A 286,071-nucleotide genomic window follows, 5' to 3' on the forward strand; every position below is an offset into this window, starting at 1 on the left:
CCATTTACTCCCCCCTCCCATAGAAATCATGAACTGAACCTTCTTCACTGGTGTAAGCAAGCCCCAGGCAAAAGCAAAGCTGTGTCCCCCTCTCCCCTCCCCTTCCTACAGCTGTTCCACACTTCTAGCAGGTGGGACCTGAGAGGAGATGGGATGGAGGGAGGTCTCAGATTTGGGCCTCCACAGAGAGACCTAATCCAGGATCAGACCCAGAGAGGAGAGAAGACATCTAACTCATTTATTGATGTCCCTGAACATGCACTCCATCCCAGAAGAGGCCATGGGGGAAACTGAGGCAGCAGGGGATGGGGAGAGAGAAGGTTACTCTGCTCATTCCAGAGGGAAAATTGACAGTGAAAAAGTCATCAGCTCTTGGCTCTTACTCAGGAATGGAACTTGGACACACACTCCTGGGATAGTAAATTTATCCAGATGAATAAATTGATCATTGATTAATTGATTAAAAAGGAAGGGAAAAAATACTTTCCCCAATTCAAGTCAATTCAGTTCAATAAACATTAAGTATATTAGGTACAAGGTTTAAGTGGGCCATTTGTGAGTTGGTAATGGATAGAAAGTTAGCTTCCAAGCCAAGAAGATTTACTTCTGTTACATACTAAGCCACTCTCTAAGACTATAAGTTGCCAAGAAAATAAAATGAGCATTTTATGCAAAGTAGAGCAAAAAGAGTATTATTACATGGCACAGCAAATCTTTATTACAGAGTTTGCATTTTTAAGCATAAAACTTCAGCATGTAACTTTCGAAGCTTTCCTGCTTGCTTGTTTCCTTTTGACCTGTCTCTTGTTTTCATCTGTATATTTGGAGGGGGGGGGGCTGTTAATGCTTCAAAAACTATCTTTCTCCTTTTTTTTTTTTTGATAACCCATTCTTAACTCCTATTGAAAAAAAGGAAAAAAAGAAAAGAGAAACACTTGTAACAAATATTCATTTAAGCAAAACAAATCCCCAAATCTGCCATGTTCAAAAATGTCTGTTTCATTCTGCATGTTGAGTCCATCCCCTCTGTCTGGAGGTAATTAAGGATCCTTCATTACTGGTCCTCCTGGTGGCTCATTTCCCTGATCAGAGCTTTTCAGTCTTTCAGAATTGTTTGCCTTTACCATGTTGTTATCTTAGAAACTGTCTCCTAGTTCTGCTTACTTCACTCTGCACCAGCTCATCTAAGTGTTCCAAAGTTTCCTGGAAACCATCTTTTTCATGATTTCTTACCACCCAGTAATTTGTTCCACCACACACCAATTGGCTTTTCTCTAACAATAATTTTTCTCTACCAAAAAGATCTGCTGAGAATATATTTGTACTTATGAGTCCCTTTCTTCTTTTCAGGAAGAAGGAAGCTTCTCATTCTACAGATGAGGAAACTGAGGATATGTGCTTTAGATCACATAGTTTTACAATCCTAGAGGCAAGATTCACACCCACCTCCACTTACTACAAAACCAAAGCTCTTTCTGCCTTATTCTTGCCTCCCCAGAGAGTACATTTCCAGAGGTTTCTTCTGGAGGATAAATATAATAAATTAATTCACACTAAGATTCAATATGCATTCCATTCTTTAGATGTATCTGTCTTCCCATGGGAGACCTTCAGCAAAAAGACCATGTCTAAACCAAAATAATGCTGCCCTGTTGGCAGAATAATTATAGGCATCAAAGGGAATGCTGTAATAGGAGATGGATGCCCCCCAAAACCAGTCACATCATAACTGTCTAGATGACCACCTACTCTATCTTTCATCAGTTCAACTGTATTCTCTTCCTCTGAGCCAGCAGAAAAATTGCTTTCCCCAGGCCCCAGGCTGAGTGCTGAGTCATGTTTGCAAAGGCTGCTGAGAGCTGTCAGTGAAAGGAGGTTAGAGAAAAGGAAGGAAGGTCAGATTTTCCAAACTAAAGCAGTAAAACCAAAAAGATCAGGACTTGATTCGATCCTGTCTCAATTAGGATGGTGCTATCAGAACTATTGAAGCCAATAAAATGTTAAGGCTTTCAAGAGCAGAGTTCAAAGTCAGCTTTGAGGACCCGCTAATGCCTTTAATGACTCTTGAAGCATCCACTGAAGAAGAAATAATAATAACTAATATTTATATAGCACCTATTATGTACCAGGTACTGTGCTAAGATTTGTAATTATTATCTTACTTGATCCTCACAACAATCCTGGAGGGTGTGGATTGTTATTATCTCCATTTTACATATGAAGGAATTGAGGCAAACAGGTTTAATGACCTGCCTCGAGGTCACACAGTATTTTGAACTAGAATCGATCTGATTCCAGAGACAGAGCACTGTCTCTGGAAACAAGTTATTGATGCTTTGTTTTAATGCAGTCTTTTTAAGTTTTTTCTTTTCTTTTTTTTTCTTTAAAAATAACTCTCTTGGAAAGGGAAGAGGAACTGGAATAGGGGTCAATCTAGAGAATGTAAACACAAAAGGTATCAATATGGCCTATTTAAAAAGAAAAAATAATTTACAGACAAATAGGTATGCACAGTGGTGATGATGAATAGTGCTCACTGGGCTAGGAGGAAAGAAGGCCTCTGTTGGAAGCTTGATTCAACTCTTGTGAGACCAGGGGATATTACTACCTGGGATCATAGATTGGGATCTGAGAGGGATCTTGGAGGTATTCTACTCCAACTCCCCTGTTTTATTGAGGAGAAAACTGAGGCCCAGAACTCAAGAGTAAACAGCAAGAATAAATGATAAAACTAGGGACTCTACTTCAGGTTCTATGATTTTTCTTTTGAAAATGCTAGTTTCAGGTTCTATAAAATAAGGGAATAAAAGGTAATTTCAGGTAATCTCTAAGATCTCCTTCATCAAATCCTGTGGTTTTAATGTTATTGTTTGGGGATGGAGGGTAGAAAATAACTGGGATTTCAGTGATATAGGGACCCCCTTCTACCAATATCAAGAGATCCTTATTTACAAAGGCTTTGTGCCTCTCACAGGAGCCTCAAGATCTTTTCTTCCCCAAGGAAGTAGTCCAAATAAGTTTATCCCCATTTTACAGACGAGGAAACTGAAGATCAGTTTACATGCCTTAGCCAAGGTCTCATGGTTGGTAAATGATACAGCAGACTGAAATCTTGAGTCTCCTGACTCTTAGCCCATTACTCTGTCAGTGATACCCCTGTCTCCCCAAAAGTTTATAATGTTTTATTTGGGGGGGGGAAATGAGGCAAATGGGGACAAATGGGGAAAATTTGGCCAGGGTCACATAGCTAGTAAGTATTAAGTATCTGAGACCAGCTTTGAATTCAGGTGTCTCCTGACTTCAGGGCTGGTGCTCTATTCACTGTACCTTCTAGGCCCTAAGTTTATAACTTTAGAAGATCTACAGGTTCCTCAAATATAAAATGAAGGTGAATTTTATAATCTGTCTGGGATCTTGTGAAAGTCCTTTGCAGAGTATGAAATTATACATATAAAGTACAATAGAAGCTGAGTTAGGTTAAAAGGATTATCCTTGCAGAAATCAGAATTTAGGATCAGAAGGCTCTGAGACCACTTAGTCCACATTGAGCCTCACCTAGAATATCCTTCATAACATACACGACAAGTGATTGTCCAGACTTCCAATGAAGACTTGCAGTAAAGCAAAGCCTGCTAGAAAGACCCATTCCACTTTGGGAAGGCTCCTGCCATTCAGAAGCTTCTCCTTCCCTCACACCTAAGTCTGCCACTTTGTGATGTCCATTCAGTGATCCTAGTTTGACCTTTTGGAACCAAGCAGAACATACAATTCTTTCATATCCACATCTTTCACATCCAACTCTTCCAATATGTGAAGACAGCTCTCATATGCTCCACGAGGCTCTATCCAGGCTATCCATCCCTAGTTCCTTCAGCTGATCCTCCCATGGTATGAGCTCAAGGTCCTCCTCAACTCCAGTAACTATCTTCAAATTAGAGGCTATAGATTTAGTTGGAAAGGACTTCAGAGGCTTCCAGTCCAACCTCCTCATTATACATGAGGATGACAAACAGAACCTTGACCTTTAATGACTTATGCAGTCTTATAGCCTTCAGTAAATATCACAGGCAGCATCTGAACCCAGATCTAGTGACTCCAAATCCAACATTCTTTGTACTAGGGCACGCTTCCTTCCTCTCCCTGATTTCCAGTTTATCAACATCCTTCCTGAAACGTGGCACAAAAAAGTGAAGATAATATACAAAGTGTGTTCTGACCAGAGAAGATCCCAGTGGGACAGGTTCAAGGTCATAGATTTAATACTGGAAAGAAACTTGGAAGTCATCTCGTTCCTTCTGGAGACCATGCAATGCCTTTTTTTAAGATTTAATTTTATTATTTTCAATGAACAAGCATTTGTTTTCTTCTCCTCTTCCCCATTGAAAAAAGGAAAAAAACCAAAATCTTGTGACAAAAATGCATAGTCAAGCAAAACATATTCCTGTATCAGGCCATTGTCCAAAAAAAAGCAGCTCATTATGCCTTTCTTAAGGCAACTTAAGATTGAATCCTTTTTGCCTTCCATAATGACTGATATTGGTCTTGCAGTTCACTCAAAACTCCAGCCCGCATATCTTTTACATACTGCTCTCTAACTACCCTTTCTCCATCATTACCACCAGAAAGCAGGTCTGAGAGAAGTGAAGTTACTCAATTCTATACTCCCCGGGGATTATGACACCATTCCCCTATGTCTCCCAGCCTCCCCAATTTGAATATAAGTTCCCTGTGGGCAGAGATGCTCTTGATTCTGGATCTGTATTCCCAAAATTTAACACCGTGTTTGGCATATAGTAAGAATTTAATCAATAGTTTTCATTCATTATTCACTTAGTACACAGTACCTGGCATATAATAGGTACCTGATAAATGCCTGGTGACATTATTACTTATAAAGTTGGTTTTTTTGAACCTAAATATAATTAGTCCTATTCAGTTTCATTTTATTTGTTCTAATTTATAGAGATCATTTTAGATCCTGATTCTGTCACTCAAAATATTATATATTATTTTGGAAAAATCTTGGAAGCAAGCTGCCAGTCTGTCACTATCTACCAATTTGGAAAGAATACCATTTATGCCTTCATCCAAAACATAGAGAGATAAGCTATCCAACAGAACATAGCCAAGCAGAGATACCTCAGTCGTTCCAAGAGCCCTCTCCTTCCAAAGTGATATCAAACTATCAATGACTCTTGAGATCTAGACATGAAAGAAAGAAATTATGTTCTTAGTATTCATTCAACCTCTTGTTGGGGAGGTTTTCTGTGTGTGTGTGTGTATGTGTGTGTGTGTATACATACACAATATGTATATTGTTTATACAAATACAATATATAGTGTTTATATATATACAATGTGTATATATATAGTATACAATGTATACAAACAATGTATATATACTATGTGTATGTTATATATAATATATAAGTGATGTCTAAAATTCCTTCCCATAGATAATGTTTCACATAATTACACATGTATAACTTGTATCTTGTTGTTATACATGTGTAATTATGTGTATCTTGTTGGGATCTTGAATAGTAAGAAGGGAAAGAAGAAAGGGAGAAAAAGTTTGAATTCAAAATCTTATTTAAAATGAATGTTGAAAATTGTCTTTACATGTAATTGTAAAAAAGAAAATACTATTTATATTTTTAAAAATTCCTTCTTGCGCTATAATCCTCTGACCTTCCTCTCTAAGACCATTTTCTTGTATAAAATGGGGATGTTGGCCTAGACTATGGATACATTTATCGTTTATTTATTAATTTTATTTATTTAGCATGTTATAAACATCTTAATAATGTTTATTATATTTACTATGCTATATTATAACTTTCTATTGATAGCTCACCCCCTACTGCTCTGCAAACCTCATCCTTCTATTGTAGGTATGTAGAGGGAAAGAGTCCAGGGTTTGGAGGCAAAGGGCTTTGCTACAATCCTGACCCCCATCATCCTGGACAGTTGCTCTCAGTTTCTCTGTTCAGCTCCAGATCTACAATTCCATGATCTCTACAGACCCAGATTGCTTCTGATCTGAACTTTGTATCTCACTGGCTTCTCACAATGGTCAGGACACAGTCAGAAATTATTGCATGTCTCTACAGCCTTTTTCCAGGCCTAAGATTCTGTGATATCTACTAGACAAAAGGAGGGTTTCTGGCTACTGATCAGATTTGTTTTACAATGTGCATCTTATAACATGTGGCCTTCTCATCCTTAGTAAGCTCCTCCTTTGCAATGGGGCAGACGTTGACAGAAGTGGCGTGCCAGCTCAGGCGTGGGGCAAGGGGCAGTAACCCAGTAAATTTCTTGGCTCCATCCATTCTGCAGTCTGCAGGGAGGAAGCCAGTCATCACTTAGAAAGAACCATTGCTACATGCCTTTCAGAGGGAGGGTGACTGCCATTTAAAAATCGGACCATGGGGACTCCAGAGACTTGAGCCTATGTTGCAAATAGCCATGTGATAGCAATACAGATTTTGCAATAGATCAAGTCCTTGACATCTCAAATTATTATTGATGTGTGGTTGTTCCACTATATGGCCCCATGTTGTTGCCTCTACTAGGCTAACATAGATTAGTAGGTCTTTTCCTTTGTGATTTTTATTTCTGCTCACAGAGACATATGTTGACATGTTCCTTTTCTTTGTCTTCCTCCTCCCTATAAGTGGGTGAACTTGGTCCTTGAGAACAAGTAATGAGACTTCCCTCCTTTTTCTCAACAGAAAGGTGGGGCACCGTAGGGATAGAGCATGTGGTCATAGCATCTGGTTATTTTTAATTGTTTTTCTTTACTACAAGGGGAGTGAGATGCTATAGCTGGAAGTTATTGTACTATAAAAACAATAAACATCAACTAAACTTACTACAAAAGGAAGGGAAAAAAAAGCAAATGGCTGTCACATCCAGGACACTGAATATAGATTGATGAGATAAATTACCATCTTCCAAATGGTCTGTGTTCATTATTTCCATAAGAATAACAACTATAACAATTTGCTTTTACACAACACCTTTTAAAGACAACAATTTAAAAAGGTTAAAAACAATAAAACAATAAAAAAAAATGGGTTAAAAAGGTTAACACTCCCCCTCCCCCAGAGGAACATTAGGCAGGTATTTTCACAGAGAAGGAAACTGAGGCTTGAAGAAGTTAATGAGGCTTGCTTACCATCATCCAGCTACTGAGCATGAGAGCTATAGCTTTAATATAGGTTAATACCAGTTCTATTCCTTTTTCTACTCCCTAGCTTTTTTCAAAATATATGTATTAGAATGGTATGTCTTTATGCAGAAGAAACAAAAATATGTATTTTTGATGAAAAATTATATTTTGAAGGACTATAAACAGACAGTAATAGGGGAAGGTGGTTTTTTTGGCATACTATTTGGGCATATTTGGGGTTTTTTTTATGAAGGAAGCTTAGATTCATCTTGTGTTCATGTCTGATGTGAGGATAGAAATCTGAGTTTGGCCCCCATGGATATAGGATTGTATATTGTTAATTATTCTGGATGGTTTGGAGCTCTCAGTGAACTTTCCCAACTGTAATGGATCAGGCTGATGAAATAACAGCCAGAACTAGGACCACCACCCTTAACCAAACAGATACATCACCACCATAAATTTGGACTGATATATAACTGACAAGACACATCCTCTTTTATTCAAACAGTGGTCCTTTGCCTCCATAAGATGACTTTTCCAAAACCTCCTACTGTCTAACTCCAAGATTCAACTTACTTCTTACTTTCAACAAATCCCCAAAGAGCTGAACTCTGATTTCCACCTAATAAGCTCATACAGCCATAGGGTTTTGTAATCCTTCTTGGATCTATAGCAAGAACTGAACAAATTTGGGACTCTTGAACCTATTCCTGATATTTAGACACCATAAGATCAGACTAGGAGTAAGCTGATGATCCCAACTCTTTCCTTTCACTTCTCCTGATATTTTTAATGTAGATACCAAAAGGACTGGCTGTTAATTTCCCGTGTGTTTTATTCAACAGTTTGGTGATTCAGTAGATACAGAACAGGCCTTGGAGTCAGAAATATCTACATCCAAATCTGGTCTCAGACACCTACCAACTGTAAACTTAAGCCCTATTTGTCTCAGTTCTTCATGTGCAAAGTGGGATAAACAAAAGTACTCCAGCGTCTTTGCCACGAAAATCCCATGGACAAAGTTCACCAATAACAACCATTAATATGTTTTATTCACCAAATCCACAACCCCCAATCGTTCAAAGTAAGGAAAGATAAAGTGACGTACCCAAGATTATTCAGTGAGTCAACTGTGCAGCTAGCACCATGACTCCCAGGTCTATACGCTTTCCATCATACCATGGAATAGTAGGAATCATGCCAGGTTTGAAATCAGAGACCCCGAGGTCATTTATTAGCTGGACAACCCCAAATAATTCAGCCTCCCTTAACCTTGGCGTCCTCATGTGTAAAACCAGTGACACAGCAGGCTACCTAGCTCAGAGATAAGAAGTAAGGCTACAGGAGTTATTTATCATACCATGAAACAGGGCCCCCCACCCCACTGAGTATCACTGAGATCTGTCTGCTGTGGGTGGTTTATGTGCTAAGAAATGTAGACCTGGAGTCTGCTGCACATTTGGAAATGCTAAAACACAGAAGGATGGAACAGCACCAGTCACTTTCCTAATAATGAATCCAAAATTGCTTGGGCAATTCCCAGCAGATTGCCACCAAATAGGATAAGACTTTATTTTATGATGCCCTGGAGTCCAGAAAATACCATGGAATGAGGCTTTGCACCATGGTCTTAGAAAGCTGGTGTTTGTGAAAATGGTCCCATTGGGAGACTTAACTACATTCGGTTAATTCATTTATGGCATCTAGAAGCTTCTGTGAAGTTACTGTTGCTTGAGGAGATCTTGAGATCTGAAGGTCTATTTGCTAAAGCAAAGTGTGGTATAGTGGGAAGAACACAACTCAAAAGCCACCTCTAGAGCCTACCTGTGTGATCTTGGGCTGTCCCTTAATATCTCTGAGTTTCAGGTTCTTCCACTGAGACAAAAGATAGTTGGCAGGCCAGAGAACCTATAAACTACTTTCCTGACTTGAATCTATTCTTCTAGAGCTTCACTGAGCTTCATAATGCTAGCCTATCCAAGCTGATGGCCAATTATCCAGCTTTCTGGTACAGGAAGAGACCTGGATTAAGACAGGACACTTAGATATGTATCCCAGTACAGCCACCAATGCTAGGTAAGTGATCTCACATCTCAGAGCCTCAATTTACCCATTTATCAAGTGGAAATAATAACTATTCCTTATAGAGGGAAGAAGGCAAGATTTGGAATCAGAGGAACAGTGCTCTAATCCTAGCTTTGAGATTTCTCTCTTGCCTTTCTGCAATTTTATTTTCCTTTACATAAGATTTGGGTTGGGCTGGGTCTGAGGTCCCTCCCAGCTCTAAAACTATGATGACAGAATCATAGCAACAGAGATGTTATGAGGGCCAGTCGACAAGATGTGTGTGACCGTATTTGAAAATTGTGAGCCGATAGCTCACATTCCTACATTTCATCAAGCCTTGAAAAATATTTTCCATAGATCATCTCTCTGAATACTTGCCAGTTACAACTTATGCTGTCAGAACATAACTCTGAGTTAGGTTCTACTGGTCTATTGTCATCCCCATTTTATAGACAAAGAAACAAACTCAGAAAGGTGAAATATCTGCCTGTAGTCACAAAGCTGGTAAACATTAAGGATGAACTCTGACCCCAGGACTTGCAGACTCCAGGTCCAGTATTTCAGACACTGTGGCAAACAATCTTCATAATAATGGAACCAAAATGCTGAGGATGCAAAGAAAAAGACAAAAATAAATTGATTCCTGCCTTCAAGGAGTTTAGATTCAACTTGGAACCAATAAAGCAATTAATATATCTAAAAGCAAATACAAAATAAATACAAAGTGATTTGGAGTTTGGGGAAAATACTGGAAGTTGGGGAATCTATAGAATACTGGCAAAAACTTTATGGAAAAGGTAGAATTTAAACTTAGCTTTGAAGAAAATTAGAGATTTACTAGAGAAAAAATGGTGAGGATAGAATCTCTGTCCCTGTAGGAGTTTCCAGCATCCTTGAAGAGGCAAGAGCTCACAGAGATGGAAAGGAGGGACTGGTATCTGCTCAACTGATGAAATCTCCCAAGTGGAAGAAGTTAGGAAGCTTGCTTCTAGAAAAATATGGCAACAGGTAATATCCAAAAGGCACTAGCAAGCCAGACTCAGTTGTCTTGTTTGGGATTTTTTTTCTGGACTTTCTGGCATTGGAGCAGAATGAGATGCCAAGGACTTTTAGGTCTGGGAGAGATCTCAGGCCCTCTCTCATCTGGAACCAACATGAAGCCAGAAACTCATGATCTTGCTGGGGTTTCTGTCTCTGTTGTGCCCAATCTTTCCTGTTTCAAATTGAAGATGGAAAATGGCTATGAGGCTATGATCTTGGGAACTTTGGGAGGATAGGAAAAAGACATCAGGTAGAGAGCTCTTGCCAGGTTTTGCAGGCAAGCAGTTCAGCATCTAGGTCCAAGGAGGGGCACAACTTGCAGACAGCTGAGAGAGAAACAAACCAACATCCATGCTGCATTTGAATGTGAACTTGTGGGAACAATATTATATAGAACCAATATCATATGGGAAATATGTTAAGTTTGACCCCATTCTCCCCAGAGAAGAGATGGTATGGGTAGAATGTGTCTCCAGTGTACTTGGGGTGTGTGTGTATGAAATGTTCATCCATTTGTTCTTGCTATATCTTCAAAGAAATATCCACTTGTTAAAATGAATTGATTTTAATTAATTAAGTAGAACTGAGGCTTTGATTACTGGCACAGTAGGAGAAGTGTTATAGATACTCAGAAGAGCAAGAAATGAATTTTGTGGAAAAGATCACGCAGATTGGGGAAGTTTATGAGAGAATGAGGAATAATCTCATTTTAAAAAATCTCTCTGCAAGGCAACTGATTTTATATATATTTTTGAGATAATTGGGGAAAGTGACTTGTCCAGGGTCACCCAACTGAGGCAGGATTTGAACTTAGGTCCTGCTGAATTCAGGGTTGGTGCTCTATCCACTACACCATCTAGCTTCTCCTGAAGCAACAGATTTTAAATAATAACAATCTCTAAGAATAAGGACCATTAAGTTATCTTATCCAGTACCATATAATCCATTGGGCATTTATTGAATAAACATCCATTTTCAGTATTGTATAATTTAAAGAACATTGGATTTGGAATTAATGAGTTCAAACTCATGTTTGTTATTTAATACCTGTGTGGTTTACTAAATTTGGACTTCAGTTGCCTTGGATCCAGAGGATTTCAGGGTTGGAGGGAAGCTTAGAAGCCATCCAGCCCAAACCACACCTGACTAAGGATCTCTTCTACCTTTTTTTTATCAAAGCTTTTTATTTTCAAAACACATGTATGGATAATTTTTCAACACTGACCCCTGCAAAACCTTGTGTTCCAAATTTTCCTCCTCCCCCATTCCCTCTTCTAGATGGCAAGTAGTCCAATATATGTTAAACATGTGCAATTCTTCTATATATATTTCTGCAATTATCGTGCTGCATAAGAAAAATCCTCTTCTACCTTTTATACAAATGGTCCCTGTTTAAAAATTTCCCATGAAAGGAAAGTCACAACCTCCCATGCCCTGGACTCCAAGCTTTCCCCCAACTGTTTTTACTTCTGTCCACTTCTGTCCGGCAGTCCCTCTTCCAAAGAACAGCCTTTCAAATACCTGAAAATGGTCTTCACATATCTGCTCTGGGGAAAACATCCCTACCTCCTTCTGCTTATTCTCATCCACAGGCATCTGGTTTAAACAGTAAGTTAGAGTACTAGACTTAGCCTCTGGATGAGCTGAGTTCAAATTCTACCCCAGACTCTTAAATCACTTAACCTTTCTCAGTCTGGTTTTCCCATCTATAAATTAGGGATAATAACAATCCTTACTTCCCAGAGTTCTGGTAAGAAAAACTATCTGTGTAAGGTTTGTAAAATTTTAAAGGATTATGTAAATGGCAGCTATTATTATTATCATTAAGCATCATCTCAAGACCTTTTACCATTCTAGTCTACTTTGGTTGAACTAGGTCTTTAAATGTTTGATCTTATAATTATATATTAAACAACACCTGATATTTCATCAATTAGAACTGTAGAAGTTCTAGAAACTGTTAAGTTATTTAACTTAACAGCCTACCCCCTACCCCTTCATTTTACACAGAAGGGCATTTAAGCTCAGAAAAGACAAATGACTTGTCCAAAGTCACTCAGTCAGTGGCAGTGAGGACTAGAACTCACATCTCTTGAGATCTTTCCACCCTTCTCATAAAGACTATAAAGTTCCTTATTTCCCTAACCTGACTAGACCAAGTTTCGCCTTCATCTTAGCCATCCAGAGATGGACATTCCTACAGGCAAAGTCATTCGAGGGACTGAGTGTCATTGTCCAAGGTGGAGATAAGCCTCAGAAGGAGAAGGTAGGGCAAACCCAGAAATACCCAAGAATCGAGCTCTGTCTCAGACATGGGACGAGGCCCCATGCTTGTGACTCTCCTTCACAGAGTAAATGGTAAGAAACAGGGGGAGTAGCTCTCCCTGGAAACTCCTCACTGGTACCTTTTTTGGGGGTGGGCATGTAAACAAGGCCACAGCAAACTTTCTGCCGATTAGAAGTACGTGCTTGGACACACAGCAACCACAAAGAAGCCTGGGAATAAAACTCTCACAGGAAACATTATCATATTGACTCATGGCAGACCCATCCATAAAACAAACTTTGAAATGGCAAGAAATACCTGGGGCAGGGCCCTGGGAGCGAGAAGTCTCAATCACCCACTATATACTACCCCTAGTGATATCAATCAGGGCTCATTCCCCATAACCCTCAAGCTACAAGGAAGTGTATGAACACGGGAAGGGAGGCTGGTGCAGAGGCTAATTTTCCTTTAGCTATTCCTACACTTGCAAAGTCAAGTGAATTATTTGTGGGGGGGGGGTTGAGGGGGGAGGTGGAATAATGGAACTCTAAAGTTTTTTTACAAAAAGTAACAAGTAGACTGCAAAAGTTTATTGAAGCAATAAAGATTTAAAAATTTTTCCCTTTATCACTAAAGAAAACACTATCTGTGGAGAATTATTTGTTCAACAAATAATAATAGCTAAGAATAGCACCTAATATGTGTCAAATAACTATATTAAGCACTTTGCAAACTTCATCTGATCCTTATAATAATCCAGGAAAACAATTTTCTGATTCCAGGCTCTATCCACTGCACCATCTAGCTGATCCCACAATCCAGTGAGGTAGGTGTTATTATTATTCTAGGAAGTATAGCTCAAGGAAAATTAGATAGATAGATAGATAGATAGATGGATAGATAGATGGACGGACAGGTAGATAGGTAGGTAGATCGATGGAGGGATAGATGATATATTATATATAGTAAGGCACAAATGGACAAATAAATACAAACAAGATACAGTATTTATTAATTGATGCTGGAATTCTGGAAATACAAATAAAAGCAAAAAGTTCCAGTTCCCGCCTTCATGAAGCTTACATTCTAATGGAAAAAGATAATACATGAAAGGAAGGTGTAAGATGGTGAGAGGAGACAGTACAAGGGAGAGTCAGGAGCAGAGTTAGGATAGAAGTAAGGATGGATGACTTGGGTTCTTTCTGAAATAGTGTGCTGGGGAATGATATCAAAGGAGGGGCTACAGGGGCAGAAGCATCTTCTAAGTGAGAAGGCTTTCAGTGTGGAAGTCAAGGAAACAAGAGAGACTCTCTTTGGTGTCATGAGGGAGTAGGTGCAACTTTCACCTTAGATCCTTAATAGTTGTGTGACATAAGACAAATCACTTGACTTCTTTGTGCCCAACTGTAAACTGGGGGTTTGGATTTAATAATCCTAATGTCCTATAATCTCATGATCATCTGAACAAGCCTATGGGGAGACAGGGAGGAAAAACTTTAACAAATCAGTCATAGGAGGCAGGAGAAAAAAAGACCCCAAACCCATTTCAGCACAAGACCTTATGAACTTGTGGATTTTTCTTATCACTGAAACAGGCAGCACCTGGGTTCTAGGTCCATCTCAGTTTGTGACCTTCGCCTCTCTAACTCCCATTTTCTTCCAACAGACAAAAATATCATAACACATTATAAACAGAAAATTGCACAAGAGAAGTGGGATAAAGGATTTCTGGAGAAAGAAATAGAACCAAAAAAAAGTTGGGCTAGCTGTGCGTCAAGAGAAAGATAATAAACGGATGATCTGGGTTATATTGGTCACCAAGTAAGTTCAAGAGACCTTGAAGACCACTGGGCTTAGAGTTGGATTTAGAGTTGTAATGGTATTTGGAACTCATACAGACTAAGCCCCTTTCTTCACAGATAAGAAGACCTAGAGAAGTGAAATAATTTGTCCAACATCACTGAGTTGTTAGATAACAGAACTAAGATTTGGATCTTGGTCCTCTGATTCTAAATACTGTTTCTAACACTGTTATATAGGATTTTTCTGGGATGTGGATAAGAGGAATGTGAGAGCATGGGATGGGTTGCAATCTGTATTATTGGAGAGAGTACCTGCATGGAGGAAATCCCAGATCCACGTAAGTATGAAGGAGAGGACAAGACTTGGGGTGACGATTGGGTTTAGAGGTAGTGTTTGAATTAGTTAAATTAGGTTTAGGATTAGGGTTAGAGTTAGTGTTAAGATGAGATGATAAATTATGATTAGGGCTAGAGTTGGAGTTAGAGCTAGGGTTAGGATTAGATCTTCTAATGTCATTTTGAGTATCCATTGAGGATTAGAGTTAGGGTTAGGGTTAGGTAAATTAGGCTTGGGGCCAGAGTTAGAATTTGGATTAGAGTTAGGTTTCTCAATGTCATTGTGAGGATCCATTGAGAGTCAGTCAGGGGTAGGAGTGGGGGTAGGGGAGTAGGGTTAAGTAAATTAGTCTTAGGGCTAGAGTTAGGGATAGACTTTGGGTTAGGGTTAATTCCCTAATGTCATTGTGAGGGTTCACTTGGAGACTATGAGGGGTGGGAGTAAGTAAATCAGGTTTAGGGCCAGAGTTAGGGTTAGAGTTAGAGTTTGGGTGAGGGTTAAGTAAATTAGGCTTAGGGCCAGAATTAGGGTTAAGGTTAAAGTTACAGTTTGGGTTAGGGTTAAAGTTAGGCTTAGGGCCAGAGTTAGGGTTAGGGTTAGAGTTAAGCCTCCCAATGTCATTATGGAGATTCACTGGAAGATTGTGTGAGGAGCTGTTTTGCCCCTACTAAATGAATACATTGATACCCCTATTACTTCTGCGTAAGGAAGAGCAGTGATCATGTGGCTATTTGAGCAGAATGAAATGAAATCTATCTCTGTTAAGAGAGTTCATGGGCTATGGGCCATGTTGTAATATTATTGTCTGAGTAGCTGATATTTCTCCATACTAGAGACAGAGCTTTTCCATTGCAGTGAGCTCCTTTTGTCCCAGGGTCTGGCCCCAAGAGGAGAGAAATGTTTATGTTTTTCACTGGTAAGTACGTGAACAAACGTCTGGTTGCCAGGGCGGGTTCAGACATGGGCACAGAAACCCTTTTACTTTGCGTCTCTTTTGGATTCCATGTTTGCTCAGGATTGCCATCCCCCTTTTCAAGAAATGACTGAATCCACATTTCTACATTGACCAAATGTCCATGGCATGCACTTAGTCAATCATAAATATAGCCCTAACTTTGCCCTTCTGGTTTCAGTCTATAGGCCTAATGCAGAAATCCTTCCCTAATAGAATGAAAAGGGAACTTAATTGGAGTCAAAGACCTGCTTTAAAACTTGCTACCTCAGAAACTTTCGAGAAGTCACTTCCTCTCTTTTGACCCTTATTTTCCTACTCTTTAAAATGGACATGACAATATTTTACTAACTATTCTCACAGAATCATGTAACCATAGATTTAGGGCTGGTTGAGGGGTGTCAAATTCAAGTAGAAACTAAATCACAAATAAAGGATGCATATTGACTTAGAAGAATACACGAACATTTTCTATGTTCTGTTGTATTTCTACTTATTGCATTAAATATTCTCCAATTACATTTTAATCTTGTTTAGGTGAACCAGGAAGTGTTGTCAGTTCCAGTGGAGCCCAGTTTGATACCTCTGATCTAGCTCATTCCTCCTCATTTTAAGCATGAGAAAAGTGAAATTCAGAGCAGTTGAAGTTAAATAATTTGTATATGGTTACATGGGTAGTAAGTTGCAGAACAAGTATTTGAACCCAGGTTATTGTTGTTCATTTATGTCTGATCCTTCGTGATCCCATATGGGGCAACTAGAGTGGTTTGTCTCTTCTAGCTCTTTTTGCAGATGAAGAAACTGAGGCAAACAGTGTTAAATCAGGATCACACAACTAGTAAGTGTTTGAGGCCAGATTTGAAATCACAAAGATGAGCCTCTCCACAAGTAGTATTATATCCACCTAGCCAGCCCAGTCATGAATGCAGATCATCTGACTTTAAATCTATGATTCTTTCCACCATCCAGAGCTGCTGCCTTTCAGGGTTCCTTGGAAGAAAGTGCTTTGTGTACCTTTAATCATGAGGGAAAAGTGAGCTGTGTCAGACTCGGCTTGAGGGAGAAAGCTGACTCAATTCTGAGTATAGCATTTGCAAATGGAAACTTGATGTAATCAGTGACTTTGTGGCTATGAAACCACAAAAGCTTGGGGTCCAGTGGCTAGTGTACAAGACCCACAATTAGGAGAACTGGATTTGAATCCTGCCTCAGTTTCCTAACTGTGTGACTTTGGTCTGCTCGCTTAACCCTATGAGCTATATACAATAAGGATGAAAATGTATATATAGCCAGTCCTGCACAGTTGTCAGGAAGGAGGAAAACATTGTAACAGTAGGAGCTGTTATTCTATCATTCTTCACGCCTGGGATGCGCTCCCTCCTTCCTCATCTCAGCCTCTTAAGAGTCCTGGCTTCTTTCCAGGCATAGGGCAGGTGCCAGCTCTTACACAAGAGCCCTTTGGAATGCTCCAGCAGGTAGTGCCCTCCTTCTGAAATTTAGTCTATATACCTGTGTATATGCATTATATTCATTGATCATGCATGTTGTATCTCCCTGGTAGAATATAAGCTCATTGAGGTTGCCTTTCTGTGTGTAGCACCTAGCACAGTTCTTTGCATACAGTAGGCACTTAATAAATGTTTGATGAATTCTTTTTTAATAAAATTCACAACAGTATCTAAATATAAATGACTATGCTTTGGTTGTGCTGCTACTGACCCCATCTCCCACTCCCAAAGTGGGGGGGGGGGAGAAAGAAAGAAAAGAGGAAAGGAAAAAAGCATTCCAGACTTTTCATTGTCTGAGCCCATCCCACCTATCCAACTCTGCCTCCCATTACTCCCTGGCAGGAATCCTCTACTAGTGGTCCAACTTTTACCAATAGCAACCTTTCCCTCTATGGACCTCAGTTCCATCCTCTGTCAAAATGAAGAGCTTCGTTAAAGTGATTTCCAAGTGTCAATCTAGTCTATTGCATTGGGCTGTTCTGCCAGCATCCCTTCACACTCTCCAACCACCTTATTCTTTTTCCTTTGGAACCCTCAATTTTCAAAGTCATCCTTAGTACTTCTTTCCCCACCACCAGGGCACATGGCCATCTAGTAGGTGCTCAATACATAGAATCATAAAGTGTAATTAGAAGGGCCCTCCCATCCTATCCAACTTCTTCATTTTAGAGATTTACAGACTGAGGCAGGGAAATGAGCTGCCCAAGATAATACAGCCATCATGTTGATACACTACTTCACTGAAGTGTTTTATACAAAGCTATTTTTCCCCCTCAGAACTCTGGCCTCTAAGCTGAGTTGCTCACTACCCTCAGAGGGAGGCCTGTGACTCTCCCAGACCTCTGAAGGGGCTCAGGCTTTGTCCCAGCCTCCTTCAAAAGGGACCGCCTTCACCTTTCAGCTTCAGTAACTTGTTTTTCCCACAGAGAAAATAGAAATGGGCCTGGAATGGCATATACTGATGTTTACTGATGCATATCCCATATATAAAAGTTTTAATGTGTAACTGTTTAATTCCTTTCAGTGAGATATCTTCTAGGTGATAGAGATATTTTGTAAATAATATACTTATTTAGTGTTTGAGTCAAATCAGAGCATGAAAAAAACCAAACCACGTGGTGGGGGGGAATTATTTGGGCAGTATAGTAAATAAGGTTACGTTAACTAGAGACAAATGGCATTTTCAGATTTATGGGAGGCCACATAGCCTAGCCAGGTAGTCTTTTTTTTTTTTTTTTTTTTTTTTATTTAATAGCCTTTTATTTACAGGATATATACATAGGTAACTTTACAGCATTAACAATTGCCAAACCTCTTGTTCCAATTTTTCACCTCTTACCCCCCCACCCCCTCCCCTAAATGTCAGGATGACCAGTAGATGTTAAAATATTAAAATATAACTTAGATACACAATAAGTATACATGACCAAAACATTATTTTGCTGTACAAAAAGAATCAGACTCTGAATTATTGTACAATTAGCTTGTGAAGGAAATCAAAAATGCAGGTGTGCATAACTATAGGGATTGGGAATTCAATGTAATGGTTTTTAGTCATCTCCCAGAGTTCTTTTTCTGGGTATAGCTAGTTCAGTTCATTACTGCTCCATTAGAAATGATTTGGTTGATCTCGTTGCTGAGGATGGCCTGATCCATCAGAACTGGTCATCATCTAGTATTGTTGTAGAGGTATATAATGATCTCCTGGTCCTGCTCATTTCACTCAGCATCAGTTCGTGTAAGTCTCTGCAGGCCTTTCTGAAATCATCCTGTTGGTCATTTCTTACAGAACAGTAATATTCCATAATTTTCATATACCACAATTTATTCAGCCATTCTCCAACTGATGGACATCCATTCAGTTTCCAGTTTCTAGCCACTACAAAAAGGGCTGCCACAAACATTCGTGCACATACAGGTCCCTTTCCCTTCTTTATAATCTCTTTGGGATATAATCCCAGTAGTAACACTGCTGGATCAAAGGGTATGCACAGTTTGATAACTTTTTGAGCATAGATCCAAACTACTCTCCAAAATGGTTGGATTCGTTCACAACTCCACCAACAATGAATCAATGTCCCAGTTTTCCCACATCCCCTCCAACAATCATCATTATTTTTTCCTGTCATCTTAGCCAATCTGACAGGTGTGTAGTGGTATCTTAGAGTTGTCTTAATTTGCATTTCTCTGATTAATAATGACTTGGAGCATCTTTTCATATGACTAGAAATAGTTTCAATTTCTTCATCTGAGAATTGTCTGTTCATATCCTTTGACCATTTTTCAATTGGAGAATGGCTTGATTTTTTATAAATTAGAGTTAATTCTCTATATATTTTGGAAATGACTAGCCAGGTAGTCTTGACAAAGACTTAAGAAATCTGAATCACCATAAGTAAAGAAGGCTAAATAGAGGGAAATAAAATTTTTACAGGTGGGATTCAAAGACGTATATATTTATTATGACTACAAAAGGACCTTTCAATTCCAAAATTTAAAAAAAAACAAAGATTTTTTTCCTGACCCTTCCCCATTTTTCTTCTCTCCCCCACCTCACCATCAAAATCTGTCTTTTCCCTTCTCATTCCAACTTCCCAATTTTCATCCCTGTAAACTGAAATCGGTAAAAAGCAATTGGGGAAAAAAGACAAAATGATTTTTAGATAGACCACATTAGTTTCAGGGTGTCTTCCAACACTGAATCCACATGTGTCAAAATGTTCCTCTCTTGGAGCAAAAAGAACTGGAAACAAAGAGGATGCCTACAATTTGGGGAAGAGCCAAACAAATGGTGGTATAAGGAATCATAGAGCACAGAAATGAGATATAAAGTTAGAAGAACCTTCAAGCCATTCCTTCCAAACGCCTCACTTTGATGAGGCCCCAGGAGGGAACTTAAGAGACTTGCCTTAGATTACAAGTCACAAGCATCCATAGTGTGACTTGAACTTAGAATCTCTGATTACAAGGCAAGTGTTTTTTCCATTCAACAGTGATATGATTTTCACATGAAAGTCATGGATATTTGAAAGCCATAAGGAAGGGAAAAATGAATTCAGAGAAACTAGAATCAAAAAACAATATACACAAAGTCTTCTATTATATAAATAAGGGCAATACCAAAAGACAGTCAACTAGACTTAATTTAAATGATTGGTCTTGGTGTCAGAGAACCAATGATGAAACACATTTGAGACTTGAATGTAGAAAGATATTCGTGCTATTATATATGGCCTGTGTCAGTTGGCTTTTTCCTTTGTTCCAGCTATATATGCTAGAGGAGGTAGAGGAAGGAGTGTTAGGAATACCAGTGGTAACAACTAAGGGCAAATAATTGTTTAAAAGTTTTTTTTAAAAAATTAAATGGAATCAATGAAAAAAATAAAAATTTGCATTAGGAAGGAAGCTAGCTGCCAGAGCCTGAAGGAAGATAAGTAGAGGGTTAAGTCTTTTCTCTGGGGGGAGGGGGGGGGATTTGCTTCTTTCCAAACAATCTCTTATTCAATCTGCTCTTAAAATCTGACCTGGCTAAAAACTTAGAGAGTTGGAAGAGGGGGTAGAAAGGAGCCACTGACTTTAAAGACTTTACATTATTTCAGTTATTTGCTGAAAAAGGCAAACAAGCCTCAGATGCCAATGCACCAAGGAGCTGTCTGATTACTACATTTTTGACATTTTTCTGCTAAAGAGAGACAGCATGATGTTGGGGAAAGGGCACTGGAGGAGGCTGCAACCTCACAGCAGGGACTGTGTCCAACACGTTTTTGTATGTCCTCATGGTGCCTAGAATATAGTCAATCTTATATAGTCAATATAGTCAACAACCTTTGAATGGAAGGATAGATGGATAGACGAATTTATAGGTTTAGCTACTGACTATAATATATTTTAAATATTTCTTAATGCACTATATAGCATTGTAATTTTAAAATTATTATTAAGAAATATATTTCTATATTTTATTTATATAAAATTTTATTTAATAACTCCAAAAGATGTATTTTTCAAGTCCTTCAATTGGTTATCACTATAATATAAATATATTATCAATATCATAATATATAGATATATAATTCTATATTATATATAACTCTGTCATTTTATATTGTACAGATGATATAGCAGAAATAACCCTACACTGTAATCTCAACTATGCCAATTACTTGCTCTATGACATTGGACCTCAGTTTCCTCCTCAATAAAATGAAAAGATTAGACCAAATGATCTCTAAGATCACTTCCAGATATGACTCTACCATTTCAATGAAACTTAAGAAGGGAAAACTGAAAATAGAGAAGGAAAAATTAATGAATGGGAAAAGGGAAAAAAGAGAGCAAAAGGATTAAGTTCCCATCTATATCCTAGCCCTAGCTGGCTCCCCTTCTGTTCTGCTTTCCCTGGGGCACTAGAGAATTTATCTCAAGCATCCAGATTTGTACTGCTGGGTCCAAACATGGAAAATAGTCCACAATCACCCAATTTTATTCCATCCAGATCCATAGATCCATTGCTAATCTCTCACCAACACTACAGGTCCACATCTTTGGCTATTGTTTGGACATCTTCACTGGGATGCACCCTTCACATCTCAAGCTCATCATACCCGAAACAGAGTTCATCTTCTCCCCTAAACTGGCATCTCATAACTTCGTATCACCCTCTTCCCAAATAAACCCAACTGGAAAGTTGGGTATCATCTTCAACTTCTCCCATAACCCCTTCTTCAATTAGCCACCAGGTCTTGTTGACTTCAGCTGCTGGTAAAATACTAGGTCCTATTATTAGAGTTGGTTGGTAAACATATTGCAAAGGAAGCAGCAATAATGCAAAGCCAGGATAACTTCATTGAGAACTGGTCATGCTAGAATGACTTTATTTCCTTTTTTGGCAGGGTTACTAAACTGGTAGATCAAGGAAATCATACATAGTTCACCTAGATTTTAGCAATACATTTGATAAAGTCTCTCAGGCAATGAGAGAGAGAGAGAGAGAGAGAGAGAGAGAGAGAGAGAGAGAGAGAGAGAGAAAGAAAAAGAAAGAGAGAAAGATTTGAACTAGACATGGGTATAGTGAGGTGGATTCAGAATTAACTGAGTGATCCAAAGTGTTCAAAGTCAATCAATGGTTCTATGTCAACGTGGAAGAAAGTTTACAGTGTACAGATCTGTACAGATCTTTGTTTGGCTCTTTATTTTTTAACATCACCATCAATGAAGATGCTTAAATGGGAATAAATTACATTTAGGCTCAAAAAATTTGACTTCACGAGTACAAAATGGTCCTGGGCATAGCTAGAAAGCAGTATTATCTCAGAAAGGACCTGAGATCAGCTGAAGACTCAGTAGAAGTCAAAAGTGTGTTGGGTAGCTGAGAAAGTTAATGCAATCAGGTTGCAATGAGAGTGTCACAGAATAAAGAAGCATGGATCTTCAGATCAGTGAGATCTGAAGTCTCACTATATTCTGCCCTCGTCAGAGCACATGTGAAGTATTAGTAGGATCAGTTCTGGGCATTTTATTTGTGGAAGTAAGTTGATAAATTTGAGAGGATCCAGAAGGATAAAGGAAAATGAATTAATACCATTTGAAATGGATATATGATCCACAAAGTCAGGTAGGTGGCTCAGTGGATAGAGTATAAGGTGTAGAAGAACCATCTTCCTAAGTTCAAACTCAGCCTTACTAGCTGTGTGACCCTGGCCAAGGCACTTGACCCTATTTGCCTCAGTTTCCCCATCTGTAAAATGTAAAATGACCTAGGGAAGGAAATGGCAAGCCACTCAAGTATCTCTGCCAAGAAAACCCCAATGTGGGGTCATGAAGAATTTGCCACAACTGATTTTTTTTTAAAAACCACTTGATTTACAAGAAGAGGAAACTTAGAGATATTGGGGGACGGGGAGGGAAGACTGCCATATCCATCTTCAAGTATGTAAATGTGGAAGGGGAATTAAGCTTGTTTTTCATGACCACAGAAGTCAGAACCAGGAGTGATGGACAGATTAAAAGAAGCAAATGTAAGCTTCATACAAGACCTCCCAAAAGCCTTACTGCAGTTTTAAGTTTTAAGCACAGATTTAGAGCTAGTATTCATGTAATAGCCTTAAAGTGAAGTAAATTTTCGGAGGCCTTGTATAAAAAAGAACCTCCCAGCAATTCAATACATTCAGAAGTTAGATGAGATGCCTAAAGAAGTAGTAAGTTCCCTCCTCAGTTAAAGTCTAAAAGCAAAGTTTGTCTCTCTTGCTCAGGGGATAGGTTTTTCAGATACATTCAGACTAAATGGATTCTGAGGTCTGTTTCCTCTCCACTTCTGGGATTCTACAATTATCTCCAATTGTCTCCATTCTCCCCTTATACTGACATCCACCTAGTTTAAGTACTCACCTCTCTCAGCCAAACTATTCTATTAGCCTCCTTCTAGTCCCTTCTCTTCTCAGTCTACCCAAATGATCTGGTGAAGTCCCAGTTCTGACCATTTTATTCCCTTTCTTGATACCGTGTAAGTGAGCTACTGAAGGCTCAGCCACAGTATGTGTAAAGGCTTTTCCAAGATGGCTTCTGCCAATCTTTGTCTTCCATCAGATTCCACCCATTCTTCAATCCAGCCAACTGGATGATCTCCAGGTGTCTGCTCAGCTGTTCCACATTCACATGCCTGGAATGCACTCTCTTCTTCCTTCCTCTCAGAATCTTCCCCTTCTTTCAAGGCTTCAAGGTTCAGGTGCCATCTCCTGTTGGAAGCCTTCCTTCATCTCCCCAATTAACTCCTCAAATAACTTATTTTCTAGATCTATACTGTATCCTCCAACAGAACAATAGCTCCTCCAGATTAAGGATTGTCTTGATTTGGCCTTTATTTTTTCCATTTCCTGATCCTGTGCTTTGCATATAATAGGTATACAATTAAATGAATTTAATTAAATTAAACATTTATAGATTCATAAAATGTTAGAGTTCAGAGATCATTTAGTTTAATCCTCTTTTAAAAAAAATAGTCTTAAAGTTACATTATGTAATAGAAGTAGCCCTATAAAGTAATATTATCTGAAGGTATTTTAACAGCATCTTTAATAATAACTAGCATCTATAAAATGCTTTGAGCTCTTTATAAACATTATCTCATTATATATGTTATATGTATACAATATATATATTGATTTTACTATTAAAGTTATAAAATTAGATTATATTAAATAATTCTTGAAATGTAATAGAGAAATAGATTACTGTCTCCATTATATGTTATGTAATATACATTCCCTATGATGGAGTTTGCAGATTTTTTTCTCCAATCCTTTATTAAGTAGCTATTGTCTGATGAGTACTATGCTAGGTACTGATGGTTTTTGCCTTGAAGCAGCTCAAAACCTAATTGGAAGAAAAGACAGAGATAAATTAGCACTTTGGGCAGCCCCCTCTAACATACTGGCTCCAAGAGAAGCTAGTTTCTGCAATCACCCTGTGTATTAAGTATTACAGGTACACTACACACCTCTCAGATTGGCTAAGATGACAGAAAAAGATAATGACGAATGTTGGATAGGGGATGTGGGAAAACTGGGGCATTGATACATTGTTGGTGGAGTTGTGAACTGATCTGACCATTCTGGAGAGCAATTTAGAACTATGCCCCAAAAGTTATCAAACTATACATACCCTTTGATCCAGCAGTGTTACTATTGGGTCTGTATCCCAAAGAGGAGGAACTTAGTTCATAGAGATAAGATGGCTTATTCACAGTCAAAGAAATGTCAAAAAGGTGATGAACTTCGGATATAAATTGAAACATATTTAAAATTTTTTTATTATAGCTTTTTATTTACAAAACATATGGGTAATTTTTCAACATTGACACTTGCAAAACCTTCTGTTCCAAATTTTCCCCTCCTTCCTCCACTCCCTGCTCTAGATAGCAGGTATTTCAACACATGTTAAAATAGATGTTAAATCCAATATATGTATACATATCTATACAGTTATCTTGCTGCATAAGAAAAATCAGATCTAGAAAGAAAAAAAACCTGAGAAGGAAAACAAAAATGCAGCAAACAATAACAAAAAGAGGGTAAATGCTATGTTGTGATCCATATTCAGTTTCCACAGTCCTCTCCCTGGGTGTATGTAGATGGCTTTCTTCATTGCTGAACAATTGGAACTGCTCTGAATCAATTTATTATTGAAGAGAGGCCACATCTATCAGAACTGATTATCACATAATCTTGTAGTTGTGTACAATGATCTCCTGGTCCCGCTCATTTCACTCAGCATCAGTTCGTGTAAGTCTCTTCAGGCCTTTCTGAAATCCTCCTGCTGGTCATTTCTTACAGAACAATAATATTCCATAACATTCATATACCTTGTTCAGTCATTCTCCAATTGATGGGCATCCACTCAGTTTCCAGTTTCTGGCCACTACAAAGAGGGCTGCCACAAACATTTTGGCACATACAGGTTCCTTTCCCTTCTTTAAAATCTCTTTGGGGTATAAGCCCAGTAGAAACACTGCTGGATCAAAGGGTGTGCACAGTATGATAACTTTTTGAGTATAGTTCCAAATTGCTCTCCAGAATGTTTGGATTCGTTCACAATTCTACCAACAATGTATCAGTGTCCCAGTTTTCCCACATCCCCTCCAACATTCATCATTATCTTTTCCTGTCATCTTAGCCAATCTGTGAGGTATATAGTGGTATCTCAGAGTTGTCTTAATTTGCATTTCTCTGATTAATAGTGATTTGGAAAACCTTTTCATAGAAACATTTTCAGAGATGGTCAGTGTTTTGCTAGATTGTATATTTTTATGAGTTTTGTTTTCCTTTTTCTTTTTTCAATGGAGGGAAGGAGTGAAAACACATTTTTTCTTACTTGAAAAAAAATTAAATTAAAAAGGTAATAATAAGCATCCTAGTCAAGATTCAAGGAGAACTCTGTTCATATTCTCCTAAGCCTCCAAGATGGAGCAGTAGATAAGAGTACCAATCAAGAAGGCAAGAAAAATTTTTCTGAGTTCAAATTTGGCCTCAGATACCTACTGGCTATGTGATACTAGGCAAGTCACTTCATCCTGTTTGCCTCAGTTTCCTCATCTGTAAAATGAGCTGGAAAAAGAAAGGGCAAAACATGTTAGCATCTTTCCAAGAAAACTCCAAATGAGGTCACCAAAAACTGAACAGCAGAAGGAGGCATCACCAGTATAAATTCTGCAGAATCAAGAAAAATAAAAACAAGCGGGGAAGGTCATTAGTTTGGCAGTTAGAAGATGGTAGGCGACCCCAAAAGAACAGTTGCAGGAAAGTAATAGGAATCCAAGTAAACCAGGAAGGGGCTGAGGAGAGATTGAGTGCAGGTTTAAAAAAGTAGCCAGTCAGCCCTTTTTGCAGTGGCAAGAAATTGGAACCTGAGTGGATGCCCATCAGTTAGAGAATGGCTGAATAAATTATGGTATATGAATACCATGGAATATTATTGTTCTATAAGAAATGACCAACAGGATAATTTCAGAAAGGCCTGGAGAGACTTACATGAACTGATACTGAGTGAAATGAGCAGGACCAGGAAACCATTATATATGGTAACAATAAGATTATACGATGATCAACAATGAAATGATTGAGGCTAGTTCCAATGATCTTGTGATGGGCAGAACCATCTGCATTCAGAGAGAGAACTGTGGGAACTGAGTATAGATCACAACATAGAGTTTTCAATCTTTTTGTTATTGTTTGCTTACATTGTTTTCTTACTTATTTTCTTTCCTTTTTGATCTGATTTTTCTTGTGCAGCAAGATAATTGTATTAATTATGCGTACATATATTGGATTTAACATATATTTTAACATGTGTAAGATATATGGGATTACTTGCCATCTAGGGGAGTGGTATGGGGAAGGAGGGGAAATTTGGAACACAAGGTTTTGCAAAGGTCAATGTTGAAAAATTATCTATGCATATGTTTTGAAAATAAAAGGCTTTAATTTAAAAAAAGAAGGGGAAAAAAAGTAGCCAGAGACAAGAAGAAACCCTATGGTGAGTAAGAATTTGCAGTTTGAAAATGGCAGAAGATCTGTCCTAAGGAATTTCACAATAATAGCTAGTGGAACCTGCAAGTAGTAGTCCATGGGGTCAAATTTAGGGATGGGAAAAGCAAAGTCAGAATGGAGAAGATGGACTAGAACAATAGAGATATATGAGAGACTAGGGTCATGTTAGATTGTGTGTGAGAGTGAGCAGAAGAGATGGAAGTAGTTCTGAAGTATGACAGTGAAACAACACCCAGAGATGTCTAAGGAATGAGTGTGTCATTGAGAAAGCCCAAGAAGTGACCTGGAAGTCAATAACTAACAACCCATTTCAGGAGAGAGCAATGGCAGCTAGAGTTCTGGACCAGAAGTCAAGAAAACCTGAGTTCCAAATCTGCCTCAGAAACCTGCTGTGTGCCTCTAGATCAAGGTAATTGCACCTCCCCAAGGCTCAATTTCCTCATCTATAAAGTGGGCATAGTAATAGCCCTACCTCCCTTGTTTCAAGGATAAGATGAGATTTGCCAAGTGTTTTGCAAACCTAACTACTATTAGATTCTATACATTTTTTTAAAAGACATGAAGGGATAAAAATTATTTTAAGTGACAACAGGAACTGAGGACAGAACAGAATCCTGGCTCTGAATCAGGGAAGATGAGGGACAAAAAGATAGTCACTGGAGAGGATGACTAGGAATGCCCTTCCTCAGAGCAAAACCTGAGGAGATGAAAGGATGCTCCAGTGCTGATGCACTCTGTTGTACATCCAGAAAGACTCAGAAAATGTCTTGGTGAACTGATTGTGATCACTACCTTCCATTGTGATTAAGGCACTTAAAATGAACTGCCAAATATCACAGCCTTTCCTATCTCAGCCAGGCCAAAATCACCTGTAGACACTCATGGTCCCAGTCTCACTTCTGATCAATATGATATTTCATTTCAGTTCAATTTAATTCAATTCAATACACATTTATTAAGCATCTACTATGCACCAGGAACTGTGCTAAATACTGGGGATACAAAAAGGCAAATTACAGTCCCTGCCTTCAAAGAGATTGTAAGTTTACAATCTAGTAAGGGATATGGGACATGCAAACAAATACACAACAAAACAAGTTTCGTAGACATTAGCTAGGATAATATAGACAGGATATTTGGTAATTTGACCTGCTCTGCTTCTGAACTAGGCCACTTGGTTTTACTCCTTTACTCCCAGGTGTTCACCATATGGGTGCCAGGCTCATTGCAGATGTCCATTTGGTTTTAGTCCTGTTGCAGCTCAAAACACCAAAGTTCAAGTGATATACTTCAGCCTCCCCAGAGGTAGAAATTACAACCTGGTCCCTTTGGACCTGTCCAATCTTGCACTTTCTTCTCCTTCATGCACTCAATAATCCAGCCACATGGGTCTGCTTTCTGTCCTTCACACAACACTTCTCCTGATTCCATGCCTTTGTACTAACTATCCACCATACTTGGAAAGGTCTCCCTGCTCATCTCCACGTCTTAGCTTTCTTGGCTTCCTTTAAGATTCAGCTTAAATCTCGCCTTCTGCTGGAGCTCTTTCCTAGTCCCTGTTTCCTGGAAACAGAAATCTTTTCCCTCTGAATACTTATTTCTATGTTGTTTCTCTTGTTGGAAAAATCCTGGAAGCCAGAACTATGCATTGCCCTTCTGTGTATTGCCAGTGATCAATACATACTATGTCTAATGTGTAGTAAGTACTTAATAAATGTTTGCTAAGTGACTGACTGACTTTTGTTCTTGTTCAATCATGTGCAACTCTTTGTGATCCTAGTTGGGATTTTCTTAGCAAAAGAAACTGGAATGGTTTTCTATTTCTTCTCTAACTCATTTCACAGATAAGGAAACTAAGTGACTTTCCCAGGATCACACAGCTAGTAAATGTTTGAGGTTGGTTTTGAACTCAGGTTTTCCTGGCTCTAGGCCTGGTGCTCTATCCAATGAACCATTCAGTGACTGAATTTAAATAGCCCTTTCAAAGCATTTTACATTCAATCTCTATAAGGTACCAGAATGTTAGGTTAGTACTTCTTAATAACCCCCAGTGCAGAAGACCAACCAGGACCCATTGGTAACACAAGGCCTTTACCAAGGGGCAGTACGTGGGTCCCACTAGAAGAGTCCAGAGCGCAAGACTATTTGCAGGTATGCTAAGGTGAGAAGCCAACTGAATGTAGTAGAAATGACGCTGAACATGTTTTTGTTATAGCAAAGAACTGGAAATCAAGTGAATCCCCATCACTAGGTAGATGGTAAAATAAATTACAATGCATAAACAAAAAAGATTACGATAATCCTATTGTTATTTAGTTGTGTACTACTCCTCATGACCTCATAGACCAAAATACAACAGTAGTGTCCATGGGATTTTCTTGCCAAAGACACTGAAGTAATTTGCTCTTTCCTTCTCTACTGAATTAAGGGGTTAAGTGACTTGTCCAGGATTACACAGTCAGTAAGTGTTTGACTTCACAATTGAACTCAGGTCCTCCTGATTCTAGGCTCAGTATTCTAACGAGCCATCTAGCTCCCTTATTATATTATAAAAAGCAAAATACATGAAGAATTCAGAAAAACTTGGGGGAAATGTGTATGAGCTGATAAATATGGAGTGAAGTAAGTCAATCCAGGAGAACAGTTTACACAATGAGCACTTGAATGTAAAGGAAAACCATCTAAAGGAAAACTCACATCAATGCAATGACCAGATTGGTCAGAGGACAGATGGTGAAACCTGCCTCTCGCCTCTTGGCAGGATGCAGGAGGACTCTAGGTGAGGAATGATTTAATGTTGTCAGATTTGGCCAAGTGTTGGTTTGTTTTATTTAACCATGGTCCTTTGTTATAAGGGAAGATTTTATAGAACAGAGAAGGGGGAGAAGGTGCTATTGATATGTGACAGCAATATAAATACAAAAGCATCAATAAAACATTTACTTATTTTTAAAAGAAAGAACACTAAACCAGGAGTCAGAAGAGGTAAATTCTAATCTTGGACCTACCGCTTACTAAACATGATTTGAGATACATCACTCTTCTGTAAAATTGGGATAAAAATTTCTACTTTGGCATTCAAAAAGGTTTGAAAGACACAGTTCTAGGTAATTTAATCATTTTATTAATGAGGCCAGAATGTTTATTAATAAAAAGATGGTCATTTGATCACTTATCTTCAACCAAACTCCTTTGTGGTGGTGAGCTCATAGTTTCTATGTCTTTGGGAAAGAAGGTATTCCTGAGAGTGGCAGTCAACTCTGACTCCAGTATTAGTCTTTGTTCTACTCTAGTTATCCTTGCACATGTGGTGTAAACAAAAGTCACTCTGCATGATAATGTCTCAAAAATTGTGATTCCCAAACCAGTGGTTTTAATTGGTAAATAGCCTCTGTGCTAATTATATTGTGCACACTTATTACTTGTAAAAAAATTAATGAGACAAAGAATATTATACATGAAAGGCTGGGCTATATTACAATGAAGGGCTTGGGGTATGTGACTTGGATCACCCAAATCTTGGTTAAAGAGACATCAATGTCCTTATCATCTGTTTGACAAAAGGAAGAATCCACATTTTCCCAAACTTGTCTGAGCAAACATAATGAAATGGAATGCATCTACTACTCTAAACTTTCTTTTACTTTTTTTTTCTTTTACTATCTTTAATTAGATCTTAGACATTCTGACTGGGTAAATCTTTTAAAAATATCTCCCATACTGGTTTATTTCTGGATGAGGAACGTAGAAAAGGAGGGGAAACTTGGTCCTGATACAATAATTAGTAATTAAAAACGAAAAAAATAATTTTTTACACTGTATTTCCTCAATGGTGGAAAGAAGTCCATCATAATAAAAGAACAAATTGAATTAAAAATCAAACTTAAAGCTTCCATGCTGCTAATAAAATGAATGGCAGAACTTACAAGAAGGGTGATAATTTCAACTCTAGCTTCTCGATAAAACTGGAGAATGGTAAGCTTGTAAAACAGTCATAATTGTTAACCCAAATGCTTCACAGTGATATATTATTAAATAATCATGCACTTTCCCAGTATCCTCTCTGATGCAAGATTGACCCTGTCTTTTTTTTTTGACAGAAAAAAAATCACACTTTAATACAAAAGATCAAAACACTAATGACCCCTCCAAGGAGAGGCCAGTTTAGATACCCAATATACAGCTTTCACAGCTTCATACAAAGTAATCCATAAACATTCACATCCTGATAATTTCTTTAATTATAAAGGTAGTCATTTTAGGTACATATGCAACAGTAGCCAGGGGTTAAGCACAAAAGAATAAAAGTAGGATGGTGTCTTGCTTGACAGCTGACCATGTAGCTGAATTCCAGAAAGATGAGGAAATAATCATAATCCATTCCATAAAAATCACTAACATCTAAGTAGCACTTTTAAGTTTATAGAGCATATTGCACACATAATCTCATTTGATCCTTACAACAAACCAATGAGGTTTTATTTATTATTTACATTTACTTTATAATAATTAAATATTTTATTTGTAGGAAACTGATGGTTCAGAGAGATGATGCATTTAATACATTTTTGTTTCTTTTCATTCTTTTTTCTTTCCAAAGTAATAAAAAAAAATGAACAGATGAGATTGCTGTGTCCTTGCCAATGACTTGTGGAATACGAGAAGTGCCATTGGATGGAGAAGAGCAAATATTGTTCTGATTGTCCTATGTAGAGTCACACAACCCGGACAGAGATTCTCATCCTAGTTCTGTGAGTAATAATGATAATAATCATAATAATAACAATAGCTGGCATTTTAGCAATAATAGTAGCATTTGCTATTTGACTTATTGTATAACATTGAATGTTTAGTAGAGGTAACATGGTATGATTAAAAAAGTACTAGATTGGGAGGAAGAAGAGAAAGAAGCATTTATTAAGCACCTACTATGTACCAGGCACTGTGCTAAGTATTTTACAAATAATTATCTTATGTGAACCTTACAACAATCTTGGGAGGAAAGTACTACTATTCTCTTCATAACTAAAGAAACTGAGGCAAACCAAGGTGAAGTGACTTATCTAGGTTTCATATCTAGTAAGTATCTAAGGCTGATTTTGAATTCAAGTCCAACTCTCTATCCATAGCCCACCCAGTTGGTGGAGAAGAAGAAGGAGAAGAAAGAGGAAGAAAAGAAGGAGAAGAAGAAGGAGGAAAAAGAAGAGGAGGGGAGAAAAAGGAAAAGAGGAGGAAGAAGAGAAGGAGGAGGAGAAGAAGAACAAGAAAAGAAGAGAAGAAGAAGAAAAAGAAAAAAGAAGAAGAAAAGAAGGAGAAGATGAAGAAGGAGAAGAAGATGAAGAAGAAAAAGAAGTAGTAGTAGTAGTAGTAGCAGCAGCAGCAGCAGCAGCAGCAGTAGTAGTAGTAGTAGTATTGGGACAGGTAGGGGACACAGACCCAGGTCCTAGAGCACTGGTCCTAGAGTCAGGAGGACCTGAGTTTAAATCTGGCCTCAGACACTTACCAGTTGTAAGCCTAGGTAAGCCACATTATTTCTGTCTGCTTTAGTGTCCTCTTCTCTGAAGTGGAGATGATAACAGAATCTACTTCCCAAGATTGTTGTGAGGTTCAAAGGAGATAGTGCATGTAAATTTTAGCAGTGTTTGGCACATAGTAGGTGCTTAATAAAATGGTAGCTATCATCATCATAATAAATACTTATTTGATGATAGAAGCCATAGCAGCTTGGTTCTCCCTTTGCTTCTGAAAGATCTTTGGATAGAAGACAAATGACCCATGGGAGCCAAACCTTGAAATCACTAAAGAGCACCATGCTCCCCATGAGAAGTTCAAATCATCAGGCTCAGCTGGACCAGACTCTAAGGTCAAAGCATAGTGCCTGGCACATGCGCACATTTAATAAATCCTCATTCGCTCCTTCCTTCCTTTCCTCCTTCCTTCCAAGGACTGCTGAGTCACTGTTAGTGATCTTGTAAAGTGACAGACAGAAGGAGCAATGGATGGGAGAAGAGCGAATATTGCCCAAATTTTCATAAAAATAAGAAGATGGTGGAGCTCCTAACTATGGGCCAGTGAATTGACTTCCTGGTAAAATTCTAGATTGTATTAGGTAACATGTTCTTTATCCTTGGTTACATGGCATGTGAAAATCCCAAAAAGAAGGAAGCAGTCCCAAGGAGCCACAAGGAGTTCACCCAGAACAACTTTCTTCAGCTAAACTCAGCTGAGTTACTAGACTGGTAGAACACTATAGAGAACACTATAGATTTCAGAGAAGCAGCTGAGAAGTCTCTCATGGCATTCCTATGGAAAAGATGAAGAAATTTAGGTTGGCCAATAGTAGAATTAAGTGGATTCAAAACTCGTTGAAAAGTTAGTTGGTCATTGTCCTTCATTCTTGAAGAGGACCAAAATGACATCACGACATTGGAGGCAAGTTCAGACTAAGATGAGCTCAGAAGGCTCAGCTCATCGAAAGAACAGTCATTAAAAACTTAATGTCAATGTGGAAGGAAGTCTCCCATGGAGTGCCCCAGAGATCTTGTCTCTGTCTCTGTGCTGTTTAATGTTGCTATCAGTTATATGGATTTACATGTTCCTTATATTCCCAGATGCTGCAAAGCTAGGAGGGACAGCTAATATACTATAATATATTGCAAGGATCCAAAGATCTGGATAGGCTAAGTGGATGAAATATTGGGTGGAATCTAATACAGCTAGGTCCTGATAAGTGTGAATAATAAATTGCCTGATGTGGTCACCTGTTTTAGAAATCACACTTTATGAAGTTATAATAATGTGAAATATGGTAGGTAATTAGTTCCAGTCTAATGAAAATGTGCAGTGCAAGTTTGAATCATGTGGCCACTTCAGGGGATTCCATTATTCACACTCATCAGGAGCCAGCTATGCTAGAAATGGGCTCCTAGAAAAACAAAATCAATTTTAAAAATTATTTCTTCTTGTCTTTTACATCAAAGTCACTTGCTATTAATTGACTCTTTGCTCCAACCTCACCCCCAACAAATTAACCTTCCCTTGTAACAAAGAAAAGAAGTTAAGCAAAATACAAAGAGCAAAGTAACTTCATCTGAGAGCATTGAACACGCTTTGCTTACATTGTCTCCTATTTCTCTACCGAATCCATGGATAAAATGAATCTTAGTAATCAGAAATGTAAAGACTGACACTTTGATTCAAAAATTCAATTTCACAAATGTAAGATAAGTGAGGCACAGCTAAATAGCAGTCCATCTGAATAATAATAGTAATAATGATGATGAAAATAGCTAACATTTTAAAGTATTTACTATGTGCCAGGCACTGTGCTAAGTGCTTTACAATGATTAACTCATTTCATCCACACAACCCTGGGAAATAGTTATTATTATCTCCATTTTAGAGACATGGAAACTGAGAAAGACAGGGATTACATCACGGGTGCAGGGTTACTCAGCTAGAAAGTGTCTGAGGCCAGATTAGAACTGGCTTCCTGACTCTAGATGACTTACACTTGTGTCAATTTTAATGGTCTAATGCTCAAATCTGAGCATTAAAGTCAATGTGATCTTTGATTATATTAAGAAGTATCGTGTTCAACACTAAGGAGGTAACTGTCCCATTATGGTCTTTCCTGGTCAGAACACATCAAGAGCATTGTGTTCCTCTCAAGGTACCACATTCAGGGAAGGATACTCATAACCTGAAGAGCACCCAGAAAAGGACTACCAAGACATTGAAGGGCTCTGGGATTATATTGCACGAGTATGGATTGAATGAATCGAGAATGCTTAGCTCAGAGAAGACTAAGAAAGGACATGACCACTGTTGCAAAGTATTTGAAGGGAGCTCAGGTGGAAGAGGCAATAAAGTGGTCTTTCCCCAGAATGCAAAAGTAGGAGCTGTCCTTGGAAATTGTAGAAAAGCAGGATTAGAATTAGCATCAAGAAACACTGGTTAGAGCTGTCCAAAAGTGGAATGGGCTGCTCAGGGAAAGAGCAAGTTCCTCTCAACAGAAATTTTCAAGCAAAGGTTGGCTGGTCATTTGTGGTGTACATCAAATAGGAAATTCTTTTCCAGGTGTGGGCTGAGAAATTCAGCAGTTTCTCAAGTCCCTTTCCAATGCAAACACTCCAAGGTCCTCTGAAACTCCATCCAAGCTATACAATGGACTAGTTACAACACTAGTTACAATGATGCTAAGGATATGTCCTAGGAGCTTTAGCAAAGCTGGAGAAGGGAGGCACGGAGGCAGAGTAGATGGGGTTGTTTGCCTTCCCCCACTTGGAAAGACTCTCCAAATAAACACTCTGTTTCCTACATTACTACAGGCTGTGGAATGCAGATCCTTTTTTTTTTTTTTTAACCCTCCTCTTTTTTTTTTTGCTGATTAAGTTCCCCAAAACCCCCTTAAGAATTTTAATAAGAAATGTAAAAATCAACAAAAGGCAAGCAAACCTTTTCCTGTTATTAAATAAACGGAAAGTAAATATTGCAAATTGGACACATTTCACAAGAGGATGTTTAGTTTGGGCAAAAGAGAGAGAGAGAAGAAAAGGCAATGCTCATTCTGGCAGCAGATACATTTCTTGGCTGAATTTTGGTTTCTAATTTGATGACTGGGGCATTATTCTTGGTTTGCCTGGAATTTGGGCCTTTTGACACTGAGGTACATAATCTCAGATAGGCAGGAAACACAGATTTGGGGCCAGCCGTGGCTCCTTTCCCCTCTGCTCCACAGCCTCATGTGGACCTGGGTACATCCTGGTCTGCACCTGGTTTTCTCCAATCAACAGCCTCGCACATCTCAGGTAGCAGAATCTAGACTTAGATTTGGAAAGACCTTCCAGGTCATCTAGGTCAATCCCCTCATTTTCCAAAAGAAGAAGATCAGGACCAAATAACCTAAATGTTTGCAAGAGGTAAGCACAGAATTCAGAGATTCAAAGGCAATTCCTGAAACTCTAAAGCTAGCACACTTATGGCTCTGCCATATTATCATTTTCAGTCATGCTTAACTTTTCATGACTCCATTTAGAGTTTTTCTGGCAAAGAAACTGGAGTTGTTTACCATTTCCTTTTCTGGCTCCAGCTCATTTTACAGATGAGAAAACTGAGGCAAACAAGGGTCATACACCTAGTACATATCTGAAACCAGATTTGGACTCAGGAAAAGTATTCCTTACTCCAGGACCAAAACTCTAACCACTGCACCACCTAATTGTCCAAATTTTTAACTTGGAGACATTTTATTGCCTCTCAGATTAATGTAATAATAGCTCAGTTGAATTGATCAATCAAAATGTCAACTAGTTTTGAAAAAGTCTTTAATCAATTTGAGAAGGAATAAAGTGCTTTGATAATGTTATTAATAGAGATGGCCCCATACCATAGATAGTTTGAACATACAGTTCCAAGGATTTTGTGATGATGAGAGTCATCTATACCCAGAGAAAGGACTGTGGGAAGTGAGTGTGGATTACAACATGGCATTTTCACTTCTTTTGTTGTTGTTTGCTTCCATTGTTTTCTTTCTCATTTTTTTTTCTGTTTGATCTGATTCTTCTTGTTCAGCAAGATAATTGTATAACTACGTATGCCTATATTGGATTTACATATATTTTTACCATGTTTAACATATATTGGATTACTTGCTATCTAGGAGAGGGGGTAGGGGAAAGGAGGAAATTGGAACACAAGGTTTTGCAAGAGTCAATGGTGAAAAATGATCCTTGCATATGTTTTAAAAATAAAAAGCTTCAATTTAAAAAATTAAAGTAGAGGGAAAAAATTAGTTTGCATGGCTGAAAGAATCAGATATGCTTTTGGGCCTATGGACAAAATAGCAAGACAGTTTGGAAGCAGGTATTCCAGAAGAAGAAGAACTCCCAACTGTGTAAGCTTGAATGATCCATCAGAGCTTTCAGAAATTCTACTGGTAATAAAAATTGGTAGCAAAGTCCTCTGGAACCAACAGCACTGACCAATGAGGTGTAGTGGCCAAGGGCTGAGAAAGTGTCTACAGATGGATAAGAAAGAACAGTCATCCTAATATGGCAGCAGTCTGAGGAATCACAACCCCTCATGATGGAAAGAAATGCCAGCTATGGGCCAAGCTTAATAAAAAGCTCCACCTATGGGACCTCATGAGGGCTCTGCCAAAGGGGAACAGAACTTGTAGTAACCGAGATCTGCAAGGCACCTTTGCTACCTGTGTTCTTGAGTCACATGCCTCACCATCATTTTATTTAAGTTGGATCACATTCTTCCCAGGATCTTTGTATGGGAACGATCACTGTGCACTCCTGGTTTGGGAGGAATGCTTTCATAACCATTGTTCTTGCTATTCCTTCTCAATAAATGCCCTTTTGTAAAAACTAAGTCAGGATGATAATCAGTGGAAAGTTCAACAAGGGTAATCATGAGAAACAATATTAGAAATCCAGGCCTAAGAATTATTGCTGGGAACATTGAGGGAAGTGGCCGACTGTACAATTTGTGGACTCTTTCTGTGAGCAGAAGTGCCCAAATTGGGGAATGGCCCCACAGGGGGTATGGCACATGCAATTAATTGTTTCTGCTGAACTTGATCATGAAGAGTACAGGTCACCACCAGATGTTTCGTTTTATTAAACTTCCCAAGGGTCAGATGGAATTACACTGAAGGTCAAGTCTAGTCCAAGATCCACAGGATGCCTCCCTGTGCTGCAATCAGTCCAGATAAAGTTAGCAAACCAAGAACTCCATCTTCAATCTGCCAGGATACATATGTTCTGTGGGTCCTGCCATGCTTGTAAGAATAATTTAAGGAAAACCAAGGCTGACAAGCTGAAATGCATACTAGCTTAGAAAGAATCTGAAGACAGGATTATTTGAGAAAAGCAACATGAGTTAATGGATAGAATACCAGACTTGCAGTTGGGAGATAGGGATTTTAATCAGACATTTGCTAAGTGGGTGCTATGTACAGGTCACTTAATTAGAACCTGTTTCCTATATCATAAAATAGGTAAAGTCATATATTACCTACCCAGGGGTTGTAGTGATGAAACAGAAAACATTGACAATTGCAAAATATAAAGCAATTTTCAAATGTAAGTCAATAAAAGACAACCAGCAAAGCTATTTCCTAAGATTTCCTAAGATTCCTAAGCTCCAGTTCTGAAGCTATGACAAAAGAGCTAAGGCCATGGTCCAAATGAACTAGACAAGCACCCGGGCCATTTCCCCTCTCCTTGCCTCTGCCCTATTATACTCTTTATTTCTTCTTCAGGAGAAAAGAAAAGGAATCCCAACCTCCTTTTATAGATATAGCTGAAATGCCACTTATAAGGTGAAGCCTTGGTTATCTGGGCTTTTCCCAGAAATTGCCTATATTTTCTTTGCATATATGTTGAATTTACATGTTTGTGTATAGACATACCTAATTTCATTGCATTTCACTTTATTATGCTTTGCAGATACTGCATTTTTTTATGATGAGCAAGTCTATTTGTGCCATTTTCCCAGTAGCATATACTCACATCATGTCTCTGTATCACATTTGGGTAATTCTTGCAATATTTCAAATTTTTTCATTATTATTATATCTGTTATGGTGATCTATGTTAAATGATCTTTGATGTCACTATTGTAATTATTTTGGGGTACCATGAATCACATTCATATAAGGTGGCAAATGTAATCAATAAATGTTGGATGTGTTCTGACTGCTCCCTTAAAGTGCCATTGCCCATCTCTTGAGCTTCCCTATTTCCTGTAATTAGGCCAATTAATAATCCTAGAATGGCTTCTAAATGTTCAAGTGAAAAGAGTCAATGGATAGCCCAAACTTCATTGTTGTTTTATTTTGAGAAATTGCCACAAGCTACGCCATCTTCAGCAACCACCACCCTGATCACTCAGCAGCATCAACATCAGGGCAAGACCTGCTACCAATAAGATTACAACTTTCTACATTGCAAAAATAAAGTAAATAAAGCAAACAAGTAATATCTCTGGTCTGCCTATGTATGTTTTTTTTTCCTCTTCATTAGAATTTAAACTCTTTGAGAATTCAGACTGTTTGACTTTAGTGGGGATGGGGAGGAAAAGGGAAAGGATTCTTGGTATATCCAGTACTAAACTCAGTGCTTTGCACTTAGTAGGTATTAAATATATGCTGGCTCAATTGAACTGAATTATTCAACCACCACTGGCTGGTTGTGCCCCCAGGCCCTTTCAGGAAGGGGTTATCTCTTAGAACCACCTGGACAAATAGTTCCCCCACCCAAAGGAAGCCATTCCTTGTTCCCACGGGAGCCCTCCAGCCTGCTCCTCTGGTCACTCATCTCCTTCACGCTCACTCATTAAGATGTTTATCCAAATCTTGAGTTCCATCCTCTGGAGGTATTGTTAATCTCAGGGTGGCAAGTCCCTGAAACTGCTGCTAGAGAGACGCCTTTGAAAAATTTAGTTATATCTAGTTCAATTTCATTTATTTCAGGTGAATTCAATTTAATCCTATTCAACTACCTTATCTGTATGAAGTAAAGGTCTTGATCTAGAAACCAGACCATCGGAGTTCTAATCTTAGGTGTCTCATTTTCTAGCTATGTTATCCTAGGCAAGTTGCTTCTTAGAATCATCACATTGGAAGTGACATCAGAGGATGCACCTACACAATCACTCCTTCCACAATAAACTTGAAGTGTGACCATGTGGTATCTGCTTCAAGATTTCAAAGATGGCAGAGTCCATGACCTCCCTCAGCAGCCCATCCTACTTCAAAAGAACTGACCATTTGGAAAATTTTCCTGGCATTTTCCTTACAATTTCTACACATTATTCCCAATTCCTCCTTCATGTTTCCAAGAAGATCAACTATCTTCTCTCTTCTGTAAGATGTAACCGTCTGTAACCTTCAAACACTTCATTGTTATCAGATATCTAAGGCTAGAATGGATTTCTAAGGGTAAAATTTCCATTACGGCCTTGTCCAAAAAGGTACATCTCCATTGGTCCTCTGGAATGAAGGTTGGTCACTTCTTTGATGACTTCTTGAGTCCTTTCAAATTGTTTGTCTCTACAATGTTTGTTTTTATTGTATTAATTGTTCTTCTTGCCCTGCTCACCTCATTCTGCTTCTGGCTATTCAAGTTTTCCCAGGTTTCTCTGAAGCCATCTCTTTCATCATTTCTTATGGCGCAATAATGCTCCATTACATTCATATAATAATACCATAATTTGTTCAACCATTCTCCAAGTGATGGACACTCAGATTGCTATTTTTAGACAAGTTGCTATCTGCAATGCCTGTAGCTCATTTTGTACTTGCAAAGTTGGTTTTTTTGAACCCAAGTGTAAGACATATACGTTCCTATTATGTTAAGGACCATGCCTAAGTGAAGGGCCAGGTCAATTCTCCGAGAGCCTCCACAACTGTGAATCATAACACTTGAAGGAATTGCAAAGCAGCCTTCACAGATGTTCCTTGTGGATTGGGAATTAAATAAATTGGAGGGAAGAAGAGAGAGGTCAGGGAATAGCAACTGTCTCTCAGTCTCCTTGTATCATCATCATCCTCTCACATGAAGAAATCCATTCTACGGGTCTGAGTTAGACCTCCAGCAGCCCTGGCAGGTGGCTCGCATGTCATAACACTATTAAATTCCATCCTTTTCAACTCAGCAGGGTTCTGTCTAGCCTATCAAGATCTGCATCCCTCAGGGCCAGTCTGGTGTTTTTTTGGGTTTTTTTTGTTTTTGTTTTTGTTTTTTTATCATTTAAGGGTGAAGAGAAGAATCTCATCTAAATTTTTCAATAACCTTTCCCACCTTCCTCTCATCCCACAAGGATACTGGAAACTAGCTTTAAATACTGGTTCTAAGAATTGAAACTTTGTCTATACACACATGTATATATCTGAGGGAGATAGGACAAGTTCCCAAACCAACTGATTTCCCTCTAGCCTTCCAGGCCAATTTATGAAATCACAAAAATGGGCTGGTAACAAATAAGGTATTAAGTTTTTTTTTTTAAGTGCAAAGATTCAAATAGGGATTGTTTCATTCATTATTTTTGTATCCCCAGTATCTAGCATGGTGCCTAGAATATAATGAATATTTTGGATTGAGTGACTAAGTACATCTAATTTTAAAGCTTTCCTTTATAGTGTATGGAAAACTTTCCCTAAAGGAATCAGAAGGGCCATATCTCCTTAACCCTTTAAAAAACAAGTCTGTCGATATGGGATTGCAGATGAGAATGTTGTAAGCAGGGAGCAGCTTTGTGTTCTATATTCCCCTACCAGATGGTAGAGGAAATAAGGGGTATTTTCTCTCCTCTCCATGCCACCTGGATGGCAGCAGAACCACTGGAGGAAATACCATATGAAGCAGGGAACAGATCCTTATTAAGGGTTTAATAAGTAAGGGTTAAGAGAGTAGATTCAAGTTTGACTTCTGGCAGTAGAAAAGAGAGTGAATGGATTCAAGAGAATCCGACAGTCAAGAGATGAACTTTACAGAGAAGCCATCTGAAAGCCCAGCTGAGCAAGACACCAGAGAGAGATGTTGCATCTGTGGTGAAAGAGCATGAATTTACCACAAAAGCACAAGTGGCATTGGGTCCCACAGGAGCAGAGACCAGCATTGTCATGGCCACATGGGATCTCTACATAAGTCCTCATTCCTCCTATCCTCCAAACATGTATCTCCTCTCTTCATGGCCACTGTGTGTTTGTGAGAGATTGTGTCCCACACACATATTGAGATGAGGGGTCTACTGGGACTACTGCTCTTACTCTCTACCATCATAGTAAATGTTTGAGATTATTTTCAAATTCTTCCAATTGTGGGTTAGCTGCTACTGGCAACTCTGACCTTCTCTATTCCTTTCACCACCCTCTCAACTCAAGCCACTGCTCTAGTCTCTGGCCTTCTCTCCCACAAGACTTTGTTTCTTTCTTTTTGACTTACTGCCCTTGTGGGCTGCTGCTGTCTTTGAGGGGAGCCCTTCCTCAACACCTGATTAATATTTTTCTCCTTAATAACATCTTTTGTTACCTTCTAGGGCAAATCTTGCATAGTTATTTTATATAACTATTTTAATAAATATTTATAAATTTTACGTAGCTATTCTCTGAAGGCCCTGTGAATATTAGGTCAATAGATCTCTATCAAGATAAATCTCTAGATCCCTTACAATTTATATAGACTACTTGTATATTCATTGAAACATAGGATGTCAAAGCTTGAAGAGACCCTATCTTTACTCATCATTTTCCTCCTTTGGGTACAATAAGCAGTGCTGAACTTGGAGTTAAGAAGATCTGAGTTCAAATCCAACCTCAAATACTTAGTAATTGTTTAATTCTGGGCAAGTCATTTAAACTTTCCATGCCTTGGTTTCCTCATTTTTAAAATCTGTATAAATCATACCATCTTAAGAAGACCTTTCTTCTCTTTTATTGGTCTAATCCACTCTAGTATTTCCTTCTCTGAGATCCTTAAGTACTTATTATTCTATGTACAGGTCATAGATTCCAGCCCCAGTCAATAACCTTAAGGAAAATAATGACTATAGGACCTGGGGGTACTTCACAATTCACAGGATGAGTCTCCCTGAGAAGGCTACCTCAAATTCAAGGGTATTTTGTGGATCTGCAATTCACCAAAAGTATAGCTCAGAAGCCCCCACTAATGTATTTACCTTTGAGAGTCAGCCAAAGGTCACAATTAATTTAAAGCAAAGGCATTTTGTGAAATGCCATAGTAAGAAAAAAATAACAAAACACTCCCCCCATAAATCCGGGAAGCCTAACCACAAATATACAGGGTTTATCAGTGGGAAAAGCGCACACATGCAGGCCACATAAGTGGAGAGGCACATAGGTAGAGAAAACGGGGTAAATGGACAATGTTACTACACGTGTAAGGAACACATATGAGAAGGATGTATATGTAGATGGGAAGCTCATGATTTTAATGGACCACTAATGTCTTCTGTGACAGATATCACACACTGCTCCTACAGGGCCTGCATCCAGATGGTCTTCACTAGATAGATAGTCTCTGCTTGGAGCTGTTCATGGGATACTATTGAATTTGTATTCTCTTTGCCAAATACATGCTAGTTTCTTTATCTATAAAACAGAGATAATAATAACACTTATTTCATAAGGTTGTTGTGAAGATCAAATAAAACAACAAATATAAAGTCCTTTGGAAACCTTAAAGCTTTATATAAATGCTAATTTATTAAGACATGATGCTATAGTGTATGAGGTTATTGAATCTATCTAAATTTTCCATTTCTGTTCTCAATCGAATCCTTAGCTTAGTGCTGTTTCTTTCTCATACTAAGAATGGGCACTGCAATGTTCTTTGGATCAACATCAGAGAGATTAGAAACAAATAAAATATTTTGAAGACTACTTTTATGATCATAAGAGCCTGAATTAGGGTGGCCAATGTGTAAAAGAAAGGCATATTTTTTGAAAGAAGTGAACATGATTTGGTAACTAATTGTATATAAAAGATTACAAAGAGGAAAAAGTCAAAAATTCCCAAAAGTCAAACTTGGTGACTAGGATATAATTAGGTGTAATCAACAGAAATAAGAAAGTTGGGGGGGATAGGAATGTTTGCAAGGAAAGATGTGTTTATTTTAGACTTTGGACATGCTGAATTTTAGATGCCAATGGGACATCTTTGGTGGAAATATCCAGCAGGCAGTTTGTATTGTGGAAATGGAACTCAGGAGGGAGACCAGGGCTCTGGTGATATTTATTCATTTAAGAGATATCAGTATACAAATGAAAACTGAAACTGTGGATTTGGATAAGATCATTAAAAGATAAAGCAAAGAGAGAAGAGGCAGGATTTCTGGCCTTTTTCTTCTTCCATGGACCAAGCCAGCTGGTGGAAATCAGACTGAGAACATGGAAGGCCTTTGAAATTTACTGAAACATTGACATCTACTGGCAGTAATAAGTCACTGAAAATTTCAGGGTGACTGGCCCCAAAAGGCAATTGTGTGAGTCTTTAGCTCAAGCCGCCTTGAACAGTGGCTCCTCAATGTCTGCAGGATAAAGTCCAACTTCTCAATGTACCATTCAGCCCCTTCCACAATCAGGCCCCACCCGACTTATCTGACTTTATCTCCTCCTACTATTCCCCCATGGGTTCCAGCTGGGCTGTCTCCATATTACATGCATGCTCCTTACTGTCTCAGAGCTTTTGCTTACTGAGGTTCATCCCCCAGACCTCCCCACCAGTCCAAGTCCTCCCACCTTCTGACCTGTCAAAGGGAATGGGAAGTGGGTTAAAAACCCCTAGAGACTAAACAAATGAATGAAAAAGAATTTGTGAAGAGCTCCTTATGATCTGAGCACTAAGATTAAAAAAAAAAAAAAAAAGTCCCTGATTTCTAAAAATTTGCCCTCAAGTTAGGGGAAACAACACATTTTTAAAAAAAGATCAGATGGAAAATCCCAGAAGGGTCATGTGTGAAGGAATAGTTCTAGGAAAACCCCCAAGATCCTTGAGTCATGTAAGTGGGTAAGCAGATATGAGGTACAGGATGACAGGGTTAGAGGTAAGGCCCAGTGGTCTTCCATCTTCTCCAAAAGAAGAGTTGTTGATGCTTATCTCATCCAAGCTCTAAGGCAAATGAGAAATGCAAGGGAAGAGGATGCTTCATGGTAGCAATTCTTTCTGCCATCCAGGCATCTAGGATAGAATATGAAATGGCCTGAGGTTAAGAAATGGCAGAGGGAGGAAGGCAAGGGAAAATCACAAATCTTAAACAACTGAGTAATATATCTAAGGCATTGGGCACTCAAAGACAAAAACTAGACAATCCCTGTTCTTTTTGCATTCTGCAGGAGTAGAGGAATAAGTAGATAGGAGTAGGCATGAGATCTAAACAAAATTCTCAGCTAAGAAGATCAGGTTAGGAGATTCAGTGGACAGAGCTTTGGGTCTGGAGTCAGGAAGAGGAGTCTCCCTGGGTTCAAACACAGCCTCAGATACTTCTTAGCTGTAGGACTCTGGGCTAGTCACTTCACCCTGTTTGCCTCAGTTTTCTGATCTGTCAAATGAGCTGGTGAAGGAAATGGCAGACCACTTTAGTATCTTTACTAAGAAAACCCTAAATGGGATCACAAAGAGTCAGACCTGACTGAACAACAAGAAAATCAGAAAAGGCTTCAAAAAAAGTGACAGCCAATCTGGGCTCGAAGCAAGAAAAAGATCTGGGGAGGCTATAAGAAAGGAATCCATTCTAGCTGTAAAGAACTCTGGCTATGGTGAATGAGAATACCGTCTCCTCATAAGGGATTTTGGCTTTGGACCCAAGCAGAATGAGTTCATGACTTGCTTGAGTATGCTTCCCCTACCCCAAAGCCCAAGTAAAAATCACTTAAAGACTAGGTTTGGCTCATGTCTAAGTCTCACCAAAAGAGATATTCTAAAAAAGACATTCAATGTACAAAATAAATTAGATGCAGGGCAGCTATTTATTTGTTCTACTACGAAAGAAAGGCTTAAAACACAAAAGATTCCTAAGCATATCTTGACAAACACTTAAAACATGAAAAGGTGTTCTATAATTTTATAACTCTAAAAACATTCTTCTAAAAAGGAATATTTTAAAGACTAATACATGAAACACTGTTAGACTTCTGAACAGCCTTTCCCTTCACTATGTATACTGTCTAAGCAACTCTCTTCAAGTTCATATATTCTGCCAAAGCAAGGCACAGTTTGGTCCACCTTCCTAGCAATGATTCTCTTCTGAGAAGTTGTTTTGTTTTGTTTTGTTCTGTTCTGTTTTGTTTTTTAGAGATCGTCTCCTATTGGGCAACTGACATCCAGACCCAGAACTCCAAAACTCTCAAACTCTAGAGATACCAAGCAATGCTGGAGACATCCATCTTGGAATTGCTAGTCAATAGTTATATGGACTCGAGGGGAAAAGTACAAAATAGAGAAAACAGTTACTGCCCCAGATTCACCTAGAGGAATATGGGCCAGTCATATGGGGAATAAGCCCACTGCCATTTTTAGGGGAAGAGGAAGGAAAAGAGAGGAGGAATAAATTTTTGTTTCCTTCTGGGGAAATCCAGGGAGAGCTACTGGAGCTCTAAGCCAGATGTTCTGAAAAGAGTTGGAGAAATTGTCCTTCCCTTCCAAGTCCCCTGAATGGAAAGCTCTTCAGCTAAATGACCAATCCTCTCAGACATAATCTCCTATCATGGTGAAGGATGAACGTGGATACTAACTACGAGTTGGGTCCTACTCTAATGAACATGGAAGCTCTGACCTTTTACATTTCTTATCTGGGCTGATTTGTGCTTCCTTGAGAAATCTGGATCCCCTGGAATCTATTCAAGGATTCCTTGAGGATCTGTGGACATAAGGTTAAGAATCTTTGCAAGATGGTAGGGTCACCCAAACAGTCACAGCTAGACTAATAAGAACTCATCCACTCCTTAAGAACTATAGAATCATTGGTATTTTCCCCAGAATTTCTTTCCACTAGGGTGAAACATAACCATCAGGTTAAATATGGGACTCCCCAATGATTGATCCTTCCTATGGAATAGGATTATGTTGCCTTCTAGCAGCACCATCTGGTGGTTAAACAATCAGAATTTGTTTACATAGAACAGACATTTGTTGTACACTGAATTTTCAAAAAATAGCAAACTAGGAGAAGATTGCTGGTATAAAAGTAGGAAGGCTTTGATTGGGAGAGCCTGGGAAAAAACACATTTTGTGTTTACATTAATTTTTTAGTTGTGGCTGTATTTCAAATATTCCTGGTAAAAGTTAGTATCTTTAAAAAAAAAAAAAAGTTGGATTTATAGTTTAAATACTTTTTTGTAGGAGCAAAGAACACTTCCTGCAGGAACTAGAGAACAATGTTTCCCTTCCTCTTATCCAAATACACACACACACAAACACACACACATACAAATTGCTTATGTTACAAACAGACAATACTGACCATCTGTATTCAGACATTCATATGTGTTTGTTGGTTTGGGACTTTTCTAGTTCCTTCTTTTAATTTCTCTGCTGATCCATATCATGGATGTGAGACTATCTAATGTATGAAGCACTGAAACGTATCCAATATGGCTCTGAGGAGCAGCCAGGTGACAGAGAATAGAGTGCTGGGCTTGGAATCAAGAAAACTCATCTTTCAAAGTTCAGATCTGGCCTCTGTGTAACCCTGGACTTAATTGGACTAGCCTCAGCTTCCTCATCTGTAAAAATGAGCTAGACAAGGAAATGGCAAACCTCTCCAGTATCTTTGCCAAGAAAACCCTGAATGGAGTCACAAAGAGTTGGACACAACTAAAAACAACTGGACAACCTAGTTCTGAGTTTTCAATGCAAGAGGTAGGTTGAAACTTCTACAAGGGGACAAAAATGGGTGCTAACTATCAGGTGTCCTTAAAATAATACTTAAATTTTATATTCCAGAACCCCACCCTGAGCAAGTCATTTAACCCCATTTGCCTCAGTTCTTTCTGTAAAATGAACTAGAGAAGGAAATAGCAAACCTCTCCAGTATCATTGCCAAGAAAATCCCAAATGGAGTACAGAAAATCAGACATAATATATATACATATACAGACACATATATGGATGCTTATGCAGATATATACATATATGCATATTGAGGATATACAGATATATGAAACTTTATTTTTAGTTAAGATGTATAGTTTTCTTTTGAAAGGATAAGTCAAGGATTGATTGTTAAATTTTTAGTGTGAGCATTTGCACTTTGGATATTAGTAAACACTACAAATTAGGGCTTGATTTGCTATTCTGTTGGTTGCCTAGATTTAAGCATAGAGAAAATGCTAATAAGGCAAAATGAACTTAAAAATGTTTCATAAGAACTTTTCCCCTCTAAAGAGCTAGTTGTAAAACATTTACCAACACATTCTTGGTCAAAATCATTTCTCTTCTCAAACCCTAGCAAGAAAAAATACTAAAACCTCCTGCTTTTTTTGGTTTGTCTTGTTAAAGAGATCTTCCTTTGCTTTTAGATAAACCAGTCTCAATTCAAAGCACAAGGAAAGCAGACTGATGAATCCTTTTACTTAGAGACATGGTTTACTAAAAGTTACTATTAAAAGTGGATAGATTCCCTGCTAAATGTTGCACCAATGAATTTTAACAGACCCTTTTGTGTGTATACACTTTTTGTATGTCAGGTTTTTATGCCCTATTACATCATCTGTTTTTGTGTAGGTGACATGTGCTGCTGGGAAAAAGGTATATTTCTACCACGTGTCCTCAAGATAATACTTAGATGACCCTAAACACTTAGTAGTTCTGTGGCCCTGAGCAAGTCACCTAACCCCATTTGCCTCAGGTTTTTCTGTAAAATGAACTGGAGAAGGAAATGGCAAACCTCTCCAGTATCATTGCCAAAAAAATCCCAAATGGAATACAGAGAATCGGATATAACTGAACCTTATTATTATTATTCCCACTGCACCATGAATATGTGTACACATCCTTAGAGAGAGACTAAAATGACTTGTCCTTAGTCATATGGTATCACAGGCAGGATTTGAATTCAAGTTTCCTGACTACAGACCCAGAGCTTTGCTCACCATATCACACTCCCTCCCAAACTCCAATTAGATAATTTTGGTTCCAAATCCCATCTCCTCTCCTACCACTCAATTTCCCATTAAGATGTTTACTTCTGGGGCAGCTAGATGGCTCAGTGGATAGAGCATCAGCCCTGGCTTCAGGAGGACCTGAGTTCAAATATGACCTCAGATACTTTGACACTCACTTACTAGCTCTGTGAGCCTGGGCAAGTCACTTAACCCCAATTGCCTCAGCAAAAAAAAAAAAAAAAAAAAAAAAAAAAAAAAAAAAAAAAAAAAAAAAAAAAGATGTTTACTTTCCTTGAAGTCCTTTGGTACTTATAATTAGCATGGCACAGCTAAGTAGTTTGAAAAACATTTAACAAATTACCTACTATGTATTAAACACAAAGGTAAAAAGTACAAAAAATCTGCTTTCAGAGAATTTACAGTCTAATGGGGGCACATATATATATAAAACACTGATGTGGAGGAAAATGTAATAAATTGATAAAGGGAGGTTCAAAGAAGGTACTATAGCAATGGTTTTCAAACTTTTGTTCTCACTATCTTTATACTACTTAAAAAATATTGAGGATCTGTCTGAAGAATTTTTGTTTATGTGGGTTATGCTGATAGATATTTACCATATTAGACAAAAAACTAATTTGAATTTGCAGACCTTCTGAAAGTGTTTCAGAGACCACCAGAGAATCTCTGGACTTGACTTTGAGAACCACTGTTATAGCATGTGATGAATAGTATGGGCCAGCTGCCACAGAAGCAACAACAATCTATAATCTGGCTCATTTTCCTACTTTCTGCAATTTTTAAAAAGTCAAGTTGTCAAGCACTATATAATTATAATGATCATGCTTGACCGTGAAGAAGAGATATGAGAGTGAACTTCTGTTCATTCTTTGCAGAAGTAGGCTACTAAGGGTATGGAATAAAATATGAAATCAGGCTTGATTAATGTAAGTTTTGCTGAACTTTTCCCCTCTCTTTCTTTTTTACTGTTTATTACAAGGTATGACTGAGAGAAAATCATAAGCTGGCAAATTAAGATATATTTAAAATTAATAAAACTTAGGTAAGCAAAAAAGGAAGGAAGGAAAGGAGAGAAGGAAAGAAAGGAAGGAGAGAGATACAAAGAGAAACCAAGAAAAGAAAGGAAAGAAAAAAAGACAAAGAAAAGAGAGACAGAGGGAAATAAAGGAAAATGAGAGAGAGAAAAGGAAGGAAGGAAGGAAGGAAGGAAGGAAGGAAGGAAGGAAGGAAGGAAGGAAGGAAGGAAGGAAGGAAGGAAGGAAGGAAGGAAGGAAGGAAGGAAGGAAGAAAGAAAAGAAGAAAGGAAGGAAGGAAGAAAAGAAGGAAGGAAGGAAGGAAGGAAGAAGGAAGGAAGGAAGGAAGGAAGGAAGGAAGGAAGGAAGGAAGGAAGGAAGGAAGGGAGGGAGGGAGGGAGGGAGGGAGGGAGGGAGGGAGGAAGAAGAAAGGAAGAGGGAGAAAAAAAATGAAGCTGTCAATTACTCAAGAAGTGTACCATATAATTCAGACACCAGGTGGTGCTATCCTCCGGCTACTAGCCAACAGCAGCTTCAAAAAATATTCAAGTCAAAAATAGCAATCACTCCCAAGAGAAGGATGCTCATGAGAGGGCAACGTCCTCCTCCCTGCTCCTCTGCCTCACAACCTCAGAGCCACCAGATTTATCACTAGGGATAAGGAAGATAGCCCCGCCTCCCGTTTGCCAAGGTTTGCCAATTCCACTTTTGCACCCTCTCTCCAACATCCTTCTCCATCCTTCTCCTGACATTTTACTTCTGGTGCAACCCGTCCACTTTACACCTGGACTACTGCAATGGCTGCTTGGTGAGTCTACCTGCCTCAACCCAGAGCATCCTCCGATCAGCCAATAAAGTGATTTCCCTAAGCATAGATCTGACTGTCAGTCCCCTAATCGGTGAGTTTTGCTGACTTACTCCAGGATCGAATACCGAACGCGCTGTTTGGCATCCAGAGCCCCTCCTACCTTCCATTACTGCCCAGCTCGGGATCACGGACCCGGCGACAACGGCGTCCTTGCTGTTCCAGGGACAGGACTCTCTTTGCTGGCAGGCGTTTTCTCTGGCTGCCCCCAGGGTAGGGGCGCTCACCATCTTCGTCCGTCTACAGACCTTCCTTTCTTCAGGTTCCCAGCCTCTGCCTCTCTCTTTCCCAACCCTGCCTGGTTCTGAAGCATTTCCCTCTGCCCTCCTGTGCGTCCTGCCTTGTTTGCACATCCTCGGGGGCTTCCCCCCCGTTAAGCTCCTGGAGCACGGGGATTGTATTTTGCCTTTTGTGCCGCACTTAGTAATTGTTTATCGATTGGCTGACTAGCTAAAGCCATAGCTGGAAGGGCTTTGGGAACAGGACAGGAACTAGGAGTAGCGGCCTCAACGAGAAGTGACGCCCCCTGACCCAACCCCCTTCCTGGGGTAGGAGGTCCCAGGTGTGGTTTTAGGACACGTTCAGTGGACGCATCGGGGCCGCTAACTTTGTTGCTTCTATAAGAATATTATTTATCCTGCAGGATGATGTCAGTCTCGGGAGGGAAAGAGCTCTTGGGGAGATGATGAAAGAATAAAACATCAGTATCAACATCAAAAACCTTTTTCTATAAAGAAAAATGGACAAGGCGTCCCAGCTCCTCGCGAGCCCGTTCTGCTGCCACACCTACGTCTGGCCCCTGGGAGATGCTCCTGCACGGGGGAGGACTGACGGGAGCGATGGGCGGGGCTTAGGATGAAACACTACGCGTGCGTAGCCAAGGCTTCGGAGGCTCGGCTGAGGCCGCTTTAGTGTCGCAAACGTCAGGAGCGGTCACGTGAGCTCTCGCTGGCCCCGCGCCTACGCAGGACGACGGGACGCGCTTGACGGCTGCTGCTGTCTCCTGTTGCCGTGGTGACGCGGGAGTGCTTGACGGTCTTTGGGTAAGGAGGCTACGGGGAGGGTTCCGATGCCCCGTGGGGTGGTTAGGGAGCGGTCGGAGCCTCCGGGAGAAGTCCCGGCGGGCTTGGAGGCGTCGCCGGGACCGGGAAATTCTGCCCGATCCAATCGGGCCCCGGAAGCGGGGAGGATAATGGCGCGCAGGCGGGCAGAGCGCTTTGTGTCCCATGCCCCGTGGTCCTCCCGTCGCGCTGCGAGGGAGCGACGCCGTAATAAATACCCTTAGTATCTATAAATGAGGGCTTATCGTCGGGGCCCGGCAGTCCTCCCGGCCCTCCCCTCCAGGCGCTTCCTTTTCCCGGAGCGAGGTGCGGGCCGGAAGCAGGCTGCGGGCCCTTGGGAAGCGCCTACTGGGCGCCAGGAAGGCCCAAACGGCCGCTGTCATCGTCACCGTCGGGTAGACTCGGGACCGGCGCCGCGGGAAAGGCTTCTTGGGCCCGCCTCCGTTCGGTGCATAAGGGGGGTTGCTGCCGCCTGGTCCCGCAGGGGCACAAAACGCTGCTTCCTGCTCTGGCCGCCCCGCTCTCTCTGGCTCGGGGCATTTTTCCCTCCCTCTTGGGTCGGCTGAAGTCCGAGGGAGCCTCCCCGTCAGGCGTCCCCCCCTAATTACTTACTGTGGTGGCCCTCCTCACACAGTAGCCCTCAGGGCAGGCGCTGCCTTTTGCCATTTTCCCCGCAGCCCCAGCATTTAACCCAGCGCAGGTTTGGAGCCGAACCTTAGTCTGTGGTTGTTGATTGAAAGATGGAGACGGGGGAGAGATCCCGAGGTTCCCACCTGGAACCTTGCAGGCCGGGCTCCGAGGTGAGATCTGAACCCGGATCTTGCCAGTACCGAGCAGACTACTCTGCTGTCATCCTATCTGATAAGGAGACTCCGAGCTGGGCCTGGAAGGAGAAAGGGGGCTTCAAGTCCCGGCCTGGGAGGGTCAGAGAAAGAAAAGGGCAAAGAGAGGCGGGGAGAGAAGAGCCCAGCCTGGCTGGAATTAGGAAAAAGAGAGACGGAAGAGGCACCTCATGCCAAGGCCGCAAACCATCGAGAATCACCTCATCACACTGATGCTCAGAAAGCTTCAGAGGCTCCCTATTGCCTTATTGGGCATTAAAATCCTCCACAACATGGCCTTCGAATCTGTTCAGGCGGGTGTTGCTCCCTCTCGGGGGCTTTGCCCCTAGTCACCCTGCCCTGAGTACCTTTCCCCTGACATTCTGCCCTGTCTCCCAGCCTTACCCCATCTCTACATCTCTCCCTCATCTCCAATTAAGTGTAGCTATGGGACTGGTCCCAGGCTGCCCTGCTTGTTTAGCATTTCCCACCTTCTTGTAGCCCCCCCAGAGGTGCTCCCTAATGGAAGCACGGCTCCTCTTGTGCCCCCAGCCGGGGAGGCTGCCTTAAGTTCTCAACTGCTCTGGGAATCCCCCATTAGAAAAGCCTACCCTGGCCTGTCAGCCATTGCAACTCACATCCAGTTGTCTCCACCCTTACCTGCCCAACTCTTGGTATCAGAAAAGTTCATCTAGCAGCAAGGAAAATCACATTTTGCTGCTCTGAGTCTTAGCTTCTTCTGTAACATGTCACTTTTAGGGCCCTTACATTATGTGCTACCCCTGTGGTTTTGTACTTCACTATTACACTGGTCAAAGTGTCATTCATCTTACCAGGGCAAATCGGCTTCTACTCTGCAAAGCAGAGCTGCCAAGGGTGCTGAGAATTTGAGTATCTGGCCCAGTTCATAATCAGAGTCAATGCTTAAATTTATGTCTTCTTTACTCTGTGATTCTCTGTCTCATATGCCAAGTTGCCTCTCAGCATCCTCCTAAAGCAGAATAATAACTCACATCGACATTGTGTTCCACAAACATATAGTGAAGAAGCATGGATATGAGGGGGAAGTTGAAAAGTTGGTACAGCAGCAGACACTTTGTCTTTTTTCTCTTGGCAAGTACATAATAGGCCCCTACTTTATGCAGAAATTTGTGCTAGGCATTGGGAGAATCACAAGAATGAATTATCTCAAGTTGCTACTCCATGTAGCTTACTGTGAAAAAATAGTAATAGCTAATATTTGTATTTTCAAACTTCACAAGAACCCTGTGATATAAGTGCTAAAAGCTCAGTACAAGTGCATTTTATAAATGAAGCCCGAGGTCAGAAAGATTAGGTAATTTCCCTGTAGTCACACAGCTACTGACTGACTGAGGTGAGATTTGGAATTGGCCTGGCCTCCACTTCCAATCTTTCATTACTATACATCTCTTTAAGCATAAGGCATGTACACACATGTATCTAATACGTCTTAGAATGTCTCTTAAGTGCATGAGGAGGATACAAAATACTCAGGGATTATTTGAGGAATACTTTACTTCCAGTTAAAAAGATTAGGAAAAGCTTCCTGGAGGAGAAAGTATTTGAACTAAGTCTTATAGAATGGGTATGCTAATTGAACTTGGGCCCTCCAGATATGGAAAATGTTTAGCATAAAAATACAATAAAACATAGATGTTAATTTGCAGGTTTTTTTTAGTCAATATGGGAAGTCATGAGGACTGCTTCTATTTGACTTTGAATATCTGGTGTAAATGAACTTATAGCTTAGAAGTAGTGTGATTTTAGTGTTGGATAAGATTGAAAGTATCATGATAGACTTCAGGGTTTTTACAAAGATGAAACAACCCATTTATCTGTGAGCCTTAAAGCTGGATACAAAATAATATTGTTGCTCCATTAGCTCCACCTGAGCCACACTAAGATGCTTTAAATCAAGCAATAGATAATTTGAGTCATTAATTTAACAGCTTTGAATGGTCCTTCAGTGAAGTAGAAAGGATACTAGCAGCTCAGGAAGCCTGTGGGGTAAGGTCTTTTTGCCTTCCATCCATCCCTCCAGTATTGAAAGTTCAATACTTAAATATTACTATAGGAAATGACTAGAATACAAAAGTAAAAAAAAAAAAAAAAAAAAAAACCTGTTCACACTTTCTCAAAGAGCTGTTCCTTCTTCCCCAACAAGTATTCAAAAATTCAGTAGTCACCATTTTTTTTCAGTTTCTAAGCTAAAAATAGTAGAATTTGGTTTGCTACTCTGAAAGCTGGAATCAGATTCTGAACAAAGATGTTTTGGACAAGGGATAAAGAGACAAAAGATAAAATTATATAAAATTGTTGAAGTTTTGAACAAAACCAATGTGGTTGTTATGGGAGAAATATCTCCTCTCTGAGTTCATGTGGTGGGTAGCTGCTGATACACACATACACACACACACACACACACACACACACACCCCACAATGAAGAAATTATGAGCTAGTAGATGGTTCAGCTAGTAGAGTACAGATCTGGACTCAAGAAGACTGATCTTCCATAATCCTATTTGCCTCATTTTCCCTTTTTGTCAAATGAATTAGAGAAGAAAATGGCAAACCACTCAGTATCTTTGTGAAGAAAATCTTAATAGGGGTACAATGACTCAGACACAGGATTCTGACAAAGCTGCTTATCAGGAAAAATTACATCAAGGTGACAGAAATATGCATATTGCAATATTATACGTTCCTCTTAGGCCATAAAGATTATAGAGAAGACAGATTCATAATTACATATTAGCTTTAGTGTTATAAAAGAACAATTTAGTTATAATTTCATATATCCTGTAAAGAAAGAAACTTTGTCAAACCATAGGTAAACCAGATAAGGTTACAGATTAAACTACTTTTGGAGTTCACAATTAAACTGATTAAGCAGTAGAATTTACATCTTGCCTTGGAGTCAGGACCAGTTGAGATTTGTCTTGTGTCTTCTTATCTAAGGAATTCTTAAGTACATTTTCATATCCTGTGGGAAAAGTTTTCACTTTTTGAGATCAATATTAACCAAAATATACATAATAGGAATCAATTTTTCAATTCCCTAAATGGTTAAAATTAGGAAGGAAACAGTTAACTTAGGGGAGAAGGGAAACTTTGTAATAAGTTTCTCTGATAAAAAGGTTCCACTATCCAAGATAGAAACAAACTGATTGAAATATATACAGATGAAACATTCCCTCAATAGCAAATGGTCAGAGGATCTGAATTGGTAGTTGTCACAAAAATAAAGCTATTAACAGCCATGTGAAAAATATTCCTGATCACTAAAATTGGAAGAAATTCAAACTGAAACACTGTGTTCCATCTCATACCCACCAGATTTTCAAAGACCTAATGAAACATGTTATTCTCCTCCTGGCAAAGATATCACAAAATCAGGAGGCATGTTGAAACTTTTTTTTTTTTTTTAACCAGGATGGTATGAGAATTTGTTATTCTTCAAAGCCTGTATTTCTTTCATAGCCTACCACAAGATTCATATATTTCATGATGTAAATCTTCCAACTCTAGCTTCAGCTCATAATAAAACAACATGTAGGAGAAAAGTCATCATAGGGGACTTGGAAGTCAGAGAATGAATTTGAGTCAGATCTCATTTGTCATCTGTGTGTCTATGGGTGGGCAGATCATTTAAAATCTGTTAGCCTCAATTTCCTAATCAGTAAAAAGAGAGATAGCTATACTACCCACTTCAGAGGGCTGTTGTTGAGGTACTGCATTCATGTGAGTTATTTTTATATTTTCTCTCCAGGTTTCAATACTTATCCATACCATAAATACATTTCTGCAGGATAAAAGGTAACGAAAATAGGGATGACAAAATTATCTGAGTGCCATCATTGTGTTCAGTACATTATTAGATCATTCCAACACTTTGTGCACTAATGCTGATCAGTAAATAACATCTATTGTCTGTTCTTTGCTTTTAGTTCTCCAAAAGTTAAAGAGCCTTAGAAGATGGCAGAAGCAGTCTTCCATGCCCCCAAAAGGAAAAGAAGAGTTTATGAGAGTTATGAATCACCATTTCCCATCCCTTTCTGTCAGGAGGTTACACTTCAAAAAGATTTCAAAATATACCGTGCTGAAATTATCAACAATAATGTAATTGTAAGGAATGCAGAGGCTATTAAACAGTTATATGGTAAGGTAAGTGTTAAATGTTTTCGTTTCTTTAAAGTGTATATTATAATCTAGGTATATGGTAGCAATAACCAATTTGGAGATCTATTTTGTAAAGACTTAAAGTGGTACTTGGTAGGGAATTCTTGCTTTAGGAAGCATATATTATTATTTTTGGATGTTTTCTCAGTAGTGGTGATGGCCCCATCATATATGATCAGTCTCTTCTTCTTCCATTGTGACCGTGAGTGACCCATCATCTACCTGTCTTTAGAAAGAAATGATGTGGTTATGTAAAATTAAGCTTTTATCAGAAAAGCTTGACTAGTCTGTATGGAAACTGAAACTGATCTTGTTCTCATTAATACTCTGCTAATCAGTTATATTCTAAGGAACACTCTTTCCTTACTCATGAGAAATAAATAACCATAATGATACTAGTAGATGTTTATCTCCTTTGAAACCTTACTATTATAGCCTTTAATCAAAGCAGTAGCCTATCATTCCAAAGTTTAGACTTAAATTTTCACATGTATGTGTTTTTACCCAAGTAGTGACTTATCATTTATGTGGTTTGATAGAAATTCAAAACATACCTAAGCTATGTGGTCTTTTGAAATAAGAAAGGGTCAGTATATAAACAGAGTTGGCAGCCTATTTCCAAGATATGTAAGATTACAGAATGCTTATAACTGTACAAATGTTCCCTGCTTTTAAATAAAGTATGTTCTTGTAGCTCATACAAAACGGATTGCCTAATGGTAAAATCCTGATTGTTCATTTGTTGTTGCCTGTGTTTATTTGGATTTCAGCAGAACTGTTGAAAAAATGGGTACATATAGTATGTAGTGAAGTATTAAGAAATGTTAAATGACTAAAGCAGAAGTAAGAAACTATGTTGTGAAAGTTTGTTTGTCATTTGTCCTATTTTGACTAAATAATAGATCATTAGTTATGATTAATATTTATTTTCCTGAAAGGGTTATTTTGGAAAAGGCATTCTATCAAGAAGTCGACCAGACTTTACTGTTTCAGATCCTGCACTGGTTGCCAAATGGAAAGGTAAGTTGGGTTCTTTTGACTTCTTTACTTATAGACATGTAAATAAGATGTTAAAGTTTTATTAGCGAGAGAAGGTTGACTGTAGGACAGTTTTGCTGGAGAAAGTAGGTACTTGTAGTCACAGGACTATGTCCTTTTTATTGTAATTATCAAAAATATTCTTTACAATTTTAATCATAGTGCATGTGCACATAATTGGCATAAATAAATAGGTAATTAAGTATCTGCTTGTGATGCTTTTAAAATGAGTTAGATAATGTCCTTATTGTCCCTTCTTGCAGTAATTTCTACATAAGACAAAGATATATAAGGAAAGATAAGAAACAGAAATTCATTAAAAACAAGCATTTATATTATATGTTTTTGTTTACTCTCTGATTTCCTTTTCCTTTAAAATACAAAATAGATAGACATAGAGTAATTATTAACTGTATGCCAGGCACTGTGCTAAGTTTCGGGGATATAGATAGAAACAAACAAGATAGTCCTTACCTTCAAGAAGGTTACATTCTAAGAGGGTGGAAGACAACTCCTAAAAAGACCTAGAGGAAAGGAAAACAAAGGGGACTCTCAAGGACCATGGTAAGGAGATGGGCAGGAAGTGGTTTGGAGGCAAGATGGAGGCCTTGGCATGATGAGGCAAAGACTTCCCCATCAGTGCAGGTGGACTCAAGATAGGTAGTCCCAAGGTTCTGATAGAGTGGAAGTGACTATCTGGAAAGTGATGTAGAAGCCAATATAGACTGTCTGTTTCATAGAAGAAAGTGCATGGGAATACCTTTGAAAAACTAAAGATTATATTGTGGTGAACTTCACAATAATTGTAAATACTTCTCTGACCTATGGAGTACCCGCATTTTTAAACTTTGGGAAAATTACATTAGAATCAATTTATGCCAAGAAAGAAAAAATTAAGGTTGTTGTGTGAGCTAATGAACAACATTAAATATTTTCATGGTAAACGACAGATGTTCTGGCTTCCTATTGCAACAAAGTTGTGGCAGTGAAGGTGATATTCCTCATTTGGATGATGAATCTTTGAGCTAGAAGGGACCTTAAAGATCTTCTAGTCCAAGGGCCAGCAAACCACAGGCCACAGCCTGTTTTTGTGTGGCATGTGAGCCAAGGAGGATTTTTACATTTTTAAATAAAATTTTATGTTTAAAATGTAACAACTTTTCATTGTTCTAAGGTCGTATAAGCACAAGTGGTGGGCCATTTGACCTTGCCGCCTGATCTGTTCCAAGCCCTTATTCTGCTAGTGGGAAAATGGAACTGAGAGAAGTTAAATATCATACCCACTAAGTGCCTTACCCAAGGTCACACAGTTGGCTGGTGAGAAACCTGGGAAGATTACTTAGATCTCTGGGCTCCCAGGCCTTCACTCTTTCTTATTGCATATCAGATTACTTTCTAGTGCTTTAATGTATATAAATATTATGAATTGAAATAAGATGGTATTAATGTTGATAAGTCATGATATAGGGAAAAAAAAACACATTGAATTAGAAATCAGGAGACAGAGAAAGAGCGATAGGATTTCGAACTAAAAGAGGCCTTCAGCATGTCTAGTTCAACCTCAGTTAAAGATGAAAAGACTGAGGCCTACAGAGGTTAAATGGTCTGCTCAAGGGAAAAAGTGTTGACTAGGACTGAGATCTGGGCCTAGATCTTCTGACTTTAAATTCAGGTCTCTTGTCCCTCTGGATTCAAGCACAGGCTCAGCCAATTACAAAACCTTCAGCAGGTCACTTAGCTTCCTGTAATTCCTTTTAATTCAGCTGACATTGTGGTAATTGTAAGCAGAAATAGGAGGAAATCTAAAGTGACAAAGTACCATGACCTCAAATGGCTGCCCTCATGGAACTTACTACATTGGAAGCAATGATATAGATAAGTATAATTTAAAACATTAGAAAAGGTTATTAGAAAAGTAGAAAATAAAATGTTGAAGTCTTTTGGGAGGAAAGATGGGTAAGAATCCAAGAGAAGCAGCTGGGAACGGGAAAACATTCATCACTCTAAAAGGGAAGGGAATTCACCAAAATGTACTTCATGTATATTTCAGGTTGTATGATCTGTCAAATAGAAGCTCAAAATCTATGAAGCTTATTTTTCTTATCCTTTTTAGATTATATGTTTTAATATTTAAAAATTACACATAATTATTAACTTACTATGTTATTACAGATGCTAAGCTGGGCATGCCTATACTTACATCAAAGAGGTAAGTCAGTGTTTAAATGGTTTAAATGTGGTTTTAGCTGATTTTTAAAATTTAAATAGAAAGGACAGTAGCAGCAGATATGTTCTTGAAAAAATGTGTCTGAATTGAAATTATTTGATTTAAGTCAGTTCAAATACCTGGCACTGTGTAGAATAACTTTGTGGTAAATCCTTTAATAAAGCATGAATTCTCTCTTAACCTGGACTAGAATTCAGAAGCGGCAGTGTGGGTTAGAGGGGAAAGATGATTGAATTTAGAGTCAGGAGACCTGGATTCCGATTTCAGTCCTCCTGAATATGTTAAGTAGTTTGAGCAAACTACTTAACCTTTTAAGCCTCAGTCTCTTCATCTGTAAACTGAGATTGAACTAGATAGTCTGAAGGCCTCTTTTAGCTCTAAATCTGATTACTGTTTTGTAAGTTCTAGAAATTTGAGCCCACCAAACTGGCAAACCTTCCTTTTTAGTCAAAAATAGTCTTACCTTGTTTTTTTCCCTCTGTCATTTCTAAAGTAGGAGGTTACAAGTAGATTCCCTGCTCCTCATCATCATGGTATATGATTGTGATGGAGTACTACTGTACTATAAGAAATAGCACAGAATAAGCAAGATAATTGTAGAAAAACCTGAAAAGACTTACATAAATAGACTTACATAAAATACAAAGTGTGAAATAAGCAGAACTAGGAGGATATTTTACACAGAAACAGCAAAATTGTACAATGATCAAGTATGAATGTTTTGGCAGTTGTCAGCAGTGTAATGATCCAAACTGAAGGACTCATGGTGAAAATGCTGTCTACTTCCAGAGAAAGAACTGATAGAATCTGAATGCAGATCAAAGCATCCCTTGTTTTAGCTTCTTTTCTTTTTCTTTTTTTTGGGGGGTGAGGAGTTGAGGGAGACAAAGGGCTGTGTTTTCTTTCATAACATCCTCTCAATGAGGGGAGAGAGAAAAAAGGGTAGAAAAGAATCTGGAATTTGGAATTTTTAAAAGTGAAAGTGAATGTTAAAAACATTTTTGTGCCTGTAATTGGGAGAGGTAATTAAAAAAATAGAAGGTAACATAGCTACTTAAGAAGAGATCAAGACAGACTCAGTCTATCAGACATCACCTCCAGGAGTCCAACTTTATTTTAGTCAGTTTGTTCTCATGGAAACCGGGTTTGTAGCCTGGCTCCACTTTTTCATTGTGACTTCAACTCATCATTTAGTTTCTCTGAACCTGAAGGGATGGGATGAAACAATCTTTAAGTTAAATCTTGCCATAGTGTATGTTGTTAGTGGTTGTAAATAACAACACTAATAATAACAAGTGTTATAAAATAACACTTTAGTCCAGGAAGTTCTCTGATCTTATTACTTTGAGTGTGTCTTCCAGGGTATAAATTACAGTTGATCCGTACCAACTCATCCTATTCATCATATCAACTATCCTATTCATCTCTTGTTCATGTGCTTCTATAAATCTTCCATAGAAGTAAACCCAGAGATCTGGGCATTTCCCTCCAAATATTTCTCTGAGAATTAAGTAAATATCAGCGAGGCACAAAGAGTAGCTGTCCAGTACTGCTTGCTCTCACTACATGAATGGAGTGATATCTTTTAGTGTGCCTGTTTTCAACATCTTCAACTAATGTCAGTTTCTTTTGCCAATCTGGTGGCTAAGACATCACTTGGAGTTTTTTTAATTTACTTTTCTCTGTGATTTGGAGGATTTTTTTCATATGATTCTTGATAGCATATTTTTTCCTTTGAGAACTTATAGTATCTTTTACACAGTTTCTGTATGATCTATGTCAGGGGTTTTCAAACTACGGCCCGTGAGCCAGCTAGGACAGCAGAGGACGATTATCCCCCTCACCCAGGGCTATGAAGTTTCTTTATTTAAAGGCCCACAAAACAAAGTTTTTTTTTTTACTATAGTCTGGTCCTCCAACAGTCTGAGGGACAGTGAACTGGCCCCCTATTTAAAAATTTGAGGACCCATGACTATGTAGTGTGCTATATAGTCTATTTATGCCTTCCATCTACTTCATTGCCTTTGAAGGAATCTGCATTGTTGATTCTTTGCAAATGGTGGTCTTTCATATTTTACAATCATATAATATTATTGAAACAACATTGATGTTAAGGAGAGATGGCGAGTAGGAATTGTTTTAGGAAGATTCTTGATATCATCTAAAGCCCTTTACAGTCCAGCCCTTTGTCTTTCTCCTATTCAATTCTGGGGTTAGTTCTTATGAATTCAATATCCAACAGTTCAGAGATTTTAAGTCATACTTTAATTTTTATGTTATAATTTAGCAACTTCTCCTAAAAAGCAGAATCTCATTTTTTAAAAACAGTATGCAGTTTACAAATTACTTTTAACAACCACCATCATTTAATTGTAAAATTTTTTTTTGGAAAAACAGTTTTTTGAACTTATGACAAGTGAGAAGGCATAATACTAAATCATGAGAAATGGTGGCAATAGTTTTATTTGTTCAAAATTAAAATTTTTTAGTGTCGTATTAATGGCATTTCCATTATATAGGTACCAGCGTGGTATAACATGGGCTGCAAGTCTCATGCAAAGACAGGGGCAGGAAGAAAGTTCAGTACATAAAATTCTTGAGGACTATACAAAACCACTTGAATTTCCTTTTCTGAAAAGAAATAAGGAAGATCAACAAAATAATGAACTTAACCCTAACTTGGATTCAGAAATTGAAAATATAGAACATAAAGCAAAACTTTTAGTCACAAATGGAGATTTTGTCAAACCAGATATAGAAGATGAGAACAAAAGCTCAAGCTCTGAGAGCATGGACTTAAAGGAATGTTCTGTACGTGATCCATTAGATAAACATGACTCTGATGAACAAAAGGCAAGGGATGGTGATGCTTTTGGACAGACACACTATCTCACACATGGAGATTTTGTCACGCTTGACTGTCAACCTGAAGATCATGTTCAACAGAAGCATCTTATGTTTGACACAGATGAAGAATGTGATGATCATGAGTATGTGCTTGTTCAAGAAACAACAAATTGTTTAGATAATGAGGAGGAAACAGCAGATGAGAAAGTAAGAATGAGGGGGGAAAAGGTCTTTTCTTTGAATTTTTCTTTTGCAAGTTTAATTTTTAAACCAATTTAAAATTTATTTGTACCAGTGATAAGAGGTGTGGGATAGTTTGCTGGAAGCATAGGCCTGGTAACAAAAAGCAGTATCTCCCTTTTATAGTGGAGAACTCCCATTGACAGAGCACTTCATACTCTGTGTCCTACAGTGGTGCACATATTCTTATTCCAGTTTTACAAGTGAAGCTCGGAGAACAGACTTTGAGAGCAGGGGCTTTTGTTCTGTGACTCTGTGAGCCTTCTTTACCTCTCTGGCCCCAATGTCTTCCCTTATCTGTAAAACAAGAGGGTTGGATTAAGTGACCTCCACAATCCATCCCTGCTCTAAATCTGCGATTCCAAGGAGTTAGCTCAATACCCCAGACTTAGTCATTGTTAAAGGAAGGACTCCTACTTAGAGCTCCTGATATCAGTCTTTCTGCCATATTGTTCTTCCTTGCTATTTCAGTGAAAAAATCTAGATGACATATGTCATGTGGTTACAGACTAGGAGATGTGATGTAACATAATACCAGAAACACCAGCATTGGTGACCTTCAGAATTACAGTATAAACAATATAAAATAAATAAAATATTAGATATTTACGTTTGTTATTTTCACAACTGGATTTTTAAAGTTCATTTATAAGTTAATAGCATAACAACACTGAAAGCTTAAGAGAAAAATAGTGAACTGAAACTATTTAGTCCCTCTTATGTGATATTGATAATGTGTTTAAACTTAATCAGTATATGATTTATTTCATTAACTTCAGGTGGTCAAAAGAGAAAAGCTAGTGTGCAGAAGAAATCCATATAGGATCTTTGAATACTTACAACTCAGCCTAGAAGAGGTATTTTTTTTTATTACAAAAAGTATTTTTACTATTCTCTTGGGCCTGGATGTAATGCTATTTTCAGAATTCATACTGTCGAACCTTCTTATGCTTTGGCCACCTCACAACAATGTTTCATCATTTCCTACCTGACTGTACTAAGTTCTTCTTTGATTTCTCCTCCGTGCCCTTACTTTGGGCACTGTCCTTTCACCTACCCTCCCACCCAAACTTTTTAAAGTTTTTTGGACTATCTCTTTTTAAAAATTTGTATCCTAAATAATTAACACAGGGCCAGGTACACAAGAGGCACTTAAATGTTTATTGACTGTTAATTCAATGTTCTTGTTTAGTTTGTATAACAATTTCATTCTAAGAAGTAAATTGTAAATTGTTTTTTCTGTAAACTACATATTTTCCAATAACCAGTTTTCTCACCATCTTGTGATCAAGCATGTACCCATTGTCACCCCAGTGTCTTTGCTTATGTTGAACATATATAAACTTTTCTCTTGTGTCCCACCTTCTCTGCCAATCCACATCTCATCCATTCTTCATGATCCAGTCTCAGCCTTTCTCAGATATTCTAGCCCAGATGATAATTCTTCTAATAGCAATGCTCTAATACCTAGTATTTCATAACCATTTTTAGTACCTATTTTATAGTGGATTCTTTATGTGTGCATTTTATATATTTATTATTATTAATCTATACATATAATAGCTTTACTCCCTATGTATTCCTTGAATACAAAGAGCAAATCTTATACTTATCTCCCATAGCTGGACTCATAATTAGCATTCAGTAAATGCTCATCATATTAATTTTCAGTAATGGTCTTTCCATAGAGGAAAGAAATTGTAACCCTAAACAAATCCCAATTCTAGACTTTCCTGATGCCAGCAAGGAAACTTGGTATTAGAATTGGGAGGTACCTTAGAGATCATCCAGTAAACCCTTCATTTTTCCCAAGAAGCCTAAGGGACTAAGAGTTCCTATAGGAATTAAGTTCTGTTGTTGTAGCTCTTCAGTCACTTAAGTTGTGTCCAACTCTTTGTGACTCCATTAGGGTTTTTCTGGCAGAGATACTGGAGGGGATTGGCATTTCCTTCTCCCACTCATTTTACACATAAGGAAACTGAGGCAAACAGGATGAAGTGACTTGCCCAGGGTCACTGGTAAGTGTCTGAGGCTGGATTTTAATTCAGATCTTCATGACTCCTGGGCCAACACTTTCTCTACTGTGCCAGCTAGCTATTGACTTATTTAACTAAAATCACATAGATCTGAAAATACAGCTTAGCTTTTCTGAACCAGTTCTTCCTCCTATCAGTAGTTCTGATTTCATTGACAGTAGTAATCTGAGAATAGGTGATGATATTTCTGCTTGATGGCAAAAAATGTTCATATTTCACTTGAGCTGTGATACATGTGAGCATCACTAGCTGCTGCTTTTGTTTCAATAAGCACTTGAAATGAAGAAAGCTACTATTTTTGCCTGTTATTCAAATAGAAGACAGTAGCAGCTAGAGAATTAAGTTGGCCCACATTTTTGAAAAGAGTATATCCTTTGACAGTATTCCACTAGTGTTAGTCTTATAAGAGTATGTACTAAATCCTTATCTGAACTCTAACTTTTTATTTTGTTTTGGCAAATTTCTACTCCATTAATTACTCCATTAATTCTACTCCATTAATTACAATTATAATAATTGTATAGCTTAGAGTTTCCCAGAATATCATTTGTAAATCTTGGGAATAATTGTGGCCAGCTATATAAGCTATCCCTGGCTAGCTATAATGGTTTACCTGTAATTATTTGAGGATTATATACTGATATGGCTCCAAAAGCTACTTGAAATGGGAGCAGGAAGAAACTTGATGTTTTATGATCCATGGAAGCTTCACAAGGATGAAGTGAAGCCCAGATTGTAATTTTCTTAGGAGCCAGTGTGGCTGTGTCATTCCAAACCAGCTTCTGAAGAATAAGCCACTAATCTATGTATTTAAAGAGTATATTTTGCTCTGGGTTTGATTTTTGCTGAATAATATTTAATTATTTTCAAGAGAGGCCTATTTTAAGCTAAAAAATTGAATTTTATTTGAAGAAAAATCTCAGAACAATGAAATAAGTGTTACTTTAACTATCACTTCAGTCATTGTAGAATTCTATCTAATCACCCTAGTATCTTAATAATATCCTAGTGCTTCCCTTATTTCCACTGTCTTAGTAAAGTCCCTCAGTATCTCTCATGTAAACTCTAATAATAGTTTTTTGGGGAGCTCCCAACTTGTAGTCTCCTCCCATTCTAATCCATTCAGCTGCGAAAAGAATCTTCCTAAGGGTAATAGGAACAACATTTATCTTATATAAAATGGAATTTTTCCCTTTAAGTAAGCAACAAAGTCATTCTCAGAATTCTGCTGATCCAGCTGACTAGTGGTATAAAAAGTTCTTCCTTTTGGGAATTGGTGCTTCTGAAGCCTGAAGGAATTCCTGCTTCCCAGAACAGTCTTTTTGATCCAGCATTATTGTCCTTATGAATGAGGAGGTGAAAGGGAGTAGCTTCTATTTTTAGTAGTGATACCCTTTTTTAGACTTCAGGAACATATAATAGATTACTGCCAACCACACTTAGGATTATCTGGATCTTCTCTGTCCAGGAAATTCCCCCAAACTTAAATGGTCTGAAGTCTTTTGGGGTTTAATATCTCACTCCTTGGTAAATGGCCACTATGGCCCATTCAGCAATGCATTATCACTCTAGTGGTGGACATAATGTCCTAAGGAAGCCTCGTTGAGTCAAGTTTTAGTTCATCAATTGTGACAACATGGAGGATTTAAATTGCCTTGAAGAAAGATGATGATGAAGACTTGAATTAAGGTGGCAGTTAAACAAGAGAAAAGAAGGGATCCAGATCTAGAGGTGCTAACTTAGAATAGAAACAGCAAGATCTGGCAGATGACTGATGATTGGATGGATATGGGGATGTGAGTAATACAGTCTAATGTCAAGCTTATAAGTATAGACGATTGGAAGGATAGTAGTGCCTTCCACAAGTGGGAAAGTTTGAATATGGACATCAGATCTGGCAATAGTTTCTATGCATTTATAAAGTTTTTCACCACCGGGAGTCATGAATGCTACTTTATAATTATACTGTATAGCATAAAAATGTGGGCACGTATTCAGTAATCACTGAGGATGAACAGGCTTATTTGCTATTTGAAATAAGACAATGTCTGAAGAACTCAAGTGAAAGTAGTGCTGGTCCATTGCTGAACAAAGATTAGACGTTACTCATGCTTTACATACTGCTGTCTTCTCCAACAATACCATAATAAACTTGATTGAACTCATAAGCCCAATAATCAAGGCTTAAGAAAAGTGACTTGAATATTCTAGAAAAAAAATTTCTTCCTCTGTTATCTTTCTTGGACAATCTTTATAGCTTTCTTTATATTTAACATGAAAAAAGTGTTTATATTTGCTGATTTGTAACATGAGAGAGTAAAAAAATCTTGTATACATTTTGCTACAGAGAGTTTAGTTATCTACAATTAATTTATCTTCCATAAATTTCTCTTTGTGCTTTGATTTTTTAAAAGAAAATTTCTGATGGAAAAAATATAAAATCATACAAATGTTTTATAGTCAGACTCTTACTCATATAATTTAGAATTATTAAAAATTCTTGGAAATTATTGACATTTTAATTTATAAATATACAGCAGTTTTGAAGGTGATTTGGGGCTTTATATTGTATTTTGACTCTAAGGGGAAAAAGAACCTATAAAATAATTCATTTCCATGAATTTAATGTTATATTTTAATCAGTATCTTTTATCTTCTGTGTTTTTAGGCATTTTTCTTGGTCTATGCTTTGGGGTGCTTAAATGTTTACTATGAGGAGGTAAGGTGTTTTTTGTAGTCAACATTACATTTAACCATTTTCATAATAATAAAAGCAAGTATACTGCTGATATTCTTTTTGAATTTATACAACCGTTTGTTTGATTTACACTCAACAGACTTGGGTGTTCCCTCTCCAGGGAGTTGTGGTCTACTAACCCAACTTTAACGTCAGAAGCTAATTTCAGACCCTTCCTCATTCCCAAGAATAAAAGAACTGCTTTTTACCTGGCAGTCTTGAGGATGGCCTCAGAACAGGGGGTTTAAACTTTTTCAGAAAGAAAAGTAATCAAGATGGAAGTAACTGTTCTGTTCTGTGTTTCTAAATATTTTTATATTATGAATCTTTTTAAAAAACAAAATAGTAGTATGTGAATCTATTATTGTACCTTCCAATCAATTCATACTTCACTAGTGTTAGAGTTAAGATTTAAATCATAAACTAAATGAACCCCAAAGTAGATTTAGATATTACAAATTTATCCTGAGTGCTATGACTGGTTGATTCTGTGAAAATATTGCATTAAATAGAAGGGAAGTATTTAGTCTTGTTGAAACAACATCCTAATTGTAACAACATTTCAGTAAATTTTCATGATGTTTCAGTTGGGATTTATTATGACAGTTTTGTAAATTGTCAATACTATTATGCTTGAATATTTCAATTTAATAAACATTTATTAAGCACTTACTATGTGTCAGGTACTATATATTTCTATTTGTTTTGCTGAGGCAAAGTTTCTCTTTGGGAGTAAAACTACCTACCAAATATACATATTTTGTAGCTGTATTGAACCAGAAGTATATAAGACATTGTACATTATAGGTTCTTACTAAAGTTTTGAATGAATAAGTCGCTACAAAACTGAAAGTGAAGTAATATAGCATTCTGGTGATTCTGTTTGGTGATCCTAGTTTTAACTATACATATATTTTATAAGTTAGCATTTTGAAATTCTGAACCTTTTTTTAAAACCATGGCATTTCTATAAACAGTAATTAGTAGCATGGTATAGACCACTGTAAGAATATTGTATTGTTAGCATAATGGGGAAATTATAGTAATACTCTTTCTTATAACCTTAGGAGCCTTTAACAATATTGAAACTATGGGACGCTTTTCATCTAGTTCAGCCCACATTCAGAACAACATATATGGCATATCACTACTTCCGAAGTAAGGGCTGGGTGCCCAAAGTGGGACTCAAGTATGGAACAGATTTCTGTAAGTACCTTTGGGTTGGCTTTTATAAGAAAGTACTTCTTACCAAATAATGTTACCATCAAATATTAAACCAAAGGAGGCTAGGGACTTTGCTTACCTGTGATCTGTAAACATAAATACCCTTTCCTCATTTCCCTGCATTGGTTAAGATAAAGATGGTACTCTCTGGATTCGCCTGAATATGAGATGGAGAGAATGAAAGACCCATAGGGATAAAAGAAGCAGTAGGGCAAAGAGTTCAGGACTTGTGGTTCAGAGATCTGTGTTGGAGACCCAGTGCTTTGTCTTAGAGCAAGTCATTTTAAGCTCTCTAAGACTTAGTTTCTACTTTTGTAAAATGAGTATGATAATTATTTTACTGCCAATCATACAGAATTATTGTGTGAAAAGTTCTCCAGAAACCTTAAATCATGATATATGTCCTCCTTTTCTGTGCCGTATCTGCTCTTGTATAAATCTCTTAACCAGTCTGTGCCTATAAGGTGATGAAATCAAAGATGTGGAGCTAGAAGAGATTTTAAAGACCATATAGTCCATCCTTCAGAAAACTAGGGCCCAAACAGATGATGACTTGCCCATGGTCACCTGAGTAAAGTAGCAGAGGTAGGATTCAAACCTAGGTTCTCTAACATCAGATCCAGCAGTCTCTCTTTCCACTGACTAAATGCTTTTCAAATGAGATTCTGTTTCTTAAAATCCTGAAATTTAGGAGTCTTTGATAAGTCATTGAAACTCTTTATGTCTTAATTTTTTTTCTGACAAATGGAGATAATAATGCCTGACAACTCACAGAGTTATTTGTGCAGGTCAGATAGCTAATGAATGTGAAAATGTTTCAAACATTACATAAATGTAAGGCATTAAAGTTTTTTGAGAATTTTCCAAACTCTATCATGTGGTTCTGCTATATGTTAAAGATTAAAAAATTCTTGATTCTATCCATTGAAATAGTGAAATGCTCCTAATTTTGAAATGATTGTTTCATGAGCTTATTCTTCTTGTTTCCTTGCTTGGATTTAGAATTATTCACCTTATCTGGGACTGCCTTTGGTTTTCACCACATGATTAATCATATTGAGCTTGAGATTTGTTTATCAGCTTTCCAAATAATTATGTCGGTTGTAAGCTGCCTAACTTTAAATAGTTGATGTACATGTGTCATTGGCTTTCACTGGATTATTGGCCATTCTCCTGTATTAGTAAACTTCTCTGTGCTATACTTTAATGTCTTAGTCTTTTCTCATTCTCTAGTATTATCATTGAACTGGTAAAATTTAAAAGGGATCATTCAAGCTAACAAAAAGAAAGATAAGGCATCAGGAGTTTGCAAATGTTGAGATGTGATATCCAGCCTCTTTATGGATTATATTAGGCTAAAGGAATATGTGGGAAATCTAATTTAGGAAGCACATTTTTACTATGTATTGCATATGAAATAACACAGATGATCTTTTCTCTATGGTTCTCCTAATGGCTTTAGTTCAGAAGGGACTTTTTAGTTAGCCTTTTCAAATGCCTTTTAACTGTTTTCCTGAAGATAAATGTTGTCAAGCTTCTAGATAAGGTCAAATCAACAATATTTCAGTGCTTGTGAGCTATTACTCTTTTTGTTAAAGTAATTAGCAATAAATACATACAGCTCTAGTTGGCTCATCTTCTTAATTAGCCAAATAAACAGGCAATCCTACAGAATTGGTTCTCCTTGTCCTTCCAGGTTGTGTTCCATTGATCCATTTCTTAATATGAGCTAACTGGTGTGCCATGAACTTGTCTGGTACTAACAAGTTATGATGATAGATATTTATAACTTATTATAAATAAGTTATATTTATTTATATAACCACCTTTTCTGCATTGAAATTTGGTTAGCAAGATTTACTCAAAGAAAACTTTTATGTAGCATATCTTCAGTTAACAAGAACACTGTATTCCCAGCTATATTATCATATAACATAGTTGTATTAGATATAGTGACCAATTATTTACTTTGAGTTTATTTCCCAGTATAGTCAGTTCTTTGTTATTTGCAATAAGTGGTTTAATTTGTATCCTTAACTGCATTTTGTTGAATAGTTAGAAGAAATCAGTTAGGAAATCAGTTCATAGAAATCACTGGAAGAATAGAACCAGGTTGGCAGATTAGAGACAGCAGTCCAGCTGAACTCTCACAACATTCCAATAATGCTAGATCATATTTTGGAAAGCATAGCTAGCAAAAGGTCAGGGTGAGGTATTTTTCTAGCCTAAGGAAACTTAGAAGTTTGAAAGGAGAAGTCTGACATTGGGATGAATATTCACATATGGAGGTAGTGGCAGCAACAGCAACAGCAGCCTAAGGAACTCTCAGCCCAGAGACCAAAATGGGGTTGGACAAATGGTTGGGAAGGGAATCCAGGAGACTCTTTGCTGGCGCTGGGTACAGATTTCACTGATTGGTAAGTCTACAATTTATTGCAGTTCAGGGTTGCAGTTCCAAGGTCAAGAGGATTGGTAATATCTGTAGCTCAGGGAAGAGGAAGGGTGGTAAAGCACCTTCCTGAGTAAACACCAGAGTGTAGAACAGAAGAGCTGTGGCCACATCTCTCCCCTAATTATATAACTAACTTTGGAAGCACCAAAAACTTGCAGACCCTCAGAGCTGGCATTGAATACAGCAGCATGAAAAAGTCTGGAATAGTGCTCCCAATAAGCAGAGTCCAACTTTAACAAAGTCAGGAAATGGGCTGAGAAAATGAACAAACAACAAAAAATTTGACCAGAAAAATTACTCTGGTGGCTGGAAAGACCAAGACAAACTCAGAAGACAACAATAATGTGAAAATAGCTAAAGTAAAATTTCAAGGATTATAATTAGTATTTCCCTGTAGTCCAATTAGTATTTAGACACAAGCTCAACAAGAATTCTTGAAAAAGAAGAGAAAGGTAAGAGTGGTATAGGAAAAAAGGAAAAAGAAATGAGTGATAAAAAAAATTTTGAAAAGAGAATTAATAGCTTAGCTTTAAAAAAAAAAAGGCACCAAAAATAATGAAGAACATAAACCTTAAAAAACACAATTGATCTAATGGTGTAAAAGAGGCACAAAAATTCACTGAAGAAAATGTTTTTTTCTTTAATATTAGAATTTATTGCTTTAAATATTAGAATTCAGCAAGTAGAAGCTAATGATTCCAGGAGACATCAAGAAACAAAGTAATGCTTTTTTTTTTTTTCCCTCATTTTTTTTTTTAATTTTTGATTTGACTTTTCTTGTGCAGCATGATAAACGTGAAAATATGTATAGAAGAATTGCACATGTTTAACATATATTGGATTACTTGTCTAGGGGAAGGAGGTGGGAGAAAGGAAGGGAGAAAAACTGGGATACAAGGTTTTGTAAGGGTGAATTTTGAAGGCTATGTTTACATATATTTTGAAAATGAAAAGGTATTATTTTTTAAAAAACCTTTTAAAGAAACAAAGCCAAATCAAACATGGAAAAATAAAAGAAAATGTAAAATATCTCATCAGAAAAACAACTGACCTAATTTACAAATTCTTGGACTACCTGAAAGCTACAATCAAAAAAAGAACCTAGACTTCATCTTTCAAAAAATTATCAAGAAAAACTGCCCCATATATGAATATTATGGAATATTATTGTTCTGTAAGAAATGACCAACAGGATGATTTCAGAAAGGCCTGGAGAGACTTACACGAACTGATGCTGAGTGAAATGAGCAGGACCAGGAGATCATTATATACTTCAACAACAATACTATATGATGACCAGTTCTGATGGACCTGGCCATCCTCAGCAATGAGATCAACCAAATCATTTCCAATGGAGCAGTAATGAACTGAACCAGCTACGCCCAGAGAAAGAACTCTGGGTGATGACTAAAAACCATTACATTGAATTCCTAATCCCTATATTTTTGCCCACCTGCATTTTTTTATTTCCTTCACAAGCTAATTGTACAATATTTCAGAGTCTGATTCTTTTTGTACAGCAAAATAACAGTTTGGTCATGTATACTTATTGTGTATCTAATTTATATTTTAATATATTTAACATCTACTGGTCATCCTGCCATCTGGGGAAGGGGGTAGGGGGTAAGAGGTGAAAAATTGGAACAAGAGGTTTGGCAATTGTTAATGCTGTAAAGTTACTCATACATATAACCTGTAAATAAAAGGCTATTAAATAAAAAAATAAAATTAAAAAAAAAGAAAGAAAAACTGCCCCAGATCTGAGATGTAAATGATAAAATAGAAATTAGAAGAAGCCACCAATCACTTCCTAAAAGAGATCCCAATATGTAAAGTCCTCAGAATATTGTAACCAAATTTTGAAGCTTCCAGATCAAAGAGAAAAGATTATAAGCAACCATAAATAAATAATTCCTATATTGTGGAAACACAGTCAGGATCACACAAGATTTAGGGACTTCCGGGTTAAAAGATCCAGAAGGCTTGGAATATGATATTCCAGAAACCAAAGGAATTAGTATTATAATGAAGAATCACTTATCCAGTGAAATTGAATACAATCCTCTTGGAGAGGGAGAGGGGGATGGATATTTAATGAAATAGAGGACTTTCAAGCATTCCTGATAAAAAGACCAGAACTGAACAAAAAATTTGACATCCATACAGAATTTAGAAAAACATAAAATAGGTGAACATGAAAAAGTAATTATATGGGGGCAGCTAGGTGGTGTAATGGATAGAGTACCAGCCTTAAAGTCTGGAGGACCTAGGTTCAAATCTGACATCTGATTACTTAACACTTCCTAGCTGTGTGACCCTGGGCTAGTCACTTAACCCCAATTGCCTGAGGGGAAAAAAGTACTTAAATGCTAATTAAGAGGTGATGGGAAACAAGAGGGGAATGTTCTTTCAAGAAAAAGCAATTAGATGGGATTCAATAGTTAAACTTTATATATATATATATATATATATACTCCTAAGAACTTTTAGCTTAACATAGAAAACAAGACATGGGTGTTAGTTGATTATGTTGAAATGGTCTCACAAAAAAATGAAGAAATGAGAAAGAGGGATGCACTGAGACTAAGGGGAAGAGAAAGGCAGAATAAAATTTTTCTCATACAAAAGAGATGTGTAAAAAATGTTTTTACATAGAGTTAAAATACAGGGCCGGAGTAGAATCTGCTTCAGGTGTAGCAGAAGTAAAAAAGACAAGAGCAGCAATCATGATCTCAGACAAAGCAAATGCAAAAATAGATCTAATTAAAAGAGATAATCACATCTCAAAAACACAATTGGCAGCTATAGGATAAAGGAAAATTTGGATTTAAAGACTGGAAGATCAGATTTCAAATCTTACCTCAGACCCTTAGTAGATGTGTGACTTGGGAGAAATCATATAAACTTTTGCAGCCTTAGTTTTCTCCCCTATAAAATGGGTAAATAATAGTACTAACCTCTTGGGATTATTGTAAAGATCAAATGGAATAATATATGTAAAGTACTTTGCAAACTTTAAAGCACTATTTTATTTTAAAATGTCTACAATGGCACTAGTAATAATGGTGAGGAAAATATGGCAAGCATGACAATGACATGCTTGACAACTTTGGTTTGCACTGGAAATATGTATATGAAGTAATGTTAAATGAAAATATGGAACGTTCAAATTACAGCGTAAAAATATATGTCCCCATTCAACAGATATTTGAGTGCTTTCTACTCCGTGTAAGAAAATAACAGCAAAAAAAACCCAGAAAACTATTTGAATAATAGAAATAGTAAACATTTTATGTGCATGGGTTGTTTTTTGTTTTTTTTTATGTTGATTTTTGATACTTTAAGGCTCTTTCATTTGTATGCGTATGTATACTTTCCTGATTTCTCTTGCTCTTTCTCAGCTGTCACCTCTATATCAGGTTGAGTCATTGGAGTAGTGCCTAAATAGAACTTTGACATGTGTTTGTGTGTGTGTGTGTGTGTGTGTAAGTAATAATCTTTTGGTTAACCTATTTAATGTATAATATACATATTTTATATATATATATATATATATATATAATACAATATATAATAGTAATTTTAGATTTGCAGAGGGAGAGTTAGACCCTTTGATTTTATTAGTATAGGAAATGCAGCGTATGGAAACTGCCTCCTCTGATACAATTTGACAACTGTTCTGTATAGTATAATATTCAGTGACTTGCTACTGTGTGTCAGAGGGAGGAGTTGGACCTGAACCTCCTTCTGTATAAGGCCTGCATTCCAGCCAGTGCCTACATAGTCATCAACAAAGGTAATAATCCCTAGTAAATATTGGAGTTGATCCTTGAATTTATAGAAAGAGGAAAAGAAAAAAAGATATCTGGCTTTATATTTGAAAGCAGTCTATAATCCTGAAAAATTAGATCACCATAATAACATGTTTATAGTAAAATGTTTTCTTTTTCTTTTTCTTTTTATAGTACTCTACCGAAAAGGCCCACCTTTTTACCATGCAAGGTTTGGAATTCAGTTTTTAAAAATCTTCATTTTGGGATTACATGACAAGGAAACTGTCAATATTAAATTTTGTCAGAGAACTTCTACTTTGTCAATTGATGTTTGTCTTTTTTGATTTAACTGGTACAGATACTAAATGATTTCACCTTGTTCCAGTTATTCCTTTGGTATTAAAATTCATGTATTAGACTTGAACATTAATTTATATATTGGACAAGAGAGGAGGTAGGTTAGGTTAATGATTTACTTAGCAATTATCTATTTTAATGTTGTCCAGTACCATTTTCCAAATAATTAAATGAAATCACATCCTCTTTTTTTATGTAGGAAAAAAAATACTATTAGTTTCTTATAGGAGAGTAAATGTTAAATTCATTATGAAAGATTATCATTCAAAATTGATAAAGGATGATGTTTTCACTGACAATTTTAACATATTTGGGGGCTAAATGATATAAATTTTATTTTACTTATCAGGCAAACCAACACTGTTTTTAGCAATCATATTTCATTCTTTTTATTTGGAAATGTAATTTCCTTGAGAAAAAGAATCCTTTTGTGTTTTCCAGTTATTCTGTCATTATTGAGTTGGTTAATGATAGTTTCGAAGGATCACTTCGGAGACCTTTCAGCTGGAAGTCATTGGCCGGGTTAAACAGAATTACAGCTAATGTCTCCAAGGTAAAGAAATGTTAATGATATCATTTGTGTCTGATTTAAATGTGGGCTCTTGTCTGAAGAAGTATTAATGTTTTTTAACTGAAGATAACTTTACCATGTCCTGCCATTTTGATTTTTAAAGGAATTTGCATCTTTAATAAACTCCTTCCTCAGGAGTGCCTTTTGGAAGGTTAATTTTGCAGAGTGCTATCAAAGACATTACCTAAGTCCTGATGACATTGTTTCTTTCGTCAAAAATAAGCTGAGATTCCTTGATTGAATATATAAGTGTTCTAAACATATTCATGATTGAAGTAATGAAGTTCAGGTCCCTATTCTAGGAATGGGAGATACTTCCTTAGAAATCCACAGTATAAGGTCCACTGTGGATATAAGTGAGAAGCTGGAACATGTTTCTGACATGATATTGTACCTGTTTTGTGGCAAGCAGGGTTTCACAGAAAAAGCAACTGCCTTGGTGGACATCCAGAAAAAGCTAGAAGAACCCTTATAAGCATAAGCAAGCTAAAATTTCTACAGGACCTTTGTCTGTAAGAATGCATGAGGGTGCAAACTATACCAAGGGAGGAGAGCCTTGAAGGGAAAAAGCATATGAGGGACCCTTCTGAGGCAAAGCCACAGAAGGCAGAACAAGGCAGATTTTCCCTTAGGTCACACCGAAGGCTGCTTTAAGTCTTCTCTCATATTTGTGAGTTAGTTTTTTTTTAATGCATTTAATTTTTTTTATTATAGATTTTTATATGTAAAACATATGCATGGGTAATTTTTCAACATTGACCCTTGCAAAACCTTCTGTTCCAACTTTTTCCCTCCTTCCCCCGACCCCCTCCCTTAGATGGCAGGCAGTCCCATACATGTTAAATGTTAAAGTATATGTTGAATACAATATATGTATACATATTTATACAGTTATCTTGTTGCACAAGAAAGATTATAATCCATTTAATTTTAATATTTTTCCCTGTTATATCATCTTATTTTATTCAGCCCATCATCATTTTAGCCTTTTTGGATCTGAATTCTTATCCAGTTAATTACCTATATATGTGTTGTGTTATTTGCAGATTTACCTTCTCTGCCTTCATCCAAGGCATTGATAAAGATGTCAGATTACACAGGGCCAAAAACAGGTTTTTTGAGGTGCCACAAGAACCTTTCTGAAAATTGAACTTGAGCCATTCAAGATTACTATGTGAGATCAACCTGGCATTGAGTTAGTGAATTCCCTGTTTATATATTTCACTGTTTTGGGGTAGCTCTTTTCTTCTTCATGAAAACTATTTCTTTTCAAGTTTTCAGAATTTTACAATTTTGAATTGACATTGATTTATTTTTTTCAAACTATCTGAAAGATGTTGAATAATTGGAAAAGTCACAGGCAGTGGTATCAAAAGCACTTAAGAGAATATCAGTAACTAAGTAAGGGTTACTTAATGCAGCCATTTCAGCGTAATGCAGCTGAATCAGACTCATTTCCATTGGGTTCAAAGACTTTTAAATGAGGAATGTTTGATCAGCTTTTGTCACCTATTTCATTTATTTGTTGGCAAAGATTCCTCCAAAAAATGGTTATGTAGTAAATTAGAATTCAAGATAGAGATAAGAAAAAACTACATGCATGAAACTTATATATGCAAACAAAAATTTTAAAGGTTATTCCTTATAGCCAGTTGGAGACAGGAAGGATGCTATAATTTCAAATGTTCTTCTAGATTGGGGTAAAAGAGAGGGGGAGTAACACATACCCAAATGGTAACCACCCATATCTTCTGTATCTTAACGATATTCTTGTTTTTTAAATGAGCTGAAAAAGATGGTCTGATTGATGGGGAAGCAAAGTAATATATCTTTACCTCCATTTCCAGACCATGCTTTGGGGTTTTTGAGCATTGTAATTGATTGAAAAGAATGAAAAACATAGGATTGGAATGCCTCTTTCCCCAGACTATTTGAGGCAAAAATGTAAATATACAGATAATTTGTGTGGTTATGCATATACCTAGGGAATTCTGCCTATCAGTGCCATAAAAAAATTGACCTTGAACTGTTTTCTCAACTGAAAGATCATAGTCTTTTTAATGGAGATTTTTTACAATTTTTCAATCAGTGAACAGTCAGCAAGTGTTTGTGATTGGCTTTTTATGTCCTAGTCATGTTAAGCACTGCAAGTGCAAAGACAAAAGTAGAAAAAGTCCATGATTTTAAGAACCTTAAATTCAAACTGAAGAGATAACTTGTATTTAGGAATACCTCGAATAAGAAGAGTAAAGGGAGGATCCAAGAAAGGTCATGTAGAATGTGGTGCTTTGAGATGAATTATGAAGAAATCTAGTAATCACAAAATGGGAGGGAGAGCACAGGAGACATGCATAGAGACAGGAATGTATTTCTCGGGAGCAGTAAGGGGATTCCTATAAATAACCATAAAATTCACAGAAGGGAAGTAACTTGTGAGGAGACCAAAGAAATAGGAAGGGATCAGGTGGTAAAGAATTTTAAATACCTAACAAGAGCAGTTAGTGTTTGATCCTAGAGGTAGAAATGAATCATTAAAATTTATTAAATGGGGTGGAGGGTGGTGATATAATAATGATTTGAGTGAGAAAAGATTTGAGACAGGAAGCTCAAACAGGAGGTAAGAAGTACTGAGGATCTGAACTATGGAGAAGACTTGACTGGAGAAGAGGTGGGGACATATTCTATAATAATAGGGAGTTCAGAAGGAAAGTAGATTTGAGGGGAAAGATAATGAGTTCTTTTGTGAGCATATTAAATTTGAGATGCCCATGGGATATCTATGTCCAATAAGCAGTTAGTGATATGGGACTAGAGCTCAAGAGAGACACTGGGCCTCAATCTGCATAAGATAATAATTAAACCCATGAGATTATGAGGTGAAAGAAAAGAGGACCCAGGACTGAAACTTTTCACATTCTACATAGGAATACTTAATCAAATTTTCTAGGGAGTAAAAATAATTTCCAGTGAATAAGGATCCTAAATTGGAGGGGGTGAAAGGCCTCAACTCTTAATACAGCAAGGTATATTATAAAATGTATATGTATATTTTTACATCATGTAGCAATATAAATTAATTTACATTGTTGAGAGGAAAGATAGCTCTTAATGGTTACAAAACTTCTGAGAAACATTTAACAAGCATTAGAAACAAACATCATCTCATAAGTATCATAAAAAGGATCATAGCAACCACAAACCAAACACTAAAAATTATAGTATTTGTAGCTGAACATGCCCTACCACAGAAACAAACATACTTCTGTTTTCTTTTTTAAAAAATCTTTTAACATAAGCTATAAGTGTATCAAAAGTGTCCTTGATAAAAATCTGAAAAATAAAGAGGCATACCACAATATTCACACTAATAACTGAAATGAAAAGAAAGTAGTATCCCATTAATTGTTTATTGCTTTGTAAGAAAAAAAAAACCCACCTTATTTGAACAAAGTATACATTCTTTAAAAGGATACAACTTTCTCCTAATTCCTGTGTATATTAAGATCGTGTGAGATTCCTAGATAGATTTAATAATAGAGGACTTTGTTAGGTGACACATACATTACCAGAATCAAACTAAGAATAAAACCGACAGACATAATCATACAAGTGCCATTTTATCATGGTCATGGAAGAATTCCCCATGTAGAATCTTAAACAGAAGAAGAATTCTCTGTTGGTAGTGAAATTCTTCATATGCTTGTATTTTTGGATGGCATTTTGCTGCTTGATCAATGCTCCAGCTTTCTACAGGGCCATCTGAAATTCACAACCAATCAAAAAGAGACAACAATCAATATAGGAAAAGCCAAATGGATAAAGAATATCTATTTTCTGGACTAAGATATAAAGTTGAATGGGTTACCCATTTGGCCAGTCCATATCTACAAAAATCAGACAATGACAGACAAAACATATGGACAGCAAGCTGGGTACAGAATTGAAAGAAAAAAAAGTGAATTTTTAACACTTCCAAGCTCTTCAATGAAACAAAAATCTACCTTGTCAATAGTATTTTTTCAGGCTTGTTTTGTCACTGCAAATTGTAGAACATCACAGACTCTGAAGAATCAAAGCTGTGGGTGACCCAAAAGAAAGGAGTATACAGTGAATATAAATATTACTAATGTTGACTCTCATGCAAAAAATTTATCAAGGAAATGTTAAAAATTGAGGCAGAGCATTCCCATAGTAAGAGTAAGAGGTAACATTGATAAACTATCATTAGAATGCTGAAAATATAGAAAGGCTTCTAATGCAAGTATGCTTTTTTTTTTTTTTATATTGGGCCCTTTTGACAGCATATGGACTTCTCAGAATAATGTTTTTAAATTAATTAAATACATGAGACAGCTAAATGATGCAGTGAATAGAGCACCAGTCCTGAAATTAAAAGGACTTGAGTTTAGATCCGGCCTCAGACACTTAATATTTCCTCATCATGTAGCCTGGCTAAGTCATTTAATCCCAGTCACCTCACCAAAAAAAAAAAAAAAGTTTAAATAAACAACATTACAAAAGAAACCCAATTATTGAAATTCAGTTAAAAATAGTTTAAAAACAAGTGTACTGTAATGATTCAGGTGGATCTTTTATGAAGAATTTCTGAGCAAAAAAGATCCAGTAAACATACTCTTTGGTTCATTAATATCACTACTAGGCAAAAACTTCCTAAAAGATAAAAGGAAAAGGACTCATCTGTACAAAAATATTTGTAGTAGCTTTTTTCATAGAGAACTGGATATAGAATAGACTGCCTAGTAGTTGGGGAGTGACTGAACAAATTATGTCTTACGAATGATGAAAGGGACACTTTCAGAGAAACCTGGGAAAAAGAATTGATAGAGTGAAGTGAACCAGAACAATTTATAAAATACCAGCAACACTAAAAAGAAAAGAATTTTGAAAAACTAAGAATGCTTATCGCTGCAATGACCACTGGAAATGAAACATCCCAGCAAAGGAGTAAAGGAGGCAAGGGACAGACTGAGACACGGTCAGTGTCTGAATGTCTTTTGCTTAACTCTTATTTAATTCAGAGATGGCGACAAGGGAAGGGAAGAAAGGAATTGAAATGTCCAGAAAAGGGAACAGAAGAGAACAGACAAACAGGACTGCTTTGGAACTAACATATACAGCCCTCTTTTTCTGTTTTTTATGTATGGAAATGCTCATGTTTGTCAAAAACATAACAAAAGTCTCGAGAGAATTTGTGAATGGACTAACATTGAACAGGATATTTTTAAACAGTGTGGATAGGATGGTGATCTATAGAAATGGAGACGGTGCTCATCTCAGTGAGGTCTTGGATCTGTTGAAATATGCTTGACTTGATACAGGGAAATCATTGCAGTTAGTCTAGTTATTTCCTCTTTTTGTTTTTTTGGATTATTTTATTTATTTTTTTTTTAGAATTTGAATCACAATTTTGCTATTTTAAATTATCAAGGATATTTATAGTTGTTACATCTTTGATTTTGTGACAGGCTCCTTGAGTCATAGGTATAGTTTATTTGATGTCTGGGTCTTGGCTAGGAACAAATTCCCCCAATTTAACATTGTTCCTATGATTCATTGTAGGGTGTTCTCTTTTGTGAAAACTAGGTCTATAAACATATTCTGGTGAAAAGGAGAAACTTCCTTTGTATTTGTATTTGTAATAGAGTCATCTAAGTTTGTAATAACTTGAATTCTTTTTAAGTTGTGCAGTTTGTTTTATTTTCAACAGGAGCTTATGTTGTGCTATTTGATTAGACCCTCTAATATGACTGACAAGGAAATGGAATCACCAGAATGTTTAAAAAGAATTAAAGTTCAGGTGAGTTGATTGAGATTCAATTAATCACCTAAAAGGTTCTGTTTGTTGTAGGAAATTAGCTGTGGCATCTGTTGTAAAGCAGAAAGAGAAAACCTTCCCTTTCTTGTACCTTTAATGTCTCTTCAGGGATTTTTCCCTTCTATATTCAAACTTATATGGATCTTCCTCACCTTAAAAATCCTTTCCATAGCCACTTTCAGTTCTTTCTGTTTATCTTCTGTTCATTTCTTTTGCCAGACTCACTGAACAGTTACTGTCAAGATTTCTCTATTGTATTTTTCAACATTAACAACTTTGTCTCCCAACTATACCTCTCCTTCTCCTGAAGCTGCTCTTTTGAAGGTTGCCATTAACAAACTGCTTGTCTTAAGCCCTCATTTTTTATTTTTTGCTTTATATTTGCCACTGTCAAATCATTCTTTCTTGAAATTAATTTTCTTTGAATTCTTTGATATTGCATTATTCTGCTGCATTTGTTTTTTTCTTCTCTCACTTTTTCGGGGTCCATTTCTCTGTATAGAATGACTTCCAACTTTTTTATGTACTATCCTTGAACTATCTTCTGATTATTTCACATCTATTCCTTTTTTTCCCCCTCCCTATTGGTATTGTAAACTAACTAAAGATAAAGTAGTATCTTTTTCTTTATTGAACAAGTGGCATGGCAACTAATGAAACTCCTGCAAAGTTCTCTGCCTTATTATATTAACTAATACTCCCACAGTTCAGCTCTGCTATTTGAAAAGTCTGTTTTTCATAATGTTTCTCTTTTTATACACACCCACTATTATTTCTGCTCAAAAGGATTGAGGACTGGCTTTCATACCACTGGTACACTTTCTGAAAAGGTGGAGCTCCACAGATTAGGGCTAAATTAGCAATAGGTTTACTACAATGAATGCTTTTTGCACTGCAGAATTTTATTTTTAACTGAATTTCTGTTTTGTTACATCTTCATATTCAAGGAGCATAAATATAAACAAATGAAAGCATTATTTCTTTCAAACTTAAGTTGCAGTTCATGATATTTCCTAACCTTGTAAAGGCATTGTTTTAAAACACCAGGTTGTTTGAAAGTATTAAGTAGTTTCATTTTAATGAAAGTAAAATTAAAGAACAAGCAAAATATTTGTAGGCTTGTTGTTTTGCTTTGCCATGATTTTTCCCCTCTGATGAAGTTGGGGTTAAGTGACTTGGCCAGGGTCACACAGCTAGGAAATGTTACGTGTCTGAGGTCAGATTTGAACTCGGGTCTTCCTGATTTCAGGGCTAGTGCTCTAGTCACTGCACCACTTAGCTGCCCTGCCATGATTATTTTTTGCTGGGGAAAGCAGAGGGTTAATAATTAACCAATTTCCAGTCAGCTCTGATTACCTTTTGGATATGCCACAGTCATCTCAAACTCAACATATCCAAAACTAAACTCATCTTTATACACTAACTCACCTGCCTTCTAAAGTTCCCTAATTTTAACGGCATCACTATCTTTCCAACTTCCAGGACTGGTAACATCCATGTTATCCTTGATTCCTCACCCTCCCTTGCTCCACATATCTAATCATTTGCAGAATCTTTTTTTTTTTTTTTTTAATTATAGTAACTTTTTATTGACAGAATCTATGCCAGGGGAATTTTTTTACAACATTATCTCTTGCACTCACTCACTCCTGTTCCGATTTTTCCCTCCCACCCTCCACCCCCCCTCCCCTAGATGGCAAGCAGTCCTATATATGTTGAATATGTCCTAGTATATCCTAGATACAATGTATGTGTGCAGATCCAAACAGTTTTCTTGTTGCACAGGGAGAATTGGATTCAGAAGGTAGAAATAATCATTTGCAGAATCTTGACAATTCTACCTACTTCTGGAATTCCACCCCTGCTCTATTCTCACATAGCCCCCCACCCTGTAATTCTGGCTCTCATCCCTTTTGCTTCGACTGTTGTGATAGTCTCTTTGTTTTTCTTCCTAATTATCTCTCCTATCTATCCTGATTATCTTCTCCAATTCATTGGCCATATAGCTGCCAAAGTGATTTTCTGCATGACAGATTTGACTGTGTCACTTCTGACTCTAAATTGGAATGGTTTCTTTTGATTCCAAGAAAAACTCTGAAGATCTCTATTTAATTTTGAAAGGCCCTCACAGACTGGCCCCATCCTCCCTTTTCAGCATTGCTGGTGATCATTCCCCTGTCTGCTCTTAGCAGCCCGGCCAAATTGGCCTTGCTCTTCCTCATCCATACTGCCCATTTCCTCTCTGATGCTCCCCTTGCTCTTTCCTGTGTCCTGGGAGCACTGTCATCTCCCAAGACATCTTAGGATCCTCCAAAACTATGCATAAGTAGCACTTTCAACATCTCTGCTTTTCATGATTCCCCAGCTGCCAGCATTCTCTTCCCTAAAAATGTGCCTCGTGTATGTATTTATATTTTACACATGCTTATAAATGATAAGTTGCCTTTCCCGGTAGAATGTAAACTTTAGAAAAGGGACTGTTTCATTTTGTCTTTGTATTCCTAACACAGTGCAGATGCTTAGTAAGTGCTTGTCAATTGATTTATGGCAAGTTTGGTTTGTTTTTATTTCAGGAAGTAATCCTGAGTCGTTGGGTTTCTTCCCGTGAGCGAAGTGACCAAGATGAAATTTAACACACAAGCCAAAAATCCAAGTTCTTAATTCACAGTTATTTACTGAACAGCGATTATGTGCCCAGATTGGGCAAGGTAAAAATGTCATGATCATTAATTAAAAAGTAAAAGTGCCTGCTCTTTTCTTTGTAATATTCCCACAACTATAGAAGCCATGTTTACATCTTAGGGGGCAGCTGGATGGGGTAGTGGAGAAAGCACCGGCCCTGGAGTCAGCAGGAACCTAGTTCAGATTCAGCCTCAATCACCTAAGACTTTCTAGCTGTGTGACCCTGGCCAAGTCACTTAACCCCAGTGGCCTGGCCAAAACAAAAACCACACCAGCTTTAGATGGCATAGATAGGTTTTGGTTCTTATCTCTACACTAATTTGCTCAGACTATGGCCAAGGATTTTCCTCTCTTGGAGACCTCCTTGATCACATAGGAAATTCTTCATCCCTGGAAAATTCTGTACTTCTCTGATCTTACTTGGAGCCACAGAATGTCCCACCTCAACCATGGAAATGTTCTAGTGTGGATCTCTCATTTTACAGATGAGAAAACTGAGGCCCAGTTAAGTGAAATTATCTCCAGGGTCACAGAGCAAATGAGTGGCAAAAGTGAGATGAGAATCCAGATATCTTGGTATTCCTTTTTTCTCCACACTGCAAAAAAGGCATGGGATTATGGGAATTGTGTAACACTAGCATCATATTTTGTTTTGGAGAACATGAAGCAACCATTTTACTTTTCACTAATCTTATGATTAAACAGCCCAGGGAACACTAGTCGATGATGAAGCTTTCTTCGCAGCACCAACTAGCAGCTCTTCAATAACTTAATGGAGTAACGAGAGGATTAGGGACCAGGGTCACACACCCCATGGGTATCAGGCAGAATTTGAAGTCAGGTCTCTCGGATTTCAAAGCAAACTTCCTCAATAAATGGGGAAAAAAATTTTTACATCCAACATTTCTGAGAAAGGCCTCAATTCTAAAATATGTCAAGAATTCGCTCAAATTTGTAAGAATTCAAGTCATTCTCCAATTGATAAATGGTCAAAAAATATGAACACACAATTTTCAGATGAAGAAATTAAAACAATTTTTAGTCAATGAAAAATGTTCTCATCACTATTAGAGAAATGCAAATTAGGACAATTCTGAGGCACTACTACACAGATTGGCTAAGATGGCAGGAAAAGGTAATGATGAATTTTGGAAGGGATGTGGGAAAACTGGGACACTAATACATTCTTGGTGGAGTTGTGAATACATCCAGTCATTCTGGAGAACAATTTGGAACTGTGCCCAAAGGGCTATCAAAATGTACACCCTTTGATCCAGCCGTGTTACTACTGGGCTTATATCCCAAAGAGATTTTAAAGAAGGGAAAGGGACCTGTATGTGCACGAATGTTTGTGGCAGCCCTCTTTGTAGTGGCCAGAAACTGGAAACTGAGTGGATGCTCATCAATTGGAGAATGGCTGAATAAATTGTGGAATATGAATGTTATGAAATATTATAAAACAATATGGTGCATGGCAACAGCAACATTATATGACAATCAATTCTTGTAGACATGACTTTTCAACAATGAAATGATTCAGACCAGTTCCATTGGATTTGTGATACAGCCATCTACACCCAGAAAGAAGACTGTGGGGACTGAATGGATCACAACAGTATTTTCACTCTTTTTGTTTTTCTTGCATTTTGTTTTCTTATTTTTTTCTTTTTAATCTGATTTTTCTTGTGGAAACATGCATAAAAGAATTGTACATGTTTAATATATTGGATTACTTGCTTTCCAGGGGAACAGGTGGGGGGAAGGGAAAAAATTTGGAATACAAAGTTTTGCAAGGGTAAATGTTGAAAATTATTTATGCATATGTTTTGAAAATAAAAAACTTTAATAACAACAAAACAACAATTAAAAAAAAAAAACTTAGCAATCTTTCTGTCCTCTTTGCTAAGCTGGCCCTCAAAAAAAAAAAGTTGTCTTATGAAAGGGCCTTCTTCATCCTGTGTCCCTCTAGGAACAGGTGTTTCAGGTATTACTTGTTGAGAGAGGAACTGAAAACTCATCTGGGGTAAATGATTAACCAGACCTCACACAGCTTATTACCCCACATTCCACCTCCAAGTCCACTTCCCTGTGCTTTAAACATGCTACCCCACCAGAGGAGTCAAGCATTACAAGATACTCTCAAATATTGATTTAATTAAGTTAGTTTCTACAAAGCTCACATCTAAAGGATTATCATAACAAAATATTTCAACAAGAGAATGAAAATGCTGAAGAACAAGTTAACAATCTTTCTTTCTCAGCCAGAAAAGTCAGCAAAACACTCTCAAAGTCTTCCTTGATGTCTGTGAGAACAAACATTTCTGAAAAAGTTGCAGCAAAATAAAATAACTGCCTAAGGAATTTAAATTTAAAAGGAATTAAAAAAAAAATTTAATAGCTTTTTATTTTCAAAATGCAAAGATAGTTTTCAACATTCTCACTTGCAAAACCTTGTGTTTCAAATATTTTCTCCCTCCCCTAAACAGCAAGTAATCAACAACAGCTAATGAAGTGCTTATTCTGAAACTTATTGCATGTGTGACACAAGCAGTTTCTTTAAAAGTATAAGAAAAAGTTGCCCTTGTCAGATAATGATCCATCCAAGTTGCTTAGAGTTTGTAGGTGACTTAGGCAACACTCAGGCTTATCCCTGAACATTCATTGTCTCAAATGCTCAAAACCATAAAAATTCTAGTTAATATTATCATGTTGGAGACTGGGTCTCCCTATCTTGTCCAGACTGGAACATGCAGCAGCCACTCATCAAACTGATCCCACTACTGAGCTGTTCTGACCCAGAGCAACTCGCTACTCCTCAGGCCCAGAGGGCTCACTGTAGTAGTACTTATGGATTAAACTTAGTACAAGCACCTAAATGATATTTATTTAGCCCATGGAAGCTCAGAAATTCTAAGCTCTGGGGATCCGCCAGCTTCCCCAGAAACAGTCTTCTACCACCATGACCAATTATCATCATTATTATAGTCATTAGATTGTATAGCATTGTGTTGTGTTCCATTTATATTACTGAGGTAAATGGATTTTTATCCCAGGCTATCCTGGGAACCTCAGCATCATATTTCTGTGGGAAAGATGTAAGTTCCAAACAGCATGTTGATAAAACCAGTTCATGACTGGGGATCATTATTTTCCCAAAGAATTTATATACTGTGTGTGTGCGTTTAAATATGTATTATATGTAAAAACTAATTAAAAACCTGTTTATCATTGGGGATCACCTATATTTTCAAGGAATTTATATACAGTACATATATTTAAATATAATATATATAAACTGTAACAAAATTTGTTCGTGCCTAGTTACTTTGTGAAATAGTAGGAAAGTTGGGTAGAAGACACACGTTTTGTGGAGAACATAGTGAGTTTAGTGTAGGACATGTTGAGATAAAAGTACCAGAAGGACATCCAAATGAAGATGCTAAGACCATTAGAGATTTAGGAGAGGAACTCTAGGGGAGATTAGAGCTGGCTAGACCTTAGATTCAGCAGAAATCTGAATAAAGATAATGGAAAAAAAGCACTTGAATGTCATTGGAGGAATGAAGGAAATTAAGTAGACTAACAATCCTGGTGAGGACTTAGGGATGAGGGTATGAAAAAGTATTTGTGAGTTTATGCACTGAAACTAACTTAAATGTTAATAATTATCATATAAATTATTATAGTGCTGTTATATTGGTTAGAAATTTTTTTAAGGGTTGTAAAGTATAGGAGAAAAAAAAGTTATGGTGATCCTTGAGAGAATAATTTTAGTAGAGAGAAGCAGACATAAGTCAAATTATAAGGAATTGAATGGATATGAGGAAATGAAAGCCTACTCTTTAGCAATTTATCATTGAAAGAGGGAGGCTGTGAATAAGATAATAGGTTAAATAGATGGAAGTGTCAGGATGTTTGGTTTGCCTCATTGGTTCCTATCATGAAATGGCACCTCCTAAGGGGGTTGTGAAGATAAAATATCTGTAATGTTCTTAAAGAATTGTATAAATGCTAGTTATTATTGTTATTATTAATTTATTAATACAAATGGTGGAAGAGATGCCCAGAAATTCACAGAAGTTAAAAATATCCAAGAAAGGAGCATGTGATGGACTCATGTCAAAATGTACAAATTACAGGTAATAAGGATGCAAAAAGATATATTTGGCCTCATAAGGCATCAGTGAGGTCCCAAGGAATAACACTCCTAACTGGAATATCACTAAAAGAGTATACCTTCTTAAAAAGGAACAGTAATAATAGCATTTTAAGATCTATGTAACTTATATGAAGAATACAAAAACATGAGGAAGTGGGGGGGGGGGGAGCACCTGGGCAATGTAAATGTAGAGCTGAAAAGAGGCTAATCCAAAGCTTCATTCTGCAGCCAGGGAAGAGCGTGGGTTGACTTACCCAAGCCACAAAAGAACAAAGCTAGATTGTGAACCCAGGTACGCTGACTCCCAATGCAGTGTTCCCTCCTCCTGCACCGAGGGAAACAAATACAGATAGCATGTTCTCACTGAATAATACAACAGACTTCATGAACAGGAAAAGGAAATCGAAGTTCCAGAAATAGATGAGAAGCCTAGCTGGAGGCACGGTATTGTTCCAGTGAAAGACGGTTACCCATGACACCTGCTGAATCTCTGCCAAAATCAGAGGAGAGTCATTTATTGGCTTGTCTCAGTAATGATTTCCTTCCTTCAGAAACAAGGGAAACTGCTATTCTGGACCTGGTTTTTACCCCAAAGAGGAACTAATGCTGAAGTAGAAATGATAGGAATGTTTGAGGGAGAAATCTCGGATATCTTGTAATTAAGAGGAAAGGTGGGCAGTCTAACACAAGCTTTAGATTTTAAGAGAAAAAATTTCAAATGGTTCAGAAAAAGGATTGTTTACAATTCTACAAAAGTCAGCACAGAAGAAATAGGAAGTTCTCAAGAATAAAGTTCTAGAGATATAAAAACATTTCTGATGAGAAGGGGGAAAGGGAATTGCATGATAAGCCTCAAATAGAAGCACAGAGAACTCACAAACTCAGCGTTAAGTGACTTGATCAAGGTTAAATGTTTGACGTCACATTTGAACTTGGGTTCTCCTGACTTTGGGGCCGGTACTCTATCCACTATGCCATCTAGCTGCCCCTTGCTTTGATTTTCTAAAAAGTACTCCTAGTAAATGGAAGCAAGGGCAGGGAATAAGATCAGTATGTTAGGGAAGACACAGGCCTATAAAAGTATCATCAGCACAGCTAAAGTTCAGAATGAACTAAAGGAAATGTGAGGATGACAAAAGGAGATACCGTGCTGTATCCAGGGCAGAGGAGGATTTTAAAAGGAAAAGGATGGAGTGATGACCAAGCTACAGAATCTAACTACAGAATCTAATAAGTCAAAACCCAAGATTGGAAAGTTTTTTTTTTCTTTTATTCACCTTATTCGTATGAATAAAGTGAAGTCACCACACCTACCTGCTGCATCATATCCCAGAGTACTGAATTAATGGTTGCAATTGTGGAGCCCTTCAGTGATCTTTGACAGTTGAAGCATAAGAAAGGATTATCACAGCTCTAGAGAAAGCTAAATGCTCTAATGTTCAAAACTGGGTGGGTGGAGGCAGAGGAGAAAGGAAAATCTATAAACTGGCAGTCCAATGAGTTTGAGGTCATTTCTATCCTAATTGTATAAAGGATTTTTGGTTTTTTATGATGGTTTTTAATGGATTGTTATATTGATAACTTTTGGTTTTATATCACCTAGATTTCCTCCTCTCAAAGAGAACTATCCCTTATGACATTTTTTTAAAAGAAAAAATGAAAAACTCAGCAAAATATCAATAGAACAAAAAACAACCTGATAATTATAGGCATTGATCCATACCCATGGATAGTTCTCCTTCTCTCTCTGTTCCAAACAGTAGGTAGTTTCTTGTCGGATCTCTTCTTCAGGGCCAGGATTTTTCTTTGCAGGTTTACAACATTCTTTGTATGAGTGTAGTGATTATTGTTTATGTTGTTTTCTTGACTCTGCTGCTCATGTCACTTTATATCTGTATAAGTGTTTCTATGCCTCTAAATCCATATATTCATCATTCCTAACAACACATTCAATTTGTTCAACTATTTCCCCAATCAGTAGACACTATTTTTTCCAGTTCTTTGCTACCACTAAATAAATGCTATCATAAATATTTTGGTGTCTATGGAGGCCTTTTTGTCAATGACTTCCTTGGGGACATATTCCTAGCAGCAGAATCTCTTACTAAAAACATCAATAGCAAAGAAACATAACAGAATAAATCAAGTCAAGTAGCAATTGTTAGAGTAGGAATAAAGTCTGTGCCTGTGGTTTCATTAACATAGAGAATTCTCAAATGCCAGGCTACCAGGGCAGGTTGGCATCTTCTCTGAAGTCTTAGAAACACTCCAACAGCACTAATAGGATAAGTGATTCATTCAGGATCACAAGTCACTATGTATCATAGGCAGGACTTTGTCCCTTTTATTCCTAATGCAAGTTCTCTAGTCCCCAAACGTTTTCAAAAGAAAATAAAATTGAATAAGCCTAGGTGTAATTGAATCAAAAAAGCAAATAGTGGCGATATGACACATTTGAAAGAAAAAAAATACATTAGGTATTAGGTAAAAGAAAAAAAAAATTAGTGAAAGTGGAATCCCTGAAGATAAGTGGGAAAGGGAAGGAGGTATCTAAATAACATTTAAGGACAATAATTAGAAAAAAACTTGGGCAACACTACATGTAAAGCCAAAGTAGAGGACCCTGACAAAAACCAATCTTTATATATGATTCTCTTAACACGTACTGTACATAAGCTACAGAAATAAACAAGGAAATAGTCCTCCAAATGTTAAGAAAACATACATATAAAAATCACATTTAGAGTGACAGAAAAGTCAAAAGACAAAAATATACAGCATGGAAATGTGGAAACAGCAATGGCTATGAAGTCAAAGAGATCACATTCCAGCTCTGCTATTTTACTATTGTTAGGACCCTAAGGAAATCACTTAAACTCATTGTATGAAGGTATGGGACTGAGTGGCCATGAAAATTACTTCTAAAGTCAAAATCTATGGACCTAATATCCTATTTTTAAATAACAATAAATTCTCAAAATTGCATACATTGTAAACATAACTATTTCAAAGACAAATTTTAAAAATCGCAAGCATTTTTCAAAATGTTGGTGGATACAAATCTTTGATTTTCTATTTTAGTATCAGCTATTTTTAGTTCTACCATTGCCTTCAAATATAATGTAAATGAGGTAATTGGAAAAACTGGATCGCTGTTAGCAGTGTTAACATGTTAAGTTTTCTTCCTTTGCAGTTGAATTTGGTAATTGGAAATGGCTATTTGGTACCAAATCTGATGAGAGTTGAATGACCATAGAGGATAATCTGATTCTGAGTTTAAAAATGTGCCACAAAAGTAATGACTCGTGATGGCTCTAAAATCAGTTCCCAAAGAATTCTCTCCATGTTTTGGAGAAAATAATGATAACTTTGATAACAATAATTAACTAGGGCAGCTATGAAGGGTGTGCACAGTGGACAGAGTGCAACTCCTGGAGTCAAGAGGCCCTGAGTCCAAATTCAGCCTTTGATATTTACTAGCTGTGTGACTGTGGGCAAGTCACTAAACCCTGTTTACTTATCTGTAAAATGAGCCGGAGAAATGTTATGGGCCAGAACTTGAAACAAGGTGCTAAGTCAGTGGAATTGATAGAGACAATAGTTATCTAATTTAGCATGGTTCAGTATGATTGATTTAATCCTACAAGGAGATGTACAAGGAGATCCTACAAAGGCCAGAACTTGAAACAAGATACTAAGTGGAATTGAAGAGACAATGATTAAATCTAGTTTAGTATTGATTTAATCCTACAACAAATAATGGTTTCCTAGTGATGCAATGATTGGTGTGTACTCACTGTGGAGCATATAAGAAGCTCTCGGGGGCCAGAAGGACAAGCGCACTAGAAGCTCTCGGAGGCCGAGACAGATTCATTCCATCTTCCACCTTTGTGCTGGCTGGAGGCTGAAGCACAAACCTTTGGATTCAGAGAGATTCGGAGGGAGCCAGAGGCAGAAGCTGGTAGAGGCAAAGGACTAGTGGCAAGAGCTCTCGGAACCAAGGAGAGATAGGCCTCTAAGAAAGCTAACCGGGCCCAAGGAAGGAGACAAGACTTTGAAGGAGACAATAAAGGATCTGGACTTTATAACTCCTGGCTGTATATGGGGGGGATTACTGAACTGAAAGGAAGGCTGCCCTCAGAAGCCCCGCCAAGAAACCTGCTTCCAGAGAAGATTACATTTTAAAGAGAATATTACAGAGAAAGAAATGGCAAACTGATCTAGAATCTCTGCCACAAAACCCCAAATGGGGTCACAAAGAGTTATGTCGACTGAACAACAAATAACTAAAATAAGGGGATTTTTTCCTGTGGTAATTACTTTGAAAGTACTAACACTTTTTGGATAGATAATAAAACATAGGTGGGTTTTGTTTTTGTTTTTTTTTGCTTGCTGAGGAAATTGGGGTTAAGTGACTTACCCAGGGTCACACTGCTAAGAAGTGTTAAGTGTCTGAGGCCAGATTTGAACTCAGGTTCTCCTGACTTCAGGGCTAGTGCTCTATCCACTGCACCACCCAGCTGCCCCTTCTTAATTACTTTCACAAATCATTTATCCTGGGCTACATGAACTGAAAAATGCTGCTATCTGGGGACATTTTTATTAACCACAGTGCATGTACTTCAATGCTGGCTAGACGGTAATAAAATTTGTGATGTCACTGATCCTTTCCATCTTGTACCTGTGTTCCTGTAAATGTCCCATGGGGGCTCCAGCCAACACAAATTTCTTTTAGATCTCAATATTACATAGACACCACTATTACATATGGGTTATCCATTATGCCTTCCTCTTGCTCCGTGAGCAGCCCTATTCCTTTCCCAGATAAACATCCCTGATAATCTTTTATGCCATTTCATGTGAGCAATGTGATGCTGGTAATAAGTTGTAGCTTACTTATGCTTATGATGTGTCTTTCCCTTTGGTTGACCCATGATTCTGATTCCTTAGAGATTGAGGTATGATATTGCCAGTATAAAAAATCTCACTCTTGAAATGTACCTTTCTCATGACAGAATGGTATAGATAGACACTATGGGAAAAGAATGCTAAATACACTTGCAGATATAATTATTATTGCCTTTGCTCAACTTTTTGTTAAAAGATTCAGAATCAAATGATCTCAAAAGAGAAGCCACCCCCATCTACCCACTTGTGAAGGTGGGAAGTGCACAGGTGTTACACATTGCAGCTTTTTGGGGACTTTTTCAATTCATCAATCAGTTATGCTTTCTCTAAAAAAAAATACTTAGTCATATGAGGTGGTGCTCTGGAAATGGATGGAGAAGGAATACGTGGGAAACTATAGTAATGTCACGGAGAAGGAATACACAGGATACTATAGTAATATAAGAAACAAAAAATAAAACCTATTTTTCAAAAAAGTAAGGTTCTGTGTTTATGGGGGTGCAATATAATCAGGAATGATTGTAAAATAAATATAAGCATCATCAATACAATTCAAAATAAAGATTAAACTCTATAACCTCACAATGGCAGGGAAGTTATTCTACGTTGAGCTCCCCTACTCACCAAGGGAAACTATAACTGGGTTCCTTACCATCCTCCAGGTACTTGGATGTCTCCAAAGCAGCTCCCTCCAGCTGCTTTCCTCCCCACAGAACACCTGACACGCCAGAAGTTGTCAAGCACAGAAAGCGTTTATTAAGCACTCTATATTTTCTTTAATGGCATCACCACTTCTAGCAGGTTCATTCCTTCTTATATACCATCTCGTTACATCATTTCATACCCAGCTTTCTTTGTCTTTACCCCTTCACGGTACAGGCTAAATAACAAAATCATGAATCTTGGGGTAAACAACCTTTCACTACTGCCTTCCTGTTTTCCTCCTCTGCACATCTTGTTCCCGTTATTTCCTGCTATACAGCTCCTTTTGCCATGTATACCTAAAATCATCTAACAATTCTAGATTCTTGAATAGACCAAAGAAACAAGGTTTCTGGGAGGTTATTATGCAGAAAAGATTTCAAGTATGGTATTCGTGATGGATTGTGTCTGAAGACTAGAGCAACTGATTAGGAGAAGGTCCATTATCAGGAGGCTGGCCACCAGCTGGTGAATTCTTCAGCCATGACAACCCAATGTACAGAAGATTAAAAGTTCAGGAATCAATCCTTGTATAACAGCTCTCCAAATTTCATCTCCTTTGTTGACATAGAAGTGCATTTTAAAATTTCATTCATACATTGTTCCCCTAAGGACGACTTGCATCTGAATCACAGCGATCAATAACGCAGAAACCCTTTTCTTCTATTGCCCGATAGAGTGTGATATATTTAGCAGCTCTCCTTGTCTTGGGTACCACAAATTTCTCAGTGAATTTATTTTTGTCCAATTGATGTCTCCCCTCTGCAGCCAGTATAGAATTAATGAATGTCAGGGCATAAGTATAACAGTTGTAACAGTGTTCTTCATACCTTTGAAAACAAATTTAGTTATTTTAAAAAGACTCAGAAGGAATTTTATAGGCAACAAGGACAAAATCATCCATAGGAGTTGTCAAATCACTGGCCTAAATGTTGGCTGGGTGCATCCTTCCTACTTCACTCCCAAGTCCTTTTTGGGATGTGTTTAAAATTAAACCTAGCCAGGGTGTTCATAAGCGCAATGGTTGTCTTCGATTTGTTTCTCCATGTTCAAAAGTGTACAACAAAAGGGGAGAAAAATTGAAATTTGGACAGTAAGCACATAAACTGTGCAATTCTTCAGGTAATATGTAATCTCGTAATGGACAGAGCACGGAACTTGGAACCCAGGAAGAGCTGGGTGGGCTTGAATCCCACTTTGGATATTTATTATCTGTGTAACCCTGGGCTAAATCTCACCTCTAAAATAGGGAGGGCAAGAGCACTAATCCATAGGATCATGATGAAATATGTGGAAAGTGTTTTGCAACCCTTAGACGCCCATGTAAATGAAAACTACAGTTACATTTAATTTAATAATTCAATTCCAAATAGTAGTAACATAACTCCTAGGCCAAATTACACTAATTATCTACAGATCCTAACTATGAAATTTTAGAACTTGATGGGACCCATTTTTAAGAGTTAAGGAAACAGACTCAGGGCTTGCCCAAGATCACACAATCTCAACAGAAATAGAATCAATGGAAATCAATAGAAAATCTTGGAGCTCCCAAAGCAATGCCCTTTCCATACCCTCTCCTATTGCATTGGGGGACGGTCCAGGGTGGTCCCATTGATTCCAAGGGATACAGAACTGGTTTTATAGGTCTAGAACTAGAAGAGACCTCGAGTAACTTCTGGCCTGATTGTGCTCTTTTAGATGAGAGTGATTAGGTTCACACAGGTAGGTTCAGAGGTGAAATTGGACCCTGGGTTTCTGACTTCTGAGCTAATGTCCTTTACTTTGTACCAGGGCTGCTTCTCTGAATTAAAGGTAAGTTTTAAAAGACATAAAGATACCCAGGATGGTACCAGGTCATGAACTAATATTAGCTTGCATGAGTGTAAAGATCCTACTTGAGAAATTTGCCTAGAAATATACAAGAAGAGAAGAAAGCACTAATTTCTCTGAGTCTAATCTTTGTGAAGTTCTCCTCCCACCTTACCCCCAAGGTTAATTCAATCTGAAATGCTCTGGCTGGGGTTTTGTTCCCATAAGACTCAAGCTTTCTTGTTGATCAGCTCTGTAAAATTCATTGGCCCAAATTACACAGCCCCTTGTGTCTGCATACACTTGTGTCTGCAGCCCGGTGTCACACCAGGAGGGGGCCTTCTGCAGGATCACCAATCCCTTCCTCTTCCTGTCCTTCATTTATATCATTGAGAAATCTGCTAAGGGAACCTCTAAAGACTCACCAGAAGTGATTTCTGGCATCCCAATGCTTGTAAGTAGTTTTGTTATCCTATTAGTTTAGAACTACATACCTGTTGGGAGACCAGGCATCTGTTGCAGAGAACTCTTCCAGATATTTATCCCATCGGTACATCAGTCTAAACATATTGGGCTGCAATAGTGGAATACTTATACTTTCTTCCCACCCAGCATCATCTCTGTGGATACCTTGCTCATTGTAATTATACACAGTTCCTATTTTTAAAAAAAATTTAAAAAGCAGATTATAATTCTGCTTTAAGGGAAATTCAATCATGGAAAAAAGCAGCCACAAAATCCTTACTTCACTCATAAAAAGAAATCTTAATATGTAAACAAAAGCTTCCCAAATAAGGATTGATCTGGTATCAATGGGTCCCAGGTTCCTGATTGGAGGCAATCCTTACTTCACTCATAAAAAGAAATCTTAATATGTAAACAAAAGCTTCCCAAATAAGGACTGATCTGGTATCAATGGGTCCCAGGTTCCTGATTAGAGGCAAGTAAAAACTCTCAGAGGGTTCTTCCTGACACTGTGACTAAAAACAAAGGGGAATATTCAAGTAATTCTGGCTCCTGCTTTCTCCCAGGAACACAAAATTCTGCAACGAGCTTAAGGAAAACTCTCAACTTCTTTAGTTGGAATAAGTTGTATTATGTCATTTCCCTAAAAAAGAATCTACAACAAATTTAAACTATTAAAAGTCTTTGGTCTGATTGGCTAATCTTCTGAATTAAAATATTCAATTCTTGGGTTTGCATTCCCTGGAGCTGAATATATGACTATGATAAAGGGAGAATGGTGAACCATATTTTAAGAAATGAGTAATGAGTACACTCTACCCCAAGATAAAACCCAAATATTAAAAGATGCCCAGATCTATTTCACTGAAATTATGGATCCATAAATCCAGTGCTTTACCACAGTGCCTGGCACACACCAGGGACTTACAAAATACTGATTGATTGGTTGGTTAAAATCTTTTACCAAAAAAAAAGGCTTTACAAAAAAAAGCTTTCACATATTTAAGGAGAGAGGTGAGTTTAATATTTGTAAAGACGATAAGATAGGTTTACAACTATCCCTCACCCCTATAGGGTTGAGGTTGAAGTCCAGGGTTAATTTCTATGGACTCAAATTAGTGGCCAGACACAGAATGTGAGCTGATAAATCACACAGACTAAACTCAGCACTAATTCAGGCAGAACCAAAGACAGAAAACCTCTAGGTGCTTCAGTGGATGGAGTAAGGGGCCTGGAGTCAAAACACTCATCTTCCTGACTTCAAATCCAGCTTCAGACACTTACTAGTAGCTGGGTAACTCTGGGCATGTCACCTAACCCTGCCTGCCTCAATTTTCTCATTTGTAAAATGGGCTGAAGAAGGAAATAGTAAACTACTCTATTATCTTTGTCAAAAAAAAAAAAAAAAAGCCCAAATGGAGTCAGGAAGAGATTGCACAATTGACTTAACTAAGGCTCAAATGCCCAAAAATACAGAACTCAAGATCTCCAGCTTCTTTCAAGACTCAGCTCATGTCCAACCTTCTATTAGAATCTTTTCCTGATTCCCCTAAATATTAATGTTCCTTCCCTCTTCTTCAAATTGTCTTGTGTATAACTTATCTATCTGTGGTTACAAATCTCTTCCTTTCTCCTCCCAGGGAGAATGTTAGCTCCTTAGGGTTGGGGACCCTCTCACCTCACCCCTCTCTCCCAATAGAGTGTGTCTCTCACATACTCAGAACCCTGCCTTTGGCATAGTGGGAACTCACCACCACCAGGTATATTAATTGGTGTGAAAAGGTGCTTGGTCCTGTGAAGTGTTCTTAAATAAACATTTAAAGTGAGTCTTCCAAGACAATGCCAATAGATTGGACAGAAAATGCCATCTGCATCCGGGAAAAGAACTAAGGAGATTGAATGCAAATCAACACATGCTATGTTTCACTTCTTTGTTTCTGTTTTTTTTTTTTTTTTTTCTCTTCCACACTCTGAGTTTTCTCTCCCAACATGATTCATAAAGCAATGTGTATTCAAATAAATTAAATTAAATTTTAAAATAAAGAAAGAAAAAAAGTGAACCTAATTGAACCTAGGGTACAGGATTGAAAAGGTAAAGAAACTGTTTTACCATGGGTATTGGTTATTCCAACATGGAGATCAGCATTTCCATCATACTCTCTGTAAAAACAACAACAACAAATTTTAGAAATCTTCTATATATATCATTTCTTTTTACCTGAAAAACTGATATCTGATGTACATAGGGTATCTGTCCTAAATCAGAATGGTCAGGAAGAACATAGTATTCAGAACAACTGGAGCTTAGCACAATATGTGACACATAGTAGGTGCATAATAAAGTTTATAGACTGACTGTTGACTCACATCAGTGATGAGCCCCTTTACATACCTAACAGATCACCAAGGATGGGGGGGAAGACATAGGAGGTTTCTCCCCTTTCCCCCCCATAGTGCCTTCTGCTGCCAATCCATAGCATTGGGGGATTGGAGGAAGCAAAGCTCTCCGAGCCCTTTGCTTTGCCAGTGTAGTAGAATCTAGATTGGACATGGCAGCCCCAGGCATCATGCCATCAACACCTTAGGGCAGAAGAATGTATGCAAGAATGCATTCAGCTGACAAATGGAGTCAGACTCCTTGTATCGGATATCCTTACATTTTCCAATACTCAGGAGATAGTAATGATTTCCTAGTCCTTGAAACTCCTACAACTTGTTTCTCATTTGTCTCAAACCCTTAGTTTTTTTGGCTCTGAAACCCTCACATTGGCCTAGCTTGGATTTGCTTCCCATTTATTTAAATTCCAATTTGGACCTTGTCTCCTCTCCTAAAAGAGGGATACCTGGTTATTTCCACAGTTTTCAATACTCAAATCTTTTGCAGTTTGGTCAGACCTGTTGGAGTTTATATGCACAGCCTTCAGAAGCCCAGAGTAACTTCCAAGTCAATGGAAGAAGGTAGGGGGAGGACAAAAGGTTTACTTCTAACAATTTAAGCTATCCTAGGGTCAACGTACATTCATTCATTCTTTCATTTGTTTGTTTGTTTGTTTGCTGAGGCAATTGGGATTAAATGACTTCCCAGGGTTCACATACCTAGGAAAGGTTAAGTGAGTGAGACCAGATTTGAACTCAGGTCCTCCTGACTTCAAGGATCGTGCTCTATTCGTTGCACCACCTAGCTGCCCCTAAATGTGCATTTATTATCTATAATAATAGATAATAGAACTCTCTGGGAGGGTTAAGAGACTATTAGTAACTGTTTCAGCCCCAAGAACAGATGAGGATTAAGGCTAGGAGAGATAAAGAAGATTGCTCTAATTCCATCCTCCTCCTTCTTATGCCAAAGTGCTGTCCTTAACTCTCAAGAAAATGTATCTCAAAAAACAACAACAAAGAAAATGTATCTCATTTTATAACGATGGCATTTATATAGCTCTTAGAAAGTTGTAAAACACTTGGCATAATTATTTCATCTCATATGTGTGCCTTACAGCATTATTGTACTACGTTCCCATATTACAGATGAGAAACTGAGGCTTGGAGCAGCTAAGTGATACCATGGTAACACAACTAACAGAACATAACAGCACTGCCCACCTCTTGTGTTTACTGTAAGGTTCAAGCAGGACAGTGTGAGTAAAACATGTTGCAAACATGTAGCATGGTGCTACATAAGTGAGCAAGGCTCCAGCGTTTATTGGGCACCTCCAATGTGTCGGACACTACGCTGAACACTAGCAAAGAGAGGCAGCTTGGGGAGTGGCAGAGGCATTGGAATCAGAAACACCACCTCTTTCACCTCTGGATGAGGAGATTCTGGGCAAGTCACTAGTCAGCAGGCCAGGCCATTCTTTAAGCCCTATCTCTGATTACTTGCTTTCTCAAAGAAGGGAGAGGGAAGGGAGGGAAGTCCAAAGGAACTTAGAATTTTTTTAAAAGAATGTTAAACATTGTTTTCCAATGTAATTGTAATTTAAATGTAAATGTAAAATATTAAAAATGAAAAAGAATTTAAGGTACAGAGAAAGCACCAACCTGCAATGGTAGAGCAAGTTCCTTACTTGGAGCTCCTTTCTCTAGTCCAAAGATGTTATTTGATTATATTATTTAATGCCCAAAACACTGTTTAATTATTTTTGTGCAAATATATTTAAAGTATGCATCTCAACAGAGGGAGGAAGAAACATTCAACATCATGAGAGGGAAACAAACAAAGATTGTCCCTTTGAAGTGAGGAAGAGAAGGTGAAAATCATAGAAGAAAACAGTTTTCCATAACAGCCCTGGGAAGATGGTACATACCTAAGGAAGGTGCCTTGGGTGGGCTTGAGCAGGAAGGCGCACTGTTCTTGGTGCCCATGGATCAATGGGGTGGCAATGGTGATGGGTGCTTCGTCTAGTGTCCTGAAACTCATGGGCTGATGACACACGGGGCAGAAGTCGGGTACTCTGAAGCAATAGATATTCTTACCACAGTGGCGGAACCGGACCACAGGATGGCCGGCCTCCGGAGGGTGCATGGCAGGAGCCTCTCTGCACAAAAAGGCCCAAGCAGCTACAGACTTCCCAACTTCCTCCTCCCCGTCTCAGAACACCTGGCGCTCGCCCTGCAGTCTAGGCAACATGATCAATGGTGACTTCATTCGGATGGACAGTTCTGAGAGCCAAACAGCTCAGAGGGCCAGGAACTGGGAGGTTCCACAAATCTTGTTCTTAAAGAGCCAGCCTCTTTTCTCGGGAAGCTGGCATCTTCTGTGCCCAAATATGGGACTACGTTGCAGCTGAATGTTAGTAAATCATTTTATCTCCCTAATGAATATTGATGCAAAAATTTTAAATGTTAGCAAAGAGGTTACAATTTATCAGCATATTAATACACTGTGAGCAAGTGAGCAAGAAACACAGGGCTAGTTCAGTATCAGGAAAACTATTGTCATAATTGACCATATCAATAAAAAATTTGACAGAAATTATATAATCTCAACTGATGCAGAAAAAGCTTTTGACAAAATACAGCACCCATTTCTATTTTAAAAAAACACTAGAGAACATAGGAATAAAGGGAGTTTCCCTTAAAATGATAAGCAACATCTATCTAAAGTCATCAGCAAGCATTATTTGTAATGGAGAGAAGCTGGAAGCATTTCCAATAAGATCAGGAGGTGAGACAAAGCTGCCCATTATCATCACCATTGTTCAAAACCATACTAAAAATGTTGGATTTAGCAATAAGAAAAGAAGAAGAAATTATGGAATAGGCAAGGAGGAGATAAAACTATCACTCTTTGCAGATGATATGATGATATACTTAGAGAATCCTAGAAACTCATCCAAAAACCTACTGGAAACAACAGCTTTAGCAAAGTTGCAGGATATAAAATAAACCCACACAAATCACCAGCAATTCTATATATTACTGACAAAGCCCAGTAACAAGAGATAAAAAGAGAAATTCCATTTAAATAATTATATAGACAAAATACATTTGGGGGGCAGCTATCTGCCAAGACAAATCAGGAACTAGATGAACACAATTACAAGACACTTCTCACACAAATAAAATCTGATCTAAACAACTAGAAAAGTATCAATTGCTCATGGGTAGGCCAAGCTAATATAATAAAAAGGACAATTCTACTTAAATTGGCCTACTTGTTCAGTGCCATACCGATCAAATGGCCAAAAAGTTATTTTATAGAGCTAGAAAAAAATAACAAAATTATATTGTGTCTTAGCAGTACCAGACTTAAAACTATATTATAAAGCAGCAGTCATCAAAACCATTTGGTACTGGCTAAGAAATAGAATGGTAGATCAGTGGAATAGGTTAGATACACATGACACAATAATCAATGACTATAGTAAATAATCTAGTATTTAATAAGCCCCAAAACTCCAGTTTCTAGGATAAGAACTCACTATTTCACAAAAATTGCTGGAAAAACTGGAAAATAATATGTCAGAAACTTGGTACAGATCTACATCTCCCACCCCATACTAAAATAAGGTCAAAATAGGGATATGATTTGGCATAAAAGATTATACCATAGATAAATTAAGAGATAATTTACCTATCAGATCTTTGGAGAAGAGGATAATTTATGACCAAAGAAGAATTAGAGAACATTAGGAAAGGCAAAATGGACAACTTTGATTATATTAAATTTAAACGTTTCAGGAGCAGCTAGGTGGTCAGGAAGATCTGAGTTCAAATCTGACCTCAGACACTTAACATCCTGGGCAAGTCACTTAAACCCACTTGCCTCAGCCCCTCCCCTCCCCCCAAAAAAGTTTCTGCACAAAAAAAACCCAACACAAACAAGATACTGCCAGTTTCTGATAAAGACCTCATTTCCAAAACATAAAGAATTGTGTCAAATTTATAATACAAGTCATTCCCCTATCGATAAATGGTTAAAGAATATGAACAGATAATTTTCAGATGAAGAAATTAAAACTATCTATAGTCATATGAAAAGATGCTCTAAATCACTGTTGATTAGAGAAATGTAAATTAAAATAACTCTGAGGTAAAACTTTTTTTAGGAAAAGTAAGTGGAAACAACATTTGAAGAAGAGGCAGGAGAACTAGAGTCCTAAACTCAATTTTGTTGTGAGGCAGCTGTGTGAACTTGGGGAAAATCTTGTCACCTTTCCTTGCCTTGGCTACCTCTTCTGTGTAATGTGGGCATCACACCTAGAAGGTCCCTTTCTGGCTTTAAAATTCTTTGGTGCCAAAACTTGGAATGGATCCTGATCTCTGTCTAGCCAATGGACCCGGATGGCATCAAGAGGGGAAAGTGAGGCAGGTGACCTTGCATAGCCTCCCTCCTCACTTACATCCAACTCACTTGCATGTCCTGGCGCCATGGCCCAGATGTCATGGTCCTCTTGGAGAAGGAAGGACAAACAACAATAGAATGGATCCTAATAGATTGAAAGTCCCACCTCTTTTTTAATAGGGGCAACAGATCAGCACTAACACAAACAGCTAAACCCAGATTGGTAGACACATAACAAGAATATAGAGACACAGCCCAGTACAGTGCCTCCACATCAGAAAGAACCAAGTTGAAGTCCTGCCTCTGGCTCAATGGCTGGCGTCCAGAAAGGTGGGGCCATGCAAAGAAATGGCGGTGCACTAGATAGAGTCCTGGATTTACAATTAAGAAGTCCTGGGTACAAATCCTGCCTCAGACACTCACTAGCCTCAGACACTAAGAAGGACTTAGCGTTAGATTTTTCAACTCTAAAACAGAAATCATATCAAGTAAAATAATGTATATAAAGCACCTTGCACATTTAAGATACTATATGAATGCTAATCCTTATTAGAGTTGTTTAATGACCTCATTAGTGCCAGTTTCATATCTTACCATCTCCTACCATTAAAGCCATCCTGCTCACCTCACCATCTGTCTGGCACCACTGGCATTCTCCTCCCAAATAGCCCAGCATCGTCCACAACGGACTTAGGACCTAGATTCCCCACTCAATCACAGTGTCCCCAAGTTCATGCCCCATTCCCTGGGGAAGTTAATTCCCCTTACCTTTGGCATCCACATCCTGGGATTCAGCCCAATTGATGGGTGACACCAATTAGGCCATGTAGCTACTGCCGGGCCTTGGGACACCAAACCATGCTTCAAGTTCAAATCCTGTCCAGCCCTCTATCCCTCCACCCAGGCCATCTTGCCCTCTTCCACCTCTGTGGACATGTTCCTTCCACCCTATTATTCCCACTTTTCCAGAACAAAGCCCCTTCCCTGATCCCTTTATAGAGTGGTTTGCTTTGACAAGGAGAAGGGCTACTTCGTCATGTGAGTCAGGGAAGAGTCCAAGAGAAAATAGCAAGAGGCGCCTGACTGACCTATACTTGGCTCACTCCCGTTTCTGGTCCCCCATTCCTGGATGATACTTTTTACATCCCTTCTTCAATGTGAGCCATGATGAGTAACTGCAGCCTGCTTATGCTCGCCTTTCTGCTCACCTCTCATTTTGATTCATCAAAGACTGTGTTATTTTATGAATACACAGTTATATAGTGTCACCAAGAGATACAGTGTCAAAAACAAGGAGGTTTGGGAATCCTTGAGAACACTGTCCGATGCCTCAAAGGCAGTCTAGGTCACTCTCCTCTTGATATCCAGCTATCGGACAAACTCTCAGTTTTGCCCTCATTATCTACAGGTGCATCGCGTCCATCTTCACAACCTCTAGAATTCTCTTTTTCCATGCTCTTCCTGGGCCTTACAAGCTTAACCCCCTTTTTGTGCCCTCACTTCCAATCTCTTCTATTCTTTCCCAGGCTATACACTCTCTTCCATTCCTCGCTTTGGCAAACAAGTTCAACTCTGCCCTGCCCTTGACCCCTGTGTCTCCTTGTCCCATCACTGATCCATCTCTGCAAAACTTGAGCCTTGGACAACTTCCACCATCCACAACTTCACTCCTACTCACAGGCTGCTAAATGAGAAAACAGAAACGTGTGCTGGCAAGGTTCCTTCCAATCTGTTCCATCATCTCTCCTGGAGTCTCGCTGCAGCCAGGTGATCCCCTTCAGCTCCCAAACTCTCACGACGTGGTTCTTCCCTCCCCATTTCTCACAGCCCCCTTTGCCTCATGACTACTCTTAGAGACCCCCTTTTCCTTTCCCGCCCTCTTCATTGCACTCCACAGAAGTCTCCAGTTCTTCTCTCATTTTCTCCTCAGCTCTCCAATTCTGTCACTTACCCAAAACCACTCCATCCCCCCAAAGGACCAAGCTGCCAGATTTGGCAAGTTTGGCTCAGTCCTCATCCTTCCTTCCCTTGGTGATTCCTCTCTAGTTCTCCCTCAGCTATCTGAAGCTCCTTTCACTAACCATGCATGTCCCCCAAGGCTCTGTCCTGGACCCTTTCATCTTCTTCCTCTATAATGCTTTTTGGGAGAGGGGAAAAAGAGTAGGGAAGAAGTATGCGGAAGGGAGTCATGATTTCATACATTTTGAGCTAAAAATAAACCTTAGGAGTCACCTAGTTCAATTCTTTCATTTTACAGATGAGGAAACCGAGGACACAGATGGCAGAATCAGGACCTGAACCCAGATTCTCTGGCTCCAAACTCAATGCCTCCCATGACACCAAGCTGTCATCCTGGGTTCAAGAAAGCTGAGGAGAGATCATGGAACATGGAATTCTAGAGCTAGAAGGAACCTGAGCCACCCTCCAGGCCAATCCCTTCATTTTATAAATGGGGACCGTTGGGAAAGGGAAGGGGCTGAGGAGGGATAATTGGAAGAGTAGAAGGGGCTGGGGAAGAATAATTGGACAAGAGGAGAGGGTTGGGGCTGGGACACCTGGGATAGATACAAGGGAGTGAGGAGGAACAGTGTGGCCAGCAGGGGATGATAAGTAACAAGTGGAACAGGAACAAGAGGGGCAGTTGGGATGGTACCAATAAAGACAGTTGGGAGAAAAGGACCCCAGGAAGGGTCAGTTGGGATGAAGAGAGCCTCAGAAAAACATTTTGTGAGGAGGACAGAGGGCTATTTGGGGCAAATCAGGATGGAGGAAAGATGCTATTAAAGAATAACTTGGATGGGAATATGTGGGTCAGAGATAGAGGGTTTAAGAGGGATTATTTCTTTTTGGAAAAAGGGGCAAAGGAGGAACAGTTCAGAGGCTGCAATGAGATGGATTAATATAGTATAAATAATACAGCTATGGACAGGAAACATGAGGACTGATAATCGGGACAGAGACAAGGGCCTGCAGAGGCGCAGTTTGGACAGGAAGGTTCTGTCAAGAAACAAGTGGAAAAAAGGGATGTATTTGAAGAAGGGCAATTCAGAAAGAAATAGCATTTTGGTGGCTGTGAGAACTGGATGAGGGTTTGGTTTCTACAGAAATATGGATATTAAAACTGGAGAGGTGCAGAGAGATGAAACTTAAAAAGGTGAGGCTGAAACCTAGGAAATGGAGGCTGTGACTCAGAACAAGAAGACAAAACTAATAAAAGAAAAATGTAATCAGGGATGGGAGATTCAGACTTGAAAACAGGGAGAATGTACTAAGGGATGGGGATTTAGAATAAGAAAACACATTGAAACACATTATAAAATGTACTCAAAGCTGAGAAATGAGAATAATAAATACATGGTTAAATGTTAAATACATAGTATAATATAGAAGTGGAGATTTGGAAGGAATGTGTGGTGATGTATTCAGAAGAGGACACAAGAGAAGTCGTAACCTTTATAGTACTCAGCCAAAAGGGAATCAGGGGAAGGCCTCCAAACTCCAAATAAGGTGAACACCAAAGGAGAAGTACTGATGTAATCTGGGGTGCAGATTCACACTCAGGTGGGGGGCTTATGCTCTGGATATGTTGTGATCACTGTGGTATTCAGTCAATGGGGCATCAGGGGAGGGACTTGCATTTCGGATATAAAAAAAGACATGTCTATTGATTCCAAGTGTTGCTCTTCTATATAGGATACTCACTTCTACAGTTGCATAATTAAAGACTTTTAACTTCAACGTTCCCAAGTCCAATGGAGTTATTTCTTTAAGTGGCTGAATGGAGGTCAGATTGAAATGGATGGAGACAATAATTCAGGCAGACCTATTAGTAGCTATTGCAATCCAAGTGGACAGTAATCCTCATCAAGGGATTCAGGGCTTGCACTAGAATGGTAGCAGTGTCAGATGTATTCAAGACATTCTGCAATGGTGAAATCAGCAGGCCTTTCAACAGACTGGCTAAGAGGGGTGGGAGATAGGCGTGGAGGATGACTTTGAGATTGGAAGTATGAGCGACTCAGAGGATGGAAGGAAAGAAAAGGTAGGACTGGGACCAGGTTTAGGGGGAAGATATTGAGTTCTGTTGGGAACATACTGAGTTTAAGATTTCTATTGTACATCAAACTAGAGACTTCTGAAAGACAGTTGCAAAAGGGATGCAAGATAGGAGGTGAGCAGAGAAGTTAAGGCTGGATAGGTAGATCTGAGAATAATCAGCACAGAGATGGTAATTAAATTCATGGAAGCTGATAACACTAAGTGAAGTAATATAGAGAAATCCTGTGGGGTCACCTTACTGGATGTGATCTGGATGAGGATCCAGCACAGGAGACAGAGAAGGAGCAATCAGATAGGTAAGAGGAAAACCAGAAAAGACTGACGTTCTGAAAATCTAGAGAGAAGAGAACATGGAGGAGAGAGTGATCAACAATGTTCAAGGCTGCAAGGAGGAAAATCCACTGGATTCAGCAACTAAGAGATCTTCAGTAACTTTAGAGAGAGTAGACTGGATGTAATGACAAGGATGGAAGCCAAATTATAAGAGATTAAGAAGTGAGGAGAGAGAAGGTGAAAGTAACTACTGTAGATGGTTTGAAGTTGTTGTTGCTGAGTTTAGCCACAAAAGGCAGAAGAAAAATAAGATATTAAGAGGGACAGAGATATTAACAGGGACAGATCAAGAAATTTTTGGGAATGGAGGAGACATGGCTCTGTCTAGAGGCAGTAGGGAAGGAGCCAGTAGACAGGAAGAGACTGAAGAGAAGTAGGGGAGTAGGAATGACAGAAAGGACAATCTGTTGGGAAAAAAATGGGTTGAGATGGGATCCCGTGGAGAAGAAAACAGAACAGAGGTTAGTCATGGTTAGTCATGGTAAGGAGTAAGGTCATCTCTTCACTGGAAATGGGTGAAGGAGGAGATGGCGGAAAAAGGTATCTAAGTGATATGAGATAAGAGGAGGGAAAAGATGGAGCTCATAGTGAATGACCTCCATTTTCTGCAAATATGAGGCAAAGTTCTCAGCTGAGGGGAAAAGGGAGGGACCAAGGCAAGATGGAGAAAGGATGAAAAGGAATTTGGAAGAACCACTGTAGAGAATGGCATAGTGAATTGATAAAATTAGTAGAGTAGGACTGCCTCACAACAGTAAGGGCCCAGTTAAGGTTGTGTAACAAATTTTTACTATTAAGACAACAATCACAAGGGTTTCATAATTTCCTCCCTTTTCATTCACCAGCACATGTGTTGCAAAGGCAACAGATGATGGGAGTGATTACAAAACTGATAATTAGCAGGGTACAACGGTTAATATATGAAGGAAAAAAGCTAATCTAAAGGAAATGGCCTGAGTGAGAATTGAGTTGAGGGATTAAAGACCTAGTATGAATAAAAAACACAGACTTGGGTAAGGAAAGGCAGACAGGCAGAAGGTGAAAAACTAATGATCAGATAAGAGGATTTCATATTCCTTTTCTATATCCTGGCCATCTAATAGTTGTGAGGTATACCTCCAGTGTTGTTTTAAAATGCACTTCTCTAACCAAGCGATTTAGAACATTTTTAATATGACTAAGATAGCTTTGATTTCATCATCTGAAAACTGCATGTTCATACCATTTGACCATTTTGTCATTTCGAGAATGACTCAAATTCTTATTGATTCAATTCTTTAGATATTTGAGAGATAAAAGCTTTATCAGAGAAACTTGCTGAAAACATTTCCCCCAAGTTTTCTGCTTTTCTTTCTAATTTTGGTTGCATTGGTTTTATTTGTGCAAAACCTTTTAAATTTAATCAAAATTACCCATTTTACATTCCATAATGCTATCTTTGGTCATAAATTCTTCCCTTCTCCATACATCTGACAGGCAAATTACTCCTTGTTCTCCTAACTTGTTCCTATTTTGATATACCCTTAATGTAAATCATGTACCCATTTTGACTTTGTTTTGGTATATACTGTGAGGTATTGGTCTATATGTAGGTTTTTGCCAAACTGCTTTCTAGTTTTCCAAGCAGTTTTTGTCAAATAGTCTTTGCATTTATCAAATATAAGATAACTATGGTCTTTTCCTATTGTATATCATGGAACTAACCTATTTCACTAATCTGCCACTTTATTTCTTAGGAAGTACCAGATTGTTTTCATAATCATCACTCTATGATGTTGAGATCTAGTTCACTGAGGCTACCTTCCTTCACATTTTTTTTTCATTAATTCATTTGAAATATCGACCTTTTGTTCTATCTTTTTTTCCCGTAACTTTGTAATTATCATTTCTAGTTCTATAACATCATTGATCGGTATAGCACTGAATAAGTATATTTAGACAGAACTGTAATTTTTCTTACATTGGCTTGACATAAGTGATTAACATTTTCCAACTTAATTTGAGATCTGACTTCATTGATGTGAAAAGTGTTTTTTAATTGTATTATCTAGTTCCTGGTAGTGTCTTAGAAGATAGACTTCTCAAGGATTTTCTGTTGTCTATAGTTATTAAATGGAACTTTTTTATCTCCTATTGCTGAATCTTGTTAGTTATAGAAATTCTGATGATTCATGTGGGTTTATTTTATGTCTTGGAACTCTGCTAAAGTTTAAGTAATCATTTCAACTAGTTTTTTAGTTGATTCTCTGAGAGTCTCTAAGTGATGTGAAATCTAAATCAGCTTGTGAACTTTAGATTTTAAAAGTCATTCCCTCCCAAAAGACATACTGATTGCTCAGTTAGTATGATTTTGTTGTGTTTAGTCATATTTAGCTATTTCCCTAATAAATGGCGAATCTTTATAACCTATATAATGTATGTCTATATCTGTTGTTTTATGTCACGAATCATTATGCTCTCCCAAATCTATTTCATATTATCACTTCACATAGTGCCTAATACATTACACTTCATAATTACTTCACAAGTATACAAATGTGAGTTTTGTTTCCTCGTTACCTATTCTAATTCCTTCAATTTCTTTTTCTTCTCTTACTGCTATAGCTAGCATTTCTAGCACGATATTGAACAACAGTGTTTATAATGGGCATTCTTGTTTCACCCTTATTCTTATTGGAAAGCATTCTAGATTATGCTTATTATAGATGATTTTTGCTATTGGTTTTAGATAAATACTGGCCTAGGACCTATTGTTTGTTGGCCAATCAATGAGAGCCAGAGTGATCTGGGATTAAGGCATAGTCCTTAAGAAAGAAATTTAACCTGTAACCCTCCAAGTTTTCTTGTGAGGTTTCAGCAATTAAAATGTATATTCCCCTTTGGGCAGAGTACCTACAGGTATATCCTATGTGGACGAAGGGAAGGGAAGGGAAGGGAAAGAACAAAGAAAAGAGTTATGTTGCTTAACTAGACAGTTCTATAGTTGGGTCCCCAGTGGGGCAGCAACTATTACTACTCATAAAGGTTGTTGTTTGTCCTTCATTCTCAAAGAGGACCATGACATCAGGGATGTGAAGCCATGGCATTCATTTTTTACCTAGTTCTTAATCACTCTGGCCAACAAGTGCCTGGCCAAGGGCCAATTGGTCATTGTTTGGTCCTGATCAATGTAAAATAGCACTCATTTCTGTTTTGGGCCAGAAACTCTTAGTCTTCCCCTCCAAGATTTTTTCTTTTTCAAGACTAAGTGAAAGGGGCCATTCTCTGCTTCAGTTGCTACCTAGCCTTAATCACTGAATGGCTGTGGTCAAACTAAGACCAGCAAAAGATTTTAGTTTAAAAAGGCCAAGGTCTCCCACTGCATCCAGGGCCATCTCCACTCATCCTGATCTCTATCTGGCCACTGGACCCAGATGGCTCTAGAAGGGAACATGAGGCAGGTGACCTTGCACAGTTCCACACACACACAAACTTAAATCTAATTCACTTGTATGTCATGGCATTAACTTCCTGATATCAAAGTCCTCTTGGAGAACAAAGGACAAACAAATGACAAAGATAAATACTACTTACCATTTTAATAAAGCTCCATTTATTCTTATCCTTTCTAGAATTTTTAATAAGTATGAATATTTTATTTTGTTAAAAAAATTTTTTTTGCAACTATTGAAATAATCATGATTTTTGTTGGCCTGGTTACTGATATGGTTGATTATATTGATACTTTTCCTCATACTGAACTACACTTATATACCTAGTGTAAATCCCACACGCTTATAGAGTATGATATTTGTGACAGATTGCTAACTTCTCCTTGCTAGTACTGTATTTAAAATTTTTCCATCGATATTCATTAGGGGAAATGGTCTACAGTTTTCTCTGTATTTGATCTTCCTAATTTACATATTAGTACCATATTTGTCATAAAAGGAATTTAGGACATAAAAGGACTGCTATTTTTCCAAATAGTTATATAATACTGGAATTAATTGTTCTTTAAATGCTTGGTAGAATTCACTTGTGAATCCCATCTGGTCCTGGGGATTTTTTGTTAGAGAGCTTATTGATGATTTGTTCAATTTCTTTTTTTCTAAAATACAATTATTTAAGTACTGAATTGGTCCATTTTGAGGAAGACAGTACTTAGAAAAAGAAATACAAAGCAGAAAATTAAACAGTGACTAAATAAGATAATATTTGTAAAGTGGCTGGCATATAGTCTGGTGCTTAATAAATGTTTATTTTGTTCCTTCTTAGTGAAGAACTTCTTTCTTAGTTACCATATGGATGTGATTGATGATGAAACTATGATGTGATACTCTGTCACTCAATGGAAATACATTCAAGAGTTACAGGATGACACAGAAAAAGTCAAAGAAAGAAATGAAGCTAGAGAGGCTTTTTTTCTCTCTCTTTTAAATGGGTATAGTACTCAGGAAAAGAAATAACAAAACAGAAAATTAAACTTAGTGAATAAGTAAAGATAATATTTGTAAAGTGGCTGGCATACAGTCGGTACTTAATAAACGCTTATTTTGTTCCTTCTTAGTGAAGGAACTTCCTTCTTAGCTACCATATGGATGTGATTGGTGATGAAACCATGATGTGATACTCCGTCACTCACTGCAAGTCTCAGAGTTACAGGATGACACAAAAGTCAAAGAAATGAAGCTAGAGAGGCTTTTTTCCCTCTTTTTAAAACGGATGTGGCATCCTTCTAGCAATATCAAGGGATGGTATGGAATTTTTTGAATCATACCATACCATTGTGATGAAACTCTTAAGTACCAAGACACTATATGAACCAAAGCAGCCAGGAAATTATTCATTTTCTCCAAACCCAAGCGCTGAGTTACTTACCAAAACTCTGGAATCCCTGGAAACATCCATGGAGGCACCAGAATGTATGGTTCCCCAAAGAGCTCCCATAAATCAATTCAACCTGTACTACATAATAAACAAGTAAAAAGACATAAAGAATGAGAGAATATTTGAATTTTAAGCACTACTTAGGTTACAAATAGATTTGAAAGAATGTGGAAAGCTGGAAAGAATGAAGTATTTTGAGGATATGACCCATACAATTATTCCCCCATCTTCATCTGTATAATAGAGGTTTGAAGTCTAGATGACTCCTGAGGTCCTTTTTAACTATAAACGTGAGACTATGTATCTCTTTCACCCACTCCTGACACTCTCGCCAAAAAGAAAGAAACAATGAGACGAGATAAAAAGAAAGAAACAATGAGACGAGATGGGATAAAGAGCACTAGATTTGAAACTGAGTGGAAAGGCACCCTATTATCTCCATTACCTTATGGAGTTGGGATGGGATGACAGCTAAAGGACTATTGGGACAGGGGTCAGAGGTTGCAAAGACCATTTGGAGAGGTGTGGTGCCTGGAAATGCAACGCTGGGATGGGGTGATGGGATAAAGGGAAGATCTGAAAAAGATAAGAGGGATATTTGGAAAGAGAAGAGAGGGTAGGGGGATAATTGGGCAGCTTTCTACCAAATTTTCCAAAGCCAGTCCTCTTCATTCCATTTTCTTTCATTGCTTTTTAGAGGAAAGGGGTTAGGGAAGAGAGCGGGGAAGAAGTATGCGGAAGAGAGTCATAATTTCATACATCTTGAGCTAAAAAACAGACCTTAGGAGTCACCTAGTTCAACTCTTTCATTTTACAGATGAAGAAACTGAGGACACACAGGTGACAGAATCAGGACCTGAACCTCCAGGTTCTCTGGCTCCAAACCCAATATCTCTCATGACACCAGGCTATCATCCTGGGTTCAAGAAAGCTGAGGAGAGATCATGGAACATAGAATTCTAGAGCTAGAAGGAACCTGAGCCATCCTCCAGGCCAATCCCTTCATTTTATAAATGGGGACCGTTGGGAAAGGGAGGGGGCTGGGGAGGGATAGTTGGGAGGGTAGAAGGGGCTGGGGAAGAATAGTTGGGCAGGAGGAGAGGGTTGGGGCTGGGACACCTGGGATAGATACAAGGGAATGAGGAGAAACAGTGTGGACAGGAGGGGATGATAAGTAACAAGTGGAACAGGAACAAGAGGGGCAGTTGGGATGGTACCAATAAAGACAGTTGGGAGAAAAGGACCCCAGGAAGGGTCAGTTGGGATGAAGAGAGCCTCAGAAAAACATTTTTTGAGGACAGAGGGCTATTTGGGGCAAATCAGGATGAAGGAAAGATGCTATTAAAGAATAACTTGGATGGGAATATGTGGGCCAGAGATAGAGGGCTTAAGAGGGATTATTTCTTTTGGAAAAAGGGGCAGAGGAAGGACACTTTGGAAGCTGCAATGAGACGGATTAATAGTATAAATAATACAGCAATGGACAGGAAACTGAGGACTGAAAATCGGGACAGAGACATGGGCCTGGAGAGGCACAGTTTGGAAAGGAAGGTGCTGTCGAAAAACAAGTGGAAAAAAGGGATGTATATGGGGAAGGACAGTTTGGAAAGGGACTTTGGACTGGGGAGGGACACTTGGGAAAGGGGGAGGAGACGGAAAAAGGAGAAATGGGAAAAGGACAGAGGACTGGGTAAGGACGGTCTCAAGAGGAGAAGGCTGAGGAAGAGCAGTTGGGAGAAGGGAAGGGCATCAAGGGGCAGTCCTGACAATTACAGGAGAATGGGGAAAGACAGTTGGGAAAAGAAGAGGAATCTGGGGGCGGACAATTTGGACAGGATGATGAGGAAGAACAGTTGGGAAAGAAAGAAATCACTGAGGAAAGACAGCTGGGATTTGGGAAGACTTCCAATGGAGAACTGGGAAAGAGGGAGGAGGCTAAAGAGGGACAATTTAAGCAGAAGGAAGGGATTGGAAGACAGTTGGGACAGGAGGAGGAGACAGCAGAGGGATAGTTTGGACAGAAGGAAGTATCTGACAAAGGACTACTGGGATGGGGTGACCGGGCTGAGACGGCCCTCCTGGGACAGGGGGAGGAATCTAAAGGGGAATAGTGTGGATGGGAGGAAGTACCTGTCAAGAGAGAGTTGGGACGGGGTGACAGGGCTAAGGCGGTCCTCCTGGGACAGGGGCAGAAGACTGCAGAGGGATAATGTAAACAGGAGAAGGTACTTGTCCAGGGGGAGTTGGGACGGGGTGACAGGGCTCAGACAGCCCTCTTGGGACAAGGGGAGGAAAACGAAGGGGGACAGGTCTCGGTATCTGTCACGGGAGAGTTGGGACGGAGTGACGGGGTTAAGGACGGTCCCGTGGGTCAGAGGGAGGAGACAGCAGAGGGACAGTTTGAAGAGAAGAAAGTACCTGTCCAGGGGCAGTTGGGACGGGGTGACAGGCCTAAGGAAGGACCCTTGGGACAGAGGGAGGAGACTGCAGAGGGACAGTTTGGACAAAAGCAGGTACCTGTCCAGGGAGAGTTGGGACGGGGCAACGGGGCTACGGAAGGACGTGAAGAGAGTCAGAGACAAAACCAATTACAGCTTGGGAAGAGGCGCCAAAGCCGGGAAGGGGAGCGCGGACAAGGAGAGGAAGCTGAAGAGGAAGGACTGGGACAAAGGGAGGCACCTGAGGAAGGAGACCTGGCTAAGCGCGCAGAGCCCGGGCCACAAGTGGGACAAGGAGAGGTGGCTCAAGGACAGTGCGGACTGGAAGGGCTATCGCGACAGCGAGAGCTTGGAGAGGAAGGGCCACGGGCGGAGGCTGCGCAGGGACAGCCTGGGCCGGGTGTGGCAGCTGGAGGGCGGCAACTGGGTCTGTGACATGGGCCAGTGCACCAAGGCCTGGAAGCCCTACAAGGGGAACCTGGACCGACGGTACAAGGGCAAGGACAACTGGGAGCGCATCAAGAAGATGCAGAATGACGTGTGGGACGAGAGCCAGTGGTGGGACAGGGAGAACGGCCGGGTGCCGGGCTTAGCCAGGCGCGACTACGGCAGGGACGCCGACAAGGACGACTGGGGCAGGCTGAGGATGAGGCACCGGGGCCGGGGCCGCAAGCCCAAGAAGGAGGGGCAGGAGCGGGGCTCGTCCTCCAAGAGCTCCCCCGACAGCGGGGCCGAGCTGTCCAAGTCCCCGACGCTGGTGGGCGTGGGGCTCCCCGAGGGCACCAGCGAGGCAACGGACAAGCCCTCGTCCCGGGGCGGCCACCGGGGCCAGGGGGAGCTGGCGGGGCCGGGGGCGGGGATCGGGGAGCCCGAGGAAGCGGAGGTGTGGGGGGAGCCGGAAGGGCCCGAGGAGGCGGAGGCGGGGCAGGAGAGGTAGGGGGCAGGGCGGGAGGATGGCCGAGCCGGGGACCGCGGGCGCCGGGGGGAGGGAGGCACCCAGAGCGAGGGCCGAGCTGCAAGGGCCGAGCGGGACGCCGCAGCGCGAAGCGAGCCGGCGCACGTGGAGGAGCCAGGAGCTGCGCGTGCGCCCTTTGCCCGGGAGGCGGAACCAATTGTGACGGCGCGGGGTTTCCGGCCGGCGCTACAAAGGTGAGGCCCGAGAGGGCGGGGCGGGGGGTAGCGGCGCCGAGGGCCCGGTGACGCAGGGGCTCCTGGGGCGGGGCAGAGGGACGCGGCCAGAGCAGCCGCGCCCCGGGCGGAAGAGGCCGAGCGCTCGGGAGCTGAGGCGGCGGCGGCGGCGGCGGCGGCAGCGGAGGCGCGCGAGCGGCCGCCTCTCCATCCAGCCGTCCGTCCTTCAGTCACTCACTCACCCTCCATCATGAGCACCAAGCAGGTCACGTGCCGGTCAGTCCTGGGGGAGGGGCGTCAGGGACGGGGGACTTGGGAGAAAGGCGGGGAGGGGGGCGCCGCCTCCACGCCCGCAACGGACCCCGAGCGCTTCCCTCCCCCGCCGGGGCCGCAGCTTCCGCGTTTGCTCCTCCCTGACGCGGCGGGCGCTCTTCCGGGCGGGGGAAGCGGCCGAAGCCCGGGCCCCGGGCCCGGCGGCGGCCGAGCGCCGCCTCCCCAGTCAGACCCTCAGGGGGCAGCCGAGGGCGCGCTGACCCGGAGAGCCGCCGGCCTCGGGCCTCCCCTCCCCCCGCGGCAGTCCCGCCCCGGGACCACGTGCGAGAACACCTGCCCGGCCCTTTAAGTGGCCCCGCGCGGCTGCTTGTTAGGCTGTGGGCGCTGCGCTGTTTCCCCGCCCCCTCCCCCAACTCTCGGAGCGGCCGCGCTCTGTCCCTGGAGGTGGCGTCTGGCGAGCGCGCTGAAGCATCGCCTACGTGTCGGGGTTGTACGGTTTGCGCTCCCAGGAGCCTCCGAGGTCGTCTCTCTAGTCGTGCCCCCTCCTCAGGTCGTTTTGCCGATGCTGTCTCATCGGATCCTCCCCGTAACTTTGTGAGGTAGGGAGCATTATTATCCCCAACTTTGTGAAGTGGGTGCTGTTGTTAAACCCCCTTTTGCAGATGAGGAAACTGAGGCCCAAACAGTGGGAGTGGCTTGTCCAGGTTTGTGCCGCAGCTAGTAAGGGGCGGAAGAAGGATTTGAGACCGCCCAGGTCTTCTTGACTCCAAATCCAGCCTTCTTTCTGATTTCTTCTGCACCAAGCCACCTCCCCCATGTCTGCTAGTCCAACCCAGAACCTGGCCTGGAGCCCTGACTGCGGTGCCCCACCAAACTGGTCCTCCTGCCTTGACTTGAAAGCTCCCTGCAAAGGTGAATCCGGCACCCCCCACTAAGCACATTCATTCAGCTTTCAGAGAGTCGTGTAGGAGGAGTGTTGTGATCTCGGGCTGACCCTGCCTCTTGCCATAGCCGGGGTCTCTATCCCATGAGGTTTAAGCAAGAGCAGGCTCTTGGACCCCTAGTTCGCCTTGGCAGGATTTGCTATTTGTGGATGGTTGTCCTTTCCCTGTGACTCAGGCCACCCGAGCACAAGGTCCTTGCAGCCTGGTATGGTATTTTCCCACCATGGGACCCAGGTCTTTTCTGTAGTGCTCCGCTCTTCCTGGGTTATGCCAGCCAGCACAATGAACTCCCATCTTTCAGAAAATCAGTCCTGATAGGTAATGACCTGCATATCTTTAGAAGTTTGCTTTCTTTGAAAAAGCCTAAGTAAAAGCTTAAGAACTCTAGGAAGCTTTCTTCTTCTTTCCAGGGAGTGGGAAGAATCCCCTTGGCTAGAAAAGTCAATTATTTTGATCTATAATCTCAGTGTTTAGAATAGGTCCAGTTGTAAATCGTCACATATTTTTACTGGGCTTGACTTGCTCCTAGTTTCTCACACGTCTTCCTTGGGGCCTGCCAACTTGCCCTGAAGACTGTTCTCTAAGTTGATGAGAGATTTGTGGAACATGTGGACTGCCCCACTCAGTGATCATCCTTTGTAAGAAGCATAGCACAGGGCCCAGCAGCATAGTGAGCATTTTTTCCCTTCCCTCTATTGAGGGACCCATTGTTCTTTCTGGTCCAAACATTTCTTCACTTTTCCGCCTTTTCTCTCATCCGTAAAGATGTCCAACTCAACTAACTCATGCCAACTGTTTGCTTCCCTCCCTGTTAACCTTGGGTTAATACAAGTTGAATCTTCCCTTCCCCCCCTCCCCCTTCCCCCAGCTTTGGTTAATCCTTCAAAGTTCAGCTCACCCACCCTCCTCCTTCATGAAGGGGACAGGGGAGGAGGGGAGGTGGTGTGCTTGTTGGTCCAGGAGCCAAAGGAGAATGGGCTGACCTTGCGGACAGACTGGTGCAAATGAGGCCTTTGAGCAGATACTGGATCACTTTGTCAGATATGTCTTAGAAGGGATCTTGTTCAAATATGCATTGAATGTTTCCTGAAGTTGTTTTCAACTTTGAAATTTTATTATTCAATGCAAGTACTGATTCCCAAGTGGGAAATAACCTTTCCTATTGTGGACAGCGATTGTCATTTTTGTTGTTCAGTCATGTTTTAGTTATGTCTGACTCTTCCACGACCCCATTTGGGGTTTCCTTGGCAGATACTGGTGTGACTTGCCACTTCCTCGTTTTATAGATGGGGAAACTGAGGCAAACGGGGTGCAGTGACTTGCCTAGAGTCACACATCGAGGAAGTGTCTCAGGCCAGATTTGAGTCAGGTCTTTCTGACTCCAGACCTGGGACTCTATTCTCTGTTCCCATTTAGTGGCCCCTGCACAAGTAGTAGTATTACTACCACTGCTACTACTACTATTAGTCCTACTACTAATTATAATCATAGCTAATATTTGTATAGCACTTGAAGAATTGCAAAGCAGTTTACAAATATTATTTCATGTGAGCCTCTCAACACCCCTAGGAGGGTGAGGGTACTGTTCTCCATTTTACGGATGATAATACTAAGGCTGACAAAGATGAAGACACTTGCTCAGTGTCACACAGCTAGAAAGTATCTGAGGTCTTCCTGACTCTAGGCCATGGCCTCTGGTTCCTGTGTTTCCTAGGATGCTTCTATACCCCTCCTTGCTTTTCTTCATTATTGGGAGTGTGGGGGTGGCATCTCTGTACTCGATCACCAATTTCCCCATGCAGAACAAGCAACTGGTCTGTAATTTCCAGTCTTGGATGCTTAGAGTTTAGATGCTGAGGGAACACAGCTAGCTTGTGTGGAAGGCCAGACTGAGGCTGGGTTTTGCTAATTCCGAGGCTGTTGGTTAAATCCCACTTTGTATGTACTTAAGTAGGCATTTAATAAATGTTTATTGAATTAATTAAAGGGGATAAGAATTAGGGATAAAAATTCTCACATTTGTGTAGATAATTGTAATTAGTGTTATCCCTATTTTACAAATGTAGAAATTAAAAGACTGAAATGATAAAGTGATCTGACTTCAGGTTACACAACTTTCCTGTATTCTGGAAAAAACACTTTCATCTGTTTTCATGCAACAAACTTGTTAGAACAATTACTCGAGGCCAGACTCTTGAGGATAAAAAGAAAAAACATTTCTGTCCCATAGGAGCTGGCTTTTTACTGAAGGGAAAATCATAAACATCATTAAGTAAAGGCAAAATAAATAAAAGTTATTTTGGGAGGGAGGCACTAGTTACTATGACACCTAACCTGAGCCTTGAGAAAAGCAAATTAGGAGCAAGAGAGTGCATTCCAAGCAGGAAATACATACAGCTAATATAAATGAATGGAGAAGAGGTGTCCTTTTGTTGTCTACAGGGATCAGCAAATGAGCTACTGACTGAAAACATCAAGGAAGCAAAGTGGAAAGTAACATTCATTATTAAGCCTGGAAAGGCAGACTGGAGACAGTGTTTTAGAAATACCATGTGACAACTGAGTGAAGTGGGGGAGAGATTGGAGGTAGGGAGAGCAGTTAGGAGGCTATTGCAAGTCTGGGAGAGGCAATATTCCTAGTGAGAGGTGGTACATCAGGGTGAAGAACTGGGCCAGGAAATGCTGTAGAGGAAGAATTGATAAGTGCAGAAGGGAAGAGGCAGGCATATGAACTAGAATAATTGTAGAAGGATGATGGTATCATCAGCAAAAGGTGGGGGAAATTAACAGTGAGAGGCAGTTTGGGGGGTGGGAGACTGCAACATGGAAGATAGATGAATTCTTTGGAAATGTTGGTTCCAGAATACTTCTGTGGGCAATCTTGTGATAATGAAGTAGGAGCCAATGAGAAAGATGATCTGTGAGTCATCTGCATAAAGTTAATAGTTGAACCACAGGGATTGATGAGGTCACCCAGAAAGTATAGAGAGAAGAAATTAAGAGGGCTAGCGAACCAACTTGAGGTATATCACTGTTTGATTGAAAGATCATGGATTTAGAGAAATAGAAACTATTCTATAAAGTTAAGTGATAAGACACTATCATAAATATCATAAAAAAAATTTTTTATTGATGTAAGGGAATTGTTGAGGACTTAAGATTACTCCAAGCACTGTGAGGACTGCAGAAAGCCAGAACAGATTTATTTTATTGAGTTAAATAAACAGAAAAAAACCCCAACAATATTGACAATGAAATGAAATTCATTTTACTTTCCCCTCCATTGTCAATATTGGGGTTGGGTTTTTTTTTTTTTCTGTTTGTTTAAAATAAGAGGGGAAAAAAAGAAAGAAAATAAAGCAAAACAAAACAGAACATTATGTGCCCAGTAGAACTTTAGGGAGGACCCAAAATGTATAATAATAAATTTCCAGTTCAAGAATATATAGTAGAAGAAATTCATGAGTATCCCATCTTTTCCTTGCTTCCTTGTAAGTTGTTCTTTTGTTCTCTGCTATGCACTTATTTTTACTTTTTTTTTTCCTTTCATCTCCCCACCTCTCTCAACAGGCTATATAGTTAAGCACAGATATGTATGTTTGTACACATTTATTAAATATATCTGTGCATACATTCACACCCATCCAGACTTACACACACACACACATATATATATCTAGGTGACATTTTTATATATTTACATGTACACACACACTTACCCATATGTAAACATACATCTAAAACAATATTAGTGTTACTGACATATAATGAAGATTTCTCTTTTTTTTTGAATCTTTAAATTTTACTTTTAAGATCATTGATTACTTGCCGTACTTTTTTTTCCCCTAATAAATTTGACTCCTGGACCTTGTAGTGTTTGTGTATTACCTCTTCTTTCTTATCCCTACTAACTTTTCTACTTTAATTCTCCTTCTTAAATTGCCTTGTTATTACTTAACCTTGCCCCACCCATGGATTCCTCCCCTATATTCTTCCTGCATGCTTTGCTTTCCTGTCTGCTTATTCCTCTCCCTTTATTTCTTTATAGATTTTGAAGGGTGCTATACCTTTTGTGATATATATATATAATATATATATATATATAGTCATGTTTTCTATTTAAGATGTGAGTAGGTTTTCAGAACTATAAGCCCTTCTCCCCACCTCTAATGCCTTTATTCTTCTCCTGCATTGCATTTAATCTTAATCAATCTCAAATATATGGTATACATTGCTGTGTAAAAATTGTCCGTGTTAAGTTTCTTGAAATCTTGAATATTGGCTCTTATATGTTTGATTTTCTATTGAGTTCGGGATTGGTTGAAGTACTGAAAATGTGCAAGTTCATTGAATGTCTTTTTCTTTTTTTCATTCAATATTATGGATAATTTTCCTGGATGTCATATTTGAATTGTTTTTTTCTTGTTTCTTGAAAAATTTTCTCTTTGATCTAGGGGTTTTTCAAAATTTAGCAATAATATTCCTGTGTATTTTCCACAAAAGATCTCTTTAAGGTGGTGATTGGTCGGTGGATTTTTTTGTATTTCTTCTCCCCCTCATGTTCTGTCACTCCAGGACGATTTTCTTGGACTATTTCTTGCATTATTGTGTCAGGGTTCTTCTTTCTTGTTGTCTACTTGTTAGTCCAATTATTTATTTATTTAGCTTTTTATTTACAAGATATATGCATGGGTAAATTTTCAACACTGACTCTTGCAAAACCACCTGTTCCAACTTTTTCCCCTCCTTCCCTCCACCCCCTCCCTTAGATGGCAAGTACTCCAATACATGCTAAATATGTTAAAGTATATGTTAAATCCAATATATGTATACGTATTTATACAGTTATCTTGCTGCATAAGGAAAATTGGATCAAGAAAGAAAACCTGAGAAGAAAACAAAAATGCAAGCAAACAATAACAGAAAAAGTAGAAATGCTATGTTGTGGTCCACACTCAATTCCATCATAGTTCTCTCTCTAGACGTAGCTGACTCAATTACTAAACAATTGGAACTGGTTTGAATCATCTCATTGTTGAAGACTCCGTCGTCCATCAGAATTGATCATCATATAACCTTGTTGTTGCCATGTATAATGATCTCCTAGTTCTGCTCATTTCACTTAGCATCAGTTCATGTAAGTCTCTCCAGCTCTCTCTGAAATCATCCTGTTGGGTCATTTCTTACAGAACAATAATATTCTATAATATTCATATATCATAATTTATTCAGACATTCTCTAATTGATAAGCATTCACTCAATTTCCAGTTTCTAGCCACTATGTAAAGGGCTGCCACAAACATTTTTGTGCATGTGGGTCCCTTTCCCTTCTTTAAGATCTCTTTGGGGCATATAAAAGCCCAATAGTAACACTGCTGGATCAAAAGTCCATTTATTCTTATGTATTTTCTCTTCTTGATCTGTTCTCCAGATCTTGTTTTTCTTATATTTCACATTCTGTTCTATTTTTTCATTCTTTATATTCTGTTTTGTAATTCTTAGTCTCTTATATCTTCATTGGCTTCCCCTTGCCCAATTCTAATTTTCAAAGAGTTATTTTCATCTATGAGACCCTTATCTCCTTTTCCAGTTGGATAAGTTCCCCCTACCCCCCAATAATCTTGTTGTTTTCTTGGATGATCTTTATTTTAAGTTTTTCCTCAATGTCTCTTATTTGATTTTTAAATTCTTAAAAGAGTTCTAGAAATTCTCTCTGGACAGGGGATCATTTAATGTTACTCTTTGGAATAGAAGAAGCTCTTTTTACTTCAGTATCCTTCTCTGAAGCTGAGTCATTGTCAGTATTGTTAGCTTACTTGTGGAGCTAGAGTCTTAGAACTGCCCCCCACTCCACATTCATAGCAAGAGGCCTCACAGTCCTAAAGGGAGACCAAGAAGAGGCAAGCCCCCAGCCCAGCACTTTGCCAGCTGTATAATAGCCGCCTTGTCTTTTGATCAGGAAAAACAGCTAAGTTCTTTATTACTACCTTCTTGTTTAACCTGGATATCAATTAGCTCTTTACGAGGAGTCCCAACATTTTGTTTTTGTTTTAATCTAAGAAAAACAATTTTTATGTAGAGTCAGGTAGGGATAGAGTGGGCCTTGGGGTTAGCCAAACCTGGATCCTTTCAAGCGTGACCTCTTGATTCTTTGGTTATTTGACCTTAGGGAAAGTCCAGTAAGAATAACCTTTCAGTGCCAGAGGAAATTCCTAAGACTTTAAGATGGAGAACAGTGATAAAGTGGGAAAAGTTCTTGGAGCTTCCTAAGTGGTACCAAAAAATCATGATACTAATGTGCTAGAAAATATTATTTTAAGTAATAATTTGTTATTGCTTTCCACAATACATAATAATCATCATAAGAGCACCAAAGTTGCTAAGTAGATAAAAGAGTGCTGGGCCTGAAGTTTGGAAGATCTGAGTTCATATGGGCCCTCAAACACTAGAATGAGACCCTGGACGAGTCATTTAACCTCATAAGCCACTGGCCCGGGAAATGGCAAACTACTCCAGTATCTTTGTCAAGAAAATCCCTAGACCCTACTGATGTACTATTGACCTTACTTACATGTCATGACTGAACATCAGAATAACCTCAACTGCCCATTTCCTGCCTTTCTGACTTGGGTCTCAGGTTCCTTAAATGTTCATTGAGTTGTTTGAGATGGTCTCTAAGCTCTTTCCAGCCTTACATCTGTCCTTGGATCTGAGCTGATCCTTCAGCAGCCATAGTTAAACAAGGCAAGAACGATCCCTAGTTTACAGTAGAAGTAGGTAGCTGAGAATCAGAGCTGAAGTGATTTGTCCAAGCTAGTAAGTGGTGAGGCCAGAGCTCAGTCCAGGTTTTTCTGACATTCAGACCTGGTCTTTTCTCACCACACTAGGCTGAATTTCTTTCATGGATTGGTGGTTTTATTGCGTTACTCTTGTACTGAAAATTCTAAAGCCATTTACTCACTACCTACCAAGTAGATTCTCCTTTTGTCAATAGGCTTGGTTTGGTCTATTTTGCAGAATTCACCTTGGCATCTTTCATTGACAGTTTTCTCTGGCCTTAACAAGTGGTATCTTTAATAAACAGTAAGAGAGAAAAAGAAACTATATACAATTCAGCTTGTTTTTATCTTACTGCAAAGAAACAAATTTAACTTAATAGGTATCAGTAAGATGTGGATTTCATTTAACTGAGCTATAACTCTGATGATTTAATCAGGGTCCTCAAACTTTTTAAATAGGGGGCCAGTTCACTGTCCTAATAAGACTGTTGGAGGGCCGGACTAAGTAAAAACAAAAACTTTGTTTTGTGAGCCTTTAAATAAAGAAACTTCATAGCCTTGGGTGAGGGAGATAAACGTCGTCAGCTGCCGCATCTGGCCCATGGGCTGTAGTTTGAGGACCCCAGATTTAACTTATTCAAAAGGAACAAACATAATGTAGCTCTGGAAAAGAGGGAACGTGGTAAGGTATGTTTGTGAGGAAGCATGGCAGGGACTAGCATTTGGGTTAAGGTAAAGGAAGAGATAATTTTGTCAACAAGGATATCATAATATTAGAAATAATATTGCCAACAGACCTGCACATAAAAAGGACACAGATGAGAGAAATTCAGGAAACATTTTGATCCTAGGATAGAGGTGTGTGATATACAATAGTAGTCGTGGGCAACTTTAATTATCAGACATCTGCAGGATTGAAAGGACACACAGAGAGGTGGATAAGGAGTCTCTAGATATCCCTCAATAGTAGCAGATGTGCCACAAGGTTCACCTGGCCCTTGAAGTGACTTGACCTAGGAGACAGTGGGCAGAACTTTTTGCCACCTAAAAAGGAAGCTATTGTGGCAAGATAGGAAGAAGATCTAGAAACGGAGGGATCGGGGGAGAGAGCAGGTTAGGGGTATATCACTAAAGAATGTGAATGGGATTGTATTAAGCTCACGCCACTCCAGGAAATATTTTACTCTGTATAGTGTGCAGGCTTAGATGATTTGTATGAGCCCAGAGAAATGGTGAGGGCTTTCATCCTTTACATCCTTCTACAACATCACTCCATCTTAACTCCATCTTAGAATTTGAGATAAGACAGAATGAAATCTGCACAGAGTCTGACCTAGGAAGCCTGGAGAGCATCTTTTCGAAAGATGTATTGGATCCTGTGAAAGATGTATTGGATCAAAAATTACACAGCTGGAGTCTTCTCAATAGGAATGGGAAGAATGAAATTCTGAAGACACAAAAAGAAACGGATGTAGTGAAGAAGGAGAGGGAGAATTATCCAGAGGCCATTGTAGATGTAGCATAGACAGGTATCGAAGACGGGCACCAGGATGGCTAGATCAGAAAGGATAGGGCTCAGAATGAGAAAGGAAAACCAACAAGGGGGGGGGGGGGGGGGGGTCACATGGTATCAGTTTAAAGTTACGAGGGAAAGGAGGATCAGAGAAGAGACAAGCACTGCTGGGACTTGTGGGATGACCTTGACGTCTGCAGCTCAAAACTTTACTTTTGTTTTCTCTGCCAAGGAGAAAGGATTTAGCCAAAATGACTAGAAAGGGAACTGATAGCCAAGATAAATGAGAGAAGAGGCGTGCAAGCTGCTTCTGATGAGTCCATCTCTGCAACCTAGATGTGTCACATCCCTTGGTTGCGGGAAGAAGTAGCAGATGTGATCACTGAGGCATTTCTCTGGTGACCAATCAGAGGAGGGCACTCCGGGGCTAGGCTGGGATTTGGGTTTTCTAATAGAGAAAGTCTACTGGTAAGCTCAAGTTTTATTTGTAGCAAAATTCTGACACTTATGTAGTGTTTGACATGTGCTGTGTCATCTGACTCTTATCCATTAAGGTAGGAGCTTATCCACATTTTACAGATGAGCAAACTGGGGCTGAAAGGTAAAGCAGCTTGCCAAGAGCTGCACAGCTCCATGGATTTCAAATACTTTTCCTGAAATTGGCAAAGTTCTTAAGATTGTGCCATAAGGCTGTATTGAATGAAAGCGATACTTAGCCTGGAAAGATGATTTGGTGTCTGTGTGTGTGTGTGTGTGTGTGTGTGGAGGGTGGTATATGGAAATAACTATTTTCAAGCATTTGAAGGGAGTTGTCTCTTGAGAAAAAAGGATAGGGCAAAACTAGGAGGATGGGTGAGTAAAAGTAAAAAACCAGACAATTTAGCCTTAATGTGAAGAAGAACTTTATAACCATTAGAACTTTCCCAAAATAGAAAGTGCTTGCTTGAGAAACAGCAGACTTTCACATCAGCAAAAGCTGATTAAACTCTTTGTTGGGTAGGATGGGGGGGGGGGGGTATTCTGGTTTAGAAAGAGAGTGTATGTGTGTGCGTGCGCGCATGCGAGTGTGAGATATTACATGAAGAAATGGAAATAAAGCAAAGGTTATATAAGATTTAGTTCCTTAAGAATATGCAAGCCATTTTAAGTCGTCACATTCTCCCCATGTTTCCCCGTCATGAAGATGTGGGATTTCCTGTTGTCCTTCTTTTCTGGTATCTTGCTTGGTATGTTTTCTTGAAAACTGGAGGGAGGAGGGATGGTTTTCAGAGAAAATGCATTATTGATTTCTAGAGAATAGAAAAGAATCCAAAATCAGATACTTGTGGCCTTCACAGTCCTGATTTTGGTGGGAAGCTAGTAAGGTGCAGAGGAATGACCACTGGGCAGAGGGTTCAGGATATCTGTGTTCTCAAGTTATTTCCCTTCTTTATCTAGCTTTGTTTCCTCATCTTTAAAGTGAAGAGATGAGACTAGAGCTAAAAAATGTAAAGATCTACGAAATTCTAGTAATCTTCTAGAACAGCATTTCCCAATCTAAACTTTCCTGTGGGTTGAAAAATATAGTGAATTCTCCATCAGAACCAGTCCCATGAACTCTCCATAGTCTTAGCTGGGTCCCTCATTCATTTATTCTCAGAGCTGAGAAGATTGATACTTGGATAATTAATCCTAAGGATAGTGGGTATCAAGGAATGAAAGCAGCCCATATTTAGCAAGGGCCTAGCATGCAGTATATTGGCAGGACAATATGGAGAACTTTTAAATTGTATTTTATGAAATTTTTAATTTAATTTTTACTAGTTGTAAGAAATATTTTTTTTTTGGTATTAGTAAACTTGAGGGGTGGGAAAGGGGGTTTGTGAAATACAACACTGGTGCCAGAGGAAGCCACTAAATGTAGATGCAATTTAAACATTTGAACGGACGACTTTTATGGGGTTCAGAACTCTTTGAGGCTACAGAGGAAGTGGAATTAAAGTGTCGTTGAGGAGTCTGAGAATAGTAAGTTATAGCACATCTCTTGCTATAGCAAGCATTCCTGGGCACTTCCCTGTACAGATACATGTTTTCAACAGCAACTTTTCTAATTTTCATTTATTGATTTCTCTTCGCATTCACCATATACTTCCATTCTCCTTACCCTTTTCTCTTGTCTTCATCACTCCCCTCCTCATGACATTGACTCCGATTTTTCTGGAAACACGGAATCTGAATGATTCTGAATGGAAAAAAAAATCTGCTAAGCTCCCTCCTTGCCTTACCCCCATAGTTTGTTCTCTGTATGCAAAATCTTTGCACTTTTGTTGTCTATTTTGTCATTGTTTGATTTTGGGTTCTCTTGCCCCTCCTCTTCTCTTCACCCCCACCCCCGCCCCGACTCTTTCCTTCTTTTCTATATATATGCTCTCACTTTTGGAAATCTTGGCCATAACATTTCTTGAAAGAAATAATCTTTACTGAGTGGTTCCCCAAGTGACATCTCCAGCCCTGTTTCATCCTCTGAGGTATAAGCCCTCCTCTTGTAGTATTAGAAAGTTCTTGCTTGGGATATAAATTCACCTTTATACAATTCTGAAAGAAACCTGCATTTCCAAAAAGACAACTGTCATAACTTTACTTTATAATGCTGGATGCATTTATTTACATATTGTGTATGTCTGCTTTTTCACTACAATCACAAAGTTGAGTAACTGTCAGAGATGGTCTGTTGTAATCTCATTATCTCTGCACTGTTGTTTGGCCACTACAAATTGCTGTGACCATTTTATTTTTTATTTAAGTGCATGCCCATTGTGTCAAAAAGAGAAAAGAAGAAAGAAATGGATTGAATATTACATTTTTACAACACAGTGGAGTTTTAACTATGTTAAACTTAGCTTGTCTCAGCAAATACAGTGATCCAGAACAGTTCCAAAAACCTTGTGATGGAAAGTGCCATCCACATCCAGAAGATGGATGTCTGAATGCAGATGGAAGCATACTGTTTTCACTTTTTTGGTATTTTCGTTCTCGTGATTTTCCCTTTTGTTCTGATTCTTTCACATGAATAATGTGGAGATATGTTTAAAATTGTACATGCTTCTTAGGGAAGAAGGAAGGAAGGGGAAAAAATTTGAAACTCCAAAATCTGAATGTTGAAAACAGACACAATGGTTGTATTTTGTTTTTGAATTATATGTCTGAGAATTGTTTCTTATGCAGTGATAGTGTAACAGTGCTAAAAGAGTACAACACACAGCAACATCAAGTTTTCATTACCTTATTCCCAACTCACAGGAAACTGACAAAAGTTCAGAAATCTTAAACACACACACACATACATATTTTGTAAAGGAATCAAATTGCAACCAAAGCAAGTGTCCCAAGTGACTCATTTGTAAGCCAAGTAAAGAAAGCTGATGTTGAGTTAATTAAATCATTTAATTGTACCAGATGAAGAACCAAATCTTGTTTGAAATTATTATCCTTTTCACTCAATTAAAATCATATACTCACTGATACTGGTATTTGGTAGAATCCGTTTTCCTGAAGACATTTTCAAAGATGAAATGTGTTCTACAGATGGACATTTGCAATTGATTTTCTATGGTAAGGAACAAAACTTTGAAATCTAATTGACACTGCCTCAAAAAGAATTGTATTACAAAAAATTACCCTCAGCTAACATTATATTTTGAATTGCACCAATTAAAAAAATTTATGGAAATTTGTTCTCATTATTTAAGTACTTGCATAATATCCTTACTATTACTGTAGGGGGAGGTAGATGGTGCAGTATATAGCGCACCTTGGGAGTATCTGAATTCAAATCCAACCTCAAGACACTAGCTATGTGACAACTTGGCAAGTCATATAACTCCAGTTGCCTCACACATACATACACAAAATTAAAAATACTATCTGACCTTTTACAGAAGGTAGTTGACCTCAACTCTAAATCAGTGATTTTCAGTCTGTCATTTGCAAGTGTTCTGTGAATTTATAAATAAGCAGAGCTATCATCTGTGGAGAGCCGGCACTAATCTATGGCCACATAAGGCCACATTTCACAAGACTGCCCTAACCTTGAATAGGAATCTCCTAATCTCATCATGGAGGAATCTCCTAATCACATCCTACATGACCAAGCAGTGCCCTAACTTTGAATAGGCAGATATCCAGGCATCCCCTAATCACATCATAGAGCTTCCTATGACCAGAGACACCTGAGCAGCTCGTCCTTGGGTGGGATACAAACCCTTTGTCTAGGACCCCCATTCTGTACTGTGTTTGCACAACCCTGCCTCCTTTTCTACTGCTATATATATCTGTACTATGTACTATTGCACCCATTAAAATGAGGCTTGATCAGATGGATTTGTCTTGCCTCCATTCTTCTGTGTCTCCTCTCTCTTGCCCTTATCTCTCTTTTCTTCCAGGGTCCACACACTCTGCCTCGCGGGCCGAGGCAATCATCTTCTATAGATTTTCTCCTCTTATGTTTTGAGTCTGCAATTTTTGATGCTAAAAGGAGGTTCCTATATTCAGAGATGGGGAAGCACAGATTGTATCTGGCACTTCTTGCAAAATTTCTAGGAGAGTCACTTTTAGTGTAAAGTATAATACAATCTCATTTTAAACATTTTTATGTACACACATATAGACACATATATAAATACATGTATATTTGTACATGTAAATATATATGTATATGATGGAGGAGGGAATGTTTTGAAGTGATAATTTTGAATTCTGCCCTGCTCAAATACCTTTAGCAATTTAAGTTGTCCATAATCTGCCTCCCACCTACTTTACTTATTTCACACTGATACCTTATATACATTGTGGAGGCTTTCTTGGAATAATGTATATTCCTCTCTTTACTTTCCAGACTGGGCATTTTGACTCTGACCTTTATGTATCTGGGAAAGTTCTCCAACCTGGCGTCATGCACTCAAGTCTCTTAGAATCCTTAGGTCTCTTCAAGTCATATTAGTTGAGGTGGATTTGTGACTCCTTCCTTCTCCTGAGTTACTGATGTCTTTTATGTCTCCTTATTTTGGCTTTTGCCATATATGTCAGTTAAATCCCAAATAGAATGTAAGTTGCTTGAAAAGATTGTTTTCATATTATCTGCACAGTGCCTTGAATTCAGTAGATAATTAATGTTTGTTTCCATTAGATTATTAAAAGTTGTAAAAAGTGACTTAACTCATCAAAATTTAGACTTTAGTATTGTGCCCTTTTTAAGTAAGTTATCTTGAGATATACTAAGAAGGGATTGTGGGTTTTTTTATTATTCTCAAAAGGCTAGGGCTATACTCCATTCTTGTGTAATACTTATATCCCTTAAATGATTAGAAGAATAGTTAGTTCTTGGGGTTGTGAGGTTTTTTTTGGGGGGGGGGGTAGGGTTTGGGTTTTTTTTTTTTTTTTTTTTTTTTATTGCTATTCTCAGCTAATATTTCCTGTTGGCAGGACATATAGTCAAGTCTCAATCTTCTTTCCTTTTGTGTAAAAAGGCCTTTGTCTCAAGGTTTACATACTTTTTCAGTTTTGAGTGAGAGTGGCCTTTATTTTAGTAGATTGGGATTTGGTAAATGTTTTTATATTACCCTGACTAAAAACAAACTTCGAGAAGACTTCTGGGTCACCTCTGGAGGTGGTTTCTGGTCAAAAAGACTTTGTGGAGGAAGGAGGTGGGACTTGGCAATCTTTTAGGGTCGGTACTTCCCCATCTGACTCATTAACTATAAAATAAGAAGATTGTATGGGGTTGATTTTCTTTGGTTCCAAACTCCTGTGAACATTTTGTGTTTAAAAAAAAAAAAAGTTGGGCCTCTCGCGCAGCCTTGTTTGTTCCAAACTCAAGACTTTATCTTTTGACTCTCATAGCAGCACCCATTTTTTTCTTTCTCCCACCTTCCCCAAGATCTTCCCCCCATCCCAGGGCCTTTCTCCAAGTCTTTATCTTTTAGTATATATTACATTCTCCTATTCAGTCTCCTAAGGATATAATCTGGGAGCAGGCAAGACACTGTGCTTCAGTGCTCTGAGGCCTAGAAGAGTCCAAGAGAGCCCCGACCGACCCTCAGCAAATGTACAAGGAACACTGCCTTGTCCAAAGGAGAGACTTGATATTTGTGGAATTGAATATAGTTGGAAAGATAGAAAATAAAAACATATCACTGTGCTGTTAAGTCAACAAGCCTTTATTAAATTCCTTTTTCTATGGTAGGCACTGTGCTAACTGCTCAGGGCACAAAGATAGGCAAGAACTTGGCTTCAGGGAACAGGGAGACAAGATGAAATTTATTAGGCTTGTACAAGGTATCTCCAAAGGAGATGATGGAAAGGGATCCTAGAGGGAAAAATTTATGAAGGTGCAGGCTTGAGTTTCATTGCTTTTACAAAGAGCCATCAGTTACCGTGAGGATTCTCTACATCGTGTGATGTCTCTGCATGGTGCATCACACGCAGAGACATGCGAGAGATAAACTTGGGTGTTTATCTCTCTTAAATTGGTAAATATAAGTTTGGATTCTTAATTGATAGTAATCTACCATGATTGGAGAGCAGCTGGGTGGTGCAGTGAGTGAAGCAGCAGGCCTGGAATCAGGAAAACTCGAGTTCAAATCTATCCTTGAAACTTAACTGATTGTGTGACTCCAAACAAGTTACTTCATTGTCTTTGCCTCAGTTTCCTCATCTGTAAAATGAGGTGGCAAAGGAAATGGTAAAATCTCTCCAATATCTTTGCCAACCAAGAAAATCCCAAATGGGGTCATGAAGAGTAGGATAGAACTGAAACAAGTAAATGGTAACAACTAGGATTGGATTTCATCCAGTAATAAATGACACTATTTATGTAGCATTTTAAGATTTGCAGAGCACCTTACTTAACATTATTTCACATGGAGCATAAAACAACCCTGTGAGATAGGTACGCCACAGTTCTTATTACACCCATTTTTACAGATGAATAAACTGGTTTGGAGAAATAAGTGACTTGCCCACAACCATACAGTTAAGTGCCAAAGGTTGGACTTGAACCTGCATCTTCATGACTTTGAGATCACCGTCATATATAACTTGCCATTTTACACATGAGAATTGAACATCAGGTAAGGTATGCTATGCCATCCCTCTAATAGATGCTTCTTTGTTCTTTTTTCTCTGCAGGTATTTCATGCATGGTGTGTGTCGTGAAGGGAGCCAGTGCTTGTTTTCACATGACTTATCAACAAGCAAGCCATCTACAATCTGCAAGTTCTACCAGAAAGGCTATTGTGCCTATGGATCTCGTTGCAGGCAAGAGCATCCCAATAAACCCAGCACCTCTGGGACTGGGACTCATAAAGCCTTTAAGTATGAAAGTTCCCAGAGAAGGAGAAAGGAGCTACAATCACTTGAATCCTCATAGTGGATCTGAGTTGGGGCGGTAGAGGTAATGGATGGGGGGTCCTCCTGAGCAAGTCCTGGCAACTTTCTGCCTTTTAAATAGAATTTCCTTCCCCTCTTTAACCCCTTAAGTGGGTGTGACTGATTATAGTCATCCTGGTATTGTTGTGTTTCCTGACAAAACATTATTTATCTTGAGACTTCCGTATGTGTGTATGCACTTGTGTGCATATGTGTGTGTCTGTGTACATATATGTGTGTGTCTCTGTGTGTATATATATATATATATATACATACATACATACATACATATATGTGTGTATACACACACACACACACACACACACACACGATAGGAGAAGAGCTAGTCATCTCCGTGCTGACTCTCAATCATAAGAGCATAAAATTAGAACTGGAAGGGACCTTAGAAACCATCTAATCCAACATCCTCATTCCTGTACATTTGGGGAGATTTTAAGGGACTTGGCCAAAGGAACATGGCTAACAGAAATCAGAGGCCAGATTTAAACTTGGGCTCCCTGAGTTCAGAACAGGTGGTCTTTAAATACTCACTCAAATATTGTAGGACTTGGAGTCTCACAAAGCTCTTTCCTCTTAAAACCCCAGGAGATAGGGAAGTAAGAGTGAGTGTTTCTCACCTTCACTTCATACACAGGGTAGCCAGCTCAGAGAGACTGAAGAGGGAGTCTCTAGGCACCATGTGAGAAGCCAGCGGCTGCGCTGGGACTGGAGCCTCCTGGCTCCACGGCTCTCTGCACTTCCTTGCCCACAGGCTTTATGATGAGACAGCTGGAGAGGCACACTTGGAAAAACCTGAGCACTCTTCTAGTGAAGGAGCCTTTCTGTGTGGGGTGTAGGGTACTTTAAAAGTGTCTCTTCCCCCTTTTCCTTGGTCTTGGGTTTTTGCTAAGCCAGTGATCTCCTGTGCCCTGGGTCACCCTTGTTCTCACCTAGGGATTTGGCTTTCCAGGTCCTCTGGTCTGGCTGTCATTGCACAGATAAGGAAATCCTGCATAGGAGGGCTTTGAAGTTGGAGGGCTGTGGCGGGAGTCGGGGCCTTGGGGGGCAGCACGCCAAGCTTCTCTCTCTGTGGCGTTGCAGGTACGACCACACGAGGCCGGCGGCGGCGGCCAGCAGCGCGGCGGGGGGGGCCGGGCCTCACGGCCTGCCATCCCCAATTTTCCACAGTCCGCACCCTCACCCCGACGTGACTGCGTCTGTGATGAAAAGCAGCTCCCACGAACCTGGCAAGCGCGAGAAGAGAACACTGGTGCTTAGAGACCGGAGTGAGTGGCGGAGCCGGCATCTGTCCTTGCACTCTCCTTTCCTTCCCTCTCCGCGCCGCTCCCCCTTGTCGTGGGCTTTCTGCACGCCTGCTTGTCTGAATTGTGCGTCTTTTATGGAAGAGACTGAGGACCTGTGTTCTGCCCAGGGACCGAATTCTCCTCTGGGTCTCCTTCTAGCTTTCCTAGGGTCTGACCAGGGCAGTGTAGCTGAGTGGTCACTAAGTATTCCTGCCTGGCATTCTGCTTCAAGCACGGTAGCACAGCTTGAGCTTGAATTGCCTCCTCTGATTTTATCATCTCCATAAAATAAAATCGTGACCTTAGAACAATTATCATGTCAGTTGACTGTCAGCTGCCTTCTCCTTTGGTGAGTAGTCCTATCTGGGGTTCAGCGCTAAGTACTTGGGATAAATATGACATCTCTTCTGCTTCTTAACAGATACACTGTCTGTGTTTGATTTTTCTTTTAAGCTCTTGTTCTGTAGCTTTATCGTTGTCATTTATAGTCACGTATCTGGGGGCTATCAGAAGGTTGTCTCTATTGAATAATCTGTTTGGGATCCATAGAGGGAAAGGAATTGTACAAAGTATTTTTAACGGGTGGCACTTAGCAGCCGAAGGGATTTCTGGAACAAACTCTTGGAAATGGACAGTAGCATATAAAATACTACACTGGGTCAAATCAGTGCTTTATCCATCGCAGTGTGCTGTCTTTGACAGGGTCACTGAACTGCATGTGTGGAGGTCAGCAGAAGTTAAGGTTTACTTAATAGGGAACTCTGGCTGATGAGCTCCGCAGGGACTTTGAGTTGACTTCAGGGAATGGGTTCCTAAGGGCTTCCTTCAGATTCATGGGCTACTTTTTGCTGTTTTTACATGCGTGTGCCTTGGTGTGTTTTTATGTGTTAAGATCTGTGTGGCTTAACTGAAGAAAAGACCAGGCCCTGTGCTGTGAATGAGCTGGGAGGTTGCAGTGACTCAAACAGTAGCATGGAGATGAAGCCTCATTCCTACTTAGAAGCCATCCGGAGTGGCCTGGATGACGTGGAGGCGGGGAGCTCTGACGGTAACGAGCAGCAGCTGTGCCCCTACGCGGCCGCCGGCGAGTGCCACTTCGGTGATGCTTGTGTCTATCTCCATGGCGATGTTTGTGAGATCTGTAGGTTACAAGTCCTGCATCCTTTTGACTCAGAGCAAAGAAAGATGCATGAGAAGGTAAAGAATCAAATAAATCCCCAGCTATTTAATTTTTTTAAACAGGCATTTCAAACTGCATAAAGCTGTGTCACTTTTCCCCAGGGCCTGGACAAGACACTGCCCATGTTACTGTGCTTTATAGTAGAATATGGAACAGGAGTGTAGTGACATGAACCTGTTCTGTGAACAAGCATTTGCCTAGAACTTATATGTAGGCTCTAGGACTTGGGCAAAACAATGTGGATTTTTAAAAAATGAATTTTTATTTAGCTGTGGAATGTAGTCAGCTCCATGTCTACAAATTGTGCAAAGCAAAGCACCTCTCTCCTCTCCCTCCCTTTCAGGTCTAGCCTGGGTGGCAGCTTGGCAGGGCTTAGGGAGAAAGTTTTAAAGTACCGCTGTCAATCCATGTACAGACAGGTGGAGAGTGGCAGGAATGTAGTTGAGACAGTGCTAAGAATCTTGAGCCTTGTGATGTGAAATTTTGTAGCCCCTCCTAAGAAAGTGAAGGGTCTTTGCCCCAGCACTCTTGTCTATCTGCCTGCCTGTTGGGCCTGCTCTGAGACTTGGGTTTAGGAGGAGGTGAACATGGAGAGAGTCCTGGGCTGCCTTTGGAGTCTGGACCTGAGTAGGATCTGCCGCCTCACAGTTTGAAGGGATAACTGTGTGTAACAGATCTGCAGCCAGAGGAGGTGGGGGGGGCCAAGGCTGTCCCCAGGCAGCAGCTCGTCAGTCAGGTGACCATGGGGGGCCACCACTGTTAGGAACTCCCCATTCCCCCCACCTTGCTGAGGGTCAGCCTGGGACAGACCCAGTTTATGTTGTCTTCCATCTCCCCGCTGCAGAGGATTCTAAAAAACCCCGTCTCTTCCCTTGTTGGCAACGCAGCTCTGCATGGCAACCTTTGAACACGACATGGAGAAAGCCTTTGCTTTCCAGGCAAGTCAGGAGAAAGTGTGTAGCATCTGCATGGAGGTGGTCTATGAGAAACCATCAGCCTCAGAGAGGAGGTTTGGGATCCTCTCCAACTGCAGCCACACGTACTGTCTGTCCTGCATCCGACAGTGGAGGTGCGCCAAGCAGTTTGAGAATCCCATCATCAAGTGAGTATCCCCTCGCAGGCAGGGCAGACCCTGCCCCCCTGCTCCACTTCCTTTACGGATGTCTGAGCCTGGACTGTGGTGGGCATGGACTCATGTTCTGCCTCACAGATGATTACCAGCTGTGTGACCTGAGACAGGCCATTCATTCAGTATATATCGGCCACAGTTTGTAAAATAGTGATAATAATGCTCCTTCCCTGATAGGAGAACTTCCCTTCTCCTGACCCTGTGAGGATCAAATAATATATTTATAAAGCACTTTATAAACCTTAAAACTCTAGATAAATTCTATTTGGTGTAAATTCTATAATGTACAAAACAGTTACATAGTAATAACAGCTGCTAACATTCATATAGTGTTAGATGCTGTGCTAAGTAATAACAATATTACCTCATTGGATCTTCACAACAATCTTTTTTTAAAAATAGCTTTTTGTTTTCTTTTTTTATTGTTAAAGCTTTTTATTTTCAAAACACATGCATACTTTTCCACATTCATCCCTGCAAAAACCTTTTGTTCCAAATATTTTTCCTCCTTTCCCCCTTCCCCCTCTCTTACATAGCAAGTAATCCAATATGTGCTAACATATACAATTCTTCTATACATATTTCCACATTTATCCATTAAAAAAACAAGGGAGAGCCAGGCAATTTGGTGAAATTGAGAGGGAACAGTCTTAGCAACAGAATCCTTAGCCAGATCCAGTTATGGCTTTGACACAACTTGAGGAGTCATATCTAACACACCTCTGAATTTCAGTTTCCTCATCTGTAAAATGGGTCTTACAGTCCTTGTGTCATACTTGAGCTACCTCATAAAATTGCTGTGAGGAAAATGCTTTGGCAATGTGAACTAGTAATAATATAACAATCGTAGTTCATAGACACTCGGGAAAATTTGCATTTTTAATAGAAAACTACAGAAAACCTACAGACTTTAGGATTCAAGGGGGTGGATTGACTAATGGTGGATTATTGAAGAAAAGTAGTTTAGTACAGAGAAAAAGATACTTAGGAGAGGAAGTCTAGCTCTAGCAGCAGTCCTTATTTATAAAAGGAGTGACTGAGGAGGTTTGGAAGGGCCCTTTCAATTCTACTTCTCTGATCCCTGTCTACAGGGGCCAACATGGAAGTAGATTATAGGTCTCACTAGAAGGAAGCCTTCCTTGACAGGGTGGATAGGCTGTCTCACAAGACAGATGAAATTCAAGAAGCAGCTTAACAGCCATGTGTCAGGAACCGTGGGGTTCCTGGAGCGGGGGGAGGAAGGTAGCTCAGAGGCATTTTGTCTATTCTTTGAGGTTAGGGCACTGATGGAGACAATAAAGGGGAAGATGGTTTTGATAGGCGACTTTGCCTTGGAATCTTCAAAGTTTATCAATTATTTATACTTTGCTTTGGTATCTTGCTTTCCTCTGCTTCAGACTGGGCGCATACCTGAAAAGTAGGTAAACACATCTTATTTAGTACATCCTGGAAGAGGCTGTGGACCCAGGATAGTAAATTTTGAATTGTGGCCATACTAGTGAATTCATGTGGTTTTAACATTGTCTCACCAAGCAGTTTTCCCTGGTTCTTGTTTCAGTAATCTGTTCTGGTTTGACTAGGTTGGGTAAAGTAACCCCAGATAGCAATCCAGTTACTACCTGGGGCTGCATATTTATTTATACAATGCTAATTTATCCCAATTGATTCTTGTTACAGGTCCTGTCCAGAATGCCGAGTAATATCTGAATTTGTGATCCCAAGTGTGTACTGGGTTGAAGACCAGAATAAGAAAAATGAACTGATCGAAGCATTTAAGCAGGGAATGGGGTAAGCGATGAAGAGCTTGCTTCGTAATTGGTACTGCATTCCCAGGGGCTCTGTGAAAGCCTTCCAAAATGAAGGCCTTTGAGTCAGGGCCTAGGCAAGTGGGACCCTTTCAGCTCTCTAAAGGATGCCTGCCTTTGAGATGTTCTTGTCACACCTGATGAGGAGACAGGCTAGATTCCTTTTGATTCACATTAAGGGTTGCTTACATCATATCACTTTCATCTTTTGGGCTTTTTAATTTCTTGAAGAGCTCTTCTCTTTATCTGTTTCACTTTACCAATGAGTGAATGAACTCAATATGTTAACTCTTTCCTATGTTTGTATTTGATGAATATTGTGCTGATTTTTAACTCCTTGTGGTCACTATGTGTATTACTGGTATCTCAGGATACAAGACAAGACTGGGTCAGACTCTAGGTGACTTTTGCTCAGGATCCACACCTTGACCCAGGAACAAAGGGATCTTTGATTCTCATCAAATGTTGATATCTTCCTTCTTCTTAATTCTTTATTGTAGCCTCCTTATAGGTTGCTCCCTTCTGGAAAGATGGCTCTTTTTAATACCTCGTGAAACAAGGAGTTCAAGAAGTATCATGGTATCCCTACACTGGACTCCAGTTTGGCTGGGATCCCTTTTTTCTTAATGGCAAACACTTCTGTACACTTGGTGGTTTTGCCCTTCAAGGCTTAATCTTCACATACAACAATCATTTTGTCCCTTTGAGCTTTTTAATTGCCTTAAATCCATTTGATGTTGGAATCTAGAATTAGGTTTTAGCAAAAGTATGCCTGTAAACAAGATTCCCAGTGGTTCTATCTCTCCTACTTCAGTGGATTCATAATTGCTGATCCTTCACTGGTCTCTGTTTCCCCAATAATTGAGAATGAGTTAAGATTTCCAAAAGGTGTGAAATAGAAAAAAACCTGGGAGGTTGATTTTTAATTAATTTTTTTAATGACCTTTTTCTAATTGTGCAGCAACTACAAGAGACTGACTTTATAAAGTTTTGTGAATGCCTATGGGATTATACAGTAAGAAGCAATCTAGGTGCCACTACTGAACTATTTAAACCTAGAGGCAGCATCATATTGTGGGTTCTAGTCCCATCTCTCATACTGACCCATTAAGTGATCTGAATCAAACTCTTGTTTCCTTCTGGGTCCCAGTCTCTGATTACAAAATATTTTAAAGAAGACATCATCTGGATCACTGGGGTCAAATTCAAGTGAAAACCAGATTCCTGCAGCTGTATGTTTTGTGTTGTATAGAGTTTTGTCGAACATTGCCCAATTACATTTCAGTCTACAGCTGCCTTGTATCTGACCAACCCTATGAGCTCACCCTAAGATTTTGTGAAAGAACATAAAATCTTCTGATAACAGCAGATGTTACTTATCAGCACTTAACACAAGAGAGCTTCCTGAACTGAATGCTCCCTTAGGTCCTGCTTGGCTCAAGAAAAACAGAGAAGCTGGCTTGTGGGCCAGGGACTGTCCCTGTGACGAGCTGCCCAGAGGCTGGGACCATACTTATCATTTGTCCCCTGCACTTAGATCACAGACAGAAGTTAGCACACGTTGAAATTTTAGCATCAGGATATCACAGCAATTCTTTGACTAAGGTTTGTTGGTTGGAGAAAGAAGACTGTAGCCAATCTTCACAGATCCCTGAGGCTGTCTATGATGAGAATAATTTTTTGTTGTTGTTTTGAATTCATAACAAATATAAACTTCAGTTTTTAGAGGCTAGTGAAAATACATAATTTTCTTTTCCCATCCAGCATAATGAATCCCCTGAAAACTGTTCCACGGACTCTTGGTCTATTGAGTTTATTGGACAGGCTTTTCGGAATCAGCCCTAAAAGCTACTAGATCATCTCCTTCCTGTCTTCTTGTCTAGACTGAAACTAGGCCAAAGAATAAAGACTGCTTTTTTTGCTTTCTTCTCTTCTCTTTAGAAAAAAAGCCTGTAAATACTTTGAGCAAGGCAAAGGGACCTGCCCCTTTGGGGGAAAATGCCTTTATCTGCATGCTTACCCAGATGGGACGAGAGCTGAACCTGAGAAACCTCGGAAACAGCTCAGCTCAGAAGGCACTGTGAGGGTAAGGAGTGGAGGAGGGTGGTGAGTGGCTTGTTTTCCCTTCTTGAGGGCTAGATCAGGCTTCTAGGCTTTTAAAAATATACCCAGACACATCCATCAGGATCTCTGTAGATCTGGAGCGGTCTGGAATTCCAGCATTCAAAGAGATCAGTCAGCGGAAATAATTGTTCTTTTCGAGAAGGTGTTTATTTTCTTTCCCTTTTAAAAGCCAGGCTTGAACAGCTCTTTTAGATACCAGGGGCTACATTTCACAGTCATTTCATTGACTGGAGCCGGAATGGCTATGTATTTTACAGTTCTTCAATTCTGTCCGGCTTTGGGATTTTATTGAGGATAGAGAAAGCCGACACATCCCAGCTACTGAGGAAGATGATGTAACTGAACTCGGTGACCTTTTCATGCACCTTTCAGGAGTGGAAGAGTCTGCGTCGAATCCTTGAGAGTGAACTGAATCCCCCTCCCTCACTCCCTCCCCAATCCCTTGCCACACCATACCCTAGGCTCTCTGCCGGACCAGGCCTGTGTGTTTAGAGAGGGTGTGCTGCAGAGTTCTACATTTACTGCAACAGTACTTGATGTGTCACTTGGATTAAGTGAGGTTGTGTTAAACCTTTGTCTGATCCAGTCTCCATTATTACAGCAATGGAAACATTGAAGGATATAAAATAAAAAATTAACAGAAGTATATGTAATCTCCATTTTCATGGTTAATTAATTCTTTAGTTACTTTTAAGCCTCTGTATGACTGAGAGCTGAAGACCAGACTTGCTAAGGTTGAAGAGGTTCATCAGCAGGTTGATCACAGCATCTCTTGAAGATTATCTACTGTAAAATCAGAAAGGGCCTATGACCTTTCCTGGCAGAGATGGCACTCATAACTGATAAATGACAGCTCCCTGAGAGAATCCATCCAGCCATTCATGCACATGGTCCCTGCCTGGTTGGTGGTTTCTTGGTAGAGGAAAAACACAATGGACAGAGTGGCAACAAAAAAGTGGCTTTTCTGTTTTCTGCATCTTTTTGCCATTTGTGGCTTAGTGCATCCATATAAGCAAAACCCAATATCTGAAAATCCAGATTTACAAAGTGAATTTAATAATGAGGCAACTTTTTTGCATCCCTCCCCCTTGTACCATCTATCTTCCCTCAGGCATTTTAAATTATTTGAATTTCAAAAATCTAATTTTACATCTTTTTCAAACACACATGTCATAAAAATAACGTATACTTGCAGTGTAAAACTTTAATTTGAGTTTGCCTATTAAAGCTATTTTGATTTCTTAGATGTGGTCAGTCCGTCTGAGCTTATTTTATTTTGAGAGTAATAACATCTATTTGAGTCTCACTGTACTAACCAGATTAAAAGCCAGTCTCGTATCCATGGTGCTAGTGGCTCTGATTTGGCTCAGGATGGCTACAGGGATTCCATTTTGAAAGCAAAATGTGTTGTAAAGGGACAGCATAGCAGGGGGTACCTTAAATCAGAGAGGCATCCCATAGTGCCCTGCTCTTTTTATAGGCTATAAACAAGACAGACCCTAGAGCAGCACTCTAGATGTAAAAGGAGGTCTCTAGCCAAGTTGTTTTTATTACTAGAGAATTAGCATCCCGGTTTAGAAAGGGCTATAAATGTTCATAACATGAATAATGAATAAAAATCCCACTTCTCAAGCTTATTATCCAATCCTTAAAGTAAGCAGTACAAGTATTTGACAACTCGTACTATTGAGGGAAAAAAGGAGGCTGAGGTATTCTCTTTAAGACTAAGGCACTGCTGCTCAGCTCATCCGTTCTTATGTATAAAGTACATCTAAAAAACATTCCCTGTTTGAAAGCAGTTAAGGAAAACTCTTGCACTAAAGAGTTGCTACCAAGTAAAAATGCCTACTGATTTTTAAGTGTATAAATTATAATTTCAATTAAATATTCTTCTCCCACATACATGCTTTATAGGCAGGCTGTTTACAGTTTTCTATACAGCAGAATGTTTTTTAAACTTATGAATTGAGTGAGATTATTTATATAACAAAGGTTGGAATTAAGGGTATGAAAGCTCCTTCCCTAAGCTTCCTCAAGACTTTGCATCACCAATAACAGAAAATATGGACAAATGAAAGGAACCTTCGATGTTCTCTAGTCCAGTCATTTTATGCATAAGGAAATTGAGGACCAGAGATTAAATGGTGGCTTTGTCTCCAATATTACACAAATCAAGAAAGATCTAGTCCTGAATCTGTCTGTGTCCATGCAAGTCCAGTTTTCTACCCATAAACCATTCTGTCGTCTTCCTCACTTCCCATCACCATCCCAAGCCATGCATTGCCAAGTCCTAATTCTAGAGGAAAACTATATTTTAGAAGAAAAATTTGTTTACAGCCTTAGAAAATGGGCAAAACACACTTGTGTAATGTTAAACAAAACAGGATCTTCCCATGATAAATGAAAAAGGAGGCCATTAAATCTAAATTTAACTTATTTTATTAAAATAAGATAAATCACTAGAACCATGGCTTACAATAAATTCATTTTCTCAGGAGCAATAAAAACAAAACCCAAACCATCAAGAAAAACTGTATATATTCAGTTTCCTTGTTTATACGAGGTATGACTGTAAAGCAACATGACAAACTGATATTTTTTTAGGGGAGAGGGGGCCAGATACAAATGAAAGCTCAACTTTTTAAAACTCATACCTCATATAGTGCATCTCCTAGAAGACAGCTTCAAATTGGGAGGTCACTCTGCTTGCTTAGAGTGGAGAAACATTGAGAGGAACATAGCAATTCCTCTTAAAAGACCATTAATCCACAACTGGATATCTCATTGGGTGCAAGAAGTCTCAAGTACCAAGGTATCACTCCTTAGGTCAATAATTGCAGCAAGGCTGTATATATGGCCCCCATTTGAGAACAGTACTATGGAGAACAGTTTATTCCTTCGCATGATTTGTTTTCTATGTGCAAAACTTATGTGGTAACCTGCCATCTTTTAAAAAGAATAAAAATTCCTTGGCATGATTAAGACTCATCATAGGAACTTGTATCCAGAATTCATCATCCTATTTTTTTCTGTAGTTGGACTGCCACCTTTGTCTGGAAACATCCTCTAGGACTGGAACTTTTCAGGAACTCCCCCAAAGAGTTTTAGCTATTCTTACTATAAAAATATTAATTATTCCAACAAAAATGATCAAGAGAAAATATTGCCAAATAAACACAGCCACCTCTGTAGAGGAAAATAAGGCTCAAGGGCATCTATTTAAAAAATTCTGGCTTGTACTGCATCTTGTCTGTTATTGGTAAAATGACACCATTATGACACATGACACAAAATGAATGGAAAACATCTCTGGGCAAACAAACTGTAGAAAAAGGCAACGTGGAGTGATGTCCCTGTAGTACTTGAATTGTAGAAATCTGTAGCAGCTTTTTCTGAAGAAAAAAAATTCGTCTCATCCATTAAGGTAAGAAAAGCAGAACTTTGGGGATTTTCCTGTTTGGGAGGATGGTGCAAGATATACCTAGAAAACTGGGAGTCTTGTGGATGTCAATGTGCATGAGTTTATGTCCTCTGTGTGGGCTGCACGGTGTAGAGATGGTTCAGAAGCACTGCGGTTGATTTTCGGTAAAGAATGTTGGAGTAACTCAATGGAAGACAGTATCTGAAATGAGACATCAAAAGGGACAGATTTCAGACAATTTCATTCAAAATATGTTCAAAACGACATAAAACCAGGAGAGAGACATACACACACACACAGAAGTTGGAGAATCTCTCCCATAAACTCAGGATGGCCTGATTAGGTTAGGGATGACCTTTCCAATTTCCCATTTTCTAGGGGTCCAACCCCTATATCCTCCCAAGAGGGCACAAGGAATAACAAACAGTACTGAAGCCCCCCCCCCCCCCCCCCCCAAGCAGCTCATACCTGTGGAAAAAGGGGTCTTTCTTCCTTAACTTTCTTCACACAATCTGCTACCAGCCTCTTCATAGCCTTGGGGCAATTCTTGTATAGCTTACTGAGATCTGGAGATGCATATCCTCGGCCAACCATAAATATAATCTAAATGAAGGAGAAGAGGTAGGAAGCTGTTACTGCAACAGGTTACCTTTATTCCTTTAAATCTGGGCCCCCATCTCAAGCCACCTGTTTGAATGGACTTTCCTACTGCTAGTTGCACTCACCTGATCTCGGTTGTTGATGTGCGAATATGGTAGCTCTCCTGTCATCAGTTCATACAGCACAATGCCATAAGAATAGACATCCGACTGAAAGCTGAATGGATTATTGTCCTGCATGCGGATAACTTCTGGAGCCTAAAAAAGGATGAATCACTTTACATCAATATTGCCTGGGAAGGACGACTGTGGGACTAGATTGTTAGAAATCGTTTTTGCTTTCTACAAACCCAGGAAATATATTTAGCTCCCATTAATCATGCGGAAGCTGAAGGCAGACTTTTCTAGATCTCTGGAGCAAAAAGTAGCTGGTTTTGTGGGGTAGGGTGGGGAATAATAAAATTATGGCAGAGAGGAAGAAGAAGAGAATGAAGTCTAAAATGAAAATGAATGTAAGTCATAGTTGCATGTAAAGGGCTTAACAGGTAGGGTGTGAAAAGATACCTGGAATTTACAAATATGAACTTGGTGAACCTGCACATAAGTAAGTATTAGATAAGTACTTGTTAAATGAATGGATGATGTGCATCTTCCAAGAACCACGGGAGACAGTTTTACCCAAAAGAATCTTGTTTTTCAAATTCATAAAAGCAATAAATCTTATCATCCAAGACTAATAAAATCCATCATTATCCAGGCAGATTTTAACAGTGTTTAACTGCCTCTCTGTGCCTCAATTTATATACTTAAAAGGAATACTGAAAAAGGAATATGAACAGACTGAAGATAACTGGTATTTGTAAGACTGTGTAGAAGAAAAAAAAGAAAAGTCAAAAGCTTTATTTATATAAAGTGCTTAATTTAAATAAACCTTGGAAATAGGACAATTATCAGACTTAGCTGGACAATATAGTAATTGAAGAAGGGCTGGGAGCTCACATCTGATCAGATGAGTAAGAAAGCTAAATTCAGATTTAGATTATTTCCTTACCATCCAGAGAATGGAACCTGTTGGCTGTTCCACTTGTTGAGAGCCACTCCATCTAGATTTTACTGTTGCCAAACCAAAGTCTCCTATTTTCACTGTCAAACCTTCATGAAGAAATATATCTAAGAAATCTATTAAGGAACCATTTCAAAAAAAACATAATTTGAATTAAACTAAACCAGAGTGTAGTCATCTGCCCAATGCATAATGAATCCCTCACACCATGACATCTTTATCAAGTAATTGAGACTTTTTGAATACTTTATATTAGGAATTTCCTACCTTACCAAGAAGCCCATTTTGTTCAACAACTTTAGTTTTATTAGGAAGTTCTTCACACTAAATGAAATCTACTCGTTGACATGAATTTTCCCCTCTGGAGCCAAGCAAATTAGGTTTAACTCAGATTTTTTTTTTTTAATCACTTAAGTTTAACTCTTGATTTTTGGTGGTTGTTGCTTATTTCTCCTATTTTTAAAGTGCTGTCTCATTTTGTATTATGTAAACAGGCAGCCTTACACAAACATTTGTTGTTCTGTTTTTCAGTTGTCTGAACTCTTTATGACCTCTTTTGGGGTTTTCTTGGCAAAGTCACTGGAGAGGTTTTGCCATTTCCTTTTCCAGCTCATTCTACATGTGAGTAAACTGAGGCAAACTTTAATGACTTGCCCAGGGTGATAACAAAACTAATAAGTTATCTGAGGCCAGATTTTAACTTGAGAAGAGGACCTAGCTGTCCTAAACACATATATGCACAAAATTTGTCTATTTTTCTACAACTAATGCTGTAGCTGAAGTATGAAGTACTCCAATATCTGGAGTACTCAAGTGATGTGGGTAGAGGAAAGACAGGTTACCATGGGTCTCAGTGAAGCTGTCTTAACTGATGTTCAGTCTAGCTGAATTTGAAAAGGCTCATTACCAGTACTACTAGAGTGCAGGGTTTTTTTTTTAACCATCTTCAGGAAGCTATGTCCTAGATTAAGAAAAAAACTTTATGAAATTGTGCAAAGAGTACTAATAAAGAACATTCCTTAACTATTCTCTTCTATGAGGGTTTTGGAAAGTTCTTCCCCAATGTATACCTTGACCTTCCTTTCCCTTTCTGCTTCCGCTTGTATCCGATGACATCCCCCTCGCCTGATGGTTCATCCCCTGAAAACTCCCTTCACAGGCGTTCCAGTTTGAGCCTCCAAGCCATACCATGCATAAGTCAGGAAATATATTAGTCCGTCTGCACCAGTAAGCCATTCTTGCTTGCTCTTTGTAGCATTGCTGGTATGAGAGTGGCCCGTGGCTTCATCTCCTGCTCTCTGGATCCTCGACTCCCTTGATTCTTTGGAGAGGATGGTGTGTCATAATGCATAGGCATGACAGAGGAATGGTATTCCTATTTGATAGGTTTCAGAGAACAGTGTGAGGTTATTCCAAGCACTGTATATTTTCCCAAATGCAATGCTTTCAGCCCCTTGATCCAATTTGGGTACCAGCAAAACAGCCATTGTCTCAGACTATTGTATGAGGGATCAGCTCAAGAAGCTGTCCAACCAGATTTGGATTATAATCTGGGAGCCAGGAATTCTTCATCCACTCAGCTTTTCTCTGTGAATTTTTAGGCCAAACTCTAGCCTGAGGCTCTATAAGTTCCCAGGATTTGGTATAACTCTTAAGTCGTGTGCAAACAGGAATGACCTGAAAAGATTTAATCAGCCCAAACAGACTCTTCCCATGGCAGTAAGCAGATACCTTTGGTGAATATATCTGTTTTAAGCTTTGTTTCATTCATACTGAGAGTCAGAGAACTGATAAATAAAACTTCTGTAGATACATCTATCAAGCAGTCCCATGGGATCTGATCTTAACACATACACAGGATACACATAATTAAAGTCCTTAAGACTACATTTTGCTCTACCAACAAGTGCTTCAGGGAAAAACAAACAATATTCTGTACAGACATTTTGTAAAGGCCTTTAGGGCCTCATTTCTACCCAGGTTTGAGAACTGCTGCAACTCTTATTATCAAGAACTATTTATTGCAAACTATGAAAATGTATTCAACAAAGAAATGTAAAAGGGCCAAAGTATTAAACACATTCTTTAAAAACTTCATACTCTTAAGAACTTATCAAAAAGAGCCATAAAGAGCTCTTGAAATAAATGTAGGAAGACAGAAGTTCAACACTGATATCCTTAAAAATGAATAGATCAGAAAAGAAAACAATTGCCAAATATATCAAGAATAAAGACACAACACAATGATATTTTCTGAACACAACTGAAAGAAATTCTTAGAGAAAATTCCATATTTGAGAATTTTAAATTTACACAGCCATTACTTATCAGGTGTTTACAGACTCTTTATCCATTATGCCATGGTCAGTTCTCCTTTGAAAAAATATATTAAAAAGATTAATGATTTATATTTCTTAATTTAACGCACTTTTTAAAAAGTGATGTATCAACTCAAGCACATAGGAAAAATAAATTTAGAAAATTAGAGAAAAGGAGTAATGGCACAGTAACAGCACCAGCCTTGGAGTCAGGAGGACCTGAATTCAAATTCAGCCTCAGACATATTAACACTTCCTAGCTGTGTGAGCCTGGATAAATCAACCCCAATTGCCTTGCCTCCCCCCAAAAATAATCAGAGAAAGAAGAAATAGAAAACAAAGAAGGTTTCTGGTAATTTCAAAAACAACAAAACCAACAAACCTTTTTAACTTGCTTTTAAATAAAAGAAAGTATTACCAATGTGAGTTCACAATGGGAGAAAAAAGAATTATCAAGGTCTACTATACAAACCGAGAGTTTAAGGGAAATAATTACTAGAAATTTTCAAAAAATATTCAAATTAGCAGACTGATATAGAAGTGTTAAAAAATAAGCTAGAAAGAAAGAAAAAAAAAAACCTTACTGCGGGTGGGTCTCAGGTGAATTTTAAGCAAGCTTTTTAAAGAGCAACAATTAATACCTGTGACAAATTATTCTGAACAAGTGACCTTGAAAGCACTTTACAAAGGTCTTTTCATGAATAAAAAATTATGTTAACACTAAACAAGAGAAAAATAAAGCAGAGGGGGGAAAAAAACAAAAATTGTCAAATGAGAGGGGAAAATACTTGTAGCAACTGTGTGACAAATCTATAAATATCCAAGATATATAAGGAGCTTTAACCCAAATATATAAGACCAAAAGCCATTCCCCAAAAGATTACTGGCCAAAACTTAAGAGCAAAGTTCTCAAAAAAAAAAAAAAAAAATTCAATATTTTGACAATCAAATGAAAGTCTGTTCTAAATCACTAATTAAAAATAGATAAATTTAAATTAAGATTTCATTTCACATCCAGAAGAAACTGGCAAAAATGGGAAAAGATGGAAACAGACAATGGTGTTGTATGGGAAGTGAGGCACACTGATCATAAGCTATGAGTTGGCCCATTCATTCTGGAAAAACTATTTGAAATTATGATAAAAAGTATTTAAAATATCCATGTTCTTTGATCCAGAGACTGTATTACTAGAAATAACCTCAAGGAGGGCAGCTAGATGGCACAGTAGATAGAGCACCAGCCCTGAAATAGGGCGACCTGAATTCAATTCTGGTCTCGAACACTTAACACATCCTAGCTGTGTGACCTTGGGCAACTCACTTAACCCCAATTGCCTCAGCAAAAAAAAAAAAAAAAAAAAGAAAAGAAAAAAGAAAAAGAAATATACCTCAAGGAAGTAAAATACAGAAAGGTCCTCCATATAGTGAAATATTTAAACAGCACTGAAAACATGAACTAATGTAGAATGATATTAGTAAATAAAACCGGGAAAACAATAGGCACAATGATAACTAAGATGCAAAGAACAACAAAATGGATCTGAAAGCTTTGCATTGAAAGCGACTGATCTTGATTTCAAAGAAGAAATGAGAAAATGTGCCTCCTCACTTTTAGTGAAGATGGGGATGGAGAGTTGTGGAGGGGTACATAGGCTATCAAGCATGGTTGATATATCAGCCTAAGCTTTTTTTTTAAACAAAGAAAAGGTTTATGAAGTAGCCTGGAGTGGTAATATATTCAGAAATTCATCTGATATAAAAAAAGCATCAAAACTTAAAAAAAATACCCATTAGTTCCATAAAGACATCTGAAAAAAAAAGAAATGCCAATTCATTTCTCATTTTCAAAAGACTAAGGAAGGGTACTTAAATTTTTTTCCCAATTATCAAAGATTCCTTCCCCACCCAAGCAAAAATTAAATCTTTTCTAACAACAAAGCAGTCAAGCAAAAAAAAAAAAAAACGTTAGCTACATTGAAAAATGTATTTTATTCTGACTTAGTTTATCACTTATCAAAGTCATGGGTTATCTGAATTCTTATTCTCCAGTTGTGCTCACTTTCAGAGACATCTGTACATATTATATCTTCCCAAGTTTCTTTGAAATTTCATTACTTTACCATATGTCAAGATTCTGGGGAGATGATATCCCAAAGAATAAAAGATAAAGGCTTACAACCAGCAATAACTTACCTAGCAAAACTGAGCATAATGTTACAGGGAGAAAAAACTCAAACTAGAGGATCTCTAAGCATTTCTTTATCAAAGATCAGAGAAAAAAAGGTAAACAGGTGAGCAACAATAAGAGAGTACACAAAGATGGAATTGTTTGCATTCTACTAGAGAGAAATATTAGTCTCCTGTCAACAGAGATCATAGGCTTAGACACAGCAACTGTGTTATAAAAAAAGTCAATTTCCATAAAATACATACTCAATATAGATATTTTACCCTTCAAGAAAATAGGTGGGAAATGGGATATGGGAAGAGGGAAAGGGTGATTAAAAAAAAAAAAAAGAGTATATCAGGAGAAAGCGAAGTCAGTACCAAAACACTTTTGAGGAAGGACTGGGTGAAAGGAGGGAGAGAATAAATGAGAGAAAATAGTTAGCAAGAGTAATTGTAAAAAGAATTTCAAAACAAGTTTCTCTGATAAGGCTTCATTTCTCAATCACAGGGAACTGAGTCAAATTTATAAAAAGTAAAAGTCATGCCCTAATTGATAAATGATCAAAAGATATAATCTATGCCCCAAAGGGCTATAAATTCATGCATATCCTTTGACCTAATAATACCACTACTACTCATGTATATCAAAAGAGATTAAAAAAATAATAACCTACATGTACAAAAAATATTCACAGCAGGTCTTTTCTTAGGGCAAAAATGCTGGAAATTGAAGGGATTTCCATTAATTAAGGAATGACTCAATAAACTGGTATATGTTTATGATGGGATATTATTGTTAATAAAAACAATTATGAGAAATAATGAACAGGATGCTCTCAGGGGGGAAAAAAAACCAAAAAACTAAACAACAACCTGGAGAGTCCTCCATGAACTCAAGCAAAGTGAAATGTACTATATACAAAGTAACAGCAATGTTCTGGGATGAACAGCTGCAAAGGACTGCTACTCAGTAGTACAATCATCTACAACTACTGGGAAGGATTGATAATGAAAAATCCTCTCCATTGACCCAGAGAAGAAAATGATTGGGTCTGAATACAGATTGAAGCATTCTCTCCTTTTTTTAAACTTAATTTTTCTTGAGAGCTTTTATTTTTATAGGGTGGAAGATCTATGTTTTCTTTTACAAAACTTAATTTACTTGATTTTTATGGAAATGTTTTGCATAACTTCACATGTGATTTCTTAATTGTAGGTGGGGATAAGGGAGAGAATCTAGAACTCAAAAAATTTTAAACCAAATGCAAAAAAAAGTTATTTTGAGTAACTAGGGGAAAATATCAAACCATAAATTAAGTAATTAATTAAAGAAAAATCAATTTTCATTGTAGAATGAAAGGAATTAACAGATTAGGCTAAGTAGACACTGACCATAGGCTAAATCTGGGAAACTGATATTTTTAACTGAATCTATTATACCATCTTTTTTGGAGAGGGAGAGGAAGAAGGTCATCTATGTCTTTCTTCAAATAGCAGAGAATGTAAAGGTTAAAAATTACTTGAACTTTTTAGAACTTGTTCTACCTCACATTCAAATCATATCTTTATTATATTTCTCTCCTTGGAAGACAAGAAATCAAAGAAATTTCTATTGGACAGACCTACTTTAGACTTAGCTTTTATAATACTAAAAAGCAATTTCCTCTAAGTCCTTCAGATTCTTCATGGAACAGAAGAATTTGCCAAACTCCTTGAGCCTTTGCTTTCAATGGATTTGCAAAGTACTTCCAACATTTTTCTCATATACATTCATTTTGTTATTTGTTCTATTATATGAAATAATTTTCATTTTACTTGTACAAAATTATTTTGTGTATAATGAACCTTATACTCCAACCAAAATGGATGGTTCCCCATCTTAACATCCGCACTTTCCACCTTCCATACTTTTGTGCTCATACTGTCCTATTCCTTGGAATATTGTTCCATTGTTTAAAATTCTGATTAAATGCTACTTCCTCCAGGAAGTCTTCTCTATACCTCCAGCCAAGAGATGATTTTCCCCACTTTGGCCACAAAAACAGTGTCCAATGTACTTAATATTTCAATTGGGCTGTCTCCATCTATGGTATTTTAGGCTCCATGAAAACAGGGACTGTTTTATCTTTACATCTTCCCTAGTGTCTAGTAAAGTGCTCTGTACACAGACAGCCCTTAAATAAGTGTCCACTAAATGGAAATGAATGAAACCCATGGATTATTTAACTGAGGGAAAAAAAACCCAGAGGCCTATCTGCTAAATAAATTATTGTACATCAATGTTATGAATATTACACCGTAAGAGCAGCATAAGGAAGATTCACATATAAACTTATTTGGGGAAATTAGGGGGCATCAGTGCACTGAGCACTGGGCTGGGGGTCGAGAAGACCTGAGCCTCCAATCTAGCCTCAGATACTTAGTAGCTAAGTGGCCCCATGCAAGTTACCTGACCCATGATTGCCTTGGTTTTTCTCATCTGTAAAACGGGGATAACAACATTTACCTGCCAAGACTCTTGTGAGGATCAAATGAAATAACAACTGTCAAGTGTTTAGTACAGCACCTGAAACATAATGCTAAATAAAATGCTAGCTATTATTACTATTATTATTATTGTTGTTACCACATGAAGTAAGCAGATCCAGGAAAACAATAGCATGACTATATTAATGTAATGGAAAGCACAACAATAAAAGGAATTCAAATTGAATGCTGTATGATTATAATGAAGAAAAAAAGGAGCTACCTTCTCTTGCTCTTTTGCTGAAGTAGGGAGACCTTCTGTATGACACCGTATATGATGTCGCAATTCTGACATGTTGCTTAGTTCTGCAGAACTTTGTTTCCCTCTATCTAAGAGAATGAATGCATTGGGAATGTTCAAACAAATTTTTAATTTTAAAAAATTAAAATGATTTAAGATCAGCCACAAAAAGATGAGAATGCATCACTCGATTCTCAGTGGAGGTAGGAGATTATGAGTATGGAAGCTATAGGATTTTGTGGATGTATCAGTGCTTTGTTATTTCTTTTTCAAAATAAGGATCGTTCTCTGGGACTGTACAATGGGAAATATGGACGATTTAAAAACAAGATAGCAATAAAAATAGTATTTAAAAAAATAAAAGCTACCATGATGAAAATTAATCCATTAACTCTATGGCAACTGTAAGGAAGAACTAGGGAGACAAATGTGCAGCCTTATATATTATGTAGTCCCTTCCTCAGTTGTATGAAGACATCTTCAAGCTACATGGAGAACTGTTAATGTATATATTTGGATCTTCTTAAATCTTGGAACCTTTCATATTAATCACATCAAACTACATAATTAAAGGATACTATTTGATTTCATGTCCCTGTGGATGATGTTCTTTGCATGTAAATAACTGTAAAAGAAAAAAAGAAAAAGCTTATAAAAATATATTCATTTACATGACATAGAATCATTTCCAGGTTGGAAAAGCAAAAACTCCAAAGTGCAAATAAGGAAGCAGAGTTGTTTTATCATTAAAATGACTTTACAAAAAGTTCCTTTTGAGGCTTCAGTAACCAAACCAGTTAACTGAGGATCAATGACCTCACCATCTTGTATCTAACAGTGTCAGAAGACAATTCCAGGGTAAAGTAGTGGTCCACACAGCAAGGTCACTGAAACTTTAAGACAGAGAAAGATTGCTGCAGCTCTAAAGGACCTGAGAGGCTCTGTGGACAAATCCATTCCTTTCAAGCAGATGTCTAGGCAGCATGTATTCAATAACAATGCTGAGAGACAATGGATATTTATTTCTAGTTGGTCAGGAAATTTTTTATTGTCTAGTGGATATCAAAAAGAATCTCAAACCCAATCTTACTACTAGTTTCTCTAAAATAAAAACAAGCAATAAAAAAGTAAAGTTTAATTCTAGGATGATCACAGATTTAGAACTTCAAGGGACCTCAAAAGCCAATTAATCCAAGCCCCTTGTTTTAAGAATAAGAAAACAAGTCCAGGGAAGGTCAGTGTGTCTAAGGCTAATGTCACACAGGCATTAAATATCTATTTTCCTATGGGGAGCTAATCAAGCATATGTTTTTGTCTCAATAAACAAATAAATATTTATTTATTTATTAAATTTATTATTGCTTATTAAAAAATAAAAAATAGACCAATTGGTCTATTCTAAAAATTATCTAATGAATTTCTGTCATACAGCTTAGAGCTTCTCTGCCCCTCCTTTTTTTTTTTGGGGGGGGGGGTGATAACAATTTCCTATGTATATTTCCAGATCTTAGAAATGCCCAGTTTCTGATCTTTCCAGACAAAATTATCATTTGAGTTAACTATGATCAAAGCATGACTAAATCTTCTCTTGAGATATACAGCAGACCTTCCTCTTTATCCAGGAAGGAGGAGATGTCACCAGATGAAAAGCTCAGCTTGGAATCAAAGTTGAATCCAGCTCCAAAGCCTATGAGACCATGGTCAAGTCCCTCAACCTTTCTGAGCAATCTTTAAAATCGGGATAATATTTATTCTGCTGTCCACAGAGTTGTCATGAGGAGAACATGCTCTAAGGATTAGCTACAGAAATAAGAGTTTCCATCATTAATGACCACAGGGACCAAAAAACTCCAAACAACCTTTTTCAACTCTGACATGTTGGGAATTCCCGAAAGCTCAGAAGGGTGTGGTTTGCTGGAGTCTCTGTGACAGCCAGGGTTGGCTAAGGCACTGGGGGTGGCCAAGAGAGTTGGAAAACACACCAACCTCTGAAGAGATTTCCTTTTCTCTAACTGATTTTAACCCCAAGGCTGGTTTTCAGTCAAATTCACACAAAGTCCTTTGATACATATTTAATTTGTATAAATTACATGCAACCTAAATGCTGAACATGAACACATATCAAATGTCTTTTCAAAATCAGGAATATTTTGATTAAGATATGATATAATCTCCTGAAATACTTACTCCATTCCTTGCGCTGTCTGCCGGGCAATATCTATAAGTTGGAACATTTGAAATTTGGTCTCCTGGACATGGAGGTGTTTATAAAGACTGCTCCCCTCACACCACTGTGTCACAATGGCCAGGTTATCTTTAGTCATATAACCCATGAACAACAGAATGTTAACATGCCTGGTTTTTCTGAAGAAAAATATAAAGAGAAAAAAATTTCCTATTATCCTTATGAAGTAACATCAAAACAAAGGAGATTACTGACAGACTTTAGGGAAGTCTAAGCCAAGGTATCAAAGTGTCAAGACATTACAGTCTAAACAGAAAACTTAAACCTAAAAATCATCTTCACTTAATCACCTCTCTGACCTTGGGTTAATCATTAAAACTCTCTGGGCTTCTCATTCCCGATGCATAAAAAGAGAGCAGACATTTCAGCATTGACTACAGGGGAGCATGAAGGGGGGATAAAAACAATACAGTCTTTGCTCCCAAAGAACTTGAGAGTCCATTGGAGGGAAGGGACCAAAGTGTTCATTTACACTAGAGATCACAGCTGATGGAGGATGGGGGAGATAGGATGGCCAAAATTAGTGTAAGAAGAGAAGCATGGGCGAAAAGGACCAAGGAAGGTCTCTCAGCAGACCAATGACATGGTCACAGACTATGTACATTAATTGACCTCAGAGGTCCCCTCTTAAGTCTGAATCACTGTAGGAAGCACTATGTACTCATTAAGACGATTACCCTGTGGAACATTTTCACAGAACAAATCACACACATTGGCAGAAGGGCCTCTAAAACAAGACAACAAAACTTCTCTGCTCACCTTAAGACAGCCACTTCATTCCTGAAAGCCTGAAGCTGTTCTGGAGTTGGATCAATGACTTTTAATATCTTTACAGCAACATCTCCTGCAAATTAACTTAAAGTCAACACGACAAAAAAGGAATGCTTTTTACTTCAAGTTGTCATCTATGTGATAGAGCAGGGAACTGCCATCTAAGAAGGCGGTCATATCAATGCAGGCTCTGCTATAAATGGTTCTCATGAACCATTTTCTTCAGTGTCATTTCTGATTTTGTTGTCTTTCTTACTCAATAAATGCCAATGTGCCAGACCCATTATGAAATCCCTGCTCCTAGTCTCTTCCCAGCTAATTCACTTAGCTCATCTTCCCACACTCGGGAGCCATGACATTCTTCTCGCTGACTTCTTTTTGAAGGAAGCCTTTCTCCTTGTGTTTGAAACCTTGTTTCAATTTTTTTTTTCTCTCCCTTCCCCTTATCCCCTCCCCTAGGCAGCAAGTAATCCAATACATATTAAACATATTTGCATATATCTTGAAAATAAAAAGCTAATTTTTTTAAAAAGGTCAGATAATCAATAGTAAGAAAACACAACTTAATTTGTATAGTATTAGATTCCAGTAGTAGGTAACCATACAATTAAATAGTGGTCCAGTATAAGTCTTGAATGCAGAGTGTTTTATATACAAATTTGAGGTGGTGTTATTATTAATAAAAATAACAGCAATAAGAGTAAAACTGAACAAGAACTTTTCCCTTTATCATTTTAAAATAAGAAACAGTCCATTATTTCAAATGTAAAGTTCTTGTACAATCCTTAGGCTGCTGCAAATGTCTACTGTTTATTATTCTGTCTGCCTTAATCTTGAGATGTAATTTTTGTTATTTTTTAAAAATTTAATTCTATTTTTAGTTCCAAATTCTCTTCCTCTTCCACTGAGAAGACAAGAAAAAGAAAGCCCCGTGTCAAACGCAAATGTAAAACTATCTTTGATTATATCTTGCGTTTTTTTAAAGAGTTTTATTTTCAAAACATGTGCATAGATAGTTTTCAACATTTATCCTTGCAAAACCTTGTATTCCAAAATTTTTTCTCCTTTCCTTCCCCTTGCCCACTTCCCTAGACCGGCAAGTAATCCAATAAACATGTACAATTTTTCTATACATATTTCCACACTTATCATGCTGCACAAGAAAAATCAGATCAAAAAGGGGAAAAAAAGAGAAAAAAAAAAGAAAAGCAAGCAAACAAATGACAAAAAAAGGTGAAAATACTCTGTTGTGATCCATATTCAGTATCCACAGTCCTCTCTCTGGGTACAGATGATTCTCTCCATCACAAATATATTGGAACTGGCCTGAATCACCTCAATGTTGAAAAGAGCCACGTCCATCAGAATTGATCATCATATAATCTTGCTGTTGCTGTGTATGTTCTCTTGATTCTACTCACTTTCCTTATCAGACTGTTTTTAACAAGGATGCTGTAAGTGAACTTAAACTTGTATTTATATTCTGTCTTTGGTTTCATTATTCCAATTGGAATTTGAATTTTAAATCTGAATTATAGTTTCACATTTCACTTATCTGAAATAGATGAAAAGGAGGTGCTTTTCCCAATAAGTGAGTTTTCCAGGTAACTGAAGCTAACCCTTTTTTAGGAGTAAAACTTTTTAAAACATTTTTTGAATGGCTACATAAGTAAAATGTGTTACATACTTCCTTGCATTCTCAAGCACAGGATGCTGAACAAATATATCCTTTTCGTAATGACTTATGGCCATCACTATGAACAACAATTCTCATAAACAAAACATTTTCAATCTCAAGGGAAAACTTGAAAAATGCATCCACTGTGCACATCTGTCACTAGAGGCAATGAACCTTCACCATAACACATTTAATTTTATGATATAAAATAAGCTGTCATCTGCCATTGATTTTGGAAGGGCTTTGGAAATGTGAACAAATTTAAAAGGTTGGTTGTTTCAATCTTAATGTCCCTGTCTCAACTCCCTCATCCCAATGCTGTCCCAATGCTCCAATTGCTTCTAAGCACCCTAACTACTGTGTAAATAGCTCAATCTGGCACGGAATTCTGTGCTTGAGCTCCTTGGCTTTTCCATTCTATGGGGATATCCATATTCCCATATGCTAAAATACAGTATACTGCAGAGGCATGAAACCTGAAATAAGCAGCCTGGCCCATACTCACCATGCCATTTGCCCTTGTACACTGTCCCAAAGGATCCCGACCCTATTCTGGTTGATAACATGACCTCACTGGCTTCTATTTCCCAGTAATAGCTTGAATCCCTCTGTCCACGTGGCCTCTGAAACAAGTAAATGGGTCAGAGTAAAACACAGCAAACATATCCACAAATGACCACCAACATACAAATTGTTTCTGAACATGTGTGTGAAAACAAATGATGTCAAACACTGACATGTAAGACTCCCCAACATACATTACAAAAGCCTTCAGATTAAATGGCTGGCCTTTTCTGTAATAACCTCAACTTTGCCCTCCCCTTCCTACCAGAACTCTGGCCTCTAATCCCAGGACATTACTGGACTTAGAAAAGTAAGATTTCCTGGCCATTCTCCACCACGCTGCCAGATTTCTATTCTTTTATGTGCCTCTCCCCTCCAGAGAACATTAAGCTCCTAAGAGACAAGGACCAACTGGCTTTCTTCAATTTTAATCCCAGTGCCAGAGACATAGTTAGCACTTAATAACTGTTGTATCCTTCACTATTTTAAACAATAAATCAAGATGACATACTTACAATTTTATTTTTTTCTTGTGTACTGGATCCCGGGGCTCTTTCTCTGTGTGCTGGAACAGGTGTTTTGGACTGAGACCAGCCAGTTGGACTCAGGTTGTTTGGACTACTGGACAAAGCTGAAGGTGAGGCTTAACACAAAAAAGACAAAGTCATTTAAAGTATACATGAGCTAACAAGAAACCCAGAGTGATTAAAAGAAAGCATGTTACAGTACATGTATGATATACAAGTACCTGATTCACTGTGACTTCGAATTGCATCCTAAAATAGAAAAGAAAAAAATAATTAACTTTTACCCTATCTTGTGGAAAAGGACAAGAAAGGGAGAATATACAAAAATGGAAAGAAGATTATGAAATATCTAAAATTCAGAAATTATAAAAATATAACTTGGGAGATTTTCTTTTGACTAAATTATATATATAAGTGATCGACATATTCTTCAAGGATTTTACTCCAAGCAATAAAATGGTTTATGTTAATTTGCTATCTACAGAAATACACTCCCAATTTCCCCCCCCAACAAAAGACTGCTGAAATGTTAGCCAAGTGCGATGATCTTTTCTTCAGTCAGATCCCAATTTTCTTGTTATTCCTAATTTCATTGGATTCAGTGAAACAGATCACAATGCAAAACTGTCATGGGACTGTTCAAATTCTTGTTGGCATTCAGCAAGGTCAAATGTAGATTTGGAAGTGGACAGTGACTGCATGGAAAGAAGTGACTTGGCCTTGGTCACAGAGTGGCAGTCTAGCCAAGAAATCAGCTCCCCTGACTTCAGATCTAATCCTCCTCCCATTGCACCAGGCAACCTCCTCCAGCTGAGGAACAAGGTCCCCTCACCAGAAGAGTTCCATCTTAAAAAAAAAAAAGACTTCAGTGTGTGGCTTTGGATACTATGGCACTTTCTTCTAAAGGCTTACTTCTGTGACTAATATTCAGTACTAATTAATAGAAATCTCTATTTGCTGGATGACAAAAAGCTTTATTCTCACAATAAAAGGACTCCATTTTCTCCTTAGACCTACCCATTGCTTATAACAAAAGCTTTCTACTTTTTATATGTAACCACAGTAAAAAGTATTTATAAAAATACATTAAAATACTTGAAATCATTCAGATTTTTGGCAAGGAAAAAATTAAAGAAAAACAAATAAGCATTTTTTTACAATCTTAATATCAAAACTAAATCTATTTTGGGGTTCTTTAAACTCTCTTAGCAAATTACTTCACTAAATGCTTAGACATATCCTGAGAGTTGAATTCAGCTCTTCTAACAGCTGACTCCATTGCAAAACTAATGTAATAATTTTAATGAACTGAAGGATATCACAATATAAACTAGAGCAAAGGTTTTCTATGTACTAAGATGAGAGTTATTTTAGTGCCTTCCTTTCCTCAATCTATATACATGCCTTATTCATAAGTCGCTTATGTTGCTTTGTTCTCTTAGAATTTGTCCTTTAAAAGGAATCATAAATATTAAAACATAAATAAAACAATATGCACTAGTAAATTTTAAGTAACTAGCAAAAAGGAGAAAGTAAACCTGATTCCAAAGAACAGGGATGATTAAGATAATTATGCTAATCATTTATTAGAATAGAAATACTTGAATTTTCCGCCTGTGAAATTTTCTCTATTACTAAAATTGCTTAGAGAAGAAGTACTTGTATAAGAGAATCATTTATTCAAATAAGCACATCCAAAAATTTTGAGTCAAAATTTTTGTCAGACAGGCATGGAAGCTTAGCTTTCATTTTAAAAAGTAACAACTGGTGGGACAAATGAACTTAGAGGTAATTATTTGGAGGCTAGAATAAATAAATGGCACATACTTCCCAAGAGTTTCTAGTGTTGACTAACAAAACTAAAACAGCAATCAAACAAATTGAAAAGACATACACAGCTTATAAATGAGACACAGCAAATCTATATTACTACTATATAGAAATCAATTACATTAGAACTAGAGTTTCAAGTTTAAAAAAAAAAGGAAAAAATGATCCAATATTTGCATGTGTTGACATAGGTGAAATTAAATTCCACCTTCTCCCCCCAAAAAATTCTAAGAAGCAGTTAACAAGAGAGCAAAAAAGTTTCCTGCAGTATATAACCTTTTAATCTTATAGGAATGTTGCACAAGTTATGAATACTAGTGTGGCAAAATCATGAATTAAAATTCTCTCCTGCCTCGATGCTATGCTGTGTGGCACAGTCTGGGCAATCCTGTTAATCACAAGAAAGCAAAGGCATGAAGAAGGATACCTACTCTTGCCCTCAAACATGACCGTCTGCACCACGCCCTGGGAGAAGTGTTCACGCTGCTATTCTAGTCCAAAGCAATGAGAAATAAAGAAGAAAGAACACAGGTAGCATTTGAGTGTTTTCAGTTGCTATGGAAGAGGAACTAGAAAGAAAAGGAAACAAAAACACCCCAGCAGGAAAGCAAGAAAAGAAAAGCAGTGGAAGCCAAGCTCTGAGCACTTCACTCAGTATAGAACCCCTCCCCAAATGGGATACCATCAATCCTGCAACTTGTTCCAGACTTTTAAACTTAGAAGCACTTTCCTACTTTGCAGAGAGCTGGCCCTTTCCTCAACCCTTACAAAAAAGGCCAAAACATTGGTGTTCCTTATCATAAATGTGCTAGCGTGGTATATGCGCAAGTTTGGAAGAAAAAGGCTCACACTAAGATTTCTATGAGCAGTGCTGCCTCTAACCCAATAATCCCCGATTTATTACTCAGCCAGGCAAAAATGTTATAAAGGAAGCAGGGCAACTTCAAACATAAAGGGATGTTAGAGACCATCATAATTTTGGTATGAAAGCCAGCACTGGTATTTATCTTGAAAAATAAAATCTCTTCCTATTTGAAATTAGTTCTAAACAATTTTCATTTCAAGTAGTCCCATTACCTCTATAATCCGACTGTCCACTGGCATGGTGGTGCTGACCATGTGGACATTTGGAGTGGACGTAGACCTCTGCCTCTGGGAAAGGGAGCCCTCCGAGGATGGCGGCGATGTGCTGAACGTGAAGGCATGGGGTGTGGAATACCTGTGCTGGGAACTAGCAAGGGGGAAAAAAGAGGCTAAGTCATCTTCAAACTTCCCCATACTAAAATATGTTAGCTTACTTTCCTCATAAAGATGTCTAGAGTCATACCACAACAAGATTTTATATAGACTCCTAGAGTTCACTCCTATAAATGACAAAGATTAAGTTTTTTTCAGCAAAACTTTCCATCATTTTAGTAAGAAAAATTTTCAAGGGCTAGTCTAGCAAAATGCTATTAAAACCTAAGAACAGTGGGGTATCTCTAATAATAAATAACTTCTTTTCCTTTTAAATAAATCATTTATCCAGAATGTTGTAGCATCTTTAGGAAAGATAAATATTTGCCAATTTATTTAGCTAGTTGAAGCTTGCCCATTTTAATTTAGAGGCTAAATTAAAGGGCTTTAAAAAAGATTTTGAGAGTAAGAGGAAAGACCTGCCTGGCATGTTCAGAAAAAAGGCTAGGGCATTAGGCATTATTTAATTTTTTGACTCCCCTCCTCCTAAAAGGTTTTCACCTTAAATTAAGTACTAAAGCAGCTTCTCATTTGGTATTAAAAATTGTGAAATCAGTTGTTGGTCCTCTTAAAAATAACCACTTTCTGAACCTCCAACAGTTTTTATGAAGTATAACAATAATTTTCATTAGTTGCTCTAAGGATTAGTTTGTGTTCTGTTCAAAGTAATAAAATAAATCCCATGTCAAACAGTAGTAATCATAAAAGATAAAAACAATTCTAAGCTTCCTCAAGATGAACTGCCCATTTTGCATGGAGAAATTAATTACCTAAGCATTCTAAATTATTTGAATTATGCCATCTGAAGGTTTGGCTCCTCAACTTAAGGGTTTGGTTGAACAGTGCCAGGTCAAAAAGAATGGTTTTCAAAGACTCACTGCTCTCTTACTTGGAGTCAAATGAACAAATAACATTGATTTCTGATTCCTAAGAACAACTTTATTTTGAATTGGAATTGAAGAAGTTACAAAGAATTAAGAAGAAGTAATCTGATGTATTCAAACACGTTTTGAATACAACTTTCTGGCACCAAGAAATTTTCCCTGTTAAAAATATGGCATCATGACATCTAAGAAATATCCACTCTGATTTCTCTTGTGCAGCATGATAATTGTGGAAACACATATAAAAGAACTGCACATGTTTAACATAAACTGGATTACTTGTCATCTAAAAGAGGGAATGAGAGGGAAGGGAGGGAGAAAAAAAATTTGGAACACAAGGTTTTGCAAGGGTGAATGTTGAAAACTATATACACGTGTCTTGAAATAAAAAGCTTTATATTTATAAAAAAACAATAAATTCACAAATATAAAGAAAAAAAAAGAAATACAAGTGCCAAGTATCCCGAGCTGAGGAGAGATGTGGTTAAATTAAAAGCAGATTGTGCTTTGGAGTGATTTCCACCAATCTACTGGGCTAATAGCAAGCAGCCACACAATCACACCATCTCCCCATCAGACCATAAGACCTTATACTAATGAACAAACTTAAAGGAATGTTATGATGAATAACAATTTTGAAAAGTTGACTGGCTTAAGTTTACACATTAAATATGGCCCTAAAAAATTTCAACCTTTAGAAAAATTCACTTTTCTATCATTTGGGGATGTTTTGTATTCTGCATAAATTTTAGGTAGTTTTAAAGATGACCTCTGATATTATCTATGTCTCAAACTCTTACAAAATTTGATTCAATTTTCAAGATCCAATTAATTGAAGAAATTCTATTACTTATAAGCCAGTAACTTCCACAAGGTTAGTAAAGTAGAACACTGAAAACTGCCTTTGGAACCATGTCCCCAAACAGCAGAGTACAGTGGAAACAACAATGGACTTGAGCAATCGGGAACTATTCCCAAAGGGCTATAAAACTGGGCATACTCTTTGATCCAACATACCCCTACTGTGCTTATATCCCAAGAAAATCATGAAGGAAAAGGACCCACATGTACAAAAGTATTTGTAGCAGCTCTTTTTGTGATGGCAAAGAATTGGAAAACAAGATGCCCATCAATTGGGAAATGACTGAAAAAGTTGTGGTATATGAAGGTAATGGAATATTATTGTTCTATAAAAAAGAATGAACAAGCTGATTTTAGAAAGGCCTGGAAAGATTTACACGAACTGATGCTGAGCAGAACCAAGAATGCATGGTATACAATAACAGCAAGAATGTTTGATGAACAACTATGAAAGATTAGGTTCTTCTCAGTGATTCAGTGATCCAAGATAATCCCAATAAACTTTGGAGAGAAAATGCCATCTGCATCCAGAAAAAGAACTATGAAGATTGAATGTAAATCAAGCCATGCTATGGTTCACTTCTTTTCTCTGTTTTTTTTTTTTTCTCTCTCATGGTTTTTCCCTTTTGTTCTAATTTTTTTTCTCCCAACATGATTCATAAAGCAACATGTATTAAGAATATATAAATAGAAAAGAAAATACAAAAAAACCTCCATAAAACTAAAGGTGTGTGTGTACGAGTGTCTCTATGACATGGAGCCCTAGTGAGGTGATGGCCCCTGTACTTAGTAAACACTCTAAAATTCAATATCTTTTATTTTTCTACCAGCCATACCCATATTCTGGCAGGATTCACTTCCATGTAAATAAGATGGTGTTGTAATAAATGTGCTAGTGCTATAGAAAATTATTTATGATAGAAAGTAAAATTCCATTTAAAATAGCTATGTGGGAATTTACCTGCCAAGACTTAAAAACATAATTACAAAACACTATTCACACAAATTAAAACAAATCTACAAAACTGGACAAATGTCAATTACTGAGGGGTAGGCTGAGCCAATATAATAAAAACAACGATACTACCTAAATTAATTTATTTATAAATTATATACATATATATAAATTATAAAAATAATTTATTATTCAATGTCGTTGAATTAGCTTATCAAATTACCAAAGAATTAATTTATAGAGCTAAAAAGTAATAACAACAATATTCATTCAGAGGAAAAAAAGGGTCAAAAATATTAAAAAAGAATCAATGAAAAAAAAAAAAGTATAAAGAAAAGGGCCCTAGCAGTATCAGATCTCAAACTAGACTACAAAACTGTAATTGTCAAAACCATTTGGTACTAAGAAACAGGAAGGTAGATCAGTGAAACATTTTAGGTACATAACATACAGAAACAAATGAGCACTCAAAGATCCCAACTATTGGAACAAGAATTGACTGACAATTGTTGGGAAAACTAAAAAGCACTTGGCAGAAAGTAGGCATAGACTACCATCTCACATCAAATATCAAAATAAGCTCAAAATGAATACAAATTTAGACATAAAAGGTGTTATCATAAGCAAATTAGTATGGCTTGAAAGAAATTACCTGTTAGAATTATGGATGGGAAACATTCCCCCATAGGGATGCCAAACAGTTGACATGGAGGTTCACAAGAGACAAAACGTATAAATTTGATTATGTAAAATTTTAAAAGATTTTCTGTGAACAAAACCAATGCACTTAAAATCAAGAGGGAAAAAAACAGGAAACTGGGGAAAACATTTTGTAGAAATGGTCTCATTTCTAAAATAAGAAGAATCATTACCCAATTCATAAATGATAAAAAGATATGACTAGGCAGTTTTAAGAGAAAAAAAATCAAAGTTACCAACAGCCATGTGAAAAACATACCAATAATTAAAGGAATGGAAACTAAAACAACTCCAAAGTACCACCTCACATCCAGCAAACTGGCTAATGCAACCACTCAAAAAGAGAGAGAGAGAGAAAGAGAGAGAAAAAAGAAACGAAAAGAAAAAAATAAAAAAGGAAAAGGATAAATGCTGGAGGAGCTGAGGGAAATAGCTACATTAAGTACTGTTCATGAAGCTGTGAATAAATCCAACCATTCTAGAGAACAATTAAATTGTGCATACACTTTGATATTTGATCCAGCAATACCACTACTAAATTAATATCCCAAAGATATCAAAGATAGATGAAAAGGACCCAAACGCACCCAAATATTTACAGCAACTTTGTGTTGGAAAAACTAGAAATTGAGGGAAATGGATGAACAAGTTATGGTATATTAATGTGAGATAATGCTAATGTGCTATAAGAAATGATGCAAGATGGTTTCAGAAAAACTTGGGAAGATGTATGAACTAATGCAACAAGAATTGAGCAGAAGTAGAACAATTTATATAGTAACAGCAATATTATAAAGACAATAAACTTTCAAAAACTTAGTAAATCTGACCAACCATAATTCCAAAGGACTCATGATGATACATGCTATGTACCATCAGGTAAAGAAGTGGACTGAGAGTGCAGACTGAAACATATTTTGTTCTCTTTCTTTTTCTTGGCTTTTTTTTTTTTTTTTTTGACATGGCTAATGTGAGAATTGGTTTAGCATGACTATTCAGATTTACAATGGGTTTTGTTTTTCTTGCCTTTTCAATGAGTGAGTGAGAGAGAAAATTTGAAACTAAAAACAAAATAAATTTAGGAGGAAAAAAAGCAATTTACCTAATGGGGATCTGGGAAACAGACTCTCGCATCCGACGCATCGTTAGAGGAGGTAGTGCTGGTACACCACTATCACCAACATTGGAATTTGGAAACAATCTACATGAAGTTGGATAAAGACAGGTTTAGTCATTATTCAATGTATAGAAAGACCATCTTCCATCTGATTTAATATCTCTACTTTTTACAAAAGTGTTAGTTGCTTTAAATCCCAAAATGATTCAGCCACATTTAGGTTTTTCCACCATTATTTAAAACTTCTGCAAAATAAGGGGCAAGCAGCACCTCTAGTGATGTGTAGTGGGTGCCAGTAATTAGCCAAAGAACATCATGAGTCTGAGTCTAGGGACAACTAATGGGTATTCTCTAACATAAAGATTATTACACAAAAGAGATAATTTGGAAAGTTTATAACTAAAATCAAATTATGGCTGATTATTATGTTGAAGCTACTGACACAATATCCTCATTTTAGTCCAGCTAAGTGTATATATTTTAATAAACTAATTTTACCATTTCATCTAAATATCACTGCTTTCAAAATGCAATAAATAAAAAGTATTTAATTCTCCTTGTTAGATTTTCCTATTAACTTCAGCACCAAAAACGTTAAATAATAAGACAGACTGGAAAAAAGTATTCTTGAAAAGAAAAGACACACATACACATATGTACACATGAACAAGGCCATTTACATAGTCTACGATAAGGATTTCTAGCTTCTTATTTGAGGTAGCATTCTTTACATTTCAAATATATTCCAAAGAACATAAATGTCATGGGTTAAAAGATCAATAGGTACCCACGAAATAAATATGTTTTTACTGTGTGACTACAAGTTTCAGTAATTAAATTCTCATCCAGAAAAGAAAATCATTTGACAAGTCCTGTTCCTGCTGATGTCTATACTTACAATCTTCAGATGTGCAAATGCCTCCATAATTTTCTGCCACACATCTTGGAGAGAATGTGTCTTTTAAGATGTGCATGCTGACTTATATTCAGCTATTCTTTTAAATCCAATGCTATGCAACATCCAAAAACTTCTTTTTCAGAAGATGTGTGTGTGTGTGTGTGTGTGTGTGTGTGTGCGCGCGCACATGTGTGCACACAGAGAATCATGTCAAGAATCTACTGGTTGGTTAGGGGTTTGTTCAACACATGTTGTTGGTCTTAGAATACTAGATTGGTTGACAGGACCTTTCTCTGAGACTAGGGTCAATGTCCAACATTACACTATTCTGGCTTTCACTTTTGCAAGTATTGTTATTAATATGCCTTAAGTACAGAATTGTTCATTACAAATGCCTACTAAGTCCCACAACCATCTCTTATACTGATTTTCCAGGACACTGTTTACTTCCCCCATTATAGTATTTGATACATTTTAAGAAAAGGAGGATTCTTACAAGAGCTGTCTGATATTACTCCAATCCACACACATGGTGGGGACCTTAGTGCTACAATGCTCATGGAACTTGTAGCCACATGTCTGACATCGAAATCCATTCAGGAGGAACTTCTGACATATATCACAGAAGGCAAGCTTCAGGAAAGTTTTTCGAGCCTAGGAGATAAGAAGATGAAAGACAAAACATTACACACTATGTCAAATAATTAGTAAATGGAAAAAAAAGTCAAATGACTCATTTCTATGTACTGCACCCTTCCCATACCTCAAGGATCTCAAATATAGAAAATCCACAATTAAGAATTTAAAAGATGTTTTTGTCTGAGGATTACTGCATTATAAGCTATTATAACCATAGCTTCTGATTCAATGGCAACAAGTGCTACTAGAATGTGAAATTCCAACTTATGAACCTAAAAATACAAAAACATACCATAAGGAGAAAAGAAAAATCAACTTACAAAATTGTGTGTTGTGAGGGGAACATGATCCAGAAAATCTACTTGAAGTTCTTCTCCCACCAAAGAGGCTGCATCAGTATTCCACTCTAAACGTGTTTTTTTCCTAAACAAAATTTTTAAATGTTTCAAAATAAAATTATATTATCCATACTAGGGACTATATATGCATGCCTAATACTGATGAAAATGCTGTCATTCTCCCATTAGACTAGGAAAAGGTTATAGTCCTATGTTAATGATTTCCAATTTGCTATGTTACAAAGCTAGTATGTGTCAAAGGTGGGATCTGAAATCAAGGCTTGCTAACTCCAAGGCCAGGCCTTTAACTTTTACACAAAGCTTCTTAAACTGTGGGTTACAACCCCATATGGGGTAATATAATTGAATGTGGGAAAGGGGGGTTCGTGAAAAATTTGGCAATAGTAAGTTACCAAATATTCTGCCAAGATATAATTCTTTAGATAAAAATAAACAAGCATATCCATCTCATCAATATGCAAATTTGCCTTCATCTTAATAAAATTATATGTATACCAAAGAGTTGTTTTCAAATACATTTCTTTATGATGAGTAAACGTTTGATTTGTTTACTTATTTTTTATATCCACAAATCCCATGAGTGGGGAAAGTTTAGAAGTCCCGCTCTCGGGTCACACTGCTTCCTCACTAGCTGACGATAAATCAGCTTATCTAATTCTCGGAATCATGGTCCACAAGGGGGCGCCATAAGACAGAGCTGGGTCTATTGTTAAGAAAATGCGTTCCAATCCAGTCTCAGGCCATTTCTAGTTGTGCCATCCTGAGTAAGTCATTTGACCTAATTGTCTTGCGTTTCCTCAACCATAAAGAAAATATTAATACTTACTTCTCAGGGTTGTTCTGAGGATCAAATGAGTAAAGTATCTAGAAAGTACTTAACATAATGGCATCTGGGGCTTTTATAGATATTTATTCTTCAACTCTCACCCCCAGCTCCTCATCCCAATTCTAAATATACTACCTGATCCAATCAAATAGTGATAAAATTCTTGATCAACTTCAATGGCAAAACAAAAGTTATTTCCAATTTATTCTTGAAAAAAGAACCTTACCCTGGAAAGATGTCACCCTAAAATAAATCAGACCAGCTTTCTTCAAGTAAACTCTACTTAGCCCTAAAACAACTCAACTTTCTGTGGTAACCTGCAGATTGGAATAACTCAGTATAGGCTGGCCTCTGGAGGCCCGCTCGGTCAGCTCTGTTAGCCATTCTCAATGGGTCCTAACAAAAAAGCTGGTTTGCTGGGGTGATACAGAGAGGAGAAGCTTCTAACTGACTTCACTATACCCCCCCCCCTTACTTAAGGGAAATATATCTTAAAGGTAGAAAGAAATTTAGAATTAGTAAAAGGAAATACTATGTACAGAATAGATGGAAAACACAGGATTTTTCTGTCCTCATGTGGGAGAAGAAAAGTTTTTTTGTTTTTTTTTTAAATTTAGCTAAATTTCTAAGATACAGGATCATACAGGAAACAGCTTCTGAGGTTAGTCTTCATGACCTTTAAAATAGCCTTTGGTCTCTCTATGAAAAACAGACAAGTGAATTGGATAGATGACAAGTGACAATCTGAACTTTTTCAAACCATCTATAAACTCTGTGGAAAATGCTGGCATCTCTCTGAAGAGCAGGATAATTGTTATGAAGGTCTACAGGAGTCTTGAGACAAAGTTCCACGTACAGAAAAGGTTAAAAAAAAAAAAACTTTCTACCGAATAAAGGTGAGGCAATAGACAAGGAAATGGCACAGACCCTGTAGTCAGAAGACAGAATATGGCATGTGCTTTTGAGAAACAGTGTATCAGATCAGGAGAAAAATAGGGTTGAAAACTTAGATAGATATAGATGCCGAAGGCAATATTCTGAGGACTCAACAAATCTTCAAATGATATAAAATGCATCCGGTCATTTTGGGGTCTTCTCCTTTCAAAACAATCTGTTGCCACTCTGATATATGATAAAATTTTATTTAGAAATGTGTTGAACTAAGCTAGTGGTACAATTAAGCAGGTAACCCTCTTTTGACCCAAGCCCAAATGTGGGAGGTCCTTCTACCAAGCTAGAAAGGTGTTAAATAGTTATCTTTTTAACAGACAGCATTATTCCAAGTTCAGAAAGGCTTCCTGCCAGAAAGTTGCCACCTACTTCTGAACTGTAATAAAAAAAATGATTGTTGAAGGGAAAAAATTAAGTCCTGCAGAGATATGTTAAAAAGACTCAATTAAAATTCAATTCCACAAAGACTATCAGGTATCTTTCAAAATAACTGTCCTATGAATAATCCCATAACTAGAAGCCTTTGCTTTCTCAGTTGTGTGGGCCACCCCTTCCCGGGGTGCAGCTCACAGCTCTGATGTCCTTGGCCTCCTGTACAATTCTGATCTATGCCTTTGCAGACATGAGCTAAAAAGAGTCTACACAACATGCTGAATGACTAGGTGATTTGCAAAGACAGTAGTGGATTGGGCAAGTTCTCACACTCTTTTTCTTTCTTTGCACACTCATCAAGAAATGCTATAGTCTAGAAGATGGAAGGGGTTGGAAGAGCCAAGATATTGTCTACACAATTTATATCCTGTGTTTTTTCAGTTATTTTCAATATTGGTCCCCCAATGGTCTCAGTAAGATTCTCTTCTGTGTCAACTCAATCCAATTCAATTGCTCTTTCCAGCTTAATAATCTGTAGTATTTCCCCTTCCTCAACCAGCAATCTAAAGATGGTGGCTCCACTGTTCATTTCTTCCTTTTTTATCCTTCATGAACTTCTGAGCTCTTCTGCCTCTGTATTGTTACACAACCTACATTTCCCATTATATTATTCTCCCCTCCAGAAAGCAATCCCTTATAACAAACAAAAGAAAAAAACATCTCCCCTCTCTCTCTCTCAGGAACTATGCTTACTTTTTGTAATTTCACAACATTTTTTGTTTTGTTTTTTTTGTGGAGGGGTTCTTCTCACTCCCAAAGTCTATTGTTTCCTGGGCTTGACTTCACTTTCCCTAAATTTATCTAAGTCTTTCCATGCTTTTGTATTCTCATAGCTATCGATTCACTGCATTTTTTGCCATCCTCCAATTGATTGTCATCTACTTTGCTTCAGTTAGTTCCTACTACAGAAAAGGCCAAGATAAATATTTTGATCTAGATAGGACCTTTCTAGTAATTACCTCCCTAACATATATGCTTCAATGGGCCCGACTGTCCTTAATAGTGAAAAATTGATTAGGAAAACTAGCTCACCACCATACCATTTCTTTCCTGTTTGTTCCAGTTTTATCCTTCAGTGTTCATTACAACTATTCATCTCTCACCAAGCTTTCTTTGAATTTGTTTTGTTTCTCACTGCCCTTCTGTTTTATAAGGCAATACTGATCATAATCAACTATTCTTTTCCACAAGATTTTACATGTAGAATTTTACATGTAGAATTTATAATAATTTGTCTAAACTGGTATTGCCCTTGGCTACCATAGCCATCTGCTTGGCAAGGAGAGTCAGTGTTGGCAGTTTCTGAATAAGAGCAAATACTGCTCTGCTGTGAGGTAAATATTCACTCTCTATAGAAAGAGTTGCAGTTATTTGGGACTGAGAAGTACTTTTTGATCATAGTAGCTGACTGGCTTATGCAATTGAAGATTCTTACCCTTTATGTTCATGGAGAAGACGAAACACTGCACAACATTCTGGCTGGAGGCCTCTCACTTTAAGAGCTTTCATAAGGCAATCATGCAAGGTCATTCCATTTCGAACATTAACCTATAAACAAAGAGGTGATTTTAGAATAGAACATAAGGTCTTATTTTTAAAATGACATACTTAATATTAGACATCAAAATTAAATAGACATTCAGAACTCCTAGTACTTTTAGTAAAATGTGTCTATAAAAGTTGGTTGATAATCCTGCATTTCTCCTAGCAATGTCTCATTTTTAAAGATAGGTGATTTCATTTGGAAAGATGGAATCAGTAATATCATTAATCTAATCTACTGTCTGAGTCAATCTAGTATATAAATAGGATTGAGTTTTTTTCTTTTTCTATTTTTTTTATTTATTTTTTCCTAGTACCTGGGTTAAACTTTATTTTAAAAAAAAAATAACTTCTTATTTTAATTCTGATTGACTTTTTAATATAAGAATTCAGATATATTCTCATTGTATAGGTTAATCTCTTAACCAGAGATGAGACAAATCTGCTTCCCAGCCCAACATCAATTTTAGCTCATGTTGTTATATCCTCATCCTGAACCCTGATCATCTACATCATCCATTTGGGCATCTGATCATGTATTATCCTATTTTACTCTCTGTTATCAGTTCCTTGAGGGCAGGAACTGTAACACAATACTTCTCTTGCTCCCTGAAAGATAACTATGTATAAAATCCTAACAATAAACTACATTACATGACTAGTGTGAGAAAGTATGTAATAAACCTTAAAGTACAAAAGAAATATTATTATTATTAGAAGTGTGATCTAGCAGAAAGGAGTCCTGATTCCAAATTCAAAAAACCCTAGACTAGGATCTTGGTTTAGCTCTGTGCCCCCATGTGACCTTTTTTAAATTATAACTAAGATAACAAGAGCTGGCATTTATAAGCAGTTTTAACATTTATTAAAACACTTTAATTACATTGTCTCATTTTGTCTAAACCTCATAATGCTCAAAAGTCAAGTCGCTGGGCTTCAGTTTCCTTATCAATAAAATGAAAGAGTTGGACTACATTATCTGTGAGATCCCTGCAAGATCTCCATTCTATGAGCATAATAACAATGTTAATTAATATAAACAGCAAGGCAATGAGTTCAAAGCCTTGGCTTTGGCCAGGTGGGATATGCACCATTATAGGCAAATGCAGCAGCAATAGAAAAAGGGAAATGAAAAAAGGGAAGGCAAAGAGATCAACAAAAAGTCTATTATATAGAAGGACACAGTAGTTCTATATATTATGTGTGTGTGTGTATGTGTGTATAGTATTCTATATAATGTAGTTCTATATATTATAAAGAAACTATATAGAACTTATGAACATAAAAAATAAAATTTCAATTGAAACGATTACATATATACATATATATATGTATATATATATATATACATATATATATATATATATATATATAGAATCCTTTCTATTCTATCTACTACATTATAGTGTAAGAAATATAATAGCCTTCCAGAAGAAGACTGATGCTGCAAAGGCCTGTGGAGGGTGGTCAGCTATCACTCCATTTTACAGAGAAAAGCCTGAGATTTAGAGAGGAAGTCATTTGTTCAAGGTCATATAGCTAGTTAAGTTGCAATATGATGTCTTTACATCTGGATGAAAACATTTAACTTCTGCACAACAAAATCACACCTCAAAGTCTGACAGTAGCTACCTTATACATACTTACCACAGTCCTTTGCTTGTTTGGCAAGAAAACTCGGATAGTATTACTTGTTTTGGAGGAATCTGTAAGTTTGCCATCATCTGATGCCCGGCGCTGATAGCCAAACTGCTGGACAAGAGTAGGAGAAATACAGCCGGAGCCATCAAAGACTGAATCTTTGAATCCAAAACCGTTACTGATCGTCTTCCAAGCTCCCTGAAAATGCTCCATTGATGCAATTTAAACAGCAGTTAAGCCTATGAAAACAAAGACAGAAAGAAGATAGTTATAATTCTGAAATAATCTGTTAAAACACCAAGAATGAAATGAATAACAAGGCCCAAGGTCACATAGTGAATTAATGGTCAGGTAGAACTAGAAAACCCAAGTTTCTAATTTCTCTGTCCAGAGTTCTTGTCAAACTATAACAACATTCTATGATGGCAATATCACCTTACCTTGGTGTAGAACTTTCTACCACATATTTATTATTTTGAAATAATTTATCTGTTTATAGTTACCATAAGAGGCAACTAGGCGGCACAATGCACAAAGTACTGGATCTAAGAGCCAGGAAGATTCATGTTCCTATGTTCAAAGCTGGCCTCAAAAATGATCCTGAACAAGTCATTTAACTGTGTTGCCTCAGTCTCTTCATCTATAAAACAAGCTGGGGAAAGAAATAGCAAACCACTCCAATATCTCTGTCAAGAAAACTCCAGAGTCACAAAGAGTCAGACACTACCTGAATAAGAACAAAAAGTTATAAATGAGTCTCTATTACTCTCTGAGTTATTCCCTTAGTGACAGTAACTAATAATCTTCTTGTTTATGCCTTTGCATGAATATTGCCACCTTCCTCCATTAGCTTATATGCTACAGATTATGGACTCCTGGTCACCTGACATGCTCCTCTACAGGGTGATGAAAATGAAAAGGCTGAGGAAATGAGTTTTAATTTTTCCTCTGAATCTCTAAGGGGAAACAACTCAATTCAGGACAATCACAGAATGGAGGTTCAAGCTACAACATCCTTAGGCCTCATTTCCTCACCTGCAAGCCAAAATAAGGGAATAAATTGGCTAGCCTGTACGGTCTGTCCCTCCTGAGTCTAGGTTTTTGTACATTATCAACTTTTCAACGATGACCACAATCTTCATCTTTTCATCACCAAATGCATGAATGCCACTTCCCTTGGCTAGGTATGGCATTCACTAAGGATCTCAATGTCATCACAATTATTTATTTGGGATCCTAATATCCATTAGATCCATTAGACTATTACAACAATTCAGTTTTAGATAAAAATAATTATACCTGAGGTAACAGTTTTCTGATGCTGATTAAACTCTGACTAGTTTGACATGACATGTTTCCTGGTTCTGAGCAAGACACCATTCTCTAGTAGGCTTGTTTCCTCACCTTGGACTAGATGATTTCTAAGATCCCTTCTAGCTCTAAATCTATGATTTTATAGCACACCCCCCCCAAAAAAATCAGCTGATCTTTTGATAAAAGGCAATGAATTGTGATAATATATAAGCAGACTATCACCCAAAAGAAAAAGTCTACTTGCAAGAAATAAATATTAAATCCTTCCATACAGATTGGGGGAAGGAAAAAAATACACTGAAATTTACAAGAATCAACTTATGGGGTGGTTGAGTGCTACAGTAGACAGAACACTGGCCCTGGAGTCAGGAGGACCTGAGTTTAAATTCAGCTTCAGAAAACTGACATTTAATAATCTTGTGACCCTAGCCAATCTTGACTGCTTTGCCAAAAACAAACAAAAAATGAGTCAACTTATAATATCATGCAAAAGTACAAACAGTAAAACCATATACATGGTAGTTTCAAAGTACCACTGACAGGTGAAATGAATTAGCCCCAACCAAATCCTGAGTATTCCCAGCTCCCCAAAACATCTCAGTATGGATATCTGTCATTAAAACCTAAACAGGTCAAAGAAATAGCAAAGTCACCCCCACCCTGCCATCTTTCTATGACCATCTCCCACATTCAGCACCACAATGGAAAATACTGTTTTAATAAGCAAAAACCATGAAAAGAGCAATGAATTGGCAAGCAGCCTTCTGAACCCTTAAGTTTAGAGGCTGAATTATACCACTTATCAACTGTATGAACTCAGGTAGATCAGTTAATCTCTTGGAGATCACTAGTGCTGTGCTTATATTATGGTTATTATAAGGATTCCTTGAGGATAAGCCTGCTCTTTAGAATTATCTCAATAACACAATGTGGAAGGTACAGAAAACTCAGCAGCCAATTTGTGTTTTTAAAGAGATATATACAAAAGATAGAAACAAAGAAAATAAGTGAATAATATTCTCTTAAAATCCATTCATCCTGAGATGTAAAAGGCATAAGTATAATATGAAGGTTTTATATTAACTCACTCAGCAGAACAGCTTAATCATCATAATAAGACTCCTATATACCACCTGCCCTAGTAAGACTGCAGCATTATGACAATTGTGAAGTTATTTAAACACAGGAAATATGTAACAGTGTTGGATATGGAACACTGATGTTAAAGTTTTGGGGATTTTTTTTAAAGTGCTAAATATAATCTAAAAATATCATCTGGCACATTACAATGAAAGAAGTAACATTCCTAATAAAGTTCAAATTTTATAAATACAAGGGAAAAAATTATGAAGTCATCAAGGAGAGCGGGGTGGGGGTGGGGATCTGACAAAACAGTATAAGAGATTCCTGGGAAATGGATATTCCTCTAGCCAGGCAAGGAGAAAGCTCCGGTAAGAGAAGACATCCACAAACTGAACTTAAATAGGCAAAGTATATTGGGGGTGGGGGTGGGGAAGTGGGAGCACTGGGAGGATAAGGAAATGATTTCCAGGCATTGTCAACACTATGTACAAAGGATTGAAAAAAAGGAGAATCAAAGAGTAGTTCAGTTACACTGCAGAATAAAGTCAACCAAAATATTTTTTTTTCATGAAATAAGGCCAGTTTTTAGTCAGAGTAGGAGAGCTTCAAATGTCACTAAGAAGTTCCTATTTTATTCTATAGGCACTAATGATCTTCAGCAGAGAGAAAGATTTTATCAGCAGTGTTAAGAATGGAATGAAATGTTGAGAAAATAAAACCTGAGAGCTCCAATTGGGATGAACATAAGATTCAGGGACAGAAGGAACCTTAAAGAGGATATCTAGTCTAACTTCCTCATGAAACAAATGAGAAGATGTCCAAGAGTTAAGAAGCAGTGTGAGCACATGAACATAAATCCAAAGCCTTTTCCTATATGACATCATCTCCGATGGTGTTACAATCATTCAGGTAAGAGATAATGAGGTCTTTAACAAAGAGGACAACAATGGGAAGATAAAGATACAAGAAAAATTGCTGGGGAGAACTGTTAGGACATGAAGAGGAAAGGAGAGAATAGTGAGGTCTACCAAAGTTTAAAGACTGGGTTTTTGCCTGGCACATTGTAGTCGCTTTTCTAAATGCTTGACGCATTGCATGATAGCGGTACCATTAAAGGAAATAGCAAACTCAGGAAGGCCAGATGTCTTCTGTTTTGGAGAACTCAGGTGCGAGACTGAACCAGAGACAGATTTAGGAATCATAAAATAAACATGATACAGACACCATCAGAATAGATGAAATCTTTATAAAGATAGAGAATACAGCAGAAAAGAGAAAGATTGAGACAAGATCAGAACAGGGATCAACATGCAAAGGCATCAAGGACCCCTTGAAGCAGTCCAGTGAAGCTTATACAGCCCTTCTTAGAATATCTGTTTCCAACATTCACAATTGAAGGAAATAGTAAATTTCAGTTAGTGAAGATAAAGATGTAAATTTTTCCAATTCAAGTCCATAAACCCCCTAAAATCTCCAGAGAAGATTTATGGTCGTTGGATTAAGAACTCCTGGATAAGAACAATGAAAATATTTAAAAAGCACAAGAACCACCACCCCCCCCCAAAAAAAATTCAATTGAACAACAAGCATTTAGTGTCTACTATGCACAGGATATTGTGCTAGATAGCAGAGATACAAAAATCAAAACAAAACAAAAACCAACCACAATTCCTACCTTCAAAAAGTTTACAGTCAACTACCATTTCTAAAATACGTTAAGGCTGACAAATGTTTTGCAGAAATTATCTCTTTTTAACCTCACAAACACCCTAGGAAATAAATGCTACTTATATCCCTATATTGACAAAGGACAAAACTGAGGAAGGGTTAAGTGTTTTGCCCAAGGTCACAGAGCCAGTATGTGTCTGAGGCCACATCAGAACTCAGGTTTTCCTGATTCCAAGTCCAAATCTCTATCCACTGTGCCAAGTAGTATATTCTTTCTAGAGAAATAGGATAATAGCTTGAAGGTTGAAGCAAGGTTAAAGGAAGGTAGCATTTTTACATTTGGGGAAGTACAATGTTCTCTAAAATATAATGTTCTCTGGGTGCAGGTTTCTTGGGGGGGCTTCTGGAGGCAGCCTTCCTTTCAGTTCTGAGTAATAATCACCTCAAATGCAGCCAGGGATTAAAGTTCAAATCCTTTATTGTCTCCGGCCAAGTCTTGTCCTTCCTTGGGCAGCTTCTGTTAGCTTTCTTAGAGGCTTATCTCTCTCTCCATGGTTCCCAGAACTCTTGCTGCTAGTCCTTTGCCTCTGCCAGCTTCAGCCTCTCTTCCTCCGAATGTCTCCAGCCAGCACAAAGGTGGAAGTTGAATGAATCTGACTTCACCTCTGAAAGTGGGCTTCTGTTCTAGTGAATCTCCTGGACTCAATCCTGGTTGAGGCTTCTAGCTCATATATGCTCTCTTAAAGGTATGAATCTTAAAGGTGTGAACTCTAATAAGTACTAAGTTCATTAGTGAACTAGAGAACTGTTAAGTACCATGCTAAATTAGATAATTATTATCTCTTATCAATTCCAGTGACTTAGCACCTTGAAAGAATTCTAACAGGGAAGAGGGAATCTAAATTTATTTATAGACACAAGAGCTATTAGGAGAAAAAGATGACTGAAGTTTAAAGAGGATCAGGGAGGATGATAAAAGAAAAACCAATCTAGCTATATTATTTTCATTTGCTATATAGAAACAATGTTTTTAGGAGAAATTAGGAGCAGCTAGATGGATAGAGTACCAGCCCTGAAGTCAGGAGGACCTGCTTTCAAATCTGGCCTCAGACATTTAATTCTTTCTAGCTATGTGACCTTAGGCAAATCACAATTCCAATTGCAAGAGAAGAGAAGAGAAGAGGAAGAGGAAGAGGAAGAGGAAGAGGAAGAGAAGAGAAGAAAAGAAAAGAAAGAAGAAGAAGAAATTAACAATAATATACACTGAAAAATCAGATGGGGGACATAAACAGAGTAATTTTGTAACTAACTGATTAAATTTTATATAAGATTTTTTAAACTTAAGAGAAATTCAGATTTCACAAACTATCTTATTTGTTGTTCTTTGTCTATTAAATATGTATTTGTTGATGACTGTAAAGTTCACAATAAAAAAGAAAATAAAAGAACTGGAAACAAAGTATATCCATCCACCAAATGGAGACTGGCTGAACAAACTGTGATATATTATCCTAATGGAATATTATCATGTAGTAAGAAATAATGTGAGAAAATCAGAGAACATGAGACTGTGATGCAGTGAACTGCATCAAATGAAAAAGCAAAAGAGGAAAACAGTTATCAACAACTAAAATAATATAAAGGAAAAGGACCAAAGTGAAGCAGCATTCTGAAGAACTGCAAAGAGAAATCCCAGTCCCAAAGACCAGAACATGAAAGATGACCTACTTCTTTTGGCAGAGGTGCTTCATGCTTTATCATAATGATTCTTTTTGTCTTAACAATGACAAAAGTTTTTCCTTAAGTGACTGATGTTATAGACAGCAACAAGCAAAAGTCCACTAAATGATGTTTCTCTTCGCTGTTTTCCTGCTGTGGCTATAACCAAGAATTTAATCTTTTTGAATTTTAGTTTATCTTCTGTTAAAAAAATTTTTTTTTAAATCTTGGTTGGTCTTCTTAATCTAAGATTCTAAGACTCTGTTACTATGATAATTTGGGCAAGATATAAGATTTGCAAGGTACCTGAGAAAAGATCTGGGGTATCAATTGGTCATGGATAGGCTGAGTTAATATAATAAAAATGACAATTCTATCTAAATTAATCCACTTATTCAGTGCCAAACAAAACTGCCAAAAAATTATTTCCATAGCCCTAGAAAAAATAATAAAATTCATCTGGAAGAACAAAAGGTCAAGAATATCAAGGGAATTAATGGAAAAAAAAAAAAAATACAAAGGAAACTGGCCTAGCTGTACCAGACCTAAAATTGTATTATAAAATGGCAGTGACCAAAATTATTTGGTACTAGTTAAGAAATAAGAGTGGTGTCATCTGAAAGAATAAAAGGTAAAAAATAATAAGGGAATTAATGGGGAAAAAAAATACAAAGGTGGTGGCCTAGCAGCACCAGAACTAAAACTCTATTATAAAGCAGCAATCATCAAAACCATATGAAACAGAGTAGTGGATCAGTGGAATATGTTATATGTACAGGACATACATGACATAATAATTAATATATAATAATAAAACTATAATAATCTAGTGTTTGATAAACTCCCAAACTCTAGTGTCTGGAATAAAAATTCACTATTTCATAAATATTGCTGGGAAAACTGGAAGATATGTCAGAAACTCAGCAAAGACTTATATCTCACACCCCATACCAAAATAAGGTCAAAATGGGTACATGATTTAAGCATAAAGCATGATACTACAAGCAAATTAGGAAAGTAAGGGATAATTTATCAATCAGATCTTTGGAAAGAGGAACAATTTATGATCAAACAAAAGATAGAGAACATTATAAGATGCAATATGGACAGCTCTGATTATATTAAATTAAAAATGATTTGCACAAACAAAACCAATGCAGCCAAGATTAGAAGGGAAGCAGAAAGCTAGGAAACAATTTTTTACAGCCGAGTCTAGTTTATAAAAATACGAGTCATTCACCAACTGATAAATAAAGGATATGAACAGACAATTTTCAGATGAAAAAATTAAAGCCATCTATATCAAATGAAAAATGCTGTTAATCACTTAATTAGAGAAATGCAAATTAAGACAACTCTGAGGTACCCCCTCACACCTATCAAATTAGCTAAGATGTTGGGAAAAAAATGACTAATGTTGGAAGGGATGTGGGAAAACTGAAACACTAATGCATTACTGGTAGAGTTATGAAATGATCCAACCATTCTGGAGAGCAACTTTGGAACTATGCTCAAAGGACTATAAAATGGTGCACACCCTTTGATTCAACAGTATCATTACTGGGTCTGTATCTCAAAGAAATCATAGAAGAGGTAAAGGGGCCCACATGTGAAAAAATGGTTGTAGCAGCTCTTTTTGTGGTGACAAAGAATTGGAAAATGAGTAGATGCCCATCAATTGAGGAATGGCTGAATAAGTTATGTTATATGAAAGTAATGAAATATTATTGTTCTATTAAAAAAAAAAAAATGTGAACAGGCTGATTTTAGAAAGGCCTGGAAAGATTTATGTGAATTGATGCTGAGCAAAATAAGCAGAACCAAGAAAACATTGTAAACGAGATTGTGCAATGATCATGTATGATAGACTCGATTCTTTTTAGTGAGTCAGGGACTCGAGACAATGTCAATAGACTTGGGATAGAAAATGCTTTCCACATCCAGAAAAAGAACTATAGAGAGAGAATGTGGATCAAAGCACATATTTTCACTTTGTTGTTTTATTTCTCTCATGGTTTTTCCCTTTTGCTTTGATTTTTCTTTCACAACATGACTAACATGGAAATTTGTTGAAAATGACTCTGTGGGTGTGTGTGCATGCACGCATGCACACACACATATAAACCTATATCAAATTGCTTGCTTTCTTTGGGAGAGGGAAGGAAAGGAAGGAAAAAAAAAATTTGGAATTCAAAATCTTACAAAAGTGAATGATGAAAAACTCTTTATATGTAATTGGAAATAATTAAATACTATTAAGCTGGGGGAAAAAAAGATTTTTGGCTCCAATTATTTTTTTAAGAGTTATGTACAGTTAATTACCTGACATTTCTGTTGGTTACCTGGGAAGGGTAATCTAGCTTACTAATTGATGGGCCCCTGAATAAAAGAAAACAGCTAGAGAAGCACTACATCTGTGGTATTATCTCTTAACCCTAATAGACATTACTTGGTACAAGGTCACTGCCAAGGAAATCTTATCATATACCCAAACTACTATCATGTGAAGAATACCAAGAAAGGTAGGAATTCAAACCAAATGAAATATTGATTTAGATCAAAACAGGTTTTGATATTCTGGATCAACAGTTTAAGAAAACATTTATATTTGATTTTCAGTCACCAGAATATATACTGATCACTGAAGCCTATGCTATAGTTTTGGTTCAAGTAACAAAAATCATCGGCAGCAATACACTAGATCTGACACATAGCATTTTAAAGTCTGTAAAATGGTTTATGTACATTATTTCATTGTAGCGTTACAATAATCCCATTTTATAGATGAGGAAACTGAAGCCCAGAAACGGTTAGTGATTTGTCTTTGGTCACACAAAGTTGCTAAGTGCTGAAGGCAGCATTCAAACCTAAATCTCTCAACTACAAGGCTGGCATACTTTCTTCTAGACCAAGCTGCCTGTAATTCATTTAATAATAACCTTGAATAAATCACAAACTCTCTGGGAAGTATTAGAGGAAAGGATACAAAAAGGCATGCAGTTGATTAAAAAAACTTATCAATAAAAATATTTTAGAATATAATAGAATATTATTGTTCTATAAGAAATGATCAGCAGATTGATTTAAGAAAAGTCTGAAGAGACTTACATGAACTGATGCTGAGTGAAGTGAGCAAAACCAACAGCACATTCAGGAGAGCCAAGAACCTGAGAAAGGACTGTGGAGACTGAATGTGAATCACAATCATAGTATTTCCATCTTTGTTGTTGTTGCTGGTGTTTGCTTCCTTGTTTTTTTCTTTCTCATTTTTTCCTTTTGTCAACTTTGCTGATTTGAAGAGCATGAGTTAGAATCAATGTTGCTTTAATTTGATTTCTCTAATCATTAGTGATTTGGAGCATTAAATAAATGTCAAAATAAGTAAACTTAAGTACTGCTGATGGAGTTGTGAACTGGTCTGTTCCAACCATTCTGGAAAGCAATTTGAATTTGACAAAGAGATCAAAGAGGAAAATAATCCATATGTATAAAAATATTTTTATTAGCTCTTTTTTTGTGGTGGCAAAAAACTAGAAACTAAGAGAATCCCCATTAATTAGGGAATAACAAATTATGGTATATAAATGCAAAGAAAGATCCTTATACCACAAGAAATTATGAAAGATAATTTCACGGAACTTTGGCAAGACTTGTATGAAATGATGCAGAATGATTCTATAACACTACTATAAAAAAGACTAATTCTGAAAGACTTTAAAATGTTAATGCAGTAATCAAGAATGTTATGTTACCTTCCACATGAGATGATGGACTAAATAAATAGAAGAAGCCACATATTTTTGGACATGACCAAGAAAATCGTACATTTTGTCTGAGGATGCCTATTTATTATAAGGATTTTATTTTCTTTATTTTGGAGGTGGGGGGAGAAAGAGGGAACAAAGTGGAAGTAAGAAACACATTTGTGTGTTGACTAAAAAATAATTTTAAAGATGTATTAAAAAAAAATCTCTAGATTCCAGTTTTGTCTCTAAAATGGGGCTAACCTAGATAAACTAAGATGGTTCTTCCTACTCCAATATTCCATAATTTATGAGTTTTATATAAGATTGGCCCAAAAACTCATTTGGATATATATCAAATATAGCATATCGAAACAGGTTTCAAATATATGTCATCTAAAAAAGAAAATGGGAACATGGAAAATAAAAATTAAATAAATAAAATCATAGTATAGTAAGAGAATAAAATAACAGCTACAAAATTTTGAAAGTAAAAGATTTTAAAAGTCAAAACAACAGAATAGTGGAAAACAGTAAAAGAGGTTCTCCTCCAAAGAGACTCAGAAAACATATCCAATCTAATCCTGATGGGTAAATTCAAGAAAAAGTCACACTGAATCATTTTTTTTTTTTTTTAGCCCAGGTCAACAAAGGGAGACAAACTGTAACTCTCTTTCATTGACAAAAATAAATAAAATGTTAAAAATCAACTCTTGCTTCATCTCTTCTAGGAATTCTGGTTGAATGTGTCCAAGCTGTTTTACTTTGAGGTTTTCACTATAGATGTTTTAGACTCATTCTCATTTGGAAAAATAGGAGATACAAAAAAGGGTCCCATATCAGATTTCTTCCAGACCTATATAGGATATCAAGATGAAGCCAGCTGAAATTTCAGTTCAGCTGACAAATTTCTCAGCTCTAAGTCACAAATCTAGGGGAAGACCGACAAGGAAATTCACCTCTCCATCCCAGCAGGTTTTTTTTTTTTTTTTTTGGGGGGGGGGAGGAGTGAAGGCGGAGAGTGTCTCCAAAGGCTACTAAGGAAGAGCAATGTTTAGAAGCAAGCAACAACAATGTAACTCAAACCCCAGGAGTACAACAGGGCACTCTGAAACCTATAATCTCAGCCAAAGGGGAGCCTGCAGCTCTGGCACTTTCTGATGATGGCCGAGTCCAGCTGTGGTGTACTATTGCTCAGACATAAACCCAGGTAAGGAATTAGCATGGCTCAGACCAGAAGGGCAGCAATCAAACATTGTTCTAGATTAGACCACTTTGGGAGCAATGGAATTATTAAGGTCCTGAACCTCAGCTTTCTTTGAGATCCTGGAATGACATTACAATCAGTATTCCAATAAAGCAGTAAACTTAGACTTGATGATATTAGAGCCTGGACATTAGGGCTGGGCTCTATGCACTTTTATATGGAAAGTCTCAGCTGCTCACAATAAAAAGTTGTTATGGTAATAGACACAATAGACACAAGTCTAGAATAAGAGAAGGTTAAACCCAAAATATCCACAACTAAAGCCTAAAAGAAAAACACAGCTTGGGCACAAATTCAACTAGAATTCCTAGAAGAGATTAAACAAGAGTTTTTAAGGGTTTAAAAAAATTTTTTTTCAATGAAGAAAATGCAAGGGGAGGGGGATTGGAAAGCTACAGAAAAACTGGAAAAAGAATTAATAGATTAGCACTAGAGATATAAAACCTTTTCCAAGCAACATATTCACAAAACATGAGAACAGAGAAGTCAATGACTCCATGAGATAAGACATATTAAAAGAAAATCAAAAGGGACAGCTAGGTGGCGCAGTGGTTAGAGCACCAGCCCTGAAGTCAGGAGGACCTGAGATCAAATCTGTTCTCAGCCACTTAACACTTCCTAGCTATGTGACCCTGGGCAAGTCACTTAACCCCAATTGCCTCAGGGGGAAAAAAGTCAAAAGACTGGGGAAAAAAAAAAAAAAAAAACAGAAGAAAATCTAAAATAATTCAAAGCAAAAACAATGACCTGGAAAACAGATTGAAAAGGGAAAAAAAATGTAAGAGTCATCTCACTGATGATTACCTGAGCATCTGACCAAAACAAGAATCCAAGCATCAACTTTTAGGAAATCCTAAAGAAAAGAAAAAAGGAAACTATCCAGACCTATTGAAACTGAAGGACAATACAGAAATGGAAGAAATATAACTGTCGTCTCTTAAAAAAAAAAAAAATCCTCAAACTGAAAACTCCCAGGAATGTTATAGCCAAAATTTAGAGCTTTTAGGTCAAAGAAAAAATATATGATAAACAACCAGAAAGAAAAAAAAATCAAGTACTTAAAAACTACAATTAGGATCACAGATGATTTTGCAATCATCACTACAAAAAGGGCTGAGAATTTGGAATACCATACTCTAAAAGACAAAGGATACTAACATCAAAAAATTATTTGCCCAACAAAATTAAATATAATCCTATGGGGGTAGTGGAGTGAGGGTGGGAGAAGGATCAGATTGTTAACGAAAGAAAGGACATTTAAGTGTTCCTGGTGAGCTGTGTAGAGGAATTAAAAGATACACAAAAAGTTAAAGGAAACATAAAAAGGCAAACATGAACTTAAAAATGGAGAGATGATACATGTGTCCTCTATGAACCCTACCATAATCAGGAGTCACAAGAATTTAGTTAGTCAAAATTCCTGCGAGTGTTTAAGATCATGATGATTCTAAAGGGAAGGAAGAGGAAAAGAAATTCACTAAAGGGGAAAAGAAAAGGAAGGTTAGAGGAAATTTCAGAGTTCACAAATAGGCATCTACATAAACAAGAAGAGGGGACAGGAAAGTGACTGACACTTGAACTTCACTCTCATACAGCTTAGTACAAAAATGTGTATCACTCAACAGGGTAAGAAGAGAAGGAGGAATTAGAAGGAAAGTAAATTAAGAGAAGAGTTAGTCCCCAGACCCCAAACCTTAAGGATATAAGAAAATATAGTTTATTAGGGATATAAGGAATATAGGGAATCTGAAGGGGGTGCCCATCAGTTGGGAATTGGCTGAACAAATAATGGTGTAGATATTTGATGGAATCCTCTTCTCCTATAAGAAATGATGAAGGGAATAGATCAGAGAAACTTGGGGAGACTAATATGAACTGATGCAGAGTAAAATGATGCAGAGAAGCAAGAAATAATTTATAGAAAGACAACAATATGGTCAAGACAAACAACTTTAAAGAATTAGGAATTCTGATCAGTTTAAAGAAGAATCATGATTCCAGAAGACTCATGATGAAATATATCCACTTCCTGATAGAGGAGTAAAGAACTCAAAGGAGAGAATGAGAAACATGTTTTAAACTTGGCCAATGTGGAAATCCATTTTATTTGACTATACACGTTTGCAATAACAATTTTGTTTTTCCTTCATTCTCAGGGGCAGGGAGAGAAGAGAGAAGACAGATTTTTGCTGAGTGAAAAATATATACTTAGGTATCTATCTATCTACATATCTTTAGATAGAACTATACATATATACATATAATTTCCTTTTAAAGTGAAAAAAATTTTAATGTAATTATATCTATAGTGCCTACTGATATGCCTCTTGATCAAGGCTATGATTCCTAAGATTTCTTGGCATATATTTTAGCGAAATTGGCCCATATGCTTAATTATAGCAACATTTAACTAATTTAGTAATTTGAAGGAAACAAAGATTGCATAAGAAAGTTCTGGATAGCTGAACCTAGCATTTAAAAAAAATCATTCTGGTTGGAAATCACAATATAAAATGTAATATAGTTCTGTCTATAAACAGACAATAGAACAAATAATTTAAGATTTACTTAGAGACTTCAAGCCAAATGAAAATAATTGGGTCAGTTCAGAGAATGCTGTTATGTTATATACTCCAATTACTGTATTATGCTACGAAATTCAGCAAAACTTTCAGAACTCCTAAGTTACATGAGGTCACTTGCCTTTCACAAAATGATACCAAGCTCTTGTTAATTTTTATAATTGAATTTTAGTTATCAGTTTCTGTCATTTGCTATTCTATGCTTGTTAACATGTTTAATTCTGATTGCCTTACTCTCGTCAGCACAAAGCCATACAAAAACCCTCAACTGAGAGTCAAGAAAGTAGGAAGTATTTTGCAACTTATTAGTTAACAGGAACTTGGGTGAGTCACATAAAATGGTTTCAGTTTTTAAATTTTTCATTCGGCTGTGAGAATAGGATTGTGACAACAATTAAATAAAATATTTTATGTGACAATATTTTGAAAATGCAAAAGCATGCAATACTTCCATGAATTTCTGTTTCTAATTTGTAGCTAGCTGGAAAACTAAAACAACTTTTCAATCTAGGATTAAATAGGGCCTATGTTTTCATATGAGTAAAGAGCTTTGTTCTTTGTAATATTACTCCGGAAAATGTGTGGAGGTTAAATTTGAGACTAATGTAATGAAATAGGAGAGGGCTGATCAAAGTCTAGACTAGGGAAGAGACAATACTGAGTACAGGAAAGGGAAGAGATGCAAAAACTGTTGAGAAGACTGAATCAAAAAGACAAGACAACTCACTGAATATATATAGGTGAAGGAGAAAGAGGCATAAAGGATGACTCTAAGTTCGCTTTTCAGAATGGCTGAACCAATACACTTCTCCCCCAACACTGTAACACTGTCTCCTAGAAAACCTGTCTTCCCAAAGCCCTTCCAAAAACAGTCATTTTCCTTTTTGGAAATGCAAATTAAACAACCTATTGTTAATAGGTTGTTTAATTTGCATTTCTCTTATTATTACTAATTTGGTCAAGTTTTCATATAGTTGCTGGTAGTTTTGATTTCTTTCTTTAGAGGCTCCTGTTCCTATCTTTTGAGGAATTATTCTTAATCTTGCATATATGAATCAATTTCCTAAATATTATGGAAATGAAACCAAAATGATAGAAATATGCTGCAGATTTTTTTTTAAATGTTATTTCTCTCTTGATTTTTCATTGCAATGGTTTTTGTTTGTGCTGAAGCTTTTCAATTTTATGTCATCAAAATTGTCGATTTAATCTTCTGTAATCTTCCTTATACCTTTGGCTTGATGAAGCCTCTTCCCCTCTCCATAATTGTGATAGGTAATTCTTTCTCCTTTAATTTACATGCTATTTTATACTTCTGTCATGTACCCATTTGGAGCTTATTGTAGTACACAGTGTGAGATGTTAGTCTAAATCTAATTTCATATAAAGTACGTACCTTCTTTTGTTCTTCTTTGAATATGGAAATGTACAGATTTGTTGGTATTACAAATGCAGAACAAAAAATATTTTTTATTTTCTAGTTCTGTAGTTGGATAGATGCGAATTATGCAAATAGGCTGGGAGGTCATTAGCTAATTTGATTTTTCCTAGCAAATTTATTTATTTTTAACATGCATTGCTTTATGAATCATGTTAAGAGAAAAATCATGGAAGAGAATAAAAAAGAAAAAAGAAGTGAACATAGCATGTGTTGATTTACAGTCTGCTTAGTTCCTTTTCTGCATGCAGATGACATTTTCTGTTCAAAATCTATTGAGATTGCTTTGGATCACTGAACCTCTGAGAAGAACCAAGTCTTTCACAATTGATGATCCCACATCTTTGCTGGCTAACTTGATTTTTCAAGAAATAATAAACTGTTGTTGTTCATTCACCTCAGTTGTATCCTGTTTTCCAAAATTGTAGAACTATTATTAAATAGCAGAGTTGGGATTTAAACCCTGGTCTTTACTTTGAATCCAGGAATCCTAACTCTAAATGCAGGACTGGATTGCTATCTACTAAAATATATAGAGAGGTAAGAAGGCCAAAGACAACCCTCTAACAAACACCAGCTTTAAGAAGTCAGGAAAGAACAGTTAACAGAGAGAGGCAACAAAGCAGTAAATGATAATGTGTCTACAAACAAGGGAGGAGAAAATCTCCAGAAAAGGGAGAAGTCAAAGTGCCAAATACTATAGAGGCCAAGGAGACCAAAAACATGGGGGGAGAGGGGGGAGAGGAGGGCGGTGAAGGAGAAGAGATAGTGTTTGGATTTTGTGAAGAGGAGAGCACTGGCAACACTGGGAAGAAGCAATTTCAGGAGTCTGGTGGTGATGCCGTTTCCCAATAAATTTAAGATAAATATTCAAAGAACTCTCACACACAAAAGAAAGTAACTGGAGGAAGCAAGTGTCATGAAATCAATGGAGGACTTGGGTAATTCAAATCCTGACTCTGGTCAAATGAATAATTTCTATGGGTCTCAACTTCTTCATCAATAACTAATCCCACTTGCAACTAGCATTTACGTAGCATTTTAAAGTCTGCAAAAGACTTTATAACTATTATCTCATTTTATTCTCATAATAACTGGGAATTATTTGCTATCTACCCTTATATACCTAAGAAGAATGAGGCAGAGATTAAATGACTTCTCAAGGTCACATACTGGTAAATATCTAAGACCAGACTAGAACTCTTCCCGACTCCAGGACCAGCACTATATACAGGTCAAAATCAAGGGCCTGGATTAGATGATTTCTTCCCTTCCCATTCTAAATCTACATCCCTATAATCCAAGAGCTAAGGACTAAAATTACAAAATGTTAAGGGAACACATATAGGGGGAAGGGAGATGTAGAGGGCTGAAACTCTGAAAAGGTATACTTGAATCTGAGACAGCAGAACACTTAAGGGTAATTACCTATTCGATGTGAGACAATGGTTCTACATACATATATTTAGATGAGATGGCTCTCCTCACCATTGGTGCTTACTGAATATGTAATCGTAGGCAAGGATTGGAGGCCTAAGAGAGAGAGGTCAGAGCCACTCTGCTACAGGAGGAGGAGAGAGGCTTCAGGCTTCAGACTCCAGAGTCCAGGATCCATCTTTGGCAAGCTGTATGGCAGCTTGCTTGCCTCCTTCACTTCTCCCCCTAAAAACCAAGGACTTTGACTGATCCTGACTCTGATCCTGAGGCCCTCCAGAGAGCTAGCCTGGACATTATAGAGAGATGTCAGAATTAGGGAAGTACTATGGATTTTGTCCATTTCTTGTGAATTATACAAAATTTACAGCATAAAAAGAAGTTGTTAAGCGCTGCAAAGCAGAGGTACCTACTTTTAGAGTCGTCTCACAAAAATAAATCAGTGCAAATTCTATTTGTCTCCAGAACAACTGAAGTATCTGATTCTAACAAAAGTTAGTCCTGAGTTCTTCTGTGCCTCTTTTCATGTCCATGGAGATTCCTCCCTATCCCCTCCTGCTCTCCATCAATCTTATTATCAAGACAAGCAAGAAGTAGATGTTTATAGTTTCCGTTTGACTTGACAGAATGTTACTTAGTTTAGGATTCACTCAAGTGTTACCACAACTAGGCAAAGACATTTGAAACCTATTTCTTCTTTGCTTACCGTTAGGTAGATGAGAATGCAGAAGCCATAACTTGCTATTTAGTGACTAAAAAAATTTGGTTCCAACTGGGAGAGTTAAATAGTTGGTGGTTTTAATTTGTCAGGCACTAAGAAGATTTAGTCAGTGGGGGTCTTTGGCTTCCTAATTCTTGCATGAATATGGAATAAAGAATGAGAAAAGAAAAAGACTTGCGGATTATACACAAGTCTTACACCTCTATCCTGAATACCTTCTTTGAAAACTTATAAAAGGAACCAGGCAGTGATGAATATAACAAGCACTCAACAATATCACAAAAAAAAAAAATTATATCTGAAACCCATCACTTTAAATTATGGAATGAATCCCTTTATGATAAAACATTATTTCTTTTATATCAGGTAGAAATTGTCTCTGTTGCTACTGGGACAATTATTGAAAGGACCATGGAGAGTAGAATGGTGGGCCTGAGCAAGCTGCAATATATTACCAACAAAGATTGATTTAGAGTTTTAGATTTAGTGATTAGAGTTTAGAGATTTAGTGATTTAGAGTTTGGCAGGGGTTTTTTGGTTTGTTTGAATATTTTTAAAAGCGATTTGAATAATCGGATATTTGTAAAGCCCTTAGCAAGATGGCCAGCATTGTATAAATGTTTATTCCCTCATTTTCCCTCATTTTCAACACAATTGTTTCCTAAGTAACCCTGTGTATTTTATGTACTTAAAAACATTCATCTGAGATAGGAACCATACACTTTTACCAAAAAGGTCTATAATCCCCAAACGTTAAGGATTCCTGCCCTAAATGCAAAGCTACTCTCAGCAGTAAGGAAACAAATCATCTTCTATACATGCCAAAGAGATACTCCCAAAGCACAAACCTGGACATATCATTCCCCTACTCAATAAACTTGTGTGGCTCTTTGCTATCTTTGGGACCAAGCACAAGCTCCTTGGCACATGAAGCTTCTCCCAATGTGATGCCAATGTTACTATTACTTCCTCCCATGCATTAGTTGGACCAGTCAAACTGGCTTCCATCTCTAGCCTGTCTGTTCCCCATCCTTGGAATGAAACTTTTCTTCATCTATGCTCAATTCTCTATTCTCTTCATCTATGCATTTATTCTCTGGCTTCAAAGCAAAGCTTAAGCATTTATGAATCTTTCCTGATGCTCCAACTGGAAGTATCCCTTTAAAAAAATAATAAAATTACCTTTTATTTATTTTGTATAAATGTGTGGTGTGTGCATATATAAACTTTATTTTCTCCAAAAAAAAGTAAGCTCTTTGAGGGTAGAAAAAGCTTTCTTACTTTTTTTTTTTTTTTTTTTTTTTAAATATTCCCAAGGGCTAGCATAATGTTCAGCACACAATAAGCACTCAATAAAGACATGCTGGCTTTTCTTTCCAGTGGGCGGTCACCTCTATTTTTTCAACACTGTCTTCTTCCGAGATTACTCTACTATAGCAGAGCTGCTGGTCAGCAAGGCTCTCCCCTCTAGATCCCTCCCCTACACTCACAATAAAACTCCACTTATGGCAAAGAAAACTGACCAGATTGATCTGGTGTAGGAGACTGATTTCAAAAATGGCCTTCCTAGATCTGCATCAATCACTCTGGGGCCCTAACCTTCTCTTTAGATTCTTAAAGTGCTTATTAAACACTCAGAGCAAATCCTTCATCAAGCCATTCTCTATAGCCTTTCACGACAGTCAGTGAGCTGAAAGAGTACATCATACCATGTCACTACAATCACAAATATCTTTGGCTAAACTAGTTGGATCAGACACAACTTCTGCAATAAAATATGTTTAAAATGGCTTATCATCAATTCTTCAAGTTTGCTTAGGCTCATGTATTCTAGGAACTATAATCTTATTGGGTCCTAGCATAATTAGTGCCCAAGGAACTTGAAGTAGTAACTTCGATCACTAAGCTACCATTTAAAGGATAGTTCAACAATCTTTCATAAGAAAAGCAGCAATTGTTTATTTATTCACTGTCACTGGAAGTTTTGTGTGCCAGTATTATATGCTAACACTTAAGAGTTATATATCTAACAAAGAGCTACTAGGAACACAGACAGTGTTATTTGTATTAAAGGCAAAGAAAGCCAACACTGACTTTCCTCCATGACACTGACTTCATGTTTCTCACTAGTTGTTTCCCATCCATGGAAGGTCTCCTGGTTTCTCTAGCTTCCTTCAAGATTCAGCTCCAAATCTCACTTTTGATATGAGGCCCTTTTCCATAAAGGTGCCTTGTCCCCCCTTCTCCCAGTGCCTTCCTCCAGAGATTCATTTAATTTATTGTATGTGTGTATGTAACTCGAATGTATGTAGTTTTTTTTGCCCATGTTTGCTGTCTTCCCCATGAGAATGTGAGTTCCTTGAGGGCAGGAACCATTTTTTGTATTTCTTGTATCACTAGTGATGTCAGCCTTTGATAAACTCCTACTGCCTCACAACCAACTATAAAAAAACATTTCTTGTAACCATGGACAGAAAGTCATAGACATAGATCTGGAACAGACCTCAGAAGTCTTAAAGACCAATAGTTTCCAACTCAAATAGAACTGGAGGGATAAGGGAAGTCACCTTGTTGTAGACTTAGAAAACCACATATTAACATTATTTAGTATTTTTTTAAGTTTATAAAATATTTTCCAATTAATCTAGATTCAGGTTGCAGAGGAAAGTACTTTGGACCACATGGGGTATGCATGCTTGATTCCTTTGTTCTAGACCAATCTCCCTCATTTCAAAGATGAGAAAACTGGATTCAGAGAGATTGAAGAGTTGAAACCCAAATGCTCTGCCTCCCAAAGCCTCTTTCTACTACCACACAACCTAAACATATGGTTTTTCTGTTCTTTAATTGTATAACATGACTTTGGCCTCTTCTGTGTAACTCCTCAGAAGAATATAATCACCCAAGGTTCATGCTCCCAGGTCAAGTTTAAGAACCCATGGCCTAGAGGTGCTCAGCTTGGCCCAGGTCTGAGCCATAGACGATGCTCCCTAAGTTTAGGGGAAAGAGAAGAGGAAAGGATGAGTGTCCCTTACAATAATGATAGTTAAACTGAAGGAAACAACTAGAAACCAGTCCACCCAGGACTGACACTTCTTCATTCAAAGATACACTTACCCACTCACTGTGTCACAGACTTCTTTATCAACTTATTAGGGATAGCAATTAGACCTGAGATTTCACTAATAAAAGAAACTTTTAAAAGAGAAAACAGCCCCTCCCAAAGTAGGTTGAATATCTTCTCTGCAATGTGAAATGGTCTATCAGCGTAGAGGGCCCCAGATAGTGGGGGAACTCTGAGTAAGATATAAGACCCTTCAGCCCAGGGGGAACCTGATGCCAATGTCAGGTTCGGCTCCCCATCTCCCTTTGGTGTCTCTCCCCTTCCTGAGAAGTCAAGGAGGGTATGATCACCTGTGTTCTACTTGAAGCAAGGGATACTTTCAGTAAAGAGGAATTTACATATCAATAGCAGGGTGCTTATAGTTAATACTATAGTTAGTAAATTAACTATAGTTAGCATATAGTAGTATATTAACTACCTCAGCAGTGTGCTGTGATGTAATCATACTAAGGTATTTAGGGACTGAGAGGACTTGATATAAAGGGACTTCATCTTTGACCATCCTTGTGGGTCACCTGTCTTCACCTTAATCCACTAAGACCAAGGACTTGGGTTGGTCCCGAGATCCTCCAGAGAGCTAGTCTGGACAGTATATTTTAGCACCCCAATTTGGGGGCTCTAGAAAACAGAACACTACAATCAGGTCTTAAAGGGAGATCTTAAAGAGCACTGAGTGGGTAACAGCCAGGAATATACAAAGCAACTTATTTCAGACGGAAACCGTGAATCTGGATCCTTCTAACTCTGAGGCCAGCCTTCTACCCACTACTCCACAGTAAAATGCAAATACACATGAGCAGGAAGAATGAGGTCTACTTCTATCCCAAAGGGAAGAGAATTAGAATGAAATTAAGCCCCAGTATGATCTATCACTCCTCCTCAGAGGGGATCACATTTGACCATCTCATCTTACAAATGAAATTCACTAGGATCCATGGAGACTGAGTGACTTGTATAACACCATACAGAAGGCTGGCGGGGCAGGACAAGAACCTGGAAGATCTACACTCAGACTCTATTTCTCACACAGTTTGTATCCAGGGAACTTTCTAAGATAATAATCACAGAAAGCTACAAACCTGCACTGGTAAAAGGAGTTTTCTTAACTAGAAATTATAAGTGCAGTCCTTATTCCCATCCCTTATCAATGCTTAAAAATGCAATATGGTCCAAAATACCGGTATACATTTCTAATGAACTGTTAACTCTTAACAAAAATCCTCAATTCAGTCACATTAAACTGTAATATGTTCAGGGCTACCACCTGAAAATATGATGAAATATGACATATGAAATTACTGTAGGAAAAAAAAATCAACCAGTATAGCTTGATAATTGGCAATCAGTTGACATCACATAATAAATTTCACTGAGCAAATTCTGAACAATCAAAAAACCCAAAGTAACTAGATTCAATTAAAAGCCATTAAACTATTTGTTTAAAAATAGAGAAAAGTAGGTCAGTGGAAGAAATTTATAATAATTTATACAGCACTTTAAGGTTTGCAAAGCACTTTACAAATATATTCATTTTGTCCTCACAATAATCCTGGGTGCTATTAATTTTCCCCATTTTAGAGATGAGGAACCTAAAGCAAAATGACTTGCAAAGGGCACATAGCTTAGGAAATATCTGAGATGGATTTGAACTTGGGTCTTTCTCCCTCTAAGGAGTAACTCTATGAACTGCTCTACTAGGCTGCCTCTAGACTAAATAAATAAAATCTAGATGCAAATGTACACATCAATCCACTGTTCAATAAAGCCAAGCATCCAAACTAGGGAAGAACTTCCTAATCCAACAAGAACTGTTAGAAATCTGAAAGTAATTTGGCAGGAAATAAATCTAGATCAATGTTTTATACCAAATAAACATAGATATTCAACCTAGATATATATCAACAAAAAACTTATTCCTTTCCATAGATGACAGAATTTTTAAAATAAAGATCCCAAAAGATAAAATCAATCATCTCAGTTATTAATAATTAAGCTTCTGCATAAATCAAACCAGAATAGTTAGAATAAAACAAAGCTATCTGAGGGAAGAGAATCTTTATATCAAACTTGTCTAATAAAAAAAAAAAAACAGATTTATAAGATATAAAAAGGAATCAGCAAATATATTAAGACCAGAAGCTATTCCCTAATAGATAAGTGAGTAAATGATATGAACAATTTTCAAAAGAAGAAATGCAAACTACCACAACCATATGAAAAAATGCTTCAAAAAACTAGTGAGAGAAATGCAAATTAAAACAATTTTTGAAATTTTACCTCTCACCTGTTAAACTGACAAAGATGGTAAAGGAAGGAAATAATGTTCCAGGGCTGCAGAAATCACGAACACAATACCACAAAAACAAGGTGGAATTATGAACTGATCCATACTGGAAAGCAATTTGAAATTGTGACATACTTTTTTTTATCATTTGTTGGACATGGGGAAAAAAAATTTTTAAGGGTATATAAATCAAATTATTTATAGAGGCAGTTTTTATGATGACAAAAAACTAGAAATAAAGGATTTACTCATTTTTGGAGAATGTTGTCAAATAATTGTATACAAATGTATAATCACATGAGGAAAAAAAAACAAACCAGAAAAGCTTGTCTAAATTGATAGGGAGCAAAGAAAGCAGACCTAAAAAACAATACGGACAATATAAATTAGACACAAAGAGACAAATAAACCACTAAGATTAAATTCAATGATGAATACTGATTCCAAAGGACAAATAATAAGAAACTGTTTCTTTCTATCAGGGTTAGGAGAAATAGAACTGTGGATATAAGATGCATCAGAAAGATAGACCAGATTCCTGAAGTTTGATTTTGCTTGTTTTGTGAGCAGGGATGGAGAACAGGTCATAATGGAAAATGAGGTATATCATCCATCAGTCTGATCAATGTGTCAATTTGTCTTACTTAATTACTATTTTGTTATATGGAAAGATTCCTAAGGGAAAGGAGGTACCAGAAAGGATCATCAGTATTTGATTTTTGCTTTTTTAAGTGTTAACAAAATATAAGAAAGGAGCTGCTACACTAATAAGAAATAAGCATTACTGTTTAAAAAAGAATACCCAAAGCTAAAAAGCAAAAAATAAACAAAAACCTTAGGTCAAGTCAGGATCTACTTACTGATCTTTCTACCTTTAATTACCTTCTCTACATAGGAATTACTACATACATCTCAGGATGTTAAGGAAATGGTGCTCATTTTTAAAAATATCTACAGACAGCTGACTATGTTGAGAAAATTTCACATCTTTCATAAGCAACAATTAGCCAAAATCCCTTCATTCAAACAATGCAGACCACTAAATAGGAGATTTATGGCACAAAAAGCCATCATATGAAGCATTTGGGGGGTATTTTGAGAATTAAATGGGAAATCACTGAAATGAGAAACATTTCCAATACAGTTGCAAACTAGGTATTGGTATAGTGGGGAGGACGGGGAGGAGAATTGTCAAAATAAAAGCAAATAAAGCCATTCCTAGTGTTTTAGCTGAACTATTGGAAACTTTCCAAAAGGTAGATATGACTAGCATTGAGTTAGCCACATTTAGCATTTACATAGCACTTTATATGTCTCCACACCATTTCACATAAGTTACCTCATCTGAGCCTCACAGACACCAGTGAGGTAAGTAACGTTATTATCCTTGTTTTAGAAATAGGGAAACTGAAGCAAAAAGTCACTTGTCCAGGTTGATAGAACTAGTATTTGTGGCAAGATCTGAATGCCAGTCTTCCTACCTCCAAGTGCAGCACTGTGCCCTCAAGCTGGTCCTGCCTGATGCCAAATACAAAGAATGACAAACAATCTGTGTCAAAAGTACCAAGAACTAACATGCTTAATTCACCCCCATATACACACAAAACTTTGTTCTCATCCTAACAGCCAAGGCCTTGGTCCAGTCACAGAAATGCCTAGATTTTTGGTTTTTTATTTGCATGACAGAGGACTACAATATAGATATAAGAATACTTGCTCCATAGTACAAGAAATGACCTACTCCATCTTCAGGCTTAGGGCTTATCTACCTTATAAATGAAAGTGAATATTTCACATGTGCCTGTGCTAACAAACTTTAAATAAGAATTAAACCAAGATATTTGGTCAAACTTATCACTGGAGACTATAGAAATCCCAGCCCTTGCTATTTGGCTTATGATTACAATGTATCTATCATTTAGCCTACTATCCTCTTGCAAGCACAATCTTTCTTAAAATCTTCAATAAAAGTCACTGCGACAAAGTAGTGGGTTTATCACACTATCAGAAATAGTCTGCCTTCATGTCCCTGGCTCTCCCTTTCAAAAGATGCTAAATGGCTTCTTACAATGACTATGAGAGACACTGCCTCAAGTCTATAGGGAAAGATATATATAAATTGTTGATGTGTTCCGGGATCTTAAAATCCTGTAACTACAATAATAACCTTTATAGAATTCTAATGGTATTTGGCCACTTTTAAGTAAGCAAGTTAGTTCTGTCTATAATTATTCTGCAAATTATTGAGATTGTGTTTTTACAACTACTGTGATTTCCCACCCACCCCAGTGACAAGCCTATACAAAATCTAAATGGTGAGAAAGGGTTAATACTTTGCTATTTTCTAGGATCCAATGAAATGAAACTGTAGCAAAAGATCTGGTAGGAATGTTCCCTATGTGACCACATTTTAGGTCACACTTTAATTGTTAAGGAAATTATATCAAGGAGTTTCCTTAAACAGTATGTCACTGAAAGCTGATAGTTATTCACAGATGTGAGTGGCACATCGAAACTCTCCCAAAGAAATTTTTAAAATTTTGTCTGAGAGAATTTGGGCTGCAAAGAATCAGGTTTAGTGAGTTACCATCACTTTGCTGTGTGTAATATTCAAGGGAGTGGTGCCCAAAGAACATCATCCAATAGCCTGAAGACAAAGTATGATATTCCTATAGTTGAGTTAAAAAATGCAAACCAAGAATTGTATGTTTACATGTGTATACACACATGAAGGTTAAATTTTTAATTGGGTCCTAGCAAATTTAAAACACAACTCAAAATTTTAATTTTAAGCACAAATATTATATTGAGATTGTTACCAGTCCTCTAGGGATAAATAATCTATTTCACCCTTGTCATTCTTTCCACAAAATTTCACTAAAATGAAAAAAAGTCCTTGACCTCCAGGCTCAGAGAAATAAAGGTCAGAATGTAAGCCTACTACACTATCCTTTTTATCCAATGCCCTCTGCTGGCAGGCTTTCTTTCAGGTGTGTGTGTGTGTGTGTGTGTGTGTGTAAAATTATAATAGAAAACTACATATTGCCTTAATAGAAATATAAAATGGGTGTTAGTAAATAGGAAACTTAAAATCTGGAGTTTAAAAAGAAATCACCTTTTTTACTACCTGAATATTTTCAATAAAAGCTATAAGATCTTTAATTTTTTTGCAAAATACCAAATGTTCCATTTATCTGCTCATTAACTAAAACTTTCCTGTTAAATACAAATTATATATGTTTGAATAAGTACATGGACTCTTCAATTCTATACTGTACACAGCTAACTAAAGTTAGACTATTCAAAAATCCACTACCACTGTAAGTATTCTTGTAGACAACATGTCACACACAAGAGATAACAAACCAAGACAAAAAATCCTTTCATCAAATGGCCAACCATATGGACCTTGACCCTATTCCAAAGCTCTGTGACTCTAATAAGTCTTAGTTACAAAATGACACAGTGGACCATCTTCAGTGTTCACCTGGCACTCAACTCTCACCTGTGGCTCCAAGAAGCTGTAGCATGCAAAGCAGCCACACCCCGGTAAAATCATCTTGGAAGACAGGTTAAACCAGGCTAAGGGTAATCAACAGGCCTCAAACCCGGTGGTGCATTAGGGGGATGTCTACCCCAAGCATGTGAAGGCTTTTCCCTCTAGAAGAGGGAAGTTAGACTAAGGACTTGATGCTTCTTTGCCTTCATTAAATCCAATTCATGCTGCTGTCAAAACATCAGCCTGTGATGTTACTGGTCCTCTGAAAAAAAACTGAAACAATGACAAAGTACTTTAGGAATTCCAAGTCGGCTGGCAATCCCTCAAATACATTTTCTTCAGTATATTTTATATCAAAATTAGATTTAGCTTCCTGACAAAAAAGATTCTCACTAGAATAAGTAAAAATAGCATTGAAAAAAACATGCCACACAAAAAACTGGAAACGGAGTGGATGCCCATCAGTTGGAGAATGGCTGAATAAGTTATGGTATATGAATATTATAGATTATTATTGTTCTGTAAGAAACGACCAACAGGATGATTTCAGAGAGGCCTGGAGAGACTTACATGAACTGATGCTGAGTGAAATGAATAGAACCAGGAGATCATTATATATGGTAAAAACAAGGCTATACGATGATCAATTCTGATGTACTTGGCTCTCTTCAACAATGAGATGATACAAACCAGTCTAATTGTTCAGTGATGAAGAGAGCCATCTACACCCAGAGAGAGGACTGTGCGAAGTGAGTATGGAAAATAACATAGAATTTTCACTCTTTCTGTTGTTGTTTGCTTGTATTTTGTTTTCTTTCTCAAGTTTTTTTTTTTCCTTCTTGATCTGACTTTTCTTGTGCAGCAAGAAAACTGTATAAATGTGTGTGTGTGTGTGTGTGTGTATGTATAGGATTTAAGATATATTTTAACATATTTAACATGTATTGGACTATCTGTCATCTAGGGGAGGGGATGGGGGGAAATTTTGGAATAGAAGGCTTTGCAAGGGTCATTATTGAAAATACCCATACATATGTTTTGTAAAGAAAAAGCTTTAATAAAATTAAAATTAAAAACAAAAAAACATGCCACATAGACTTCTTCTATGGCCATCAATTAACATTTTTATGACCGAAGTATGTGGACATACCAGAGTCAATTTGAAAGGTGTAACTCTAGATTCCATTGTTATTATGATCAAAAGAATACCTTGTCTTAGTATACATTTTGCCTAAATATATAACAAGTGGCAAATAAATGTTCTAAGGGCCTTGGAAATATGGATGAAGAAGTGGATGTGAGGAAAGGTTGGCATTTCTGACAATATTATGACAAACTCAACCTCTAATTAAAGCATTTTAATCTAAGATCTAAAGGAAGCTTGTGCTTATTAAATGGAATAGAGTGCAAATGAAACCACTATAATCCAGGACAAATTCAATGGAATGATGGAATGATTCCATTCTGATAGTTACTTAAGAATATTAAAAAAGAGAAAGGAAGAGACTGTAGCTCTATGGTCTCCAAAGAAACCTGTTGTGATCAAATTTTCATTTTTAAGTCCCAGATGTCTAGAGGTTCTCCCAAAAGCTTCGAATTTTATCTTGTTTTTTGGAAGCAGCACGACTCTTAGAAAGTTCCCTCTCTTCCCCAAAGGAAAGAAGGAACCCTATAAGTGAAGAAAATGGGTATTTAATGGAAAATGCAAATACAAATTAATCAACCAACATTTTGGAACAGTTGTGTCCAACCTTGTCCCAGACACTGAGGAGGTATAAATTATGAAGCATCATCTTCCTCCCTTAAGAAGTTTGTAATATATTGAAAAGATGAGACAGTTACCTTTTATTGCATATAGCCTAATAATCATGGCAGAACCAAAGTGCCAAATTAATGGAATAGACAGTAACTACTGTGGGAATTCAGGAAGATACTACTGTGGCCTCTTTCTAAAGAGAGAGCACTTGAGCTGGAGTTGAACCATAAGACTTACAGGATGAAGGCAGAAATGCTAGAAGTATTTTCCAGACAAGGGAACTGGCTGAATAAAGATAGAAATGCTCAAGTTGGAACCAACAAATAACCCAATTTAGCTGGAACAGATATTCATGTACAGAAGATAGCAGTACTACTAAAGTTAGAAAGTGGCCAGGCAGTGGAGGGCACTGAACACTAGGCTAAAGAATTTGACCTTTATCCTTTAAACATTAAATTTGAGCCAATGAGAATTGAAGAAGAGCTGTGAGCTAATCAAAGTGGTGTTTTAGGAAAATATTTACATTGATCTTTTAAAATTAAAAAAACTTCCTTTTCTCCCACTCCCCCAACTTGGACTGATCTAGTTTCAAACAAGCTGAAACTCCCCCATGCCTCTTTGCATCTACTTTAATATGTAAATAGCAATGATTTCCTCTAGGGTTGGCAGGCATCAAGTTTTTAAGATGTATTGTGTTTATCTATGACGTCTACTCCCTCCTATGTCAAAAAGGGTGCCTATTAAAGATTTATTTTGAAAATAGGTTACTCATATTTAATATGTATGGGATTACCTGCCACCTAAGAGAGGGGGTAGAGGGGAGGGGAAAAGTTGAAACAGAAGTTTTTGCAAGTGTCAATGTTGAAAAATTACCCATGCATATGTTTTGTCCAATAAAAAGCTATTAAAAAAAAAAAAAGAAAATGATCCCTTCATACTCATTAAAAAGTGAGCAAATCAAAGACCAAAACACGTTATGATATCTAAAACACCAAAGTTGTGTTTAAGAGGTTAATAATGAGTTCCTTTAGACAAGGAAATAATTCTGCCCTTTACCTATTTTAATTCTTCTAAATGTGTGATTTTTACTTTAAAATATATATATATTAAATATTGTCATTTTGCCTATTTCATGTATCCTAATGTAAACAATAACAACAACAACAAATAAAAAGGATAGCAAGTTCCTGATCTTTGTGTCAACCTCTTCTGGTGTTAATGATTAAGTAATTTGCTTTAGAATAAATACACTCTTTAATAAGGACTGAAATTTATATTTATTATGTTTATAACAACTAGTCTGGTGTTCATTCACTCTTCCAACAGCATTTTATATTAACATCTCTAATTCCCTGTGATTCTTTTGCAATATTTTACTCAAATGCTACAAAAAGCATGCAATTTTTTATCATTACCCAATGGATTCAGGACCCCAGTCCCAAATAAAGCTGGTTTATGGAGAAAGAGATACACACAAAATAATTTTGTACTTGTAAAAGACCTTAGTTACCACTGAATCTAACCACTACCTCTTCATTTTTGTAAATAAAGAAACAGAAGTTAAGTAACTTACTCGGGTCAGTCATCTAGTAAAATTGAAATTCACCACTTCTTATCTCCAAGTTATCATTATGGATGGGATTGGTGAAATACTTGAAAGTTGGGAAATGAAGGAATTGAGGAGAAAGGAAAATTTCCCCGTCATAATCTTATTTTATTCTATTATATTTATACCAAAAAGAATATGCCAAATTACTAATAACAAGAGAAATACTTCACACTTAGCAAATAAACAAAATGATAAAAGATGGAAATAGTGTTGGAGGGGTTGATAATCATTCTGAAAAGTAATTCAGAATTGCCTAGAGAAACTAAAAAGTTCGTACCCTTTGACCCAAGCATCCCACTAATTGATACAACTCAAGAAGGTCAATAATAAAAAGAAAAGCTTCATATACACCAAAATATGTATAGCTGCAATTTTTATAACAGTAATAAAATGACTCTGGTAACCTTTGACCAAAGCTGTAATACAGAAATCTAATGGAATATTACCATACTGTAAGAGATGATGAAAATTAAGAAAATGGATCAAGTCAACAAACATTTATTAAGTACTTGGGATGAGCCAGGCACTGTGCTAAGCACTATACTAAGCACTATGTACAGAAAGAAAGGCAAAAATAGCCTCCTCCTTCAAGGAGCTGGGTATATTAGGGAAAACAACACATAAATAACTAGGGTCATACAGGATATACAGAAAAGAATAGAAGGTACTATCAGAAAGGAAGACACTAGTAGATGCAGGTTGGGGGGAGGGGGGAATACATATAAATTAATATATCTGATATAACATTACTAAAGGTGAAGTAATGTATATGAAGGGTAGAATACATTCTGAACAATTTATTTTTTAAAAATCCTTGATGCAAACATAACTGAATTTTCTTTCCTTTTTGTCAGAAAATTATGTTAATAAGCACTGAAAAGTTAAAAAAAATCAATTAAAATCATACATCAAGGAGATACAATTTCTTGCATGCAGACTGCAACTAATCTAAGATTTGATGTCATAAAAATCAAAGCTTCATTAATCTAGAGCTGGAAGGGATCTGAGGGGCTACTAGTCCAAACAGTATATTACACTTGATGAAACTGAAGTTTTAGAAATGTTTAGTGACTTGCTCAAAAGTCATAAGCATCACAGATGAGATATGAACCTTGGATTTTTTTAGTCCAATTCTAGCACTTTATTTAGCACTACATTATGATGTCTCTCACTAAAATCATCCTTAAATTAATGGTATAAATTAAAAACTAATGGTATAAAATTCGAAACAAATGTTTAAATCGATCGGTATTTTCCCCACTAAATAAATAAAGAAGATTTTTTTTTCACAACCCACTAAACAATCCACAGTGTTTTTACATCTTGGCAAGACATCTTTATCAATCTCCCATCTCATCATCCCTGAGCCATCATAGAGAAAAATCTCCCAATTCTTATCGGAACTCCTACACTTTTGACTGTTCATAAGGCAAGAGGTCCAGATATATACTTGCTATAATGTTTTATAGCACATTTTATTTTGTAGAAATTCATTTTTGTCAGAAATTTATTTATTGCATAAAGAAGTATGCCTATAAGGAAGCAAGGATCCCCCCAACACCCCCCCCCCAGCCTTTTCAAGCCCATTCAACTCCTCCCATCAGGCTCCCAAGTTATTTGACCATCCTGCCATGTCTAAAAAATCACGTGACTATAATTCCTATTCCCAAAATCAACATGACTTGCCTTCAAGCTTCAGATCCTCTGATCCCGCATCCAGAACTGTATTTCTCTTCCTTCCCTTCTGGGTCATCCCTTTCCTAACTTCTTTATCTGGCTTAATGGCATCACTGGCCTCCCAGTCATCCAATCTTCAAACTTCATTATCTTTGGTTCTTTTTCCCTGGCCTTCATATCTGATCACTTGCCAAGTGCTATGAATTCTATCTCCATAGATATCTGTCCTATAACCATCTGTTCCTCTCTATTTAATACTACACGCTCCTGGTTTAGATCTTCATTACCTTTCATCTGAACATTACTGTACATGCCACATAAATAGTCCAGAATGCCTCCATTGCCTCCAGAATGCATCCTTTACACATCTTTCATATTCAGATGATAAAATGTTTGTAATGCACAGGTTTAACCACACCTCTTGTTCAAAAGCTTTTGGTGGCTCTCTACTGCCCAAAGGATAAAACATAAATGCCTCAGCTTCTAAAATCTTACCCCAGATTACAGTCCTCCCTAGCCTTCTATATGTCCAACAAACTAGATTCTTAGATGTCACCCAATTGTATTCTCTAATCTCCTTCCACAAAGCCCCTTCTGAGCTCCACCTATCAGAATCCTTCTCTTCTTTTAAGGCCCTTCTTTAGAAAGCTTTTCCTCCTGTCAGCTGCCAAGTGACTTCTCTCCTCCCTTAAATTTTCTTAAAGAACTCTGTCTGAATTTCTCTTTTATCCATAATACTTTGTATTACACACACACACACACACACACACATCCCATTCCCATATTAGGGATGTAAGCTCATTGCAAGTTAAAGCTTCAGCTTATTTCATATTTGCATATTCGCCCCAGAATGGCAACAAACATGGCTTCAGAAGAGTTAGTTATTGAGTTGGGTTTTGAACAAAGAGTATTAGCTGAAGAAATAAAGGAGAGGAATGGAAAAGAGGATGATGAGAACAGCATAAACAAAGGTAAAGCAGAAGATTGGAAAATAATAAATCCAGTTTGTCTGGAAAATATACCACATACCAGAAATTAAGAGCAGAAAAGGACAGAAAGGTAGAATGTGGAAGATCCAGTCTTTGAAGCTTGTCATCTTATTTTTTAATCAAAAAATCTTGTCCTTTCTTCAACAGAGTACATTTCAAACTGATGATATATAGTATTCTGTCTTTAAAGAGAAATCCATGGTTCTTAAAAAGACTATAAACTGGAATTCAGAAGTCTTAGATTCTATGACACCAATACTAAATGAACTTAAGGAAAAAAACTTATTTTACTCGGTCTCCTCATCTGTGAACTAAGACTAAAAAATTTTGCACAACAAAACCAATGGAGCTAAAATTATGAGAAATATAGTTAATTGGGGAATTTTTTTTTTAATTTGTGACTATCAAAGCTGTCCCCCTTCTGACTTCTCTTCTCTTCTATGTTTATAAAAAGGCTTCAGGAAATTTCTTTTCTTCCTTTTCTATGTTGTTTTGACTGCCCTTTTTGGTTGGCCCTAGCCTTCTTTTAATCCCACCTCACTGACAAATTGAAAAAAATTTAAAAGTTTTAGGTCACAGGGGTCCTCAAACTTTTTAAATAGGGGGCCAGTTCACTGTCCCTCAGACTGTTGGAGGGTCGGACTATAGTAAAAATAAAAACTTTGTTTTGTGGGCCTTTAAATAAAGAAACTTCATAGACCTGGATGAGGGGAATAAACCTGGCCCGGGGGCCGTAGTTTGAGGACCCCTGTTTTAGGAAATATATCGGTAAGCAAAATTAATTCTTATATTGGCCATGGTCAAAAATGTAAATCTCATTCTACATATGGAGTCCTTTACCTATCAGGAAAAGCACAGCATGTGTCATCAATCTTCTGACAGTGCCTTGTCAACTCACTGATCATAGTTTTGAAGTCTTTTAAAGTTGTCTTTCTTTACAATGTTATTTATATTTTGTTCTCCTGGTTCTGCTCTCTTCATTATGCATCAATTCATATAAATCTACCTAGGTTTTTCTGAAACCTTTTCCTTTCATCATTTTTTATGAAGTAATCGAATTCTGATAATTCATAACTATGTCTGTTCAATAATTCCCCAATTGGTGGGCACCCTCTTATTTTATAGTTCTTTATTATGACAAAAGGAACTACTATAATAAATATTTTTGTACGTATGGGTCCTTTCCCTTATACTCTAAATCTCTTCATGGTGTAAACCTAGGAGTTAGGGTCAAAGGGCATTTCTGTTTTAGGAATTTGGGAGGTTTAGTTCCAAATTGCTTTCCAGAATGGATGGACCAGTCCATACCTCATCACAGTGCATTAACATTTCTGTTTTCCTGAAACTTCAAATTTTCCATTTTTATCCTCTTTCTCGATTTGATACGTATAAATTTTGTTTTAATTAGATATTTTAATGTGCATATCTCTAATTATCTGTGATTTTAAGGATTTTTATATAGTTGTTAATTTGTGTTTCTTTCCTTGAAAACTGTCTATTTAAATCCTTTGACCACTCTTATCTATTGGGGAATGACTCTTATTCCTCTAAATATGATTTCATTTGTTAATCATCTCAAATACCAGACCTTTATTACAGAAACTTTATGTGAAAAAAATTAACCCAGTTAAATGTTTCCCTTCTATTTTTAACTGCATTAGTGATGTGTGTGTGTATACAAAAATTCAACTGTATAAACAAAAACATCTAATTTATGGTGCAGTGATCTTTTTAATTGCTAGGTCCTATGTCCTTTCCTCGGTTCTGTTCCTTCATAACCTTTTTGAACTTCTGATACAGGTGACCAACCCATCTATTGGCACATTCTTTTTCCATGTCTTACTGATGCTGCTCTTCCCTATGTTCTTCCACCCCCGCTTTCATCACTCTCCTTTCCTGATTCCTTTTCCAGCTCCTCCTTCCCATTTAGTATGGACATTCCTCAAGACTGAATTCTTTAGTTTCGCTTTTCTTCAGCTAGGTGGCACAGTGGATAGAGTGCTAAATCTGCAGTCAGGAAGACCTGAATTCAAATACAGTCTCTAATACTAATTGTGAGGCTCTCTGGGCAAATCAATGTACCTATTTATTTGCCTATGTTTCCTTAACTGTAAAATCAGAGTAATAATAGCACCTTTCTCCCAAGATCTGTGTGAGGACAGAAATAACTGTAAAGCACTTAGGCACCATAGGAACCTTTCTATAATAATGTTAGCTATACTGATCACAAAATAGAAAATTTCGATTATACCAAACTGAAAAGTTTTTGTACAAACAAAACTAATGCAGACAAGATTAGAAGGGAAGCAATAAACTGGGAAAATATTTACAGTCAAAGGTTCTGATAAAGGCCTCATTTCCAAAATATATAGAGAATTAACTCTAATTTATAAAAAATCAAGCCATTCTCCAATTGAAAAATGGTCAAAGGATATGAACAGACAAATCTCAGATGAAGAAATTGAAACTATTTCTAGTCATATGAAAAGATGCTCCAAGTCATTATTAATCAGAGAAATGCAAATTAAGACAACTCTAAGATACCACTACACACCTGTCAGATTGGCTAAGATGACAGGAAAAAATAATGATGATTGTTGGAGGGGATGCGGGAAAACTGGGACATTGATGCATTGTTGGTGGAGTTGTGAACGAATCCAACCATTTTGGAGAGTAGTTTGGAACTATGCTCAAAAAGTTATCAAACTGTGCATACCCTTTGATCCAGCAGTGTTACTACTGGGATTATATCCCAAAGAGATTATAAAGAAGGGAAAGGGACCTGTATGTGCACGAATGTTTGTGGCAGCCCTTTTTGTAGTGGCTAGAAACTGGAAACTGAATGGATGTCCATCAGTTGGAGAATGGCTGAATAAATTGTGGTATATGAAAATTATGGAATATTACTGTTCTGTAAGAAATGACCAACAGGATGATTTCAGAAAGGCCTGGAGAGACTTACACGAACTGATGCTGAGTGAAATGAGCAGGACCAGGAGATCATTATATACTTCAACAACAATATTATATGATGACCAGTTCTGATGGACCTGGCCATCCTCAGCAACGAGATCAACCAAATCATTTCCAATGGAGCAGTAATGAACTGAACCAACTACGGCCAGAGAAAGAACTTTGGGAGATGACTAAAAACCATTACATTGAATTCCCAATCCCTATATTTATGCCCACCTGCATTTTTGATTTCCTTCACAAGCTAATTGTACAATATTTCAGAGTCTGATTCTTTTTATACAGCAAAATAATGTTTTGGTCATGTATACTTATTGTGTATCTAATTTATATTTTAATGTATTTAACATCTACTGGTCATCCTGCCATCTAGGGGAGGGGGTGGGGGGTAAGAGGTGAAAAATTGGAACAAGAGGTTTGGCAATTGTTAACGCTGTAAAGTTACCCATGCATATAACCTGTAAATAAAAGGCTATTAAATAAAAAATAATAATAATAATGTTAGCTATAATCACCATCAGCTCTTTATCGGTTCCCATGGGATAGATTATTATTTCTATACAGATAAACCACCACACTTCCATCTTTCACTTAAACTCTACTCCTCTATCAACAAATGCCTACTGAGCATCTCTATCTGGATTTCTCAGACTCAACATTTACAAATTAGAACTCATTTTCATTATTTGCCCTTAAATCTACCCTTCCTCAAAACCTCACTATTTCTGTTGCTCATATCAATATCCTTTCAGTCATACAACTGTCAACTTCAGAGTAAATCTCAGTTTCATACTACTACCACCCTAGCCCCATTTACTCAACTATCAAATTCTGACAATTCCATTTATATAGCAACCACCAGGTCAGATCCTCATCACCTCTGGCCTATTCAGTCAGCCTCCTAATTGCTTCCTTGGTCCAAGTCTCTCCCTTCTCAGATCCAACTCCACTTCAGCTGTCCTGAAGCATTCATCTGAGCATGGCATGGTGTAGAACCCCCTCTGTGCCCATTCCCCCAATTGAGCATTCCAATGGTTCAGTAATTACCATTCCCTCCTTCTCTAGTATTCTAGCTCACAAGCCCTCACAGCCCACACAATTGATAATTGGCTAGGAATCATTCCATACATTTTCACTGGCAGTCCATGATGATTAGTTTTTTTTTCTTCCTCAACTGTGCCTCCTGGTTTCCTAGCTTCTTTCAAGACTCAACTATAAATCCATCTTCTGCCAAAGCCTTTCTTGATCTCTCTTAATGCTAATACCTGCCCTCTTAAGATTATCTCGTTTGTCCGGTTATCTATCTTGTTTGTACATGGTCTATATGCTGTTTCCCCCAATAAAGTGTGATCTCCAGGGCAGCCAGGTGGCAAAGTGGATGATAGAGCACCAGCCCTGAAGTCAGGAGGACCTGAGTTCAAATCCAGCCTCAGACACTTAACACTTCCTAGCTGTGTGACCTTGGCAAGTCACTTAACCCCAATTGCCTCAGCAAAAACAAACAAATAATTAAGGAAAGGGACTGTTTCTGTCTTTCTCTGTATCCTCAGCACAATGTCTTATAAAGTAAGTCCTTAATAAATGCTCAACAACTTGACTATCTTCAATTACCTTTCAGCACTAGCATTTACTAAGGCATTTGGTACAAAATATTACTTTCAAACTAGTGACAATCTCTCTTTGTACATAAGATCCCTAGAGAAAGTGAACCAAAAAAAATTTATCACAACATGATAATGAGGGACATATGTAGAGCATGCATGGAGCAACAAAAGAGCTGTGTACCCTAGATTTCCTTTTACCCTCATAAGAGGTCTCATGACATCGCTTTAGAGCCTAGTAGCAGGGGTCCTCAAACTTTTTAAATAGGGGGCCAGTTCACTGTCCCTCAGACTGTTGGAGGGCCGGACTATAGTAAAAGCAAAAACTTTGTTTTGTGGGCCTGTAAATAAAGAAACTTCATAGCCCTGGGTGAGGGGGATAAATGTCCTCAGCTGTTGCATCTGGCCCACGGGCCTTAGTTTGAGGACCCCTGTAGTAGAGGCTCAAGAGTTCCTGATCACTTTTAGAATAAAATACAAACTAATCTGGTTGACATTTAAAGCATTTCCCACTCTGTTTCCAGACTCATTTTATATTATTGCCCTTCAAAAGTGGTCTACACTTTGGCCAATTTGAACTTAGCATTTCATCTGGTGCTTCAATGCCTTTTCTCAGGCTGTTCAGGATACCTGTAATTGTTCAGAATACCCCCATCCCATCCTCCAAATCCTTATCTTTTTTCAAAGTTCAACTACGGGACTCCCTCTTAGTGGAATTTTTTTCTAAAGTCTCTAGCTCCTGAAATTATCTTGTAACTACTTTTGTATAAATGTTTTATTTCACCGGGATAATGTAAGCTCCTTGATAACAGAACCTGTTTTTCATTTTTGTCTTTGTATTTCCTGCTTCTAATACAGTGCTTCAAAACAGGCATTTAATCAATGCTACTTGAATTGAACTGAATTTGCCAGGGAACTAAATTAATCAGTGCAGAAGACTGTCATAGATAATCTCTCCTCTCAATTATAGCTCACTCAAGTCATAAAATAAGGTACTAAAAGGGGACATGACATTTATATACATTCCCTAATATTCTTTCTAGAGGAGGGAATCTTTATTGTCCACACCTTTCTTACAGTACAGTCTGCTAATAAGAGCTAATGTAGATAACAATGATGAACCATTTGGTATTGGTCAATGCACATTTATTAAGCCCCTACTAGGTCCCAGATACTGTGATAAGCCTGTCCTGAAGGAACTTTCAATCTAATAAATATCTGATACAAATATTCACACTGGACATGTAGGAACTTCAGAGAATTCCAGAAGAGAACTAATTTCTCCTGATACGACCTTTCTTACAGAAATAAAACTGTCTCTGAGAAAATACTGCCCACAGTGGGATACACTATGATAGTTTGCAAAATGAGAGGATTCAGAGCTGAAAGGAACCTCAGAGATCATCTGATCTGCGTATACAAAGGAGTGACATTTATTTTTCAGAACCAGCTATGCCCAAGTAGGATTCCAACATTAGAATCTCTGATCTAATACATCAATAGGTGCACAACAAATTGTACTTCAGAACTTAGCCTTTCTCAAAGGACTCAATCAATAACAGACAATTATAGGTACTGATTCAGATCTCTCTCCTGCATGAAATAACTTCAAATCACAGAAAATGAAGTTCCTTTCTTAATTTTCTTTGCCCCAGAAAAGGAAAAGCTGACCAATCCATGCCTAAGGAGATGTCACACCCAGATAGGCCGAGTTTTCAAAGTAGGAAAGTCAGCAACTCAGATGTTCTTAAATCTAAAAGGAATAAGTGGCAGAATATAGGAAACTTGACTCAGCCTCTCTTATTTTGAGGGAAAAAAAGCAGAATTTTAATCAAATATTAACTTCCTTCAAAGAAATGGTTATAACATTTTTGCCTTCCAGAAAAGTCTAGAAACATGAAGAAAAGGAAAATCTTTATTAAAACATGTATATCATAGTTACTCCTATTATTCAATTCAAGTCAGACAGGTAGAAAGGACAAGAATATTATAAATGTACAGTTCCATCAGTATCTATGAAAAACAATCAGACATATGACTACAAGGCATATAGTTGGTTCCCCTAAAACACTGATTTTAGGGCAAAAGAAATGTACATAAGCTTTCAGACCTCAAAGATTCTATAAATTTGAGTCAGTTTTAAGACTAAGTTAACCAACATACCACACCCAGTCAGAGTCAATGAGGCAACTTTCCTAGGAGTCTGGTCTAAAAATAAATCTAGACTGTCAAGTGTTCTCAAGAAATTCTATGTGCATTGATTGGAATGTGATGCTAATTAGCAGACTTTTGTTAGTAATTTGAAGGGAAAAAAAAAAAACAAACTTCAGATAGCTGTGATTGGTCAAAGCCAATAACAAAAGAATCCACACCTCACTAGATATCTGAATCCACACAGATCAGATCCTAGAAACAGAATTAGGAGAAAAAAACAAACAGAACTTCTCTTAAATGAAAACACTATAAATTATTCAATTAAGCATGCCAGAAAATGTTGAAACAGAATGGTTCTAAAACACTGCAATATTAAAAATGAAATATTTTTATCATTAAGAAATTTTAACTCAGCCCAAATATGACTATCCTACAAGAGTTCTATAGCAATTTTCACATAAACACATAATTAGCTATTGTGATCTTACAAATATAAAGACCAACATATTTGGAATCTACTTACTCGAGTTGGGTGAAAAGTTCACTACCCTCCAAATTTGAACAGTATAAACCCAAACTCCAACCTTCCAAATACATTGTAGCACAGTGTTTATCTAAAGACATTCACTTTGAAGATTTTTCATTCCTATGAGCAGAACTTTTCTAAGTCTACTTAAGGCATTTTAAGATTTAAGCTTCTCAATTATACCCTTTCCACACACTTCCATTGACTGACAATTTAATCCACCATCTTTCAATAACAATCATTAGGATAAGAATTTTAAGTCAACACCAAGGCAGAATATACTATTTAACTAAAAACCTATTCTGGAGATATAGAAATGGTCTAAATGTTAAACAAAATATATCTTCTCATGCAACTTTTTCTGCCATTAAATGACAAATTACTAAAATAAAACATGTTATAAGACCAAAATCTTACATAATCATAAAGTTGCTATAACAGCATAAAAATTAAGTCAGAATATTTGCAGAAGTAGCTTGTAATATTAAGGAGAGAGAATAGAGATGAAAAAAAATTGAACTTATGATTATATGATTATATTTCATAAAAAGTAAAACTGACCTGAATTGAATTGTTTACTAAGCAATTACTATGTCGATACTGACTTAGGAGTTATGGGGTATAAAAAGATTAATAAAATCTTGCCTTCAAGAAACAAGATTCCACAAAGCTTTCAGATGCAAAGCAATTTAAAACACACACAAACACACACACACACACCTTAAGAAAAGGCAAATGACATTTAACTTTGAGTGAAAGTTCAATTTTTTTACCCTATTATATAATACTCCAAATTTCATACTGCATGTTTTAAACTACAAAAGCAAACAACTTGTGATAATTCTAATGAGTCTGAGGTTTCAATTCTGAACACAAATATTATTTTCTCCTCCTCTATTTTGATTATTCCAGTGACCCAATCACCCTCCTTCTAACCTTTTGTTCTATAGTGAACTTTTTCAGGTGAATTTCACAGAGATCTTATAACTTTAAATGTTATGAAGAAAAAATGCTTAAGAGTTACTGAAACACAAAATACTTGGTTCCTGGAAAAAACAAACACATCTCTGCTAATTTACACAAGACAAACCCTGGCTACCTAATTAGAAAAGTTCTAAACTACAACAGTAACAAGTTTATTTTAGCAAAGTGTTAGGTCAAATAAATCAACTGTTTCCATTTAAAAACGACCAGACTAGCATTCATAAGATACTAAATATCAGACTTTGGCTTAAATGCATATGCACTACATACCATACCAAGCACGACATAATAGAAATTACTATTTGAAGGCAGCTAGGTGGCACAGTGAATAGAAATTACTATAACTATCATAAAGGAATATTGTCACCACAGTAAGAGCGTATTAGTGCTGTTCTAACAAATTTGCTAGTAAATATGAACTTTGTGTTTAAAAATGATTATAAACAGAAAGTGAATGCATTTCAAAGTAAGAAAAAAATTCAATTTTTTCTCTCAGTCTTTGATACCTCCATGATGTGATATTACACTATGCACACCAATTTGCATTTGACACAGGTTTATTCCATTAGGCTATTGTTACCATTGCTGAGTGTGTTTGGAGTTGGCAGAGTTAACAGTCTTTTTTTCAAGCTACCTACCAATCTATCCTCAGATTGCTCTTTGCATCCTTAGATGCTGCCCAACAGTTTCCAACATATACTACCACACGACTAGAATACTAAAAAATTAGTCCAAACTAAATTTTACAATTCAGCAATTTGCTTTCAAGGCTAACTATAAAAAGCAAGGGCACAGGAGAATGTTATTCATTACTTCCTAAGTACGAAACACACAACATGAAATTCCACGCAACCAAGTAACAAGAAAGAAACAAGTAATACTATTTTCATTTGATACTTAAAAGTTTACAAATTTCAGCATCAGGAGGACAAAAGAAACCTGGTTCTCAAATAGAAAAGATAATCAATGTTCATTTAAAGAGAGCACTAAGTGAACTAATTTCCACAGGACATCAGTCTATGTTTAACATATGCTGGACTGCCGTGTGCCCTATGCAGCTGGTCATACCCCCAAGAGACTGACCGGGTCCTGCTAATAGTATTTCCACAAAAGGAAACTGACCAAGTGAGGTATGAAATTAAATGGGGACAAAAGGAGAAAAAAATCTCGCCATGAAAAACGAAGACCTTAACAGCCGCTCGAGGACCAACATTCCTGAAACCTTTTTCTGCCAATGTCCTTCGGCATCTCACTGGGTTCCTAGAGCCTTTAAGCTTTAGCGAATGGATTTCTTATAACACCCCGTCGCTTCAGAATTGAATTTACTTACTTTTACATCCCCGCAAAAGTCTGCCCCAGTTCCTTTCTCCAAAACTACCCTCCCCCAATCCGGTTTCACCAGGCAAAAAGCATCCTCTTCAGCGCCAAAGAACCAAGTCGGGCTCCCTTAGCCCTGCCACTTGCCAGGCAGTATGCACCCAAGGAGAGCTCGCCGTCTTCCTCCTCCTCCCAATGGCCACAAAAAATTGGGCGAGAGGCGGGGACAGCGGGGATGAACCGGAGCCTCCTCGGCCCTAGGGGAGCCTGCATCGGGGCTTCCCCCAAATTGGGGCTGCCAAGCTGGGGGGCTCGCACAGGCCGCTTGCCCCACCCTCTACTCTCCTCTACAAGGAGGGGCTCGCGCTCCTCGGCCTCGGGGGTCCCTTCTAAGCTCCAGCTCTAGGACGGCCTCCCTGCCCATCCTCCCCCGCCTCACTTTCCTCATCTGTACCGGGATGGACTGGGAGGAGGGATCTCTTGCAGCTCTAGATCTACGACCTCTCCTCAGTTTCCTCATCTGTACGTAGGGGGAGGGGGGGGGGCGGGGAATGTCTCCTGCAGCTCTAGACCTACGACCCCCGTCAGTTTCCTCATCTGTACAAAGGGGGGGAGGGGGATGTCTCCTGCAGCTCTAGACCTACGACCTCCCCTCAGTTTCCTCATCTGTACAAAGGGGGATATCTCTAGCAGCTCTAGACCTACGACCCCCGTCAGTTTCCTCATCTGTACAAAGGGGGGATGTCTCCTGCAGCTCTAGGTCTACGACCCCCTCAGTTTCCTCGTCTGTACAAAGGGGAATGTCTCCTGCAGCTCTAGACCTACGACCCCCGTCAGTTTCCTCATCTGTACAAAGGGGGATATCTCTAGCAGCTCTAGATCTACGACCCCCTCAGTTTCCTCGTCTGTACAAAGGGGGATGTCTCCTGCAGCTCTAGACCTACGACCCCCGTCAGTTTCCTCATCTGTACAAAGGGGGGATGTCTCCTGCAGCTCTAGGTCTACGACCCCCTCAGTTTCCTCGTCTGTACAAAGGGGGATGTCTCCTGCAGCTTTAGATCTACGACCCCCGTCAGTTTCCTCATCTGTACAAAGGGGATGTCTCCTGCAGCTCTAGATCTACGACCCCCTCAGTTTCCTCATCTGTACAAAGGGGATGTCTCCTGCAGCTCTAGATCTACGACCCCCGTCAGTTTCCTCATCTGTACAAAGAGGGGGGATGTCTCCTGCAGCTCTAGACCTACGACCTCCCCTCAGTTTCCTCATCTGTACGTAGGGGAGGATGTCTCCTGCAGCTCCAGACCTACGACCCCCTCAGTTTCCTCGTCTGCACAAAAAGGAGGTGGGGAGGAATGTCTCCTGCAGCTCTAGACGCCCGTCAGTTTCCTCATCTGTACGAAGGGGGATGTCTCCTGCAGCTCTAGATCTACGACCTCCCCTCCACTTCAGTTTCCTCATCTGTACAAAAGAGGGCTGAGGGTGGTCTCTCGCAGCTTTATATCTTCGACTCTTTCCCGGCCTCAGTTTCCTCGCCGTACCTGGAGGGGCGCGGGCCCTTTCTAGTGCCCCCGGCCCAGACTCCCTCAGCCCCCGCTCCCCCGCCGGGCCGCGGCCTCCCCGGGCCCGAGGCCCCACGCTCGCCTGCCGGGCTGAGCCGGCTCGGTCGCCTACCTGCGAGGCCGGTGCGCGCCGCGTGCGTCCCGGCCCGGCCCGTCCCGAGCGTGCCCGCAGCCCGGGCCGAGGCGGCGGCGGCGCGTCGTCAGCGCCCAGGCCCGATTAGCGGCGGCGCGTCCCCAACCCGGGGGAGGGGGCCCCCGGAGGCCCCCGCATCGTCCCCGGGCAGGGGCCCGCCCGCCGGCCGCCGCGGAGTCGAGGGCCCGAGCCGCCCGCCGCCGCCGTGCCGCCCGGCCGAGCCCGTAGAAGGGCGCTCCCTGGCCGCCGCGGTGCTCGCGCTCGCGCTCCCGCTCCGGCCCCGCTCGCTCCCTCACTGCAGGCGGCGGCTCGCTGCCTCCATCTAAAATGGCGGCCCCAGAGTCCGCGACGAGGAGGTTCGGCGCTCCTCGGCCTAACCTGCGGCGCCTCCCCCGCGCCTCCCCCACCTACCGCGGCCCCCGCCGCCGCCGCCGCCGCCGCTGCCACGGCCTAGGCGCCCATTCATCGGCTCCGGTATCGTTCCCTCTTCCCTGGCTCAGGCCCCGCCTCAGGGGCGGGGTCTCCGCGCGGCTGCAGCCGCCATTTTGGACTACGGGTGAGCTAGTGAGGGGGCGGACAGGCGGGCTGCAGGAATTGAAGCCCAGGGCAGGGGCCTGGCGGCCGGGCGGGACCTGCGGGAGAGCTGAGCCCCCCAGCTCCCGCGGAATCCGGCGGCACGGGGATCGGGGGGGGGCCTAAAGGAGAAGAGCGACCCTCACCACGGCCACGGCCTCCCCTAAGAGAGGCCGGAGCTGTCCCCCCGGGGCTCTTCTCATCTCTGAGGAAACTAAGGCCCAGGTCATTCTTAAGTCCGGTGCCTGTTAGGGGCCGGGCTCCGTGACACGAGAAAGGCAAAGACTGGGCACGGAGGGCTGTGGCAGTGACAGGCATCGGTCCGGGCCGAGCAGCACTGGGGGCACCTGGAAGCCTCCCACTGCGTGTCCCGGCCCTCGCCGCCACGGGAAGCCTCCCACTGCGTGTCCCGGCCCTCGCCGCCACGGGAAGCCTCCCACTGCGTGTCCCGGCCCTCGCCGCCACGGGAAGCCTCCCACTGCGTGCCCGGCCGGAGCGCTGGATGCTGGGCGCTGGCGGCGGCTCCTCTCCCGGAGGAGGTGCTGCTAGAGGCAGCATTTCTGTGGCGCGCATTGTAGCTTTTGTAGCAGCCCCCGAAGTAGTTCTACTGCCCCGATTCCTCAAGCTAGCACACTGACGGTCCTCCAGTGTCAGGGTATTACCTGGACCTGGGTCACTCTCCTGGGCTCCCTTTCACAAAAGGAAGCTGCCCTGACCTGCCGGGACAGAACTCGGGCTTTCCCACTTCCTAGTTGCTTCCTGACACATTGAGCTCAGAGGGACCCCAGACCCTATCCCGGCCAACCCCCATCTTACAGGTGAGGTTGCCCAGTGACCAAGGTGTGATTAGACCCTCTGACTCTTCGGGGTTAAAGGACATGTCCAAGGTCACAGAGCCACGTTGTATCCCCACCCCCAACTTGGTGAAGTCGGACTTCTTATCTCATGGGTACAATCTATTCAGGTATTTCTTGTAGAATTTCCTGTAAGACATTATGAAAGATTCCAAGAAGTGGGAATGGAGTCCTGAGATTTAAAAACAAACAAGTAAAAAATCTGATTTGAAGGCAGAGAATCAGATTTTCGTTCTGGGCTCTAAGATTGCTATTATGTGATCGTAAGCACATCGTGTCTCTAGACAGAAAATAAAAGCATTGGGTATAGAAAGGCAGCTAAGTCCAACTCAAACAGGGAGGAACTTATAAGCCAAATGAGTCTAGGAGAAAATGTGGTTAACTGTAACCTCCAAGGCCCATTTTGGCTCCAAATCTATACATCTCCAGAAGCAGCTAGATTGCCTAGTGAATAAAGAGAAGATTGAAACTGAAGTCGGGGAGACCTGAATTCTTATCCTGTATCAGCCATAGTTTGCTCATCCAAAAGGTGGGATGATGATACCATCTACCACAGGGTTGTTGTGAAGGTCCAGTAAAAATATATTTTTTTCAAAGTGATGCTACTGAATAATCATTCCCAAACCTCGATGGATTTTAATATTTGGAATAACAAAACATATAGAAAGCAGGAGCTTTAATCCAGGAGCTTCCCTTGACACTTTCCTCTTCCTCATACCCCCATGCTCTGGAAGTGATTTCTTCCCACTTAAATTTATCATGAGACACCCTGTATCCCGCTTTTGTAATTAACCACATTTTCTCCCACAGTCTTTAGTTTGTAAGTTCCCTCATTTGGTTTTTAGTTCCTCAAGAAAAATTTGGGCGGAACTTAAATGTCTTTGTATGCTCAACCATGGGGAGTTGACCTTTAACAAATGTTTATTGGTCATTCCCCAATTAATAAATGGTCAAAGGATATGAACAATTTTCAGATAATGAAAGAAAAGCCATCTATAGTCATGTGAAAAAATGCTCTAAATCACTATTAATTAGAGAAATGCAAATTAAAACAATGCTAAGGTGCCATCCCACACCTCTCAGCTAAGATGACAGGAAAAAATAATGACGAATGTTGGAGGGAACGGAGGAAAACTGGGACACTGATAAATTGTTGGTGGAGTTGTGAAATGATCCAACCATTCTGGAAAGCAATTTCGAACTATGCCTAAAGGGCTATCAAACTGTACATACCCTTTGACCCAGCAGTGTTATTATTGAGTCTGTATCCCAAGAAAATCATAAAGGACGGAAAAGGACCCACATGTGCAAAAATGTTTGTAGTAGCAAAGAATTGGAAAATGGGTAGATGCCCATCATTTGGGGAATGGCTGAATAGGTTGTGGTATATGAAGGTAATGGAATGTTATTGTTCTATACAAAATGATAAACAAGTTGATTTTAGAAAGGCCTGGAAAGATATACAAGAATTGATGCTGAATAAATTGGAAAAACATTTTTACATTCAAAGGTTCTAATAAAAGCCTTATTTCTAAAATACATAGAGAATTGACTCAACTTTATAAGCATTCAAGCTATTCTCCAATTGAAAAATGCCCAAAATGAGGAAACCAAATTATCACTCTTTGCTGATGATATGATGCTATACTTAGAGAACCCCAGAGATTCTACTAAAAAGTTATTAGAAATAATCCACAATTTTAGCAAAGTTGCTGGTTATAAAATAAATCCACATAAGTCATCAGCATTCTTATATATCACTAACAAAATCCAACAGTCAGAGTTACAAAGAGAAATCCCATTTAAAGTAACTACTGATAGTATAAAATATTTAGGAATCTATCTGCCAAGGGAAAATCAGAAACTTTATGAGAAAAACTACAAAACACTTTCAACACAAATTAAGTCTGATCTAAATAACTGGAAAAATACTAAATGCTCTCAGATTGGGCGAGCAAATATAATAAAGATGAAAATACTACCTAAACTAATCTATTTATTTAGCGGTATACCAATCAGATTTCCCAAAAACTATTTTGATGACCTAGAAAAAAATAACAAAGTTCATATGGAAAAACAAAAGGTCAAGAATTTCAAGGGAATTAATGAAAAAAAAATCAAATGAAGGTGGCCTAGTTGTACCAGATCTAAAATTATAAGACAGCGGTTACTAAAACTATCTGGTATTGGCTAAGATATAGACTAGTTGATCAATGGAATAGGTTAGGTTCAAAGGACAAAACAGCCAATAACCTTAATTATCTAGTGTTTGACAAACCCAAAGACCTCAGTTTTTGGGATAAGAATGCATTATTTGACAAAAATTGCTGGGAAAATTGGAAATTAGTATGGCAGAAACTAGGCATTGACCCACACTTAACACTGTACACCAAGATAAGGTCAAAATGGGTTCATGATCTAGGCATAAAGAATGAGATCATAAATAAATTGGAAGAGAAAAATGCCCAAAAGATAAAAACAGACAATTTTCAGATGAAAAAATAGAAACTATTTGTAGTCATATGAAAAGGTGCTCCAAATCACTATTGATCAGAGAAATGAAAATTATGACAACTCTGAGATACCACTGCACACCTCTCAGATTGGCTAAGATGACAGGAATAGATAATGATGATGTTGAAAGGGATGTGAGAAAATTGGGACACTGATACATTGTTGGTGGAATTGTGAAGGGATCCAACCATTCTGGAGAGCAGTCTGGAACTGTGCTCAAAAAGTTATCAAACTATGCATACCCTTTGATCCAGCAGTGTTTCTATTGGGCTTATATGCCAAAAGATCTTAAAGGAGGAAAAGGGACCCACAATTGCAAAAATGTCTGTGTGGCAGCCCTTTTTGTAGTGGCAAGAAATTGGAAACTGAGTGGATGCCCATCAGTTGGAGAATGGCCGAGTAAGTCATGGTATATAAATGCTATGGGATGTTATTGTTCTGTAAGAAACGACCAGCAGGATGATTTCAGAGAGACCTGGAGAGACTTGCATGAACTGATGCTGAGTGAAATGAGCAGAACCAGGAGATCATTATACACAGCAACAAGATGACTATATGATGATCAATTATGATGGACATAGCTCTCTTCAACAATGAGATGATTCAAACCAATTCCAGTTGTTCAGTAATGAAGAGAGCCATCTACACCCAAAGAGAGAACAGTGGGAGCTGAGTATGGACCACAACATAGCATTCTCACTCTGTTATTTGCTTGCATTTTGTTTTCTTTCCCAATTTTTTTTCCTTCTTGATCTGATTTTTCTTGTGCAGCAAGATAACTGTATAAATATGTATACATATATTGGACTACTTGCCTTCTAGGGAAGGGAGTGGGGGGAAGGAGTGGATAATTTGAAACAGAAGGCTTTGCAAGGATTATTGTTGAAAAATTATCCATGCATGTGTTTTGTAAATAAAAAGATGTGTATATATATGTGTATATATATATATATATATATATACATATATATACACATATACTGAAGGATTATGGAAATATTAAAATGCATGTTATGATGAAAAAGATGAGAGTACATCTGCAATGACTTATATAGCCTAATGTTTAAATATTTTAAAATTTCTGTTAAATTAAGCTCCTAATAAAAATAGACTACACAAAATGAAAGAAAGAAAAAAAAAAATGCTGAGCGAAACAAGCAGAACCAGGAATACATTGTGTACAAAAAGAGCAAGAATATTTAATGAGCAACTATGAAAGGTTTGGTTCTTCTTGGTGGTTCAGTGATCCAAGGCACTCCCAATAGACTTTGGGGAAAATACCATCTGCATCCAGAAAAAGAATTATAGAGAGTGAATATAAATCAACACATGCTAGGTTCACTTTTCTAGGGTTTTTTAAAAATTTTTAAAAAGAAAAATGTTTGTTGAAGTAATTATTTAAAATGTATTTGACCTAAAGTAATGGGGGGGAGGGGTGACTTGAAAGTAAATGAGTGAATGTGAAGATTTATCTTACCATGTTGCTTAGGGATTGGGGTTTGAACCTTTCCACCTACACTAGCTATTTGCATATTACTTCACTTTTCTGAGATTCATAATACTAATTATTGACTGTTTAATTGAGAATAATACTTCTGGGATTTTGGGGAATGAGCAGTTTCAGAAAAGTGATTAAGGCCTTTCCCTTCATATTCAAATCAAATTCAATCATATTCAAATCAACTATACTTATTGGGGTGTAGATCCATTAAATGCCATCAGCAGTAGTCTCTTGTTTTGGGGGGAAGGCAATTGGGGTTAAGTGACTTGCTAGGATCATATAGCTAGGAAGTATTAAGTTTCTAAGGTCAAATTTGAACTCAGGTCCCCCTGACTTCAGGGCTGATATTCTATCCACTACACCAACTAGCTGCCCCTATTGTTTCTATCTTTGTCCAAAGAGCCAGTGGGCTAGCACATCAAATTTTCAGCTTCCTATTCCTGTGACCTTTGGAATCCAGTCTCTTTGGCTGGTAGTACATTTCCTGTTATATAGCAACATGTGTCAGCTTTGGGGAGTAATGCATATATAAAATAAAAAGATAATACCACATGTCCTGTAAAAAGTACTCAAAAATGTTACTTAAGAATCTGAACACCCAAAATAAAAAGACAAATATTTATAAAGAGTCTGAATTATGATCTTTTAGTTGCAACAAAAACTTCATATGCAACTTTCAGTATACCTAGTTTGAAGGCTGGACTTTCAAAAAATGAAAAGTTCATGTGGCAGAGCTGGGCCAAAGGAGAATACAAGATAAACTGAACTGAACTGAAATAACATTACAGAGACTGATGGTATGACCTGGCTCTGACATCCTGTTTGGTTGCTGTGCTAAGAAGCCTCAATGCTCTCTAATCACTGTGCCAAGAGGAAATATTGCTATCTAAAATGCTAGCTATATCACAGGGAAATAGCAATGCATGCAGAGGATCCCAGTTTACCCAATGCTACCATTGTGGAAACTCACAACTGTGACTTTTCATATACTGCTCCCAATATATGGTGGAGAGGGTGATTTTGCAATCCTTGTTCTTTGTATTCTGTTTTAAGTAAATGTTTTTGCAATAATATGATGGTACACGATTAATTTTATCTAGGTCAAAAGGATCCATTTAAAAATGGGTGTCCATGAACAGAGATTCAGAATAGATGATGAATCCAAGCAGGTTGTAGGAGCTTAATAGGCCCTGAGAATGCTACATAGCAGAGAGTTATTGCTGTACGTTGTTTTGAAATTTTAGGATGTTTTTCTTTTCGATAAGAATGCATTAAAGTCATGCTGTAAGATATTTACTCTAGCCATTAAAAGAACCATTGCAGATTTTTCTTTTCTTTCACTATAATTAATAATTCAAGTTTTTTTTTTCCTCCACTGAAATTTTACACTAACCAATCCAATTGTTTTACTTTAACCATTATACTTTTGTGTCACTAATGATTTTTTTTGGGGGGGTGTAAGTATAGAAATGACACAATTGACCTACAATTAAATATTTCATGTTTGAATGATCACTATGGCTATACAGTTATTGGAATACTGGGACTTATTCATAAGCTTTACCTGCACCAAGGACTAGTTTGGAATACAACTTTACCTGTGCTGGCAACTAGATTGCAAGGTGAATAGAGTTCCTAGCTTAGCCTAGAGTCAGGAAGACCTGAATTGTGTTTTCTGTTTGCTTATTTTTAATTTCTTTTGGATATAAATCTGGTATTAGAGCTGCTTGATTGAAGGGAAGAGACCCCAGCTATTCAATACTAATACAGTATGTTCAAAGAAAAGTATGTGAAATGAAGCATATGCTGAGACCAAAAAAAAAAAAAAAATGGCCCCTCAAATCCAAGATATGTTCTTGGGTATAGACCATCAAAAACTAGTTCAGATCACTCAGATCTCACTGAAGAATCTGATGGCCAAAATATAATCAGGTAGAACAATTTGCATGACCACTCTTTTTATAAGAGCAAAGATACTAAAAATCAGATGCAAAGTCAACTCTTTTCAGAAACAAAACCAAAAGAATGGATCCCACCAAAGAGTCAAGCTACTTCCTGCTACAAATGAAAGCTATGTAGCCACAGAAGAGGAGAGAATCTGTCATTGTTAGAAGCTGAACTCCAATTGATCAGCATCGGAACCAATGACAAGAATGGGAATCAATATGAATGTTATGGAATATTATTGTTTTGTAAGAAATGATCAGCAGGATACATTGTTGGTGGAATTGTGAACACATCCAGCCATTCTGGAGAGCGATTTGGAACTATGCTCAAAAAATTATCAAACTGTGCATACCCTTTGATCCAGCAGTGTTACTACTGGGCTTATATTCCAAAGAGATTTTAAAGAAGGGAAAGGGACCCATAAGTGCACGAATGTTTGTGGCAGCCCTCTTTGTAGTGGCCAGAAACTGGAAACTGAGTGGATGCCCATCAATTGGAGAAAGGCTGAGTAAATTGTGGTATATGAATGTTATGGAATATTATTGTTCGGTAAGAAATGACTCGCAGGATGATTTCAGAAAGGCCTGGGGAGACTTACACGAACTGATGCTGAGTGAAATGAGCAGGGCCAGGAAATCATTATGTACTTCAACAGCAACACTCTATGATGATCAATTCTGATGGACTTGGCCATCCTCAGCAATGAGATGAACCAAATCAGTTCCATTAGAGCAGTAATGAATTGAACCAGCTACACCCAGTGAAAGAACTCTGGGAGATGACTATGAACCATTACATAGAATTCCCAATCCCTCTATTTTTGTCCACCTGCATTTTTGATTTCCTTCACAGGTTAATTGTACACTATTTCAAAGTCCAATTCTTTTTGTTCAGCAAAATAACTGTATGGACTTGTATACATATATTGTATTTAACTTATGCTTTAACATGTTTAAAATGTATTGGTCAACCTGCCATCTTGGGGAGGGGATGGGGGGAAGTAAGGGGAAAATTGGAACAAAAGGTTTTGCAATTGTCAATGCTGAAAAATTACCCATGCATACATCTTGTAAATAAAAGGCTATAATAAAAAATTGAATTAAATTAAATTAAACTTTGAATCTCAGAGACCATAAAAAAAGGAAAAGATCTTATAAGTGCAAAAAAAAAAATGTGACAAGGAACTGGAAACTGAGTGGGTGTCCATCATTTGGAGAATAGCTGAATAAGTTATGGTATATGAATGCTGTGGAATATTATTGTTCTGTAAGAAATGACCTGCAGGGTGATTTCAAAAAGGCCTGGAGACACTTACTTCATGAACTGATGCCGAGTGAGATGAGCAGAACCAAGAGATCATTGTACAAGATAACAAGATTATGTGATGACCAACTCTGATGGACATGGATCTCTTTTTAGCAATGAGGTGATTCAGGCCAATTCCAATAGACTTGTGATGGAAATAGCCATCTGCACCCAGAAAGAGGAACTGAATGTGGATCACAACATAGTATTTTCACCTTTTTTGTTGTTGTTTGCTTGCTTGCTTTTCATTTTCTTTCTCATTTTTTTTCTTTTTTGATCTGATTTTTCTAGTGTCACATGATAAGTGTGGAAATTTGTATAGAAGAATTACACATATTTAACCTATATTGGATTACTTGCTGTCTAGGAAAGTGGGGAAAGAGAGGGAGAAAAATTTGGAACAATTATATTTGCACGTATTTTGAAAATAGAAAATTACTATTAAAATTTTTTTTAAATAAAAATTAAGGGCAGCTGGATAGAGCACCAGCCCTGAAGTCAGAAGGGCCTGAGTCCAAACGTAGCCCAGATACTTAACACGTCCTTACTGTATGACCCTGGCAGCCTTCTTTGTAGTGGCTAGAAACTGGAAATTAAGCGGATGCCCATCAATTGGAGAATGGCTAAATAAATTGTAGTATATGAATGTTATGGATTATTATTTTTCTGTAAGAAATGACCCGCAGGATGATTTCAGAAAGGCCTGGAGAGACTTGCACGAACTGATGCTGAGTGAAATGAGCAGAACTTCATATATACATATATATATACTTCAACAACAATACTGTATGATGATCAATTCTGATGGACATGGCTCTCTTCAACAATGAGAGGATCCAAATCAGTTCCAATTGATCAGTAATGAACAGAACCAGCTACACCCAGCAAAAGAACACTAGGAAATGAGTATGAACCATTACATAGAATTCCCAATCCCTCTATTTTTGTCCGCCTGCATTTTTTATTTCCTTCACAGTATAATTGTACAATATTTCAAAATCTGATTCTTTTTGTACAGCAAAATAACTGTATGGACATGTATTATATATTGTATTTAACTTATACTTTAACATATTTAACATGTATTGGTCTACCTGCCATCTGAGGGAGAGGGTGGAGGGAAGGAGGGGAAAAATTAGAACAAAGGGTTTTGCAATTGTCAATGCTGAAAAATTACCCATGCATATATCTTGTAAATAAAAAGCTATAATAATACCAAAAAAAAAGAAGAAGAAAAAGAAGAAATGATCAGCAGGATGATTTCAGAGAGGCATGGAGAAGAGAGTCACATGAACTGATGCTAAGTGAGATGAGCAGAACTAGGAGATCATTGTACATGGCAACAACAAGATTATATGATGATCAGTTCTGATGTACATGGCTCTTTTCAACAATGAGATGATTAAGGCCAGTTTCAATGATCTTGTCATGAAGAGAGCCATCTACACCCAGAGAGGACTGTGGGAACTGAATGTGGATCACAACATCAACATTCTCACTCTTTTTGTTGTTGTTCGCTTGCATTTTGTTTTCTTACTCATTAACTTTTTTTTAATCTGATTTTTCTTGTGCAGCAAGAGAATTGTATAAATATGTTTATACATATTGGATTTAACATATATTTTAACATGTTTAACATATATTAGATGGCTTGCCATCTGAAACACAAGGCTGTGCAAGGGTCAAAGTTGTCAAATTATCCGTGCATATGTTTTGAAAATAAAAAGCTTTAAAAATTTTTTTAAAAAATGGGTACCAAAACAGACTTTGAAAAACATGCCCCAACAGTTGTTCCATAACATAAGACCCTATCCATGACTGAGAGTGAGGACTTGAGATGTAAACTGTCTTGCTGGGGTAAGTAATGTATTTCAAATGACAGTTGTATTCCAATCATTTCAGGAAGTATACTTGTAGCATATACCTGTATGCAAAGAATACTCCTCTGTGGATTTGGTAAGGAAAGTTTTAATTTTATTTATAGCAGAGTGAATTTCTAATTTTTTAGAGAAGTTATAGGTCTCAGCAAGAGAATTACATAGTTCTGGAGGGTTCAGACCTGGTAAATCCCTCTGGACCTTTAGTATTGATTGGTACCAATACCAGAATGTTCAGAGTAGCAGCAGATTGCCATCAGCAGTGATCTGGGGCTTAACATTTAGATACCTAGATAATACCTCCTTTCGGAATGTTACCAAAAAACAATGAGGACATCAAAGAAACACCTAGTCCACTATTTCAAGGTGTATTCAAGGTAACTCTACAATGCTTGAGGAATATGAGGGAGAAACAGTGCAACCACTGGCATATTTTCATTGTATGAATGCAATAGGTTGTGTGTCCATGGAGCAGTGCTCCTCACTTTTTTGAGATTGTTCTTAGAAACTTGTATTTTCTAATAGAGACTTCCAGATTCACTTCAAATAAGTAGTATTAGTCACATCAACCTGAAGTCTGAGAATTCATATTCCTTTATGGCATGAAGAAAGACTGGGAAGATTCAGATGGATAGATAGATAGATATAAATATAGATATGTACATATATATTATATAAAATATTATAAATATAAAATTGGTCATGAGATATAAGAAATACAATGTATTAATAAACCAAGCCACAAGTTCAAGATGCCCTGGATTACTTTTTAGGAACCTAGTGTTTTTCTGTGTTTCATTTGTTTGGTAGGTATCATTAGCTCCCCATGGTAGAAAAAAGTGAAGGCAAAAATCTTTTCAGTAGCTTTTGAGTCCATGGTTCAAGGAATATCTAGGAGAGCCCACCACTTTTTCTAAATAATAGCTTTTTATTTTAAAACTATATGCAAAAATAGTTTTCAACATTCACATTTGCAAAACCTTGTGTTCCAAATTTTTTCTCCCTCCCTTTCCCTTACTCCCTCCTCTAGACAGCAAGTCATCCAGTATATGTTAAGCATGTGCAAATTCTTTATATACATTTCCATAATGATCATACTGAACAAGAAAAATCAGATCAAAAAGGAGAAAAAACAAAAAGCAAGCAAACACCAAAAAAAAAAAAAAAAAAAAAAAAAAGGTTGAAAACACAATGTTATGATCCACAATGAGTCTCCACAGTCCTCTTTCTGGGTGCAGATGGCTTTCTCCATCACAATATTCTTGGAACTGGCCTGAATCACCTCATTGTTGAAAAGAGCCAGAATTGATGCTTCTACTGTATACAACATTCTCTTGGTTCTACTCACTTCAGTTCACATAAGGCCCTTCAGGCCTTTCTGAAATTATTCTGCTGATCTTTTCTTACAGAACAATAATATTCTATAATATTCATATACCATGACTTATTCAGCCATTCCCCAAGTGATGAGCATCCACTCAGTTTCCAGTTTTTTGCCACCACAAAAAGGAACCTGACACTTTTCAAAGTTTCACAGAGAAAGTAATTTTTTCAAAGTGTTGCTATGTTTAGATGATATCATCGTATATATTTTTTTTATTACAACTTTTTATTGACAGAGCCCATGCCTGGGTAATTTTTCTTTTTACAACATTATCCCTTGCACTCACTTCTGTTCCAACTTTTCCCTCCATCCCTCCACTCCCTCCCCCAGATGGCAAGCAGTCTTATACAAGTTAAATATGTCACAGTGTATCCTAGATACAATATATGTGTGCAGAACCGAACAGTTCTCTTGTTGCACAGGAAGAATTGGATTCAGAAGGTTAAAAATAACCCAGGAAGAAAAACAAAAATGCAAGCAGTTTATATTCATTTCTCAGTGTTCTTTCTTTGGGTGTAGCTGCTTCTGTCCATCCTTGATCAATTGAAACTGAGTTAGATCTTCTCTTTGTCGAAGAAATCCACTTCCATCAGAATACATCCTCATACAGTATTGTTGTTGAGGTATATAATGATCTCCTGGTTCTGCTCATTTCACTCAGCATCAGTTCGTGTAAGTCTCTCCAATCCTCTCTGTATTCATCCTGCTGGTCGTTTCTTACAGAACGATAATATTCCATAACATTCATATACCACAATTTACTCAACCATTCTCCAACTGATGGGCATTCATTCATTTCCCAGCTTCTAGCCACTACAAAAAGGGCTGCCACAAACATTTTGGCACATACAGGTCCCTTTCCCTTCTTTAGTATCTCTTTGGGGTATAAACCCAGTAAAAACATTGCTGGATTAAAGGGTATGCACAGTTTGGATATCATCATATTTAGAAAGTCTTTAGAAGAACACAAGAAAAGGTTCCTGAAAGTATTAGATTAGCTTGCACCAGTCTAAAACTATCATTTGGCAAGTTTTTGTTCTGCAGAGCCAATGTCAAGGATGGCATTATCACATTGTGATTCACTAGTGAGTGAGCACGGAGACCAAAAAGACGGAAGCACTAGTCAGTTTCCCATGTCCAATTCTTTTTTTTTTGAGATTTAAAGACTTTACTAGGATTTCTCTGCTATCAAAAATTTGTTAAAAACCCGTGCCATCATGACATAGCTTTTCAATGAGCTCACTTATGTATATATATAGTTGAGATGAACTGGAAGCAGATAGCCAATAAGGGGAAATCTGGCTGGAGTGCTTGACAACATCTGGAAATTGTTGAGATGAGAAATGAGAAGAGGCCTCAAAGGATTTAAAGTCAACTACATCTTGCATAGTTCGGAGTTAGTGTCTGCAGATCCCAATGAGCCCTTTGTGTTACATCCTGATGTCAGTTGGAAGTGGTTTTGTACCAGCAAGGAGATACCCCCCAGAAACCCATTGGATTTTTCTGTAGAGTATTCCCTGGAAATGAGATGTCATCCCATGTAAAATTTGAATTCTTGGATTTAAAGAGGACTCACTGAGAAGTTTCAAGACTGCATATGATTTTAGTTTCTAACATGAACAATGATATTCTAACCAGTACAAATTTGGATACTGCTGCCTGCCAGACATGTTGAGACACACGAATTTAAAGTTCAAAAGAAGATAACTAGATGCAGAGTACTCTCTTTTGTAGGCCATGTATATCTAAAACCATAGCAGTTCTCAACACCAGTCAATCTATTAAGAGCCTACTATGTGCAAGGCACTGGGTTCAATGCCTCATGCTAGAAGTAGACCACCAACCCACAAAAGTGTGACTGTGAATCTAGGACATGCTTTGGAGTAGAAACTAAGACTGAAAGAATGTACTAGAAAAAATGGATTTTTAAGCAATAGTTGTAAGTAGATAAGGGACTCAAATAATTACTTTAAAGCAATATATGTGTATAGGGGGTGCTTCAAAAAAATAAATTTGAATCTAAGCACAAAGAAAAACATTTTTTATCTTTGTTAGGTTTTTTTTTTTTCCCCTTGCACAACAGTTCTTACTCATTACCCCTACTTATCTTCAGGAACCAATGGCAAGATTATTTCTTTCAGAATCTTTATTCATATTAATAAATATTGCAAACTTCAGAATAATTAAATGAATAGTTCTATAATGCTCAGCTCTGGAAGACCTCAAAACAAGACAGAAATATTCATATTAGAACTAAAGCAAAGAAAGTGGGACAAAAGTGCCATGTATCATCTGATTATTGGCATATTTGAAATCAGCTTAAGAGAATTTTGTATCTCAGGAAGAATTTGAACAAAAGATGATACTTAACTTTAAGAAAAATAGACTACTTTGTTCATTGTTAGATTTGATCTGGTTTTTTGAAGTGACATTTCTAGATAAGATAATGCGGTATAAGTTCATTGAATGTGGTTTTATACTCTTCCTGTGTCAGCCTCCTTCTCTCCACCCCTTTCCAGTAGCATCAGCTTTTTTTTTTTTTTACTTTATGAGCCAGCATGCATACAGAACCAGCATGTATTTTAGAGAAATATTGAATTAAAGATGATGTTAGTTTCACATATAGTGGATCTCCATAGTGATGTCTAACTGGTAAACATTTAGGCTACAAAGACTTCACTAGTATTCCATGAGAAATTATCTTTTTTAGAAAAAAAAAAAAGCTTTGCTAGTCAGTTTCCCGATTCTGCTAATGATTTATTTAATTTGAGTGCAGTCTTTCAACTATATAGAATTTTATAAGATCTAAAATCTCAGGACAAAATATTTTTATTATATCGTTTTGACATTTTTATTATAACTTACACATACTATTAAGACCTTAAAAGAAACAGTTTATTTTAAACCAGGCTTATTATATAATAGGAACCCTAGAGGTATTCTCCTTTTTTTTTTTTGATATGCTCATTGCTTCTAACCTGATTCTTCAAACACCCCACTGATGCTATGATATAATCACACTTCCTGTTTCTTGGTTTTAAAAAATCTGTAAAATTTTAATTATATTCAAATATGAAGCTGTTATGTACTAATCTCTGTACAAGGTACAATGAGAGAAACCTAAAAAACAGAGAAGGTCCAGATACTTCTAACAGTAGTAATTGGAAAGAAAATAATAAGACAATATTATAAATAAAATAATGAAATAATCATTAATCAGAAAACAAATAAGTGATACCTGTGTGGTATTGAACAAATATAATAGTTCAGAGAAGAGTTAAATGAATGTGTTCTAAAGTAATCAGGGAAGGAGATTGTATCACACTCCAAGTGTGTGACATGTAAGCCAGATCCTGCATGAAGAGTATGATTTAGGGGCAGCTAGGGGGCACAGTGGATAGAGTACCAGCCCTCAAGTCAGGAGGACCTGAGTTCAAATTTGACCTCAGACACTTGACATTTCCCAGTTGTGTGATCCTGGGCAAGTCACAATGCCAATTGTCTCACTTTCCCCCCAGCCTAAAAAGAAGAGTAGAATTTAGAGATGGAAGGAGGCAGGAGGAAGAGCATGAAGAAAGGCATGGACAAGGGAATCTGCAGCCCCTTGGTAAATACCAAGAGACCAATCTGAACAGTGGAAAGTCTGTGTTTAAAGTGGAAGGAAATAAGATTATATAGATAGAATGAGGCTAAATTATACAGACTTTTCAAAGACTGATTAAAAAAATATAAATTGACTATAGTAGACAATAGGAACTGGTGGAGTTTTTGGAGCAAGGATTGAAATTATTTAAGTTATAGTTTAGAAAAACTAATATGCTTTATATACCCAGGATGGATTTGTTAGGAAAAGATGTCAAGTCAGAAAGACTTGAAGAATCTAATTAGTGCAGTCCAATTGAGCCATCACCAGTCATCTTGACTTTTGTCTTGCCACTGAACTGGTGATTTTGTGAAGCTATGCTTCACTTAAAAAAAAACTCAAGGAAATCAAGATATCACCCTCATGATGTCATTGGTCCTCTTTGAGAACAAAGGATAAACAATAACAAAGAGCAGTCCAAGCATAAGATGATGAGTTTATAAGGATGATAGAAATCACAAGGAAGGGATGAATCCAAGGGAGATTTTGAATAAGTAAAAGGACTCTTAGGAAATAATGATAGGCTTTAAAAAAAAAAAAAAAAAAAAAAGTAGTTATAAAGGTTACTAATAGCTATTTGCTAATTGAAAGGAACTTAACTCCCACACTTTGTCCCACCAGCAGGCCATAGACACTGGTTTGCAGGGTATATTTAGGCACTGTAGGAATACAAAAACATTCCATTCAGAAATATATAAAAGTGCTTTGCAAACCTTGAAGTGCTAAACATAAATGCTAGGCCCAAAGTTCACAGTTCCCATTCTATCTCACCCTTGTCTACTTTTTCCCTTTCTGTTATTCTCTATGAAACACATTTCATTTGTGAAAAAGCACCCCTTTAGACTCATCCTCTTCCTGATTGCCTCTCTCTGTGTGCCTCAACTGAAACTAGTGGTCTTTTCATTAGAGGCTTTTACTTTCCTTTTCTACACCCCTCTTTCTGTTCTATCTCCAGAGAAGAACGCTTTTGATTTCCCCTTTGCTTCGCAGTAGATTTCTCTGTTCACACAACAGGGGTGATATTCTCAAATGAATACTGAATTTAATTTAGTTAGGTGTTAATACTAACTGAATGGCTAAGTGCATGAAACATATGAACATTAAATGAAATAAAATAAATTAATAGAAGAATGTCAAAATGAAAAAGGGAAAGCATCAATTTGTAAAGGATCATCAAGAGTGCTATAAAGCAGGAAGGTCAGTTGAGTCCTATGTTGTCTTAATTTCTCTGGGTTTCAGTTTTTTCAACTCTAAAAATATTGAAGTTGAACTAGATGATATCCAGGCTCTAAATATCACCTATGATATGATTCATAGGGGCCCTTATTTATATATAATATTTATATTTAAAATACTATTTTAAAAAATTGTAAGTTCCAAGTTTTCTACTTCCCTTTCGCTCCACTCATTAAGAATGTCAGCAACACCATATGAATTATAATACATGTGAATATTGCCATGGTAGCCATTTTGCAAAACAAAATAAGAAAATTAAAGTAAAAATTATTATTTCATTTTGTTCACACAATTCAGTCTCTGTCTCTCTTTCTCTTTCTTTCTCTCCCTCTGAAAGCAAATAGCATTTTTCATCATAAATCCTTCAGAATTGTCTTGGATTTTTGTATTACTGAGAATAGCTAAATCTGTCCCAGTGAATCATTATTACAATGTTGCTGATTTCCTGGTTCTGCTCACATCACTTCTCATCAGTTCATCTAAGTCTTCCCATGTTTTTCTGAAAGTATCCTGCTCATCATTTCTTATAGCACAATAGTATTCCATCACAATCACATACCACGACTTGTCCAACCCAATTCCCAATTCTTTGCCACTATTAAAAGAACTGTTAAAGATATTTTTTTCACAAGTGGATCCTTTCCCCTTTACTTTGATCTCTTTGGGATATAGAACTAGTAGTGGTATTACTGGTTCAAAGGGAATTTACAGTTTTATATAACTCTGGGCATAGTTCCAAATTGTTCTCCAGAAATCTGCATTTGATGCTATGACATAATCACACTGCCCATTTCTTGCTGAAAAAAAAAAATCCATAGAATTTCTTAACCAAGCATCAAGTTCATATAGGACACTGTTTGGACTATACTATACTATGCTATATAATTATACTCCACACCTTAGAATGTCTCATAACTGACATTTATATAAATCTTTAAGGTTTACAAAGAAATTCCATCCCAGAATCTATGAGTTCTATAATACTGTTATTTTCTCCATTAAAGACACAGGAACAGAGAGGCCTAATAGCTTGTCCCTAGTCACACAGTGAGGAATTAGAAGAGCTGGGTCTCAAACTCATGGCTCTGAATTCCCATCAATCTCTGTTCACCACAGGAGACTACTTTTCCAAATACTGTTATACTTAATCCTTAGTCATAACTTAACCTTCACAGAACACTGCTGCCCAGACTGGATACAGAGTAAATCTCTTCTTTCCTCGTCTAGAATTTTTTCCTTGAGCTCAAAAAGACTACTTTCATCATATTGAATGTCACTTGTCATCAAGACAGTTCACCAGATGAATTAATTGGCAGTGATACTAACCACAAACATTTTGGGGAGCAATAAGAGTAACCAAATTGATCACACCCTTTGAGTTAGGTATTCCATTGCCAAGACTACATATTTTAAAGGGAAAAGAAGACCTGGCTATACAAAAATTGTCATAGTTGCTTAATGTGTAATTATTAAAATGATACCACTTTTATGCTCAATGATTAAAGATTAGCTTTAATAAATTAGATTGTATTAATGCAATATTATCATGCTTTAGAAAGAACAACTATGAAACTGACAAGGGAATGTGGAAAAGTCGTTGTAAAAATAGAGCAAAGTGATATTTGCTGAACAGCACTGTATGCGTACTGCCTATGGGCCTATATTGAAACAAACAGACAGTGGCATATTGAGAAACTGCTTTGGACTTAGGATGGCCCAGAGTTCAAGTCCCACTTGGTTTATATATCATTATTCTAGGTAAGGCTTTAAAATTATAAACTACAGATAAATAGCCCATCTCCTAAAGTTTGTATTTGTAGATAAGTGCATTTTTATTTTGTCCAGGTCTGAGATTTCATCAGGGTAGGGTAGCTCCTGATGAGGACACTCCATCTACCAGTGTAGATCATTAATTGTGCTGCAATGCATAATTATAAAAAGTTGCCCGAGATTCTGAGAAATTGAAAGACTTGCCCAGGATCACATAGGTGATATGTGTCAGAAGTAAGATCTGAACTTAATCATCCTGAAGACCAATGCTCTGTCTCTTCTGCCATGCTACCTTGCACCCAAGTATTTGTGAAAAGAAAAAAGAAGCCAAAGACAATAGAACTTTAAATAGATTCAGAAAGAAACAGAACAAGTATATTTTTGTTTGTGAATTAATTCTTTTGGTTATTCTTTATTAAATACATGGGGTTTTAAAAACAATTGTCCTTGTTTCATATATTTTAAAATTTTTCTATCTTTGTTAATGATTATCATATCTTCATAATAACTTTTCACAGTAGTTGTTGTGTTAGTTATTAGTTACTAAAAGTTCATAATAACTTTTTAAAGTTGGTATGGAAACAGTACAAAATAGTGGTTACTGTATGCTTTATCAGCTAGTACACAGTCATTGGTCATGACCCTAGCATGCTCAACCCACGCTCCCTTCTAGGAGAACTTGCCAGGTCAGCATATTAATTCATCTATCTTTTTTTTTTTTAATGCTTACTGAACCCTTACTGTGCTTTGTGCCAGTAGCACCAACACAAATAAAACATGGTTCCTGCCCTCATGAAGTTTATATAATCTAATACAGTGGTTCTCAGAATGTGATCACCAGAGCCTTTCAAGGGATCTGTGAGATCAAAACTATTGCCATAATACTGAGGCATTTTAATATCTAATACAGTAAATATTCTGCTCAAAATCTCCTTTAGGGGTTCTCAGTAATTTTTAAGAGTATAAATGTGTGAAAACTCTGGCAGGTCCTGACCACAGCCTGACTTCCCTCCCTCTTGTCTTAACCTAGCTATCTAACTCCATTTGTAGTGGGTACCTGCATCCCTACCTCCCTGCTCCCCAGTCTGGCACTGCTCCTGGCCATGCCTGTGGTCGGTGCCACCTTCATCGTGCTAGGACTCACAGACTGCAACTTTGAGTGGTATGTGACCCAAATGGGCAATGTCCTCCTCATCCTGGTGGAGTTCTTTGCACCCTGGTGTGGATTTTGCAAGAGACTTGCTCCAGAATATGAAACTGCAGAAACCAGACTAAAAGGAATAGTTTCTTTAGCAAAGGTTGACTATTCCTGGTATTCAAAGCATACATAATAAATATAGCCTTACGTCAATCTTATGTAAGGAAATATGAGTATCCCCCTCTGAAGACATTTGGAAATGGTAAAGAATCAAATGCGAAAGATGGTCTTACAATAATCCATTGAATTGTCAATCATCTGAAAAATTAGACACCCCTGATTTTGTTCCTCTCATGATTACTGGAGAATTTGAGAAGTTCAGTAGAGACAAAGCTGCTCCTGTAGTATGTTTTTTCAAAGACATTCAGTAATTCTCACTCAGCATTTCTAAAAGTAGCTATCAATTTAGGGAAAATGGCCACTTTACATACATCAGTGTTGATGTTTTAATGAAGGGGGATTCTAAGAAAGAGAACATCACTTTGTTCTGGCCTTCACATTTGACTAAAAAGATTGAGGAAAACATTGTAAAGGACAGAGAGGAAAAGATAATGGCAAATTTTTGAAAAAAAAATCATTTAGGAGAACATATTTGGTATTAGTGACAGAAGACATCAAAGACAATGAAGAACCAAGATCTATCTATTTATGGATGAAATGAGATTAATGCAAAGAGGTCCAATTACTGGAGAAACTGAGTAATGAAATTTTCTGCCCAGAAGCTGGGCAGAAACTCATTTTGCTGTTAGTCACAGAATTTTTAGCCAGGAAGTTTCTGAATTTGTCTTGGAAAGGCTCTTTTTGTCACTATCAAAACTGGAAAAGAACAGAAATTTATCCCTGCGATGGAAGGACTTTTGAGCAGGTCCTACAGAATGATTGTTGACAGCCTAAGGAGGTGTCAGTTTATCACAGAGAATGAAGAGAGTCATGTGAAGATGGCTGTAGCTGAGGACGGATGAATTTTTGACTTCTGAAAAAAGATGTTCTGATAGAATTTTATGCCCCTTGATGCAAAACCTAAAGCCCACATGCAAAAAGCTGAGGGAAAAGCTCACAAACATGCCAATATATTGTCACAGCAAAAACAGATGCAAAAACCGGTAACATGCCTTCTCCCTGGGGAGTCAGAGGCTGGCTAATCAAGATCCACAGAAATATGAAGGTTACCAGAAAATTAGTGTTTTTATTATGTCTATACACTGAGAAGCTATGAATAGCCTGTTATCTAAGAGGAAAAAAAATCAAGATCTGTAAAGTAGGAGCCAAAACAGACCACTTTGTATAGATTGTTTTACAAGGGATGGGCCAGTGTCAGGGAGGAAGGGAAAGCGTGAATGCTGTTTGAATTCTGTTTAATTTTCCCAAAGCTGTTTCTTTAGGTGTCCAGTTAATGGAAATTCCAGGAACAATTAATGTTTGTTCGTAATGGCCAGAAGAAACTATTTACATTGAGGGAAATTGTTGGGATGGGTCAAAAGGAATTGATTTGGGGATTATTTTCTGGGTTTTTTTTTTGGGGGGGGGGTACATTTAGAACACTTGACAATAAATAAATTCACTTTTAAAAGAGTGTAAAGGGGTCCTGAGACCAACAATTTTGAGAACTGCTGACCTAGCATATAAGAAAAGTAGTTTTCATTAAGAACCAGTCGGCAAATGTGTAAGGTAAGACAGTCATATTTTGTTGAACTGGATGGCTTTTTAATTCTCTTACAACTCCTGAAATTCTGTAATTCTGTGATCTCACAAAAAGTCATTTGGGTCTTGCATTATAGATTTAAATAAGTCTGATCTTTTCTGACACAAATGGTGATCAGACTCAACAAATAGTATCTTCAAAAGAGGTATTATTGTTCACATGAGAAAGAAATCTACCTATTAACAGATAAACAAAGTCTGACTGGTCCAAACCTAAGAACTGTTTTTTGTGTTTTTGTTGTTCAGCGGTTTCAGTTCAGTCCTGACTAGATTCTTAAGATCATTTGAAACCAGGATTAGCATCAAATTTCTTGAAAGAGAAAGAAGAGTAATCAAATATCAATTTACATCTGAATTAAGCTAAGCAAAATTCACTTAGACAATAAATATTTGAGCATACATAAATTTACATACAAATTTAGCATAGAAAATGTTTATGGTTGAGTATAATTAAATTCATATACAAATAAGCATTAAAATTAAAAGATAATTTTGACACATCAACTTTGAATATATTTTCAGATTTAGGATAAAAATCTATCTGTCCATTTGAAGATAGATAGAAAGATAGATAGAAAGATAGATAGATAGATAGATAGATAGATAGAATTACTTGCAAAGGGACAGGGTTAGCATTTGCTAATTTAATTTAGGTTAGTACGTGTTAATTTAAATAATTCAAATTCTTTGTTAATGACATAGGATCTAATATGAATGGCATGATTTAATAAGTTTTGTATTACCTGATGAAGGCAGAAGGTTGGCCCAGAATCATTAGATGACCACTTAAAAGACTTTTTAATCTAATTTGAATCATAGGTGTCATTATCATTATTATCAATTACTATTGGACCTCCACATAGCATCCTACCAGAAATACAAGAGGTAGAGGAAAGGGCACTGAATTGGTTGTGGGTTTTTTAGTTGTTGTTGTTGGTGGTGGTGGTTTCGTTTGGTTGGGGTGGTGGTGATGCTTTTTTTGTTTGTTTGTTTGTTTGTTTGCAAGGCATTTGGAGTTAAGTGACTTGCCCAGGGTCACACGCTAGTAAGTGTCAAGTATCTGAGGCTATATTTGAACTCAGAGCCTTCTGACTCCAGGGTTGGTGCTCTATCAATTGTGCCATCTAGCTGCCCCCAGTAAATTAGTTATTGTGAAATTCAGGCTCTGGCCTTTGGTAGGACTTTGGACATACCATTTAGCTTTCCTGGTTCTGCTTTCCCTTGTCAATAGAATGACTGAACTGAATTAGATGAACTCAGAGATCCCTTCCAGCTCTAAAAAGTTTTATAGGAATCAGTAAATTAGATCTCATGCCAATTCCTATGATGTAGTTAATATTCAGCCTGGCTCTCCCTTTCCATGCTCAAATATGCACCCTGTGGGGCCACTGACACTAGAAAATCCTTGCAGATTATCTACTCAAATTGGAGTTGGTGCTTTTGGCGTTGATAGTCTGCTGCGTGCCAGTCTATGGAAGTGATTTATGGAGAAGTTAGGGAGCATTCCCCACACATAGTCACCACTGGCCCCACCCTGGGCCTGCCCCAAATAGGATTCCTCAGGTGGAGAAGCAATTCACCACCTGAGACTATCTGATCTCTCAGCATAATGTGGCTATGCTACCATTCTAAATATTTTTTTAAGCACATCATCTTTTATTATATGAAGATATAATTTGGAAAAGAACAGGACTTTTTGACTACAGGTCAGAAAATCAGGTTAATTGTAATTTGTTGTTTATATACAAACAATCCATGAAACTAAAGGAAAATAACATAAATCTTGTTATCTAGCCATATGTAAAATATATATCACAATAAAATAAAAAGTGTGTTTTAAAAACATCTGGAACTGAAAACACAACCACACTGTGTAAAAAAGGTTAACCTGCGTACAGAGTACAGTTAAAATAGAATTTGGTGATGTCGTGCTTGAAAAGATCCAAAAGGCATCAAGTCCAAATAGGGGTTATACTGTTCTGTTATTTTAGTTGGTCTAAAAAAATCCTTCAAAGTAAGTAAAGTATTTTTATCCTAGTCCTCTCCTAAAATAGCAATACCTATTTATTTAAACTTTAGACAGGGAGATTACCCAAGAAGATTCAAGACTGAATGGTTATTTTTAAACTAAGAAACAAACTCGAGAAAATACTGCCAGAACTCTCAGAAACAGACTGCTTTACTGAATCTAGTGTTAATTGTGTTAAACTCACACTGAAAAACCTTTAATGACTCCCCACTTATTAGTAAATATAGTCTGATATCGAAGGTCCTTCACAATATGAGCTATATTTAAACAAACACTAAGCACATTGCTTATCATGTGGTGATCCTAGGTCCTCAGACAAGTCTACGCTAATGGAACACAAGCTTTAGCAAGTCCTACCAAGCTGGAAAGGCTTTAGGTACAGGCTCCATGACTAACTGTATGTTTTTTTGATGAAAAGGCCAATCTAGCTCATAGATGCTCATCACCAGATCAGCCTGATAGTGGTTACCTTTTTTTACCCACAGAAATTTATCTGATTTGTACAGGGATATAATCCATTAGTGGACAGAATACCAGCACCAAAGACATTGTGTCTTTATAGTAAGGAAGCAATGTGCTAGGGGTTGTAGAAAATTATAAAGCTCAAATAAAATACAACTCTTTCCTTTGTGGACCTTACATTATAGTAGGAGAGAACATTCTGCCCCAAAATATCTTTTCCCCTATATTCACTTAAAAAAAAAAATACCTGAAACTCTACCAAAAGAAGAAATTCCTTCCTTACTCATTATTGAAGGGGTTGGTCAAAGACAGGCACACTAATGCATTGCTGGTGGAGCTGCAAGTTGATACAACATTCTAGAAGACAATTTGTAATTACATAGATAAAAGAACTAACACATCCATAGCCTTTGACGTCACTGATAAAAAGAAAGTCTCTCTATAAACCAATATATTTATAGTAGCACTTTTTTGTAGTAGCAAAAAACTGGAAACAAAGTAAATGGCCATTGATTGAGGAATGGCTAAACAGATTGTGGCATATAAATGTAATGGAAAATTACTGTACTGTAAGAAATTATTTGTGTGTTTTATCCTGAGAGCATGGATTTGCAAATTGAAGTAAGTAGAGTCAAGAAAACAATATACGCAATCACTAAAACAATATAAATGGAAAAAATAACCACAAAACAATTGAAAATGTATTTCTCAAAAGACAAAGAATAAGCTTGTAAGCATGGCCCCAGCAGCAGAGATATGAGAAAACATTTCCCCAGCCTCCTTAGGGGTAGAGCTAGAGGGAGGTAAGGAGGAAGGCTGTTTCACAAAGTGTTCATATTACATATAATATCAGATTTTGTTTGGTTTGATTTTCTATTGTATTTCTTTATTTGTGGGAGAGATTCTTTTACTTTTCTCTTTTTTAAAAAATCTGTGTCATAAAGGATAGCTCTCTGGGAGACAACAATTTTCTTGGGAAAATTTAGGTGATGGAAAAATAAAAGATCACTAAAGAATTTTTTAAAGAAATTAATTCTTTTGGAATTTTAAAGAGACCATGAGTGACAATATAATGAAAAGAAGGCTGCTGGACTAGAAATCAAGAGCTGTCAGGCCGGTGCTGGTTGTACCATTTATTTGCTATATGACTTTGTTAAGGTCAAGCTCTTGCTCCACCTTCCCAACCAAACCAGAGGACCTGCTTGGAAGGAGTTAAGCCTTGGAAGGAGACAAAATGTCCTCATTTTTTTTTTTTTTATTAAAGCTTTTTATTTACAAAACATATGCATGGGGAATTTTTCCAACATGGACCCTTGCAAAACCTTTTGTTCCAAGTTTTCCCCTCCTTCCCCCCACTCCCTCCCCTAGCTGGCAGGTAATCTAATACATGTTAAATATGTTAAAATCAATGTCCTCACTTTGGGGGATGTATCTGGGGCCTCAATTTCTACCTATTTATCTGGGAACTGTAATTTCATCACCACTATCATTGTCTCTACAAAGATTATATTAATGGAATGCTCTCTTATTCCCCTCATTCATCTTTGTGCCTTTCCAGAATATAACTCATTTCCCTGGTTACTATTCCTCTATAATTAATGTTTCCCCCATTAGAGTATAAGTTCGTTGAGGGTAGTCAATCAATTCACATTTTAAGTGCCTAATAGTGCCAGCTAGGTGGCACAGTGGATAGTACACTGGGCTTGGAACCAGGAAGACTTTTTCTTTCTGATTTCAAATCTGGCCTTTCTAGCTATGTGATCCTGGGCAAGTCCTGTATGCTTCAGTTTTCTCATCTGCAAAATGAGCTGGAGAGGGAAATGCAAGCCACTTGCAGTACTTTGCTAAGAAAACCCCAAACAGGTTCACAAAGAGTCACAACTAAATGATAACAATGATGTGCTAAGCCCTCTGGTTACAAAGATCAAAAATAGTCCCTGTTCTCATGGAGGTTACAATCTAATGAGGAAAACTATGAAGAAAACTTTATACAAACAAGATAATATACAAACAGGATAAATTGAGGTTAGTCACAGAAGGAAGGCACTAACATTAAGAGGACTGGGAAAAGGTATTAGAAGGTGGGACTTTAGCTGGGGCTAGAAGGAAGCCAGGAAGAAGAAACGAGGAGAGAATTTTCATTATAGGAGATGGTGAAAATGTCCAAAGTCAGAAGGTAAGTTTTTTCAGGGCCAGGATTGTCTCATCTCACTTTTATATCTATATGCACATTGCTTAGTACATAATAAACACTAAACACTTTTCATTCACTTATTATATCAGGAAGAAGAATTGAAGGATGACCAAAATATAAAAGCTATACAGATCTCAATTAATTGAATCACTTGACTGCTATGGAATTCTGGGTGAGCCACTATCAAGGTTAGTTCAACAAGTAGGCAGAAAAAAAAAGCAGTTGGTTGATTAGGTGAGCAAAAGACACCCCCATTATCTCTCATGGTGCATGAAAATTCCACTGTTAAAAATGATTATTCACTAACATACAGATGTTTCTCAGAGGGGCTAACAGGTAGTAGCTGACATCTCAGACTCAGGTTGTTAGGTTGGAAGGGATCTTAGAGATAATATGGTACAATCTCTTCTTATTTCTATAGGAAGAAATTGAGAAGCTGAGGAAGATGTTACTTGCCTAAGCAAAGGCAAATCTAACCACCCACCTCCTGCCCCTGTTCCCCTCTCCTCCCCCAACTCTTTGCTGAGTACTTTTCCACTATACCTTACTGGAAAATACCAGGGGAAAATAAGGTAATTACATGCGTAAGGATGGCAATAATAATACTAAAAATAATAATAATAAAACAGAAGAACTGTGGAACAGACTAAATAAAGAAGGCTCAGAACCAAATGAACAGTACTCTAGTGTTTGATAAACCTATGAAAACAAACTACTAGGGGAAAGACTCTCCCACTCATCAAGAAATGCTGGGGACATTGGGAAGCATTTTGTCAGAAAATAGGTTGAGACCAGCATCTTAAATTGTATTCTAAAATAAGTTCCAAATGGACAAGTAATTTAAATGTCATTCAAAAATATTTTTAAAATAGACATATTTTCGAATTGTGGTGTGAAGGATAATTCATAACTAAACAAGGGATAGAAGAAAGCATAGAAAATCAAGTAGAAAATTCTGATTATGTAACATTAATTTGTATAAGTAATGCAATAAAATAAGAAAACTGGCCAAGAGGAGTGGGCAAGAGATCAATCAAAGATTTCTGATAAAAGCCTCCTATCCAATCCATCTAGGAAATTGACATATAAATAAGGCCTGTTCTCTAAGAAATAAGTTCTCAAAGGAGATGTACAGCTTCTCAAAAGAAGCAATGAGACAACCTTAGAATCTAATCCGAAGAGATACAAATCCATCCTGAAGTTGATAACCCCTAAATTGACAAAGGGGATCAGGATTGAAATAGCATTGGAAAGGATAGAATAAAAGACGGTCTCCTTCATATACATTGGCAGTGTAATGAACTGGTCCAGCTGTTCTAGAAAACCATTTGGAAATACCCAAGAAAGATCACTACACTGTTCATACTTTTGATTCTCATATGCTAAATTCCACATTGTTCCACATATGCTCAGAAAAAAAATCTATTTGTGGGGTGGAGCCAAGGGTGGTGACCAGAGAGTAGGTGAAGGAAAAGAAAAGATCAGGCTACGCCCATGTTCCAAAGGTATAGGCTGGAGAGTGGAGTGAGATTTCTACCCCTCCCTCCCATGGCAGTACAGTAGGTAGGTAAACTTTTCCACTGTATACAAACAAACTCCCATAGACACATTGTTACAATGGAATCATAGTTTGAAAAGCTTAAAGAAACTTTAAAGAGCACTTCTCCTTCAGAGAACTTGCAATCATTAATCTGTTCAGTTCATAGTGAAATTCAGCCTGTCGTTGAAAGAGAGAAGACTCATCTACATCAGTTCAAATCTGATCCCAGACACTTAGTAGCTGTGTGACCTCGGTAAGTCACTTTTCCCTGTTTGCTTCTGTTTACTGAGGGAGGGAAATGGCAAACCATTCCAGTATCTTTGCCAAGAAAACCCCAAATAAGTTCACAAAGAGTCAGACACAATTGGAACAGCAAAGATTTAGGTTAAAAGGATCTGGATTCAAATTCTGGCCCTACTTTTTCTTCTGAGTCCAATTCAAATATCACTTAATTCTTTCTCCCTGGATTCTTCCTTGACCCCCAGTTTAAAATGTTCCCCTTTCCCTTGAATCTGTTATTCTAGTCCATCGAGTTTCTTATATGTACCTATCACTTTCCAATAAACATTATAGTTTTTTGTATGTATTTCTCAGTTTCTGTCTCTCCTCTCTGTCTGTCTATGTCTCTTTCTCTCATACACATACACACACACACACACACAAGATTATAAATTCCCTAAGGCCTAAGTATATATGTGATTTCTCATCTTTATAACTCTATGACCTAGCATAGAGTTGGCATTTAACAATGTTTATTTCAATAAATTGAATTGAAGTGCTTTTTAATCAGCTCTGACTAAGTGGATACAGAAGCAAAAAACGTGTAGAACCGCCTTCACTGCCTTTGTGAACATAAACAACTTGAGGTGAGGTAATTTAGTGCAATGGGAAAAATATTCTGGCTCTGGATTCAAAAGGACTGGAATTGAATCTCAGCTCTGATAATTGCTATCGTTGGGCAAACTGCTTAGCCTTTCCGGGTCTCAGTTTCCTCATCTGGAAAATGAAAGAGATAACTTCTAAAGTTCCCCTACCTCCACATCAAACTCTAAATCTGTTGAGTATATGACCTGATTTTTTTTAATCTTTATGTCCCCAATGCACAGTAAACTACATATTTTAGACATCCGTTGACTTCAATTGTCAGGTGTGGCCCATCACCTGATAAATAAGAATGGTCCTACCTTCTTTTACCCTCTGGGCTTTCTTAAAGGCTATCCAGGGAGCTTTAGAAACTTCAGGATCTGGTGCAATAACTAAACCTCAATAAATAATTGATGATGGCAATTCTATAATCTCCTTACAATTTGGCAAAAGAACTCTTTTTCCTTTATCTTTTTCCTTTGTGAACCAATAACAATTCCTTTCAGGGATTAAGATTAGGTAAGAAATGAGACAAAGAATGACCTCTTTTACTTAGTCCAAAAAAAAAAAAAAACAAACCCACTCTAAAACAACAACAAAAAATAAATCCAAGAGGGGAAGACCCTCAGAGTTTCTGGCCAAAACAGAGATAATTACTATTTACACTCACTCGGAACCATCAGACCTCAAACGATGAGTCAGACAGGACTGAGACGACTGAACAACAACAAAAGAGTAATAGTTGGAATCTTATAATGTTAATGTTAAAAGACACACAAAATATCAACTATTTACCCTTATTTTATTGTCATCATTACAATATAATTATAGTGCCTAGCATTTATATAGCACTTTATACTAAAAATTATATTATTAAATACTAAATATTAAACTACTAAACCAATATTATCTCCATTTTACAGTAGAGAAAATTGAGGTAGATGGAAGTGAAATGACTTGCTCAGTCTAAGGCTGAATTTGAAGCTGGGTCTTCTGACTCTGGCTCCAGTACTCTATCTACTATATCTCGCTGTCTCAGTGATCATTATATCATCACTGTTTATTAATATTTGTTATATTAACATACATTATGCATCATAATGCAACATTCCAAATTCAACCTCCCTATTATTGTGCTGATGGTCTCCCTCTCTTAACCCCCACTATCACCCTCTACCACCACCCCCACCATGCTTTCTATGCCTCCCTCCCACCTCTGCCTCAGGTTTCCAGGCTTCCTTCGGGTGCCACCTCCAGCACCAACTTCTGATCTATACAATCTGCCACCCCCCTCCCCAGCTGTTCATATTCTCTCCCTCTTGAAATTACTCTGTATTACTCTGAATAGCCTTTGCAATTACATCTTTGGGTACATGCTAGATGCCTTCTGTACAATCATATTCCTTGAGGGCAGAAATTGTTTCATCTCTAATTTTTGCAATCCCAGCACCAGTGCCTTTTATACCACAGAAATGTTGTTGTATTCATACAATACTGTCATCACCATGGGAATTGAAATGTATATGTTTCTCTTTGGTGGTAGGAAAGGGGTTGAGACTTATAATCTTAGAGAAGTGCTAAGACTTTGAAAAAAATGACTTACCCAAGTTACACAGCCAATATTAGAGGCAGACTTGGAGTCATCCTCACTCTAAGACTGACTCTTGATTCACTTCAAACAAACATTACACACACACACGCATGCACACATACACACATTCACATACCCATATGTACATGAATACACTTGGTCTGCTTATATATATATATATATACATGCATGTACATATACATATATATGTTAACAAGTTTTGCCTTCTAAAAATGAGAAGAATAATATGTAACAGACCTCACAAAGTTGTAAGGGAAACACTTTGCAAATCTTTAAGAGCTCTAGAAATGGGAGCTATTGTTATTACATTTTTGTACTAAGTGGGTAACTTAGTCCCAACAAGGTTAAATCACTTATTCAAAGTCACACAGCCAGTAAGTGGCAGAACTGAATCTGGCTATCAGCTTCAAAATTAAATAGGGTACCAGCCTTCTTGGAATTTGAAATCTAAGACAAATCACACAAATCTAGTCAGAAATCAAAGGCATGTACACACTGCGAGCAAACATTGAAAAAGTAAGTAAATAACTAATGAAATAATTGATCTTTTCATGATAGGGTGTCATTGAAGTAGGTTGTGGTGTCCTTGGGCAATGAAAAGAGGTTAAAAAAAAGGTTTTGGAAATGTAGTCCCTTTTAATAAAAATTATTCTGGAAAGCAAAGCCAATTTTCAAATATCTTAAGCTTTAAAAGCATGAATCACCAATAAAAGACTATTTAAAAGTCCTAAACACATGTTAGGCAAAAGCTAACAGAGCAATAATGGAAGCTTACATAGTTTGTTTGAACATGGTTCTTTGTATACAGTCTCTTCCAGTAGACTGAAAGATCTTTGAGAGAGGGACTGTCTTTGTCTTTCTTTGTATTCCAAATGCTTGGGACATCAGAGGTACTTGGGAAATTTTTCTTGACTGTCTTCAAGTTGCAACTGACTGACCTTTATTGCAATACTTCTGGACCTGTGATTTCATCTGCATGTTGATTTCCTCTCAGAATGCAGATCATGAATCCCTCTCTATCTCATTTGAGAATACTGGAGCTGAAAAATGCATCACCCTTCCAAGCTTAGGCTGGTCTTCGAATCACAGACATATAGTCAGTCAGTCCATTTCTGGGTCCATACTTGGAGCTTCCCTAGCTTGTGAAAGCCTGGCAGAGTGTGCTCTACTGGCAGGGCTTTTAGAAAATCACCTCCACCATCAGAGCAGGGTCTTTACGAAGAAACATGCAACTATAAAAAAAAAAAAAAAATCAATGGCTCCTAAAGGAAGTAGATCACCACTGATGACTAATTTAGAAAATGATAAATGTTAGCACTGAAAAAAATCTTAGAAAACACCTACTCCAGAGATATTGAACCATTTTTAGGTAACAGACTTTTTTGGTAATTAGTATGATATCTAGAGACCTTTTCTCAGAATATATCAGGCTACAAAGACAACCAGTGACATTGAAATAGTTATCAAAATATTAGTTTTTTTTTTTAAAAGAAGTTCACAGACTTCAGATTAAGACTTTCTGATTTTAGCCCAACCCCTTCATTTCATAAAACTTGAAATCCACATTAAGAACACACAGCCAGTCAGTGGCAGAGCAAAAACAAGGATCCGGGTGTCCATCCTTACCTGAAGTATAAAACTCTGCTTTCCTTGACTTTGGCTCATTTGCCTTTGTATGTCTTTTCTGAATCAGATTGATGATCTTATAATCACTTTGTCCCAATAAACACAAAACTGATTGTCATAATTTTGGCCATTAAGACAAAAGAATAGAAAGAGTACTTGTCATTCAGGCTCCTGAGCTGGGCTTTCTGGTTCTTCACTGTACTCAGGCTAACCAGACCTTAAGCAGGCTTGGCTTTTTTTTTTTTTTTTTTTTTTTTTTTTTTTTTTTTTAGCAGGCACAAGGCAGAGCAATAAATGACAGTGCATATTTTAGGGACAGTATATCCTCTAATCACCTCTAAATCAGCATTACTTCCCCAAACTTAACTTATTTCAAAACAGTTCCTCCTGCCCACTTCCCTATTTCATCAGTTGTATTACTATACTTCATGTCACCTAGGAGTGGGAGTCACCTTTGTCCTCTTTCCTAGGGTCAAGAAAAAGTATATTCAAATCTCATCTCAGATACTTACTAATTGTATGACATTGACCTCCTTGAACTGTAGTTTCTTTATAATTTGGGAAAACAAAAATATCAACCGTCTCAGGCAGGGAGAAGAGAGAAGGAAGAAAATTTGGAACTCAAAAATTTTTTTAAAAAGGGAATATTAAAATTATCTTTATAAGTAATTGGAGAAAATATTACTTAAAAAAGAAAAAAAGCATCTACTTTGCAGGATTATTATAAGGAACAAATGAAATAATGTTGTATGAAGCACTTTTCAAGCCCTATGTCAGCTATTATTGTTATCATTCATCTTCAATCATTATGTCTCATTAATCCTACCTCCCACACAACTGAGTTTGAGATGTCCTTCACATATCATATCATAGTTACAGTGACCATGTTTCCCAAGATGAGCCATGGGATCCAATAAAGGATATATTTTTTTTTACAAGTCTCATAAGAAGTATACTTTCTTTTCTTGAACTATCCAGCTATATGCTGGGGACACAAAGAAAGGGGAAAAAACAATTCCCTCCCAGAAAAACATCATTGTCCACTGGGGGAGAAAAACATGCAAAGAATCACCTACAAAAAAGCTCAGGATGAATTGGAAATAATCAACAGAGAGAACATAATAGAGATGGGGGAGGGGGGGTTTCTGTAGAAGATGGGATGTTATGTATTGGTCAACCTGCCATCTGGAGGAGGGGGTGGGAGGAAGGAGGGGAAAAATTGGAACAAAAGGTTTGGCAATTGTTAATGCTGTAAAATTACCCATGCATATAACTTGTAAATAAAAAGCTATAATTAAAAAAAAGAAGATGGGATGTTAGCTGGGATTCCAAAGAAGCCAGGAAAGCTAGCAGGCAGACTTGTGGTTACCCAGATCATCAGTCTCAAGGCCATTCTTGAATTTCCATTCTTCTTCATCCCCCTTATCTAATCAGCCAAGGAATCTTAGCCATTGTACCTGAGTAATATCGGTCATATCCTTCTCTTGACACACACATCCTCTACCTTTGTTCAGATCCTCATCACCTCCCTCCTGGATATTCAATGACCTCCCAAATCCCTCCCTCAAAACTCCCAAATTTTCCCAATTCTAGTTACTCTCTTTTCAGTCTTTTAATCATTCTTTACACATTTGTTAAGAAAATTTTTCTAAAGGACAGGCGCATCTGATAGACACCTTCGCTTAAGAACATTCACTGGTTTCCTATTGCTCCTAGTATAAAATGCAATCTCCCTTGTTCAATATTTAAAACCCTGCAGTCTAGCTGTCATCTCTCTATCTTTGTGGACTGATTTTGTATTACTCCCACTTACACATGCCACATTCTAGCATGACCTTCTTTCTGTATCCCATATGCCACGATGCATCTTCTATCTCCATTTCTTTGCACAGGCTGTCTTCTATGCTTATTCTGCACTCCCTTTCTCCCTCCTCCTTCAGTTTTTCCTTTTAGAGATCCCTAGTTATCTTCAAGGCTCAGCCCAACTCTCATGACCCATTTGGAATTTTCTTGGAGTAATTTGCTATTTCCTTTTCCAGCTCATTTGACAGGGGAGGAAATTGAGTCAAACAGGATTAAGTGATTTGTCCAGGGTCACAGAGCTAGTAAGTATCTGAGATCAGACTTGAATTCACGTTTGTCCAGACTTCAAAGCCAATGCTCTATGTCACTTAGCTGCCAAGAAAGATGTAACTTCTAATAATAAGGAGGTCCATTGTACTCTAATCAGATGCCAGATGATGTGGTGTGTCCATTTCTGGCCACCACATCTTTAGAAGGGACAGCCATTAAACGAAGAACATCCAGAGGAGGGCTATCAGAATGATCAAAACAAAAACAAAAAAGCTCAAGATCATACCAGATGAAAATGAAAGGAACTGGGGATAGTCAAGTCAAGCCAAACAATTAAGCCCTATTAAGTACCTACTCTGTGGCAGTTTAGCTTCCAGAAGATTCAGAAGTGACAGCCTAGCTAGGCTTCAAATATACAAAGGATTGTCATTTAGAAAAGGAATTAGATTTGGCCCCAGAAGTCAGAAATTAAACAATGAATGGAAATTATAGAGAGGCAATTTTAAGCCTGAGTTCAGAAGGATGGATCAAAAAAACCTCCTAAGAACAGAAATATCCAGAATAAGGAGGTAGTGACTGCCCTTTTGTTGAAGGAGCTTCAAGTCAAGACTGGATGGCCATTACCTGATATGTTTTTGCAGAAATTAATTTTCCAGAATGAATTGGAGTAGATAGCCATAGAGATCTCTTCCAACTCTGGAATTCTATGATTCTGTTAATTATTTGTACATTTGGTAAGCATGTCATATATCCCTTTATCCATACCATGGGTAAAAATGTTGATCAAGAGAGAAAAGGATGGAATTAATTTTTACAAAATCTCTCTTATCTTAAAAATGTTTTTGATGGGCAATTAGATGGTGCAGTGGATAGAGCCCAGCCCTGAAATCAGGAGGACCTGAGTTCAAATTTGATCTTACTTAATACTTCCTAGTTGCGTGACCCTGGGTAAATCACTTAACTTCAATTGCCTCAGGAAACAAAACAAAACAAAACAAAACTATGCCTTTTCCAGACCTCCTGACTATCTCCAGAATAAATTACTTAGTATCTCCAATAAATGTTCCATGCCTTCCCACAAACACATATGGTTTCCTTTCTCTTAAATACTTTTCCTTCAACGATCTCTACTTGCCTGTAATGATTCATTGTCCTAACTGTAATCCTACTCATCCTTCAAAGTTCAGAATGTTACTGCTCTGCTATCTGCCACTCTCCCTCCAGTAAACAATGATCCCTCACAGCACTTTGAGCTGTAGGCAGGCAACATGGGAGAAAGAATAGTAGATCTGAAATAAGAGGCTGAGAATTCGAATCCTGATACTGTTCCTTATTATCTATGCGATCTTGAGCAAGTCACTTAGCTTGGGCCTCAGAAGCCTTTTATTATTTGTAAGAAAAATAAAAATAAATGGGTGGGTAATGACCTAGAATGCTCCTTCCAGCTCTAAATTTAGCTAACATAATGAACCAGGCAGCTATGCCCCACCTCTGCCTCTAGCCAGGCAGCTACAGCTACAGCTAAGGGGCCCTAAAGGTTTAATTATAGGGTAGTCACCATATCTAGTGGTGAACCAGACAGTGGAACCCAGAAAAGGAACATATTGTTGTTTGTCCTTCGTGCTCAAAGAGGATCAAAATGAGATCATGATGGTGGGGTTAAAGTACAGCGAATCTGACTGTGACTGATCAGACCAAGATGAGCTCCAGAAGGCTCTACCACAGGTGGGGCACAAGTAATCCCTGGGAACATTTGGGATGGAGATGTCTCTAAAGTTGCACATCTCATGTTTCCTTTGAGCTGTTGCAATTGTTGTTCACTCACCGAGCACAATGCCTTCTTTAATACGGACGTGTCGCGTTGGGTGGTCCTGTGCCAGGGTCTCTCACATCTCACAATCAATGCCAGAGTTCTTTGGAAAGATCTTGAGAGTGTCCTTGTGTCACTTCTTCTGACCTCTGGATGAGCGCTTGCCTTGTGTGATTTCTCCCTAAAATACTCTTTTAGGTCAACTTTTGTTTTGCATTTGAACGGTGGGAACAGCCTAAACAACTTGTGCTCTCTGCAGTAGGTTTTAAATGCTTGGCAATTCAGCTCAAGAGAAGACCTGGCTGAATGATCTTCTGAATCTTCCTAAAACAATTTAAATAGAATTGGTTCTGTTTCCTAGTTGGAGCTGGTAGACTATCCAGGTTCCACCAATATACAATAATGAGGTCAGTAAAAGAGCCCTGTAGACCTTCAGTTTGGTAGACAGCCTAATACCTCTTCTTTCCCCTACATTCTTTTGGAGCCTCCCAAACCCAAAACTAGCTCTGTCCATGTATGCATCAACCTCATTTTCTATGTGGACAACCCTGCAAAGTATATTGCCAAAGTAAACAAATTTATCCCCAGTATTCAAAATTTCTCCATTTGCTGTTAACTTATGGTTCCACATATGGATGGTTCCATGTATACTCTGGTGGAGTCTTCTTGGTGTTCATTGTTCGGACAAAATTAGCACAAGCAGCAGGTATTCTATCCATACTTTGTTGCATCTCAGCTTCAGAGGATGCGTTGAGTGCACAATTAAACAAAAAGGCACACAATAATCCTCCCTCCACTTAATCTTGGCTTGCAGCCCCCCTTTTTTTCTGAGGCAATTAGGGTTCAGTGACTTGCCCAGGGTCACACAGCTGTGTGTGTTAACACAGTGTTAAGTGTCTGAGACCAGATTTGAACTCAGGTCTTCCTAACTTTAGGGACTTACAGCCTTTCAAAGTGCAGTAGCTGATCTTGATACAGTGTTTTCCTTGTTGAAAACATCTGACAACACTGTAGAAAACACCATACTAAAAGGGATAGGAGCAAGTACACAGTGCTGTTTTACTCCATGAGTAACTGGGAGAATGAAAGAGTATTGTTTCTATCCAGAAACCCAGGCCACTTGGAATAAAATACCAATGAACTTCTCCAGGCAACCAAATTTTGCCATGATCTTCCACAGGCCCTCATGACTGATAGTATCAAAGGTCTTGGTTGGATCAACAAATGCCATATACAGACTTCTCTGCTGTTCCTGGCATTTCTCCTAGAATTGTCAGGCAGCAAACACCATTTTGTCCTCTCCTTAGCCTTTTCTGAAGCCACATTGACTCTCAGGTAGATGACTATCTTCCAGGTAAAGGATCACCTGAGGACTCTGGCAAGAATCTTGCCAGCAGTGACCAAAAGAGCAACCCCTTTGTGATTGTCACAGAGCAACCTGTTTCTTTTTCCTTTATATAGATGGACAATGGAAGCATCCTTGATCTCTTGGGGAATAATCTCTTGTCTATAATTCAGAAGATCTCTGGCTTTTGTATGAACAGTGGATCCTCTGCCTTGTAGATCTCTGTTGTAATGAAATCAGCACCAGGAGCTTTGCCACAGGAGAGAAGCCTAACGACTATCAAAACCTCTTTTTCAGTTGGAAATTCTGCTAGAGAAGGACTGACTTCTGTCTGAGGTAAACAGTTAATGGCTTCAACATTGGTTGATGACAGTCTCCTGAAAGCACTATGGAAGTGTTCAGCCCATCTCTTCAGCATCATGTCCTATCACCAATCCATGGCTCCAGCAGTTCTGAGTAGTTAACATGCACTAAAAGTTTTTGGCCCATAAATAGCCATCCAGATATTATTAAAACATCTTGGATTGTTACTAACAGTGTAAAACTGAACTTCATCCATCTTTTTATCGAGTCAAGAATTCTGTATCCCTCTAATCTTCTCTTATCCTTTAATCTTTTTATTCTTTTTTATTTTCATTTCATTTATTTTTTCCTGAGGCAATTGGGGTTAAGTGACTTGCCCAAGATCACACAGCTAGGAAGTATTGAGTGTCTGAGGTCAAATTTGAATTCAGGTCCTCCTGACTTCAGGGCTGGTGCTCTACCCACTGTGCCACCTAGCTGCCCCTTGTTCTTTACTTTTGAAGAAGTTAAATGCTGCCTTTTTAGAGATGGAAGAACTATCTTGTTCATACCCTGTAAAGAATTTTTCTTCCATCTTCTATAATATCCACTGCTAACCTTAATTATTATACTATCACTTCTTTAATGATTTACAGATCTTTTCCTAATAAATTACTAGAGAAAGAGCTTCCTCTTTTACTTCCTAGTTCTGCCAGGAAAACTGGGAATCAGTTAGACAGATATTACATATCACCATAAGCTCCAAGTGAATACATAATTTGAATGCAAAAGCTCACATCACTAAAAAGAAAAAAAGAGAAAGACCAAAGAAGATATTTTCACAATTGCTTTTACAAGTATGATTAAAGGAGAATTATTAACCAAAAGAAGACAAATAGTATAATAAAAGTTTGTCTTTATGATTACAAAAATATTAAAAAGCATTTGCATTATGTAAAGAAAATAAAATCAGAAAAACTTTCAAAATGAAAATTATTTATATCAAATAGCATTCACAAAAGTCCAATAGACAAAATACAAAGGGAATTGATACACAGATAAGATCATAAGCCATTCCCCAATAGATAAGTAGCCAAAATATGAAATTTTCAAAATATAAATAACCATATGATGTACAAACTTTGATGTACAAATTTTTCATGATTTTTAAAATGTTTGAAATCCCTTGCTTTAAATCTGGGGTTTTGAACCATTTTTGTGCCATGGATCTTTCTGGCAGTCTGGTGAAGCTCATGGATCCCTTCCCAGAATAATGTTTTAAAATTCATAGAATAAATTAAATGGCATTGCAAAGAAACCCAACTACATTGAAATAACTAAACAAATCCATTTTAAATGGAATTTTAAAAATATATCAAAATACACCTGGAGTTCACAGATTAAGAACTTTGCTTTATATCAAAACATTTTATTTAACATTTACTCTCAATGTCTTGGGATAAATTCCTTCTTGTTGGACCTCAGTTTTATCCCTTTCCAGACTAATGCTCTGAGATAATGAGACAACATTTTTACCCCACTGAGAGTATGATAGGGCAAAGAAAGGCTTTATTTGAGTACCAGGAGATATTTTTTGTAGGAGATTGGCAAAGGTAGAGAGAGTGGTTGTTTTTACATCCAACCTAGCTACTGAAACTAGAAGAAAACTTGGGAGCAGGAGCAGTGCCAGCTGGATATGGATCCCAGAGCTCTGCAGAACCAGGCTTATGTTTACTCAGGGTAAGCTTAGCCATTGCAGAAACAGCTGCACCAATCAGTGTCAGGGACAAACTTGAACTTGGAGCAGGCAGGTGGTATTACATCAGAGACTGCTCCTGGTCTGGCAGATGATGCATGTCCCAGATGCTATAAATACACCAAACGGTGGCTAACCGGACTCAGGAAAGGAGCCAGGATCCATCGGTGGTGTTGACAAAGAGCTGCAAAGGTTTCTTTTGTAAAATATTTCAAGAGCATTGGACAGTCTGAAAATCTGGGTTCTAGTCCTGGCAATACTACTAATTAAATGACAGATTTTGGACAAGTGCCTTCTCCTCTCTAACCCTTGGTGTCATTATCTATAAAATAAGAGGACTGGGCTAAATAGCTCTGTCTTTAACAAACTTGGGTTCCATAAAAGGTTTCTTGAATTTCTGGTTGGTTGGAATATTCTCATTATGAACTAGGAAAATTATTAAAGAAATATACAAGAATAAAGAATACATCAAATAAATTAATGATCCAAAAAAGAAAAAATGATGGGCCAGTCACACAGAAGGAATAAAAGATAACCTTTGGGCAACCCATGAGCACCACCTGTATACTCATGATTAAAAGAAAATGCAAGGATGAATGTAAGGGAAGACATGGAATATCATTAAGGAATTCCTGCATCAATGAAATCACAGATTGATTGGTATGTCAGAACTTCTAGGTAGTAACCCAACTTTAGGTCTTTCAGAGAACACAGAATCTTTTTCCACTTTTCATTACAAAATCAATAATCTATTATGGCAATTTTTTCCTTCACATTTGTTTCGAGAGCTATATATGAAATTCTGAAGAGAAGCCCAGAGTAAATCCTGTGTTAGATTGAATTCATATGCTCAACATATTTAGTTACTGCCCTTTCAGAAGAATCTATGATGGTGGGCAGTTCAATGATGAAGTTGGCCAATGTGGTCCCTCAAACTCCTATTCTAGTTCAATGGCAGTAGAGAGGGCTCATGGTCCTTTGGAGTACATTAGAGCTTCAGAGACTTGAAATCACTTGATATTATTTTTTCTTGACCCAAAACACTGAAAGGGAGCAATACTTAGGAAGTTCACTAGAAAGTTCTGATTGGAAATCACTTTCCAATCAGACCAAGATTCAAATTCCAGATCCACTACAGACTGAGGAATAAATTTAAAGTAATTTTTTTGTTTGCCAGTGTCACCATCTATAAGATGGAGATTTTAGTCCTTGTCCTGCCTTACAAATATTTATCAAGTGCTCAAGGTATTGTTTAAGTACTAGTAATACAAATGTAAGGTACTGTCTCTTTAGGATACTGCCCTTTCATATGGAAAGGGGTAAGAAAAATACTTTTATATAAAGACAAAGAATTAAATAAACTGTAAAAAAAAATGAGACAGTCTCTTTCATAGGTGAATAGGTTGGTACTTTGAATGAACTAGCAAACAAACTTTGATTTATTAAAACTACTAAAAATCTATGTGTAAAGAAAGAATTTTCAGCTAAGATATGAACAGTTTGGGGTAGCAAATTAACTGTGGTTATCATAAATATAAAGCCTAAAATCACCTAGTACAGCTGGAAGGTAATAAAGCTTCAATATGACCTGAATTAAACCTTTTATGTATTCTAAGCGATTTATAGATGTGAAGGAGGAGTGTCTTTGGAGATGCCTCTTTTATATGTGATTAGTTGGTAACTGAAAGGTCAGAGAAAACTGTTATTAAATACTTGTAAAGTATAAATGTGAAGAAAAAAGATTTTTCAAAAACATATTGAAAGAAGACTGCATTGTGAACTACTAAATAGCTAGAGCTCATTTTCATTTAATTGTCTTAAAACTCGAGTGTAAAACTCCATATGAAAAATCATATAACTATAAATTAGAGGGTGATTAAACTGGGAATCGAAGATATAAGGAAGGTTTGCTGAGGTTTTACTTCATACACAAAATGTAGGTCACTGCCACTAGAAGGCATTAATTGAGCCATCCAGCAAGTGAAGAAGATGAAGTTTAGGGGATAAGTCAGCTCTGTTGGAACTGTGTGAAGAAGGGAAAGTCACCAGAGCAGACATGTTTAAAAAAAAAAAAAAGGCATCAGTCACAAGATTCTCTATTGAAGAGGGATTGAAATTTATTAGAGAAAAGCTTTGGTGGTAGCTATTGTCCTTCAGTGTCACATGAAGTATGACAGAGGTGAAGTCTCTCAGAAGAGTTTGCTGCTTTTTTCTACCCTTTCTGATTTGAGAAGGGAAAGCAGATAGGAAAAAGACATTTTATAGTTGCTTTGCTACATAGGAAAAGATATATTTTTGTTTGTTCTCTGATGCCAAAATTTTGTTGCAACTCTCTATCACTTTCATAGGGTTTCTTACAGTGAATTCAAGCATAATACTATTGCTTTCCCTCCCCTACTTTCTAATCAGCTCTAAGGCCATGGAAAGCCAAAAACCTCCTTCAACCCATTTCTCTGGATTTTAAGTCTACAAGTCACCTCATCTTCCAAGATATTTAAAGCAGAAATCATTAAGCAGTGGTAATACTCCAAACATCAAAAAAAAAGAAAAAAAAAAAGAAAAAAAGGTCACAGAATAAAAGCTTTAGGATTGTTCTTGATAGCATCACAAAATGTGCTAGAAAGGTCAGTTGTTGACTCCATTGAGCCTTGGGCTCAGCTATCAGGTCGCCACATGTCTAACAATGTGACATTGTTCTTCCAGTGCTGTTCCTGGAGTCAGCTGTGTTAATCTTTGATCTCAGCCTTCTTTACCCTACTAGGAAGGTCAGCTTTGCTTTCTGGCTGGCCATTTTCCTAAGGGGTTAGTCTCAGGTAGTTGAGTGAGATCTCATTGATTTGAATCTCTGTAGATTTGAACTCCAGTCTTCCAATTTTAAATCCAATGCATCAGAGAAGGGGGAAAATACTAACAATTAGGGAGGTTGAAAAAAACCACAGTTTGATCTGAATTAAACCTTGAAGAAAGCTATGTATTCCAAGAGATCTATGGATGTGAAAAGAGATGTCTTTGGAGATGACATAGTGTAGTTATAGACTTTTCCCCCTACAGTCAAACATTAATTTAAGTAGTTTGCTCTCAAGATCTCAATCCTGCTTAGAATGGATCTCAGCATCCATGCTGAAGAAGTACATCAAGAAACACTTTTCAGGGGTGCAGTGCATAAAGCACCAGCCCTGAAGTCAGGAGGACCTGAGTTCAAATCTGATCTCAGACACTTAACAGTTACTAGCTGTGGGAGCCTGGGAGAGTCACTTAAGCCCAATTGCCTCAGTAAAAAAGAAAGAAAGAAAGAAAGAAAGAAAGAAAGAAAGAAAGAAAGAAAGAAAGAAAGAAAGAAAGAAAGAAAGAAAGAAAGAAAGAAAGAAAGAAAGAAAGAAAGAAAGAATTCTCCCATAGCTTCCTTACTCTGGAAGTTTTCTGGCTTCTAGAAGTCCTATATAGAAGAGGTAAGGAGGTCCATCATCACTTGAATGTTTTTATGCTATAGTCTATGAGCATCAGCTTTCTGCTACATATATTCAAATCAATAGTTTACTTACAGGAAGCCTCAGCTGTGCTTTTTGGATAAATGATCCTGCTCTCTGCATGACACATTATTTTCATCCCTCAGTGGGTATAATCCAGGTTTCTATTGCCTAGCATTTATAGGATAGGGCACATGCATCCACATTGCACTCTTCTGGTTAGCAATGCCAAAAAACTTGGCCAATGGTGGAGCACATTTATGGTTGGCAGAATCCAACTTAGCACTTGTCAAACTGAGTGAGAGAATCTGATGTCCATATTTAGAATGGAGCTCCATACACTTAGTCTCAAAACTTGCCAGTGATAGCCTATTTCAAAGTTATGAACTCTGGTTTGTAGATAGGACAATGAGTCTCATTGTTAGTGAATCCTCAACTAGCAAATGCTACCTTTACGCAGATAGTGCCCCAATACTCCTCCGTATAAATCTATTCCCCAACCCTCTAGATAAGAGTCATTATATAATACAAAAGGCTTGCTTGGTTCCACCTAATCCAGCTCTGGTACACACAAGAGATCAAGTCCATTCACATTTCTCTACTGAATAATCTCCAAAAACAATGCCAGAGAATATAGGCTACAATTCTCCTTTTTGCTTTTGGTATATATATAAAATTAAAATACATAATCAAATTTAGCTTATAATTAAAGCTCTAGGCTAATTCTTCCACCTTAATCCTTCTTAAAACACAGATCTGCACATACAATTCTACAACCCACTATTTTTCTGTAGCTTCTGACTGCCTCTAGGATAAAATAAAAGCTTCTTGGCCTGACATTTGAAGCCCTTTAGAATTTATCTCCCATCTACTTTAATAGAGTAGTTTCAGGTTACTCTAATGTATTATGCTCCTGCCAAAGTGACTTACTTGTATATTCCCTGAATTAGGCATTCCATTGCTTGCCATGGCCCATGCCTGGAATTCACTTCCTCTTCACTTCTATAGACCTCTTGAAACACAGAACTTCCTTCGAGGTTTAAATTTAGGTCAAAGCTGAGGCTTCCTCAACCTCCCCATTTCTTAGCATTGTCTGCCTTCTCTGAAGCTTTGGATTTAGAGCTGGAAGACTTGAGTTCAAAACTACAGACCCAGATTAAAGAAATCTCACCAAAGTAGCTGAGACTAAGCTCCTTGGGAAAAGGGCCAGCCCACCAGTGTTTCTTGGTTCTTTCTACTAGAACTCAGGATATAAGGTAGCAGGGAGGAAAGCTGAACAAAGCAGAGTGTCCTACTTTCCCCAATGATGGATCCCAAGGGACAATTACATTTCAGTCATTTATGAAGAATCTAAACTTTTCATTTAATAGATGGCGGTGGAGGGACAGGAAGATGCTCACTTTAGGTGAAATGATTTCCCCCAAAATCAGACAGCTAGGGAGGAACAAATACTTCCTAGATGTGTGTGACCCTGGGCCAATTCCTTAATCTCTGCCTCAGTTTCTTCACCTGTAAAATGGGATAATTATAGCTTTTAACTCCCAGGGTTGTTGGAGGATCAAATGACATAATAATTGTAAGTTGCTAAGCAGATAGTAAACACTGAATAAATGTTAACTATTATGAGCTATTATTATTATTAACCTTAATAAGCTAGATGGTAGAAATACTATTTGCTCTGTTGTCAAAGGATCTAGGTTTAAATGATGCTTCTGATGATTTATTGATTTCCCTGGGCTTCTCATATAGAAACTAAAGGGGCTGGATTAGATGGCTTCTGAGGTATGTTCCAGTTGTACATTTGTGATTTAAGTCTTCTTGTCTCCTCATCCAGTGTAATTAAGGTTAAATCACTTAATCTGTCAGTTGGAATTCCTTGTGGGGATGCTTATTTTTATCCTTAAAACTGAAAATATAAATATTAATAAAGTTATCATCACTCCATATATATGTACATATATACATATGTTTGTATACACACACATTTTTAAACTGTCATAGGTGACCAAAATCCTCAATAAATTGTGCCAAATTGAAATGCACAGACCTGATCAAGTTTCACAATATTATCTTTAAATATCACAGCCAAATCCCCAATGTAATATCTTCTCCTTCAAGAATGTGAGTCCAGAAAAGCACTCCATTTAGTTCGCTGCCCTCTCTCTCATTCTCAGCATCCCCAGCATTGCCAGACTTCCCAAAACTCCTCATTCCGAAAATATGGTATCTGAATGTTAGGGAATGTTATTGTTCTATAAGAAACAATCAGCAGGGTGATTTCAGAGAGGCCTGGAGAGATCTGCATGAACTGATGCTGAGTGAAATGAGCAGAACCAGGAGATCATTGTACACAGCAACAAGAAGATTATACAATGATCAATTCTGATGGATGTGGCTCTTTTCGATAGCGAAGTGATTCAGGCCAGTTCCAATAGACTTGTGATGGAGAGAACCATCTGCATCCAGAGAGAGGCCTGGGGGAACTGAGTGTGGATTACAACATAGCATTTTCACCTTTTTTGTTGTTGATTGCTTTTTGTTTTCTTTCTCATTTTTGCCCCTTTTGATCTGATTTTTCTTGTACAAAATGATAATGTGGAAATATGCTTAGAAGAATTGCATATGTTTAATCTGTTAGTTTACTTGCTGTCTAGAAGAGGGATTGGAAGGAGGGAAGGAGAAAAATTTGAAACACAATTTGCAAGAGTAAATATTGACAATATCTTGAAAAGGCTATTATTAAAAAAAATAAAAAATAAAAACACAAAACCTCTTCATTCCCAGACTGCTTTAAGACTCCCTCTCCAGACCAAGAGTCAATCTCAGTCTCTATTCCTCCCAAGCTTCCTCCTCATTCAGTTTCCTCTATTAAATCTCCACCTCCACCCCTACCTCCCTTCCCATCTCAAATAAAATATAAGAGCCTTGAAATAGGGCTTCCTTTATAACCCACCCACTCCAGGCCTGTGGATCTGGCACAAACTTGGTGTTTAATAACTGTTTGTGGAACTGAAGTTGTGAACTTTGTTAAGCTTGTTTTCTCTGCTTCAGCCTCCCCTAACTTCTTCAATGATGTGTCCTAGTCAGGATTCAAAGAGTCCATCCTTGGATGGGTGGGGACATCATCTGTAAATATCTGTGATTTTCCATCTGACTAGTTGATGGCCTTTCCAATGAAACCTGCCCTTGACCCTGTTGCCAATGGATAACTAGAGGCTGACAAGGGTGTCCCTCCCCTTGGGCCTTTTGGATTGTCCTCAGATTCTCTGCTCTCTTGATGGGGACTCTACACTCCCAACCAACATTTACTTAGCAGTGGTGGGTTTTGTGATTAGTTTCTGTGTACTGCCTGACTGGTCTTTTGGGGAATCTGGGAATGCCCTCATAGCTTCAGGAAGTTTGTGAAATGTGATGGAGGAAAGGAGGGGAAAAGTTGAAACAGAAGTTTTTGCAAGGGTCAATACTGAAAAATTACCCATGCATATGTTTTATCAATAAAAAGCTATAATAATAATTAAAAAAGAAATGTAGCAGTCAGTAACTTGAAATACCTCCAAAGAGTTTACAGCATATAGTGGAAAGCTTCATCATCATCATCATCATCTTCAGCCAGTATCTACATAACCAGTATCCAACAAGAAAATCCTATCACCCCACCAAGCAGCTGTTTCTAGTAACTGAGCCACCATGGGGACCATCTTCCTCTTCTGCCTCCCAGCTCACAAATATACAAAGTCACTTCAATGTGTAGTTATGCAATATACTTCAAAACACCAATGCATACTTTAATACACAATGGCATAATAGTTTCTTGAGTCATCTTGTCTGCACCCAAAAGCAAACTACTGTTAAATTATAGCCTAGAACTTGAAAAGGAGAAATAAATCCCCAGTGTAGTCCTCCAGTGCAAATGCAACCTGTAAAAACAATTTTTAGCAATGTAAGTTGCTAGTGCAAGGCTACATATCACATGTATATGCAATTTACACCTTAAAATATCAGTGTAACCCAGACTCCTGCCCTCAAATTTATGTTTTCCTATTCATTTATAATTATTATAAAGCTTTTTTATTTTCAAAACTCATGCATAGGTAGTCTTTAACATTCACCCCTGCAAAACCCTGTGTTTCAATGTTTTCCTCTCAACCCCTCTCCCAGATGGAAAGCAATCCAGTATATGTTAAACATGTGCAATTCTTCTATACCTATTTCCACAATTATCACACTGCACAAGAAAAATATGATGTATTCCTACAGTGCTAATGCATATGACTCAGTAGACTGTTTCATAAACATCTATTCAAATCTGGATTCACATGAACTAGGGTGTCCAATATGGGGTAATTATCCCATATTGTGTATGTCATTTGACTCAACCCTAACTTAGTTTCACTGAGAACCTATAAGATCACATGAACAGTTTTCAAACCAATAGAATGGAAAGGGGATATGTATTTTTAAAGTAAAATTCTTATTCTGAACTCAAACAATTAGCAAAAGAATTAGCAAAAAAAAAAAAAAAAAAAAAATGGGGGAAACCCATCCCCCAGAAGGCTCCGGGATAGCCTAGCCTCTGTTGTCAGGGAACTTAACGGAATAAGATACATATCCAGTAACTTTAGCCCAGGTCAAGCATGAGATAAGGATAAAGAGTCCCAGGTAAGGTACAGGTATAATAAGTCAGAGGCGTATCTCCCTTAATTGTGACTCATGGTGGCTCTCAGCAATAATTTCAACAGCTTTGTTAAAGAGAATGAATTATCACAGAGCCAGGTGTGCCCAAGTATTCCCCAGAATTTGGCCATATAGCCAGAAATATCAGGTGCTCAGGCGCTCTCTGATTACTTCTTAATATAGGCAAGCTAGTTAGGTCAAACATTTTTGCTAAGCATCTGGGGCAGGCAGAATTCTTAGGGGCCAGCCTGCTTGCATTTGGACGCCCTGGACTCAAGGTATTACTCCTCCCAGGAGTATTTGAATTTGAATGCTGGACAAAGCCCCAGGGTAAGCGAATGAATAGCTAATTGTGCAATTTCAGGCATCAGCATGCCAGGTGGGTAGAGGTATTTTGGGAATTGAATGTGTGGGGAGGACCTTTCCAGGTCTCTGAAATCATACCACATAGGTGGCCTGTCTCGTCGATGAGGAGATTATTCTATGTCTCTTTATCCCAATTTTGCTTATTATTTGTACAGCCTTAAGAAAGCCATTTTACTTATCTGTTTCCTCATCAATAAATGGAAAGAATTGGATTATATGATCTCCAAATCCTAGGGTCCTCTCTCTTTTCCTTTTTTATTCCTTTGAATCTTTGTCCTCTGAGGGGAAGACAGCATGATATGGGAGGTGGGAGGGAAAGCTGGGTTCAAATCCTGCTTACTCTTTGATTCTTCCCTTCACTGAGCCCATTTCCTCATCTTAAAAATGAAGGAGTAGGATTATATGACCTCTAAGCCTCCCACTAGCATCCCCATTCTCTTTCTAATCTTCAGTTTCTCTCCATATATTGCATCTTTCCTTCCTGCCTACAAACATGCCCATATCCTTACTCTCTGCTAGTTATTATCCTGCTTTTCATGGCTAAACTCTTGAGAAAGTCATCTATAATTAGAGCTTCCCCTTCTCCTCTCACTCCTAAATTATCTGCAATATGTCATCTAACCTACTCTTTCAGCTGAAACACTTCTCCCCAGCATTTCCCAGTGACCTCTTAATTGTCAAATCTAAAAGCCTTTTCTCAAACCTCATCTTTCTTGAATCTCCCTGAAACCTTTGCCCTATTGCTCACTTTCTCCTCCTGGAAGCTTTCTCATTTTCATGACATTAGTTATTCCTGGTTTTCCTCCTACTTTTCGGATTGTTCTTGATCCCCTTTGCTGGTTCTTCATCCTGCTCACCTGCTCGAGAACAAAGCTTCTTTTCCCTTTAAATTATTATTTAGTGATCTTAAAAGATCTCAAGTATTCAACTAGTACTCCTATATATGTAACTCACAGATCTATGTATCCAGTTCTAACTTCTGTCACATTACCACAAAGTTCCACATCACTAATTGTCTTTTGAATATCTTGAATTGAATATCCCCAAAACATTTCAAATTCAGCATATCCAAAACAGAATTCATTATCTTTACCCTAAATCTTCTTCTCTCAATTTTCTTATTACTGTTATTACTGTTGAGGGCACCAACTGAGCTCCCAACCTCCATATCATCCTTGACTCTTCACTTACACTTAGTCTATATATCCAACCAATCTGTTACCAAATCTTGTCATTTTTACCCTCACAATACATCTCATATATTCTCCACTCATATATGCAGCCTCCTTTATAGATCCTTATTATTTGTTACCTAATTACTACAATAGCCTGCTTGGTCTCTCTTTCCTTTCCCCATCCCAACCATCCAACACTCAGTTATTAAAGTGATCACCCTAAAACACAGGTCTGACCATGTCACCTTTTCCTTCTGCCATAAATCCATAATCTCCAGAGATGATTAGATTTTTGAAACTTTTGCTTGAATTTTAAGGTCCATCATAATCTGGTCCCTCCTTCCCTTTCCAATCTTCTGACCCTTAATTTCTCTCCTTGAAATCTACAATCATGCTGTAGAAGCCTATTTTCTGTTCCTTATAAATGAATACCACATTTCCCAATTATATTCATCTGTACTGGCTATCTTCTATGCCTGGAATTCTCTCTCTCCTATTTCAATTCTGCAGAAGTTAAAATTGCTGTAGAAATATAAATGCAACAGGTTTTAGAATTTAAACATAAATCAATACATATTTTATCCATATATTAATATCAACATTTACATTTTAAACATGTATATTATTTTATTGTGTTATTTTAAACATCTGCAACCTCATTTGGGGTTTTTTTTAGCAAAGATTTCCTTCTTATATGACAGATAAGGAATTGAGGCAAACAGAGTTAAGTGGCTTACCAGGATCATGAAGCTAATAAGTATCTGAAATTATATATATATATATATATATATATATATATATATATATATATATATATATATATATATATATAATATATAAAATTAGAGAGTTTTATTTAGTAAGACCTATATGAACTAATGCAAAGTGAGAGATCATGTAACCACACACAATGTAAAAGACTTGGTTGATCCAAGATAATTTCAGAGGACTCATGATGAAAAAATGCTATCCATCTCTGGAAAGAAAAGTGATGACCTCAGAGGGCAAATAAAAGTGTAATTTTCTCACTTTATTTTTATTGTTTTTTTTTTCAACATGGCCAATATGGCAATATGTTTTGCATGGTTTTCCATATATAATTGATATCAAATTGCTTGCCTTCTCAGTGAGTGGGAGGTATAAGAGGAAAGAAAGAATTTGGAGCTCAAAGTTAAAAAAGAAAATATATGTAAATAAATAATTTTTAAAAGGTAAATCTTAATCATGAAGTGGATGGTACTGACAACCTGAAATGACTGAAGGTGCCATGGAAGCACTGGGTAAATATAGGAGACCTTAAATATGATAAAGAGGTTTCAAAAACCACTGTAAAATGGTGTAAGTAATCTTAGCAATCATTTACCTAGTTCAACACCCACCCCCTAACTCTACCCATTTTACAAGGGAGAAAACTAAATCAAACACTCAATAAGCATGTAAGCACTTCTCATGTTCCAGACACTGTGCTACTCTTCTTCTTTTTGTTGTTCCTTTGTTTTCAGAGAGGATCATGACATCAGGGAGATGGTACCATGACAAGGAAGTGAGTTGGATTTAAGTGAGGGAGGGCTGGGCAAGGGTCCCTGCCTCACTTTCCCCTCCAAAGCCATCTGGGTCCAGTGGCAAGAGATCAGGATGACTGGAGATGGCCCTGGATGTAGTGGGAGACCTTGGCCTTTTATTTCACTGGGGATGCAAAGACAAGAGGCTTATATTCCATCAACCAGAAATGTTTATTAAGTGCTAAGCACTATCAGTGAGACAATGCATGCAAAAATAGCCACTGGCAGCTTAGAAGAAGACTCCAGGACAAATGATTCCCAGTTCAGTGGTTCTTCATCAGGCTGAGGAAATCCTGAAGACATTTATTTATTCCACAGTCATTCCTAGGACTGGTTCTAGGCCTAGAACCTACCTTATAAGTAGACATAGTATGAAGATACCTAAAAAACAAAACCAAAAGATATTTATGTAACTCAATTTCTCTTATCTCCATGGTAGTTTACAAACTTTTTGAGAGTATAGAGTAAGTTCTACAACCTGTCACTATTTTTATTCCTTACTGTCATGGTGCCTGAAATTCTACCATTATATGTCACTCTTTTGGGGAAAGTCCCTGTGAAAATTTAGGGCAACTCCCCTTAGGAGGGAAAACAAAGTAAGCTGTTATCAGCTAACACCCTTTTATTAGCAGAGAGCCAGCTAGGGTATGGCTCTGATAAAATGAGAACCAAGATGTCACCTGAAGAAGGCAGGAGGGGGCAGTCTGAGGTTGGCCAGAAAAGGTAGCTCGGAATGCACCAAAGACCACTTCCCCTGACTTCATAATTCTATGGGAACTGGTCTTTCCTGATTTTCTAAATCAGAACAGGCTGGGGAGCAGCATCAAATCGTAGTGTTAGAAAAGGAGAGCATCCCTGGGGTGAGCTGCCCCATTCCCCTTTCCCTTGTCAAGTGTGCAGTTGTAGGGGAAAAGGAGGGAGGGGACAGGAAAGCCAGGCCCGGTGCCCGATGGAAGGACGGCTGGCTCCGTGCCTTCTGCTCTGGAAATGGCTACTGGAGCTGGCAAGAAAGCAGCAATGGTATGTTGCTGGGCAGGGCAGCTAAGGCCTCAGGACAGTCTGGGAGTGGCCCAGAGGGATCTCCTTGCCAAGAACAAGAAGAAGGAGCCTCAGAGGTCCCAGATGAGGTTACCTCACCACCTGGCTGGGGGCCAGGGAATCTATCTATTGAACTGTTGTGAGGAAGACGGAGCAAGTCTGGGGTGTGGCCGAATTTACCTGCAGAACCTTCATTTCTGACTTTATCTCACCAGGGCCTGCTCCTTCCTTTTGATTATCCATTTCACTCAACAGACAGTGGTCAAGTATCTCCTGTGGATGAAGTCCTGAGGGAGATGCTGGGAGAACAGGACACAGTTTCTGGCCTTAAGGAATTCCAAAGGACAACTATGTGGCCCTGATCTGCAGGCCAGAGAATTAGACTGTAGACATGAGTAGAGATCTCTTCTATTTCTTCTTGAATAGCCAGTATCACCCATTTGCACGCTGGAAAAAATGGAGTTTCCATGTTCCTAAGAAGGCTAGCATAAGGGTGTCAGAATCCCACAATGCCAGAGGTGGAAAAAAGCTAAGAATGACTTAGTCCAATTGCCTCATTTATAGTCAGATATAGATATATCCATCTTTGTATCTATCTCTCTTTCTATCCATCCATCTATATAGGTGTCTATCAGTTCATCTACCTATTTATTTATCTGTCCATCTGTCTAGAACTAGAGCTGGGAGAGACCTCAGAGGCCATCCAGTCCCTCTTGAATTGAAGTACAGAGTAATTAAATGACTTACTTATTCAAGGTCCCAAAGATAGCAGAGACAGGATTTAAATGGAAATCAGGGGACTTTAGCACTCCAAATTTAGCATTCTTTCCACTGTATGATGTTGCTTACCATCCCACATTTTCTTTAATCCCACACGTTCCTCAATTCTCAAAGCACAATAAAATTTTGTTACACGAATATGTCCCTGTTAGGTCAGCTATTTCTCAATGGATGGGCATCCAAAGAGTGTCTAGTTTTTTGATGCCTCAGAATACAATTTTATTATTTATGGAGTAGGTTTTGTCATTAGTTTCATTTTGGGGGGATATAAACCCAAGAAGGAAATAATTTGGCCAAAGGATATGACCAGTGGAATGACCTTTCTGGCCTCATTTTTACAAAGGAGGAAATGGCAACCCTAAAAAATGCAAGTCACTTGACCTTGGTCACATTGGTTACTGGGAAAGACCTGCTCCCACATAAACCCCACGTGCTACATTCTAATGCTTTCTATTCTTCCAAGCATTCTCTCACCCTTTATTTCATCCTTTTATAATATCTTGGTCAGCTACAAAAGGAAGAAAAGATCACAGAGTTCTGGAGTTAGAAGGGACCTCAAGCAAATATTTCATTTCTCTGAACCTGTTCCCTCATCTATAAAATTAAAGAATTAAATTAGATGACTTCTGAGGTTCTCTCTAATTCTAGATTTATTATTCTCTCATCACCTAGTCCAATTCCTGCATATTAGAGTGTAGAATAAAACAAATACAATTATAAAATGGCCTAGAGAATCAATCATAAATTGGTCAGTCCCTGTGTAGCCCCCTTTCTCTTCCATAGTAACTATGGCTGAGAACCAGGCTCAGTCTTAGGTACTGAGAGGTTGGCAAAATATGTCAGATAAAGTCCCTGTTCACATGTACTTTATAGTTTGGTAAGGGGTTAAAACATGAGAAATAGAATATACAATAGAATCTGATCAGTGAATAATAGAAGTATCATGCTTCCACACACTCACACAAACATAATTTTAAATAATTTTTATTATATATATATATATATATATATATTTTTTTTTTTTTTTTGCTGAGGCAATTGGAGTTAAGTGACTTGCCCAGGGTCATACAGTCAGGATGTATATCTGGGCTACATTTGGACTCAGACTCTTCTGACTTCAGGGCTGGTGCTCTATCCAGTATACCAACTACCTGCCCTTAATTTTTATTTAAAAAAATTTTTAATAGTAGTTTTTTATTTTCAAAGTACAGGTAAAGATAGTTGTTAGAAATTTTTCTCTCTCTCTTCCCCCATTTTCCTAGACAGCAAGTAATCCAGTATAGGTTAAAAATGTGCAATTCTTCTATACAAATTTCCACATTTATCATGTGACACTAGAAAAATCAGATCAAAAAAGAAAAAAAAATGAGAAAGAAAATGAAAAGCAAGCAAACAACAAAAAAGGTGAAAATACTATGTTGTGATCCACATTCAGTTCCTCTTTCTGCTGCAGATGGCTCTTTCCATCACAAGTCTTTTGGAATTGGCCTGAATAACCTCATTGCTAAAAAGAGCTATGTCCATCAGAGTTGATCATTACATAATCTTGTTATCTTGTACAATGATCTCCTGGTTCTGCTCAGGTCACTCGGCATCAGTTTCATGTAAGTGTCTCCAGGCCTTTCTGAAATCATCCTGTTAGTCATTTCTTACAGAACAATAATATTCCATAATATTCATATACCACAGTTTATTCAGCCATTCTCCCATTGATGGGCATCCACTCAGTTTCCAGTTTATGGCCACTACAAACAGGGCTGCCACAAACATTCGTGCACATACAGGTCCCTTTCCCTTCTTTAGTATCTCTTTGGGGTATAAGCCCAGTAGTAACATTGCTGGATCAAAGGATATGCATAGTTTGATAGCTTTTTGAGCATAGTTCCAAATTGCTCTCCGGAATGGCTGGATGTGCTCACAACTCCACCAACAATGTGTCAGTGTCCCGGTTTTCCCACATCCCCTCCAACATTCCGCATTATCTTTCCTTGTCATTCTGGCCAGTCTGACAGGTGTGTAGTGGTATCTCAGAGTTGTCTTAATTTGCATTTCTCTGATTAATAATGACTTGGAAAAAAATTGTTGGGTAAACTGGGAAAAAAAATAATGACTTGGAGCATCTTTTCATATGGCTAGAAATAGTTTCACTTTCTTCGTCTGAGACTTGTCTGTTCATATCCTTTGACCGTTTATCAATTGGAGAATGGATTGATTTCTTATAAATTAGAGTCAATTCTCTATGTATTTTGGAAATGAGGCCAAAGTTTAATTTTAAAAAGAAGTTTTACTCCTGATGAGAAGAACGAAGGAATGACTTCAGCTGTAGAAATTCCCTTAAAATCTTGCAACAAGGATTCTTAACCTGGAGATCCTCAACTGGACAGTTGGCAGAGGGTCTATGAACTTGGATGGAAAAAAAAGTTTTTTTCTTGTTATTTTCAATAATCTTTGGTTTTCTTTGCTATCTTTATTTTATTTTGTGAATTTAAGAATGTGAGTCTGAGGAAGAATCCATACAACTTTACTACTACCAAGGGAGTCCATGGCCCCTAAAAGCTTAAAAACCCCTTTCTTAGAAGCTGCCTGAATATGGCCTGGATTTGCAAAAAAAATGAGCCATTGAGGATGTCTCCTTTCATAATTCCTGAAAGTTATGATTTGAAACTAACAGTGGTTTTGCAGTAGAAAGGTTCATCTCCAACCCACTTACTAAATAAAGCATGTTTGGGGTGGGTTTTGTCATTGGGTTTAGTTGAGTCTGAGTAGAAAGAATAAAATGAAAGAGATATCACCTCTGTTTCTGCTTCCATTTCTCATCTCCTACAAAGTACTCTCTCTATGCTGGGGTTCATGAATTTCCATATAGCAACCACCCAGTGACAGAAAACTAATAAACAAACAAAAAGAGTCCCATGTCAGGAACTAGAAGAAGAGACTGAAAATCAACATGAGCCTCACTGGCACTGGCTGAGGGGGAGAGAAAAAAAGACCAGATAAAAATGTACAGCCTGATATGAAGGAGGACAATAGTTGTAGCAGAATGAAAGAACAACCATGGAGGAGGGAGGGTCAGTGATTCTCAAAAGAAAATAACAGGGAAAGGGGCCAGGAACAAAATTCAGGCTTCCATGTAGCAATGCACAGAGTAGAGATAATAAGAAACAAAGTAAATGAAAAATTCTTATACAAGGGGAACACCTGGGATGGCAGAAGAAAAAGAGGATTGGGGGCAAGAGATCTGGGTTCTTGTCTCAGCAGTCCCAAAAAAAGCTTGGTAAGCCTTCACACTGGAGGTGCTAATCTACCCCAAACACCCCCAGACACTCCAAATGTTTATGTAACCATTACATGTAACCATGTAAACCAACAGAACTTGGTGGGCATGGGGTAAATGTCATCAGGGCTGTCGTCACAGGGAGGGGGAGGAAGGAAGCAAAATCCAGAACAATGTGATTGACTTTTCCTAAATTTCAGGGCCTTTTTGTTGAAAAATTTACTTTTAATGTCCACGAGAAAAAAGGGGGAAGACTTGAAAAGACTATAGACAAGACAGATTTCAAAATTATATGTTGAATTTGTTTTAAAATTCTCTTTCTAAATTAAAAATTTTAAAGAAAAATGTTAATTACATATAAACTTTAAAATAATTTTTTAAAGTGACCATATATAATATAGACCCAGAATTTCATGTACAACCTCCACTTTCTATTCTACTCTGGGTATACAAGTTCTCTTTTTATTTTGTGTTAACTTCAGAGTAAAAGAAAAAACTCAGCACCCTGGAGAACACTTAGGATCATCTGACCTTTTTTATGGCTCCATTTGCTAATATGAAATTCGGCAGTAAAAAGGCTCAATCATTCAAAAGAAATAAGTCTAATAGATGGAATGAAGGAGAAGTGCTACATAATAACAACTAACATTTCTATACTTCTTTAAGGTCTGCAGAGTATGTATTTTATCTCATTTGATTTGCTTCCCATGACAGTAAGAGCACCTAGCATTAGATGCTCTTATTATTCCCATTTTACAGATGAAAAAAAAAAAACAAAAAACAATGCTGAGAGAGAATAAGGGTTATACCACAAGGGCATAAGGCAGAATTTAAAATGGAGTACTCCTGTCTACAATTCTGGCACTCCACCTTGTACTCTATTATGGTAATTTATTTAACTCCTGTATGAAAATTCATGGGGTGAAGGTTTCTGACTCTGCAAAGCTGATCTTAACAAGGTGCAGATTGTTCTTGGACCCCAGACAGATCAGCCAGCCAGCCTTTCTACTCATCTTAACTATATCAAAGGCAAATCTTTTAGGATGTTTGGCAGGGAAAGAATAGAGGGAAATGGGGTACCTATAGTAGAGTCCAAGAAGAAAGAGCGGGGCAACAAAAACAAACCTGGAGTTTGTCTTTTTTTTTTTTTCCAATATATAGGGGACATATATATGTGAACTGACAGAGAATGAAGATGCTGGAAAGCGGCAGGCATAGAAGTCAAGTCTTTTAGGAATCTGGAAGGGATGAGACCTAGGGCCAGGAGAACATAAGCTTATTAAGGTCAGGGACTGTTTCAATTAGTATCTCTGGAGTTTTGCACATTGCCTTGCACATACTAGGTAGTTAATATTTATTGAATTGAATTGAGGTGGAAGGGTCAGCTTTTGATTGGAAGGAAAAAACCCTGAAAACTGGTGGGAAGGGAAAGTCCATTGGAAAGAGAGAGAGAGAGATCCATTGAGATGAAGATAAAAGAGATCAAGCAGCAAATGTGTATTAAATACCTACATGTGGAAGACACTGATCAAGGTTCTGGGGATACAAAGATAAAGGTGAAATGGTCCCTACCATTCAAGGAGCTTACACTATATCAGGGGAAACAATAATCATAATCATAATACCAATCATTTATATAGTACTTTAAATCTGGCAGTATGTTATGTAAATATTTTATATAAACATATATACAAAATATATGAATAATAAACACATGGAGAATTTGGGGGGGTAGGGGTCAGTTTTTAGGAGATTAGGAAAGATTTATTTTATTTACAATTATTCTTGTACTGTTTTATCCCTATAACAGATGCTATTATTCTTCCTATTTTACAGATGCAGAAATCAAGACAGAAGCTCAGCATCCCACGGCTAATATGTAGCTAAAACCTAGTGTGAATTCAGATCTCCTGGATTCCAAAAAATCCACCTAATTGACAAGAACAACTCATAAGCTGATGAAGGTCTTTACCAGGTAGTTTGGGGGCAAGTTTTGAAGGGCTTTTAATGCCAAACAGAAGAGTTTGTATTTTGCCAACTGATCTCAGACTACTGGGGAAAATAGGAAATGAGATCATTTAATGAGAATGTGGCAGGTTGGAGACAGACTTCTTGGGCAGCCAAGTAGAGAAAGACCTAGATGGAATGACTAAGAACAAGGAAATGGCTAGAGAGACCCGGAATCGAGAAAATCCCTAAGAGCTATTTTCTAAGATGAATGGGGCTCGAAACTGTCCAAATTTGCAGTGCCCCAATAATCTGCCAATTGTTTTATAATTTAAGCCCAGATACCTTTACATTGTAGCAAAGTTTCTTGATTTAATATATCCTAGATTATTATACTAAACTTTCTGAATCATGTGTAGCTCATTATTTACTACTGGGAAGATAATGAGAGAAACAACCTTGGATGAGCTAGATGCAAATTTGTCTCAAGGAAGGGGATCACAAGAGGAGGAGGCTTAGAGGTCATCTAGTCCATCTTCTTCCTATTCCACATAGGGAGACCAAGCCCAGAGAGATCAAGTCTTGATTTGCCCAGGGTCACCTAGGAATTAAGTAGAAGAGCAGATATTCAAACCCCTCTCCCACACAATGGGCCATACTACTTCCTCTTTGTGATTGTCCCCTGCATGAAGCTCTTTCCTCATTTTCACCCACTTGACCTTCAACCCTAAGAAGGACTCCCCTTTTCATAAGGCAGCAAGGTACAATGATAAGAATGCTCTAGTTTTGGAGGGCTTGGGTTCAAATTCCATATTTGGTACTTATTGTTCAGGTTTTGTAGTCCAGCGTTCTTCCCACCAAAATGCACAACTGATCTTGCTTAATTACAAGAATTTCTACATCTTAAGGGGGTATGCTCATGTGCAGAAACACTCACTTCAGAGGCACCAGCAACACAGGGACCTGTGAAGATTGAGGAGGAGAGTCAGATTCAAGAACGTGAAGTTCAAGGGGAATTCCCACTGTTTACCCAGTCAGGGAGGGTTTTCTGGAGGAAGTAGCATTTTAGGAACTGCTCCAATGTGACCAACCCATGATGCCTAGATTGTATGCAGGCAAACGTTCTCCTTTCTGAGGAAAGCTTCTACTTAGATAGTATCATCTATCTGGTGACCTCACAAGGGAATTATTTTTAGGCTGCACAGTCAGAAAAATGCCCAGACTGCTGAGAATTCGAACAGTGGGTGAGCACGTTAAGGACTCGGTCACCTCCCATTTCTTTGGAGATGAACTTGATTTCCTAATAATAGGTTTCAGTTTCCTTATCAATAAAATAGGGGGCAGGGAACTAGGTGGCACAGGGACACTTATTAGCTGTGTGACTCTGGGCAAGTCCCTTAACCCTGCTTGCCTAACCCTGCTTGCCTTGCCAAAGAAGGAAAAAAGAAAAAGAAGAGAAAAATGAAAGGATTGGCTTAGATTACTCTCAAGGTAATCAAGCTGCGTGGTCTGTCCATCTGTTCACCTATTGAGCCTTTTTTCAGTCATGTCCTTTCTCTGAGCCTCAGTTTCTTTATTCTCAAAACGAGCAGCACATTTATAAGCCTTAAAGTATTCACATAAATACTCGCTGTTACTAATGCCTGTCCTGTCTTGTCTACCTCTCAGAGTGGCTATAGAGAAAACTTTTATAACCCTTCAAGCTCTATTTGAGTCATTATTTTTATTAGGTACTGTTTTAGCGCAGACTTAGGAAGGGGCAGGAAGATTGTTGTGTATCCTTACAGATACTGTTGTTCGTTTCTTTTTTTGGAAAGGCATTTGGGGTATAATGACTCGCCTAGGGTCACACAAATAATAAGTGTTAAGTCTCTGAGGCAGGATTTGAACTCAGGTCCTCCTGAGTCCACAGCTGGTATTCCATCCATTACGCCAACTAGCTACCTGATTCTATGTCTCTTGCCCAGAAATCTAACTAAGAAGGCAGTAGGGAACAACAGTTGACAATCAGAAGAACTGGGTTCAAAATCTCCTCTGGTTACTCATTAGTTGTGTGACATTGGGAGAAAAAATCACTTTCAGTTCTTCTAGCTCCAAGTCCTAGAATTCCATGCCAAAGACTGAATCACTATCTCTGCACTTAATCCCCAAATCAGGTCAGGATGTCCTCATGGAAAGAGCCTCAGAGACCATCTAGTTCAAGTCTCATTTTATAATTGTCAGATGGAGGTAATAATAATGATAATAATCAATTAACATTTGTTAAGTATTTAAGCAAGGTACTGTGCTAAGTTAACCTATCTCCTGGAGTTGTTGTGAGGATAAAATGAGATATTTGTAAAGTGCTTTACAAACCTTCAAAGGCTATATAAATTCTGGCTATTGTTATTTTTACTTTTGAAGAAACTGAAGTCCAGGGTGGGTAGTGTGACTTTCCCAGCATTCCACAGTGACTCAGTGGCAAAGGCCAAAGTCAGGTTTTCAATATCTTCAATGGTGTGCTGGAACCAGCTCCAACTAGTTCTTTTTTAAAAAATTAAATTAATTATTTTATTTTATTAAAGCTTTTTATTTACAAAACATATGCATGGATAATTTTTCAACATTGACCCTTGCAAACCCTTCTGTTCCAAATTTTCCCCTCCTTCCTCCCATCCCCTTCTTTAGATATGGCAGGTAGTCTAATACATTCCAACTAGTTCTTAAGAGCTGATGGTTAAATTTTCTGGGAGAGCATTTATATCTCAGAAATTATAAATGTTATACCTCAGGGCTCCATTAATTGTTTGATTGATTACCTAAACTTAAGAAAGTGATGCAGAAAGTGTTAATTATGCAGGTAAAACTTAAACTTGTTATGTGCATCTCTCCCCCCAAGCTGGCTCTTAAACATTAATGTGCACCCTCCAGTTCTTAATCCGGATTTCTTTCCATATTATAGAAAGCCAGCTGTAAAAGTCCAGAAGAGGAGGAGCCAGTTTCTCCCTGAAACTGCTCAGGGTCTCAGGGGAAGCCACTACTTTCCTTTTCAGGCGCCTACAGGGGAACGTCAGTCTGGAGCAGACAGGAAACTGCCAGGCAGGTCTGCCCCTCTGGACCCATAAACCCAGGTTTGTGGGTTACTGTCATTCCTTAGACGCCCTCAGTTTTCCTATTCTGAGCTCTTCTGGTATAGACCCCTGAACCGTCTCCAGCTCCCCATCCCTAACCTACAGTGGTCTCTTGTTTGTTCCTTTCTTGGCCCTAAAAAGACCCAGTCTCTGGAAAGCATCCAACAGAAACAAACCTTGTTTCCAATCAGTTTCATGCAGAGTGTCCCCTCTCTCTCATTCTCATTTTTTAGCCTTAGATGGGGAGGGGGTAACACTGCCCTTTCTGAAAGAGATCTCAGACTGTAGGAGGTAGGTGGTAGAAGGATTTTGGAGGTACAAAACTGAAATTTCGCAGAAGGATTTTGGAGGTACAAAACTGAAATTTCGCAGAAGGATTTTGGAGGTACAAACCTGAAATTTTCCTCTTCTATTTGGAGATGAAGTGGAAGGAATCCAGAGAAGCCCCACTGAAATCCGAGCCTCAAGATAGGGAGCTTATTTTGGCCAAGTCTAACCCCCAGTTTTCCCACTCCCCACTGCCTAGCTTGTGAGCTCAGGAAGGAGCCAGGGGTCTGTTCCTCCAGTGGCACTTGGTTAGAAGGAGGCTTGGCTGGACCCAGAACAGCATCTCCCACTAGTGTCCTCTGAGGGAACCAGAGCAATGTGAGGTTGGGGGTGGGAAAAGGAGGAAAGAGCCAGAAGATGAGGGGCCTAGAGAGTAGCCAGCCCCAGAGTCCGCTAAACTTGGGGTAAGGCAGCTGCCCACCCTCATATCTTTGCTGTTACACCACTTGGAACAGTAATATTTAATACCACCCCCTACCTTCCATTCTGCTCTCCCAGTCCCAGAGTCATAGAAGGTCAAAGCTAGAAGGGACCTTGGAGATCACTGGGTCTGACTGCCTCATCATTTTACAGCCGTGTCAGCTCTCCTCCTCGCCCATCCCTGCTGAATCGGCTTTTCCCTCTCTTCAGGACTCTGTGGTGAGGTCCTCCAGAGCTGCCCTCTCAATCACCCTCTCAGATTTTTGCAGTTTACACAGCACTTTCCTATCCATTATTTCATTTGATCTCCCCAACAAACCCATGAGACAGGCAGGGCAAGGATTATTATTCCCATGCTATTTTGGGTTGCATTAAGAGAGGCAGAGCATCCGAAGACTGGGGAGAGAATAGTCCTACTATCATAGACGCAGCTTGAAAGGACCTTGGAGGTCAACCGCTCCAACTCTGGTATATTACAGGTGAAGACCCTCAGACGATCCAAAAGACCATTAGCTTTTCAAGGGCAGAGACTGTCCTTGGTCTTTCTCTGTGTCCCCCACACTCAGCATTGGGCCTGACACATAGCAGGCACTTGACAAAGGTTGACTGACTAATGGACCACATCTGGAGCCTTGTGTTCAATTTAGAGAATCCCACTTTAGAAGGGGGACTGAGAAAAGAGCATCATCCCTTCCAAAGATGGGTAGCCAGGGTGGTTAGGGGCCTGGAATTGGTGCCATATGAAATTTGATTGAAGGATCTAGAGACATTAAATCCCAAGAAGTCTTAGGAGACACATAAGTGTTTTATCTTCAAGAATTTGAAAGGTTACAAGGGAAAATAGGCTTTGATTTCTCCTCCTCAGTCCCGAGGGGAAGAAGTCCAGGAATAATGGATTGCAGTTCATTTAGATTGATAAAAGAAAAAAAAATTAAGCTCCCCAAAAGTAGAGCAGGTAACAAGTTTTCCTTCACTGGAGGTCTTCAAGAAGAGTCCAGAAAACCTTTAGAATATGGTAGAGGAGATTCTTATTCGGTTTTGGGCTGGAATCAGCTATCTCTGAGATTCTGGGATTTTGCAGTTGTTGCTTTTATTCCCATGAGAAAAGATGATGTGATTTGTTCAAAGTTTCACTTGTTTTTTGTTGTTTAGTCTTTTTCAGCCTGAAGCGTCTGGCTTTTTGTGACCTCATTTGGGTTTTTTTGGGGCAAAGATACTGCAGTGCTTTGTTATTTCTTCTCCAGCTCATTTTACATAATGAGGAAACTGAGGCAAGCAGGGTTAAATGACTTTTCTGGCTCCAGGTCTGGCACTCTATTCACTGTGCCCTGTAGCTGCCTAGGTAATGGGGTCAGATGCCAACTTCACCAGAGCCGGTGTTCTACACTGTCCGGCTCCCGTTGCCTTACTTGCTGGGGCAGTCCTCCATGGGGATCACCCACCTTCCTATACTTTGCTCACACTCACATGCATCTAGCCTAGATTTGTGTCCGATGGCTTGTGGAAACTTCCAACTTTCAGTCATTCAACCCTTCCTACTCCACTTAAAATGGCGGGCTACTCAAGAATCATTTCTTGTAACTGTCCAGGGTTTTATGGTCTCCAAAGAACTTCCGTGTCCATTCTGTGATGGGATAACACAGCAGCCCAAAGCACATGCTCTCCCTAATAGTACACATGAGGACCAACAGAGTGAAGCAATTTCCTTGAGCTCACGCAATGGAAGTGCCAGGAATAAAATCCAATTTCCCTAACTGGCGATTTTTCTGCTACTCTTGGCTCTGGATGTCAGCTTTTCTCGGGGATTTTTTCTCGGTTGTTTTCTTTTCCCCAGCCCTCCATCTGCTGATGCTCCTCAGAAGCCCTCGGTCCCAGGTTTGAGGCACACGTGACATGCGGGAAATCACCCCTGTCGGCTCTGGCTTCAAGAGCATCCTTGGCGCCCCGTGCTCTGACTCAGAAGGCCGTCCTGCTGGTTTGGGAGAGGGCCACGTACCTCCCTCCTCAGCTGCTGCTGTAGGCCGGCTATGAGAAGGGGGAGGAAAGAAAGAATTGTCTCCCATAAACCTCCCTGGGGCCCCTCCATCAACTCTCCGCCTCTGCCAGATGGCTTTGGGTGGCCTAAATCCAACCAGAAAAGAGGTACTATAGTCTCAAAATCTCAATTTAAAAAAAAGTCCCTGGGAGGGAGGAAGGAGAAAACAAAATCCCCACTGAGGAGTTTGGAGCTTTGCGTAGTGGAGGGCCAAGCATTCAGAGCGAGTGTGGGAGTATTGGACCCGGAGTAAACAGCTGGCAAGGGGGAGTCCTGGGCCTGCCAAACCAGGCCCTGCTGTCACACAGGGACCTTTCAGGGGCTTGAGATTCTCCACGGGGATGGCTGACTTATTGTCTTCATGCCCCACACTCATCCCTAAGGGGAGAAACGAGTTTTAGCTTTAGATGTGCTTTTACTTTTCAAAGGTGGAACCAAAATACCAGTTCCAATTCCTCAGTTCACCTAACACCTGCCCTCCCCGCCAGCTGCCAGGGGTCTGTCTGTGGGGGGTCTCCTGATTGCTTTCTGAGCCTACCTACTTTAACTGGATTTCAAACGTTTATTAAGTGTGCAGCAAACTCTTGGGAAAATACAAAGTTCAGTTAAGAGACTTCACTCATGGAGCTTCCAGTCTAGTGAGAAAATAAGACAACATAGATGACTATAACATTGGAAGGAAGAAAGGAAGGGAATAAGGGAGGTACATGGCCCTCTCCCAAACCAGCAAGATGACTTTTACTTTATTTGATGCATTATTCAATCTTTACATACTTATAGACATTTTTGATGCATTATTCCATGTTAAAAAAATAAAAGCTGATAAACAGAATGTTATGTGGGATCAAATCTGAGGAGGGAGAGACATTACCAATTAGAAAAATCAGGGAAGACTCTCTGGAGGAAGGAGCTTTTGAAATGGACTCTCTTTTTTTCTTTTTTTAATTAAAGCTTTTTATTTTCCAAACATATACAGGGACAATTTTTCAACAATGGTCCTTGCAAAACCTTGTGTTCCAAATTTCTTCCCTTTCCCCCCACTCCAAGATGGCAAGTAATCCAATATATATATTAAACATATTAAAATATATATATATGTTAAATCCAATATGTATATATGTATTTATACAATTATTGTGCTGCATAAGAAAAATCATATCAAAAAGGAAAAAATGAGAAGGAAAATAAAACACAAGCAAACAACAACAAAAGTGAAAATGCTGTTTTGTGATCCGCATTCAGTTCTCATAGTCCTCACTCTGGATGCAGATGGCTCTCTTCATCACAAGCTCATTGGAACTGGCTTCAATCCTTGAGATGGACTTTTAAAAAATGAAGACAAATTTGATAGGCAAAGAGAGTATTCCAGGCCCAGGAGACGGGGGTGAATCAAGAAAAGCATGAAGACAGGAAAGACTTATAATATTCAAGAGGCATAAAGCCGTCTGGTTGGCCCAGAGTGTAGAAGGGAGAGAAGGGAGCAAAGGATAGGGCTTAAAAAGTTCTCAATAGACCATCGGGAGCCATTGACTATTTTGGAGTGTAACCTTGTGTAAGAGGCCTTTCCCCATCCCTCTCACTACTAGTGACTTCCCGCCACAATTCCCTTCCATTTATTCTTCATAGGTCTTAGACATACGCAGTTATTTTCATTTGATCTCTCTCCATAAGGATGGGAGATCCTTGAAGGCAAAGATCATGGTTTTTGCTTTTCTTTGTTTGCCCTAAGCACAGCTCCAGGCTTGTATTAGGCACTTAATAAATACTATTCGAGTAACAACACAGAGAGGAGTGACCTGATTGTAGAATACAGGATGGAGAGTCAGGAAGATCTCCATTCAAATCCAGCCTCACTACTGTGTGATCCTCGGAAAAGTCACTTAACTTCCACTGACCTTGGTTTCCTCAACTGGAAAATGGGGATAATAAAAGTGCCTACCTGCAAGGTCGTGGCAAAGATCAATCTAGAAAAGATTTATAAAGCACTTTGCAAATCTGTCTGTTGTTATTGTTATTTTATTGTTGTTACACTATACCCTGGCAATGGAAGGATTGTTCGAGCGATAGTAAGAAAGACCAGGTTGAAGAGAAAAAAGGCTGAAGGGCTGTTAGAAGGCTGTTCAGGCTACCTTCTCCCTCCTAAGTGTTCTGTTTACTTCCTTCTCTGCCTTCCAATATCCTACCAGACTCAAGCTCAATCCTCTTTTTCCTTCTCTCTCAAATGAGAGAATATTTACAGTGTTTAGCATACTATAGTATATAAAAAGTAGGAAATATAGGATAAGGTAAGGGATTGCTGGAACCTCGCTGATCTTTAGGCCATGGCAGGAAGAAAAAGGGGGTCAATAGTGGTCCTTCAAGAGGTTTCCCTTGGGCTTAGTACCCCTGGATGCCTCCAAGTTTCAATCATTCTTTATCATCCCCACCTGTTTATGGAACAGGCAAGATCATGGGTCCTGTCGGGATGCTCCTGAGTGATCCAACTTCTTAGGCAGAAAAATCCTGGGGAGTGGCCCTCAAGGTCCCTGATGGATGAGTTTGGGACGTGGAACCTTCCACTATGGGGTATGAAGGCTTCCTGAAGGAAGGGTCAGACCTAGAACAGAAGCAGCCCACCACAAGTGAAGCTAGAGTCCAGAACACAAGTTTTTCAGAATTATCACAGGTATGGACAAGACTACATGCTCCTGGAGAGCAGGAACTGCTTGTTTTAAGTCTCCAGCACCCAATATGGTTCCCAAAATACATTAGACACTGAATTGAACTCAATTGGAGGGAGCGTGGCTGCTGTCCCATGATTGTGTGGGATTGCCCAATGGTGACTCAGGTTTTTGGGCAAGCAGGGTGATTGATCATCTGACCCATGGATGACCCATTGATCACCAGACCCCCAGAGGGGAGGCCCCTCTCAACAAGGAACAGAAGTAAATGTTTTCCTATCACCCTGGGAGACGGTTCTCACTCACAGCGAGAAACTCCCACCCAGACGGTGGAGCTGACTTACCCGCCACCACGCTGACATCCCACCTGTCACCAGGGCTGGGAGTGGGCGGCTGCCTCTGTGACTACAGGGATCTGAGAAGGCTTTCCTGCCTTCTTCCCTCAGCTCCTCCTCCAAACTCCAAACAGAGATTAATATATTTGGGAACTATTAAAATGTACACAGCTCTGGGAGGGGCAGCACATGAAACCTTATCAATCACAACCCCTCACTCAGTGAGAAAGAGCTTTTCGGATCCTTTCTGGAGAGCGTTTGATAAAGGAGAAGTGGGGGAATGGATACTGCATGGGAGAGTGACAACCAGAGGGTAAAAAAGCAAGGAAGTTCACCAAAATAACCTTTTCCTGTTTCACAATGGTTTCTGCAACCAACCTTGATTGCTGACCTCTGGGTCTGCCTGATCTGGGCCTCTGGGAGAGCCTGGGCTGGGCTGGGCCCAGTAAGGGAGCTGGGGAACCCTGCCTCTGATGCCAGTGTTCTCCAGGTCACCATCACCAGCATCTGCAGGCTTCAGGGGCACCTGAGAGCAAGATCCCCCTAAGCCCTCCCCAGATAGTTCAGGGAATGGAGCTCTCTTGGGAGCTGGAAGATCCAGATTCAAATCCTGCATGATCTTGGCTAAATCACCTCATTTCCTTCTGAGACCATGTCCTCCTTGATAAAATGAAGGGATTGGACTCCATGGTCAGCCCTGAATCTGGGATGCTACCGGTGGGCAGTGGGGAGATCTCTTTGGCATTCCCAACCTTTCCGTCTCAAGAGTCCTGCCTCCGGAGCAAGGCTGAGGGTTCTTGGGGGTTGAGGGAATCGGGGAACGGCTCACACTCTGTGTCTTCCCGTGTCCATCCACCAGGTGCCCCCCCCAGGGCAGCCGTGCCACTTGGCAGAGGTCTGGCTGCCAGGATCTGGCTGCAGGAATGGGCCTGTAATCCGAGAGGTCTCTCCCCGAGGGAGAATCACAGGGCCTGCTGCTCTCCTTACTCCCTGGCCAGGGCAACGTGCCTCTCATAAAGGCGAATTCACTGACATAACCCTAAACAGCCCATTTGGAAACACTGAGAAATTCAGCTGTGGAGAGAGGAGGCACCAGAGGATTAGTCTCTGGTCCGTCTCCAGGCCTCTCTCTCCCAGCCGGCTCCACCCTGGAACGGGGCCACCAGGCCCCCTGACCATATACGGCCGCCAGGGTTCATGGAACTATCAAGGCTGGCCCGGGATCACTGCAAACCGGGACAGAATTTTTACTGCTGGGGATGATTGTTCTGGCAACCTCGAATCGGTTTGTGTCATCCACGGGTCTATGATTTATGGGACCCAGAGATTTCAGAAGAGGAAAAAAATAACCCTCTGTCTCTCAGTGGGCATAGGAGACTTCCCAGAGGATGGGGAGGATTTGGATCCCAGGAGAGCCAAAGACTCCCAGCATCCCAGAGTAAGAAAGGAGGGACTTCTGGGATGATTCAATTGAACCACGTCCCCTCGATAACATTCCTAAAAAGTGATTGTCCATCTTCTGCTTGAATTCCCAGAGAGGCAGGAGCCTCACTACCTCAGGAAGCAGCACATTCCATTCCTTGGCGGTTCCATTAAGGACATTCTTCCATACACTGAGCCAAAGTCCGGCCTGTAACGCTAGCAGGAGGCTGCAGTTCGGCTCTCTGGGGGAACTCCTTCATTCACAGAGCGGCCCTTGAAATGTCTGGAGACACTTATGGGGGCTGCAGGCTGCTCTTCTCAGGGATCAACCTCTCCAGGGGCTTTGGCTGTTTTGGAGAGAAGTGGAGAGGGTGTGAGAGGAGAGGAGAGGAGAAGAAAGGGAAAGAAGAGGGAAGGAGAGAAGAGGAGAGAAAAAGAAAAAGGAGAGGGGAAAAAAGGAGAGGAGAGGAGAGGGAAGGAGAGGAGAGGGAAAAAGAAAAGAAGAGAGGAGAGGGAAAGAGAGGAGAGCAGAGGAGAGGAAAGCAGACGAGAAGGGAAAAGAGGAGAAGAAGAGGGAAAGAGAGGAGAGGGAAGGAGATGAGAGGAGAAGAGAGCAGAGGAGAAGGAAGGAAGGAAGAAGAGAGGAGAGGAGAGAAAAAGAGAGAAAAGGAGAGGAGAAGAGAGGGGAAGAAAGGGAAAAGGAGAGGAATGGAGAGAAAAAGAATAGAAGAAAGGAGAGAAGAGGAGAAAAGAAGAGAGGAAAGAAAAGGAGAAGAGAGGAGAGAAGAAGAAAGGAGAGGAGAGGAGAGGAAAAGAGAAAAGAAAGGAGGGAAGGGGAAGGAAAGGGAAAGAAGAAAAGGGGAGAGGAGGGGAGGACAGCACAGGACAGGACAAAACAGTACAGCACAGGAGGTTCTTAACCCCTTTGGCGAGCTGTTGAAGCCTATGAATTCCTTCTCAGAATAATATTTTTAAATGCATGAAATAAAATACATAGAATTATGACTAAAATCAAAGTTGATGAAAATAAAGACCTATGTTTGTCTCATCTAAGTTCATGACCTCTTCCTTTCTTCCTCTCAGAAATCTTGAGGCCCTTGAGTCCAGGTTAAGCACTGCTTCTAGGATGATTTTAATATAATGCAATCCAATCTAACAAGCATTGATTATACACCTACTTCATGAGGAAGGTATTGTGCTAAATCGTGGAGACTGAGAAAAACAATAAACTAGGCCCTGCTTTCAAAGAGTTTACATGGAAATAACAATTGGAGCAGGGAGGGAGCATTGACAG

General features: G+C 38.1%; 4 protein-coding genes and 1 long non-coding RNA gene across 18 annotated transcripts; 2 read left to right on the forward strand and 3 right to left on the reverse strand.

Annotated features, from left to right (window-relative positions):
- Positions 1–43,941: 43,941 nt before the first annotated feature.
- LOC116421848 lies at positions 43,942–51,575 on the reverse strand. The gene is made up of 2 exons (XR_004232409.1): positions 50,830–51,575; positions 43,942–44,904 (listed from the first exon to the last, which is right to left on the reverse strand). It is a non-coding gene; the product is annotated as an uncharacterized LOC116421848 (long non-coding RNA).
- Positions 51,576–51,679: 104 nt separating this feature from the next.
- Positions 51,680–85,762, forward strand: TSEN2 (tRNA splicing endonuclease subunit 2). Of its 2 annotated transcripts, XM_031955434.1 has the most exons (13): positions 51,709–51,769; positions 56,401–56,447; positions 56,579–56,795; positions 57,749–57,830; positions 60,021–60,057; positions 62,595–63,129; positions 63,942–64,019; positions 67,867–67,917; positions 69,003–69,141; positions 75,577–75,613; positions 76,183–76,294; positions 82,041–82,130; positions 84,722–85,762. In XM_031955434.1, the coding sequence occupies exons 3-13, from the start codon at positions 56,607–56,609 to the stop codon at positions 84,779–84,781; spliced, it is 1,410 nt and encodes a 469-aa protein (XP_031811294.1). In that variant the 5' UTR covers positions 51,709–51,769; positions 56,401–56,447; positions 56,579–56,606; the 3' UTR covers positions 84,782–85,762. The 2 variants fall into 2 exon arrangements, with proteins under 2 accessions (XP_012399095.1, XP_031811294.1); XM_012543641.3 differs by lacking the exon at positions 56,401–56,447 and having other exon boundaries at positions 51,680–51,769.
- An 8,868-nt stretch (positions 85,763–94,630) lies between these two features.
- On the reverse strand, positions 94,631–117,298 carry MKRN2OS (MKRN2 opposite strand). 6 transcript variants are annotated; one of them, XM_031955447.1, is made up of 6 exons: positions 117,240–117,298; positions 112,913–112,999; positions 101,181–101,687; positions 98,987–99,036; positions 96,906–97,068; positions 94,631–95,429 (listed from the first exon to the last, which is right to left on the reverse strand). In XM_031955447.1, the coding sequence occupies exons 3-6, from the start codon at positions 101,396–101,398 to the stop codon at positions 95,207–95,209; spliced, it is 654 nt and encodes a 217-aa protein (XP_031811307.1). In that variant the 5' UTR covers positions 101,399–101,687; positions 112,913–112,999; positions 117,240–117,298; the 3' UTR covers positions 94,631–95,206. The 6 variants fall into 6 exon arrangements, with proteins under 6 accessions (XP_031811307.1, XP_031811327.1, XP_031811315.1 ...); XM_031955467.1 differs by having other exon boundaries at positions 112,913–112,994; positions 117,240–117,288; XM_031955455.1 differs by lacking the exon at positions 117,240–117,298 and adding an exon at positions 116,730–116,959 and having other exon boundaries at positions 112,913–112,994.
- On the forward strand, positions 113,943–142,189 carry MKRN2 (makorin ring finger protein 2). Of its 4 annotated transcripts, none has more exons than XM_031955366.1 (8): positions 113,951–115,146; positions 133,162–133,290; positions 134,503–134,687; positions 135,598–135,902; positions 136,773–136,987; positions 138,692–138,802; positions 140,761–140,905; positions 141,201–142,189. In XM_031955366.1, the coding sequence occupies exons 1-8, from the start codon at positions 114,089–114,091 to the stop codon at positions 141,342–141,344; spliced, it is 2,292 nt and encodes a 763-aa protein (XP_031811226.1). In that variant the 5' UTR covers positions 113,951–114,088; the 3' UTR covers positions 141,345–142,189. The 4 variants fall into 4 exon arrangements, with proteins under 4 accessions (XP_031811232.1, XP_031811226.1, XP_031811247.1 ...); XM_031955387.1 differs by lacking the exon at positions 113,951–115,146 and adding an exon at positions 116,247–116,508; XM_031955378.1 differs by lacking the exon at positions 113,951–115,146 and adding an exon at positions 116,568–116,763.
- A 1,175-nt stretch (positions 142,190–143,364) lies between these two features.
- On the reverse strand, positions 143,365–217,468 carry RAF1 (Raf-1 proto-oncogene, serine/threonine kinase). Of its 5 annotated transcripts, none has more exons than XM_031955398.1 (18): positions 217,069–217,468; positions 173,942–174,174; positions 172,188–172,300; positions 168,505–168,607; positions 168,042–168,199; positions 166,633–166,731; positions 161,973–162,126; positions 161,327–161,386; positions 159,287–159,314; positions 159,054–159,181; positions 158,480–158,597; positions 156,285–156,369; positions 155,468–155,644; positions 153,859–153,905; positions 146,015–146,133; positions 145,090–145,221; positions 144,833–144,967; positions 143,365–144,565 (listed from the first exon to the last, which is right to left on the reverse strand). In XM_031955398.1, exons 2-18 carry the CDS (start codon positions 174,146–174,148, stop codon positions 144,425–144,427), a joined length of 2,004 nt encoding a protein of 667 aa, XP_031811258.1. In that variant the 5' UTR covers positions 174,149–174,174; positions 217,069–217,468; the 3' UTR covers positions 143,365–144,424. The 5 variants fall into 5 exon arrangements, with proteins under 5 accessions (XP_031811258.1, XP_031811266.1, XP_003762495.1 ...); XM_031955406.1 differs by lacking the exon at positions 217,069–217,468 and adding an exon at positions 215,411–216,179; XM_003762447.4 differs by lacking the exon at positions 161,327–161,386 and having other exon boundaries at positions 217,069–217,467.
- Positions 217,469–286,071: the final 68,603 nt, after the last annotated feature.

The sequence above is a fragment of the Sarcophilus harrisii genome, chromosome 1, assembly GCF_902635505.1.
Source record: "Sarcophilus harrisii chromosome 1, mSarHar1.11, whole genome shotgun sequence".
NCBI lineage: Eukaryota > Metazoa > Chordata > Mammalia > Dasyuromorphia > Dasyuridae > Sarcophilus > Sarcophilus harrisii.

Bases quoted from the DNA above. Each gene is read 5' to 3' on its own strand.
- MKRN2 (XM_031955366.1), top strand. From the start codon at position 114,089: ATGATAAGTAACAAGTGGAACAGGAACAAGAGGGGCAGTTGGGATGGT. The intron at 115,147-133,161 runs GTACTTGTCCAG...TTTTCTCTGCAG, and splicing joins GATAATGTAAACAGGAGAAG to GTATTTCATGCATGGTGTGT. The intron at 136,988-138,691 runs GTGAGTATCCCC...TTCTTGTTACAG, and splicing joins TTTGAGAATCCCATCATCAA to GTCCTGTCCAGAATGCCGAG.
- MKRN2OS (XM_031955447.1), bottom strand. From the start codon at position 101,398: ATGCACCCTCCGGAGGCCGGCCATCCTGTGGTCCGGTTCCGCCACTGT. The intron at 97,069-98,986 runs GTAAAACAGTTT...TTTTAAAAATAG, and splicing joins TGGAATAACCAATACCCATG to GAACTGTGTATAATTACAAT. The intron at 95,430-96,905 runs GTATGTAGTTCT...TTGTTTTCAAAG, and splicing joins GATGCCTGGTCTCCCAACAG to GTATGAAGAACACTGTTACA.
- TSEN2 (XM_012543641.3), top strand. From the start codon at position 56,607: ATGGCAGAAGCAGTCTTCCATGCCCCCAAAAGGAAAAGAAGAGTTTAT. The intron at 67,918-69,002 runs GTAAGGTGTTTT...TTATAACCTTAG, and splicing joins TAAATGTTTACTATGAGGAG to GAGCCTTTAACAATATTGAA. The intron at 76,295-82,040 runs GTAAAGAAATGT...TATTTTCAACAG, and splicing joins TTACAGCTAATGTCTCCAAG to GAGCTTATGTTGTGCTATTT.
- RAF1 (XM_031955398.1), bottom strand. From the start codon at position 174,148: ATGGAGCATTTTCAGGGAGCTTGGAAGACGATCAGTAACGGTTTTGGA. The intron at 168,608-172,187 runs GTAAGAATCTTC...AATTTTGTTTAG, and splicing joins CTTCTCCATGAACATAAAGG to GAAAAAAACACGTTTAGAGT. The intron at 168,200-168,504 runs GTAAGTTGATTT...CTTATCTCCTAG, and splicing joins CCCTCACAACACACAATTTT to GCTCGAAAAACTTTCCTGAA.